This window comes from Ascaphus truei, unplaced genomic scaffold, assembly GCF_040206685.1.
Source record: "Ascaphus truei isolate aAscTru1 unplaced genomic scaffold, aAscTru1.hap1 HAP1_SCAFFOLD_415, whole genome shotgun sequence".
Classification (NCBI taxonomy): Eukaryota; Metazoa; Chordata; class Amphibia; order Anura; family Ascaphidae; genus Ascaphus; species Ascaphus truei.
In genome coordinates this window covers 1-245908 of record NW_027456746.1, presented here as the reverse complement: position 1 = coordinate 245908, position 245908 = coordinate 1, and the positions used below count along the sequence as shown (strand labels likewise).

The 245908-nt window shown below is 58.4% G+C and overlaps 3 protein-coding genes and 1 long non-coding RNA gene across 8 annotated transcripts in view; all 4 read left to right on the top strand.

Annotated features, from left to right (window-relative positions):
* LOC142484007 (V-type proton ATPase 116 kDa subunit a 3-like) overlaps positions 1-26101 on the top strand; it is a 79546-nt gene extending 53445 nt beyond the window's left edge. Inside the window, 10 exon segments of the mRNA XM_075583966.1 lie at positions 4055-4309; positions 4312-4357; positions 7020-7110; positions 7993-8111; positions 11662-11875; positions 16748-16873; positions 16954-17052; positions 18049-18166; positions 22797-22968; positions 25887-26101. Of these exon segments, the coding sequence (XP_075440081.1) occupies positions 4055-4309; positions 4312-4357; positions 7020-7110; positions 7993-8111; positions 11662-11875; positions 16748-16873; positions 16954-17052; positions 18049-18166; positions 22797-22968; positions 25887-25962 (1316 nt within the window). The 3' untranslated portion in view covers positions 25963-26101.
* A 41022-nt stretch (positions 26102-67123) lies between these two features.
* Positions 67124-174425, top strand: KDM2A (lysine demethylase 2A). 2 transcript variants are annotated; one of them, XM_075583967.1, is made up of 22 exons: positions 67127-67521; positions 77980-78087; positions 78176-78314; positions 79777-79855; positions 80008-80054; positions 80127-80305; positions 93241-93347; positions 104780-104873; positions 104998-105151; positions 108917-109032; positions 109108-109234; positions 110272-110750; positions 142753-142836; positions 142928-143203; positions 143307-143438; positions 146166-146246; positions 146367-146402; positions 147053-147657; positions 161332-161495; positions 171837-171995; positions 172132-172347; positions 172580-174425. In XM_075583967.1, exons 2-22 carry the CDS (start codon positions 78052-78054, stop codon positions 172759-172761), a joined length of 3492 nt encoding a protein of 1163 aa, XP_075440082.1. In that variant the 5' UTR covers positions 67127-67521; positions 77980-78051; the 3' UTR covers positions 172762-174425. The 2 variants fall into 2 exon arrangements, with proteins under 2 accessions (XP_075440083.1, XP_075440082.1); XM_075583968.1 differs by lacking the exon at positions 77980-78087 and having other exon boundaries at positions 67124-67521; positions 78138-78314.
* A 4262-nt stretch (positions 174426-178687) lies between these two features.
* LOC142484006 (uncharacterized) lies at positions 178688-184667 on the top strand. Its single transcript, XR_012797528.1, has 2 exons — positions 178688-180558; positions 182951-184667. It is a non-coding gene; the product is annotated as an uncharacterized LOC142484006 (long non-coding RNA).
* Positions 184668-185165: 498 nt separating this feature from the next.
* On the top strand, positions 185166-225646 carry LOC142484005 (protein phosphatase Slingshot homolog). Of its 4 annotated transcripts, XR_012797527.1 has the most exons (8): positions 199187-199273; positions 217112-217149; positions 218296-218455; positions 219070-219188; positions 223544-223958; positions 224363-224638; positions 225041-225112; positions 225202-225261. XR_012797527.1 is itself a non-coding variant. In XM_075583964.1 (6 exons), the coding sequence occupies exons 2-6, from the start codon at positions 217139-217141 to the stop codon at positions 225269-225271; spliced, it is 432 nt and encodes a 143-aa protein (XP_075440079.1). In that variant the 5' UTR covers positions 185166-185582; positions 217112-217138; the 3' UTR covers positions 225272-225646. The 4 variants fall into 4 exon arrangements, 3 of the variants coding, with proteins under 3 accessions (XP_075440079.1, XP_075440078.1, XP_075440080.1); XM_075583964.1 differs by lacking the exons at positions 199187-199273; positions 223544-223958; positions 224363-224638 and adding an exon at positions 185166-185582 and having other exon boundaries at positions 225202-225646; XM_075583963.1 differs by lacking the exons at positions 223544-223958; positions 224363-224638 and having other exon boundaries at positions 225202-225645.
* The last annotated feature ends 20262 nt before the right edge of the window (positions 225647-245908 follow it).

Genomic DNA, 245908 nt, shown 5'->3' with positions numbered 1-245908 from the left:
CTCCCTCCCCCCACCTCTCTCCACTCCCTCCCCATCTCCCTCCCCCATGTCTCTCCCCTCCCTCCCCCATCTAACTCTCTCTCCCTGTCCCCTCTCCCGTCTCTCTCTCTCTCTCTCTCTCCCTGTCTCTCCTCTCTCTCTCTCCCTGTCTCTTCTCTCTCTCTCCTCTCTCCCCCTCTCTCTCCTCTCACTCTCTCTCCCCCTCTCCCCTCTCTCTCCGTCTCTCCCCGTCTCTCCTCTCTCTCTCCTCTCTCTCTCCCTGTCTCTCCCGGTCTCTCCCCCTCTCACCCCCTCTCTCTCCCTCTCTCCCTCTCTCCCCTCTCTCTCCGTCTCTCCTCTCTCTCTCCTCTCTCTCTCCTCTCTCTCTCCCTGTCTCTCCCGGTCTCTCCCGGTCTCTCCCCCTCTCACCCCCTCTCTCTCCCTCTCACCCCCTCTCTCCCCCTCTCTCCCCCTCTCTCCCCCTCTCTCCCCCTCTCTCCCCCTCTCTCCCCCTCTCTCCCCCTCTCTCCCTCTCTCTCCCCCTCTCTCCCCCTCCCTCCCCATCTCCCTCCCCCATGTCTCTCCCCTCCCTCCCCCATCTAACTCTCTCTCCCTGTCCCCTCTCCCGTCTCTCTCTCTCTCTCTCTCCCTGTCTCTCCTCTCTCTCTCCCTGTCTCTTCTCTCTCTCTCCTCTCTCTCCTCTCTCCCCCTCTCTCTCCTCTCACTCTCTCTCCCCCTCTCTCCCCTCTCTCTCCGTCTCTCCTCTCTCCTCTCTCTCTCCTCTCTCTCTCCCTGTCTCTCCCGGTCTCTCCCCCTCTCACCCCCTCTCTCTCCCTCTCACCCCCTCTCTCTCCCTCTCACCCCCTCTCTCCCCCTCTTTCTCTCTCTCTCTCTCTCTCTCTCTCTCTCTCTCTTTCTCTCTTTCTCTCTCTCCCTCTCTCTCTCTTTCCCTCTCTCTCCTCTCTTTCTCTCTCTCCTCTCTCTTTCTCTCCCTCTCTCTCTCTTTCTCTCTCCCTGTCTCTCTCCTCTCGCTCTCTCCCACCTGTCTCTCTCCCTGTCCCTCCTCTCTCCCCCCTGTCTCTCTCCCTGTCTCTCCTCTCCCCCCCTGTCTCTCCTCTCTCCCCCCTGTCTCTCCTCTCTCCCCCGTCTCTCCTCTCTCCCACCTGTCTCTCCTCTCTCCCCCCTCTCTCTCCCCCCTGTCTCCCCTCTCTCTCCCCCATGTCTCCCCTCTCTCCCCCCTGTCTCTCCTTTCTCCCCCGTCTCTCCTCTCCCCCTCTCACCCCCTCTCTCTCCTCTCTCCTCTCCTCTCTCCCTCTCTCTCCGTCTCTCCTCTCTCTCTCCTCTCTCTCTCCTCTCTCTCTCCCTGTCTCTCCCGGTCTCTCCCGGTCTCTCCCCCTCTCACCCCCTCTCTCTCCCTCTCACCCCCTCTCTCTCCCTCTCACCCCCTCTCTCCCCCTCTCTCCCCCTCTCTCCCCCTCTCTCCCCCTCTCTCCCCCTCTCTCCCCCTCTCTCCCCCTCTCTCCCCCTCTCTCCCTCTCTCTCCCCCTCCCTCCCCATCTCCCTCCCCCATGTCTCTCCCCTCCCTCCCCCATCTAACTCTCTCTCCCTGTCCCCTCTCCCGTCTCTCTCTCTCTCTCTCTCCCTGTCTCTCCTCTCTCTCTCCCTGTCTCTTCTCTCTCTCTCCTCTCTCTCCTCTCTCCCCCTCTCTCTCCTCTCACTCTCTCTCCCCCTCTCTCCCCTCTCTCTCCGTCTCTCCTCTCTCTCCTCTCTCTCTCCTCTCTCTCTCCCTGTCTCTCCCGGTCTCTCCCCCTCTCACCCCCTCTCTCTCCCTCTCACCCCCCTCTCTCTCCCTCTCACCCCCTCTCTCCCCCTCTTTCTCTCTCTCTCTCTCTCTCTCTCTTTCTCTCTTTCTCTCTCTCCCTCTCTCTCTCTTTCCCTCTCTCTCCTCTCTTTCTCTCTCTCCTCTCTCTTTCTCTCCCTCTCTCTCTCTTTCTCTCTCCCTGTCTCTCTCCTCTCGCTCTCTCCCACCTGTCTCTCTCCCTGTCCCTCCTCTCTCCCCCCTGTCTCTCTCCCTGTCTCTCCTCTCCCCCCCTGTCTCTCCTCTCTCCCCCCTGTCTCTCCTCTCTCCCCCGTCTCCTCTCTCCCACCTGTCTCTCCTCTCTCCCCCCTCTCTCTCCCCCCTGTCTCCCCTCTCTCTCCCCCATGTCTCCCCTCTCTCCCCCCTGTCTCTCCTTTCTCCCCCGTCTCTCCTCTCTCCCTCTCTCTCCCCCGTCTCTCCTCTCTCCCCCCTCTCTCTCCTCTCTCCCCCTCTCTCTCCCCCCTCTCTCCCCTCTCTCCCCCCTGTCTCTCCTTTCTCCCCCGTCTCTCCTCTCTCCCTCTCTCTCCCCCGTCTCTCCTCTCTCTCCTCTCTCTTCCCCCTCTCTCTCCCCCCTCTCTCTTCCCCCTCTCTCTCCCCCCTCTCTCTACCCCTCTCTCTCCTCTCTCCCCCCTCTCTCTCCTCTCTCCCCCCTCTCTCTCCCCCTCTCTCTCCCCTCTCTCTCCTCTCTCCCCCCTCTCTCTCCCCCTCTCTCTCCCCTCTCTCTCCTCTCTCCCCCCTCTCTCTCCCCCTCTCTCTCCTCTCTCCCCCTGTCTCTCTCCCCCCTCTCTCTCCTCTCTCTTCCCCTCTCTCTCCCCCCTCTCTCTCCTCTCTCCCCTTCTCTCTCCCCCCTCTCTCTCCTCTCTCCCCCCTCTCTCTCCCCCTCTCTCTCCTCTCTCCCCCCTGTCTCTCCTCTCTCCCCCCTGTCTCTCCTCTCTCCCCCCTCTCTCTCCCCCCTGTCTCTCCTCTCTCCCCCCTGTCTCTCCTCTCTCCCCCCTGTCTCTCCTCTCTCCCCCCTGTCTCTCCTCTCTCCCCCCTGTCTCTCCCCCCTCTCTCTCCTCTCTCCCCCCTGTCTTTCCTCTCTCTCCCCCCTCTCTCTCCTCTCTCCCCCTGTCTCTCCTCTCTCCCCCCTGTCTCCCCTCTCTCTCCCCCCTGTCTCTCCTTTCTCCCCCGTCTCTCCCCCTCTCTCTCCTCTCTCCCCCTGTCTCTCCTCTCTCCCCCTCTCTCTCCCCCTGTCTCTCCTCTCTCCCCCTGTCTCTCCTCTCTCCCCTTGTCTCTCCTCTCTCCCCCCTGTCTCTCCTCTCTCTCCCCGTCTCTCCTCTCTCTCCCCTGTCTCTCCTCTCTCCCCCCTGTCTCTCCTCTCTCCCCCCTGTCTCTCCTCTCTCCCCCCTGTCTCTCCTCTCTCCGACCTCTCTCTCCCCCTCTCTCTCCTCTCTCCCCCCTGTCTCTCCTCTCTCTCCCCCCTGTCTCTCCTCTCTCTCCCCCCTCTCTCTCCTCTCTCCCCCCTCTCTCTCCTCTCTCCCCCCCTGTCTCTCCTCTCTCCCCCCTCTCTCTCCCCCTGTCTCTCCTCTCTCCCCCTGTCTCTCCTCTCTCCCCCCTGTCTCTCCTCTCTCCCCCCTGTCTCTCCTCTCTCCCCCCCTGTCTCTCCTCTCTCCCCCCTGTCTCTCCCCCCTCTCTCTCCTCTCTCCCCCCTGTCTCTCCTCTCTCTCCCCCCTCTCTCTCCTCTCTCCCCCTCTCTCTCCTCTCTCCCCCCTGTCTCTCCTCTCTCCCCCCTGTCTCTCCTCTCTCCCCCCTCTCTCTCCTCTCTCTCTCCCCTCTCTCTCCCCCCTGTCTCTCCTCTCTCTCCCCCCTCTCTCTCCTCTCTCCCCCCTGTCTCCCCCCCTCTCCCCCCTCTCTCTCCCCCCTGTCTCTCCTCTCTCTCCCCTCTCTCTCCCCCCTGTCTCTCCTCTCTCTCCCCCCTCTCTCTCCTCTCTCCCCCCTGTCTCCCCCCTCTCCCCCCTCTCTCTCCCCCTGTCTCTCCTCTCTCTCCCCTCTCTCTCCCCCCTGTCTCTCCTCTCTCTCCCCCCCTCTCTCTCCTCTCTCCCCCTGTCTCCCCCCCTCTCCCCCCTCTCTCTCCCCCTGTCTCTCCTCTCTCCCCCCTCTCTCTCCCCTCTCTCTCCTCTCTCCCCCCTCTCTCTCCCCCCTCTCTCTCCCCCCTCTCTCTCCTCTCTCTCCCCCCTCTCTCTCCTCTCTCTCCCCCCTCTCTCCCCTCTCTCTCCCTCTCTCTCCCCTCTCTCTCCTCTCTCCCCCCCGTCTCTCCTCTCTCCCCCTGTCTCCCCCCTGTCTCCCCCCCTCTCCCCCCTGTCTCTCTCCCCCCTGTCTCCCAGATCTGGACGGCGTGCTTCGGGGGGCGTTATCTGATCCTGCTGATGGGCGCTCTTTCTATTTACACCGGGTTTGTGTATAACGAGTGTTTCAGCCGCGCGACGGTTATCTTCCCTCGGGGTGGAGCGTGTCTGCCATGGCCAGAGACAAGAACTGGACGTGAGTGACACATCAGTGGGCATGAACCCCCCCCCCCCCCGGCACGTGGGCATGCTGCTGACTCCCCCCCCCCCCCCGGCACGTGGGCATGCCGCCGACCCCCCCCCCCCCGACACGTGGGCATGCTGCTGACTCCCCCCCCCCCCCCCGACACGTGGGCATGCTGCTCCCTCCCCCCCCCCCCCCCGACACGTGGGCATGCTGCTGACTCCCCCCCGACACGTGGGCATGCTGCTGACTCCCCCCCCCCCCGACACGTGGGCATGCTGCTGACTCCCCCCCCCCCCGACACGTGGGCAGGCTGCTGACTCCCCCCCCCCCCGACACGTGGGCATGCCGCTGACTCCCCCCCCCCGACACGTGGGCATGCCGCCGACCCCCCCGCCCCCCGGCACGTGGGCATGCTGCTGACTCCCCCCCCCCCCCCGACACGTGGGCATGCTGCTGACTCCCCCCCCCCCCCCGACACGTGGGCATGCTGCTGACTCCCCTCCCCCCCGACACGTGGGCATGCTGCTGACTCCCCCCCCCCGACACGTGGGCATGCTGCTGACTCCCCCCCCCGACACGTGGGCATGCTGCTGACTCCCCCCCCCCCGACACGTGGGCATGCTGCTGACTCCCCCCCCCGACACGTGGGCATGCCGCTGACTCCCCCCCCCCCGACACGTGGGCATGCTGCTGACTCCCCCCCCCCCCCGACACGTGGGCATGCTGCTGACTCCCCCCCCCGACACGTGGGCATGCCGCCGACTACCCCCCCCCCCCCCAGCGTGTGGGTCTGCTGGCGGCTCCCCCTCCCCCAGCCCGTGGGCCTGCCTCCGGCTCCCCCCCCCCCCAGCCCGTGGGCCTGCCTCCGGCTCCCTCGCCCCCCCCCCCCCAGCCCGTGGGCCTGCCTCCGGCTCCCCCCCCCCCAGCCCGTGGGCCTGCCTCCGGCTCCCTCCCCCCCCCCAGCCCGTGGGCCTGCCTCCGGCTCCCTCGCCCCCCCCCCCCAGCCCGTGGGCCTGCCTCCGGCTCCCCCCCCCCCCAGCCCGTGGGCCTGCCTCCGGCTCCCCCCCCCCCCCCCAGCCCGTGGGCCTGCCTCCGGCTCCCTCCCCCCCCCCCCCCCAGCCCGTGGGCATGCCGCCGACTCCCCCCCCCCGACACGTGGGCATGCCGCCGACCCCCCCGCCCCCCGGCACGTGGGCATGCCGCTGACTCCCCCCCCCGACACGTGGGCATGCTGCTGACTCCCCCCCCCCCCCCGACACGTGGGCATGCTGCTGACTCCCCTCCCCCCCCAGCCCGTGGGCCTGCCTCCGGCTCCCCCCCCCCCCCCCAGCCCGTGGGCCTGCCTCCGGCTCCCCCCCCCCCAGCCCGTGGGCCTGCCTCCGGCTCCCTCCCCCCCCCCCCAGCCCGTGGGCCTGCCTCCGGCTCCCTCGCCACCCCCCCTAGCCCGTGGGCCTGCCTCCGGCTCCCCCCCCCCAGCCCGTGGGCCTGCCTCTGGCTCCCCCCCCCCCAGCCTGTGGGCCTACCTCTCCACGCTCTCTCCCCCCCCCCCGACACGTGGGCATGCCGCCGACTCCCCCCCCCCGACAACGTGGGCATGCTGCTGACTCTCCCCCCCCCCGGCACGTGGGCATGCCGCTGACTCCCCCCCCCGACACGTGGGCATGCTGCTGACTCCCCCCCCCCGACACGTGGGCATGCTGCTGACTCCCCCCCCCCCCCGGCACGTGGGCATGCCGCCGACTCCCCCCCCCCCCCCGGCACGTGGGCATGCCGCCGACTCCCCACCCCCCCCCGACACGTGGGCATGCCGCCGACTCCCCCCCCCCCCCGGCACGTGGGCATGCCGCCGACTTCCCCCCCCCCCCCGACACGTGGGCATGCCGCCGACTCCCCCCCCCCCGACACGTGGGCATGCCGCTGACTCCCCCCCGACACGTGGGCATGCCGCCGACTCCCCCCCCCGACACGTGGGCATGCCGCTGACTCCCCCCCCCCCCCCCGGCACGTGGGCATGCCGCTGACTCCCCCCCCCCCGACACGTGGGCATGCCGCCGACTCCCCCCCCCGACACGTGGGCATGCCGCTGACTCCCCCCCCCCCCCCGGCACGTGGGCATGCCGCCGACTCCCCCCCCCCCCGGCACGTGGGCATGCTGCTGACTCCCCCCCCCCCGACACGTGGGCATGCAGCTGACTCCCCCCCCCCCGACACGTGGGCATGCTGCTAACTCCCCCCCCCCCCGACACGTGGGCATGCTGCTGACTCCCCCCCCCCGACACGTGGGCATGCCGCCGACTCCCCCCCCCGGCACGTGGGCATGCCGCCGACTCCCCCCCCCGACACGTGGGCATGCTGCTGACTCCCCCCCCCCCGACACGTGGGCATGCTGCTGACTCCCCCCCCCCCGACACGTGGGCATGCCGCTGACTCCCCCCCCTCCCGACACGTGGGCATGCTGCTGACTCCCCCCCCCCCGACACGTGGGCATGCTGCTGACTCCCCCCCACCGACACGTGAGCCTGCCTCCGGCTCCCCCCCCCCCCCAGCCCGTCGGCCTGCCTCCGGCTCCTCCCCCCCCCCCCCCCAGCGTGTGTGTCTGCTGGCGGCTCCCCCCCAGCCCGTGGACATGCCGCCTGCCCTGTGTGTGACTGTCTCTTATGACCTCTCTTAGGCTGCAATCTCTGGCTACGACTCCTCCGCCTTCTCTGGACCCCAACATTACGGGTGTCTTCACCGCCCCATATCCATTCGGCATTGATCCGGTGAGAGACGCTCTCGTGTGCTGACTCTCTCACTCCTGTCTGATGGCGTCTCCTGCTCTCTGCCAGTCTGCTCCGTTGACGCTCTGGCACTGCCCCTCTCTCACTGACACTATCACCCGTCTCCTTTTTACTATGACGCGCTCTCTGTCACGCTCTCTCTTACACTCTCTCTCTGTCACGCTCTCTCTTACACTCTCTCTCTGTCACGCTCTCTCTTACACTCTCTCTTACACTCTCTCTCTGTCACGCTCTCTCTTACACTCTCTCTCTCTGTCACGCTCTCTCTTACACTCTCTCTCTGTCACGCTCTCTCTTACACTCTCTCTCTGTCACGCTCTCTCTTACACTCTCTCTCTGTCACGCTCTCTCTTACACTCTCTCTTACACTCTCTCTCTGTCACGCTCTCTCTTACACTCTCTCTCTCTGTCACGCTCTCTCTTACACTCTCTCTCTGTCACGCTCTCTCTTACACTCTCTCTCTGTCACGCTCTCTCTTACACTCTCTCTCTGTCACGCTCTCTCTTACACTCTCTCTCTGTCACGCTCTCTCTTACACTCTCTCTCTGTCACGCTCTCTCTTACACTCTCTCTCTGTCACGCTCTCTCTTACACTCTCTCTCTGTCACGCTCTCTCTTACACTCTCTCTCTGTCACGCTCTCTCTTACACTCTCTCTCTGTCACGCTCTCTCTTACACTCTCTCTCTGTCACGCTCTCTCTTACACTCTCTCTCTGTCACGCTCTCTCTTACACTCTCTCTCTGTCACGCTCTCTCTTACACTCTCTCTCTGTCACGCTCTCTCTTACACTCTCTCTCTGTCACGCTCTCTCTTACACTCTCTCTCTGTCACGCTCTCTCTTACACGCTCTCTCTCTTCCCAGATCTGGAGTCTCGCCTCGAACCGTCTCACCTTTCTGAACTCCTTTAAGATGAAAATGTCTGTTATTCTTGGCGTCTGTCACATGGCGTTTGGCGTCTGTCTCGGTGTCTTTAACCACATGTGAGTGTCCTTGCGCTCTCGCTGTAACATTGGGTCACATTCACGGGGTAACCCTTAAAGCAGTAACATGCGTGTGCGTGTGCGTGTGCGTGTGCGTGTGCGTGGCACAGCACTCCAAGCTACAGGAATGCTGACATTCCCTGACCAGAATTTTGTCAGTGAGCAGCCACGTGGCCACTGGGATCAGTCCACACGTGTGACCAACAGAGATCTGGGACCCCATTCTGAGACGCTCCCCATGTGGTGACCTCCGCACCCCCCCCCCTAAAGTACTGGCAAAAGTATAACGTTATGTACCGGCAATCGGTGCCCCCCCCCCGTGCTAGGTGGCGTGGCACAGCTCCGGGAGACACACCCCCCCCCGTGCTAGGTGGCGTGGCACAGCTCCGGGAGACACCCCCCCCGTGCTAGGTGGCGTGGCACAGCTCCGGGAGACACACCCCCGTGCTAGGTGGCGTGGCACAGCTCCGGGAGACACCCCCCCCGTGCTAGGTGGCGTGGCACAGCTCCGGGAGACACCCCCCCCCGTGCTAGGTGGCGTGGCACAGCTCCGGGAGACACCCCCCCCCCCCGTGCTAGGTGGCGTGGCACAGCTCCGGGAGACACCCCCCCCCCGTGCTAGGTGGCGTGGCACAGCTCCGGGAGACACACCCCCCCGTGCTAGGTGGCGTGGCACAGCTCCGGGAGACACCCCCCCCCCGTGCTAGGTGGCGTGGCACAGCTCCGGGAGACACCCCCTCCCCCGTGCTAGGTGGCGTGGCACAGCTCCGGGAGACACCCCCCCCCCGTGCTAGGTGGCGTGGCACAGCTCCGGGAGACACCCCCCCGTGCTAGGTGGCGTGGCACAGCTGCGGGAGACACCCCCTCCCCCGTGCTAGGTGGCGTGGCACAGCTCCGGGAGACACCCCCCCCGTGCTAGGTGGCGTGGCACAGCTCCGGGAGACACCCCCTCCCCCGTGCTAGGTGGCGTGGCACAGCTCCGGGAGACACCTCCCCCCCCCCCCGTGCTAGGTGGCGTGGCACAGCTCCGGGAGACACCCCCCCCCCCGTGCTAGGTGGCGTGGCACAGCTCCGGGAGACACCCCCCCCCCGTGCTAGGTGGCGTGGCACAGCTCCGGGAGACACCCCCCCCCCCCCGTGCTAGGTGGCGTGGCACAGCTCCGGGAGACACCCCCTCCCCTGTGCTAGGTGGCGTGGCACAGCTCCGGGAGACACCCCCCCCCCGTGCTAGGTGGCGTGGCACAGCTCCGGGAGACACACCCCCCCCCGTGCTAGGTGGCGTGGCACAGCTCCGGGAGACACCCCCCCCCGTGCTAGGTGGCGTGGCACAGCTCCGGGAGACACCCCCTCCCCCGTGCTAGGTGGCGTGGCACAGCTCCGGGAGACACCTCCCCCCCCCCCGTGCTAGGTGGCGTGGCACAGCTCCGGGAGACACCCCCCCGTGCTAGGTGGCGTGGCATAGCTCCGGGAGACACCCCCCCCGTGCTAGGTGGCGTGGCACAGCTCCGGGAGACACCCCCCCTCCCCCGTGCTAGGTGGCGTGGCACAGCTCCGGGAGACACCCCCCCCCCGTGCTAGGTGGCGTGGCACAGCTCCGGGAGACACCCCCCCCCCCCGTGCTAGGTGGCGTGGCACAGCTCCGGGAGACACCCCCTCCCACCCCCGATTCGTATACAGTAAAATTAGCCGTATATATAACCCCCCTTACCGACCTTCCCATGAATATTCAAACCTGGATCTCGCCCGCGGAGGGTGCGGTGGCGAGGGGTGCGAGCGCTGGGCCGGCGTAACCCCACGGTCTGTAACCCGTCACTTTAGACTGCTGCACTGCATACTTCCAGCCTGTCTCTTTCACCTGGTCTCCGACATCTGTCTCGTGCAGCAGTCACTTCAGACAGTGGCATTGTACCATGCGCTCCCGCCAGGTCTGATTGTGCGTGTCTCTGATGTCTCTCATTCTCCTGGTCTGTCTCTGATGTCTCTCATTCTCCTGGTCTGTCTCTGATGTCTCTCATTCTCCTGGTCTGTCTCTGATGTCTCTTATTCTCCTGGTCTGTCTCTGATGTCTCTCATTCTCCTGGTCTGTCTCTGATGTCTCTCATTCTCCTGGTCTGTCTCTGATGTCTCTTATTCTCCTGGTCTGTCTCTGATGTCTCTCATTCTCCTGGTCTATCTCTGATGTCTCTTATTCTCCTGGTCTGTCTCTGATGTCTCTCATTCTCCTGGTCTGTCTCTGATGTCTCTCATTCTCCTGGTCTGTCTCTGATGTCTCTCATTCTCCTTGTCTGTCTCTGATGTCTCTTATTCTCCTGGTCTGTCTCTGATGTCTCTCATTCTCCTGGTCTGTCTCTGATGTCTCTCATTCTCCTGGTCTGTCTCTGATGTCTCTTATTCTCCTGGTCTGTCTCTGATGTCTCTCATTCTCCTGGTCTGTCTCTGATGTCTCTCATTCTCCTGGTCTGTCTCTGATGTCTCTCATTCTCCTGGTCTGTCTCTGATGTCTCTCATTCTCCTGGTCTGTCTCTGATGTCTCTCATTCTCCTGGTCTGTCTCTGATGTCTCTCATTCTCCTGGTCTGTCTCTGATGTCTCTCATTCTCCTGGTCTGTCTCTGATGTCTCTCATTCTCCTGGTCTGTCTCTGATGTCTCTCATTCTCCTGGTCTGTCTCTGATGTCTCTCATTCTCCTGGTCTGTCTCTGATGTCTCTTATTCTCCTGGTCTGTCTCTGATGTCTCTTATTCTCCTGGTCTGTCTCTGATGTCTCTCATTCTCCTGGTCTGTCTCTGATGTCTCTTATTCTCCTGGTCTGTCTCTGATGTCTCTTATTCTCCTGGTCTGTCTCTGATGTCTCTCATTCTCCTGGTCTGTCTCTGATGTCTCTTATTCTCCTGGTCTGTCTCTGATGTCTCTCATTCTCCTGGTCTGTCTCTGATGTCTCTTATTCTCCTGGTCTGTCTCTGATGTCTCTCATTCTCCTGGTCTGTCTCTGATGTCTCTCATTCTCCTGGTCTGTCTCTGATGTCTCTCATTCTCCTGGTCTGTCTCTGATGTCTCTCATTCTCCTGGTCTGTCTCTGATGTCTCTCATTCTCCTGGTCTGTCTCTGATGTCTCTCATTCTCCTGGTCTGTCTCTGATGTCTCTTATTCTCCTGGTCTGTCTCTGATGTCTCTCATTCTCCTGGTCTGTCTCTGATGTCTCTCATTCTCCTGGTCTGTCTCTGATGTCTCTTATTCTCCTGGTCTGTCTCTGATGTCTCTCATTCTCCTGGTCTGTCTCTGATGTCTCTTATTCTCCTGGTCTGTCTCTGATGTCTCTCATTCTCCTGGTCTGTCTCTGATGTCTCTCATTCTCCTGGTCTGTCTCTGATGTCTCTCATTCTCCTGGTCTGTCTCTGATGTCTCTCATTCTCCTGGTCTGTCTCTGATGTCTCTCATTCTCCTGGTCTGTCTCTGATGTCTCTCATTCTCCTGGTCTGTCTCTGATGTCTCTCATTCTCCTGGTCTGTCTCTGATGTCTCTCTGTCTTTGATGTCTCTTTTTCTTGTGCAGTCACTTCAGACAAGGATATCGCATCCTCTTGGTGTCTCTCCCAGAGCTGCTGTTCCTCCTCTGTCTCTTTGGGTATCTGGTCTTTATGGTGGTCTATAAGTGGCTGGTGTGGTCCGTGGTGGACGCCAATACGGCTCCGAGTCTTCTCGTTCATTTCATCGACATGTTCCTGTTCACCGAGAACAAACGGAACATTGACCTCTACTATGGGCAGGTGAGTGTGCCACGTTCCACGGGGGACGCCCGCCACGCGGTGACACAAAGGGAGGATTACCGGGGGAGGCCGGCCACACCATGACACAAAGGGAGGATTACCGGGGGAGGCCGGCCACACCGTGACACAAAGGGAGGATTACCGGGGGAGGCCGGCCACACCATGACACAAAGGGAGGATTACCGGGGGAGGCCGGCCACACCGTGACACAAAGGGAGGATTACCGGGGGAGGCCGGCCACACCGTGACACAAAGGGAGGATTACCGGGGGAGGCCGGCCACACGGTGACACAAAGGGAGGATTACCGGGGGAGGCCGGCCACACGGTGACAAAAAGGGAGGATTACCGGGGGAGGCCGGCCACACCGTGACACAAAGGGAGGATTACCGGGGGAGGCCGGCCACACCGTGACACAAAGGGAGGATTACCGGGGGAGGCCGGCCACACCGTGACACAAAGGGAGGATTACCGGGGGAGGCCGGCCACACCGTGACACAAAGGGAGGATTACCGGGGGAGGCCGGCCACACCGTGACACAAAGGGAGGATTACCGGGGGAGGCCGGCCACACCGTGACACAAAGGGAGGATTACCGGGGAGGCCGGCCACATCATGACACAAAGGGAGGATTACCGGGGGAGGCCGGCCACACGGTGACACAAAGGGAGGATTACCGGGGGAGGCCGGCCACACCGTGACACAAAGGGAGGATTACCGGGGGAGGCCGGCCACACCGTGACACAAAGGGAGGATTACCGGGGGAGGCCGGCCACACGTGACACAAAGGGAGGATTACCGGGGGAGGCCGGCCACACCGTGACACAAAGGGAGGATTACCGGGGGGAGCCGGCCACACGGTGACACAAAGGGAGGATTACCGGGGGAGGCCGGCCACACGGTGACAAAAAGGGAGGATTACCGGGGGAGGCCGGCTACACCGTGACACAAAGGGAGGATTACCGGGGGAGGCCGGCCACACGTGACACAAAGGGAGGATTACCGGGGGAGGCCGGCCACACCGTGACACAAAGGGAGGATTACCGGGGGAGGCCGGCCACACCATGACACAAAGGGAGGATTACCGGAGGAGGCCGGCCACACCGTGACACAAAGGGAGGATTACCGGGGGAGGCCGGCCACACCGTGACACAAAGGGAGGATTACCGGGGGAGGCCGGCCACACGGTGACACAAAGGGAGGATTACCGGGGGAGGCCGGCCACACGGTGACAAAAAGGGAGGATTACCGGGGGAGGCCGGCCACACCGTGACACAAAGGGAGGATTACCGGGGGAGGCCGGCCACACCGTGACACAAAGGGAGGATTACCGGGGGAGGCCGGCCACACGGTGACACAAAGGGAGGATTACCGGGGGAGGCCGGCCACACCGTGACACAAAGGGAGGATTACCGGGGGAGGCCGGCCACACCGTGACACAAAGGGAGGATTACCGGGGGAGGCCGGCCACACCGTGACACAAAGGGAGGATTACCGGGGGAGGCCGGCCACACGGTGACACAAAGGGAGGATTACCGGGGGAGGCCGGCCACACCGTGACACAAAGGGAGGATTACCGGGGGAGGCCGGCCACACCGTGACACAAAGGGAGGATTACCGGGGGAGGCCGGCCACACCGTGACACAAAGGGAGGATTACCGGGGGAGGCCGGCCACACGTGACACAAAGGGAGGATTACCGGGGGAGGCCGGCCACACCATGACACAAAGGGAGGATTACCGGGGGGAGCCGGCCACACGGTGACACAAAGGGAGGATTACCGGGGGAGGCCGGCCACACGGTGACACAAAGGGAGGATTACCAGGGGAGGCCGGCCACACCGTGACACAAAGGGAGGATTACCGGGGGGAGCTGGCCACACGGTGACACAAAGGGAGGGTTACCGGGGGGAGGCCGGCCACACCGTGACACAAAGGGAGGATTACCGGGGGAGGCCGGCCACACGTGACACAAAGGGAGGATTACCGGGGGGAGCCGGCCACACCGTGACACAAAGGGAGGATTACCGGGGGGAGCCAGCCACACCGTGACACAAAGGGAGGATTACCGGGGGAGGCCGGCCACACGGTGACACAAAGGGAGGATTACCGGGGGAGGCCGGCCACACCGTGACACAAAGGGAGGATTACCAGGGGAGGCCGGCCACACGGTGACACAAAGGGAGGATTACCGGGGGAGGCCGGCCACACCGTGACACAAAGGGAGGATTACCGGGGGAGGCCGGCCACACGGTGACACAAAGGGAGGATTACCGGGGGAGGCCGGCCACACGGTGACACAAAGGGAGGATTACCGGGGGAGGCCGGCCACACGGTGACACAAAGGGAGGATTACCGGGGGAGGCCGGCCACACGGTGACACAAAGGGAGGATTACCGGGGGAGGCCGGCCACACCGTGACACAAAGGGAGGATTACCGGGGCAGGCCGGCCACACCGTGACACAAAGAGAGGATTACCGGGGGAGGCCGGCCACACCGTGACACAAAGGGAGGATTACCGGGGGAGGCCGGCCACACGGTGACACAAAGGGAGGATTACCGGGGGAGGCCGGCCACACCGTGACACAAAGGGAGGATTACCGGGGGGAGGCCGGCCACACCGTGACACAAAGGGAGGATTACCGGGGGAGGCCGGCCACACGTGACACAAAGGGAGGATTACCGGGGGAGGCCGGCCACACCGTGACACAAAGGGAGGATTACCGGGGGGAGCCAGCCACACCGTGACACAAAGGGAGGATTACCGGGGGAGGCCAGCCACACCGTGACACAAAGAGAGGGTTACCGGGGGAGGCCGGCCACACCGTGACACAAAGGGAGGATTACCGGGGGAGGCCGGCCACACGGTGACACAAAGGGAGGATTACCGGGGCAGGCCGGCCACACGGTGACACAAAGGGAGGATTACCGGGGCAGGCCGGCCACACGTGACACAAAGGGAGGATTACCGGGGGAGGCCGGCCACACCGTGACACAAAGGGAGGATTACCGGGGGGAGGCCGGCCACACGGTGACACAAAGGGAGGATTACCGGGGGAGGCCGGCCACACGGTGACACAAAGGGAGGATTACCGGGGGAGGCCGGCCACACGGTGATACAAAGGGAGGATTACCGGGGGAGGCCGGCCACACCGTGACACAAAGGGAGGATTACCAGGGGAGGCCGGCCACACGGTGACACAAAGGGAGGATTACCGGGGGAGGCCGGCCACACGGTGACACAAAGGGAGGATTACCGGGGGAGGCCGGCCACACGGTGACACAAAGGGAGGATTACCGGGGGAGGCCGGCCACACGGTGACACAAAGGGAGGATTACCGGGGGAGGCCGGCCACAAAAGCAGTACCTGTTTGGGCAAGGCCACGCCCATAAGAGTGAGACATGGAGCCACAGGAAGGGGTAGGCTGGCCACGGAGGGGAAAATGGGGACCACGAGCAGAACCATGCCGTGCCACAGGACCACGAGAGATGGGTGTACCTCGTGGTAGAAGGGGTGGGAATTGAGGTTGACCACAAAAATAATCACAGAACTGGTGCTACGGGGTAACAAGCCCCCGCCACTATTTTGCAACACATTCCTGAAATGTCACCCAACTCCTTGCTCAGAGTAGGGCCCCCATGTCGCTAACCGCCCCCCCGTGTCGCTGACCGGCCCCCCGTGTCGCTGACCGGCCCCCCGTGATCGCTGACCGGCCCCCATCTCGTTGCTGACCGGCCCCCCATGTCGCTGCTGACCGGGCCCCAATGTCACTGCTGACCGGCCCCCTCCATCTCGTTGACCGGCCCCCCCATCTCGCTGCTGACCGGCCCCCCCATCTCGCTGCTGACCGGCCCCCCCATCTCGCTGCTGACCGGCCCCCCCATCTCGCTGCTGACCGGCCCCCCCATCTCGCTGCTGACCGGCCCCCCCATCTCGCTGCTGACCGGCCCCCCCATCTCGTTGCTGACCGGCCCCCCCATCTCGTTGCTGACCGCCCCCCCATCTCGTTGCTGACCGGCCCCCCATCCCATTGCTGACCGACCCCCCCCATGTCGCTGACCGCCCCCCCCATGTCGCTGACCGACCCCCCCATGTCGCTGACCGCCCCCCCCCATGTCGCTGACCGACCCCTCCCCCCCCCCCCCCCATGTTGCTGACCGGCCCCACATCCAGGACCATATGAGATAAGGGAAACAGGAAATGCTCGCGCGCGAATAACACGGCTATTACACGCCTATTACACGCCTGGCGAGGAGGGGACGGTGGACGCTCGGCTCCCTTCCAGTTAACATCAAATCATTGGAGGAAAAAATCCCAATTTTAGGGCCAATCCCAGGAGGAGAGACACTAATTAATCTCCGGTTAATCATCGTTAACTTGTAGCAGAAATCTGCCTTCTCCAAAACACCTGATATACCCGCGATGTTTAGGCGCGCTTCAGCGCTCGTTATTCTCACCGCGCATCATGTAGATCGGGTCCCACAGCCGCAAAGCGAGCGGGACTTTTCCGTGTTTTATTGTTCGTATTCTATCTGTATTTCGGTTCTCGTTCTGAACGATCCAATCTCCGTTACAGACGTTGTGTTTTTGAAATCATTGTATATTTTGTGACTTTCCATGTTGCCGTCTCGCTGAGACCCGTTTCAGCTCCTACGGAGGGGATTAATAATCAGTGTTCGACAAACCTATACATTTACTCGCCCCGGGCGAGTGTATTTAACCTCCGGGCGAGTAAATATTGGCCCAAGCAGCACACGTGTGGTACTAGGTGGCGAGTAGATTTTTTGGTGATTTGTCAACCACTGTTAATAATAATAATAATAATCACCGTGATATCCCCGCGCCGCCGGTTCTGATCCATCGGTCTCTTGCAGAGCGTGGTGCAGATGGCTCTGGTGGTTGTCGCTGTGATCTGTGTCCCGGTTCTGCTTCTTGGAGACCCAATCTACCTGTACGTTCAGCACCGCTGGAAGAGAAGTTGCCGTGGGCAGCGGGACCAGGTACCGGATCGGCTCCTGGTGTTTGCCGGGCGGCGGCGGTGGCGGCCTGTGCGTCTCTCTCACTGTGACTGTCTTTTCAGGGTTCACTAAATGATGGGGAGAGGAGCCCCCTGCTGGAGGGGGAGATCACGGAACCGGGAACAAATATAGAGCATTCTAAAGACACGGAACATGGCGAGGTGCGTCCCCCCCACAATTACCCTCCCCCACAATTACCCTCCCCCACAATTACCTCCCCCACAATTACCCTCCCCCACAATTACCCTCCCCCACAATTACCCTCCCCCACAATTACCCTCCCCCACAATTACCCTCCCCCACAATTACCCTCCCCCACAATTACCCTCCCCCACAATTACCTCCCCCACAATTACCCTCCCCCACAATTACCCTCCCCCACAATTACCCTCCCCCACAATTACCCTCCCCCACAATTACCCTCCCCCACAATTACCCTCCCCCACAATTACCCTCCCCCACAATTACCCTCCCCCACAATTACCCTCCCCCACAATTACCTCCCCCACAATTACCTCCCCCACAATTACCCTCCCCCACAATTACCCTCCCCCACAATTACCCTCCCCCACAATTACCCTCCCCCACAATTACCCTCCCCCACAATTACCCTCCCCCACAATTACCCTCCCCCACAATTACCCTCCCCCACAATTACCCTCCCCCACAATTACCCTCCCCCACAATTACCTCCCCCACAATTACCCTCCCCCACAATTACCCTCCCCCACAATTACCCTCCCCCACAATTACCCTCCCCCACAATTACCTCCCCCACAATTACCTCCCCCACAATTACCCTCCCCCACAATTACCCTCCCCCACAATTACCCTCCCCCACAATTACCCTCCCCCACAATTACCCTCCCCCACAATTACCCTCCCCCACAATTACCTCCCCCACAATACCCTCCCGCACAATTACCTTCCCCCACAATTACCTTCCCCCACAATTACCCTCCCCCACAATTACCCTCCCCCACAATTACCCTCCCCCACAATTACCTCCCCCACAATACCCTCCCGCACAATTACCTTCCCCCACAATTACCTTCCCCCACAATTACCCTCCCCCACAATTACCCTCCCCCACAATTCCCTCCCCCTGCTGAGCTCGGCGCTCTCTTCTCACCCCCCCCCCCCCTGTCTCTCTGCAGTTTGACCCGGCCGACGTGTTCATGCACCAGATGATTCACACCATTGAGTACTGTCTGGGCTGCATCTCCAACACCGCGTCCTACCTCCGGCTCTGGGCCCTGAGCCTGGCGCATGCACGTAAATATCTCGTCTCTACTACCCGGCTCCTTGTTTCTCCACCAATGTGTCTCCCCGGCCTCTCATTCCCTCCCTCCCCGGCCTCTCATTCCCTCCCTCCCCGGCCTCTCATTCCCTCCCTCCCCGGCCTCTCATTCCCTCCCTCCCCGGCCTCTCGTGCCCTCTCTCCCCGGCCTCTCCTGCCCTCTCTCCCCGGCCTCTCTTGCCCTCTCTCCCCCGCCTCTGCTGCCCTCTCTCCCCGGCCTCTCCTGCCCTCTCTCCCCGGCCTCTCCTGCCCTCTCTCCCCGGCCTCTCCTGCCCTCTCTCCCCGGCCTCTCCTGCCCTCTCTCCCCGGCCTCTCCTGCCCTCTCTCCCCGGCCTCTCCTGCCCTCTCTCCCTGGCCTCTCCTGCCCTCTCTCCCCGGCCTCTCCTGCCCTCTCTCCCCGGCCTCTCGTGCCCTCTCTTCCTGGCCTCTGCTGCCCTCTCTCCCCGGCCTCTCCTGCTCTCTCTCCCCGGCCTCTCCTGCTCTCTCTCCCCGGCCTCTCCTGCCCACTCTCCCCGGCCTCTCGTGCCCTCTCTTCCTGGCCTCTGCTGTCCTCTCTCCCCGGCCTCTCCTGCCCTCTCTCCCCGGCCTCTCCTGCCCTCTCTCCCCGGCCTCTCCTGCCCTCCCTCCCCGGCCTCTCATTCCCTCCCTCCCCGGCCTCTCATTCCCTCCCTCCCCGGCCTCTCATTCCCTCCCTCCCCGGCCTCTCATTCCCTCCCTCCCCGGCCTCTCATTCCCTCCCTCCCTGGCCTCTCATTCCCTCTCTCCCCGGCCTCTCCTGCCCTCTCTCCCCGGCCTCTCCTGCCCTCTCTCCCCGGCCTCTCCTGCCCTCTCTCCCCGGCCTCTCCTGCCCTCTCTCCCCGGCCTCTCCTGCCCTCTCTCCCCGGCCTCTCCTGCCCTCTCTCCCCGGCCTCTCCTGCCCTCTCTCCCCGGCCTCTCCTGCCCTCTCTCCCCGGCCTCTCCTGCCCTCTCTCCCCGGCCTCTCCTTCCCTCTCTCCCCGGCCTCTCCTGCCCTCCCTCCCCGGCCTCTCCTGCCCTCCCTCCCCGGCCTCTCCTGCCCTCTCTCCCCGGCCTCTCCTGCCCCCTCTCCCCGGCCTCTCCTGCCCCCTCTCCCCGGCCTCTCCTGCCCCCTCTCCCCGGCCTCTCCTGCCCCCTCTCCCCGGCCTCTCCTGCCCCCTCTCCCCGGCCTCTCCTGCCCTCTCTCCCCGGCCTCTCCTGCCCTCTCTCCCCGGCCTCTCCTGCCCTCTCTCCCCGGCCTCTCCTGCCCTCTCTCCCCGGCCTCTCCTGCCCTCTCTCCCCGGCCTCTCCTGCCCTCTCTCCCCGGCCTCTCCTGCCCTCTCTCCCCGGCCTCTCCTGCCCTCTCTCCCCGGCCTCTCCTGCTCTCTCTCCCCGGCCTCTCCTGCCCTCTCTCCCCGGCCTCTCCTGCCCTCTCTCCCCGGCCTCTCCTGCCCTCTCTCCCCGGCCTCTCCTGCCCTCTCTCCCCGGCCTCTCCTTCCCTCTCTCCCCGGCCTCTCCTGCCCTCTCTCCCCGGCCTCTCCTGCCCTCTCTCCCCGGCCTCTCACGCCCTCTCTCCGAGGCCTCTCCTGCCCTCTCTCCCCGGCCTCTCCTGCTCTCTCTCCCCGGCCTCTTACGCCCTCTCTCCCCGGCCTCTTACGCCCTCTCTCCCCGGCCTCTCCTGCCCTCCCTGCCCGGCCTCTCCTGCCCTCCCTGCCCGGCCTCTCCTGCCCTCCCTGCCCGGCCTCTCCTGCCCTCCCTGCCCGGCCTCTCCTGCCCTCTCTCCCCGGCCTCTCCTGCCCTCCCTGCCCGGCCTCTCCTGCCCTCTCTCCCCGGCCTCTCCTGCCCTCTCTCCCCGGCCTCTCCTGCCCTCTCTCCCCGGCCTCTCCTGCCCTCTCTCCCCGGCCTCTCCTGCCCTCTCTCCCCGGCCTCTCCTGCCCTCTCTCCCCGGCCTCTCCTGCCCTCTCTCCCCGGCCTCTCCTGCCCTCTCTCCCCGGCCTCTCCTGCCCTCTCTCCCCGGCCTCTCCTGCCCTCTCTCCCCGGCCTCTCCTGCCCTCTCTCCCCGGCCTCTCCTGCCCTCTCTCCCCGGCCTCTCACGCCCTCTCTCCCCGGCCTCTCCTGCCCTCTCTCCCCGGCCTCTCCTGCCCTCTCTCCCCGGCCTCTCCTGCCCTCTCTCCCCGGCCTCTCCTGCCCTCCCTCTCTCCCCGGCCTCTCCTGCCCTCTCTCCCCGGCCTCTCCTGCCCTCTCTCCCCGGCCTCTCCTGCCCTCTCTCCCCGGCATCTCCTGCCCTCTCTCCCCGGCCTCTCCTGCCCTCTCTCCCCAGCCTCTCCTGCCCTCTCTCCCCAGCCTCTCCTGCCCTCCCTCCCCGGCCTCTCATTCCCTCCCTCCCCGGCCTCTCATTCCCTCCCTCCCTGGCCTCTCATTCCCTCTCTCCCCGGCCTCTCCTGCCTTCTCTCCCCGGCCTCTCCTGCCCTCTCTCCCCGGCCTCTCCTGCCCTCTCTCCCCGGCCTCTCCTGCCCTCTCTCCCCGGCCTCTCCTGCCCTCTCTCCCCGGCCTCTCCTGCCCTCTCTCCCCGGCCTCTCCTGCCCTCTCTCCCCGGCCTCTCCTGCCCTCTCTCCCCGGCCTCTCCTGCCCTCTCTCCCCGGCCTCTCCTGCCCTCTCTCCCCGGCCTCTCCTTCCCTCTCTCCCCGGCCTCTCCTGCCCTCCCTCCCCGGCCTCTCCTGCCCTCTCTCCCCGGCCTCTCCTGCCCTCTCTCCCCGGCCTCTCCTGCCCCCTCTCCCCGGCCTCTCCTGCCCCCTCTCCCCGGCCTCTCCTGCCCCCTCTCCCCGGCCTCTCCTGCCCCCTCTCCCCGGCCTCTCCTGCCCTCTCTCCCCGGCCTCTCCTGCCCTCTCTCCCCGGCCTCTCCTGCCCTCTCTCCCCGGCCTCTCCTGCCCTCTCTCCCCGGCCTCTCACGCCCTCTCTCCGAGGCCTCTCCTGCCCTCTCTCCCCGGCCTCTCCTGCTCTCTCTCCCCGGCCTCTTACGCCCTCTCTCCCCGGCCTCTTACGCCCTCTCTCCCCGGCCTCTCCTGCCCTCCCTGCCGGCCTCTCCTGCCCTCCCTGCCCGGCCTCTCCTGCCCTCTCTCCCCGGCCTCTCCTGCCCTCTCTCCCCGGCCTCTCACGCCCTCTCTCCCCGGCCTCTCCTGCCCTCTCTCCCCGGCATCTCCTGCCCTCTCTCCCCGGCCTCTCCTGCCCTCTCTCCCCAGCCTCTCCTGCCCTCTCTCCCCAGCCTCTCCTGCCCTCCCTCCCCGGCCTCTCATTCCCTCCCTCCCCGGCCTCTCATTCCCTCCCTCCCTGGCCTCTCATTCCCTCTCTCCCCGGCCTCTCCTGCCTTCTCTCCCCGGCCTCTCCTGCCCTCTCTCCCCGGCCTCTCCTGCCCTCTCTCCCCGGCCTCTCCTGCCCTCTCTCCCCGGCCTCTCCTGCCCTCTCTCCCCGGCCTCTCCTGCCCTCTCTCCCCGGCCTCTCCTGCCCTCTCTCCCCGGCCTCTCCTGCCCTCTCTCCCCGGCCTCTCCTGCCCTCTCTCCCCGGCCTCTCCTGTCCTCTCTCCCCGGCCTCTCCTGCCCTCTCTCCCCGGCCTCTCACGCCCTCTCTCCCCGGCCTCTCCTGCCCTCTCTCCCCGGCCTCTCCTGCCCTCTCTCCCCGGCCTCTCCTGCCCTCTCTCCCCGGCCTCTCCTGCCCTCTCTCCCCGGCCTCTCCTGCCCTCCCTGCCCGGCCTCTCCTGCCCTCCCTGCCCGGCCTCTCCTGCCCTCCCTGCCCGGCCTCTCCTGCCCTCTCTCCCCGGCCTCTCCTACCCTCTCTCCCCGGCCTCTCACGCCCTCTCTCCCCGGCCTCTCCTGCTCTCTCTCCCCGGCCTCTCCTGCCCTCTCTCCCCGGCCTCTCCTGCCCTCTCTCCCCGGCCTCTCCTGCCCTCTCTCCCCGGCCTCTCCTGCCCTCTCTCCCCGGCCTCTCCTGCCCTCTCTCCCCGGCCTCTCCTGCCCTCTCTCCCCGGCCTCTCCTGCCCTCTCTCCCCGGCCTCTCCTGCCCTCTCTCCCCGGCCTCTCCTGCCCTCTCTCCCGGCCTCTCACGCCCTCTCTCCCTGGCCTCTCCTGCCCTCTCTCCCCGGCCTCTCCTGCCCTCTCTCCCCGGCCTCTCCTGCCCTCTCTCCCCGGCCTCTCCTGCCCTCTCTCCCCGGCCTCTCCTGCCCTCTCTCCCCGGCCTCTCCTGCCCTCCCTGCCCGGCCTCTCCTGCCCTCCCTGCCCGGCCTCTCCTGCCCTCCCTGCCCGGCCTCTCCTGCCCTCTCTCCCCGGCCTCTCCTACCCTCTCTCCCCGGCCTCTCACGCCCTCTCTCCCCGGCCTCTCCTGCTCTCTCTCCCCGGCCTCTCCTGCCCTCTCTCCCCGGCCTCTCCTGCCCTCTCTCCCCGGCCTCTCCTGCCCTCTCTCCCCGGCCTCTCCTGCCCTCTCTCCCCGGCCTCTCCTGCCCTCTCTCCCCGGCCTCTCCTGCCCTCTCTCCCCGGCCTCTCCTGCCCTCTCTCCCCGGCCTCTCCTGCCCTCTCTCCCCGGCCTCTCACGCCCTCTCTCCCCGGCCTCTCTCCCCCTCAGAGCTGTCCGAGGTCCTGTGGCAGATGGTGATGGCCATTGGATTCAGAAATGTGACCTTCACCTGGAGCATCGTTCTCGTTCCCGTCTTTGCCTTTTTCGCCGTGCTGACGGTCGCCATCTTGCTGATCATGGAGGGTCTCTCCGCGTTCTTACACGCACTCCGTCTGCACTGGTGAGTGGCTGAGACCCCAGCGAGTCCTTTCTCTGACACTCCATGAGGGGCGCAGCTCTCGCCCCTCGTGGGACCCCATCCTCAAACCTGTCCCCCGTCACTCCCCCGTGGGACCCTGCCTTCCCTCTCCTGTCCCCCGTGGGACCCTGCCTTCCCTCTCCTGTCCCCCGTGGGACCCTGCCTTCCCTCTCCTGTCCCCCGTGGGACCCTGCCTTCCCTCTCCTGTCCCCCGTGTCTCCCCCGTGTGACCCTGCCTTCCCTCTCCTGTCCCCCCGTGTCTCCCCCGTGGGACCCTGCCTTCCCTCTCCTGTCCCCCGTGGGACCCTGCCTTCCCTCTCCTGTCCCCCGTGTCTCTCCCGTGGGACCCTGCCTTCCCTCTCCTGTCCCCCGTGGGACCCTGCCTTCCCTCTCCTGTCCCCCGTGGGACCCTGCCTTCCCTCTCCTGTCCCCCGTGTCTCCCCCGTGGGACCCTGCCTTCCCTCTCCTGTCCCCCGTGTCTCCCCCGTGGGACCCTGCCTTCCCTCTCCTGTCCCCCGTGGGACCCTGCCTTCCCTCTCCTGTCCCCCCGTGGGACCCTGTCTTCCCTCTCCTGTCTCCGTGGGACCCTGTCTTCTCTCTCCTGTCCCCCGTGTCCCCCCGTGGGACCCTGCCTTCCCTCTCCTGTCCCCCCGTGGGACCCTGCCTTCCCTCTCCTGTCCCCCCGTGGGACCCTGTCTTCCCTCTCCTGTCCCCCGTGTCTCCCCCCGTGGGACCCTGCGTTCCCTCTCCTGTCCCCCGTGTCTCCCCCGTGGGACGCTGCATTCCCTCTCCTGTCCCCCGTGTCTCCCCCGTGGGACCCTGCCTTCCCTCTCCTGTCCCCAGTGTCTCCCCCGTGGGACCCTGCCTTCCCTCTCCTGTCCCCCGTGTCTCCCCCGTGGGACGCTGCATTCCCTCTCCTGTCCCCCGTGTCTCCCCCGTGGGACCCTGCCTTCTCTCTCCTGTCCCCCGTGTGACCCTGCCTTCCCTCTCCTGTCCCCCGTGGGACCCTGCCTTCCCTCTCCTGTCCCCCGTGGGACCCTGCCTTCCCTCTCCTGTCCCCCGTGGGACCCTGCCTTCCCTCTCCTGTCCCCCGTGGGACCCTGCCTTCCTTCTCCTGTCCCCCGTGGGACCCTGCCTTCCCTCTCCTGTCCCCCGTGGGACCCTGCCTTCCCTCTCCTGTCCCCCGTGGGACCCTGCCTTCCCTCTCCTGTCCCCCGTGGGACCCTGCCTTCCCTCTCCTGTCCCCCGTGGGACCCTGCCTTCCCTCTCCTGTCCCCCTGTGGGACCCTGCCTTCCCTCTCCTGTCCCCTGTGGGACCCTGCATTCCCTCTCCTGTCCCCCGTGTCTCCCCCGTGGGACCCTGCGTTCCCTCTCCTGTCCCCCGTGTCTCCCCCGTGGGACCCTGCGTTCCCTCTCCTGTCCCCTGTGTCTCCCCCGTGGGACCCTGCCTTCCCTCTCCTGCCCCCCGTGTCTCCCCCGTGGGACCCTGCCTTCCCTCTCCTGTCCCCCGTGTCTCCCCCGTGGGACCCTGCGTTCCCTCTCCTGTCCCCCGTGTCTCCCCCGTGGGACCCTGCGTTCCCTCTCCTGTCCCCCGTGCCTCCCCCGTGGGACCCTGCGTTCCCTCTCCTGTCCCCCGTGCCTCCCCCGTGGGACCCTGCGTTCCCTCTCCTGTCCCCCGTGTCTCCCCCGTGGGACCCTGCGTTCCCTCTCCTGTCCCCCGTGTCTCCCCCGTGGGACCCTGCGTTCCCTCTCCTGCCTCCCGTGTCTCCCCCGTGGGACCCTGCGTTCCCTCTCCTGCCTCCCGTGCCTCCCCCGTGGGACCCTGCGTTCCCTCTCCTGTCCCCCGTGCCTCCCCCGTGGGACCCTGCGTTCCCTCTCCTGCCCCCCGTGGGACCCTGCCTTCCCTCTCCTGCCCCCCGTGTCTCCCCCGTGGGACCCTGCCTTCCCTCTCCTGTCCCCCGTGTCTCCCCCGTGGGACCCTGCCTTCCCTCTCCTGCCCCCCGTGTCTCCCCTGTGGGACCCTGCGTTCCCTCTCCTGTCCCCCGTGTCTCCCCCGTGGGACCCTGCGTTCCCTCTCCTGTCCCCCGTGTCTCCCCCGTAGGACCCTGCGTTCCCTCTCCTGTCCCCCGTGTCTCCCCCGTGGGACCCTGCGTTCCCTCTCCTGTCCCCCGTGTCTCCCCCGTGGGACCCTGCCTTCCCTCTCCTGTCCCCCGTGTCTCCCCCGTGGGACCCTGCCTTCCCTCTCCTGCCCCCCGTGTCTCCCCCGTGGGACCCTGCCTTCCCTCTCCTGTCCCCCGTGTCTCCCCCGTGGGACCCTGCCTTCCCTCTCCTGCCCCCTGTCTCCCCCGTGGGACCCTGCGTTCCCTCTCCTGTCCCCCGTGGGACCCTGCGTTCCCTCTCCTGTCCCCCGTGTCTCCCCCGTGGGACCCTGCGTTCCCTCTCCTGTCCCCCGTGTCTCCCCCGTGGGACCCTGCGTTCCCTCTCCTGCCCCCCGTGTCTCCCCCGTGGGACCCTGCCTTCCCTCTCCTGTCCCCCGTGTCTCCCCCGTGGGACCCTGCGTTCCCTCTCCTGTCCCCCGTGTCTCCCCCGTGGGACCCTGCCTTCCCTCTCCTGTCCCCCCGTGTCTCCCCCGTGGGACCCTGCCTTCCCTCTCCTGCCCCCCGTGTCTCCCCCGTGGGACCCTGCCTTCCCTCTCCTGTCCCCCCGTGTCTCCCCCGTGGGACCCTGCGTTCCCTCTCCTGTCCCCCGTGTCTCCCCCGTGGGACCCTGCCTTCCCTCTCCTGTCCCCCGTGTCTCCCCCGTGGGACCCTGCGTTCCCTCTCCTGTCCCCCGTGTCTCCCCCGTGGGACCCTGCCTTCCCTCTCCTGCCCCTTAACTCCCCCCTCTCTCTCTTGGCGCAGGGTGGAATTCCAGAACAAGTTCTACTCCGGGGGGGGATACCTGTTCTCCCCCTTCTGCTTCGAGTCGCTCATTTAATCACCGCGGGTCGGGAGCAGCTGTGGTCTGTTGTACATTCTTATTTTGGGGGCGACAGTAAGAGGGGGCATTATCCTACTAGGGGGGGCTTAGGGCAAAGGTATATGTACTTATGTAACAAATAAATGGCTTTTATGCATCATTTGTTCATGCCACATTCTTAACGCGCTGTACAGATGCGTGGCAGTGATTGTACGCAATCTGAGCCTCTGAAAACCTGACTGGACAGAGACTGGACAGAGACTGGACAGAGACTGGACAGAGATTGGACAGAGACTGGACAGAGACTACTCGGGCGCAATCTACGGCGGGTATTGAATTCAAAATAATGGACACTACCTTCGCCAATGCCCCACTGTTCAGAACATGCCGGCGTGAAGGCGCCTGCTGCTCAGCCCCACCGACGATCAATCCCGATCCTCAGAAATTGGTATAAAAAATATCTGGATTCAAAATCGATCCAAGCTAAATGTGAGGCTCTCAACATCAGCCCCCCAAAGAGGTGGGAAACCACTCAAGCTAAATGTGAGGCTCTCAACATCAGCCCCCCAAAGAGGTGGGAAACCACTCAAGCTAAATGTGAGGCTCTCAACATCAGCCCCCCAAAGAGGTGGGAAACCACTCAAGCTAAATGTGAGGCTCTCAACATCAGCCCCCCAAAGAGGTGGGAAACCACTCAAGCTAAATGTGAGGCTCTCAACATCAGCCCCCCAAAGAGGTGGGAAACCACTCAAGCTAAATGTGAGGCTCTCAACATCAGCCCCCCAAAGAGGTGGGAAACCACTCAAGCTAAATGTGAGGCTCTCAACATGAGCCCCCCAAAGAGGTGGGAAACCACTCAAGCTAAATGTGAGGCTCTCAACATGAGCCCCCCAAAGAGGTGGGAAACCACTCAAGCTAAATGTGAGGCTCTCAACATGAGCCCCCCAAAGAGGTGGGAAACCACTCAAGCTAAATGTGAGGCTCTCAACATCAGCCCCCCAAAGAGGTGGGAAACCACTCAAGCTAAATGTGAGGCTCTCAACATGAGCCCCCCAAAGAGGTGGGAAACCACTCAAGCTAAATGTGAGGCTCTCAACATCGCCCCCCAAAGAGGTGGGAAACCACTCAAGCTAAATGTGAGGCTCTCAACATCAGCCCCCCAAAGAGGTGGGAAACCACTCAAGCTAAATGTGAGGCTCTCAACATCAGCCCCCCAAAGAGGTGGGAAACCACTCAAGCTAAATGTGAGGCTCTCAACATCAGCCCCCCAAAGAGGTGGGAAACCACTCAAGCTAAATGTGAGGCTCTCAACATCGCCCCCCAAAGAGGTGGGAAACCACTCAAGCTAAATGTGAGGCTCTCAACATGAGCCCCCCAAAGAGGTGGGAAACCACTCAAGCTAAATGTGAGGCTCTCAACATCAGCCCCCCAAAGAGGTGGGAAACCACTCAAGCTAAATGTGAGGCTCTCAACATCAGCCCCCCAAAGAGGTGGGAAACCACTCAAGCTAAATGTGAGGCTCTCAACATCAGCCCCCCAAAGAGGTGGGAAACCACTCAAGCTAAATGTGAGGCTCTCAACATCAGCCCCCCAAAGAGGTGGGAAACTACTCAAGCTAAATGTGAGGCTCTCAACATCGCCCCCCAAAGAGGTGGGAAACCACTCAAGCTACATTTTTATTTTAATTGGAAACTCTCCTGTCCCCCGTGTCTCCCCCGTGGGACCCTGCCTTCCCTCTCCTGTCCCCCCGTGTCCCCCCGTGTCTCCCCCGTGGGACGCTGCGTTCCCTCTCCTGTCCCCCCGTGTCTCCCCCATGGGACCCTGCGTTCCCTCTCCTGCCCCCCGTGTCTCCCCCGTGGGACCCTGCCTTCCCTCTCCTGTCCCCCGTGGGACCCTGCCTTCCCTCTCCTGCCCCCCGTGTCCCCCCCGTGGGACCCTGCCTTCCCTCTCCTGTCCCCCCGTGTCTCCCCCGTGAGACCCTGTCTTCCCTCTCCTGTCCCCCGTGTCTCCCCCGTGGGACCCTGCCTTCCCTCTCCTGCCCCCCGTGTCTCCCCCATGGGACCCTGCGTTCCCTCTCCTGCCCCCCGTGTCTCCCCCATGGGACCCTGCCTTCCCTCTCCTGTCCCCCGTGTCTCCCCCGTGGGACCCTGCGTTCCCTCTCCTGTCCCCCGTGTCTCCCCCGTGAGACCCTGCGTTCCCTCTCCTGCCCCCCGTGTCTCCCCCGTGGGACCCTGCGTTCCCTCTCCTGTCCCCCGTGTCTCCCCCGTGGGACCCTGCCTTCCCTCTCCTGTCCCCCGTGTCTCCCCCGTGGGACCCTGCGTTCCCTCTCCTGTCCCCCGTGTCTCCCCCATGGGACCCTGCCTTCCCTCTCCTGTCCCCCGTGTCTCCCCCGTGGGACCCTGCCTTCCCTCTCCTGTCCCCCCGTGTCTCCCCCGTGGGACGCTGCCTTCCCTCTCCTGTCCCCCCGTGTCTCCCCCGTGGGACGCTGCGTTCCCTCTCCTGTCCCCCGTGTCTCCCCCGTGGGACCCTGCCTTCCCTCTCCTGCCCCCCGTGTCTCCCCCGTGGGACCCTGCGTTCCCTCTCCTGTCCCCCGTGTCTCCCCCGTGGGACCCTGCCTTCCCTCTCCTGCCCCCCGTGTCTCCCCCGTGGGACCCTGCCTTCCCTCTCCTGTCCCCCGTGTCTCCCCCGTGGGACCCTGCGTTCCCTCTCCTGTCCCTCTCCTGCCCCCCGTGTCTCCCCCGTGGGACCCTGCCTTCCCTCTCCTGTCCCCCTGTGTCTCCCCTGTGGGACCCTGCCTTCCCTCTCCTGTCCCCCCGTCACTCCCCCGTGGGACCCTGCCTTCCCTCTCCTGTCCCCCGTGTCTCCCCCATGGGACCCTGCCTTCCCTCTCCTGTCCCCCCGTGTCTCCCCCGTGGGACGCTGCGTTCCCTCTCCTGTCCCCCTGTGTCTCCCCCGTGGGACCCTGCCTTCCCTCTCCTGTCCCCCCGTCACTCCCCCGTGGGACCCTGCCTTCCCTCTCCTGTCCCCCGTGTCTCCCCCGTGGGACCCTGCCTTCCCTCTCCTGTCCCCCGTGTCTCCCCCGTGGGACCCTGCGTTCCCTCTCCTGTCCCCCGTGTCTCCCCCGTGGGACCCTGCGTTCCCTCTCCTGTCCCCCCGTGTCTCCCCCGTGGGACCCTGCCTTCCCTCTCCTGTCCCCCCTGTGTCTCCCCCGTGGGACGCTGCGTTCCCTCTCCTGTCCCCCTGTGTCTCCCCCGTGGGACCCTGCCTTCCCTCTCCTGTCCCCCGTGTCTCCCCCATGGGACCCTGCCTTCCCTCTCCTGTCCCCCCGTGTCTCCCCCGTGGGACGCTGCGTTCCCTCTCCTGTCCCCCTGTGTCTCCCCCGTGGGACCCTGCCTTCCCTCTCCTGTCCCCCGTCACTCCCCCGTGGGACCCTGCCTTCCCTCTCCTGTCCCCCGTGTCTCCCCCGTGGGACCCTGCCTTCCCTCTCCTGTCCCCCGTGTCTCCCCCGTGGGACCCTGCCTTCCCTCTCCTGTCCCCCGTGTCTCCCCCGTGGGACCCTGCGTTCCCTCTCCTGTCCCCCTGTGTCTCCCCCGTGGGACCCTGCGTTCCCTCTCCTGTCCCCCTGTGTCTCCCCCGTGGGACGCTGCCTTCCCTCTCCTGTCCCCCGTGAGACCCTGCGTTCCCTCTCCTGTCCCCCGTCACTCCCCCGTGGGACCCTGTCTTCCCTCTCCTGTCCCCCCGTCACTCCCCCGTGGGACCCTGCGTTCCCTCTCCTGTCCCCCTGTGTCTCCCCCGTGGGACCCTGCGTTCCCTCTCCTGTCCCCCGTGTCTCCCCCGTGGGACCCTGCGTTCCCTCTCCTGTCCCCCCGTGTCTCCCCCGTGGGACCCTGCCTTCCCTCTCCTGTCCCCCCGTGTCTCCCCCGTGGGACCCTGCCTTCCCTCTCCTGCCCCCCGTGTCTCCCCCGTGGGACCCTGCCTTCCCTCTCCTGCCCCCCGTGTCTCCCCCGTGGGACCCTGCCTTCCCTCTCCTGTCCCCCGTGTCTCCCCCGTGGGACCCTGCCTTCCCTCTCCTGCCCCCCGTGTCTCCCCCGTGGGACGCTGCGTTCCCTCTCCTGCCCCTTAACTCCCCCCTCTCTCTCTTGGCGCAGGGTGGAATTCCAGAACAAGTTCTACTCCGGGGGGGGGATACCTGTTCTCCCTCTTCTGCTTCGAGTCGCTCATTTAATCACCGCGGGTTGGGAGCAGCTGTGGTCTGTTGTACATTCTTATTTTGGGGGCGACAGTAAGAGGGGGCATTATCCTACTAGGGGAGGCTTAGGGCAAAGGTATATGTACTTATGTAACAAATAAATGGCTTTTATGCATCATTTGTTCATGCCACATTCTTAACGCGCTGTACAGATGCGTGGCAGTGATTGTACGCAATCTGAGCCTCTGAAAACCAGACTGGACAGAGACTGGACAGAGACTGGACAGAGACTGGACAGAGACTGGACAGAGACTGGACAGAGACTGGACAGAGACTGGACAGAGACTGGACAGAGACTACTCGGGCGCAATCTACGGCGGGTATTGAATTCAAAATAATGGACACTACCTTCGCCAATGCCCCACTGTTCAGAACATGCCGGCGTGAAGGCGCCTGCTGCTCAGCCCCACCGACGATCAATCCCGATCCTCAGAAATTGGTATAAAAAATATCTGGATTCAAAATCGATCCAAGCTAAATGTGAGGCTCTCAACATCAGCCCCCCAAAGAGGTGGGAAACCACTCAAGCTAAATGTGAGGCTCTCAACATCAGCCCCCCAAAGAGGTGGGAAACCACTCAAGCTAAATGTGAGGCTCTCAACATCAGCCCCCCAAAGAGGTGGGAAACCACTCAAGCTAAATGTGAGGCTCTCAACATCAGCCCCCCAAAGAGGTGGGAAACCACTCAAGCTAAATGTGAGGCTCTCAACATCAGCCCCCCAAAGAGGTGGGAAACCACTCAAGCTAAATGTGAGGCTCTCAACATCAGCCCCCCAAAGAGGTGGGAAACCACTCAAGCTAAATGTGAGGCTCTCAACATCAGCCCCCCAAAGAGGTGGGAAACCACTCAAGCTAAATGTGAGGCTCTCAACATCAGCCCCCCAAAGAGGTGGGAAACCACTCAAGCTAAATGTGAGGCTCTCAACATCAGCCCCCCAAAGAGGTGGGAAACTACTCAAGCTAAATGTGAGGCTCTCAACATCGCCCCCCAAAGAGGTGGGAAACCACTCAAGCTAAATGTGAGGCTCTCAACATGAGCCCCCCAAAGAGGTGGGAAACCACTCAAGCTAAATGTGAGGCTCTCAACATCAGCCCCCCAAAGAGGTGGGAAACCACTCAAGCTAAATGTGAGGCTCTCAACATCAGCCCCCCAAAGAGGTGGGAAACCACTCAAGCTAAATGTGAGGCTCTCAACATCAGCCCCCCAAAGAGGTGGGAAACCACTCAAGCTAAATGTGAGGCTCTCAACATCAGCCCCCCAAAGAGGTGGGAAACTACTCAAGCTAAATGTGAGGCTCTCAACATCGCCCCCCAAAGAGGTGGGAAACCACTCAAGCTAAATGTGAGGCTCTCAACATGAGCCCCCCAAAGAGGTGGGAAACCACTCAAGCTAAATGTGAGGCTCTCAACATCAGCCCCCCAAAGAGGTGGGAAACCACTCAAGCTAAATGTGAGGCTCTCAACATCAGCCCCCCAAAGAGGTGGGAAACCACTCAAGCTAAATGTGAGGCTCTCAACATGAGCCCCCCAAAGAGGTGGGAAACCACTCAAGCTAAATGTGAGGCTCTCAACATCAGCCCCCCAAAGAGGTGGGAAACCACTCAAGCTAAATGTGAGGCTCTCAACATCAGCCCCCCAAAGAGGTGGGAAACCACTCAAGCTAAATGTGAGGCTCTCAACATCAGCCCCCCAAAGAGGTGGGAAACCACTCAAGCTAAATGTGAGGCTCTCAACATCAGCCCCCCAAAGAGGTGGGAAACTACTCAAGCTAAATGTGAGGCTCTCAACATCGCCCCCCAAAGAGGTGGGAAACCACTCAAGCTAAATGTGAGGCTCTCAACATGAGCCCCCCAAAGAGGTGGGAAACCACTCAAGCTAAATGTGAAGCTCTCAACATCAGCCCCCCAAAGAGGTGGGAAACCACTCAAGCTAAATGTGAGGCTCTCAACATCAGCCCCCCAAAGAGGTGGGAAACCACTCAAGCTAAATGTGAGGCTCTCAACATCAGCCCCCCAAAGAGGTGGGAAACCACTCAAGCTAAATGTGAGGCTCTCAACATCAGCCCCCCAAAGAGGTGGGAAACCACTCAAGCTAAATGTGAGGCTCTCAACATCAGCCCCCCAAAGAGGTGGGAAACTACTCAAGCTAAATGTGAGGCTCTCAACATCGCCCCCCAAAGAGGTGGGAAACCACTCAAGCTACATTTTTATTTTAATTGGAAACAGAACCAGAATAAATATCTGGGAGTCCACATTACCAGAGATGTCATAGGTTATAGATGTATAAGGCAAATTATCCCCCCCTGATCCGGTCTCTGAAGTCTGACATCCTGAGGTAGTCTTCCCAGAGAATCTCTTGGATAGGCAGGATACAAAGTATCAAAAATGAACCTCCCCCCCCCCCCCCCCCGTACCCTGTACCTATTCCAAACGCTGCCGGTGCCGCTGAGACTGAAAGACCGACTCTCGCTTCAGTCTGATATCTCCAAATTTATCTGGGGAGGCAAGAAACCAGAGTAAACAAGCTAATTAGGAAGGGACCCTCCCCAGAGGGGGGCTTAGCGGTACCCTGCCTGTTATCCTACTGCAAAGCGGCACAATTAAGCCAAACTGTTCAGTGGCACTCCAGCCCTGCATTGAAAAGACGGCTGGAACTGAGGGGGGCGGTTTGCTCCCCGCTAGAGCTGAAATCTTTGATTTGGCACCCCCAAAACAGCACGCGCAGGTGCTGACCGACCGCTTCCCTCTGTGACCAACTCGCTGTCGATATGGAACGCATCAAAGCACAGGCACTCCCTTACCACTACGAACTCCCTGATGTCCCACTTTGCTCCGGCCTGCTCTACGGCAGCACTTCTATTTGGAAAAAAGTTGGATACTTACGTCTGAAGGACCTGGAGGAAATAGCAAAAAGGTCAAATCGTTGGAACATATTCGATCCGAAAAGAACATCCCCCACTCCGAATTCTTTAAATACCTCCAGGTCCGAGCATTTTACAATAAATTAGCCCCCTAACCAGCGCTGGCAGAATCAGACACATCGGGACTCACATCGCAGTTATACGGGGAGGTGGTCGGTTCTGAGGACACCCGGCAGGGACACCAGAGGTACAGATCCCAATGGAGTCGGACCTGGGTGAGTCTCTCGAGGATGAGGACTAGAATTAAATCTACCTGGCTGCGGCTAAAAGCTCAATCTGCGCCACACTGAAGGAGAATGCGTATAAAGTCCTGAGGTGGTACCACACCCCACTAAAATTATCACGGTATGTTCCGGGACTGTCCCCGCTGTGCCCCCGCCAGTGCGGAGAGTCGGCAGACCTGGTACATAGGCTGTGGTCCTGCCCCGGATCGCCCCTCTCTGGGAAGAAATTGGAGATTGGACTCAGAGGATCTTGGACCTCCCGATTCCCCCCGGACCCGTGGCTGTTCTTGCTGAATAGACCGCTGCCGGGGCTGCCAAAAGCAAACAATAAATGAATCGGGCACCTCTCCCTGGTGATCCGGCGCGAGATCGCAGCATTATGGAAACGTAATGAGATACATCCCCGGGGTGGAGCGTGCCACAATGTGGCAATGGTAGTTCTAAATGCGTTCCCCCATTCGGTTCAGAGAGTACTCCATACCTACGCTGAGACCCCCGATAATACAAGCAACAGGACTAGAGGGAACCCGGGTATCGGGGCCGGGAGGGTACGCTCGGGTATCAGGGACGGGGGGTACGCTCGGGTATCGGGGACGGGAGGGTACGCTCGGGTATCAGGGACGGGAGGGTACGCTCGGGTATCGGGGACGGGGGGTACGCTCGGGTATCGGGGCCGGGAGGGTACGCTCGGGTATCAGGGACGGAGGGGTACGCTCGGGTATCGGGACGGGAGGGTACGCTCGGGTATCGGGGACGGGGGGTATGCTCGGGTATCGGGGATGGGAGGTACGCTCGGGTATCAGGGACGGGGGGTACGATCGGGTATCGGGGACGGGGGGTACGCTCGGGTATCGGGGACGGGGGGTACGCTCGGGTATCGGGGACGGGAGGTACGCTCGGTTTCAGGGACGGAGGGTACGTTCGGGTATCGGGGACGGGGGGTACGCCCGGGTATCAGGGACGGGGGTACGCTCGGGTATCGGGGACGGACGGGTACGCTCGGGTATCGGGACGGGAGGGTACGCTCGGGTATCGGGGACGGGAGGGTACGCTCGGGTATCGGGGACGGGAATGGTACGCTCGGGTATCGGGGACGGGGGGTACGCTCGGGTATCGGGGACGGGAGGGTACGCTCGGGTATCGGGGACGGGAGGGTACGCTCGGGTATCGGGGCCGGGAGGGTACGCTCGGGTATCGGGGACGGGGGGTACGCTCGGGTATCAGGGACGGGGAGGGTACGCTCGGGTATCAGGGACGGGAGGGTACGCTCGGGTATCAGGGACGGGAGGGTATGCTCGGGTATCAGGGACGGGAGGGTACGCTCGGGTATCAGGGACGGGGGGTACGCCCGGGTATCGGGACGGGGGGTACGCTCGGGTATCGGGGACGGGGGGTACGCTCGGGTATCGGGGACGGGAGGGTACGCTCGGGTATCGGGGACGGGAGGGTACGCTCGGGTATCGGGACGGGAATGGTACGCTCGGGTATCGGGGACGGGGGTACGCTCGGGTATCGGGACGGGAGGGTACGCTCGGGTATCGGGGACGGGAGGGTACGCTCTGGTATCGGGGCCGGGAGGGTACGCTCGGGTATCGGGGACGGGGGGTACGCTCGGGTATCAGGACGGGAGGGTACGCTCGGGTATCAGGGACGGGAGGGTACGCTCGGGTATCAGGGACGGGAGGGTATGCTCGGGTATCAGGGACGGGAGGGTACGCTCGGGTATCAGGGACGGGGGGTACGCCCGGGTATCGGGGACGGGGGGTACGCTCGGGTATCGGGGACGGGGGGTACGCTCGGGTATCAGGGACGGGGGGTACGCTCGGTTATCGGGGACGGGTGGTACGCTCGGTTATCGGGGACGGGGGGTACCGTCGGGTATCAGGGATGGGGGGTACGCTCGGGTATCGGGGACGGGAGGGTACGCTCAGGTATCGGGGACGGGGGGTACGCTCGGGTATCAGGGACGGGAGGGTACGTCGGGTATCAGGGACGGGGGGTACGCTCGGGTATCGGGGACGGGGGGTACGCTCGGTATCGGGGACGGGAGGGTACGCTCGGGTATCAGGGACGGGGGGTACGCTCGGGTATCGGGACGGGAGGGGTACGCTCGGGTATCGGGGACGGGGGGTACGCTCGGGTAGCGGGGACGGGAGGGTACGCTCGGGTATCAGGGACGGGGGTACACTTGGGTATCGGGGACGGGGGGTACGCTTGGGTATCAGGGACGGGAGGGGTACGCTCGGGTATCAGGACGGGGGTACAACTCGGGTATCGGGGACGGGGGGTACGCTCGGGTATCAGGGACGGGAGGGTACGCTCGGGTATCAGGGACGGGAGGGTACGCTCGGGTATCAGGGACGGGAGGGTACGCTCGGGTATCAGGGACAGAGGGTTCGCTCGGGTATCAGGACGGGGGGGTACGCCCGGGTATCGGGGACGGGGGGTACGCTCGGGTATCGGGGACGGGGGGGTACACCCGGGTATCGGGACGGGGGGTACGCTCGGGTATCGGGGACGGGGGGTACGCTCGGGTATCAGGGACGGGGGGTACGCTCGGTTATCGGGACGGGAGGTACGCTCGGGTATCGGGGACGGGGGGTACGCTCGGGTATCAGGACGGGGGGGTACACCCGGGTATCGGGGACGGGGGGTACGCTCGGGTATCGGGGACGGGGGGTACGCTCGGGTATCAGGGACGGGGGGTACGCTCGGTTATCGGGGACGGGAGGGTACGCTCGGGTATCGGGGACGGGGGGTACGCCCGGGTATCGGGGACGGGGGGGTACGCTCGGGTATCAGGGACGGGAGGGTAACGCCCGGGTATCAGGGACGGGGGGTACGGTCGGGTATCGGGGGACGGGGGGTTTGCTCGGGTATCGGGGACGGGAGGGGACGCTCGGGTATCGGGGACGGGGGGTACGCTCGGGTATCAGGGACGGGGGGGGTACGCCCGGGTATCGGGGACGGGGGGGTACGCCCGGGTATCGGGGACGGGAGGGTACGCTCGGGGTATCGGGAACGGGAGGGTACGCTCGGGTATCGGGGACGGGGGGTACGCTCGGGTATCGGGACGGGGGGTACGCCCGGGTATCGGGGACGGGGGGTACGCTCGGGTATCGGGAACGGGAGGGTACGCTCGGGTATCGGGGACGGGGGTACGCTCGGGTATCGGGGACGGGGGGTCACGCTCGGGTATCGGGACAGGGGTACGCCCGGGTATCGGGGACGGGGGGTACGCCCGGGTATCGGGGACGGGGGGGTACGCCCGGGTATCGGGGACGGGGGGTACGCTCGGGTATCGGGGACGGGGGGTACGCTCGGGTATCGGGGGACGGGGGGGTACGCTCGGGTATCGGGGACGGGAGGGTACGCTCGGGTTTCCAGGGACGGGGGGTACGCTCGGGTATCGGGACGGGGGTACGCTCGGGTTTCAGGGACGGGAGGGTACGCTCGGGTATCGGGGACGGGGGGTACGCTCGGGTATCAGGGACGGGAGGGTACGCCCTGGTATCGGGGACGGGGGGTACGCTCGGGTATCGGGGATGGGGGGTACGCTCGGGTATCGGGGACGGGGGTACGCCCGGGTATCGGGGGACGGGGGGGTACGCTCGGTATCGGGACGGGGGGGCGCTCGGGTATCGGGGACGGGGGGGTACGCCGGGTATCGGGACGGGGGGGTACGCTCGGGTATCGGGGGACGGGGGGGGTACGCTCGGGTATCGGGACGGGAGGGTACGCTCGGGTATCGGGAACGGGAGGGTACGCTCGGGTAATCGGGGACGGGGGGTACGCTCGGGTATCAGGGACGGGGGGTATGCCTCGGGTATCAGGGACGGGGGGTATGCTCGGGTTTTCGGGACGGGGGGTACGCTCGGGTATTGGGGACGGGGGGGTACGCTCAGGTATCGGGGACGGGGGGTACGCTCGGGTATCGGGGCCGGGAGGGTACGCTCGGGTATCAGGGACGGGGGGTACGCTCGGGTATCGGGCCGGGAGGGTACGCTCGGGTATCGGGGCCGGGAGGGTACGCTCGGGTATCAGGGACGGGGGGTACGCTCGGGTATCGGGGACGGTGGGTACGCTCGGGTATCGGGGACGGGGGGTACGCCCGGGTATCGGGACGGGGGTACGCTCGGGTATCGGGGACGGGGGGTACGCCTCGGGTATCGGGGACGGGGGGGTACGCTCGGGTATCGGGGACGGGAGGGTACGCTCGGGTATCAGGGACGGGGGTATGCCCGGGTATCGGGGACGGGAGGGTACACTTGGGTATCGGGCCGGAGGGTACGCTCGGGTATCGGGGCCGGGAGGGTACGCCCTAACAGGCGGGTTCTGGAGGCTCCAACCAAAGAGGATTCCAGCCCCCCCCTTTCCTATGTGCTCACCCACCCTTGCCAACCCCCTCTCCCCCACCCAAAGTCACCCCCTCTCTCCCCCACCCAAAGTCACCCCCTCTCCCCCACCCTTTGGTATGTTACGTATGGTCTATATGTGCAACAGTTGCTAAGATCCCGGGGGTCGGGTGTTGTCATTGTCACAGTTCATCCCGTCTCGCGTCGCCCTGTCTCGCGTCGCCCCGCCTCGCGCCGCCCCGTCTCGCGCCGCCCCGTCTCGCGCCGCCCCGTCTCGCGCCGCTCCGTCTCGCGCCGGCCCTTCTCGCGCCGCCCCGTCTCGCGCCGCCCCGTCTCGCGCCGGCCCTTCTCGCGCCGCCCCGTCTCGCGCCGCCCCGTCTCGCGCCGCCCCGTCTCGCGCCGCCCCGTCTCGCGCCGCCCCGTCTCGCGCCGCCCCGCCTCGCGCCGCCTCGCGCCGCCTCGCGCCGCCCCGTCTCGCGCCGCCCCGCCTCGCGCCGCCTCGCGCCGCCCCGTCTCGCGCCGCCCCGTCTCGCGCCGCCTCGCGCCGCCTCGCGCCGCCCCGTCTCGCGCCGCCCCGTCTCGCGCCGCCCCGTCTCGCGCCGCCCCGTCTCGCGCCGCCCCGCCTCGCGCCGCCCCGCCTCGCGTCGCCCCGTCTCCCGCCTCCCCGTCTCGCGTCGCCCCGCCTCGCGCCGCCCCGTCTCGCGCCGCCCCGTCTCGCGCCGCCCCGTCTCGCGCCGGCCCTTCTCGCGCCGCCCCGTCTCGCGCCGCCCCGTCTCGCGCCGGCCCTTCTCGCGCCGCCCCGTCTCGCGCCGCCCCGTCTCGCGCCGCCCCGTCTCGCGCCGCCCCGCCTCGCGCCGCCTCGCGCCGCCCCGTCTCGCGCCGCCCCGTCTCGCGCCGCCCCGCCTCGCGCCGCCCCGTCTCGCGCGCCCCGTCTCGCGCCGCCCCGTCTCGCGCCGCCCCATCTCGCGCCGCCCCGTCTCGCGCCGCCCCGTCTCGCGCCGCCTCGCGTCGCCCCGCCTCGCGTCGCCCCGTCTCCCGCCGCCCCGTCTCGCGCCGCCCCGTCTCGCGCCGCCCCGTCTCGCGTCGCCCCGCCTCGCGTCGCCCCGTCTCGCGTCGTCCCGTCTCGCGTCGCCCCGTCTCGCGCCGCCCCGTCTCGCGCCGCCCCCGTCTCGCGCCGCCCCGTCTCGCGTCGCCCCGCCTCGCGTCGCCCCGTCTCGCGTCGTCCCGTCTCGCGTCGCCCCGTCTCGCGCCGCCCCGTCTCGCGCCGCCCCGTCTCGCGTCGCCCCGCCTCGCGTCGCCCCGTCTCGCGTCGTCCCGTCTCGCGTCGCCCCGTCTCGCGCCGCCCCGTCTCGCGCCGCCCCGTCTCGCGTCGCCCCGCCTCGCGTCGTCCTCCGTCTCGCGTCGTCCCGTCTCGCGTCGCCCCGTCTCGCGCCGTCCCGTATCGCGCCGCCCCGTCTCGCGCCGCCCCGTCTCGCGTCGCCCCGTCTCGCGCCGTCCCGTATCGCGCCGTCCCGTATCGCGCCGCCCCGCCTCGCGCCGCCCCGTCTCGCGCCGCCCCGTCTCGCGCCGCCCCGTCTCGCGCCGCCCCGCCTCGCGTCGCCCCGTCTCGCGTCGCCCCGTCTCGCGTCGCCCCATCTCGCGCCGTCCCGTATCGCGCCGCCCCGTCTCGCGCCGCCCCGTCTCGCGTCGCCCCGTCTCGCGCCGTCCCGTATCGCGCCGCCCCGTCTCGCGCCGGCTACGTTATAATTGTATCTGAACCTTATTTGAGTAAAAACTACAAGTTAAAAAAAAAAAGAAATTGGTATAGAAAACAGAAGAACTCAGGGAACTCGGGGGGAGCTCGGGGGGCTCGGGGAACTCGGGGGGAACTCGGGGGGAACTCGGGGGGGGCTCGGGGGGAACTCGGGGGGCTCGGGGGGAACTCGGGGAACTCGGGGGGAGCTCGGGGGGCTCGGGGGGAACTCGGGGGGCTCGGGGTTAGAGAGTTTCACAATCAGTGTATATACAGTATAGATGGATATAGGTGAATAACCAGGGACAGGCTGCTGGATTGTAGCCAGGCCCCTCGCGTCACACAGCAGCGCACAGGGGTTTGTGGGCCACGGTTAGTGTCCTTACTGTGTGGCCCAGAGACAGGGGTTTGTGGGCCACGGTTAGTGCCCTTACTGTGTGGCCCAGAGACAGGGGTTTGTGGGCCACGGTTAGTGCCCTTACTGTGTGGCCCAGAGACAGGGGTTTGTGGGCCACGGTTAGTGCCCTTACTGTGTGGCCCAGAGACAGGGGTTTGTGGGCCACGGTTAGTGCCCTTTCTGTGTGGCCCAGAGACAGGGGTTTGTGGGCCACGGTTAATGCCCTTACTGTGTGGCCCAGAGACAGGGGTTTGTGGGCCACGGTTAGTGCCCTTACTGTGTGGCCCAGAGACAGGGGGCGTGGAATCAGCAGTACCAGAAACACGGACGTGTGTACGTGGCGCACACGCAATGGTTTCTCTCCTCCTCCTCACTCCTGATCCCAGTCTGGATACTCTTACTTCAGATCCTATTAAATACTAATCCTTGTACCCCTACGTCTTGGGGTACACCCCCACTGACGGTATTGAGGCCAGAAATGAGTGTTAAATCAGAATAAAAACTTTTAATAACATTAAAAAATCCACACTCACATGCACAAAAGGTCCAAGCGGCGACCGCATCAAGTCCGTACCGACCGCGACACTACAGCGTCCCTGCTCCCGCGTCCGGTACACAGCTGTGGAACGCAGCTGAGACGCAAGAAGCACAGACTCCTATGGTGGCCTCCTTAGGACAGTAGACGGAGCTACGCGTTTCGCCGTCACCACGACTTCCTCAGGCTCCAATGTCACTGATAGACTGTGTTCCCTTTGCTTTAAATAGGTCCTCCTCCTCATTAGCCCATTTGCGCTCACACTAAAGTACTCTATCACCTTCCGCCCTCATCTCCACGCCGGCGGCCGCTCCCATTAGAATTGATGGACACACCGTGATGTCATCCATCGGTCTGGAGAATATGTTCTCATGCAGAAGGGAAGATAGTCCTTCGCCCCCGTGCTGTTTAGGGGAATAGTCCAAGATGCATTTATGGGCATCAATATTGTCCTCCTCAAAGCTGGGTAACATTTACATTGCTACCCTTAAAATACTTACTGGAATACTGTTCCACAGTTTCCCACTCAGGAGTTAAGCCCATTACCTCCCCAATGACTTAAGTCAACAAGTTTGCTGCCAGTTGGAATAATCATCAATGATGCCAAACCCAAGTTGAAATAGTCATAATAGTAATAACGGTAAACACCCTTCTCCTATTAGCATAATTTTCTAATTGGGACTGATTTGTCCAGTATTGTAATTCAAGACCCCAGTATGTACCACACTTGAACAAACATTTCCTAAAAACAATGTAGGTCTAATGTCATTGTAACAGAGCCTTATCCCTGTTAACAAACTTGCCTCTAATCCAGCAGTGTGCTGGTTAATTGCACACCTGCAATTAACCAAGTCCACCTGGCTGATTAGAGCTCTCTCAGAAATAGCCTGTTCTGAGACAGGAAGAGAGGATTCCTTAGTCTCACAATTGGGGGCTGAACCAAGGAAGGACAGACAGATTTTTCCTTAGTCCACACTGGACTGACCAGAGGAACAGATGTCGTGAGCTGCAGAAGGACTGGACAGTATGCTGATAGCAAGACAAGGGGACCAGACCTCTAAAACCTGGACAGACATTGCCTTGGCACACAAAGGTGCTGACCCAGGAGAGCAGAGAGGCTTCCCCTACAGCTACAAGAGACAGATAAGACTTTATTTTGGGACTGTTATATATCTGCATAAATGTATATATATTTGGGGCTGGTAATTAGCTTAGCTAACCACTCAGAGAGGGCTGGACTATATATGTAGATATTCTACAAAGCGGAGTAGGTTTTCTTTTGCTTATTTTGAATGCTTTTGCTGTGTTAAAGAGACAGGCGCAATAAAGCCTAATTTTAGTTTCACTTTAAACGGTCTCCATTGCGTACCTCTGCACACGTGTCTTACAGTCATATCTTAATGTGGTCACAGAAAAGTATCAGTCATTTCCTCATAGGGCCATTACCCAATACCGAATACAAAATACATTATAAAATACATTATAGAATCCACTGTAAAATAAAATACATTTGGTGTCATATTTATAATCTTGTACAAGATAGTAAAGCGCAAACCCTATAGTATAACTCAATCAAAATAGATTAAATACAAATTAATATCACCAATGGAGATGCTGCTGGTGTAAGGATTAGGCAACCCCTTAGAGAACGATACAGAAGCACTCAAAGCGCAAAACTCCACTGGTTGTATAAAGGTGATCACATAAACCCATGTTGTCTCATGCTGCCTACTTCCGGGTTCGGCTGGCGGGTGACGTCATCAATCTTGACAGCCAATGGGGATTCAGTCCTCGTTTCAGACCGATTATGGGAGAAGGCAGCAAGTACTAAGGTGTTAGGACCAGTATGTCAGGCCAGAGTCTGCACTCATGTTAAGCTTCCATTTTGTATGGTCATAACTAGTTAAGATTCTGTAGTCAGCCTTTTTGCTGAAATATAATTCATAAATGCACTCAGTTTCTCTGCTAAATTGCATTTCATTCTCCCTGGCCAGGATATTACTAGATACTTTTGTGAGGTCAATTTCCTGGTGTTTTAGTAGAATATAATAGAATGGTTCTCTGCAAGAAGCAAGGTAGTGAAATAAAGTTGCTAAGACTCAAGGTCTCTTTTGATAACAGACAATGAATAAGCTATGTATTCAGAACATTGCTTGTATTGAAAAGGGACACGTCTCAAAAGTCACGCCACTAATATGTCCTGCCCCTAAATCACGCCTCTAATTAAAGCTACGCCCAAGACACACCTAGTATACGCCTATGTCACGCCTATGATACGCCTATGTTACGCCTCTAACCAATATCTTTTTTTATTCTGTATAAAAACCATTACCCTATGAGTAATAAATTGAGACAAAGGATTTGAAACCTGGCGTGCGTTACGTTTCATTTTGTTCGTCTCCCAGGCCTGATAAGGTTCATCAAAGATCGAAGATAACAGTTGCAGGGCGTGAAAGCTTCCTGGGAAGTCTGCTGCAAACAGGTGCAGATAGTGTATCCGGTCACAAGGCTTCAGTGTACCTGGCAGGGGAAAGGTTCCTCTCGGTGCTGAAGCCAGGGGAGGAAATAACGGATTTTCCTTTCAGTTTTGGTGTCAGAAGTAAAACCACCGCTCCAAGTTAGCACACTGCAGGTGAAGGAAGTCCACATGTGGCTCAAGAAAAATGTACACAGACTCCAGTCGCTCCAGCTGGACAGCTGCCCATCACTGCAGGACCCTGAGTGGTCAAATTGCCTTATTTACATCGACAGCATGTGAGGCCTGAGCTTCTTTGCTCTATATTTATATTCTTTAAATTGTGTTGCACTATATTCTCTTTTTTTTCTCTCTCTTTGTATATTGACTTGAGAGTTCCTGCTCCCAGATCCCCGAGTGATCACCTTTATACAACCAGTGGAGTTTTGCGCTTTGAGTGTTTCTGTATCATATTTATAATCTTGTCTACTAAATCCATGTTCTCCACCTTGGCACATCAGAATACACCATCATGTACTATTGCTAGTGTATTGTAATAATTTAATATTTTAAAATAATGTTAGGAGGACGTGACTCCAAAAATCATTACTCATACCAATCCCCCTTTTTATCTATAGCTTCTACTCTGTTCGGATAGCAATGATCTATCATCATACTACATATTCCTCATCTCTAGGGGGGGTGGGAGGGGGGAGGAGTTTAAAACGCTAAAACCCATATTGGAACAAATAGGGATATCGGAAGTCCAGGGGGCCGAAGGACAGGGGGCCCCTTTAGTTGAATAAGGTCAATATCCACGTTCAGGCCATTCGGAACCAGCGTTTTCAACTTGTAGATCCAGTAGGTCTCCTGCTGGCACAGTTTTTTTTTAAGTCTGTCACCTCCCCTCCAGCTGAGTGGCACTACCTCTATACACTAGACCTAGGGGACTCCCATCATGGGCTATATTAAAATGTTTGGATACACTGTGGGTTAGTACCCTCTTCCTAATATTGCCCATGTGCTCCAGTATGCGGACCCTCAAAGGCCTTGAGGTGCATCCCACATACTGGAGTCCACATGGGCATTCCAGCGTATACACCACAAATGTACTCCTACAGTTAATAAAATGTTCAGTTTTAAAGTCCTCACCTGTTGTCTTGGACCTAAAACGTATTCTTTCTCTTGACGCTTGTTTACACGATTTACACGTAAAACAATTAAAAAACCCAATTGGTTTCGGTAACCAATCCTGTACAGTCGGCACTTCTTCTTTCTTAAAAACGCTTGGGACCAATTTAGTCTTGATGTCCCCCGCCTTCTTAAAAATAACTCTTGGGCTATTTGGAATACGGTCTTTCGGAATAGGATCTTTTTGGACTATATGCCAATGTTTTTTTATTATTTTACTAATTTTACTTGCTTCTCTATTATATTTTGTCACAAATGAGACATTAAATTCTTTATTCTCATTTGGTAACTTAGAGGTTAGGAGATCGTCCCTCTTCAAACCACAGGTCCTCTTTACAGCCCTTCCTATAGTGTCTGCATTATAATCCCCCTCCTCGAACCTATTTTTTAAAACCCCCAACTGGTTCTTAAAAACTTTCAGTACAATTTCTTTTGATACGACGGAACTGACCATATGGGATTGTAAAGATTGAGATAATGTGTGTGGCTATCATCACCTCCATTTTGGCCTAACCGCCATTTTGAGTGTTTGCTTGTATGTATGCTTATTTGTTTCATTCGTGTATGATCTGTGAATGTTTGATTCTGCAGAGTATCACTTCTGGATGTAACCCACCCTTGTGTAATTCCTACAAGGCATGCAAGAATTGAAATTACATTTGTAAGAGGTTTTTCCTGCCTTAGATAATTCTGCTGACTTTAGGTTCTGTTATCTGACAGATACAGTAACACACAGGGCTGGACACAGTAACTCACTTATGTCACAAGGTTAAGAGGCCCACATTATGGTGATAAGAGGATAAGAATATAGCAATGTAAAGCATATTTATATATCAATATGTATTTTTGTATGTCATCATATAGTTTTTATCTCTAAGCCAGCCCCCTTAAAGGGCGTATTACTCATTTTGAAATGTATAAAAATGTGATACCAAGCAAAATGTTGGCAGAGGCCTGAGTTCCTTGTTGGAATTCTTTTCTCTCAAATGGTGCCATGGTGCTGATAAACTCACCTGTTACTTTGAACCCTTCACTCATTGATTTTATTTCTACGCTTTCACAGATGGCGCTCCTTGAATAGGGACCCAATACCTCGGGACCAGGAAACCCAGACGGAGCAGCTGCCTACATTACTTAAACGTGCACACTTGGAATAAGGTCTGGCTTTATCCTTTTTAACAGAGAAAGCCGTTAGATTAAATGTTTGAGTAATCTGTAGACAGTTTGTTCTTTATGGGCAACCTACCTGAGTGACGGGACACCCTGTACCACGTGAGTTTATCAATATTATACTGATCAGGTATTTTTTTGTTGTTTTATATTATTGCCATAAACTCAGGTTATACCGTGTGCCGCTAAACGGCAGGGCCAAGTGAGGGCCCGGAAGGTATAATAATTAATAAGGTGTTAAGTCTCCTAGAACTTGGGGAGAGAACTATTGTTAAGGAACAGCAGGTAACTGTTTTTAAGGCCACTGTTCCTTAACTCTATATTCTACTTATATTATACCAAGTGGTGGGGCACCTTATTGGAACCCGATCGACTGGCGTTGATCGGGGATGGGTCAGATTATACCGTGTGCCGCTAAACGGCAGGGCCAAGTGAGGGCCCGGAAGGTATAATACTGAAGTTAATAAGGTGGTAAGTCTCAAAAAACTTGGAAGAGAAGATTTTGTTAAGGAACAACAGGTGCCTATTTTATTTTTTAATACCACTAGTCCTTAGCTCTATATTCTACCAAGTAGTGGGCACCTTATTGGTACACGATCGACTGGCGTTGATCGGTGTAAATACAGGAGAATTATGGGGAACCTACATTCTCAGTCGCCGGCGAAGGGTACGTCCCTTGAAATTATGTGTGGACTTCATGGCAATAAAACGTTTTAAAAATGGATATTTAGTGGCGCAGAATATATAAAATAAGAAGGAAAATAGCTGCAGCATTAGTGGACCCCCTTTTCCTCATCCCTTTTTCACTGAAAGGTCACAGGACTTGCATGTCTGTGAGGCACAGGACTTGCATGTCTGTGAGGCACAGGAGTTGCATGTCTGTGAGGTCACAGGAGTTGCATGTCTGTGAGGCACAGGAGTTGCATGTCTGTGAGACACAGGAGTTGCATGTCTGTGAGACACAGGAGTTGCATGTCTGTGAGGCACAGGAGTTGCATGTCTGTGAGGCACAGGAGTTGCATGTCTGTGAGGTCACAGGAGTTTCATGTCTGTGAGGCACAGGAGTTGCATGTCTGTGAGACACAGGAGTTGCATGTCTGTGAGGCACAGGAGTTGCATGTCTGTGAGACACAGGAGTTGCATGTCTGTGAGACACAGGAGTTGCATGTCTGTGAGGCACAGGAGTTGCATGTCTGTGAGGCACAGGAGTTGCATGTCTGTGAGGCACAGGAGTTGCATGTCTGTGAGGCACAGGAGTTGCATGTCTGTGAGACATGGAAGTTAATTATTAACCTAGGAAGAAATGGCTTGAATTTAAGAATGTTAAAGTAGTTTTTTAGGAATGAATGCATTAATTCTGCATGGAAAAAGAAAAAGGGGACATCCTCTTTAAATGTTTTTTGTTTGTTTTTGTCTTAGAAAGCTCATGGAAACTAGTTTGATGGCATAATAATATACATGTCATGGAGTGAAGTGTTTGTGTGTCACTCTGATAGTTTATGTATGTATATATGTATGTATGCATGTCGTTATTCATATAGCGCCATTAGTGTACATAGCGCTTCACATTGTCACTTGTAGTACTAATCATAAAAATAACAAATAATACAAATAACAGATCATAATGATTTTGAATGAAATAATAATAAGGATTACAATAAACCTATACAAAAAAACAAAAAACTAAAATGCAAAAAGCTACTTCCAATATGACAAAAATACACAGTGCAATACTTATATATCTCTTGTAAAAGGGTCATTTAAGTTTAAACCCTTTTGTCAAAGTGTATTAAGCCTGCTGACATTTACAAGGCATGACAGTAGCATTTAAAATAAACCTAGGAAGCATTGTATGTTGAAGTTTTGTTAATTGCCCGTAGAAAGTAGAATGAATGTTGATGGAAGATAAACTCAGAGAGTGTGTGGGTATGTGTAAGAAAGATAAGGAATTATAAATATATAGTATGTAGCCCCCTGTAAACAGCACAGGCTATACCTATCTTCCTCCTACTGTGGTAAGTCCTGTTAAGGGCAGGCACCAGTAGTCATCATGGGTTTTCCCCCTTCCAAGCCCTGCCCTGCGTGGTAGATGCAGGCCCCTGACTCTGCTGCAGGCATGAGACAGAGGGGAGGTTCTGCTGACATCATTAGGGGTGGGGCTGAGTCTATATTTAGCAGCCCGCTCCTGTAAGTGACAGTTCTGTCTGGCGGTCCGAGGAGTTGGAGGAGACCGCGGTCTCCCCTGCGCAGCCGTGCAGGAGCAGAGAGGGGAGCGGAGAGACTCAGCCACTTTGAGTAGAGCTGATAGCACAATAGACCCGGTGGACCAATGCCCCTGACCCCCTGCCTGGGGTGATGGGGAGAATCCATTCCCCACCCCGAGGATAACCTCGGAGGTCGGCCGCGGGGTATTGACGCCCCAGCCCAGACCATCCTGTCGGAGGAGAGACTTGAAGGGAGGAGAGCGGAGTAATTAGCAGGACATTGCTGTTGTTGTTGTGGCTGCTGGACGCCACTACATTTGGAGTCGCTGATCTGACCAATAAAGAGACAATCCTTTGATACCAAAGACTGTTGTGTGAGTTTGGAGCATTCACCCTGGGACCAGGGAGGTTCTTCTATACCGGTCCTGTCCCATATTCCTGGGAGTATAGAAGATGGAGGCGCTGCACCACTAAGAAAGCATGGAGGCTACCACCCCAGAAGCCTGGTCCTGTCTCCCCAATAACAACGCGGGAAGCTCAGGCCCTCCTGTTCCACGCAGGTATGCACCACCCCTACGCATGTAATCTGCCCTCACGCACCCTAGACACCACCGATGAGTCTGGGGGGGGAATAAGGGTTACAAGTAAATATAACAATAAGATTTTTGTTTTATAAGAAGGGTTGCAGAGATGGTTTTGTTTTTGTTTTTTTAGTTATCAAGGTTTCTCTGTTCAAACTTATAATAGGAAACTAACGGTTTGTTTTCTTAAATACACTGCTCGTCTTTTTTACACTGCTCGATTTTTGAGCAACAGTCATTTAAAAGAGGGAAGTTTAAAAGCAGCCAAGCGGGCTGGCCCCCCTCTTTCAGCTTAAGGAATGTACAAAAACCATGTTCCAGACATAAAAAGTTAACAAGAAGCTGAGAGAGAAAAAAAAAATGTTTAAAAGCAGCTTAGTTATAATATGGGGAAAGAGAATGATTCTGAAATGTATTTATTTTTGGACTGAGTTTGCAGGATCAAATTTATTTATTTATTTATTTATTTATAAAATATTTTACCAGGAAGTAATACATTGAGAGTTACCTCTCGTTTTCAAGTATGTCCTGGGCACAGAGTAAAACAAATAATACATGGTTACAAATACAGTTACATAAATGAACAAGGTATACATTTATATACAAGACATTGCATGCACAGTTAAAGAAAATATATATTATGAGCGTATGAAACAGTTACAGACCAGATTAAAGTGTGAGACAGCCTTAGATTTGAAAGAACTTAAGCTGGTGGTGGATATGAGAGTCTCTGGTAGGTTGTTCCAGTTTTGGGGTGCACGGAAGGAGAAGGAGGAACGTCCGGATACTTTGTTGAGTCTTGGGACCATGAATAGTCTTTTGGAGTCTGATCTCAGGTGATAGGTACTGCATGTGGTAGGGGTGAGGAGCTTGTTCAGGTAGCTGGGTAGCTTGCCCAGAAAGTATTTGAGGGTGAGACAGGAAAGGTGAACTTTGCGCCTAGACTCTAGTGATGACCAATCTAGTTCTTTGAGCATTTCGCAGTGATGTGTGTTGTAGTTGCATTGGAGAACAAAACGACAAATTGAATTGTAGAGGGTGTCAAGTTTGCTAAGGTGGGTTTGAGGAGCCGAGCCATATACTATGTCTCCATAGTCAATAATTGGCATTAGCATCTGCTGTGCAATACGCTTTCTGACCAGGAGACTTAGGGAGGATTTGTTCCTGTAAAGTACCCCTAGTTTGGCATAGGTCTTGGTTGTCAGGGTATCAATGTGCATCCCGAATGTTAAGTGGGAGTCAAACCATAAGCCCAGGTATTTAAAACTAGTGACAGGTGTTAGGGTGGTTTTAGCGTTGGTTCTAATCAGGAGCTCAGTCACTGGAAGCTTTACAAATTTAGTCTTGGTCCCAAATACCATTGTTACAGTTTTGTCAGTGTTTAAAAACAGTTTGTTTTGGGAAATCCAGTTTTCGAGTCTCAAAAAGTCAGACTGAAGTATGTGTTGAAGGTCAGAGAGGCTATGGCTGTGTGCATACAGGATTGTGTCATCTGCATACATGTGTATTGAGGCTTCCTTACAAGCTGTGGGAAGATCATTAATGAACACTGAGAAGAGTAGGGGCCCCAGAACAGAGCCTTGCGGGACACCACAGGTGATATCCAGGGGGTTGGAGTTAGAGCCTGAGATGGACACATGTTGGGATCTTCCTGATAGGTAGGACTGAAACCAGTTTAAAGCATGTTTCCCTATTCCAGAGCTCTGGAGTTTGTTAAGCAGGATAGCATGATCAACTGTGTCAAAAGCCTTTGCAAAATCTAGGAATACTGCACCAGTGAGTTGTCCCCGTTCCATTCCACACTGGATTTCATTGCAAACTTTTAGCAGGGTAGTTACGGTGGAGTGTTTGGGACGAAACCCAGACTGGAATTGGCTAGGGAAATTTGTCTTGGTGTAGAACTCGCTTAATTGGGAGTGGACACATTTTTCCATAACTTTGGATAGAATTGGGAGAAGTGAGATTGGCCTGTAGTTTGAGACAGTGTTTTTGTCCCCACTTTTGAAGATTGGGACAACTCTGGCAGTTTTCCAGGTCTTAGGGATATGGCCTGCAGACAGGATAGAGTTGACTATGGACGCAATTGGTTTGGCAATGGCTGGGGCACCAAGTCGTAGGAACCTAGATTGTAGTAAGTCGGGTCCACATTGGCTGCTTAGTTTTAGTTTGAGGAGCGCTTGTGTAATCTCCTCTTCAGATACTGGGCTAAATTGAAAATTGTGGGCAGTGTTGGGAGGGGGTGGGACTATAGGGGTACTCCCAGGATGAGATTCAGGTTTGGGGTTTGTGCTGCGTTTCGCTAATAAGTTAGTGGCACACCCCACAAAGTAATCATTGAATGCATTTGCAATGTCAGTGGGGTTTGTCAGAGTAATATCCCCCTTAGTGATATTACTTGGTTGTTGATGGTTAGGAGGCTGGAATATATTGTTGATAACCTTCCAGAAGTTAGCTGGGTTTGATGTATTCTGGAGGAGATTGTCAGAGTAATATTGTGCTTTTGCATGCCTTGTTTGCCTTGTGCACACGTTCCGCAGGCATCTGTAGTGATTGAGATCCTTGGTAGTGCCAGTTACTTTGTAGCTTTTCCACAAGGCATCCCTGAACTGGTAGAGTGCTATAAGGTCAGGTGTAACCCATGGAAGGTGGGCCCCCCGTACCCTTATTTTGCGTAGTGGAGCATGGGTATCGCAGAGTTTTAAGAACTCGGATTGGAAATAGTCGAGCGCAGAATCAGGGTCGGGAATTAAATCGATTCTGTGCCATGGGCAGTTGGTAAGGTCATCCAGAAACTGTTGTGGGTTAAAGTTTTTAAATGTTCTAGTGAGGAGAACTTTGGGGCTTGAATGGGGCGGTTTAATTTTCCTTACACAGTACACTATTGCATGGTCACTGAAAATGTCAGGAAGGATGCCAGAGGATTGGATTCTGCTGGGGTTTGAGGAGAGAATCCAGTCTAGCAAGGAATGGTTATGCGACTTCAGGTTTATTCGTGTGGGTTGGGAAATGAGTTGCGATAGGTTAAGTGACTTGAGTTGTATCTGGATTTTGTGGTTTTTAGGGTCAAGCCAATTGAAGTTGAAATCCCCAAGAACTAGCAGCTCACTCTTCTCATTCAGAGAGGAAATGGAGGCAAGAAATTGGGTGATATCAGTCAAGGATTGTAGAGGGGCTTTAGGGGGGCGGTAGATGCCAGCAAGCAAGATGGGCTTAGAAAAGGGGAGGCAGATTTTGCCAACTAGAGTTTCAAAAGAGGGTGGACTTGGTGGGCAATGTAGCAGTGTAAATTGTAAGGTGTCTGCAATATAAAATAACACCCCTCCTCCTCTCTTTGACCTATCTCTCCTAAAAATGGAGTATCCCTGAATGGCGATATTTGCATCAGGGGTTTTAGAGGATAGCCATGTTTCTGTAAGAACGATGGCTTTGGGTTTATGCATAAGGCACCATGCCCTTAGTTCGTCTAGTTTGGGCAGCAGGCTCCGGATGTTTATATGGGCAACAGATAGCCCTTTTTGGAATTTAAAGGTGGAATTCTCAGGGGCATGGGACAGAGCTGAAATGGGAGGACCTGGGTTAGGTTCAATATCACCTGCTAAAGAGAGTAATAGTATGAGAAGAAATTTGGGTAGTTGTTTGCAAGTTGTAAATTTGTGGTGTTTTCCATTAGAGTGAGCAGTGGTCTGTTTTGGTCTGTTTTGGTTTTTTTTATCTTATTTTTTGTAAAGTTCATTTTGCTCTGTACCAGAGAAGTGTGAAATGATGCTTATTTATTGTGCTTTGTGTTTTTTTTGTATCTATTTTAGGATAAATACCTCATAATTTATGGGCGTCTCCCAACAACAGTACTGGGTACGTCTGGTCTGTTGCACCAGTACGGGTTAAATTATTTCCCAAAGCTGTCCTCCCCAGAATTGGCCAATACCCACTCAGCAGAAATGCTTTAGATGGCATAGCCCCTATTATGTAGGAATTATTACAAGAAGGGGTTATAATCCCCACATGCAGTATCCAAATTACCTCTACGCAGAAACCAGTAAACACATTTCAATTCTATTTGTTCTAATTAGTAGATGTGTGGCGAAAATGGGGGTAATCAGCGCATTAATAAAGGCAGTGGGCTCGGCTGGTTACCCCTATTTCGTATTGGGGATGAAGGGGTTAATTTTATATGCTGTTCCCCTTTGAAGACTGCTAATTTAGGAACGGAGTGAGCCAGCACCCTGATTTTTGGGGTGCCGCCTCAGTGTAATCCCCCAAGTACACACATATTAAAAATATAACTTTGTCATAAGGGAAACATATATTTTTGATGAAGTGCCTTTCTGGTGCAGTTTTATATGTACCGGCAGGATGCTATTGTTTCTGCCTGCCTGTGTAATGCATTAAGGACCAAATGTTATGCATATATGAGCCCCCTGTTGGGATGAAAGACCCCAGATTCTTAAAGTGTCACTTAATCAGGATGTTTCTGAGTAGCAGGTCCTGTTACTCATCCTGGCTATTTCACACCTTGGGACCAAACTCCAGACATTGCGTCCCCAGAAATGAGTGGCCCCTTTTTACTTAGCAGTGCTACCAAGCTGCTTACTGAGCATGCTCAGAGTTACTTGAGCTGGCTGTAGGATTTGCCCATGTGACCTGGCAGGTTCTGATAGGAGGAAGATAATTCCTTGCCAATGGGATGAGGCTAATGTAATACTTCACAGGTCCTTGTCCTTAAAAAGGCCTGTACCCCTCATTCCTGTGTTATTCCTGTGTTGTTGTTGTTCCTGCTGTTGTTACCTGATTTCTTCAAGCGGATAAGACCTAAGTACAGCGGCTACGATTCCAGAACGCAAGGGGTTAAAAAACATCGCAACAAGGAAACTAGCCCTGCTTCAGGATTTCGTTAGCCCTGGGAATCCAGAACGAACCCCAAAGAACCAGAAAAGACTTTGCACTTTCACAGAAGGATTGGGGCTGGCAATTTGTGCCCTTGCAAAAGGACTACATTTTAAGACAATCTCCTGGTGTTTTGCACCTTTCTGGACATTATCCTCTGTTTCTCTACCCGTGAGTGTAATTATTAAGGTTATTCTGCAGTTGTCGTGTGTTTGCCTATCAAGGGAATAAATCTCAGTTTATTTTGCTCAACCTGTTCTGCTCAATCAGGACCCACGAAATATAAATGTGTTATTAAGCGCGTCTCCCGTCACAGGCGTTTAAAACTGGTGGCAGCTGGTGAGATACTGATTGAGCCTATATTGCAGTGTTCTGTAATATAGTGAGGACCTTGCAGATTGCAAGCTCCTCAGACAAGTGGCAACTTACACACACTTCCAAAGAAGCACGAGATAATTCACTGGTCTCTGGACTCATACCCCAGTGGCACCATGAGTCCACGCTCAGGAAGGTTTTGTACCTGGAACCGGACGAAGATAGTGGAGAGATGTTTGGGGTACGGGTTCACGACAGACGGTCGTTCCAAGAGTCAGCTGCAGGAGGACTTAGAAGAATATGAGGGCAGGATGGCCCCACCAGCAGACAATACTCAGCCCGGAGTGCAAGAGATCTCTCCAGCTCCGGGGCTGCAAGGACAGGGGAAGAATGTCAGTGACCGCCTTGAAGAGGGTGGCGTGGTGCCAGGGGGTGCAGATGGATCAGTCGCTGCGGCGACCGGACTTGCTACCTCTGGACTCATTGCACTCCTCACCGCCTGGGGAGAAGGGCTTAGCTATGAACAGCGACTCGAGCTCCTGTCGACAGTGCTTGGAAGGCCCCCTCACTCTCACCTTGTCAGCGGGGAACAGGAAGTTCCCAGAGTAACTGCTGTGGACGCAGCAGAGCCAGCAAAGGAATATGTAACCAGCAGAACCTTGGTGAGCAACGCAGCAGTCCCCAGAGAGGCAGCCATTCCGGCTAGAGGGGACCAGTCTGCACCTCAGTGGACTCCAAAACATACAGTGGGCAGCGACACGCCCTATACTGGGGAGTTCAAGCTTGAGAGACGGTGCTATCATTGCCACAAGGTGGGCCACATCCGGCCACATTGCCCGGACCGTGAGCGGTCTGGGGGACCCCATCAGGGGCAACGTTCACAAGCTGCAGGGCCAGTAACCCAGCTTGGGCTGGCCCACACAGAGGAACAGAGCACAGCAAGGGAGCCACAACCAAGAGGGATGTCCCAGGCAGATGCTGCTTTTGTCACCTTGGAGCCAGCAGCAGTGAGCAGAGGATGTCCAAGTGCATCAGTCGAGATGCAGCCTGCTGATATCCTGAGCAGGCACCCACGGAGGGTTACCTTTGGTGACCGGCAAGCAGGGAGCTTGCCAGATTTGGGTGCTGCTGTTATTCTGGTGCAGCCAGAAGATTTGCTCCCGGGCACCGGGGTGCAAAGAACCATGCCTGATGGAGGGCTGCGGTCCTTACAGGGTGCCCAGATCATTTTGGATGGGGGTGCCAATCATGGCATGAGGGAGGTGGGGGTTTTGTCCAGGGAAACTGCTGAGGTGCGCCTTAACAATAACCTGGAGCCTGTGATCTGTGTGGTTGCTGCGGAATTGGCTGCTGTTGCGGCGATTCCTAAGAGCCTGTCATCAAGAATCACAGCGGAATCAACCTCTGTCCCCCTGCATTTGGGACCAACGGTTCCAGTGGCCTCTGCGGAGACCAGACAGGTAAGCCAGACTACTGAGTCGCGACCAGTGACTGACTTACTGTTCCCTTTACCCCTGACTTAGAGACTAAGGGTGGGTGGTTAGAATTAGGGACAGCAGATAGGGATGCGGTGAAAGCTGACCCCAGCTTAGAAGGTATGGGACTGCGAGTGTCCGAGTCCTGGGAAAGCGGGGGGTCAGACCACAGGCTGTGGCACCGCGGGCTCTGGGGTAGGGAGCCAGGTTCTACCGGGTTAGCCAGGGGCTGGACAGGTAGAAGACGGTTAGTGGGACCCAGGGAGGGTAGGCAGCAAGTGTTGCAGGTAGCCTTCCCCAGTCCACTAGTGGGCCATCAGGGGGTCACTCACATGAGAACCCAGCTGTTGCAGCCTTACTTCTGGCCGGAGGCAGCAGGGGCAGTGGCAGACTTTGGCCACCCCTGGGACGCCTGCCAGCCAGAGGGAAAAGCGGGTGATTATGTGCAGATGCTCCTGAACCTGTTACCAGGAATGGGGAACATGTTTCAGGAAGTAGCTCAGGCAGTGCCAGGCCTCTTAGGTAGGATAGGGTTTCCTAGGGGGGTCCTAGTTGAGCTAGGGGTCCTGGGAGGTAGGCAGGCAGGGGCAGAAGCCGGGGCTAGGGTAGAGCAGCCTAGGGTCCTGTTCTCAGACAAGCTGGGCAGGGCACATTGTACAGATCAGCCTGTGCTCCCAGGTGATCTGCATCCTCTGCATAAGAATACCTTTGAAGTATCAGCAGAGGTGGCAGACAGTGTAGAGAGGAAGGCAAAGGGGGGGGGGTCAGTCTTCAGCCTTCAGAATGGCCTCTGTGAGTTTGTCAGGGTGCCATTCAGGATGAGGAATGCTCTGGCTACCTCCCACCGCCTGGTCAGGAGGGCACTAGAGAGAGTGCAGAGGTATGTAGGGACATACAGGGAGACAGGGAGGACCAAAGTCTATCACATCCATGTGCTCAAGGAGGACATAGCTCTGCCAGATCTCCTATGGGAGGCTAGGCAGGGAGGTACCATAGAGCAGGTTGAGATAGGGTCTCAGCTGAGTATCAGGCAGAGGGCAGATGCCAGGGCTATGCTAGAGCAGTATAGGGCTCTGTTCACAGACAAGCCAGGGAGGACACACATCACTGAGCACCCAGTGCTTACAGGGGATCTGAGACCTCTGCATAAGCACGCTTATAGAGTGTCAGCAGAGGTGAAGGGCAGTATAGAGAGGGAGGTGGAGGAGATGCTGGCCCTAGGGGTAATTGTACCATCCCAGAGCCCTTGGGCTTGTCCGGTAGTCCTAGTGCCTAAGAAGGATGGGACCACCTGGTTCTATGTGGACTACCGGCAGCTCAATGCAGGGACGGTTTCAGATGCCTACCCCATGCCCCGCATGGATGAGTTGCTGGATGAACTCGCAGGGGCAAGGTATCTGACCACCAGGGATCTCAGTAAAGGGTACTGGCTGATCCATTTGACCCAGGAGGCTAGGGAGAAGTCGGCTTTCATCACCCCAAGTGGCCTCTATGAGTTCTTAGTGATGCCATTTGGGATGAAGAATGCACCGGCTACCTTCCAACGCCCGGTCAATCATTTGCTAGAGGGCATGCAAGGGTTTGCAAGGGCTTATCTGGATGATTTTGCTGTGTTCAGTAACTCCTGGGAATCACACTTAATTCATGTAGCTGCGGTGCTAGCCAGGATTAGGGAGGCAGGTCTCACCTTAAAACCCACCAAGTGCTTAGTAGGGATGGCTGAAGTCTTATACCTAGGGCATAGGGTGGGTGGAGGGCACCTCAAGCCAGAACCAGCTAAGGTAGAGGCAGTAGTGCAGTGGCCCACTCCCCAAACCAAGAAGCAGTGCATGGCGTTTCTAGGCACTGCAGGCTACTATAGGAAGTTTGTTCCCCAGTATAGTGTCATTGCCAAACCCCTGACTGACTTGACCCAGAAGCGACAGTCTGTGCTGGTAGTCTGGTCTCCTGCCTGTGAAGATGCATTTCAGGCTTTGAAGACTGCCCTAGCCGGCGCTCCTATACTGGCCGCTCCAGATTATTCCAACAAGTTTCTGGTGCAGACTGATGCCTCAGACTTTGGCATTGGGGCGGTGCTCAGCCAGGTGGGGGACGGGGGTAGTGAGCATCCCGTGGTTTACCTGAGCCGCAAGCTGCTGCCCAGAGAAGGGGCATATGCCACTATTGAGAAGGAGTGTCTGGCCGTAGTATGGGCGCTACAGAAGCTACAGCCCTCTCTGTATGGCAGACACTTCACTGTTATCACTGACCATAACCCCCTAAGTTGGTTGCAGAGGGTGTCGGGAGAGAATGCCAAGCTCTTGCGCTGGAGCCTGGCCTTGCAAGAATGTGACTTCACCATTCAGCACCAGAAAGGCAGTGAGCATGAGAACGCTGATGGCCTCTCCCGGCAGGACAATCCCCAAGACCTAATGACTTCAAAAACCCTCCTGTCAGCCCAACCACCAGAGGAGGTGGCCAGGGCAAACCTTGGGCTTTGAGTGGGGGAGATGTGGCGAAAATGGGGGTAATCAGCGCATTAATAAAGGCAGTGGGCTCGGCTGGTTACCCCTATTTCGTATTGGGGATGAGGGGGTTAATTTTATATGCTGTTCCCCTTTGAAGACTGCTAATTTAGGAACGAAGTGAGCCAGCACCCTGATTTTTGGGGTGCCGCCTCAGTGTAATCCCCCAAGTACACACACATTAAAAATATAACTTTGTCATAAGAGAAACATATATTTTTGATGAAGTGCCTTTCTGGTGCAGTTTTATATGTACCGGCAGGATGCTATTGTTTCTGCCTGCCTGTGTAATGCATTAAGGACCAAATGTTATGCATATATGAGCCCCCTGTTGGGATGAAAGACCCCAGATTCTTAAAGTGTCACTTAATCAGGATGTTTCTGAGTAGCAGGTCCTGTTACTCATCCTGGCTATTTCACACCTTGGGACCAAACTCCAGACATTGCGTCCCCAGAAATGAGTGGCCCCTTTTTACTTAGCAGTGCTACCAAGCTGCTTACTGAGCATGCTCAGAGTTACTTGAGCTGGCTGTAGGATTTGCCCATGTGACCTGGCAGGTTCTGATAGGAGGAAGATAATTCCTTGCCAATTGGGATGAGGTTAATGTAACACTTCACAGGTCCTTATCCTTAAAAAGGCCTGTACCCCTCATTCCTGTGTTATTCCTGTGTTGTTGTTGTTCCTGCTGTTGTTACCTGATTTCTTCAAGCGGATAAGACCTAAGTACAGCGGCTACGATTCCAGAACGCAAGGGGTTAAAAAACATCGCAACAAGGAAACTAGCCCTGCTTCAGGATTTCGTTAGCCCTGGGGATCCAGAACGAACCCCAAAGAACCAGAAAGGACTTTGCACATTCACAGAAGGATTGGGGCTGGCAATTTGTGCCCTTGCAAAAGGACTACATTTTAAGACAATCTCCTGGTGTTTTGCACCTTTCTGGACATTATCCTCTGTTTCTCTACCCGTGAGTGTAATTATTACGTTTATTCTGCAGTTGTCGTGTGTTTGCCCATCAAGGGAATAAATCTCAGTTTATTTTGCTCAACCTGTTCTGCTCAATCAGGACCCACGAAATATAAATGTGTTATTAAGCGCGTCTCCCGTCACAAGATGTTTTTTTAATTCTATTTGTTATAATTGTTTTATTAACAATACAGTAATATTTAATATGTATTTCCGTATTTGAATAGTGTCAAAAGTATACTCAGTACTTCACAAAGAGTACGATATAAACGAGTAAGCATAAAGTCAGATATGAAATCATTTTTCCTATAAAGTTAACTGCATATGTGATGTATTTTTATAACTTTTAACCATTACCTCTCCTTTCCCTCCAAAAGGTGTCTTAATTTAAACCCTGATCTATAGCCTCTCATTTTAAAGAATGCAACTGTAGGCTATCTAGATTTTATTTTTTAAGCAGTAGCTATTGTCAAATTCATATATATATATTTAAATCTCAAGCTGCTGATGTTTTAAATACCATCATTCTTTATGTCGTATATTGTTCACATGTCATAGGATTTGCATATGAACAAAAGAGAGGATAATTTATATGATTTTCCATAACACACCTGTCTATATGCGGACTCTGCCTATTTTGTTCATTGCAACATTACCTTGTGTGTGTTGTTTTGTTAGCCTATTTTGTTCATTGCAACATTACCTTGTGTGTTGTTTTGTTATTTATCCTTGAATATTCCTTGCCGATATGACTCCATTCATACTGTGTTGTGTTTTGGTGCTGTCTACTCATTGCTACACATAGCAACATGTTACTTAATGAATATTCATGTAGAGAGGGATACACCCCATCTCTTTACATTTTCCAGCATAACTATTGGATAGCTTTATTTTGAGTCTGTTTGGGAACTAAGTATTAATGTGATAAGCTGCTACTCTGCAGTGTTTTGTGGTGAAGCTAATTAGCATTGTTAGTATATTATGGACACTGGCCCCTCATGTTCTGATAAGGCTTTACACTCGTGTTCATATTAGCATTTTTGTTTACCGTATACTGTCCGTTTCGTTCACATGGGGACTCTTTTATTTATGGTTTATTAGTTGTCATTTTATGCATTTCGTCAGTTTTTAGCTTGTAAAAAAGTTGTATACGTTTTAGTTGTGTTATAGTTAAGTTTATGTGGATATTTTCCATTTGGTCTGTAATAATTTGATATTAGTGGTATTAGTTATTTAACTGGTACTTTATGTATATTTTACAGTTTACAATGAGTGCAAGCTTTAGGGACTTTTAGTGACAACCTCTTGTCACTTATCAGTGTTCTCTTACGATACTTCCCTATGCACCGTTGATTTCTTTCTTTTGTAGTAGGTGAGCAAGGTATTTTTGTGTTTATTTTATATGCGGATGCCAAGACAGTGGTGGAAAACAAAAAAAAATTTGTGCTGATACTAAATTATAGTGGCTAAAAGCGCTCTCCTTGTGCTTTTATTAATGAAATGTTTAAGTCTCTCCAAACTTAGGTGCAGCTTATACAGTCTACCAAGGAGAATACAAAGCAGCATAATCACAAGAAAAAAAGTGCCGGCACCACCGTAAACAGCTAACAAAGACAAAGAATCATCAAGCCAGTGTTTTGACGGGTTTTTCCCTGACCACTGACCAACAGTTCGTGTATCTATGCATAATAATCCTAGAACATTTAACCACCGAGGAATTAAGACTTCAGGCAAGGCCCGGTCTTAAACGAACAATTTGTTTTTTCTGGACTCAATATTATCAAGGCCCGGACTTAAACAAACAATTTGTTTTTTTCAGGACTCCATATTATTTTTATGCTTCAGAGTGTGTTTTTAAGATGTATGCCTTGCTAGGCAAGATCAGCCTACACCATCCAGATGACAAGGGATGATCAATTTTGAAATATTTGTAATGTTTATTGTTTTGTGGTCACATCATTTTGCAGACAATCATACAATCTCGCACAATGCTACACAGGTTAATGGGTCACAAGGGAATAAATACAATGAATCCCTGCCATACTCTAGTGGCCCCCAATGACGTAAGAGAGAATTACATTTAACCCTTTGAGTAGGGATACCTTGCACTAATGCCGAATTAAAAAAATTAAATGTTAATTTGAATTTGTTTACAGGGAACTTTTTCTAGACTTTTAAACCGAATTCCACTGGTAAATGAGGTTCCTGTAGGTGGATTTTACACTGGGAACAACAAATCAATTTATGGGTCAGGTGTCTCCACCAACCAATGAAACTTGTATGAAAATGTATTTACAGCCCTGAACTAAAAATTTACAGGGAGGATGTGGCCTTAATTTTTCAGTTTGAATTAAGATAGTAAAAGGTGCTTGCACGAATTCTAGTTTACCAAGGGGAGTGTATTGGCTTTGTGGAAAATGGGCCTACAGAGTATTACCATGTGGTTGGACGGGGTCTTGCTATCTAGGTACAATTATGCCTGCCTTTACAATGACTAAAGAATTACCCACTGGCAGGATCAGGAATAGCAGAGCCACTTCCAACACACAGGGGTTGAAAAGTAGTCTATGGAAAGAACAATTTTGGGCTAGCTTATTTCCTAATGTAGGAGTTGGGTTGCTATATGACAGGCTCATTGTACTTACAGATGTATTGGATGATGTCCTCAATCATACAACTACATCTATTAATTTACTCAAACAGGAACAGGTACAGATTAGATTAATGGCCCTACAGAATAGAATGGCTCTGGACTATATTTTAGCGTATGTGCCCTACTTAAAGAGCAATGTTGTGTTTTTATTAGAGATCAAAGTGGTAAGATTGAGCATGAGCTAGAGAAGATCACAGAGATACAGGAGAGATTAAGGAAAGGTGGAGATAAGAGGTGGGTTCCGTTAGGAATTACCAAGTTGGTTGGTTTCCTAGAAGCGAAACTGATGAATGGATTTGTCTGTGTGTTTGCAGTTCTGATTGTTTTGTATGTCTGCGTCATGTGCAGTAAATCCATACTGCAAAGGTGTGTAACACCCTCTAACCAGGCCATGCCACTGATCACAGACGACACTACGGAAGATGCAATCTCAGAAGGAAAAGTCAGTCCTCCTCAATGGAAAACAGATGAGGATGATGGCAGAAAGACCAACGTGGCTGATATGATAGCCAGCAGCTCTGTGAGTTTCCAGAACTATCAAAGCCATGCAAATTTGGGCCCTCCAGGCCAGTGCAACGCTTCTGAGTTTTATCTGAATTATCCTTAAAAGACTATGTTTTAAGAATAAAAAGAGAGGACTGTGAAGATTGAGATAATGTGTGTGGCTATCATCACCTCCATTTTGGCCTAACCGCCATTTTGAGTGTTTGCTTGTATGTATGCTTATTTGTTTCATTCGTGTATGAACTGTGAATGTTTGATTCTGCAGAGTATCGCTTCTAGATGTAACTCGCCCTTGTGTAATTCGTATGAGGCATGCAAGAATTGAAAATGCAATTGTAAGAGGTTTTTCCTGTCTTAGATATTCCTGCTGACCTTAGGTTCTATTATCTGACAGCTACAGTACACACAGAACACCTACAAGCTCATATTGAACCCCCAAAATACCCACAACATATATATAAGCATATAAGTTTCACATAGGAGTGCTACTGAGCATGGCAATATATATATATTTAAAACCAGAGACATAACATAAAACAGACAAGCTCAGTGCACATCCAGAAAAACTTATATACGGTACAGTGCCTAAATAAATTAGGCACTGTACCGTATATAAGCTTTTTTGGATGTGCACTGAGCTTTGTCTGTGTTTTATGTTATGTCTCTGGTTTAAAATATATATATTGCCATGCTCAGTAGCACTCCTCTGTGAAACTTATATGCTTATATATGTTGTGGGTATTTTGGGGGTTCAATATGAGCTTGTAGGTGTTCTGTATGTTTTATAATTCTTGTTCAGCTAGTCTTAGCTGATTGGAGGGTGGCAACCTCCTATCTAATTGAAGCTCACTCCCTCCCACATTTAAATGGTTAAAAGCTCACTCCATGGCATCTCCCACTCTCAGGGGAACTTGCCTGCTTACAGTGTGATTGTGACAAATCTATTACAGAGTGCTTTTCCTGGTAATGTACAGGTTAATAAAAGCTTCAATCAGACTTAGAACTTTTGCAACTAATATTGACAGATTTATTATAAATCATTCTTCCTGGCAATGCACAGGTTATTAAGAATCTATATTAGTGTTAGGGACCCTTGAAACGTGGTCTGCCGTGCAGTTGGCTCAAGGGCTTACAACAATTTGGCCAAAATGTTAAACTAAAAGACCATTTTATTTATTAGTTATTTATACATGTATATTTAGGCACTGTACCGTATATAAGTTTTTCTGGATGTGCACTGAGCTACAGTACACACAGGGCTGGACACAGTAACTCCCTTATGTCACAAGGTCAAGAGGCCCACATTATGGTAAAATTATAGGATAAGAATATAGCGTATGCAGCATATTTAGATATCAATATGTATTTTTGTATAGGTCATCATATAGTTTTTATCTCTAAGCCAGCCCCCTTAAAGGGCGTATTACTCATTTTGAAATGTATAAAAATGTGATCCAAGCAATATGTTTTCAGAGGCCTGAGTTCCTTGTTGGAATTCTTTTCTCTCAAATTGTGCCATGGTGCTGATAAACTCACCTGTTACTTTGAACCCTTCACTCATTGATTTTATTTCTACGCTTTGAAAGGATGTTTCGTAGCCAATTGGGGTGGTGACTACTCGTATTGAGAAGATAGTTGTTCGTGTTTACTTCTTTAAAAAAGGTTTTGGTCTTAATATTATTCCCTTCTATATACACCATCAAATCTAAAAAATTAATTGTTTCCTTGCTCTTTTCTGATGTGAACACCAAATAATTATTTGTGTTGAAGTGTTGAAAAAAGGCTTCCAGGGAAGGTTCATCTCCCTCCCAAATCAAGAGAACATCATCGATGTATCTCTTCCAGAGGACCAGGCTCGCACCAAAGCCATGCCCCGACCACACATGGTCGGTTTCCCAACTGGCCATAAAGATGTTCGCATAGCTCGGTGTGAACCTGGTCCCCATTGCGGTCCCGCACTTTTGTAGGAAGTAGACATCATTGAACCAAAGCACATTATGTTGGAGAACAAAGTTGATCCCATCTAATATAAAATCTCGCTGGTCTTTGTTACCGATAGGTAACTTTAGTTAGGAGCAACATAGAAAGATGATATTTGGTGTGGGCATTACTGAGGTACGAACACCTAAAGGGGTTATGTTTTTGAGCATTAACGTTCAACCCCAGTATTAAATGAATGTCCCCTGTAATTTTTTTTATTTTAAAGTTATAAGAGTAAGGAAATTAACATTATAGACAGGTGGGATTCGCCTTCCTTCAGTCCAGAACAGGAGATGACACTTAGGGTGTGTAATCCTAGGCTTTGAAATGCAGGATAAAAAAACCTGTGAGCTCCAAAGAAATAGAAGTGTGAGAGCCATTTGGTCAAGAGGGGGGCTTATGGCTACTAGATCAAAGGGTCCATTTGGCCTAGCTAGACTGAGCGGCATTCATTAAGAAAACAGGGTGGCATATGCTAAGTGGCCAGTGGGGGGAAGATGACATTTTTGTTGCACATGCTCAGTTGCGATACTGAGGCTTTGTTCCAGTTTTTGGACTGCCTGGCTAACCCTTGCTATAGGTGGGATAATTGGTACCCACGCAGTGATTCGCTGCAGACTGAAAAAAAGGGACATGTGAAAGTTTTAAAAGTTGGTGCAGCAATCAGAGGTCAGAGCCATCTGAGATTAAGTTCCATCTAAGTTACATCATGTAAAGAAGATTCCATTGTAACCAACGATTGGTATCCAGCTTCCAGTATTCGTAAGGAATAAGGATTTGCTCATTAATCCTGCATTGGCAGAACGAAATGCTTTTATTTGACTGAAATATAGGGGTGGCTAGTTGAGTCCCTAGCCAAAAGACTCTCTTGTTTCCTGCTTGCCGTCAACCCCGCGCTGGGAATTGATACCTGGAGACCGTATTGAATGAACTTTCGTTCCAGAAACCTTTTATTTCGTTATAGTAAGTGTGTTAGGCCTGGGACATAGAAGATTAAGCTGTGCTGAGCCGCACTGAGCAGATGCACTTACTCCCTGCATCTATCATCAGTGCGGCTATAGCAGCTGCTTCCGCACGCTTCCGCATGCGTGCGGAGGCTCAGAAAATTTCAGCAAATTTAAAATTTGCCGCTCAGGGAAGCGGAGCGGTCACGTGACCGCTCACATCCAATGGGAGCGAGGGATTAGCCCCGCCTCCCGCTCCCGACACACCTCCGCCCCGCCCCCAAAGCGCGCTCACTGCCTCGCCTGCAAGGACACAAAAAAGCTCCAGTTTGAGCAGGCGAGACAGAGCAGGAGCGCGGATCAGCGCGGCCCGAGGCACCATGCCCGAGGCCTTATTTGTGACATGTTGGTAATTCAAGCTGTGTGTGTTCTTTATGTGAATAAATACAATTTATTTTATTTCATGCTTTATTCAAAGGATCCAGATGGTAAAGTGCTAATAAGCTGGGTCTAGCATGACACAGTCCGTGTGTCACCCTGTCACGTGATAAGTGACAGTCCCCTCTGTGTCCCCCTGTCACGTGATGAGTGACAGTCCCTCGTGTCCCCGTCACGTGATGAGTGACAGTCCCCTCTGTGTCCCCTGTCACGTGATGAGTGACAGTCCCCTCTGTGTCCCCTGTCACGTGATGAGTGACAGTCCCCTCTGTGTCCCCGTCACGTGATGAGTGACAGTCCCTCTGTGTCCCCTGTCACGTGATGAGTGACAGTCCCCTCTGTCCCCGTCACGTGATGAGTGACAGTCCCCTCTGTCCCCTGTCACGTGATGAGTGACAGTCCCTCTGTGTCCCCTGTCACGTGATGAGTGACAGTCCCCTCTGTGTCACGTGATGAGTGACAGTCCCCTCTGTGTCCCCTGACACGTGATGAGTGACAGTCCCCTCTGTGTCCCCTGACACGTGATGAGTGCCAGTCCCCTCTGTGTCCCGTCACGTGATGAGTGACAGTCCCTCTGTGACCCGTCACGTGATGAGTGACAGTCCTCTCTGTGTCCCCCTGTCACGTGATGAGTGCCAGTCCCCTCTGTGTCCCCTGTCACGTGATGAGTGACAGTCCCTCTGTGTCCCCGTCATGTGATGAGTGATAGTCCCCTCTGTGTCCCCTTGTCACGCGATGAGTGACAGTCCCCTCTGTGTCCCCGTCACGTGATGAGTGACAGTCCCTCTGTGTCCCCTGTCACGTGATGAGTGACAGTCCCCTCTGTCCCCGTCACGTGATGAGTGACAGTCCCCTCTGTCCCCTGTCACGTGATGAGTGACAGTCCCTCTGTGTCCCCTGTCACGTGATGAGTGACAGTCCCCTCTGTGTCACGTGATGAGTGACAGTCCCCTCTGTGTCCCCTGACACGTGATGAGTGACAGTCCCCTCTGTGTCCCCTGACACGTGATGAGTGCCAGTCCCCTCTGTGTCCCGTCACGTGATGAGTGACAGTCCCTCTGTGACCCGTCACGTGATGAGTGACAGTCCTCTCTGTGTCCCCCTGTCACGTGATGAGTGCCAGTCCCCTCTGTGTCCCCTGTCACGTGATGAGTGACAGTCCCTCTGTGTCCCCGTCATGTGATGAGTGATAGTCCCCTCTGTGTCCCCTTGTCACGCGATGAGTGACAGTCCCCTCTGTTTCCCCGTCATGTGATGAGCGACAGTCCCTGTGTCCCCGTCATGTGATGAGTGACAGTCCCGTGTCCCCGTCATGTGATGAGTGACAGTCCCCTCTGTGTCCCCCTGTCACGTGATGAGTGACAGTCCCCTCTCACGTGATGAGTGACAGTCCCTCTGTGTCCCCCTGTCACGTGATGAGTGACAGTCCCCTCTGTGTCCCTGTCATGTGATGAGTGACAGTCCCCTGTGTCCCCCTGTCACGTGATGAGTGACAGTCCCTCTGTGTCCCCGTCATGTGATGAGTGACAGTCCCCTCTGTGTCCCCGTCATGTGATGAGCGACAGTCCCTGTGTCCCCGTCATGTGATGAGTGACAGTCCCGTGTCCCCGTCATGTGATGAGTGACAGTCCCCTCTGTGTCCCCCTGTCACGTGATGAGTGACAGTCCCCTCTCACGTGATGAGTGACAGTCCCCTGTGTCCCCCTGTCACGTGATGAGTGACAGTCCCTCTGTGTCCCCGTCATGTGATGAGTGACAGTCCCCTCTGTGTCCCCGTCATGTGAGGAGTGACAGTCCCCTCTGTGTCCCCGTCATGTGATGAGTGACAGTCCCCTCTGTGTCCCCGTCATGTGATGAGTGACAGTCCCCTCTGTGTCCCCGTCATGTGATGAATGACAGTCCCGTGTCCCCCTGTCACATGATGAGTGACAGTCCCCTGTCAAGTGATGAGTGACAGTCCCTCTGTGTCCCCTGTCACGTGATGAGTGACAGTCCCCTCTGTCACGTGATGAGTGACAGTCCCCTCTGTGTCCCCCTGTCACGTGATGAGTGACAGTCCCCTGTGTCCCCCTGTCACGTGATGAGACTTCTGCTGTCTCGGAACCTGAGATGACCTGTATTTCCCAGCAACCTCTGGGACAGGGTTTAGTGACTGACAGAACGCGCGTCCAATCAGCGCCCTCTGTCTGCCGAGGCGCACATGACAGTACGAGCCCCCGCACCTGACCGGAAGAGGTGCTTGTGGCGGCCATCTTGGAAACGGGCACCGGCCCCACGGTGTGTGAGGTAAAAGTGGCAGACCGGGCGGAAGTGTCAGGGAAAAGGGAGGGACTCAGCGCCCGGACCTCCTTTCAACCAATCAGAGAGCTTATCCGCCTTGACATCACTGCTAGTAACCGCGGCACGCGCTCCCGAAGCTGGCCAATCGCTGCACGTGCTCCTTTTGATTGACAGCGCGTGTCGCTGTGTCGTCATCACGTGGGATAACATCGCACGCCTTCCCTTCCCGAGCCCTGATTGGCTATTTCCTCAGTTACCTGGGCGTGGTTTGGGGAGGCTACCCTGGGACGTAGCCATCACGTCCCCTCCGCAGCCAATCAGCACACAGTTTTATTTCCCCGCCCCCTCTCCCCTCAGAGTGACAGACTCCGCCCCTTCTGCCGGACGTAATTTCCGGCCTAACATGGCGCCCGCGGTGGCTCCCTCACAGCACCACTGAAGTGAGCACTACGTCAGAGGCGCGGCACCGTGACGTCAGAGGCGCGGCACCGTGACGTCAGGTCGGTGAGGCGGTGACGGAAGAAGTCGAGTGCGCAGACCGGTGACATATCGCGATACAACAGTTGGAGCGCGCCAGACAGACTGCGCCGGATCCACGCAGTGATGGGGCTGCCAACCTGAGGTAACTTTTGGGGGTGCTGCTCTGTAGTGGTTTGGGGGCTGGCTAGAGATTTGGGAGGAGGGGGATTTCTGTGTAGAGATGGGGGTGTTTCTAGGGGTTGTGCTGTGTGAATGTGACACTGGTTGGGGTACTGGGGGTGTGCTGTGTGAATGTGAGACTGGTTGGGGTACTGGGGGTGTGCTGTGTGTATGTGACACTGGTTGGGGTACTGGGGGTGTGCTGTGGGTATGTGAGACTGGTTGGGGTACTGGGGGTATGCTGTGTGTATGTGAGACTGGTTGGGGTACTGGGGGTGCGCTGTGTGAATGTGAGACTGGTTGGGGTACTGGGGGTGTGCTGTGTGTATGTGAGACTGGTTGGGGTACTGGGGGTATGCTGTGTGAATGTGACACTGGTTGGGGTACTGGGGGTGCGCTGTGTGAATGTGAGACTGGTTGGGGTGCTGGGGGTGTGCTGTGTGAATGTGACACTGGTTGGGGTACTGGGGGTGCGCTGTGTGAATGTGAGACTGGTTGGGGTGCTGGGGGTGTGCTGTGTGAATGTGAGACTGGTTGGGGTACTGGGGGTGTGCTGTGTGAATGTGAGACTGGTTGGGGTACTGGGGGTGTGCTGTGTGAATGTGAGACTGGTTGGGGTACTGGGGGTGTGCTGTGTGAATGTGAGACTGGTTGGGGTACTGGGGGTGTGCTGTGTGACTGTGAGACTGGTTGGGGTACTGGGGGTGTGCTGTGTGAATGTGAGACTGGTTGGGGTGCTGGGGGTGTGCTGTGTGAATGTGACACTGGTTGGGGTACTGGGGTTGTGCTGTGTGAATGTGACATTGGTTGGGGTACTGGGGGTGCGCTGTGTGAATGTGAGACTGGTTGGGGTACTGGGGGTGTGCTGTGTGAATGTGAGACTGGTTGGGGTACTGGGGGTGCGCTGTGTGAATGTGAGACTGGTTGGGGTACTGGGGGTGTGCTGTGTGAATGTGAGACTGGTTGGGGTGCTGGGGGTGTGCTGTGTGAATGTGAGACTGGTTTGTGTACTGGGGTTGTGCTGTGTGTATGTGAGACTGGTTGGGGTACTGGGGGTGCGCTGTGTGAATGTGAGACTGGTTGGGGTACTGGGGGTGTGCTGTGTGAATGTGAGACTGGTTGGGGTACTGGGGGTGCGCTGTGTGTATGTGACACTGGTTGGGGTACTGGGGGTGTGCTGTGTGAATGTGAGACTGGTTGGGGTACTGGGGGTGTGAATGTGAGACTGGTTGGGGTACTGGGGGTGTGCTGTGTGAATGTGAGACTGGTTTGTGTACTGGGGTTGTGCTGTGTGTATGTGAGACTGGTTGGGGTACTAGGGGTGTGCTGTGTGAATGTGAGACTGGTTGGGGTACTGGGGGTGTGCTGTGTGAATGTGACACTGGTTGGGGTACTGGGGGTGGGCTGTGTGAATGTGACACTGGTTGGGGTACTGGGGGTGTGCTGTGTGAATGTGAGACTGGTTGGGGTACTGGGGGTGTGCTGTGTGAATGTGACACTGGTTGGGGTACTGGGGTTGTGCTGTGTGAATGTGAGACTGGTTGGGGTACTGGGGGTGTGCTGTGTGAATGTGACACTGGTTGGGGTACTGGGGTTGTGCTGTGTGAATGTGAGACTGGTTGGGGTACTGGGGGTGTGCTGTGTGAATGTGAGACTGGTTGGGGTACTGGGGGTGTGCTGTGTGAATGTGAGACTGGTTGGGGGGCTGGGGTTGTGCTGTGTGAATGTGAGACTGGTTGGGGTACTGGGGGTGTGCTGTGTGAATGTGAGACTGGTTGGGGTACTGGGGGTGTGCTGTGTGAATGTGAGACTGGTTGGGGTACTGGGGGTGTGCTGTGTGAATGTGAGACTGGTTGGGGTACTGGGGGTGTGCTGTGTGAATGTGAGACTGGTTGGGGTACTGGGGTTGTGCTGTGTGAATGTGAGACTGGTTGGGGTACTGGGGTTGTGCTGTGTGTATGTGAGACTGGTTGGGGTACTGGGGATGCGCTGTGTGAATGTGAGACTGGTTGGGGTACTGGGGGTGCGCTGTGTGAATGTGAGACTGGTTGGGGTACTGGGGGTTTGCTGTGTGAATGTGAGACTGGTTGGGGTACTGGGGGTGTGCTGTGTGAATGTGAGACTGGTTGGGGTACTGGGGTTGTGCTGTGTGAATGTGAGACTGGTTGGGGTACTGGGGTTGTGCTGTGTGTATGTGAGACTGGTTGGGGTACTGGGGATGCGCTGTGTGAATGTGAGACTGGTTGGGGTACTGGGGGTGCGCTGTGTGAATGTGAGACTGGTTGGGGTACTGGGGGTGCGCTGTGTGAATGTGAGACTGGTTGGGGTACTGGGGGTGCGCTGTGTGAATGTGAGACTGGTTGGGGTGCTGGGGTGTGCTGTGTGAATGTGACACTGGTTGGGGTACTGGGGGTGTGCTGTGTAAATGTGACACTGGTTGGGGTACTGGGGGTGTGCTGTGTGAATGTGACACTGGTTGGGGTACTGGGGGTGTGCTGTGTGAATGTGACACTGGTTGGGGTTGTGCTGTGTGTATGTGAGACTGGTTGGGGTACTGGGGGTGTGCTGTGTGTATGTGAGACTGGTTGGGGTACTGGGGATGCGCTGTGTGAATGTGAGACTGGTTGGGGTACTGGGGGTGCGCTGTGTGAATGTGAGACTGGTTGGGGTACTGGGGGTGCGCTGTGTGAATGTGAGACTGGTTGGGGTACTGGGGGTGCGCTGTGTGAATGTGAGACTGGTTGGGGTACTGGGGGTGCGCTGTGTGAATGTGACACTGGTTGGGGTACTGGGGGTGTGCTGTTTGAATGTGACACTGGTTGGGGTACTGGGGGTGTGCTGTGTAAATGTGACACTGGTTGGGGTACTGGGGGTGTGCTGTGTGAATGTGACACTGGTTGGGGTACTGGGGGTGTGCTGTGTGTATGTGAGACTGGTTGGGGTACTGGGGATGCGCTGTGTGAATGTGAGACTGGTTGGGGTACTGGGGGTGCGCTGTGTGAATGTGAGACTGGTTGGGGTACTGGGGGTGTGCTGTGTGAATGTGACACTGGTTGGGGTACTGGGGGTGTGCTGTGTGAATGTGACACTGGTTGGGGTTGTGCTGTGTGTATGTGAGACTGGTTGGGGTACTGGGGGTGTGCTGTGTGTATGTGAGACTGGTTGGGGTACTGGGGATGCGCTGTGTGAATGTGAGACTGGTTGGGGTACTGGGGGTGCGCTGTGTGAATGTGAGACTGGTTGGGGTACTGGGGGTGCGCTGTGTGAATGTGAGACTGGTTGGGGTACTGGGGGTGCGCTGTGTGAATGTGAGACTGGTTGGGGTACTGGGGGTGCGCTGTGTGAATGTGACACTGGTTGGGGTACTGGGGGTGTGCTGTGTGAATGTGACACTGGTTGGGGTACTGGGGGTGTGCTGTGTAAATGTGACACTGGTTGGGGTACTGGGGGTGTGCTGTGTGAATGTGACACTGGTTGGGGTACTGGGGGTGTGCTGTGTGAATGTGACACTGGTTGGGGTTGTGCTGTGTGTATGTGAGACTGGTTGGGGTACTGGGGGTGTGCTGTGTGAATGTGACACTGGTTGGGGTACTGGGGGTGTGCTGTGTGAATGTGAGACTGGTTGGGGTACTGGGGGTGTGCTGTGTGAATGTGACACTGGTTGGGGTACTGGGGGTGTGCTGTGTGAATGTGACACTGGTTGGGGTACTGGGGGTGTGCTGTGTGAATGTGACACTGGTTGGGGTACTGGGGGTGTGCTGTGTGAATGTGACACTGGTTGGGGTACTGGGGGTGTGCTGTGTGAATGTGACTGGTTGGGGTTCTGGGGGTGTGCTGTGTGAATGTGAGACTGGTTGGGGTACTGGGGGTGTGCTGTGTGAATGTGACACTGGTTGGGGTACTGGGGGTGTGCTGTGTGAATGTGACACTGGTTGGGGTACTGGGGGTGTGCTGTGTGAATGTGAGACTGGTTGGGGTACTGGGGGTGCGCTGTGTGAATGGGAGACTGGTTGGGGTACTGGGGTTGTGCTGTGTGAATGTGAGACTGGTTTGTGTACTGGGGGTGTGCTGTGTGAATGTGACACTGGTTGGGGTACTGGGGGTGTGCTGTGTGAATGTGACACTGGTTGGGGTACTGGGGGTGTGAATGTGACACTGGTTGGGGTACTGGGGGTGTGAATGTGACACTGGTTGGGGTACTGGGGTTGTGCTGTATGAATTTGAGACTGGTTGGGGTACTGGGGTTGTGCTGTGGGTATGTGAGACTGGTTGGGGTACTGGGGGTGTGCTGTGTGAATGTGAGACTGGTTGGGGTGCTGGGGGTGTGCTGTGTGAATGTGAGACTGGTTGGGGTACTGGGGTTGTGCTGTGTGAATGTGAGACTGGTTGGGGTGCTGGGGTTGTGCTGTGTGAATGTGAGACTGGTTGGGGTACTGGGGGTGTGCTGTGTGAATGTGAGACTGGTTGGGGTACTGGGGTTGTGCTGTGTGAATGTGAGACTGGTTGGGGTACTGGGGTTGTGCTGTGTGAATGTGAGACTGGTTGGGGTACTGGGGGTGTGCTGTGTGAATGTGAGACTGGTTGGGGTGCTGGGGGTGTGCTGTGTGAATGTGAGACTGGTTGGGGTGCTGGGGGTGTGCTGTGTGAATGTGAGACTGGTTGGGGTGCTGGGGGTGTGCTGGGTGAATGTGACACTGGTTGGGGTACTGGGGGTGTGCTGAGTGAATGTGAGACTGGTTGGGGTACTGGGGGTGTGCTGTGTGAATGTGAGACTGGTTGGGGTGCTGGGGGTGTGCTGTGTGAATGTGAGACTGGTTGGGGTGCTGGGGGTGTGCTGTGTGAATGTGACACTGGTTGGGGTACTGGGGGTGTGCTGTATGAATGTGAGACTGGTTGGGGTACTGGGGGTGTGCTGTGTGAATGTGACACTGGTTGGGGTACTGGGGGTGTGCTGAGTGAATGTGAGACTGGTTGGGGTACTGGGGTTGTTGTGGGAGGTCAGTGTTATTGTGCAGTGTGGTCGGGGTGTTTTTTTGGGGGGCTGTGGTGATGTATATGGTGGCAATTAATGGAGTTTGGGGGGAGGGGGTAGGTGCGGACTGGGGGTGCGCTGTGTGAATGGGAGACTGGTTGGGGTACTGGGGTTGTGCTGTGTGAATGTGAGACTGGTTTGTGTACTGGGGGTGCGCTGTGTGAATGTGAGACTGGTTGGGGTACTGGGGGTGCGCTGTGTGAATGTGAGACTGGTTGGGGTACTGGGGTTGTGCTGTGTGAATGTGAGACTGGTTGGGGTACTGGGGGTGTGCTGTGTGAATGTGAGACTGGTTGGGGTACTGGGGGTGTGCTGTGTGAATGTGACTGGTTGGGGTACTGGGGGTGAGCTGTGTGAATGTGAGACTGGTTGGGGTACTGGGGGTGTGCTGTGTGAATGTGAGACTGGTTGGGGTACTGGGGGTGTGCTGTGTGAATGTGACACTGGTTTGGGTACTGGGGTTGTGCTGTGTGAATGTGAGACTGGTTGGGGTGCTGGGGTTGTGCTGTGTGAATGTGAGACTGGTTGGGGTACTGGGGGTGTGCTGTGTGAATGTGAGACTGGTTGGGGTACTGGGGTTGTGCTGTGTGAATGTGAGACTGGTTGGGGTGCTGGGGTTGTGCTGTGTGAATGTGAGACTGGTTGGGGTACTGGGGGTGTGCTGTGTGAATGTGAGACTGGTTGGGGTACTGGGGTTGTGCTGTGTGAATGTGAGACTGGTTGGGGTACTGGGGTTGTGCTGTGTGAATGTGAGACTGGTTGGGGTACTGGGGGTGTGCTGTGTGAATGTGAGACTGGTTGGGGTGCTGGGGGTGTGCTGTGTGAATGTGAGACTGGTTGGGGTGCTGGGGGTGTGCTGTGTGAATGTGAGACTGGTTGGGGTGCTGGGGGTGTGCTGGGTGAATGTGACACTGGTTGGGGTACTGGGGGTGTGCTGAGTGAATGTGAGACTGGTTGGGGTACTGGGGGTGTGCTGTGTGAATGTGAGACTGGTTGGGGTGCTGGGGGTGTGCTGTGTGAATGTGAGACTGGTTGGGGTGCTGGGGGTGTGCTGTGTGAATGTGACACTGGTTGGGGTACTGGGGGTGTGCTGTATGAATGTGAGACTGGTTGGGGTACTGGGGGTGTGCTGTGTGAATGTGACACTGGTTGGGGTACTGGGGGTGTGCTGAGTGAATGTGAGACTGGTTGGGGTACTGGGGTTGTTGTGGGAGGTCAGTGTTATTGTGCAGTGTGGTCGGGGTGTTTTTTTGGGGGGCTGTGGTGATGTATATGGTGGCAATTAATGGAGTTTGGGGGGAGGGGGTAGGTGCGGATATCCGGTGCGGTTGGGTTACGTACATTGGTGGCTGGGTGTATGTAGTTGGTGCTGGGGTCTAGCTTTATGGGGGATGGGGTCTGGTTTGTGATGATGGGTGGGGGGCTGTGGTTGGGATGGTGGTTGAGTTAAGTCGGTGGTGGTGAGGTCGGGGTATATGTAACGGGGTATATGTAACAGAGGAATAGTTATGGGGCTGGGATCTTGGATTTCTTGGAACCAAAATAAAATGTTGAGGACATTGAATGCAGTTGTGGGCCCGTCAGTGCCGAGGGGCCGACTTATTGCTGGAGTCCTGGTTGTGATTCTTGTGTTTGGGTGTTGTGCCGGAGTCTGCCCTGAGCCTCCTGCGTTGCTGGGTCTTGTGCCGGAGCCTGCCCTGAGCCTCCTGCGTTGCTGGGTGTTGTGCCGGAGTCTGCCCTGAGCCTCCTGCGTTGCTGGGTCTTGTGCCGGAGTCTGTCCTGAGCCTCCTGCATTGCTGGGTCTTGTGCCGGAGCCTGTCCTGAGCCTCCTGCGTTGCTGGGTGTTGTGCCGGAGTCTGCCCTGAGCCTCCTACGTTGCTGGGTCTTGTGCCGGAGCCTGTCCTGAGCCTCCTGCGTTGCTGGGTGTTGTGCCGGAGTCTGTCCTGAGCCTCCTGCGTTGCTGGGTCTTGTGCCGGAGCCTGTCCTGAGCCTCCTGCGTTGCTGGGTGTTGTGCCGGAGTCTGCCCTGAGCCTCCTGCGTTGCTGGGTCTTGTGCCGGAGCCTGTCCTGAGCCTCCTGCGTTGCTGGGTGTTGTGCCGGAGCCTGTCCTGAGCCTCCTTCGTTGCTGGGTCTTGTGCCGGAGTCTGCCCTGAGCCTCCTGCGTTGCTGGGTCTTGTACCGGAGCCTGTCCTGAGCCTCCTGCGTTGCTGGGTGTTGTGCCGGAGCCTGTCCTGAGCCTCCTGCGTTGCTGGGTCTTGTGCCGGAGCCTGCCCTGAGCCTCCTGCGTTGCTGGGTCTTGTGCCGGAGCCTGCCCTGAGCCTCCTGCGTTGCTGGGTGTTGTGCCGGAGTCTGTCCTGAGCCTCCTGCGTTGCTGGGTCTTGTGCCGGAGTCTGCCCTGAGCCTCCTGCGTTGCTGGGTCTTGTGCCGGAGTCTGCCCTGAGCCTCCTGCGTTGCTGGGTCTTGTGCCGGAGCCTGTCCTGAGCCTCCTGCGTTGCTGGGTCTTGTGCCGGAGTCTGTCCTGAGCCTCCTGCGTTGGTGGGTGTTGTGCCGGAGTCTGCCCTGAGCCTCCTGCGTTGCTGGGTCTTGTGCCGGAGTCTGTCCTGAGCCTCCTGCGTTGCTGGGTGTTGTGCCGGAGTCTGTCCTGAGCCTCCTGCGTTGCTGGGTGTTGTGCCGGAGTCTGTCCTGAGCCTCCTGCGTTGCTGGGTGTTGTGCCGGAGTCTGCCCTGAGCCTGGGGTCATTGTGCGTGTAGTTGGTTGGAGTGGTGTTTTAAAGGGTTTGCTGTTGTGTAGTTTTGGTAGTTGTCCATGTGTATTTCACTTGTTGTGTTGAGATTTTGTGTCGGTGATTGCATGTCCCGAGCCTTGTATGTTTGCGATGTGATCTTTTGCTTGTACTAGTATGTGAAGGTAACATTTGTGTCTATAGTTTAATTTTGCTTCTTTGTGTGGAGTTGATAATTGCGGGTGTCGGAGCGGGTTTGTTGATGTTACTGGTTATCGGTAGTTTTCTCTCTCGTTGGATTTGTGGCCGTTGTTGGCAGCCGGTTTGCATACGTCCCCAGCACACCGCCGTGTTGGTAATGCCATGCTGAGCGTGGCTATGTACGCATTAGGGCAGCGTGCGTTGTATGTTACTGAAGGACGCCGGAGACCTGTGAGACTTGGGGGATCTTGTTTGCAGGAATACACGGTAATGATAATGAAGCATGGTCCCTCACTTCCCATGAGCTCTCAGTTAGGGGGAGGTCTGCGTTGCTGCAGGAATACACGGTAATGATAATGAAGCATGGTCCCTCACTTCCCATGAGCTCTCAGTTGGGCGGAGGTCTGCGTTGCTGCTGGAATACATGGTAATGATTGAGCATGGTCCCTCACTTCCCATGAGCTCTCAGTTGGGGGGAGGTCTGCGTTGCTGCAGGAATACACGGTAATGATTGAGCATGGTCCCTCACTTCCCATGAGCTCTCAGTTGGGGGGAGGTCTGCGTTGCTGCAGGAATACATGGTAATGATTGAGCATGGTCCCTTACTTCCCATGAGCTCTCAGTTGGGCGGAGGTCTGCGTTGCTGCTGGAATACACGGTAATGATTGAGCATGGTCCCTTACTTCCCATGAGCTCTCAGTTGGGCGGAGGTCTGCGTTGCTGCTGGAATACATGGTAATGATTGAGCATGGTCCCTCACTTCCCATGAGCTCTCAGTTGGGGGGAGGTCTGCGTTGCTGCTGGAATACATGGTAATGATTGAGCATGGTCCCTCACTTCCCATGAGCTCTCAGTTGGGCGGAGGTCTGCGTTGCTGCAGGAATACATGGTAATGATTGAGCATGGTCCCTCACTTCCCATGAGCTCTCAGTTGGGGGGAGGTCTGCGTTGCTGCAGGAATACACGGTAATGATTGAGCATGGTCCCTCACTTCCCATGAGCTCTCAGTTGGGGGGAGGTCTGCGTTGCTGCAGGAATACATGGTAATGATTGAGCATGGTCCCTCACTTCCCATGAGCTCTCAGTTTGGCGGAGGTCTGCGTTGCTGCTGGAATACATGGTAATGATGGAGCATGGTCCCTCACTTCCCATGAGCTCTCAGTTGGGGGGAGGTCTGCGTTGCTGCTGGAATACACGGTAATGATTGAGCATGGTCCCTCACTTCCCATGAGCTCTCAGTTGGGCGGAGGTCTGCGTTGCTGCAGGAATACACGGTAAAGATAATGAAGCATGGTCCCTCACTTCCCATGAGCTCTCAGTTGGGGGGAGGTCTGCGTTGCTGCAGGAATACATGGTAATGATAATGAAGCATGGTCCCTCACTTCCCATGAACTCTCAGTTGGGGGGAGGTCTGCGTTGCTGCTGGAATACATGGTAATGATTGAGCATGGTCCCTCACTTCCCATGAGCTCTCAGTTGGGGGGAGGTCTGCGTTGCTGCAGGAATACACGGTAATGATAATGAAGCATGGTCCCTCACTTCCCATGAGCTCTCAGTTGGGGGGAGGTCCGCGTTACTGCTGGAATACATGGTAATGATTGAGCATGGTCCCTCACTTCCCATGAGCTCTCAGTTGGGGGGAGGTCTGCGTTGCTGCTGGAATACACGGTAATGATAATGAAGCATGGTCCCTCACTTCCCATGAGCTCTCAGTTGGGGGGAGGTCTGCGTTGCTGCTGGAATACACGGTAATGATTGAGCATGGTCCCTCACTTCCCATGAGCTCTCAGTTGGGGGGAGGTCTGCGTTGCTGCAGGAATACACGGTAATGATAATGAAGCATGGTCCCTCACTTCCCATGAGCTCTCAGTTGGGGGGAGGTCTGCGTTGCTGCAGGAATACATGGTAATGATGGAGCATGGTCCCTCACTTCCCATGAGCTCTCAGTTGGGGGGAGGTCTGCGTTGCTGCTGGAATACATGGTAATGATGGAGCATGGTCCCTCACTTCCCATGAGCTCTCAGTTGGGGGAGGTCTGCGTTGCTGCAGGAATACATGGTAATGATGGAGCATGGTCCCTCACTTCCCATGAGCTCTCAGTTGGGGGGAGGTCTGCGTTGCTGCTGGAATACATGGTAATGATGGAGCATGGTCCCTCACTTCCCATGAGCTCTCAGTTGGGGGGAGGTCTGCGTTGCTGCTGGAATACATGGTAATGATTGAGCATGGTCCCTCACTTCCCATGAGCTCTCAGTTGGGGGGAGGTCTGCGTTGCTGCTGGAATACACGGTAATGATAATGAAGCATGGTCCCTCACTTCCCATGAGCTCTCAGTTGGGGGGAGGTCTGCGTTGCTGCAGGAATACACGGTAATGATTGAGCATGGTCCCTCACTTCCCATGAGCTCTCAGTTGGGCGGAGGTCTGCGTTGCTGCAGGAATTTCTGCTCTATGTGCCCTGTGACAGCTTTGTGTCTTCTCCTGATAGGTAACTAGCTCAGGGGATCACTGTGTGTGTACCTGTGCTCTCACCTGTGGCGTGAGATAGTGAGGGTGAGCGATGGACGGGGAGCGAGGGCGCTACAGCCGCAGACTGGTGAGGTGCTTTTATTATTTGCCTTTATTCCCTCTTGGTGAATGTCCTAGTGATGTTGTGCGAGGTCTCACTCTGTGCCCTCTATCAGAGACGCACGCTCCGGCGGCGTTACGAGGATGACGGGATCTCGGATGATGACATTGAAGGGAAGAGAACGTTCGACCTGGAGGAGAAACTGCGGAGCGCCAAGTACAACACCAACTTCGTCATCTTCATGGAGGGCGAAGGTCAGGGTCGTATAGAGAGGGCAGGGGGCATCACAGGAGGAAATACTGCCCCCCCCCTCTGGTACCCCTGCTCCCCCCTCTGGTACCCCTGCCCCCCCCCTCTGGTACCCCTGCCCCCCCCCCCTCTGGTACCCCTGCCCCCCCCCCCCCCTCTGGTACCCCTGCTCCCCCCTCTGGTACCCCTGCTCCCCCCTCTGGTACCCCTGCTCCCCCCCCTCTGGTACCCCTGCACCCCCCCTCTGGTACCCCTGCCCCCCCCCCTCTGGTACCCCTGCCCCCCCCCCCTCTGGTACCCCTGCCCGCCCCCCCCCTCTGGTACCCCTGCCCCCCCCCCCCTCTGGTACCCCTGCCCCCCCCCCCTCTGGTACCCCTGCCCCCCCCCCCCTCTGGTACCCCTGCCCCCCCCCCCTCTGGTACCCCTGCCCCCCCCCCTCTGGTACCCCTGCCCCCCCCCCTGGTACCCCTGCCCCCCCCCCCCCCTGGTACCCCTGCCCCCCCCCTCTGGTACCCCTGCCCCCCCCCCTCTGGTACCCCTGCCCCCCCCTCTGGTACCCCTGCCCCCCCCTCTGGTACCCCTGCCCCCCCCTCTGGTACCCCTGCCCCCCCCTCTGGTACCCCTGCTCCCCCCTCTGGTACCCCTGCTCCCCCCTCTGGTACCCCTGCCCCCCACTCTGGTACCCCTGCCCCCCCCCCCCTCTGGTACCCCTGCCCCCCCCCTCTGGTACCCCTGCTCCCCCCTCTGGTACCCCTGCTCCCCCCTCTGGTACCCCTGCCCCCACTCTGGTACCCCTGCCCCCCCCCCCTCTGGTACCCCTGCCCCCCCCCTCTGGTACCCCTGCCCCCCCCCTCTGGTACCCCTGCCCCCCCCTCTGGTACCCCTGCCCCCCCCCCTCTGGTACCCCTGCCCCCCCCCCTCTGGTACCCCTGCCCCCCCCCCTCTGGTACCCCTGCCCCCCCCCCTCTGGTACCCCTGCCCCCCCCCCTCTGGTACCCCTGCTCCCCCTCTGGTACCCCTGCCCCCCCCCCCTCTGGTACCCCTGCCCCCCCCCCCCTCTGGTACCCCTGCTCCCCCCTCTGGTACCCCTGCTCCCCCCTCTGGTACCCCTGCCCCCCCCCCCCTCTGGTACACCTGCCCCCCCCCCTCTGGTACACCTGCCCCCCCCTCTCATACCCCTGCCCCCCCTCTGGTACCCCTGCCCCCCCCCTCTCTTGTACACCCTGCCCCCCCCCTCTGGTACCCCTGCCCCTCCCCCTCTGGTACCCCTGCCCCCCCCCCTCTGGTACCCCTGCCCCCCCCCCCTCTGGTACCCCTGCTCCCCCCTCTGGTACCCCTGCCCCCCCCCCTCTGGTACCCCTGCCCCCCCCTCTGGTACCCCTGCCCCCCCCTCTCTTGTACACCCGGCCCCCCCCCTCTCTTGTACACCCGGCCCCCGTGCCTTACACCCTGCTCTGTCTTCCTCAGACTTCAATATGCGATACATCCAGCAGGGAGGGCTGCGGGACCCGCTTATATTCACTAGTCCGGAAGGACTTGGCATCAAGTGAGTACATGTTTGTGGCTAGAAGCGGGCGTGCCGGGGCTGCCAGATACGCCGGTGTGGGAGACTCCTCACAGAACCGGGGAGGAGGGCAGACATGTTTATAGGGATGTTGTCTACGGGTCTCACTCTGGATCGTCTTTACTCCCCAACAGGATGCCGGACCCCAGCTTCAGCGTGAGCGATGTGAAGATGTTTGTGGGTAAGTTCCTGCCTGTTTCCGGACCTTGTCTGGGTGCAGAGGCTGGGAAGGTAACGTGTCTCCGTTTCCCAGGGAGTCGGCGCATCGTAGATGTTATGGATGTGGGCACACAGCGGGGCATCGAGATGACCATGGCACAGTGGGCAAAGTACTATGAGACCCCCGAAGAGGAGCGGGACAAGCTGTACAACGTGATCAGCCTGGAGTTCAGCCACACCAAGCTAGAGAGCCTGGTGCAAAGGCCGGCTACGGTCAGCAGCTCTGCCAGGGGTCTCACGCCTCCACCCGTCCCTCCGCAGCTCTGCCAGGCTTCTGTCCCTCCGCAGCTCTGCCAGGCTTCTCGCGCCTCACCCGTCCCTCCGCAGCTCTGCCAGGCTTCTCGCGCCTCCACCCGTCCCTCCGCAGCTCTGCCAGGCTTCTCGCGCCTCCACCCGTCCCTCCGCAGCTCTGCCAGGCTTCTCTCACTCCTCCACCCGTCCCTCCGCAGCTCTGCCAGGCTTCTCTCACTCCTCCACCCGTCCCTCCGCAGCTCTGCCAGGCTTCTCGCGCCTCCACCCGTCCCTCCGCAGCTCTGCCAGGCTTCTCTCACGCCTCCACCCATCCCTCCGCAGCTCTGCCAGGCTTCTCTCACGCCTCCACCCGTCCCTCCGCAGCTCTGCCAGGCTTCTCTCACTCCTCCACCCGTCCCTCCGCAGCTCTGCCAGGCTTCTCGCGCCTCCACCCGTCCCTCCGCAGCTCTGCCAGGCTTCTCTCACGCCTCCACCCATCCCTCCGCAGCTCTGCCAGGCGTCTCTCACTCCTCTACCCGTCCCTCCGCAGCTCTGCCAGGCTTCTCTCACTCCTCCACCTGTCCCTCCGCAGCTCTGCCAGGCGTCTCGCGCCTCCACCCGTCCCTCCGCAGCTCTGCCAGGCTTCTCGCGCCTCCTCCCGTCCCTCCGCAGCTCTGCAGGCTTCTCTCACGCCTCCACCCATCCCTCCGCAGCTCTGCCAGGCGTCTCTCACTCCTCCACCCGTCCCTCCGCAGCTCTGCCAGGCTTCTCTCACTCCTCCACCTGTCCCTCCGCAGCTCTGCCATGCTTCTCGCGCCTCCACCCGTCCCTCCGCAGCTCTGCCAGGCTTCTCGCGCCTCCACCCGTCCCTCCGCAGCTCTGCCAGGCTTCTCTCACTCCTCCACCTGTCCCTCCGCAGCTCTGCCAGGCTTCTCTCGCTCCTCCACCTGTCCCTCCGCAGCTCTGCCAGGCTTCTCGCGCCTCCACCCATCCCTCCGCAGATCTGCCAGGCTTCTCGCTCCTCCACCCGTCCCTCCGCATCTCTGCCAGGCTTCTCATGCCTCCACCCGTCCCTCCGCAGCTCTGCCAGGCTTCTGTCACTTCTCCACCCGTCCCTCCGCAGCTCTGCCAGGCGTCTCTCGCGCCTCCACCCGTCCCTCCGCAGCTCTGCCAGGCGTCTCTCGCGCCTCCACCCGTCCCTCCGCAGCTCTGCCAGGCTTCTCTCACTCCTCCACCTGTCCCTCCGCAGCTCTGCCAGGCTTCTCTCACGCCTCCACCCGTCCCTCCGCAGCTCTGCCAGGCTTCTCTCACGCCTCCACCTGTCCCTCCGCAGCTCTGCCAGGCTTCTCTCACGCCTCCACCCGTCCCTCTGCAGCTCTGCCAGGCTTCTCGCGCCTCCACCTGTCCCTCCACAGCTCTGCCAGGCGTCTCTCACTCCTCCACCTGTCCCACCACAGCTCTGCCAGGCTTCTCGCGCCTCCACCTGTCCCTCCGCAGCTCTGCCAGGCTTCTCTCACTCCTCCACCCGTCCCTCCGCAGCTCTGCCAGGCTTCTCTCACTCCTCCACCCGTCCCTCCGCAGCTCTGCCAGGCTTCTCGCGCCTCCACCCGTCCCTCCGCAGCTCTGCCAGGCTTCTCGCGCCTCCACCTGTCCCTCCGCAGCTCTGCCAGGCTTCTCTCACTCCTCCACCCGTCCCTCCGCAGCTCTGCCAGGCTTCTCTCACGCCTCCACCCGTCCCTCCGCAGCTCTGCCAGGCTTCTCTCACTCCTCCACCCGTCCCTCCGCAGCTCTGCCAGGCTTCTCGCGCCTCCACCCGTCCCTCCGCAGCTCTGCCAGGCTTCTCACGCCTCCACCCGTCCCTCCGCAGCTCTACCAGGCTTCTCTCACTCCTCCACCCGTCCCTCCGCAGCTCTGCCAGGCTTCTCTCACTCTTCCACCCTTCCCTCCGCAGCTCTGCCAGGCTTCTCTCACGCCTCCACCCGTCCCTCCGCAGCTCTGCCAGGCTTCTCTCACGCCTCCACCTGTCCCTCCGCAGCTCTGCCAGGCTTCTCTCACTCCTCCACCTGTCCCTCCGCAGCTCTGCCAGGCGTCTCTCACGCCTCCACCCGTCCCTCCGCAGCTCTGCCAGGCTTCTCTCACTCCTCCACCCGTCCCTCCGCAGCTCTGCCAGGCTTCTCACTCCTCCACCCGTCCCTCCGCAGCTCTGCCAGGCTTCTCTCACGCCTCCACCTGTCCCTCCGCAGCTCTGCCAGGCGTCTCTCACGCCTCCACCCGTCCCTCCGCAGCTCTGCCAGGCGTCTCTCACGCCTCCACCCGTCCCTCCTCAGCTCTTCCAGGCTTCCCGTGCCTCCACCCGTCCCTCCGCAGCTCTGCCAGGCTTCTCTCGTGCCACCACCCGTCCCTCCGCAGCTCTGCCAGGCTTCTCTCGCTCCTCCACCTGTCCCTCCGCAGCTCTGCCAGGTTTCTCATGCCTCCACCTGTCCCTCCGCAGCTCTGCCAGGCTTCTCATGCCTCCACCTGTCCCTAAGCAGCTCTGCCAGGCTTCTCACTCTTCCACCCGTCCCTCCGCAGCTCTGCCAGGCGTCTCTCACGCCTCCACCCTTCCCTCCGCAGCTCTGCCAGGCTTCTCTCACGCCTCCACCCGTCCCTCAGCAGCTCTGCCAGGCTTCTCTCACGCCTCCACCCGTCCCTCCGCAGCTCTGCCAGGCGTCTCTCACGCCTCCACCCTTCCCTCCGCAGCTCTGCCAGGCTTCTCTCACGCCTCCACCTGTCCCTCCGTAGCTCTGCCAGGCTTCTCTCACGCCTCCACCCGTCCCTCCTCAGCTCTGCCAGGCTTCTCATGCCTCCACCTGTCCCTCCGCAGCTCTGCCAGGCTTCTCACTCTTCCACCCGTCCCTCCGCAGCTCTGCCAGGCGTCTCACGCCTCCACCTGTCCCTCCGTAGCTCTGCCAGGCTTCTCTCACGCCTCCACCCGTCCCTCCTCAGCTCTGCCAGGCTTCTCTCACTCCTCCACCTGTCCCTCCGCAGCTCTGCCAGGCTTCTCTCAAGCCTCCACCCGTCCCTCCGCAGCTCTGCCAGGCTTCTCTCACGCCTCCACCCTTCCCTCCGCAGCTCTGCCAGGCTTCTCTCACGCCTCCACCCGTCCCTCAGCAGCTCTGCCAGGCTTCTCTCATGCCTCCACCCGTCCCTCCGCAGCTCTGCCAGGCTTCTCTCACGCCTCCACCCTTCCCTCCGCAGCTCTGCCAGGCTTCTCTCACTACTCCACCCGTCCCTCCGCAGCTCTGCCAGGCTTCTCGCGCCTCCACCCGTCCCTCCGCAGCTCTGCCAAGCTTCTCACGCCTCCACCCGTCCCTCCGCAGCTCTGCCAGGCTTCTCTCTCTCCTCCACCCGTCCCTCCGCAGCTCTGCCAGGCTTCTCTCACTCCTCCACCCGTCCCTCCGCAGCTCTGCCAGGCTTCTCTCACGCCTCCACCTGTCCCGCAGCTCTGCCAGGCGTCTCTCACGCCTCCACCCGTCCCTCCACAGCTCTGCCAGGCGTCTCTCACGCCTCCACCCGTCCCTCCGCAGCTCTGCCAGGCGTCTCTCACGCCTCCACCCGTCCCTCCGCAGCTCTGCCAGGCTTCTCTCACGCCTCCACCCGTCCCTTCGCAGCTCTGCCAGGCTTCTCTCACGCCTCCACCCGTCCCTCCTCAGCTCTGCCAGACTTCTCTCGCTCCTCCACCTGTCCCTCCGCAGCTCTGCCAGGCTTCCCGTGCCTCCACCCGTCCCTCCGCAGCTCTGCCAGGCGTCTCTCACTCCTCCACCTGTCCCTCCGCAGCTCTGCCAGGCTTCCCGTGCCTCCACCCGTCCCTCCGCAGCTCTGCCAGGCTTCTCTCACTCCTCCACCCGTCCCTCCGCAGCTCTGCCAGGCGTCTCTCACACCTCCCCCCGTCCCTCCACAGCTCTGCCAGGCGTCTCTCACTCCTCCACCTGTCCCTCCGCAGCTCTGCCAGGCTTCCCGTGCCTCCACCCGTCCCTCCGCAGCTCTGCCAGGCTTCTCTCGTGCCACCACCCGTCCCTCCGCAGCTCTGCCAGGCGTCTCTCGCTCCTCCACCTGTCCCTCCGCAGCTCTGCCAGGCTTCCCGTGCCTCCACCTGTCCCTCCGCAGCTCTGCCAGGCTTCTCATGCCTCCACCCGTCCCTCCGCAGCTCTGCCAGGCGTCTCTCCTCCACCCGTCCCTCCGCAGCTCTGCCAGGCTTCCCGTGCCTCCACCCTTCCCTCCGCAGCTCTGCCAGGCTTCTCTCGCTCCTCCACCTGTCCCTCCGCAGCTCTGCCAGGCTTCTCATGCCTCCACCCGTCCCTCCGCAGCTCTGCCAGGCTTCTCATGCCTCCACCCGTCCCTCCGCAGCTCTGCCAGGCTTCTCATGCCTCCACCCGTCCCTCCGCAGCTCTGCCAGGCTTCTCTCACTCTTCCACCCGTCCCTCCGCAGCTCTGCCAGGCGTCTCTCACGCCTCCACCTGTCCCTCCGCAGCTCTGCCAGGCATCTCTCACGCCTCCACCCGTCCCTCCTCAGCTCTGCCAGGCTTCTCTCACTCCTCCACCTGTCCCTCCGCAGCTCTGCCAGGCTTCTCTCAAGCCTCCACCCGTCCCTCCGCAGCTCTGCCAGGCTTCTCACGCCTCCACCCTTCCCTCCGCAGCTCTGCCAGGCTTCTCTCACGCCTCCACCCGTCCCTCCGCAGCTCTGCCAGGCTTCTCTCACGCCTCCACCCTTCTCTCCGCAGCTCTGCCAGGCTTCTCTCACTCCTCCACCCGTCCCTCCGCAGCTCTGCCAGGCTTCTCGCGCCTCCACCCGTCCCTCTGCAGCTCTGCCAGGCTTCTCACGCCTCCAACCGTCCCTCCGCAGCTCTGCCAGGCTTCTCTCACGCCTCCACCCGTCCCTCCACAGCTCTGCCAGGCGTCTCTCACGCCTCCACCTGTCCCTCCGCAGCTCTGCCGGCCGTCTCTCACGCCTCCACCCGTCCCTCCGCAGCTCTGCCAGGCTTCTCTCACGCCTCCACCCGTCCCTCCGCAGCTCTGCCAGGCTTCTCTCACGCCTCCACCCGTCCCTCCGCAGCTCTGCCAGGCTTCTCTCACGCCTCCACCCGTCCCTCCGCAGCTCTGCCAGGCGTCTCTCACGCCTCCCCCCGTCCCTCCACAGCTCTGCCAGGCGTCTCTCACTCCTCCACCTGTCCCTCCGCAGCTCTGCCAGGCTTCCCGTGCCTCCACCCGTCCCTCCGCAGCTCTGCCAGGCTTCTCTCGTGCCACCACCCGTCCCTCCGCAGCTCTGCCAGGCGTCTCTCGCTCCTCCACCTGTCCCTCCGCAGCTCTGCCAGGCTTCCCGTGCCTCCACCTGTCCCTCCGCAGCTCTGCCAGGCTTCTCATGCCTCCACCCGTCCCTCCGCAGCTCTGCCAGGCGTCTCTCCTCCACCCGTCCCTCCGCAGCTCTGCCAGGCTTCCCGTGCCACCACCCGTCCCTCCGCAGCTCTGCCAGGCTTCTCATGCCTCCACCCGTCCCTCCGCAGCTCTGCCAGGCTTCTCTCACTCTTCCACCCGTCCCTCCGCAGCTCTGCCAGGCGTCTCTCACGCCTCCACCTGTCCCTCCGCAGCTCTGCCAGGCATCTCTCACGCCTCCACCCGTCCCTCCTCAGCTCTGCCAGGCTTCTCTCACTCCTCCACCTGTCCCTCCGCAGCTCTGCCAGGCTTCTCTCAAGCCTCCACCCGTCCCTCCGCAGCTCTGCCAGGCTTCTCACGCCTCCACCCTTCCCTCCGCAGCTCTGCCAGGCTTCTCTCACGCCTCCACCCGTCCCTCCGCAGCTCTGCCAGGCTTCTCTCACGCCTCCACCCTTCTCTCCGCAGCTCTGCCAGGCTTCTCTCACTCCTCCACCCGTCCCTCCGCAGCTCTGCCAGGCTTCTCGCGCCTCCACCCGTCCCTCTGCAGCTCTGCCAGGCTTCTCACGCCTCCACCCGTCCCTCCGCAGCTCTGCCAGGCTTCTCTCACGCCTCCACCCGTCCCTCCACAGCTCTGCAAGGCGTCTCTCACGCCTCCACCTGTCCCTCCGCAGCTCTGCCGGCCGTCTCTCACGCCTCCACCCGTCCCTCCGCAGCTCTGCCAGGCTTCTCTCACGCCTCCACCCGTCCCTCCGCAGCTCTGCCAGGCTTCTCTCACGCCTCCACCCGTCCCTCCGCAGCTCTGCCAGGCTTCTCTCACTCCTCCACCCGTCCCTCCGCAGCTCTGCCAGGCTTCTCTCACGCCTCCACCTGTCCCTCCACCTGTCCCTCCGCAGCTCTGCCAGGCTTCCCGTGCCTCCACCCGCCCCTCCGCAGCTCTGCCAGGCTTCTCTCACTCCTCCACCCGTCCCTCCGCAGCTCTGCCAGGCTTCTCGCGCCTCCACCCGTCCCTCCGCAGCTCTGCCAGTCTTCTCTCACTCCTCCACCCGTCCCTCCGCAGCTCTGCCAGGCTTCTCTCACGCCCCCACCCGTCCCTCCTCAGCTCTGCCAGACTTCTCTCGCTCCTCCACCTGTCCCTCCGCAGCTCTGCCAGGCTTCCCGTGCCTCCACCCGTCCCTCCGCAGCTCTGCCAGGCTTCTCTCACGCCTCCACCCATCCCTCCGCAGCTCTGCCAGGCGTCTCTCACTCCTCCACCTGTCCCTCCGCAGCTCTGCCAGGCTTCTCTCGCTCCTCCACCTGTCCCTCCGCAGCTCTGCCAGGCTTCTCTCGTGCCACCACCCGTCCCTCCGCAGCTCTGCCAGGCGTCTCTCGCTCCTCCACCTGTCCCTCCGCAGCTCTGCCAGGCTTCCCGTGCCTCCACCTGTCCCTCCGCAGCTCTGCCAGGCTTCTCTCCTCCACCCGTCCCTCCGCAGCTCTGCCAGGCTTCCCGTGCCACCACCCGTCCCTCCGCAGCTCTGCCAGGCGTCTCTCGCTCCTCCACCTGTCCCTCCGCAGCTCTGCCAGGCTTCTCATGCCTCCACCCGTCCCTCCGCAGCTCTGCCAGGCTTCTCATGCCTCCACCCGTCCCTCCGCAGCTCTGCCAGGCTTCTCATGCCTCCACCCGTCCCTCCGCAGCTCTGCCAGGCGTCTCTCACGCCTCCACCTGTCCCTCCGCAGCTCTGCCAGGCATCTCTCACGCCTCCACCCGTCCCTCCTCAGCTTTGCCAGGCGTCTCTCGCTCCTCCACCTGTCCCTCCGCAGCTCTGCCAGGCTTCTCTCAAGCCTCCACCCGTCCCTCCGCAGCTCTGCCAGGCTTCTCACGCCTCCACCCTTCCCTCCGCAGCTCTGCCAGGCTTCTCGCGCCTCCACCCGTCCCTCCGCAGCTCTGCCAGGCGTCTCTCATGCCTCCACCTGTCCCTCCGCAGCTCTGCCAGGCGTCTCTCACGCCTCCACCCATCCCTCCGCAGCTCTGCCAGGCTTCTCTCACGCCTCCACCCGTCCCTCCGCAGCTCTGCCAGGCTTTTCTCACTCCTCCACCCGTCCCTCCGCTGCTCTGCCAGGCTTCTCTCACGCCTCCACCTGTCCCTCCACCTGTCCCTCCGCAGCTCTGCCAGGCTTCCCGTGCCTCCACCCGCCCCTCCGCAGCTCTGCCAGGCTTCTCTCACTCCTCCACCCGTCCCTCCGCAGCTCTGCCAGGCTTCTCGCGCCTCCACCTGTCCCTCCGCAGCTCTGCCAGGCTTCTCTCACTCCTCCACCCGTCCCTCCGCAGCTCTGCCAGGCTTCTCTCACGCCCCCACCCGTCTCTCCTCAGCTCTGCCAGACTTCTCTCGCTCCTCCACCTGTCCCTCCGCAGCTCTGCCAGGCTTCCCGTGCCTCCACCCGTCCCTCCGCAGCTCTGCCAGGCTTCTCTCACGCCTCCACCCATCCCTCCGCAGCTCTGCCAGGCGTCTCTCACTCCTCCACCTGTCCCTCCGCAGCTCTGCCAGGCTTCTCTCGCTCCTCCACCTGTCCCTCCGCAGCTCTGCCAGGCTTCTCTCGCTCCTCCACCCGTCCCTCCGCAGCTCTGCCAGGCGTCTCTCACTCCTCCACCTGTCCCTCCGCAGCTCTGCCAGGCTTCTCTCGCTCCTCCACCTGTCCCTCCGCAGCTCTGCCAGGCTTCTCGTGCCTCCACCTGTCCCTCCGCAGCTCTGCCAGGCTTCTCATGCCTCCACCTGTCCCTCCGCAGCTCTGCCAGGCTTCTCATGCCTCCACCTGTCCCTCCGCAGCTCTGCCAGGCTTCTCACTCTTCCACCCGTCCCTCCGCAGCTCTGCCAGGCGTCTCTCACGCCTCCACCTGTCCCTCCGTAGCTCTGCCAGGCTTCTCTCACGCCTCCACCCGTCCCTCCTCAGCTCTGCCAGGCTTCTCTCACTCCTCCACCTGTCCCTCCGCAGCTCTGCCAGGCTTCTCTCACTCCTCCACCTGTCCCTCCGCAGCTCTGCCAGGCTTCTCTCAAGCCTCCACCCGTCCCTCCGCAGCTCTGCCAGGCTTCTCTCACGCCTCCACCCTTCCCTCCGCAGCTCTGCCAGGCTTCTCTCACGCCTCCACCCTTCCCTCCGCAGCTCTGCCAGGCTTCTCTCACTCCTCCACCCGTCCCTCCGCAGCTCTGCCAGGCTACTCGCGCCTCCACCCGTCCCTCCGCAGCTCTGCCAGGCTTCTCACGCCTCCACCCGTCCCTCCGCAGCTCTGCCAGGCTTCTCTCACTCCTCCACCCGTCCCTCCGCAGCTCTGCCAGGCTTCTCTCACTCCTCCACCCGTCCCTCCGCAGCTCTGCCAGGCTTCTCTCACGCCTCCACCCGTCCCTCCGCAGCTCTGCCAGGCGTCTCTCACGCCTCCACCCGTCCCTCCGCAGCTCTGCCAGGCGTCTCTCACGCCTCCACCCGTCCCTCCGCAGCTCTGCCAGGCGTCTCTCACGCCTCCACCCGTCCCTCCGCAGCTCTGCCAGGCGTCTCTCACGCCTCCACCCGTCCCGCAGCTCTGCCAGGCTTCTCTCACGCCTCCACCCGTCCCTTCGCAGCTCTGCCAGGCTTCTCTCACGCCTCCACCCGTCCCTCCGCAGCTCTGCCAGGCTTCTCTCAAGCCTCCACCCGTCCCTCCTCAGCTCTGCCAGACTTCTCTCGCTCCTCCACCTGTCCCTCCACAGCTCTGCCAGGCTTCCCGTGCCTCCACCCGTCCCTCCGCAGCTCTGCCAGGCTTCTCTCGTGCCACCACCCGTCCCTCCGCAGCTCTGCCAGGCGTCTCTCACTCCTCCACCTGTCCCTCCGCAGCTCTGCCAGGCTTCCCGTGCCTCCACCCGTCCCTCCGCAGCTCTGCCAGGCTTCTCTCGTGCCACCACCCGTCCCTCCGCAGCTCTGCCAGGCTTCTCTCGCTCCTCCACCCTTCCCTCCGCAGCTCTGCCAGGCTTCCCGTGCCTCCACCTGTCCCTCCGCAGCTCTGCCAGGCGTCTCTCACTCCTCCACCTGTCCCTCCGCAGCTCTGCCAGGCTTCCCGTGCCTCCACCCGTCCCTCCGCAGCTCTGCCAGGCTTCTCTCGTGCCACCACCCGTCCCTCCGCAGCTCTGCCAGGCTTCTCTCACGCCTCCACCCTTCCCTCCGCAGCTCTGCCAGGCTTCCCGTGCCTCCACCTGTCCCTCCGCAGCTCTGCCAGGCTTCTCATGCCTCCACCTGTCCCTCTGCAGCTCTGCCAGGCTTCTCTCACTCTTCCACCCGTCCCTCCGCAGCTCTGCCAGGCGTCTCTCACGCCTCCACCTGTCCCTCCGCAGCTCTGCCAGGCTTCTCTCACGCCTCCACCCGTCCCTCCGCAGCTCTGCCAGGCTTCTCTCGCGCCTCCACCCGCCCCTCCGCAGCTCTGCCAGGCTTCTCTCACGCCTCCACCCTTCCCTCCGCAGCTCTGCCAGGCTTCTCTCAAGCCTCCACCCGTCCCTCCGCAGCTCTGCCAGGCTTCTCTCACGCCTCCACCCGTCCCTCAGCAGCTCTGCCAGGCTTCTCTCACGCCTCCACCCGTCCCTCCGCAGCTCTGCCAGGCTTCTCTCACGCCTCCACCCGTCCCTCAGCAGCTCTGCCAGGCTTTTCTCAGGCCTCCACCCGTCCCTCAGCAGCTCTGCCAGGCTTCTCTCACGCCTTCACCCGTCCCTCCGCAGCTCTGCCAGGCTTCTCTCGCTCCTCCACCCGTCCCTCCGCAGCTCTGCCAGACGTCTCTCCCTGCCCCCCTCCCCCTCATGCTGCGTTGTGCGCGTCTCTCCCTGCCCCATGCTTCATGCGTCTCTCTCCCTGCCCCCCCTTATGCTGCGTCTCTCTCCCTGCCCCCCCTCACGATGCGTCTCTCCCTGCCCCCCCTCACGATGCGTCTCTCTCCCTGCCCCCACTCACGCTGCATCTCTCTCCCTGCCCCCCCTCACGCTGCGTCTCTCTCCCTGCCCCCCCTCACGCTGCGTCTCTGTCCCTGCCCCCCCTCACGCTGCGTTTCTCTCCCTGCCCCCACTCACGCTGCGTCTCTCTCCCTGCCCCCTCTCACGCTGCGTCTCTCTCCCTGCCCCCCCTCACGCTGCGTCTCTCTCCCTGCCCCCCTCACGCTGCGTCTCTCTCCCTGCCCCCCTCACGCTGCGTCTCTCTCCCTGTCCCCCCTCACGCTGCGTCTCTCTCCCTGTCCCCCCTCACGCTGCGTCTCTCTCCCTGTCCCCCCTCACGCTGCGTCTCTCTCCCTGTCCCCCCTCACGCTGCGTCTCTCTCCCTGTCCCCCCTCACGCTGCGTCTCTCTCCCTGCCCCCCCTCACGCTGCGTCTCTCTCCCTGCCCCCCCTCACGCTGCGTCTCTCTCCCTGTCCCCCCTCACGCTGTGCGTCTCTCCCTGCCCCCCCTCACGATGCGTCTCCCTCCCTGCCCCCCCCTCACGTTGCGTCTCTCTCCCTGCCCCCTCACGCTGTCTCTCCCTCGCTGCCCCCCCCTCGCGCGCTCTCTCCCTCGCTGCGCCCTCCCTTGCGCGCTCTCTCCCTCGCTGCCCCCCCCCTCGCGCGCTCTCTCCCTCGCTGCCTCCCCTCGCGCGCTCTCTCCCTCGCTGCCCCCCCCTCGCGCGCTGTCTCCCTCGCTGCCCCCCCTCGCGCGCTCTCTCCCTCCCGTCGCGCGCTCTCTCCCTCGCTGCCCCCCCCTCGCGCGCTCTCTCCCTCGCTGCCCCCCCCTCGCGCCCTCTCTCCCTCGCTGCCCCCCCTCGCGCGCTCTCTCCCTCGCTGCCCCCCCCTCGCGCGCTCTCTCCCTCGCTGCCCCCCCTCGCGCGCTCTCCCTCGCTGCCCCCCCCTCGCGCGCTCTCTCCCTCGCTGCCCCCCCTCGCGCGCTCTCTCCCTCGCTGCCCCCCCTCGCGCGCTCTCTCCCTCGCTGCCCCCCCCTCGCGCGCTCTCTCCCTCGCTGCCCCCCCTTCGCGCGCTCTCTCCCTCGCTGCCCCCCCCTCGCGCGCTCTCTCCCTCGCTGCCCCCCCTCGAGTGGTCTCTCTCGCTGCCCCCCCCCCTCGCGCGCTCTCTCCCTCGCTGCCCCCCCCCTCGCGCGCTCTCTCCCTCGCTGCCCCCCCCTCGAGCGCTGTCTCTCTCGCTGCCCCCGCCTCGCGCGCTCTCTCCCTCACTGCCCCCCCCCTCGCGCGCTTTCTCCCTCGCTGCCCCCCCTCATACGCTCTCTCCCTCTCTGCCCCCCCCCTCGCGCGCTCTCTCCCTCTCTACCCCCCCCCTCGCGCGCTCTCTCCCTCTGCCCCCCCCAGCGCTCTCCCTCTCTGCCCTCCCCAGCGCTCTCCCTCTCTGCCCTCCCCAGCGCTCTCCCTCTCTGCCCTCCCCAGCGCTCTCCCTCTCTGCACTCTCTCCCTCGCTGCCCCCCCCTCGCGCGCTCTCTCCCTCGCTGCCCCCCTCGCGCGCTCTCTCCCTCGCTGCCCCCCCTCGCGCGCTCTCTCCCTCGCTGCCCCCCCCTTCGCGCGCTCTCTCCCTCGCTGCCCCCCCCTCGCGCGCTCTCTCCCTCGCTGCCCCCCCCCTCGCGCGCTCTCTCCCTCGCTGCCCCCCCTCGCGCGCTCTCTCCCTCGCTGCCCCCCCCGTCGCGCGCTCTCTCCCTCGCTGCCCCCCCGTCGCGCGCTCTCTCCGTCGCTGCCCCCCCGTCGCGCTCTCTCCCTCGCTGCCCCCCCGTCGCGCGCTCTCTCCCTCGCTGCCCCCCCGTCGCGCGCTCTCTCCCTCGCTGCCCCCCCGTCGCGCGCTCTCTCCCTCGCTGCCCCCCCGTCGCGCGTTCTCTCCCTCGCTGCCCCCGCTTCGCGCGCGCTCTCCCTCGCTGCCCCCTTGCGCGCGCTCTCACTCGCTGCCCCCCCCTCGCGCGCTCTCTCTCTCCCTCGCTGCCCCCCCCTCGCGCGCTCTCTCTCTCTCCCTCGCTGCCCCCCCCCCCCCCTCGCGCGGTCTCTCTCTCTCCCTCGCTGCCCCCCCACTCACGCGCTCTTTCTCCCTCGCTGCCCCCCCCCTCGTGCGCTCTCTCCATCGTTGCCCCCCCCCTCGCGCGCTCTCTCTCCCTCTCTCTCCCTCGCTGCCCCCCCTCGCGCGCTCTCTCTCCCTCGCTGCCCCCCCCTTGCGCGCTCTCTCTCCCTCGCTGCCCCCCCCTTGCGCGCTCTCTCTCTCCCTCGCTGCCCCCCCCCCTGCACGCTCTCTCTCTCCCTCGCTGCCCCCCCCCTCGCACGCTCTCTCCCTCGCTGCCCCCCCCCCCTCGCGCGCTCTCTCCCTCGCTGCCCCCCCCCCCTGCACGCTCTCTCTCTCCCTCGCTGCCCCCCCCCTCGCGCGCTCTCTCCCTCGCTGCCCCCCCCCCCCTCGCGCGCTCTCTCCCTCGCTGCCCCCCCCCCCCTCGCGCGCTCTCTCCCTCGCTCCCTCGCTGCCCCCCTCCTCGCACGCATCCCCCCCTTCCTCACGCTGTGTCTTTGCCCCTGTGCAGGTGGATCAGATAGACTGGGTGGATAACATTTGGCCGAGGCACCTGAAGGAACGGCAGACGGAGTCCACCAATGTGATCCAGGAGATGCAGTACCCCAAGGTGCAGAAGTGAGTGTCCCGCCATGTTCCCTCCCAGCATGCACTGCTCACACCCTGGGGGAGGGGGAGGTGGGGGCTTATCTTCCTGGTATACAGGGGTAGTGTCACTGTGTGCGTGCTGCTCGCACGGGGGGGCTTATCTCCTGGTATACAGGGGTAGTGTCCCCGTGTGCGTGCTGCTCGCACGGGGGGCTTATCTCCTGGTATACAGGGGTTGTGTCCCCGTGTGCGTGCTGCTCGCACGGGGGGCTTATCTCCTGGTATACAGGGGTAGTGTCACTGTGTGCGTGCTGCTCGCACGGTGGGCTTATCTCCTTGTATACAGGGGTAGTGTCACTGTGTGCGTGCTGCTCGCACGGGGGGCTTATCTCCTGGTATACAGGGGTAGTGTCACCGTGTGCGTGCTGCTCGCACGGGGGGCTTATCTAAATGTATACAGGCGTAGTGTCACTGTGTGCGTCTGCTCGCACGGGGGGCTTATCTCCTGGTATACAGGGGTAGTGTCCCCGTGTGCGTGCTGCTCGCACGGGGGGCTTATCTCCTGGTATACAGGGGTTGTGTCCCCGTGTGCGTGCTGCTTGCACGGGGGGCTTATCTCCTGGTATACAGGGGTAGTGTCGCCGTGTGCGTGCTGCTCGCACGGGGGGCTTATCTCCTGGTATACAGGGGTAGTGTCACTGTGTGCGTGCTGCTCGCACGGGGGGCTTATCTCCTTGTATACAGGGGTAGTGTCACCGTGTGCGTGCTGCTCGCACGGGGGGCTTATCTCCTGGTATACAGGGGTAGTGTCCCCGTGTGCGTGCTGCTCGCACGGGGGGCTTATCTCCTGGTATACAGGGGTAGTGTCACTGTGCGTGCTGCTCGCACGGGGGGCTTATCTCCTGGTATACAGGGGTAGTGTCCCCGTGTGCGTGCTGCTCGCACGGGGGGCTTATCTCCTGGTATACAGGGGTAGTGTCACTGTGTGCGTGCTGCTCGCACGGTGGGCTTATCTCCTTGTATACAGGGGTAGTGTCACTGTGTGCGTGCTGCTCGCACGGGGGGCTTATCTCCTGGTATAAAGGGGTAGTGTCCCCGTGTGCGTGCTGCTCGCACGGGGGGCTTATCTCCTGGTATACAGGGGTAGTGTCACCGTGTGCGTGCTGCTCGCACGGGGGGCTTATCTCCTGGTATACAGGGGTAGTGTCACCGTGTGCGTGGTGCTCGCACGGGGGGCTTATCTAAATGTATACAGGGGTAGTGTCACCGTGTGCGTGCTGCTCGCACGGGGGGCTTATCTCCTGGTATACAGGGGTAGTGTCACGGTATGCGTGCTGCTCGCACGGGGGGCTTATCTCCTGGTATACAGGGGTAGTGTCACCGTGTGCATGCTGCTCGCACGGGGGGCTTATCTCCTGGTATACAGGGGTAGTGTCACCGTGTGCGTGCTGCTCGCACGGGGGGCTTATCTAAATGTATACAGGGGTAGTGTCACCGTGTGCGTGCTGCTCGCACGGGGGGCTTATCTCCTGGTATACAGGGGTAGTGTCACGGTATGCGTGCTGCTCGCACGGGGGGCTTATCTTCCTGGTATACAGGGGTAGTGTCGCCGTGTGCGTGCTGCTCGCACGGGGGGCTTATCTCCTGGTATACAGGGGTAGTGTCACTGTGTGCGTGCTGCTCGCACGAGGGGCTTATCTCCTTGTATACAGGGGTAGTGTCACTGTGTGCGTGCTACTCGCACGGGGGGCTTATCTCCTGGTATACAGGGGTAGTGTCACTGTGCGTGCTGCTCGCACGGGGGGCTTATCTCCTGGTATACAGGGGTAGTGTCCCCGTGTGCGTGCTGCTCGCACGGGGGGCTTATCTCCTGGTATACAGGGGTAGTGTCCCCGTGTGCGTGCTGCTCGCACGGGGGGCTTATCTCCTTGTATACAGGGGTAGTGTCGCTGTGTGCGTGCTGCTCGCACGGGGGGCTTATCTCCTTGTATACAGGGGTAGTGTCACTGTGTGCGTGCTGCTCGCACGGGGGGCTTAGCTTCCTGGTATACAGGGGTAGTGTCCCCGTGTGCGTGCTGCTCGCACGGGGGGCTTATCTCCTGGTATACAGGGGTAGTGTCACTGTGTGCGTGCTGCTCGCACGGGGGGCTTAGCTTCCTGGTATACAGGGGTAGTGTCCCCGTGTGCGTGCTGCTCGCACGGGGGGCTTATCTCCTGGTATACAGGGGTAGTGTCCCCGTGTGCGTGCTGCTCGCACGGGGGGTTTATCTCCTTGTATACAGGGGTAGTGTCACCGTGTGCGTGCTGCTCGCACGGGGGGCTTATCTTCCTTGTATACAGGGGTAGTGTCACCGTGTGCGTGCTGCTCGCACGGGGGGCTTATCTTCCTTTGTATACAGGGGTAGTGTCACCGTGTGCGTGCTGCTCGCACGGGGGGCTTATCTCCTTGTATACAGGGGTAGTGTCACTGTGTGCGTGCTACTCGCACGGGGGGCTTATCTCCTGGTATACAGGGGTAGTGTCACTGTGCGTGCTGCTCGCACGGGGGGCTTATCTTCCTGGTATACAGGGGTAGTGTCCCCGTGTGCGTGCTGCTCGCACGGGGGGCTTATCTCCTGGTATACAGGGGTAGTGTCCCCGTGTGCATGCTGCTCGCACGGGGGGCTTATCTCCTGGTATACAGGGGTAGTGTCCCCGTGTGCGTGCTGCTCGCACGGGGGGCTTATCTTCCTGGTATACAAGGGTAGTGTCGCCGTGTGCATGCTGCTCGCACGGGGGGGGGCTTATCTACCTGGTATACAGGGGTAGTGTCACCGTGTGCGTGCTGCTCGCACGGGGGGCTTATCTCCTTGTATACAGGGGTAGTGTCACTGTGTGCGTACTGCTCGCACGGGGGGCTTAGCTTCCTGGTATACAGGGGTCGTGTCACCGTGTGCGTGCTGCTCGCACGGGGGGCTTATCTCCTGGTATACAGGGGTAGTGTCCCCGTGTGCGTGCTGCTCGCACGGGGGGCTTATCTCCTGGTATACAGGGGTAGTGTCACTGTGTGCGTGCTGCTCGCACGGGGGGCTTATCTCCTGGTATACAGGGGTAGTGTCACCGTGTGCGTGCTACTCGCACGGGGGGCTTATCTCCTTGTATATAGGGGTAGTGTCACCGTGTGCGTGCTGCTCGCACGGGGGGCTTATCTCCTTGTATACAGGGGTAGTGTCACTGTGTGCGTGCTGCTCGCACGGGGGGCTTATCTCCTTGTATACAGGGGTAGTGTCACTGTGTGCGTGCTGCTCGCACGGGGGGGCTTATCTTCCTGGTATACAGGGGTAGTGTCACTGTGTGCGTGCTGCTCGCACGGGGGGCTTATCTCCTGGTATACAGGGGTAGTGTCCCCGTGTGCGTGCTGCTCGCACGGGGGGCTTATCTCCTTGTATACAGGGGTAGTGTCCCCGTGTGCGTGCTGCTCGCACGGGGGGCTTATCTCCTGGTATACAGGGGTAGTGTCCCCGTGTGCGTGCTGCTCGCACGGAGGGCTTATCTCCTGGTATACAGGGGTAGTGTCCCCGTGTGCGTGCTGCTCGCACGGGGGGCTTATCTCCTGGTATACAGGGGTAGTGTCACTGTGTGCGTGCTGCTCGCACGGGGGGCTTATCTCCTGGTATACAGGGGTAGTGTCCCCGTGTGCGTGCTGCTCGCACGGAGGCTTATCTCCTGGTATACAGGGGTAGTGTCACTGTGTGCGTGCTGCTCGCACGGGGGGCTTATCTCCTGGTATACAGGGGGTAGTGTCCCCGTGTGCGTGCTGCTCGCACGGGGGGCTTATCTCCTTGTATATAGGGGTAGTGTCCCCGTGTGCGTGCTGCTCGCACGGGGGGCTTATCTCCTTGTATATAGGGGTAGTGTCCCCGTGTGCGTGCTGCTCGCACGGGGGGCTTATCTCCTTGTATACAGGGGTAGTGTCCCCGTGTGCGTGCTGCTCGCACGGGGGGGCGTATCTCCTGGTATACAGGGGTAGTGTCACTGTGTGCGTGCTGCTCGCACGGGGGGCTTATCTTCCTGGTATACAGGGGTAGTGTCCCCGTGTGCGTGCTGCTCGCACGGGGGGCTTATCTCCTTGTATACAGGGGTAGTGTCCCCGTGTGCGTGCTGCTCGCACGGGGGGCTTATCTCCTTGTATATAGGGGTAGTATCACTGTGTGCGTGCTGCTCGCACGGGGGGCTTATCTTCCTGGTATACAGGGGTAGTGTCACTGTGTGCGTGCTGCTCGCACGGGGGGCTTATCTCCTGGTATACAGGGGTAGTGTCACCGTGTGCGTGCTGCTCGCACGGGGGGCTTATCTCCTTGTATACAGGGGTAGTGTCCCCGTGTGCGTGCTGCTCGCACGGGGGGCTTATCTCCTTGTATATAGGGGTAGTGTCCCCGTGTGCGTGCTGCTCGCACGGGGGGCTTATCTCCTTGTATATAGGGGTAGTGTCACTGTGTGCGTGCTGCTCGCACGGGGGGCTTATCTTCCTGGTATACAGGGGTAGTGTCACTGTGTGCGTGCTGCTCGCACGGGGGGCTTATCTCCTTGTATATAGGGGTAGTGTCCCCGTGTGCGTGCTGCTCGCACGGGGGGCTTATCTCCTTGTATATAGGGGTAGTGTCCCCGTGTGCGTGCTGCTCGCACGGGGGGCTTATCTCCTTGTATACAGGGGTAGTGTCCCCGTGTGCGTGCTGCTCGCACGGGGGGCGTATCTCCTGGTATACAGGGGTAGTGTCACTGTGTGCGTGCTGCTCGCACGGGGGGCTTATCTTCCTGGTATACAGGGGTAGTGTCCCCGTGTGCGTGCTGCTCGCACGGGGGGCTTATCTCCTTGTATACAGGGGTAGTGTCCCCGTGTGCGTGCTGCTCGCACGGGGGGCTTATCTCCTTGTATATAGGGGTAGTGTCACTGTGTGCGTGCTGCTCGCACGGGGGGCTTATCTTCCTGGTATACAGGGGTAGTGTCACTGTGTGCGTGCTGCTCGCACGGGGGGCTTATCTCCTGGTATACAGGGGTAGTGTCACCGTGTGCGTGCTGCTCGCACGGGGGGCTTATCTCCTTGTATACAGGGGTAGTGTCCCCGTGTGCGTGCTGCTCGCACGGGGGGCTTATCTCCTTGTATATAGGGGTAGTGTCCCCGTGTGCGTGCTGCTCGCACGGGGGGCTTATCTCCTTGTATACAGGGGTAGTGTCACTGTGTGCGTGCTGCTCGCACGGGGGGGGGCTTATCTCCTGGTATACAGGGGTAGTGTCACTGTGTGCGTGCTGCTCGCACGGGGGGCTTATCTCCTGGTATACAGGGGTAGTGTCCCCGTGTGCGTGCTGCTCGCACGGGGGGCTTATCTCCTTGTATACAGGGGTAGTGTCCCCGTGTGCGTGCTGCTCGCACGGGGGGCTTATCTCCTTGTATACAGGGGTAGTGTCCCCGTGTGCGTGCTGCTCGCACGGGGGGCTTATCTCCTTGTATACAGGGGTAGTGTCCCCGTGTGCGTGCTGCTCGCACGGGGGGCTTATCTCCTTGTATACAGGGGTAGTGTCACCGTGTGCGTGCTGCTCGCACGGGGGGCTTATCTCCTGGTATACAGGGGTAGTGTCCCCGTGTGCGTGCTGCTCGCACGGGGGGCTTATCTCCTTGTATACAGGGGTAGTGTCCCCGTGTGCGTGCTGCTCGCACGGGGGGCTTATCTCCTTGTATACAGGGGTAGTGTCACTGTGTGCATGCTGCTCGCACGGGGGGCTTATCTCCTGGTATACAGGGGTAGTGTCACTGTGTGCATGCTGCTCGCACGGGGGGCTTATCTCCTTGTATACAGGGGTAGTGTCACCGTGTGCGTGCTGCTCGCACGGGGGGCTTATCTCCTTGTATACAGGGGTGGGTTCTCCATGTGCGTGCTGTTCGCACGGGGGGCTTATCTCCTGGTATACAGGGGTAGTGTCACCGTGTGCGTGCTGCTCGCACGGGGGGCTTATCTCCTTGTATACAGGGGTAGTGTCCCCGTGTGCGTGCTGCTCGCACGGGGGGCTTATCTCCTTGTATACAGGGGTAGTGTCCCCGTGTGCGTGCTGCTCGCACGGGGGGCTTATCTCCTTGTATACAGGGGTAGTGTCCCCGTGTGCGTGCTGCTCGCACGGGGGGCTTATCTCCTGGTATACAGGGGTAGTGTCACCGTGTGCGTGCTGCTTGCACGGAGGCTTATCTCCTTGTATACAGGGGTAGTGTCCCTGTGTGCGTGCTGCTCGCACGGGGGGCTTATCTCCTTGTATACAGGGGTAGTGTCACTGTGTGCGTGCTGCTCGCACAGGGGCTTATCTCCTTGTATACAGGGGTAGTGTCACCGTGTGCGTGCTGCTCGCACGGGGGGCTTATCTTCCTGGTATACAGGGGTAGTGTCACCGTGTGCGTGCTGCTCGCACGGGGGGCTTATCTCCTGGTATACAGGGGTAGTGTCCCCGTGTGCGTGCTGCTCGCACGGGGGGCTTATCTCCTGGTATACAGGGGTAGTGTCACTGTGTGCGTGCTGCTCGCACGGGGGGCTTATCTTTCTGGTATACAGGGGTAGTGTCCCCGTGTGCGTGCTGCTCGCACGGGGGGCTTATCTCCTTGTATACAAGGGTAGTGTCACTGTGTGCGTGCTGCTCGCACGGGGGGCTTATCTCCTTGTATATAGGGGTAGTGTCACCGTGTGCGTGCTGCTCGCACGGGGGGCTTATCTCCTTGTATATAGGGGTAGTGTCACCGTGTGCGTGCTGCTCGCACGGGGGGCTTATCTCCTGGTATACAGGGGTAGTGTCCCCGTGTGCGTGCTGCTCGCACTGGGGCTTATCTCCTGGTATACAGGGGTAGTGTCACTGTGTGCGTGCTGCTCGCACGGGGGGCTTATCTCCTTGTATACAGGGGTACTGTCCCCGTGTGCGTGCTGCTCGCACGGGGGGCTTATCTCCTTGTATATAGGGGTAGTGTCCCCGTGTGCGTGCTGCTCGCACGGGGGGCTTATCTCCTTGTATACAGGGGTAGTGTCACTGTGTGCGTGCTGCTCGCACGGGGGGGGGGCTTATCTTCCTGGTATACAGGGGTAGTGTCCCCGTGTGCGTGCTGCTCGCACGGGGGGCTTATCTCCTGGTATACAGGGGTAGTGTCACTGTGTGCGTGCTGCTCGCACGGGGGGCTTATCTTCCTGGTATACAGGGGTAGTGTCACTGTGTGCGTGCTGCTCGCACGGGGGGCTTATCTCCTGGTATACAGGGGTAGTGTCCCCGTGTGCGTGCTGCTCGCACGGGGGGCTTATCTCCTGGTATACAGGGGTAGTGTCCCCGTGTGCGTGCTGCTCGCACGGGGGGCTTATCTCCTTGTATACAGGGGTAGTGTCACTGTGTGCGTGCTGCTCGCACGGGGGGCTTATCTTCCTGGTATACAGGGGTAGTGTCACTGTGTGCGTGCTGCTCGCACGGGGGGCTTATCTCCTGGTATACAGGGGTAGTGTCACTGTGTGCGTGCTGCTCGCACGGGGGGCTTATCTTCCTGGTATACAGGGGTAGTGTCCCCGTGTGCGTGCTGCTCGCACGGGGGGCTTATCTCCTGGTATACAGGGGTAGTGTCACTGTGTGCGTGCTGCTCGCACGGGGGGCTTATCTCCTTGTATACAGGGGTAGTGTCACCGTGTGCGTGCTGCTCGCACGGGGGGCTTATCTCCTGGTATACAGGGGTAGTGTCACCGTGTGCGTGCTGTTCGCACGGGGGGCTTATCTCCTGGTATACAGGGGTAGTGTCTCCGTGTGCGTGCTGCTCGCACGGGGGGCTTATCTCCTTGTATACAGGGGTAGTGTCCCCGTGTGCGTGCTGCTCGCACGGGGGGCTTATCTCCTTGTATACAGGGGTAGTGTCACCGTGTGCGTGCTGCTCGCACGGGGGGCTTATCTCCTGGTATACAGGGGTAGTGTCACTGTGTGCGTGCTGCTCGCACGGGGGGCTTATCTCCTTGTATACAGGGGTAGTGTCCCCGTGTGCGTGCTGCTCGCACGGGGGGCTTATCTCCTTGTATACAGGGGTTGTGTCCCCGTGTGCGTGCTGCTCGCACGGGGGGCTTATCTCCTTGTATACAGGGGTAGTGTCCCCGTGTGCGTGCTGCTCGCACGGGGGGCTTATCTCCTTGTATACAGGGGTAGTGTCCCCGTGTGCGTGCTGCTCGCACGGGGGGCTTATCTCCTGGTATACAGGGGTAGTGTCACCGTGTGCGTGCTGCTTGCACGGAGGCTTATCTCCTTGTATACAGGGGTAGTGTCACTGTGTGCGTGCTGCTCGCACGGGGGGCTTATCTCCTGGTATACAGGGGTAGTGTCCCCGTGTGCGTGCTGCTCGCACGGGGGGCTTATCTCCTTGTATACAGGGGTAGTGTCACTGTGTGCGTGTTGCTCGCACGGAGGCTTATCTCCTGGTATACAGGGGTAGTGTCCCCGTGTGCATGCTGCTCGCACGGGGGGCTTATCTCCTTGTATACAGGGGTAGTGTCCCCGTGTGCGTGCTGCTCGCACGGGGGGCTTATCTCCTGGTATACAGGGGTAGTGTCCCCGTGTGCGTGCTGCTCGCACGGGGGTCTTATCTCCTGGTATACAGGGGTAGTGTCCCCGTGTGCGTGCTGGTCGCACGGGGGGCTTATCTCCTGGTATACAGGGGTAGTGTCCCCGTGTGCGTGCTGCTCGCACGGGGGGCTTATCTCCTTGTATACAGGGGGTAGTGTCACTGTGTGCGTGCTGCTCGCACGGGGGGCTTATCTCCTTGTATACAGGGGTAGTGTCACTGTGTGCGTGCTGCTCGCACGGGGGGCTTATCTCCTTGTATACAGGGGTAGTGTCCCCGTGTGCGTGCTGCTCGCACGGGGGGCTTATCTTCCTGGTATACAGGGGTAGTGTCACTGTGTGCGTGCTGCTCGCACGGGGGGCTTATCTCCTGGTATACAGGGGTAGTGTCCCCGTGTGCGTGCTGCTCGCACGGGGGGCGTATCTCCTTGTATACAGGGGTAGTGTCCCCGTGTGCGTGCTGCTCGCACGGGGGGCTTATCTCCTGGTATACAGGGGTAGTGTCACCGTATGCGTGCTGCTCGCACGGGGGGGCTTATCTCCTTGTATACAGGGGTAGTGTCACTGTGTGCGTGCTGCTCGCACGGGGGGCTTATCTCCTGGTATACAGGGGTAGTGTCCCCGTGTGCGTGCTGCTCGCACGGGGGGCTTATCTCCTGGTATACAGGGGTAGTGTCCCCGTGTGCGTGCTGCTCGCACGGGGGGCTTATCTTCCTGGTATACAGGGGTAGTGTCCCCGTGTGCGTGCTGCTCGCACGGGGGGCTTATCTCCTTGTATACAGGGGGTAGTGTCACTGTGTGCGTGCTGCTCGCACGGGGGGCTTATCTTCCTGGTATACAGGGGTAGTGTCCCCGTGTGCGTGCTGCTCGCACGGGGGGCTTATCTTCCTGGTATACAGGGGTAGTGTCCCCGTGTGCGTGCTGCTCGCACGGGGGGCTTATCTCCTTGTATACAGGGGTAGTGTCCCCGTGTGCGTGCTGCTCGCACGGGGGGCTTATCTTCCTGGTATACAGGGGTAGTGTCCCCGTGTGCGTGCTGCTCGCACGGGGGGCTTATCTTCCTGGTATACAGGGGTAGTGTCCCCGTGTGCGTGCTGCTCGCACGGGGGGCTTATCTCCTTGTACACAGGGGTAGTGTCACCGTGTGCGTGCTGCTCGCACGGGGGGCTTATCTTCCTGGTATACAGGGGTAGTGTCCCCGTGTGCGTGCTGCTCGCACGGGGGGCTTATCTTCCTGGTATACAGGGGTAGTGTCCCCGTGTGCGTGCTGCTCGCACGGGGGGCTTATCTCCTTGTACACAGGGGTAGTGTCACCGTGTGCGTGCTGCTCGCACGGGGGGCTTATCTTCCTGGTATACAGGGGTAGTGTCCCCGTGTGCGTGCTGCTCGCACGGGGGGCTTATCTTCCTGGTATACAGGGGTAGTGTCCCCGTGTGCGTGCTGCTCGCACGGGGGGCTTATCTCCTTGTACACAGGGGTAGTGTCACCGTGTGCGTGCTGCTCGCACGGGGGGCTTATCTTCCTTGTATACAGGGGTAGTGTCCCCGTGTGCGTGCTGCTCGCACGGGGGGCTTATCTTCCTGGTATACAGGGGTAGTGTCCCCGTGTGCATGCTGCTCGCACGGGGGGCTTATCTCCTTGTATACAGGGGTAGTGTCCCCGTGTGCGTGCTGCTCGCACGGGGGGCTTATCTTCCTGGTATACAGGGGTAGTGTCACCGTGTGCGTGCTGCTCGCACGGGGGGCTTATCTCCTTGTATACAGGGGTAGTGTCACCGTGTGCATGCTGCTCGCACGGGGGGCTTATCTTCCTGGTATACAGGGGTAGTGTCCCCGTGTGCGTGCTGCTCGCACGGGGGGCTTATCTTCCTGGTATACAGGGGTAGTGTCCCCGTGTGCGTGCTGCTCGCACGGGGGGCTTATCTTCCTGGTATACAGGGGTAGTGTCCCCGTGTGCGTGCTGCTCGCACGGAGGCTTATCTCCTGGTATACAGGGGTAGTGTCACCGTGTGCGTGCTACTCGCACGGGGGGCTTATCTCCTTGTATATAGGGGTAGTGTCACCGTGTGCGTGCTGCTCGCACGGGGGGCTTATCTCCTTGTACACAGGGGTAGTGTCACCGTGTGCGTGCTGCTCGCACGGGGGGCTTATCTCCTTGTACACAGGGGTAGTGTCCCCGTGTGCGTGCTGCTCGCACGGGGGGCTTATCTCCTTGTACACAGGGGTAGTGTCACCGTGTGCGTGCTGCTCGCACGGGGGGCTTATCTTCCTTGTATACAGGGGTAGTGTCCCCGTGTGCGTGCTGCTCGCACGGGGGGCTTATCTCCTTGTATACAGGGGTAGTGTCCCCGTGTGCGTGCTGCTCGCACGGGGGGCTTATCTCCTTGTATACAGGGGTAGTGTCCCCGTGTGCGTGCTGCTCGCACGGGGGGCTTATCTCCTGGTATACAGGGGTAGTGTCCCCGTGTGCGTGCTGCTCGCACGGGGGGCTTATCTTCCTTGTATACAGGGGTAGTGTCCCCGTGTGCGTGCTGCTCGCACGGGGGGCTTATCTCCTTGTATACAGGGGTAGTGTCCCCGTGTGCGTGCTGCTCGCACGGGGGGCTTATCTCCTTGTATACAGGGGTAGTGTCCCCGTGTGCGTGCTGCTCGCACGGGGGGCTTATCTCCTTGTATACAGGGGTAGTGTCCCCGTGTGCGTGCTGCTCGCACGGGGGGCTTATCTCCTGGTATACAGGGGTAGTGTCACCGTGTGCGTGCTGCTCGCACGGGGGGCTTATCTCCTTGTATACAGGGGTAGTGTCTCAGTGTGCGTGCCGTTCTTCTTGCAACGTTCCATCTCTCGCACGTTCTGCTTGTCTCTGCAGGTACTGTCTCATGAGTGTGCAAGGATGTTACACTGATTTTCACGTGGACTTCGGTGGCACGTCTGTGTGGTACCACATTCTCAGAGGAGGCAAGGTATTCCTTTTTCCTGTCCCTCCCTGTGCAGCGTGAGCGTGGCCCACGTGGCACTGAGGGTGTCGCACCGCAAGGCGACCCTGGTGCAGTGTTTCCCTGTGTCTGATCCTCCTGCTCCCTCCAGGTGTTCTGGCTCATTCCTCCCACGGATCAGAACCTGGAGCTGTATGAGAACTGGCTCCTGTCCGGGAAACAAGGGGACATCTTCCTGGGGGACCGAGTCTCCGCGTGCCAGCGTGTGGAACTGAAGCAGGGATACACGTTCGTCATCCCCTCAGGCATGTTCCTCCCCGTGTGTGTGTGTCTCATCCCCTCAGGCATGTTCCTTCCTGTGTGTCTGTGTGTCTCATCCCCTCAGGCATGTTCCTTCCCGTGTGTGTGTGTTTCATCCCCTCAGGCATGTTCCTTCCTGTGTGTCTGTGTCTCATCCCCTCAGGCATGTTCCTTCCTGTGTGTCTGTGTGTCTCATCCCCTCAGGCATGTTCCTCCCCGTGTGTATGTGTCTCATCCCCTCAGGCATGTTCCTTCCCGTGTGTGTGTCTCATCCCCTCAGGCATGTTCCTCCCCGTGTGTGTGTGTTTCATCCCCTCAGGCATGTTCCTTCCTGTGTGTCTGTGTCTCATACCCTCAGGCATGTTCCTTCCTGTGTGTCTGTGTGTCTCATCCCCTCAGGCATGTTCCTCCCCGTGTGTATGTGTCTCATCCCCTCAGGCATGTTCCTTCCCGTGTGTGTGTCTCATCCCCTCAGGCATGTTCCTCCCCGTGTGTGTGTGTTTCATCCCCTCAGGCATGTTCCTTCCTGTGTGTCTGTGTCTCATACCCTCAGGCATGGTCCTTCCCGTGTGTCTCATACCCTCAGGCATTGTCCTTCCCGTGTGTCTCATACCCTCAGGCATGGTCCTTCCCGTGTGTCTCATACCCTCAGGCATTGTATTGTATTGTATTGTATGTCTTTATTTATATAGCGCCATTAATGTACATAGCGCTTCACAGCAGTAATACATGTGGTAATCCAATAAATAACAGATAATATAAATAACAGATCATGGGAATAAGTGCTTTAGACATTAAGGAAGAGGAGTCCCTGCTCCGAGGAGCTTACAGTCTAATTGGTACAGTCTAAGGCATGGCCCTTCCCGTGTGTCTCATACCCTCAGGCATGGTCCTTCACGTGTGTCTCATACCCTCAGGCATGGTCCTTCCCGTGTGTCTCACCCCCTCAGGCATTGTCCTTCCCGTGTGTCTCATACCCTCAGGCATGGTGGTTCCCGTGTGTCTCATACCCTCAGGCATGTTCCTTCCTGTGTGTGTGTGTCTCATCCCCTCAGGCATGGTCCTTCCCATGTGTCTCATCCCCTCAGGCATGTTCCTCCCCGTGTGTGTGTGTCTCATCCCCTCAGGCATGTTCCTTCCTGTGTGTGTGTCTCATCCCCTCAGGCATGGTCCTTCCCGTGTGTCTCATCCCCTCAGGCATGTTCCTTCCTGTGTGTGTGTGTCTCATCCCCTCAGGCATGTTCCTTCCTGTGTGTCTGTGTGTCTCATCCCCTCAGGCATGTTCCTTCCCGTGTGTGTGTGTTTCATCCCCTCAGGCATGTTCCTTCCTGTGTGTCTGTGTCTCATCCCCTCAGGCATGGTCCTTCCCGTGTGTCTCATACCCTCAGGCATGGTCCTTTCCGTGTGTCTCATCCCCCTCAGGCATTGTCCTTCCCGTGTGTCTCATACCCTCAGGCATGGTCCTTCCCGTGTGTCTCATACCCTCAGGCATGGCCCTTCCCGTGTGTCTCATACCCTCAGGCATGGTCCTTCCCGTGTGTCTCATCCCCCTCAGGCATTGTCCTTCCCGTGTGTCTCATACCCTCAGGCATGGTCCTTCCCGTGTGTCTCATACCCTCAGGCATGGTCCTTCCCGTGTGTCTCATACCCTCAGGCATGGTCCTTCCCGTGTGTCTCATACCCTCAGGCATGGTCCTTCCCGTGTGTCTCATACCCTCAGGCATGGTCCTTCCCGTGTGTCTCATACCCTCAGGCATGGTCCTTCCCGTGTGTCTCATCCCCCTCACTCCCTCAGGCATGGTCCTTCCCGTGTGTCTCATACCCCTCACTCCCTCAGGCATGGTCTTTCCCGTGTGTCTCATACCCTCAGGCATGGTCCTTCCCGTGTGTCTCATCCCCTCAGGCATGGTCCTTCCCGTCTGTCTCATCCCCCTCACTCCCTCAGGCATGGTCGTTGCCGTGTGTCTCATACCCCTCACTCCCTCAGGCATGGTCCTTCCCGTGTGTCTCATACCCTCAGGCATGGTCCTTCCCGTGTGTCTCATCCCCTCAGGCATGGTCCTTCCCATCTGTCTCATCCCCCTCACTCCCTCAGGCATGGTCCTTCCCGTGTGTCTCATACCCTCAGGCATGGTCCTTCCCCGTGTGTCTCATACCCTCAGGCATGGTCCTTCCCGTGTGTCTCATCCCCCTCACTCCCTCAGGCGTGGTCCCTGTGGCTGTCTCTCATCCCCTCAGGCATGGTCCTTCCCGTGTGTCTCATCCCCCTCACTCCCTCAGGCGTGGTCCGTGTGGCTGTCTCTCATCCCCTCAGGCATGGTCCTTCCCCTGTGTTTCTCATACCCTCAGGCATGGTCCTTCCCGTGTGTCTCATACCCTCAGGCATGGTCCTTCCCGTGTGTCTCATCCCCCTCAGGCATGGTCCTTCCCGTGTGTCTCATCCCCCTCAGGCATGGTCCTTCCCGTGTGTCTCATCCCCCTCAGGCATGGTCCTTCCTGTGTGTCTCATCCCCTCAGGCATGGTCCTTCCCGTGTGTCTCATCCCCTCAGGCATGGTCCTTCCCGTGTGTCTCATACCCTCAGGCATGGTCCTTCTCGTGTGTCTCATCCCCTCAGGCATAGTCCTTCCTGTGTGTCTCATCCCCCTCACTCCCTCAGGCGTGGTCCCTGTGGCTGTCTCTCATCCCCTCAGGCATGGTCCTTCCCGTGTGTCTCATACCCTCAGGCATGGTCCTTCCCGTGTGTCTCATCCCCTCAGGCATGGTCCTTCCCGTGTGTCTCATCCCCTCAGGCATGGTCCTTCCCGTGTTCTCATCCCCTCAGGCATGGTCCTTCCCGTGTGTCTCATCCCCCTCAGGCATGGTCCTTCCCGTGTGTCTCATCCCCCTCACTCCCTCAGGCGTGGTCCGTGTGGCTGTCTCTCATCCCCTCAGGCGTGGTCCTCCCCGTGTGGCTGTGTCTCACCCCCTCAGGCATGTTCCTCCCCGTGTGGCTGTGTCTCATACCCTCAGGCGTGTTCCTCCCCGTGTGGCTGTGTCTCATACCCTCAGGCATGGTCCTTCCCGTGTGTCTCATACCCTCAGGCATGGTCCTTCCCGTGTGTCTCATCCCCTCAGGCGTGGTCCTTCCCATATGTCTCACCCCCTCAGGCATGGTCCTTCCCGTGTGTCTCATCCCCCTCAGGCATGGTCCTTCTCGTGTGTCTCATCCCCTCAGGCATGGTCCTACTCGTGTGTCTAATCCCCTCAGGCATAGTCCTTCCCGTGTGTCTCATCCCCCTCACTCCCTCAGGCGTGGTCCGTGTGGCTGTCTCTCATCCCCTCAGGCGTGGTCCTCCCCGTGTGGCTGTGCCTCGCCCCCTCAGGCGTGGTCCTCCCCGAGTGGAACTGTTTGCTTGTGTAGCTATTGTCGCTCAATGTATCTATCTAGATGTTTTGACAGTTATAGTTTTATACCGATTCATTTATCAATCTTTGTATAAAATATGTCGTTCTGCTCCAAATATATCCAAACCCTCAATTACCGTTACGGGAACGCAAGCCCCGAATACTTCCGCTTCCAGCAGGACCAACAACTCAGTGCAGGGGGGCGGGACTCCGCGGGCGAGCAGGGGGCGGGCCTCCCCGGGCGTGCAGGGGGGCGGGCGTGCAGGGGGCCGGCCCGACCCCCTTTCTCCCCCCCCCCCCCCCTCAGGCATGCAGGGGGGGCCCCCGTAGTGGGGGGAGAAGGTTGAGTGGTAGATGCTCCCTGACTTCCATACTCTGTCACAGGCTGGATCCACGCCGTTTACACCCCGCAGGACACCCTCGTTTTTGGGGGTAACTTCCTGCACAGCTTTAATATCCCAATGCAGCTCCGTATTTACAGCATTGAGGACAGGACGCGGGTGAGTCTGAGCTCTCTTCATAGCACCGACCTGCCACGCCGGGGTGCAGACGCTAACCATGTTTCCGCCTCCTAGGTCCCCACCAAGTTCCGGTACCCGTTTTATTATGAAATGTGCTGGTACGTGCTGGAGAGGTACGTGTATTGTATGACGCGGCGATCGCATCTGACCAAGGAGTTCCAGCGTCAGTCTCTGAGCATTGGTGAGTGTCCCTGCGCGCTCCGCAGCTGGGGGGCTGCCAGGGAGGGATTCATTGTTAGGAATAACCCAGCAGCGATGTCCCTGCGCGCTCCGCAGCTGGGGGGCTGCCAGGGAGGGATTCATTGTTAGGAATAACCCAGCAGCGGTGTCCCCGCGCGCTCTGCAACTGGAGGGGAGCGCAACTCCGGGGGGCGCTGCCAGGGAAGGGTTCATTATAAGTAATAACCTCCCAGCAGCGGTATCCCCGCGCGCTCCGCAGCTGGGGGGCTGCCAGGGAGGGATTCATTGTTAGGAATAACCCAGCAGCGGTGTCCCCGCGCGCTCTGCAACTGGAGGGGAGCGCAACTCCGGGGGGCGCTGCCAGGGAAGGGTTCATTATAAGTAATAACCTCCCAGCAGCGGTATCCCCGCGCGCTCCGCAGCAGGGGGGCTGCCAGGGAGGGATTCATTGTTAGGAATAACCCAGCAGCGGTGTCCCCGCGCGCTCTGCAACTGGAGGGGAGCGCAACTCCGGGGGGCGCTGCCAGGGAAGGGTTCATTATAAGTAATAACCTCCCAGCAGCGGTATCCCCGCGCGCTCCGCAGCTGGGGGGCTGCCAGGGAGGGATTCATTGTTAGGAATAACCCAGCAGCGGTGTCCCCGCGCGCTCTGCAACTGGAGGGGAGCGCAACTCCGGGGGGCGCTGCCAGGGAAGGGTTCATTATAAGTAATAACCTCCCAGCAGCGGTATCCCCGCGCGCTCCGCAGCAGGGGGGCTGCCAGGGAGGGATTCATTGTTAGGAATAACCCAGCACTCTCACACACACTTTCACACACACACACTTTCACACACACACGCTCACACTCTCTCTCACTCACACACACACACTTTCACACACACACGCTCACACTCTCACACACACACACACGCTCACACTCACACACACACACGCTCACTCACACACACACACACGCTCACTCACTCGCACACTCACTGTTCTGCTCCCTCCTGTCCGGGGGCCTCTTTCAGTGACCGCTCTCTCCTCTCCCTCTTACAGACTTGGAACTTAACAGTCGCAGGAGACCCGACACCCCTTCTTCCTCCTCCTCTTCATCCTCATCGTCGTCCTCTGTTTCTTCGTCCTCTGCCTCCTCCTCCTCCACTGATGACGATGACTCCTCAGACCAAGATTGGGAGGAAGAGGAGGGTTTGCGGAAGAGGGAGCGAGACCGCCGGAAAGTGGAGCGAGAGCTGCAGAGGAGACAGAATAGAGAGCGGCGGCGGCAGAGAGAGCGAGACCGCCACCAAAGAGCAGAGAGGATAATCATTCCTCCTCCCCCGGCCTCGCACCGACCCCTCACCCCGCCGCCCTCTCTCCCGCTGCCTACGCCCCCGCCCTGCGCCCCTGCATGCCTGACCGGCTTTGAGATGGAAGGGCTGCGCTGCCTGGTGGTGAAGCTGGAATCCCTGCCCCCAAACAAGAAGTGCCTGCCTGACGGCATCCAGGACCCCGACGCGCTCCTCGCCGACATTCAGGTGGGTAAAGCCGAGAGCCAGGGGGCGTGCCGGTGGGCTGCAGGGGGCGTGCCGGTGGGCTGCAGGGGGCGTGCCGGTGGGCTGCAGGGGGCGTGCCGTTGGGTCTCCTAATAGCGGGCTGCTCTGTTATCTGTAGCAGCGTGTGACTCCCGGAGGCCGCGCCTGTGGCTGCGTTTCCGCACTGCGTCTCCTAATAGCGGCTGCTCTGTTATCTGTAGCAGCGTGTGACTCCCGGAGGCCGCGCCTGTGGCTGCGTTTCCGCACTGCGTCTCCTAATAGCGGCTGCTCTGTTACCTGTAGCAGCGTGTGACTCCCGGAGGCCGCGCCTGTGCCTGCGTTTCCGCACTGGGTCTCCTAATAGCGGCTGCGCTGTTATCTGTAGCAGCGTGTGACTCCCGGAGGCCGCGCCTGTGCTTGCGTTTCCGCACTGGGTCTCCTAATAGCGGCTGCGCTGTTATCTGTAGCAGCGTGTGACTCCCGGAGGCCGCGCCTGTGCTTGCGTTTCCGCACTGGGTCTCCTAATAGCGGCTGCTCTGTTACCTGTAGCAGCGTGTGACTCCCGGAGGCCGCGCCTGTGGCTGCGTTTCCGCACTGGGTCTCCTAATAGCGGCTGCTCTGTTACCTGTAGCAGCGTGTGACTCCCGGAGGCCGCGCCTGTGCCTGCGTTTCCGCACTGGGTCTCCTAATAGCGGCTGCTCTGTTACCTGTAGCAGCGTGTGACTCCCGGAGGCCGCGCCTGTGGCTGCGTTTCCGCACTGCGTCTCCTAATAGCGGCTGCTCTGTTATCTGTAGCAGCGTGTGACTCCCGGAGGCCGCGCCTGTGCCTGCGTTTCCGCACTGCGTCTCCTAATAGCGGCTGCTCTGTTATCTGTAGCAGCGTGTGACTCCCGGAGGCCGCGCCTGTGGCTGCGTTTCCGCACTGGGTCTCCTAATAGCGGCTGCTCTGTTATCTGTAGCAGCGTGTGACTCCCGGAGGCCGCGCCTGTGGCTGCGTTTCCGCACTGGGTCTCCTAATAGCGGCTGCTCTGTTATCTGTAGCAGCGTGTGACTCCCGGAGGCCGCGCCTGTGGCTGCGTTTCCGCACTGCGTCTCCTAATAGCGGGCTGCTCTGTTACCTGTAGCAGCGTGTGACTCCCGGAGGCCGCGCCTGTGGCTGCGTTTCCGCACTGGGTCTCCTAATAGCGGGCTGCGCTGTTATCTGTAGCAGCGTGTGACTCCCGGAGGCCGCGCCTGTGGCTGCGTTTCCGCACTGGGTCTCCTAATAGCGGCTGCTCTGTTACCTGTAGCAGCGTGTGACTCCCGGAGGCCGCGCCTGTGGCTGCGTTTCCGCACTGCGTCTCCTAATAGCGGGCTGCTCTGTTATCTGTAGCAGCGTGTGACTCCCGGAGGCCGCGCCTGTGGCTGCGTTTCCGCACTGGGTCTCCTAATAGCGGGCTGCTCTGTTACCTGTAGCAGCGTGTGACTCCCGGAGGCCGCGCCTGTGGCTGCGTTTCCGCACTGTGTCTCCTAATAGCGGCTGCTCTGTTATCTGTAGCAGCGTGTGACTCCCGGAGGCCGCGCCTGTGGCTGCGTTTCCGCACTGGGTCTCCTAATAGCGGGCTGCTCTGTTATCTGTAGCAGCGTGTGACTCCCGGAGGCCGCGCCTGTGGCTGCGTTTCCGCACTGCGTCTCCTAATAGCGGCTGCGCTGTTATCTGTAGCAGCGTGTGACTCCCGGAGGCCGCGCCTGTGGCTGCGTTTCCGCACTGGGTCTCCTAATAGCGGCTGCTCTGTTACCTGTAGCAGCGTGTGACTCCCGGAGGCCGCGCCTGTGCCTGCGTTTCCGCACTGGGTCTCCTAATAGCGGCTGCTCTGTTATCTGTAGCAGCGTATGACTCCCGGAGGCCGCGCCTGTGGCTGCGTTTCCGCACTGGGTCTCCTAATAGCGGCTGCTCTGTTATCTGTAGCAGCGTGTGACTCCCGGAGGCCGCGCCTGTGGCTGCGTTTCCGCACTGGGTCTCCTAATAGCGACTGCTCTGTTATCTGTAGCAGCGTGTGACTCCCGGAGGCCGCGCCTGTGGCTGCGTTTCCGCACTGCGTCTCCTAATAGCGGCTGCTCTGTTATCTGTAGCAGCGTGTGACTCCCGGAGGCCGCGCCTGTGGCTGCGTTTCCGCACTGCGTCTCCTAATAGCGGGCTGCTCTGTTATCTGTAGCAGCGTGTGACTCCCGGAGGCCGCGCCTGTGGCTGCGTTTCCGCACTGCGTCTCCTAATAGCGGCTGCGCTGTTATCTGTAGCAGCGTGTGACTCCCGGAGGCCGCGCCTGTGGCTGCGTTTCCGCACTGGGTCTCCTAATAGCGACTGCTCTGTTATCTGTAGCAGCGTGTGACTCCCGGAGGCCGCGCCTGTGGCTGCGTTTCCGCACTGCGTCTCCTAATAGCGGCTGCTCTGTTATCTGTAGCAGCGTGTGACTCCCGGAGGCCGCGCCTGTGGCTGCGTTTCCGCACTGCGTCTCCTAATAGCGGGCTGCTCTGTTATCTGTAGCAGCGTGTGACTCCCGGAGGCCGCGCCTGTGGCTGCGTTTCCGCACTGCGTCTCCTAATAGCGGGCTGCTCTGTTATCTGTAGCAGCGTGTGACTCCCGGAGGCCGCGCCTGTGCCTGCGTTTCCGCACTGCGTCTCCTAATAGCGGCTGCTCTGTTATCTGTAGCAGCGTGTGACTCCCGGAGGCCGCGCCTGTGCCTGCGTTTCCGCACTGCGTCTCCTAATAGCGGCTGCTCTGTTATCTGTAGCAGCGTGTGACTCCCGGAGGCCGCGCCTGTGGCTGCGTTTCCGCACTGGGTCTCCTAATAGCGGGCTGCGCTGTTATCTGTAGCAGCGTGTGACTCCCGGAGGCCGCGCCTGTGGCTGCGTTTCCGCACTCGGTCTCCTAATAGCGGCTGCTCTGTTATCTGTAGCAGCGTGTGACTCCCGGAGGCCGCGCCTGTGGCTGCGTTTCCGCACTGCGTCTCCTAATAGCGGGCTGCTCTGTTATCTGTAGCAGCGTGTGACTCCCGGAGGCCGCGCCTGTGGCTGCGTTTCCGCACTGCGTCTCCTAATAGCGGGCTGCTCTGTTATCTGTAGCAGCGTGTGACTCCCGGAGGCCGCGCCTGTGGCTGCGTTTCCGCACTGGGTCTCCTAATAGCGGCTGCTCTGTTATCTGTAGCAGCGTGTGACTCCCGGAGGCCGCGCCTGTGGCTGCGTTTCCGCACTGGGTCTCCTAATAGCGGCTGCTCTGTTATCTGTAGCAGCGTGTGACTCCCGGAGGCCGCGCCTGTGCCTGCGTTTCCGCACTGGGTCTCCTAATAGCGGGCTGCTCTGTTATCTGTAGCAGCGTGTGACTCCCGGAGGCCGCGCCTGTGGCTGCGTTTCCGCACTGGGTCTCCTAATAGCGGCTGCTCTGTTATCTGTAGCAGCGTGTGACTCCCGGAGGCCGCGCCTGTGGCTGCGTTTCCGCACTGGGTCTCCTAATAGCGGCTGCTCTGTTATCTGTAGCAGCGTGTGACTCCCGGAGGCCGCGCCTGTGCCTGCGTTTCCGCACTGGGTCTCCTAATAGCGGCTGCTCTGTTATCTGTAGCAGCGTGTGACTCCCGGAGGCCGCGCCTGTGGCTGCGTTTCCGCACTGGGTCTCCTAATAGCGGCTGCTCTGTTATCTGTAGCAGCGTGTGACTCCCGGAGGCCGCGCCTGTGGCTGCGTTTCCGCACTGGGTCTCCTAATAGCGGCTGCTCTGTTATCTGTAGCAGCGTGTGACTCCCGGAGGCCGCGCCTGTGCCTGCGTTTCCGCACTGGGTCTCCTAATAGCGGGCTACGCTGTTATCTGTAGCAGCGTGTGACTCCCGGAGGCCGCGCCTGTGCCTGCGTTTCCGCACTGGGTCTCCTAATAGCGGCTGCTCTGTTATCTGTAGCAGCGTGTGACTCCCGGAGGCCGCGCCTGTGGCTGCGTTTCCGCACTGGGTCTCCTAATAGCGGGCTGCTCTGTTATCTGTAGCAGCGTGTGACTCCCGGAGGCCGCGCCTGTGCCTGCGTTTCCGCACTGGGTCTCCTAATAGCGGCTGCTCTGTTATCTGTAGCAGCGTGTGACTCCCGGAGGCCGCGCCTGTGGCTGCGTTTCCGCACTGGGTCTCCTAATAGCGGCTGCTCTGTTATCTGTAGCAGCGTGTGACTCCCGGAGGCCGCGCCTGTGGCTGCGTTTCCGCACTGCGTCTCCTAATAGCGGCTGCTCTGTTATCTGTAGCAGCGTGTGACTCCCGGAGGCCGCGCCTGTGCCTGCGTTTCCGCACTGCGTCTCCTAATAGCGGCTGCTCTGTTATCTGTAGCAGCGTGTGACTCCCGGAGGCCGCGCCTGTGCCTGCGTTTCCGCACTGGGTCTCCTAATAGCGGCTGCTCTGTTATCTGTAGTAGCGTGTGACTCCCGGAGGCCGCGCCTGTGGCTGCGTTTCCGCACTGGGTCTCCTAATAGCGGGCTGCGCTGTTATCTGTAGCAGCGTGTGACTCCCGGAGGCCGCGCCTGTGGCTGCGTTTCCGCACTGGGTCTCCTAATAGCGGGCTGCGCTGTTATCTGTAGCAGCGTGTGACTCCCAGAGGCCGCGCCTGTGCCTGCGTTTCCGCACTGGGTCTCCTAATAGCGGGCTGCTCTGTTATCTGTAGCAGCGTGTGACTCCCGGAGGCCGCGCCTGTGGCTGCGTTTCCGCACTGGGTCTCCTAATAGCGGCTGCTCTGTTATCTGTAGCAGCGTGTGACTCCCGGAGGCCGCGCCTGTGGCTGCGTTTCCGCACTGGGTCTCCTAATAGCGGCTGCTCTGTTACCTGTAGCAGCGTGTGACTCCCGGAGGCCGCGCCTGTGGCTGCGTTTCCGCACTGGGTCTCCTAATAGCGGGCTGCTCTGTTACCTGTAGCAGCGTGTGACTCCCGGAGGCCGCGCCTGTGGCTGCGTTTCCGCACTGGGTCTCCTAATAGCGGGCTGCTCTGTTACCTGTAGCAGCGTGTGACTCCCGGAGGCCGCGCCTGTGCCTGCGTTTCCGCACTGGGTCTCCTAATAGCGTGCTGCTCTGTTATCTGTAGCAGCGTGTGACTCCCGGAGGCCGCGCCTGTGGCTGCGTTTCCGCACTGGGTCTCCTAATAGCGGCTGCGCTGTTACCTGTAGCAGCGTGTGACTCCCGGAGGCCGCGCCTGTGGCTGCGTTTCCGCACTGGGTCTCCTAATAGCGGGCTGCTCTGTTATCTGTAGCAGCGTGTGACTCCCGGAGGCCGCGCCTGTGGCTGCGTTTCCGCACTGGGTCTCCTAATAGCGGCTGCTCTGTTACCTGTAGCAGCGTGTGACTCCCGGAGGCCGCGCCTGTGGCTGCGTTTCCGCACTGGGTCTCCTAATAGCGGCTGCTCTGTTATCTGTAGCAGCGTGTGACTCCCGGAGGCCGCGCCTGTGCCTGCGTTTCCGCACTGGGTCTCCTAATAGCGGCTGCTCTGTTACCTGTAGCAGCGTGTGACTCCCGGAGGCCGCGCCTGTGGCTGCGTTTCCGCACTGGGTCTCCTAATAGCGGCTGCTCTGTTACCTGTAGCAGCGTGTGACTCCCGGAGGCCGCGCCTGTGGCTGCGTTTCCGCACTGCGTCTCCTAATAGCGGCTGCTCTGTTATCTGTAGCAGCGTGTGACTCCCGGAGGCCGCGCCTGTGGCTGCGTTTCCGCACTGCGTCTCCTAATAGCGGGCTGCTCTGTTATCTGTAGCAGCGTGTGACTCCCGGAGGCCGCGCCTGTGGCTGCGTTTCCGCACTGGGTCTCCTAATAGCGGGCTGCGCTGTTATCTGTAGCAGCGTGTGACTCCCGGAGGCCGCGCCTGTGGCTGCGTTTCCGCACTGGGTCTCCTAATAGCGGGCTGCGCTGTTATCTGTAGCAGCGTGTGACTCCCAGAGGCCGCGCCTGTGCCTGCGTTTCCGCACTGGGTCTCCTAATAGCGGGCTGCTCTGTTATCTGTAGCAGCGTGTGACTCCCGGAGGCCGCGCCTGTGGCTGCGTTTCCGCACTGGGTCTCCTAATAGCGGCTGCTCTGTTATCTGTAGCAGCGTGTGACTCCCGGAGGCCGCGCCTGTGGCTGCGTTTCCGCACTGGGTCTCCTAATAGCGGCTGCTCTGTTACCTGTAGCAGCGTGTGACTCCCGGAGGCCGCGCCTGTGGCTGCGTTTCCGCACTGGGTCTCCTAATAGCGGGCTGCTCTGTTACCTGTAGCAGCGTGTGACTCCCGGAGGCCGCGCCTGTGGCTGCGTTTCCGCACTGGGTCTCCTAATAGCGGGCTGCTCTGTTACCTGTAGCAGCGTGTGACTCCCGGAGGCCGCGCCTGTGCCTGCGTTTCCGCACTGGGTCTCCTAATAGCGTGCTGCTCTGTTATCTGTAGCAGCGTGTGACTCCCGGAGGCCGCGCCTGTGGCTGCGTTTCCGCACTGGGTCTCCTAATAGCGGCTGCGCTGTTACCTGTAGCAGCGTGTGACTCCCGGAGGCCGCGCCTGTGGCTGCGTTTCCGCACTGGGTCTCCTAATAGCGGGCTGCTCTGTTATCTGTAGCAGCGTGTGACTCCCGGAGGCCGCGCCTGTGGCTGCGTTTCCGCACTGGGTCTCCTAATAGCGGCTGCTCTGTTACCTGTAGCAGCGTGTGACTCCCGGAGGCCGCGCCTGTGGCTGCGTTTCCGCACTGGGTCTCCTAATAGCGGCTGCTCTGTTATCTGTAGCAGCGTGTGACTCCCGGAGGCCGCGCCTGTGGCTGCGTTTCCGCACTGCGTCTCCTAATAGCGGGCTGCTCTGTTATCTGTAGCAGCGTGTGACTCCCGGAGGCCGCGCCTGTGGCTGCGTTTCCGCACTGGGTCTCCTAATAGCGGCTGCTCTGTTATCTGTAGCAGCGTGTGACTCCCGGAGGCCGCGCCTGTGGCTGCGTTTCCGCACTGCGTCTCCTAATAGCGGGCTGCTCTGTTATCTGTAGCAGCGTGTGACTCCCGGAGGCCGCGCCTGTGGCTGCGTTTCCGCACTGGGTCTCCTAATAGCGGGCTGCTCTGTTATCTGTAGCAGCGTGTGACTCCCGGAGGCCGCGCCTGTGGCTGCGTTTCCGCACTGCGTCTCCTAATAGCGGCTGCTCTGTTACCTGTAGCAGCGTGTGACTCCCGGAGGCCGCGCCTGTGGCTGCGTTTCCGCACTGGGTCTCCTAATAGCGGGCTGCTCTGTTATCTGTAGCAGCGTGTGACTCCCGGAGGCCGCGCCTGTGGCTGCGTTTCCGCACTGCGTCTCCTAATAGCGGCTGCTCTGTTATCTGTAGCAGCGTGTGACACCCGGAGGCCGCGCCTGTGGCTGCGTTTCCGCACTGGGTCTCCTAATAGCGGGCTGCTCTGTTACCTGTAGCAGCGTGTGACTCCCGGAGGCCGCGCCTGTGGCTGCGTTTCCGCACTGGGTCTCCTAATAGCGGCTGCTCTGTTACCTGTAGCAGCGTGTGACTCCCGGAGGCCGCGCCTGTGGCTGCGTTTCCGCACTGGGTCTCCTAATAGCGGCTGCTCTGTTACCTGTAGCAGCGTGTGACTCCCGGAGGCCGCGCCTGTGGCTGCGTTTCCGCACTGGGTCTCCTAATAGCGGCTGCGCTGTTATCTGTAGCAGCGTGTGACTCCCGGAGGCCGCGCCTGTGGCTGCGTTTCCGCACTCGGTCTCCTAATAGCGGCTGCTCTGTTATCTGTAGCAGCGTGTGACTCCCGGAGGCCGCGCCTGTGGCTGCGTTTCCGCACTGGGTCTCCTAATAGCGGCTGCTCTGTTACCTGTAGCAGCGTGTGACTCCCGGAGGCCGCGCCTGTGCCTGCGTTTCCGCACTGGGTCTCCTAATAGCGGCTGCTCTTTTATCTGTAGCAGCGTGTGACTCCCGGAGGCCGCGCCTGTGGCTGCGTTTCCGCACTGGGTCCCCTAATAGCGGCTGCTCTGTTATCTGTAGCAGCGTGTGACTCCCGGAGGCCGCGCCTGTGCCTGCGTTTCCGCACTGGGTCTCCTAATAGCGGCTGCTCTGTTATCTGTAGCAGCGTGTGACTCCCGGAGGCCGCGCCTGTGGCTGCGTTTCCGCACTGGGTCTCCTAATAGCGGCTGCTCTGTTATCTGTAGCAGCGTGTGACTCCCGGAGGCCGCGCCTGTGGCTGCGTTTCCGCACTGGGTCTCCTAATAGCGGCTGCTCTGTTATCTGTAGCAGCGTGTGACTCCCGGAGGCCGCGCCTGTGCCTGCGTTTCCGCACTGGGTCTCCTAATAGCGGGCTGCGCTGTTATCTGTAGCAGCGTGTGACTCCCGGAGGCCGCGCCTGTGCCTGCGTTTCCGCACTGGGTCTCCTAATAGCGGCTGCTCTGTTATCTGTAGCAGCGTGTGACTCCCGGAGGCCGCGCCTGTGGCTGCGTTTCCGCACTGCGTCTCCTAATAGCGGCTGCTCTGTTATCTGTAGCAGCGTGTGACTCCCGGAGGCCGCGCCTGTGGCTGCGTTTCCGCACTGGGTCTCCTAATAGCGGCTGCTCTGTTATCTGTAGCAGCGTGTGACTCCCGGAGGCCGCGCCTGTGGCTGCGTTTCCGCACTGGGTCTCCTAATAGCGGGCTGCTCTGTTATCTGTAGCAGCGCGTGACTCCCGGAGGCCGCGCCTGTGGCTGCGTTTCCGCACTGGGTCTCCTAATAGCGGCTGCGCTGTTATCTGTAGCAGCGTGTGACTCCCGGAGGCCGCGCCTGTGCCTGCGTTTCCGCACTGCGTCTCCTAATAGCGGCTGCTCTGTTATCTGTAGCAGCGTGTGACTCCCGGAGGCCGCGCCTGTGCCTGCGTTTCCGCACTGGGTCTCCTAATAGCGGCTGCTCTGTTATCTGTAGTAGCGTGTGACTCCCGGAGGCCGCGCCTGTGGCTGCGTTTCCGCACTGGGTCTCCTAATAGCGGGCTGCGCTGTTATCTGTAGCAGCGTGTGACTCCCGGAGGCCGCGCCTGTGGCTGCGTTTCCGCACTGGGTCTCCTAATAGCGGGCTGCGCTGTTATCTGTAGCAGCGTGTGACTCCCGGAGGCCGCGCCTGTGCCTGCGTTTCCGCACTGGGTCTCCTAATAGCGGGCTGCTCTGTTATCTGTAGCAGCGTGTGACTCCCGGAGGCCGCGCCTGTGCCTGCGTTTCCGCACTGGGTCTCCTAATAGCGGCTGCTCTGTTATCTGTAGCAGCGTGTGACTCCCGGAGGCCGCGCCTGTGGCTGCGTTTCCGCACTGGGTCTCCTAATAGCGGCTGCTCTGTTACCTGTAGCAGCGTGTGACTCCCGGAGGCCGCGCCTGTGGCTGCGTTTCCGCACTGCGTCTCCTAATAGCGGCTGCTCTGTTATCTGTAGCAGCGTGTGACTCCCGGAGGCCGCGCCTGTGGCTGCGTTTCCGCACTGGGTCTCCTAATAGCGGCTGCTCTGTATCTGTAGCAGCGTGTGACTCCCGGAGGCCGCGCCTGTGGCTGCGTTTCCGCACTGCGTCTCCTAATAGCGGCTGCTCTGTTATCTGTAGCAGCGTGTGACTCCCGGAGGCCGCGCCTGTGGCTGCGTTTCCGCACTGGGTCTCCTAATAGCGGGCTGCTCTGTTACCTGTAGCAGCGTGTGACTCCCGGAGGCCGCGCCTGTGGCTGCGTTTCCGCACTGTGTCTCCTAATAGCGGCTGCTCTGTTATCTGTAGCAGCGTGTGACTCCCGGAGGCCGCGCCTGTGGCTGCGTTTCCGCACTGCGTCTCCTAATAGCGGCTGCTCTGTTATCTGTAGCAGCGTGTGACTCCCGGAGGCCGCGCCTGTGGCTGCGTTTCCGCACTGCGTCTCCTAATAGCGGGCTGCTCTGTTATCTGTAGCAGCGTGTGACTCCCGGAGGCCGCGCCTGTGGCTGCGTTTCCGCACTGGGTCTCCTAATAGCGGGCTGCTCTGTTATCTGTAGCAGCGTGTGACTCCCGGAGGCCGCGCCTGTGGCTGCGTTTCCGCACTGCGTCTCCTAATAGCGGCTGCTCTGTTATCTGTAGCAGCGTGTGACTCCCGGAGGCCGCGCCTGTGGCTGCGTTTCCGCACTGCGTCTCCTAATAGCGGCTGCTCTGTTATCTGTAGCAGCGTGTGACTCCCGGAGGCCGCGCCTGTGGCTGCGTTTCCGCACTGGGTCTCCTAATAGCGGGCTGCTCTGTTATCTGTAGCAGCGTGTGACTCCCGGAGGCCGCGCCTGTGGCTGCGTTTCCGCACTGCGTCTCCTAATAGCGGCTGCTCTGTTACCTGTAGCAGCGTGTGACTCCCGGAGGCCGCGCCTGTGGCTGCGTTTCCGCACTGGGTCTCCTAATAGCGGCTGCTCTGTTACCTGTAGCAGCGTGTGACTCCCGGAGGCCGCGCCTGTGGCTGCGTTTCCGCACTGCGTCTCCTAATAGCGGCTGCGCTGTTACCTGTAGCAGCGTGTGACTCCCGGAGGCCGCGCCTGTGGCTGCGTTTCCGCACTGGGTCTCCTAATAGCGGCTGCTCTGTTATCTGTAGCAGCGTGTGACTCCCGGAGGCCGCGCCTGTGGCTGCGTTTCCGCACTGGGTCTCCTAATAGCGGGCTGCGCTGTTATCTGTAGCAGCGTGTGACTCCCGGAGGCCGCGCCTGTGGCTGCGTTTCCGCACTCGGTCTCCTAATAGCGGCTGCTCTGTTATCTGTAGCAGCGTGTGACTCCCGGAGGCCGCGCCTGTGGCTGCGTTTCCGCACTGGGTCTCCTAATAGCGGCTGCTCTGTTACCTGTAGCAGCGTGTGACTCCCGGAGGCCGCGCCTGTGGCTGCGTTTCCGCACTGGGTCTCCTAATAGCGGCTGCTCTTTTATCTGTAGCAGCGTGTGACTCCCGGAGGCCGCGCCTGTGGCTGCGTTTCCGCACTGGGTCCCCTAATAGCGGCTGCTCTGTTATCTGTAGCAGCGTGTGACTCCCGGAGGCCGCGCCTGTGGCTGCGTTTCCGCACTGGGTCTCCTAATAGCGGCTGCTCTGTTATCTGTAGCAGCGTGTGACTCCCGGAGGCCGCGCCTGTGGCTGCGTTTCCGCACTGGGTCTCCTAATAGCGGGCTGCTCTGTTATCTGTAGCAGCGTGTGACTCCCGGAGGCCGCGCCTGTGCCTGCGTTTCCGCACTGGGTCTCCTAATAGCGGCTGCTCTGTTATCTGTAGCAGCGTGTGACTCCCGGAGGCCGCGCCTGTGGCTGCGTTTCCGCACTGCGTCTCCTAATAGCGGCTGCTCTGTTATCTGTAGCAGCGTGTGACTCCCGGAGGCCGCGCCTGTGGCTGCGTTTCCGCACTGGGTCTCCTAATAGCGGCTGCTCTGTTATCTGTAGCAGCGTGTGACTCCCGGAGGCCGCGCCTGTGGCTGCGTTTCCGCACTGGGTCTCCTAATAGCGGCTGCGCTGTTATCTGTAGCAGCGTGTGACTCCCGGAGGCCGCGCCTGTGGCTGCGTTTCCGCACTGGGTCTCCTAATAGCGGCTGCTCTGTTATCTGTAGCAGCGCGTGACTCCCGGAGGCCGCGCCTGTGGCTGCGTTTCCGCACTGGGTCTCCTAATAGCGGCTGCGCTGTTATCTGTAGCAGCGTGTGACTCCCGGAGGCCGCGCCTGTGCCTGCGTTTCCGCACTGCGTCTCCTAATAGCGGCTGCTCTGTTATCTGTAGCAGCGTGTGACTCCCGGAGGCCGCGCCTGTGCCTGCGTTTCCGCACTGGGTCTCCTAATAGCGGCTGCTCTGTTATCTGTAGTAGCGTGTGACTCCCGGAGGCCGCGCCTGTGGCTGCGTTTCCGCACTGGGTCTCCTAATAGCGGCTGCTCTGTTACCTGTAGCAGCGTGTGACTCCCGGAGGCCGCGCCTGTGGCTGCGTTTCCGCACTGGGTCTCCTAATAGCGGCTGCTCTGTTATCTGTAGCAGCGTGTGACTCCCGGAGGCCGCGCCTGTGGCTGCGTTTCCGCACTGGGTCTCCTAATAGCGGGCTGCGCTGTTATCTGTAGCAGCGTGTGACTCCCGGAGGCCGCGCCTGTGGCTGCGTTTCCGCACTGGGTCTCCTAATAGCGGCTGCTCTGTTACCTGTAGCAGCGTGTGACTCCCGGAGGCCGCGCCTGTGCCTGCGTTTCCGCACTGGGTCTCCTAATAGCGGCTGCTCTGTTATCTGTAGCAGCGTGTGACTCCCGGAGGCCGCGCCTGTGGCTGCGTTTCCGCACTGGGTCCCCTAATAGCGGCTGCTCTGTTATCTGTAGCAGCGTGTGACTCCCGGAGGCCGCGCCTGTGGCTGCGTTTCCGCACTGGGTCTCCTAATAGCGGCTGCTCTGTTATCTGTAGCAGCGTGTGACTCCCGGAGGCCGCGCCTGTGCCTGCGTTTCCGCACTGGGTCTCCTAATAGCGGGCTGCGCTGTTATCTGTAGCAGCGTGTGACTCCCGGAGGCCGCGCCTGTGCCTGCGTTTCCGCACTGGGTCTCCTAATAGCGGCTGCTCTGTTATCTGTAGCAGCGTGTGACTCCCGGAGGCCGCGCCTGTGGCTGCGTTTCCGCACTGCGTCTCCTAATAGCGGCTGCTCTGTTATCTGTAGCAGCGTGTGACTCCCGGAGGCCGCGCCTGTGGCTGCGTTTCCGCACTGGGTCTCCTAATAGCGGCTGCTCTGTTATCTGTAGCAGCGTGTGACTCCCGGAGGCCGCGCCTGTGGCTGCGTTTCCGCACTGGGTCTCCTAATAGCGGGCTGCTCTGTTATCTGTAGCAGCGCGTGACTCCCGGAGGCCGCGCCTGTGGCTGCGTTTCCGCACTGGGTCTCCTAATAGCGGCTGCGCTGTTATCTGTAGCAGCGTGTGACTCCCGGAGGCCGCGCCTGTGCCTGCGTTTCCGCACTGGGTCTCCTAATAGCGGCTGCTCTGTTATCTGTAGTAGCGTGTGACTCCCGGAGGCCGCGCCTGTGGCTGCGTTTCCGCACTGGGTCTCCTAATAGCGGGCTGCGCTGTTATCTGTAGCAGCGTGTGACTCCCGGAGGCCGCGCCTGTGGCTGCGTTTCCGCACTGGGTCTCCTAATAGCGGGCTGCGCTGTTATCTGTAGCAGCGTGTGACTCCCGGAGGCCGCGCCTGTGCCTGCGTTTCCGCACTGGGTCTCCTAATAGCGGGCTGCTCTGTTATCTGTAGCAGCGTGTGACTCCCGGAGGCCGCGCCTGTGGCTGCGTTTCCGCACTGGGTCTCCTAATAGCGGCTGCTCTGTTATCTGTAGCAGCGTGTGACTCCCGGAGGCCGCGCCTGTGGCTGCGTTTCCGCACTGGGTCTCCTAATAGCGGCTGCTCTGTTACCTGTAGCAGCGTGTGACTCCCGGAGGCCGCGCCTGTGGCTGCGTTTCCGCACTGCGTCTCCTAATAGCGGCTGCTCTGTTATCTGTAGCAGCGTGTGACTCCCGGAGGCCGCGCCTGTGGCTGCGTTTCCGCACTGGGTCTCCTAATAGCGGCTGCTCTGTATCTGTAGCAGCGTGTGACTCCCGGAGGCCGCGCCTGTGGCTGCGTTTCCGCACTGCGTCTCCTAATAGCGGCTGCTCTGTTATCTGTAGCAGCGTGTGACTCCCGGAGGCCGCGCCTGTGGCTGCGTTTCCGCACTGGGTCTCCTAATAGCGGGCTGCTCTGTTACCTGTAGCAGCGTGTGACTCCCGGAGGCCGCGCCTGTGGCTGCGTTTCCGCACTGTGTCTCCTAATAGCGGCTGCTCTGTTATCTGTAGCAGCGTGTGACTCCCGGAGGCCGCGCCTGTGGCTGCGTTTCCGCACTGGGTCTCCTAATAGCGGGCTGCTCTGTTATCTGTAGCAGCGTGTGACTCCCGGAGGCCGCGCCTGTGGCTGCGTTTCCGCACTGGGTCTCCTAATAGCGGCTGCTCTGTTACCTGTAGCAGCGTGTGACTCCCGGAGGCCGCGCCTGTGGCTGCGTTTCCGCACTGGGTCTCCTAATAGCGGGCTGCTCTGTTATCTGTAGCAGCGTGTGACTCCCGGAGGCCGCGCCTGTGGCTGCGTTTCCGCACTGGGTCTCCTAATAGCGGCTGCTCTGTTATCTGTAGCAGCGTGTGACTCCCGGAGGCCGCGCCTGTGGCTGCGTTTCCGCACTGCGTCTCCTAATAGCGGCTGCTCTGTTATCTGTAGCAGCGTGTGACTCCCGGAGGCCGCGCCTGTGGCTGCGTTTCCGCACTGCGTCTCCTAATAGCGGGCTGCTCTGTTATCTGTAGCAGCGTGTGACTCCCGGAGGCCGCGCCTGTGGCTGCGTTTCCGCACTGCGTCTCCTAATAGCGGGCTGCTCTGTTATCTGTAGCAGCGTGTGACTCCCGGAGGCCGCGCCTGTGGCTGCGTTTCCGCACTGGGTCTCCTAATAGCGGGCTGCTCTGTTATCTGTAGCAGCGTGTGACTCCCGGAGGCCGCGCCTGTGGCTGCGTTTCCGCACTGCGTCTCCTAATAGCGGCTGCTCTGTTATCTGTAGCAGCGTGTGACACCCGGAGGCCGCGCCTGTGGCTGCGTTTCCGCACTGCGTCTCCTAATAGCGGGCTGCTCTGTTATCTGTAGCAGCGTGTGACTCCCGGAGGCCGCGCCTGTGGCTGCGTTTCCGCACTGGGTCTCCTAATAGCGGGCTGCTCTGTTATCTGTAGCAGCGTGTGACTCCCGGAGGCCGCGCCTGTGGCTGCGTTTCCGCACTCGGTCTCCTAATAGCGGCTGCTCTGTTATCTGTAGCAGCGTGTGACTCCCGGAGGCCGCGCCTGTGGCTGCGTTTCCGCACTGGGTCTCCTAATAGCGGCTGCTCTGTTACCTGTAGCAGCGTGTGACTCCCGGAGGCCGCGCCTGTGCCTGCGTTTCCGCACTGCGTCTCCTAATAGCGGCTGCTCTGTTATCTGTAGCAGCGTGTGACTCCCGGAGGCCGCGCCTGTGGCTGCGTTTCCGCACTGGGTCCCCTAATAGCGGCTGCTCTGTTATCTGTAGCAGCGTGTGACTCCCGGAGGCCGCGCCTGTGCCTGCGTTTCCGCACTGGGTCTCCTAATAGCGGCTGCTCTGTTATCTGTAGCAGCGTGTGACTCCCGGAGGCCGCGCCTGTGCCTGCGTTTCCGCACTGGGTCTCCTAATAGCGGCTGCTCTGTTACCTGTAGCAGCGTGTGACTCCCGGAGGCCGCGCCTGTGGCTGCGTTTCCGCACTGGGTCTCCTAATAGCGGCTGCTCTGTTATCTGTAGCAGCGTGTGAGTCCCGGAGGCCGCGCCTGTGGCTGCGTTTCCGCACTGCGTCTCCTAATAGCGGCTGCGCTGTTATCTGTAGCAGCGTGTGACTCCCGGAGGCCGCGCCTGTGCCTGCGTTTCCGCACTGGGTCTCCTAATAGCGGCTGCTCTGTTATCTGTAGCAGCGTGTGACTCCCGGAGGCCGCGCCTGTGCCTGCGTTTCCGCACTGGGTCTCCTAATAGCGGCTGCTCTGTTATCTGTAGCAGCGTGTGACTCCCGGAGGCCGCGCCTGTGCCTGCGTTTCCGCACTGCGTCTCCTAATAGCGGCTGCTCTGTTATCTGTAGCAGCGTGTGACTCCCGGAGGCCGCGCCTGTGGCTGCGTTTCCGCACTGCGTCTCCTAATAGCGGCTGCTCTGTTATCTGTAGCAGCGTGTGACTCCCGGAGGCCGCGCCTGTGGCTGCGTTTCCGCACTGGGTCTCCTAATAGCGGCTGCTCTGTTATCTGTAGCAGCGTGTGACTCCCGGAGGCCGCGCCTGTGGCTGCGTTTCCGCACTGGGTCTCCTAATAGCGGGCTGCTCTGTTATCTGTAGCAGCGCGTGACTCCCGGAGGCCGCGCCTGTGGCTGCGTTTCCGCACTGGGTCTCCTAATAGCGGCTGCGCTGTTATCTGTAGCAGCGTGTGACTCCCGGAGGCCGCGCCTGTGGCTGCGTTTCCGCACTGCGTCTCCTAATAGCGGCTGCTCTGTTATCTGTAGCAGCGTGTGACTCCCGGAGGCCGCGCCTGTGCCTGCGTTTCCGCACTGCGTCTCCTAATAGCGGGCTGCTCTGTTATCTGTAGCAGCGTGTGACTCCCGGAGGCCGCGCCTGTGGCTGCGTTTCCGCACTGGGTCTCCTAATAGCGGGCTACGCTGTTATCTGTAGCAGCGTGTGACTCCCGGAGGCCGCGCCTGTGCCTGCGTTTCCGCACTGGGTCTCCTAATAGCGGGCTACGCTGTTATCTGTAGCAGCGTGTGACTCCCGGAGGCCGCGCCTGTGCCTGCGTTTCCGCACTGGGTCTCCTAATAGCGGGCTGCGCTGTTATCTGTAGCAGCGTGTGACTCCCGGAGGCCGCGCCTGTGCCTGCGTTTCCGCACTGGGTCTCCTAATAGCGGCTGCTCTGTTATCTGTAGCAGCGTGTGACTCCCGGAGGCCGCGCCTGTGCCTGCGTTTCCGCACTGCGTCTCCTAATAGCGGGCTGCTCTGTTATCTGTAGCAGCGTGTGACTCCCGGAGGCCGCGCCTGTGGCTGCGTTTCCGCACTGCGTCTCCTAATAGCGGCTGCTCTGTTATCTGTAGCAGCGTGTGACTCCCGGAGGCCGCGCCTGTGGCTGCGTTTCCGCACTGGGTCTCCTAATAGCGGGCTGCTCTGTTATCTGTAGCAGCGTGTGACTCCCGGAGGCCGCGCCTGTGGCTGCGTTTCCGCACTTTGTCTCCTAATAGCGGCTGCTCTGTTATCTGTAGCAGCGTGTGACTCCCGGAGGCCGCGCCTGTGGCTGCGTTTCCGCACTGGGTCTCCTAATAGCGGCTGCTCTGTTACCTGTAGCAGCGTGTGACTCCCGGAGGCCGCGCCTGTGGCTGCGTTTCCGCACCGGGTCTCCTAATAGCGGGCTGCTCTGTTGTCTGTAGCAGCGTGTGACTCCCGGAGGCCGCGCCTGTGGCTGCGTTTCCGCACCGGGTCTCCTAATAGCGGCTGCTCTGTTACCTGTAGCAGCGTGTGACTCCCGGAGGCCGCGCCTGTGCCTGCGTTTCCGCACTGCGTCTCCTAATAGCGGCTGCTCTGTTACCTGTAGCAGCGTGTGACTCCCGGAGGCCGCGCCTGTGGCTGCGTTTCCGCACTGGGTCTCCTAATAGCGGGCTGCTCTGTTATCTGTAGCAGCGTGTGACTCCCGGAGGCCGCGCCTGTGGCTGCGTTTCCGCACTGGGTCTCCTAATAGCGGCTGCTCTGTTATCTGTAGCAGCGTGTGACTCCCGGAGGCCGCGCCTGTGGCTGCGTTTCCGCACTGGGTCTCCTAATAGCGGCTGCTCTGTTATCTGTAGCAGCGTGTGACTCCCGGAGGCCGCGCCTGTGCCTGCGTTTCCGCACTGGGTCTCCTAATAGCGGCTGCTCTGTTACCTGTAGCAGCGTGTGACTCCCGGAGGCCGCGCCTGTGCCTGCGTTTCCGCACTGCGTCTCCGCACTGCGTCTCCTAATAGCGGCTGCTCTGTTATCTGTAGCAGCGTGTGACTCCCGGAGGCCGCGCCTGTGGCTGCGTTTCCGCACTGGGTCTCCTAATAGCGGCTGCTCTGTTATCTGTAGCAGCGTGTGACTCCCGGAGGCCGCGCCTGTGGCTGCGTTTCCGCACTGGGTCTCCTAATAGCGGGCTGCTCTGTTACCTGTAGCAGCGTGTGACTCCCGGAGGCCGCGCCTGTGCCTGCGTTTCCGCACTGGGTCTCCTAATAGCGGCTGCTCTGTTACCTGTAGCAGCGTGTGACTCCCGGAGGCCGCGCCTGTGCCTGCGTTTCCGCACTGCGTCTCCGCACTGCGTCTCCTAATAGCGGCTGCTCTGTTATCTGTAGCAGCGTGTGACTCCCGGAGGCCGCGCCTGTGGCTGCGTTTCCGCACTGCGTCTCCTAATAGCGGCTGCTCTGTTATCTGTAGCAGCGTGTGACTCCCGGAGGCCGCGCCTGTGGCTGCGTTTCCGCACTGGGTCTCCTAATAGCGGCTGCTCTGTTACCTGTAGCAGCGTGTGACTCCCGGAGGCCGCGCCTGTGGCTGCGTTTCCGCACTGGGTCTCCTAATAGCGGCTGCTCTGTTACCTGTAGCAGCGTGTGACTCCCGGAGGCCGCGCCTGTGCCTGCGTTTCCGCACTGGGTCTCCTAATAGCGGCTGCTCTGTTACCTGTAGCAGCGTGTGACTCCCGGAGGCCGCGCCTGTGCCTGCGTTTCCGCACTGCGTCTCCGCACTGCGTCTCCTAATAGCGGCTGCTCTGTTATCTGTAGCAGCGTGTGACTCCCGGAGGCCGCGCCTGTGGCTGCGTTTCCGTCTCACTTTGTCCCACTTGGGCACATTATCACACAACCTCTGCTATTAACACCGCGTTTACATTCCTTGGCGGATTTGCCCCTCATTTCACATGTTATACCTTGGTCCTATCGTACATGATTGCGCTATTGTTAGATATTTCATTAGTCGCACTTCTGTATTATGTATTTTAAGAGCACGTGCGTTATTTGTCTAGTCATCTAGCACTCAATTTGTTCATTTATAGTGTATACCGCGCTAGTCACATGTTTGGGTTGGCGGCTGTGTGTTTGGGGGGGCGGCTGTGTGTTTGGGGGGGGCGGCTGTGTGTTTGGGGGGGCGGCTGTGTGTTTGGGGGGGCGGCTGTGTATTTGGGGGGGCTGCTGTGTGTTTGGGGGGGCGGCTGTGTGTTTGGGGGGGCGACTGTGTGTTTGGGGGGGCGGCTGTGTGTTTGGGGGGGCGGCTGTGTGTTTGGGGGGGCGGCTGTGGTTTTGGGGGGGCCGCCGGGTGTTAGGGGGGGGCAGCTGTGTGTTTGGGGGGGGCGGCTGTGTGTTTGGGGGGGGCGGCTTTGTGTTTGGGGGGGGTTGCTGTGTGTTTGGGGGGGTTGCTGTGTGTTTGGGGGGGGCGGCTGTGTGTTTGGGGGGGGCGGCTGTGTGTTTGGGGGGGCGGCTGTGTGTTTGGGGGGGGCGGCTGTGTGTTTGGGGGGGGCGGCTGTGTGTTTGGGGGGGGCGGCTGTGTGTTTGGGGGGGGGCGGCTGTGTTTTTGGGGGGGGCGGCTGTGTGTTTGGGGGGGGCGGCTGTGTGTTTGGGGGGGGCGGCTGTGTGTTTGGGGGGGGCGGCTGTGTGTTTGGGGGGGCGGCTGTGTGTTTGGGGGGGGCGGCTGTGTGTTTGGGGGGGGCGGCTGTGTGTTTGGGGGGGGCGGCTGTGTTCTGGTTGTCCAAGTTTTGTGATCAGGTTAAAGCGTTCCTGTGATGCAACGGGGGTTCCCTCAAAGGTAGGGGGCGAGGCCCGGTTGGCTTGGCGCGAGGCCCGGTGGCGAGGCCCGGTTGGCTTGGCGCTCCCCCCGGTGGCGAGGCCCGGTTGGCTTGGCGCTCCCCCCGGTGGCGAGGCCCGGTTGGCTTGGCGCTCCCCCCGGTGGCGAGGCCCGGTTGGCTTGGCGCTCCCCCCGGTGGCGAGGCCCGGTTGGCTTGGCGCTCCCCCCGGTGGCGAGGCCCGGTTGGCTTGGCGCTCCCCCCGGTGGCGAGGCCCGGTTGGCTTGGCGCTCCCCCCGGTTGGCTTGGCGCTCCCCCCGGTGGCGAGGCCCGGTTGGAGTAGAGACTTGCTGTTATTTATTGCTGGTTATGGTGAATGTGGGGGTTGGTTCCTATCGGTACGTTGGATCCTCTGAGCTCGGGGGAGATTTCTCTATAATGCCCTTTCAGATGGAGATTGTGAGTGCGCACACTCCAACCTCCAACTGGTTACCCCAATTACTGCTTTACTTTAAACAAACGCTGAACTTTGAGCCACTCTGAACCTGCACTGACATCACTGGTTTGTATACACTGTACGTTACATAGTTACATCCTTCCCATGTATACTTATTTGGTATATCCCTGTATACCTTTCCCATCTAAAAAGATGTCCAACCTTTTTTTTGAACAAATCTATTGTATCTGCCATCACAGTCTCCATGGGTAATGAATCCCACACTGTAACTGCCCTTACTGTAAAGAACCCTTTCCTTTGTTGCTGGTGAAATCTCCTTTCCTCCAACCTTAAGGGATGCCCCCGAGTCCTTAGTACTGCCCGTGGGATGAATAGTTCTTTTGAAAGCTCCTTGTATTGTCCCTGAATATATTTGTATATAGTTATCATATCCCCTCTTAGACGCCTCTTTTCTAATGTAAATAAATCTAATTTAGCTAGTCTCTCCTCATAAGTTAGCTTGTCCATCCCCTTTATTCATTTGGTGGCTCTTCTCTGCACTCTCTCTAGTTCCATAATGTCTTTTCTATGAGTGGTGCCCAAAATTGTACTCCATATTCAAGGTGAGGTCTTTCTAATGCTTAATTAATAATTATGTTTACTTCCCTTCCATCCATTGCCTGCTTAAATCAAGATAAGATCTTGTTTGCCTTTGCAGCTACTGCATGACATTGGGCACTATTGCCAAGCCTGCTGTCTACAAGCACTCCTAAATCCTTCTCCATCAAGGATTCCCCCAATATATCCCCATTTAATTTGTAAGTTGCATGTTTATTCTTGCATCCCAAATGCATAACCTTACATTTATCTGTATTAAACCTCATCTGCCATTTACCTGCCCACGTTTCCAGTCTCTCCAAGTCCTTCTGAAGAGAAATTACATCCTGCTCTGATTCTATTACCTCACACAATTTTGTATCCTCAGAGACTTTGCTCTCGATCCCAACCTCAAGGTCATTAATAAACAAGTTAAAAAGCAGGGGTCCCAGTACCGATCCTTGAGATACTCCACTCACGACTTTAGCCCAACCTGAAAAAGTTCCATTTATGACAACCCTCTGTTATCTGTCCTTCAACCAGTTTTCAATCCAGGTGCATATATATTTTTACCGAGTCCAATTTGATTTATTTTGTGCACTAAACTCGTGTGAAACCGTATCAAAAGCCTTTGCAAATCTAAGTATACCACATCAACTACATTACCCTGGTCTAAATTCCTACTTACCTCCTCAAAGAAACAAATAAAGTTAGTTTGGCAAGATCTATCCTTCATAAATCCATGCTGACTATTACTAATAATTTTGTTTTCCATTAGGTATTCCTGAATATTATCCCGTATTAAACCTTCAAGTAGCTTCCCCACTATTGAAGTCAGGCTTACAGGTCTGTAATTTCCCGGTTGTGATCTAGCTCCCTTTTTAAATATAGGCACCACATCTGCTTTACGCCAATCTTGTGGTACTGAGCCTGTGGAAATGGAGTCCTTGAATATTAAATATAATGGTTTGGCTATTACTGAGCTTAACTCCTTGAGAACTCTTGGATGTATGCCATCAGGGCCAGGTGCCTTATTAACTTTAATTTTATCAAGCCGCTTATGAACTTCTTCCTCAGTTAACCAATTGTTCATTAATATGGAGGTTGTGGCTTCCTCCTGCGGCGCTACTATTGAACCTGATTCCTCCCTGGTAAACACAGAGGCAAAGAATGTGTTTAATACCTCAGCTTTTTCCTTATCTCCAATAATCTGCCTACCCATCTCACACTGAAAGGGTCCTATATTTTCTTTCATCATTTTTTTTGTTATTAAGGTACTTAAAGAACTTTTTAGGGTTGATCTTACTTTCTATTTCAGTCCTTTTTTCATTATCCATTTTTGCTAATTTAATTGCCCTATTGCAATTTTTGTTACATTCCTTATAATTCTGATACGATGTCTCTGTCCCTTCTGACTTAAAGAATCTAAACGCCTTCCTCTTCTTGTCCATTTCCTCCCCTACCTGTTTATTTAGCCACATTGGTTTTGACTTATTTCTTTTATACTTATTACCCAAGGGTATACACTGATAAGTGTGCTTTTCTAACAATGTTTTAAAGACTGCCCATTTATCTTCTACATTTTTCCCTGCAAAAACATCATCCCATTGTATTACTACTAGATTAGACCTCAGTTTATTAAAATCTGCCTTTCCAAAGTTGAAGCTCTTTGTTGAACCCAAGTCATTTGTTTTTTGATCTTTTATTTAAAAAGAAACCATGTTATGATCACTATTGTATTTCTTTATTTGTATAGCGCCATTAATGTACATGGCGCTTCACAGTAGTAATACACGTGGTAAACATATAAATAACTAATAATAAATAAATATAAATAACAGGTCATGGGAATAAGTGCTTCAGACAAACTTAACATGTAGGAAGAGGAGTCCCTGCCCCGAGGAGCTTACAGTCTAATTGGTAGGTAGGGAGAACGTACAGAGACAGTAGGAGGGCATTTTGGTAAGTGCGTCTGCAGGGGGCCAAGCTTTATGTATCATGTGTCTAGTAATATCCACAGTACTATTCGTATGCTTCTTTAAGCAAGTGTGTCTTAAGGTGGGTCTTAAAGGTGGATAGAGAGGGTGCTAGTCGGGTATTGAGGGGAAGGGCATTCCAGAGGTGTGGGGCAGTCAGTGAGAAAGGTTTAAGGTGGGAGAGGGCTTTAGATACAAAGGGGGTAGAGAGAAGACATCCTTGAGAAGAACGCAAGAGTCGGGATGGTGCATAGCGAGAAATTAGGGATGAGATGTAAGGAGGGGCAGAAGAGTGTAAAGCTTTAAAAGTGACCCAAATGTTACCCAAATGTTCCATGACTTGAATATTTGCTATTACTTCTACATTGTTTGATATTACCAAATCCAGAACTGCCCCTCTCCTGGTTGGTTCCTCAATAATTTGGGTCATATTGTCTTTAAGCACCCCCAAAAAACGGTTTCCTTTTGTTGTAACGCTTATCTCATTGCCCCAATCTATGTCTGGATAATTAAAATCCCCCATTATGCAAACATGACCCAGTTTTGATGCCTTCTCCATTTGCAAAAGTATTTTAGCTTCCTCAATCTCACAGATATTTGGGGGTTTATAGCATATTCCCACAAACATTTTCTTTATACTTTTACCTCCACTGCTAATTTCTATCCACAAGGTCTCTACATTTTCATCATTCCCTTCATAGACATCATCCCTTATAATAGGTTTTAGATCCGGTTTAACATATCAACATACTCCTCCTCCCCTTCTATTTGTTCGATCCATCCGAAAAAGAGAATACCCCTTTAAATTAACTGTCCAGTCATGAGTTTCATCCCACCATGTTTCAGTAATGCCTATGATATCATACTGCTCCCCTGCAGCTATTAATTCAAGCTCCCCCATTTTATCTGTCAGGCTTCTTGCATTAGCAAGCATGCATTTCAGGTTTTTTTCAGCCTGTACTATTATCTTATCTGCTCCTTCCTTTCTGCTCCCACTTGGTTTAATCTTTAGAAGTTGTTAGTATTATCTGTATTTACTATGGGTGTCTCGCTGCTTGTCACACACTCACTCGCCCCCATACGTGGAAACAAGAGGTAACTCGATGTATTATTTCCTGGTAAACATTTTATTTAAAGTTCTCCCTCCGCGAGCCCTGCGATGTCCCATCTATTGTATTTGGTTAGTTCTCGGTTTCTTCCCCCCCGGACACTGGGTAGAGGAGATGCCCCTCGGGCTGCCCCTCGCGCTGCCCCTCGCGCTGCCCCTCGCGCTGCCCCTCGCGCTGCCCCTCGGCCGCCTCCTCGCCGCGTTATAAGGAGAATAAATTCCTTCCTGGCGCAGGAATCACATTTAGTTCTTCCCGTATTTGCTGTATCCCTTTGTGTTATAGATGATATTCCTTCTTGTATAGCGCTGTACTTAACATGTCTGCTCCCCAGAGCTTCCGGTCCCTTGGGGCGCGGGGTTACGGGGAGCTGGCGCGGTCTTTGTTCTGCGTCGGTGCCGTGACGCATTCTCCTTCAGCCCTGTATCCGGCATCAGTCCCCAGAGATAAGCCGTGCTGTAAAGATCCCTTTCCCCCCCGGGAGGCGCCGGGCGCCTGTACTGCCCGTACTGCCCTTGGGAGGCAAAGTTCCTTTGTATTGACCTTGGATATATTTAGGAAGTAGTTCTCGCATTGCCTGAGAGCTGGGAATCCGGAAGAACCGGTTTCACCGCATGTAGAGCTGGTAAAGTTGTGGCTTACCTCCCCTCTCGCTGCTGTCTCTTTGCTGCTGTCTCTTTGCTGCTGTCTCTTTGCTGCTGTCTCTTTGCTGCTGTCTCTTTGCTGCTGTCTCTTTGCTGCTGTCTCATTGTCCTTTCTTTTGTGGGATCCTGTGAAATCGGGAGATGATAAAAGAAACTTTTCAGTGCCTGCTTCATGCTGATTAACTTGGTGGTAACCAAACTCCTTGGGTGCTTGCTGCTGTCCCAGCCCTTAAAGCACATTGTGACTTTGCTCTTTGGCAGCTTCTTGCACCCAGCTGCTGGGTCTGGCAGTACTGCAGAGAGGTGCCCCCACCCAGGGGGGCACCCGCAGGGTGACACGCAGGAAGAGAGCCTGTGCAGAGGGAGGCGTGACCGCTCTCAGCCAATAGCAATGTGTCTCTTATCCCCCTCCCCACCCCGGCCCCCCCCTCCTTCCCACCCCGGCCCCCTCCTCCTTCCTCCTTCCCACAGAGGGTTTGGCCCCCTTCCCCCTTCTCTCTTTGTCTCTCCTCCCCGCCCACTGCAAAGCACTGCTGGGAAGTGTGTGTAAGCAGGCAGGGACAGCCAGAGGGGCAGGCGAGAGGGAGAGAGACAGCCAGAGGGGCAGGCAGGGACGGGCAGAGGGAGAGAGACGGGCAGAGGGGCAGCCGAGAGGGAGAGGGACAGGGGAGAGGGAGAGAGACGGGCAGAGGGGCAGGCAGGGACGGGCAGAGGGGCAGCCGAGAGAGACAGGGGAGAGGGACAGGGAGAGGGACAGGGGAGAGGGAGAGAGACAGGCAGAGGGGCAGCCGAGAGGGAGAGGGATAGCGGAGAGGGAGAGAGACAGGCAGAGGGGCAGCCGAGAGGGAGAGGGACAGCCAGAGGGAGAGAGACAGGCAGAGGGACAGCTGAGAGGGAGGACAGGCAGAGGGACAGCCAGAGGGAGAAGGACAGGCAGAGGGACAGCCGAGAAAGAGAGAGGGACAACCAAGGGGGAGAGAGACAGGCAGAGGGACAACCAAGGGGGAGAGAGACAGGCAGAGGATAAATGTGCCACTCATGCTGCAGCTGAGCCAGGAAAAGCATGAGACAGCAAGAGACAGCCTGATAGGAGAGGCGGTCTCTAAGCAGCATGTTTTATAGGAAGAGCGTATCCGAGACGCTCCTGTTAGGTCCCCAGTAAATGAGACCGCATTAGACGGGCAGTTGGAAGTGTAGTGAGACGCAGACAGAGCTGCAGTGAGTCCCCCAGCGAGAGCGCAGTGTTTGTGCAGACTGCAGACTGCAGAGCTGGGACAGTGTATGCGGTCCCTCCCTCTGAGTGAGCTGGCAGAGCGCACGAGACAGGCAGGAAACGTGTGTGAGTGCAGCGCGCTCCTTTATTCCTCTTGGATCGAGACAGGACTGCGACAAGAGGGAGGTGAGAGGTGGAGGAGGGGGGGGGGATTCTGCATCTGTGCCCGCTCACCAGCGCCTCTCCCTGCCCTGTCTGTGTGTGCCCTCTCACCAGCGCCTCTCCCTGCCCTGTCTGTGCCCGCTCACCAGCGCCTCTCTCTGCCCTGTCTGTGCCCTCTCACCAGCGCCTCTCCCTGCCCTGTCTGTGCCCTCTCACCAGCGCCTCTCCCTGCCCTGTCTGTGTGTGCCCTCTCACCAGCGCCTCTCCCTGCCCTGTCTGTGCCCGCTCACCAGCGCCCCTCTCTGCCCTGTCTGTGCCCTCTCACCAGTGCCTCTCCCTGCCCTGTCTGTGCCCTCTCACCAGCGCCTCTCCCTGCCCTGTCTGTCTGTGCCCTCTCACCAGCGCCTCTCTCTGCCCTGTCTGTGTGTGCCCTCTCACCAGCGCCTCCCTGCCCTGTCTGTGCGTGCCCTCTCACCAGCGCCTCTCTGCCCTGTCTGTGCCCTCTCACCAGCGCCTCTCCCTGCCCTGTCTGTGCCCTCTCACCAGCGCCTCTCCCTGCCCTGTCTGTGCGTGCCCTCTCACCAGCGCCTCTCCCTGCCCTGTCTGTGCCCTCTCACCAGCGCCTCTCCCTGCCCTGTCCGTGTGTGCCCTCTCACCAGCGCCTCTCCCTGCCCTGTCTGTGTGTGCCCTCTCACCAGCACCTCTCCCTGCCCTGTCCGTGTGTGCCCTCTCACCAGCGCCTCTCCCTGCCCTGTCTGTGTGTGCCCTCTCACCAGCACCTCTCCCTGCCCTGTCTGTGTGTGCCCTCTCACCAGCGCCTCTCCCTGCCCTGTCCGTGTGTGCCCTCTCACCAGCGCCTCTCCCTGCCCTGTCTGTGTGTGCCCTCTCACCAGCACCTCTCCCTGCCCTGTCTGTGTGTGCCCTCTCACCAGCGCCTCTCCCTGCCCTGTCTGTGTGTGCCCTCTCACCAGCGCCTCTCCCTGCCCTGTCTGTGCGTGCCCTCTCACCAGCGCCTCTCCCTGCCCTGTCTGTGTGTGCCCTCTCACCAGCGCCTCTTCCTGCCCTGTCTGTGTGTGCCCTCTCACCAGCACCTCTCCCTGCCCTGTCTGTGCCCTCTCACCAGCGCCTCTCCCTGCCCTGTCTGTGTGTGCCCTCTCACCAGCGCCTCTCCCTGCCCTGTCTGTGCCCTCTCACCAGCGCCTCTCCCTGCCCTGTCTGTGCCCTCTCACCAGCGCCTCTCCCTGCCCTGTCTGTGCCCTCTCACCAGCGCCTCTCCCTGCCCTGTCTGTGCCCTCTCACCAGCGCCTCTCCCTGCCCTGTCTGTGCCCTCTCACCAGCGCCTCTCCCTGCCCTGTCTGTGCCCTCTCACCAGCGCCTCTCTCTGCCCTGTCTGTGTGTGCCCTCTCACCAGCGCCTCTCTCTGCCCTGTCTGTGTGTGCCCTCTCACCAGCGCCTCTCCCTGCCCTGTCTGTGCCCTCTCACCAGCACCTCTCCTTGCCCTGTCTGTGCCCGCTCACCAGCACCTCTCCCTGCCCTGTCTGTGCCCGCTCACCAGCACCTCTCCCTGCCCTGTCTGTGCCCTCTCACCAGCGCCTCTCCCTGCCCTGTCTGTGTGTGCCCTCTCACCAGCGCCTCTCCCTGCCCTGTCTGTGCCCTCTCACCAGCGCCTCTCCCTGCCCTGTCTGTGCCCTCTCACCAGCGCCTCTCCCTGCCCTGTCTGTGCCCTCTCACCAGCGCCTCTCCCTGCCCTGTCTGTCTGTGCCCTCTCACCAGCGCCTCTCCCTGCCCTGTCTGTCTGTGCCCTCTCACCAGCGCCTCTCCCTGCCCTGTCTGTCTGTGCCCTCTCACCAGCGCCTCTCCCTGCCCTGTCTGTGTGCCCTCTCACCAGCGCCTCTCCCTGCCCTGTCTGTGTGTGCCCTCTCACCAGCGCCTCTCCCTGCCCTGTCTGTGCCCTCTCACCAGCGCCTCTCCCTGCCCTGTCTGTGCCCTCTCACCAGCGCCTCTCCCTGCCCTGTCTGTGTGTGCCCTCTCACCGGCGCCTCTCCCTGCCCTGTCTGTGCCCTCTCACCAGCGCCTCTCCCTGCCCTGTCTGTGTGTGCCCTCTCACCGGCACCTCTCCCTGCCCTGTCTGTCTGTGCCCTCTCACCAGCGCCTCTCCCTGCCCTGTCTGTGTGTGCCCTCTCACCAGCGCCTCTCCCTGCCCTGTCTGTGCCCTCTCACCAGCGCCTCTCCCTGCCCTGTCTGTGCCCTCTCACCAGCGCCTCTCCCTGCCCTGTCTGTGCCCTCTCACCAGCGCCTCTCCCTGCCCTGTCTGTGCCCTCTCACCAGTGCCTCTCCCTGCCCTGTCTGTCTGTGCCCTCTCACCAGCGCCTCTCCCTGCCCTGTCTGTGCCCTCTCACCAGCGCCTCTCCCTGCCCTGTCTGTGCCCTCTCACCAGCGCCTCTCCCTGCCCTGTCTGTGTGTGCCCTCTCACCAGCGCCTCTCCCTGCCCTGTCTGTGCCCTCTCACCAGCGCCTCTCCCTGCCCTGTCTGTGTGTGCCCTCTCACCAGCGCCTCTCCCTGCCCTGTCTGTGTGTGCCCTCTCACCAGCGCCTCTCCCTGCCCTGTCTGTGTGTGCCCTCTCACCAGCGCCTCTCTCTGCCCTGTCTGTGCCCTCTCACCAGCGCCTCTCCCTGCCCTGTCTGTGCCCTCTCACCAGCGCCTCTCCCTGCCCTGTCTGTGTGTGCCCTCTCACCAGCGCCTCCCCTGCCCTGTCTGTGTGTGCCCTCTCACCAGCACCTCTTCCTGCCCTGTCTGTGTGTGCCCTCTCACCAGCGCCTCCCCTGCCCTGTCTGTGTGTGCCCTCTCACCAGCACCTCTTCCTGCCCTGTCTGTCTGTGCCCTCTCACCAGCGCCTCTCCCTGCCCTGTCTGTGCCCTCTCACCAGCGCCTCTCCCTGCCCTGTCTGTGCCCTCTCACCAGCGCCTCTCCCTGCCCTGTCTGTGTGTGCCCTCTCACCAGCGCCTCTCCCTGCCCTGTCTGTGTGTGCCCTCTCACCAGCGCCTCTCCCTGCCCTGTCTGTGTGTGCCCTCTCACCAGCGCCTCTCTCTGCCCTGTCTGTGCCCTCTCACCAGCGCCTCTCCCTGCCCTGTCTGTGCCCTCTCACCAGCGCCTCTCCCTGCCCTGTCTGTGTGTGCCCTCTCACCAGCGCCTCTCCCTGCCCTGTCTGTGTGTGCCCTCTCACCAGCGCCTCCCCTGCCCTGTCTGTGTGTGCCCTCTCACCAGCACCTCTTCCTGCCCTGTCTGTGTGTGCCCTCTCACCAGCGCCTCCCCTGCCCTGTCTGTGTGTGCCCTCTCACCAGCGCCTCTCCCTGCCCTGTCTGTGTGTGCCCTCTCACCAGCGCCTCTCCCTGCCCTGTCTGTGCCCTCTCACCAGCACCTCTTCCTGCCCTGTCTGTCTGTGCCCTCTCACCAGCGCCTCTCCCTGCCCTGTCTGTGCCCTCTCACCAGCGCCTCTCCCTGCCCTGTCTGTGCCCGCTCACCAGCGCCTCTCCCTGCCCTGTCTGTGCCCTCTCACCAGCACCTCTCCCTGCCCTCTGTGCCCTCTCACCAGCGCCTCTCACTGCCCTGTCTGTGTGTGCCCTCTCACCAGCACCTCTTCCTGCCCTGTCTGTGTGTGCCCTCTCACCAGCGCCTCCCCTGCCCTGTCTGTGTGTGCCCTCTCACCAGCACCTCTTCCTGCCCTGTCTGTCTGTGCCCTCTCACCAGCGCCTCTCCCTGCCCTGTCTGTGCCCTCTCACCAGCGCCTCTCCCTGCCCTGTCTGTGCCCTCTCACCAGCGCCTCTCCCTGCCCTGTCTGTGTGTGCCCTCTCACCAGCGCCTCTCCCTGCCCTGTCTGTGTGTGCCCTCTCACCAGCGCCTCTCCCTGCCCTGTCTGTGTGTGCCCTCTCACCAGCGCCTCTCTCTGCCCTGTCTGTGCCCTCTCACCAGCGCCTCTCCCTGCCCTGTCTGTGCCCTCTCACCAGCGCCTCTCCCTGCCCTGTCTGTGTGTGCCCTCTCACCAGCGCCTCTCCCTGCCCTGTCTGTGTGTGCCCTCTCACCAGCGCCTCCCCTGCCCTGTCTGTGTGTGCCCTCTCACCAGCACCTCTTCCTGCCCTGTCTGTGTGTGCCCTCTCACCAGCGCCTCCCCTGCCCTGTCTGTGTGTGCCCTCTCACCAGCGCCTCTCCCTGCCCTGTCTGTGTGTGCCCTCTCACCAGCGCCTCTCCCTGCCCTGTCTGTGCCCTCTCACCAGCACCTCTTCCTGCCCTGTCTGTCTGTGCCCTCTCACCAGCGCCTCTCCCTGCCCTGTCTGTGCCCTCTCACCAGCGCCTCTCCCTGCCCTGTCTGTGCCCGCTCACCAGCGCCTCTCCCTGCCCTGTCTGTGCCCTCTCACCAGCACCTCTCCCTGCCCTCTGTGCCCTCTCACCAGCGCCTCTCCCTGCCCTGTCTGTGTGTGCCCTCTCACCAGCGCCTCTCCCTGCCCTGTCTGTCTGTGCCCTCTCACCAGCGCCTCTCCCTGCCCTGTCTGTGTGTGACCTCTCACCAGCGCCTCTCCCTGCCCTGTCTGTGCCCTGTCACCAGCGCCTCTCCCTGCCCTGTCTGTGTGTGCCCTCTCACCAGCGCCTCTCCCTGCCCTGTCTGTGCCCTCTCACCGGCACCTCTCCCTGCCCTGTCTGTGTGTGCCCTCTCACCGGCGCCTCTCCCTGCCCTGTCTGTGCCCTCTCACCAGCGCCTCTCCCTGCCCTGTCTGTGTGTGCCCTCTCACCAGCACCTCTCCCTGCCCTGTCTGTGCGTGCCCTCTCACCAGCACCTCTCCCTGCCCTGTCTGTGCCCTCTCACCAGCGCCTCTCCCTGCCCTGTCTGTGCCCTCTCACCAGCGCCTCTCCCTGCCCTGTCTGTGTGTGCCCTCTCACCAGCGCCTCTCCCTGCCCTGTCTGTGCCCTCTCACCAGCGCCTCTCCCTGCCCTGTCTGTGCCCTCTCACCAGCGCCTCTCTGCCCTGTCTGTGCCCTCTCACCAGCGCCTCTCCCTGCCCTGTCTGTGCCCTCTCACCAGCGCCTCTCCCTGCCCTGTCTGTGTGTGCCCTCTCACCAGCGCCTCTCCCTGCCCTGTCTGTCTGTGCCCTCTCACCAGCGCCTCTCCCTGCCCTGTCTGTGTGTGACCTCTCACCAGCGCCTCTCCCTGCCCTGTCTGTGTGTGCCCTCTCACCAGCGCCTCTCCCTGCCCTGTCTGTCTGTGCCCTCTCACCAGCGCCTCTCCCTGCCCTGTCTGTGTGTGCCCTCTCACCAGCGCCTCTCCCTGCCCTGTCTGTGTGTGCCCTCTCACCAGCGCCTCTCCCTGCCCTGTCTGTGTGTGCCCTCTCACCAGCGCCTCTCCCTGCCCTGTCTGTGTGTGCCCTCTCACCAGCGCCTCTCCCTGCCCTGTCTGTGTGTGCCCTCTCACCAGCGCCTCTCCCTGCCCTGTCTGTGCCCTCTCACCAGCGCCTCTCCCTGCCCTGTCTGTGCCCTCTCACCAGCGCCTCTCCCTGCCCTGTCTGTCTGTGCCCTCTCACCAGCGCCTCTCCCTGCCCTGTCTGTGCCCTCTCACCAGCGCCTCTCCCTGCCCTGTCTGTCTGTGCCCTCTCACCAGCGCCTCTCCCTGCCCTGTCTGTGCCCTCTCACCAGCGCCTCTCCCTGCCCTGTCTGTGCCCTCTCACCAGCGCCTCTCCCTGCCCTGTCTGTGTGTGCCCTCTCACCAGCGCCTCTCCCTGCCCTGTCTGTGCCCTCTCACCGGCGCCTCTCCCTGCCCTGTCTGTGTGTGCCCTCTCACCAGCGCCTCTCCCTGCCCTGTCTGTGCCCTCTCACCAGCGCCTCTCCCTGCCCTGTCTGTGTGTGCCCTCTCACCAGCGCCTCTCCCTGCCCTGTCTGTGCCCTCTCACCAGCGCCTCTCCCTGCCCTGTCTGTGCCCTCTCACCGGCGCCTCTCCCTGCCCTGTCTGTCCTCACCAGCGCCTCTCCCTGCCCTGTCTGTGCCCTCTCACCAGCGCCTCTCCCTGCCCTGTCTGTGTGTGCCCTCTCACCCTGTCTGGGTGTGCCCTCTCGCCCTGTCTGGGTGTGCCCTCTCGCCCTGTCTGGGTGTGCCCTCTCGCCCTGTCTGGGTGTGCCCTCTCGCCCTGTCTGGGTGTGCCCTCTCGCCCTGTCTGGGTGTGCCCTCTCGCCCTGTCTGGGTGTGCCCTCTCGCCCTGTCTGGGTGTGCCCTCTCGCCCTGTCTGGGTGTGCCCTCTCGCCCTGTCTGGGTGTGCCCTCTCGCCCTGTCTGGGTGGCGTGATGGGTGATTGCGCACTCGCCCCCGGGCGCTCCTGTTGCGCGAGCGGTTTCTGGGTGGCGCGATGGGCGTGCCCGTGACGTCACGTGAGATGGGTCGCTCTCATTGGGGTAACGGTGCACGTCACCCGGCATCGCACGACAACACGCATCGCGCCTTCCCGTGTGCACTGTATGGACGCTGCAATTGATTTGCGTTGTTTTGCTCGCGAGCGCGCTCTCGCCCTGGCCGCGGCCGATGTTCCTGTCCGCAGGCTCCGCGGTCTCTGGGAAAGTTGGGGTGTTTCAGTAAAGGTTTCTGCTTCTCTTACCCTCCCCCTCCTGTCTCTTCTTTTTTGCCCCCCTGGAGGGTAACAGAAGCTGCTGGAGGATCACGCACTCGATCCACCGGATCTCGCACTCACTGGGGATCCCATTGTTCATTGGCCCAAGAGAGATCAGGTGAGTGTGGCCCCCCCTTATCCATCAGCGCCACATTGTCTGTCTCCACCTGCCGGGGTCTTACTCCGTGGCGTTTCCCCCTCTCTTTCAGTACAAGGTTCACCTTCGGCCCAAGATCCAGTTTATCAAACCTCACGCCATGCGGCCGGCCTCTCGCCACTCCTCCGTCGCGCCTCCGCGGCCTTCAGCGCCCCTCCCTGCTCCCATCTCTTCCTCCTCCGGTGCCCGGAGAAGGCGTGTGAGGTGCCGCAAGTGCCAGGCCTGTCTCCAGCGCGAGTGCGGCGCCTGCCACTACTGCAAGGACATGAAGAAGTTCGGGGGGCCCGGCCGCATGAAGCAGTCCTGTGTGCTGAGGCAGTGCCTTGTGGTGAGTGCTGCCTGTGCCACCTCTCTGCCCGTCACTGTCCCCCCCCCCTCTCCCCACCTCCCCCTGACGGCGCCCCCTCTCTCCCCCTCTCTCCCCCCTCCAGCCCAGGCTGCCGCACTCTGTGACCTGCGTTCTGTGTGGGGAGGTCGATCAGACCAACGACTCGCAGGACTTTGGGCGGAAGCTGATGGAGTGTTCCCTGTGCAATGAGATAGTGCACCCCGGGTGCCTGGAGGTAACGTAACTCCCGGGGAGTGTTCCCTGTGCAATGAGATAGTGCACCCCGGGTGCCTGGAGGTAACGTAACTCCCGGGGAGTGTTCCCTGTGCAATGAGATAGTGCACCCCGGGTGCCTGGAGGTAACGTAACTCCCGGGGAGTGTTCCCTGTGCAATGAGATAGTGCACCCCGGGTGCCTGGAGGTAACGTAACTCCCGGGGAGTGTTCCCTGTGCAATGAGATAGTGCACCCCGGGTGCCTGGAGGTAACGTAACTCCCGGGGAGTGTTCCCTGTGCAATGAGATAGTGCACCCCGGGTGCCTGGAGGTAACGTAACTCCCGGGGAGTGTTCCCTGTGCAATGAGATAGTGCACCCCGGGTGTCTGGAGGTAACGTAACTCCCGGGGAGGGGGAGTGTTCCCTGTGCAATGAGATTGTGCACCCCGGGTGCCTGGAGGTAACGTAACTCCCGGGGAGTGTTCCCTGTGCAATGAGATAGTGCACCCCGGGTGCCTGGAGGTAACGTAACTCCCGGGGAGTGTTCCCTGTGCAATGAGATAGTGCACCCCGGGTGCCTGGAGGTAACGTAACTCCCGGGGAGTGTTCCCTGTGCAATGAGATAGTGCACCCCGGGTGCCTGGAGGTAACGTAACTCCCGGGGAGTGTTCCCTGTGCAATGAGATAGTGCACCCCGGGTGCCTGGAGGTAACGTAACTCCCGGGGAGTGTTCCCTGTGCAATGAGATTGTGCACCCCGGGTGCCTGGAGGTAACGTAACTCCCGGGGAGTGTTCCCTGTGCAATGAGATAGTGCACCCCGGGTGCCTGGAGGTAACGTAACTCCCGCGGAGGGTTCCCTGTGCAATGAGATAGTGCACCCCGGGTGCCTGGAGGTAACGTAACTCCCGGGGAGTGTTCCCTGTGCAATGAGATAGTGCACCCCGGGTGCCTGGAGGTAACGTAACTCCCGGGGAGTGTTCCCTGTGCAATGAGATAGTGCACCCCGGGTGCCTGGAGGTAACGTAACTCCCGGGGAGTGTTCCCTGTGCAATGAGATAGTGCACCCCGGGTGCCTGGAGGTAACGTAACTCCCGGGGAGTGTTCCCTGTGCAATGAGATAGTGCACCCCGGGTGCCTGGAGGTAACGTAACTCCCGGGGAGTGTTCCCTGTGCAATGAGATAGTGCACCCCGGGTGCCTGGAGGTAACGTAACTCCCGGGGAGTGTTCCCTGTGCAATGAGATAGTGCACCCCGGGTGCCTGGAGGTAACGTAACTCCCGGGGAGTGTTCCCTGTGCAATGAGATAGTGCACCCCGGGTGCCTGGAGGTAACGTAACTCCCGGGGAGTGTTCCCTGTGCAATGAGATAGTGCACCCCGGGTGTCTGGAGGTAACGTAACTCCCGGGGAGGGGGAGTGTTCCCTGTGCAATGAGATTGTGCACCCCGGGTGCCTGGAGGTAACGTAACTCCCGGGGAGTGTTCCCTGTGCAATGAGATAGTGCACCCCGGGTGCCTGGAGGTAACGTAACTCCCGGGGAGTGTTCCCTGTGCAATGAGATAGTGCACCCCGGGTGCCTGGAGGTAACGTAACTCCCGGGGAGTGTTCCCTGTGCAATGAGATAGTGCACCCCGGGTGTCTGGAGGTAACGTAACTCCCGGGGAGGGGGAGTGTTCCCTGTGCAATGAGATTGTGCACCCCGGGTGCCTGGAGGTAACGTAACTCCCGGGGAGTGTTCCCTGTGCAATGAGATAGTGCACCCCGGGTGCCTGGAGGTAACGTAACTCCCGGGGAGTGTTCCCTGTGCAATGAGATAGTGCACCCCGGGTGCCTGGAGGTAACGTAACTCCCGGGGAGTGTTCCCTGTGCAATGAGATAGTGCACCCCGGGTGCCTGGAGGTAACGTAACTCCCGGGGAGTGTTCCCTGTGCAATGAGATAGTGCACCCCGGGTGCCTGGAGGTAACGTAACTCCCGGGGAGTGTTCCCTGTGCAATGAGATAGTGCACCCCGGGTGCCTGGAGGTAACGTAACTCCCGGGGAGTGTTCCCTGTGCAATGAGATTGTGCACCCCGGGTGCCTGGAGGTAACGTAACTCCCGGGGAGTGTTCCCTGTGCAATGAGATAGTGCACCCCGGGTGCCTGGAGGTAACGTAACTCCCGCGGAGGGTTCCCTGTGCAATGAGATAGTGCACCCCGGGTGCCTGGAGGTAACGTAACTCCCGGGGAGTGTTCCCTGTGCAATGAGATAGTGCACCCCGGGTGCCTGGAGGTAACGTAACTCCCGGAGTGTTCCCTGTGCAATGAGATAGTGCACCCCGGGTGCCTGGAGGTAACGTAACTCCCGGGGAGGGGGGGTCCCTGTGCAATGAGATAGTGCACCCCGGGTGCCTGGAGGTAACGTAACTCCCGGGGAGTGTTCCCTGTGCAATGAGATTGTGCACCCCGGGTGTCTGGAGGTAACGTAACTCCCGGGGAGTGTTCCCTGTGCAATGCGTGTGCACCCGGGGGGGGGGGCACGCTGTGCAATGCGTGTGCACCCGGGGGGGGCTCGCTGTGCAATGCGTGTGCACCCGGGGGGGGCTCGCTGTGCAATGCGTGTGCACCCGGGGGGGGGGGCTCGCTGTGCAATGCGTGTGCACCCCGAGGGGGGGGCTCGCTGTGCAATGCGTGTGCACCCGGGGGGCGCGCTAGCCCCCACACATGCCACTAACGCTACTTCCCTGTCCCCGTCACTCTTGTTTGGCAGATGGACGGTGAAGGTCTGCTCAGCGACGAGCTCCCCAACTATTGGGAGTGCCCCAAATGTTATGAGGAGCAGAAGCACATGGTGAGGGGGGAGGAGAGAGGTGTGCGGGCCACAGGGTCTGACGGGGAGGGAGGTTGGGGGGGGGTGCCATGTGGGGGAGGCAGGATCCCTCAGGCTGACACTGCCCTTTTTGTTTTCCAGGTTGGAACAGAACAGGACCGCGCCTTACTGCACAATGTGAGTTATAAATGCGATCTGAACCCCCCCCCCCCCCCCCCAGGTGTGTGTTACAGAAAGGGTTAACATTTTATTCCGTACGTTCGAAGAAAAAGCAAAAAACTCCTTCCCGGCAACTACCAAAAACAGCGTCATTTACATCCAAATATGTTCTGCGCTAGTGTGGCTCTGTCCCGACGGGCCGGCTCTGTCCCGACGGGCCGGCTCTGTCCCGACGGGCCGGCTCTGTCCCGACGGGCCGGCTCTGTCCCGACGGGCCGGCTCTGTCCCGACGGGCCGTTACCCCGTCTGCTAAGCTGCATGGGTCAGCCCCTCATAGGAGCAAAGTGGGTTAAATCAGGGCACTTGAGGCCTTTTCTTGTGCAAGTGCTTGGAAGTCCTGTTTAACCGCGCTGGAGACCTAGGAGGGGGCTGATTTCCTGCTCCCTTCTGAGTGATCAACAAGAGTTTGCACAGGCAACACCCCCTCTTTCCCCCTTACCTTTTTATAGGTTCTCTAATAAGGGGAAACACTTCCCCATTCAGAGACCCCTGAATGCAATGCGTTGTTCCTGTTTCAGCAGTTACATTTGTTTAGGAAAGCCAATAGGATTAATAAATTGTTCCCAAAATGTTTTCTGAGCCCCCTCCGTTCCTCTGCTCCTTCCCAGAAACGCAAGGCAGTGGACAACTATGACAACGACCCCTACTTCCCTGCCAAAGTCCTGCGGCCGCCCCTGGGTCAGAGTCCCCCATCCCCACCCCTCCTCCTCCTCCCACCCTCACCCTCCTCGGGTCCCCCCACGCCACCATCCACCTCACCGCAGGTCCCGTCTGTCAGCCGCGAGGAACGAGCCAAGAGGCGTCAACTGACCCGGGAGAAAGAGAACCACCCAAGCTGGCGAGAGCCATCGGAGGCAGAGCGAAGCCGCCACCGGGGGTCCTACCTCACTGTCACCCTCCAGCGGCCCCCCAAAGAGCTTGGCTGCCATTCCATTGTCCCCAAGCTGCAAGCCATCACTCCAAATCCTCGACGGCCCATCCGCTCGACTCACCTTCAGTATCCAGAGGAGTATGATTATGGAGACGACGACGATGATGAGGAGGATGATGATGATGACGATGATGATGAGGAGGAGGCAGAGAACGGCCCCTCGCCTGGGCAGAGAACAGAGCAGCTGTCAATGCAGAAGGACGTCTGGCTGTCTGTCTTCCACTACCTGACACGCAAAGAGCTGTGCATGTGTATGAGGGTCTGCAAGGCCTGGTATAAATGGTGAGTATACATACAGATAATACATACATACAGATCATACATACATACAGATCATACATGTGTGAGGGTCTGCAGGGCCTGGTATAAATGGGTATACATACATACATACATACATACATACATACATGTGTATGAGGGTCTGCAGGGCCTGGTATAAATGGTGGGTATACATACAGATCATACATACATACAGATAATACATACAGATAATACATACATACATACATGTGTGTGAGGGTATGCAGGGCCTGGTATAAATGGTGGGTATACATACATACATACATGTGTATGAGGGTCTGCAGGGCCTGGTATAAATGGTGGCTATACATACAGATAATACATACATGTGTATGAGGGTCTGCAGGGCCTGGTATAAATGGTGGCTATACATACAGATAATATACATACATACATACATACATGTGTATGAGGGTCTGCAGGGCCTGGTATAAATGGTGGCTATACATACAGATAATACATACATACATACATACATACATGTGTATGAGGGTCTGCAGGGCCTGGTATAAATGGTGGCTATACATACAGATAATACATACATACATACATGTGTGTGAGGGTCTGCAGGGCCTGGTATAAATGGTGGGTATACATACAGATAATACATACATGTGTAGCAGATAAAATTGCTCCTGCTGATTAACAAACATTTGCAAAGTTTACATAGAATTCAATAGCAAAGGTGCATAGAATATCCCAGCATTATCGCATGTCCCGCCTGTCCCTTTACATGCTGCTTGAAGAACTGAAAAATTCCACAGAAATGAAGTAATGCCAAAGTTATCCTGATCCACAAGAAAGGAGACGAGCACCTCGAGAACTAGAGACAATCGCTCTGCTTCCCGTCACGTGCAGGACTAGAGACAATCGCTCTGCTTCCAGTCACGTGCAGGCCTAGAGACAATCGCTCTGCTTCCAGTCACGTGCAGGCCTAGAGACAATCGCTCTGATTCCCGTCACGTGCAGGCCTAGAGACAATCGCTCTGCTTCCAGCCACGTGCAGGCCTAGAGACAATCGCTCTGCTTCCAGTCACGTGCAGGCCTAGAGACAATCGCTCTGCTTCCAGTCACGTGCTGGCCTAGAGACAATCGCTCTGCTTCCCGTCACGTGCAGGCCTAGAGACAATCGCTCTGCTTCCCGTCACGTGCAGGCCTAGAGACAATCGCTCTGCTTCCAGTCACGTGCAGGCCTAGAGACAATCGCTCTGCTGCCCGTCACGTGCAGGCCTAGAGACAATCGCTCTGCTTCCCGTCACGTGCAGGCCTAGAGACAATCGTTCTGCTTCCCGTCACGTGCAGGCCTAGAGACAATCGCTCTGCTTCGAGTCACGTGCAGGCCTAGAGACAATCGCTCTGCTTCCAGTCACGAGCAGGCCTAGAGACAATCGCTCTGCTTCCCGTCACGTGCAGGCCTAGAGACAATCGCTCTGCTTCCCGTCACGTGCAGGCCTAGAGACAATCGTTCTGCTTCCCGTCACGTGCAGGCCTAGAGACAATCGCTCTGCTTCCCGTCACGTGCAGGCCTAGAGACAATCGCTCTGCTTCCAGTCACGTGCAGGCCTAGAGACAATCGCTCTGCTTCCCGTCACGTGCAGGCCTAGAGACAATCGCTCTGCTTCCAGTCACGTGCAGGCCTAGAGACAATCGCTTTGCTTCCAGTCACGTGCAGGCCTAGAGACAATCGGTCTGCTTCCCGTCACGTGCAGGCCTAGAGACAATCGCTCTGCTTCCAGTCACGTGCAGGCCTAGAGACAATCGGTCTGCTTCCCGTCACGTGCAGGCCTAGAGACAATCGGTCTGCTTCCCGTCACGTGCAGGCCTAGAGACAATCGCTCTGCTTCCAGTCACGTGCAGGCCTAGAGACAATCGCTCTGCTTCCCGTCACGTGCAGGCCTAGAGACAATCGTTCTGCTTCCCGTCACGTGCAGGCCTAGAGACAATCGCTCTGCTTCCCGTCACGTGCAGGCCTAGAGACAATCGCTCTGCTTCCCGTCACGTGCAGGCCTAGAGACAATCGCTCTGCTTCCAGTCACGTGCAGGCCTAGAGACAATCGCTCTGCTTCCCGTCACGTGCAGGCCTAGAGACAATCGCTCTGCTTCCCGTCACGTGCAGGCCTAGTGACAATCGGTCTGCTTCCCGTCACGTGCAGGCCTAGAGACAATCGCTCTGCTTCCAGTCACGTGCAGGCCTAGAGACAATCGCTCTGCTTCCAGTCACGTGCAGGCCTAGAGACAATCGCTCTGCTTCCCGTCACGTGCAGGCCTAGAAACAATCGCTCTGCTTCCCGTCACGTGCAGGCCTAGAGACAATCGCTCTGCTTCCAGTCACGTGCTGGCCTAGAGATAATCGCTCTGCTTCCAGTCACGTGCAGGCCTAGAGACAATCGGTCTGCTTCCCGTCACGTGCAGGCCTAGATTCAATCGCTCTGCTTCCAGTCACGTGCAGGCCTAGAGACAATCGCTCTGCTTCCAGTCACGTGCAGGCCTAGAGACAATCGCTCTGCTTCCCGTCACGTGCAGGCCTAGAGACAATCGCTCTGCTTCCCGTCACGTGCAGGCCTAGATTCAATCGCTCTGCTTCCAGTCACGTGCAGGCCTAGAGACAATCGCTCTGCTTCCAGTCACGTGCAGGCCTAGAGACAATCGCTCTGCTTCCAGTCACGTGCAGGCCTAGAGACAATCGCTCTGCTGCCCGTCACGTGCAGGCCTAGAGACAATCGCTCTGCTTCCCGTCACGTGCAGGCCTAGAGACAATCGCTCTGCTTCCCGTCACGTGCAGGCCTAGAGACAATCGCTCTGCTTCCCGTCACGTGCAGGCCTAGAGACAATCGCTCTGCTTCCAGTCACGTGCAGGCCTAGAGACAATCGCTCTGCTTCCCGTCACGTGCAGGCCTAGAGACAATCGCTCTGCTTCCCGTCACGTGCAGGCCTAGAGACAATCGCTCTGCTTCCCGTCACGTGCAGGCCTAGAGACAATCGCTCTGCTTCCCGTCACGTGCAGGCCTAGAGACAATCGCTCTGCTTCCCGTCACGTGCAGGCCTAGAGACAATCGCTCTGCTTCCAGTCACGTGCAGGCCTAGAGACAATCGCTCTGCTTCCAGTCACGTGCAGGCCTAGAGACAATCGCTCTGCTTCCCGTCACGTGCAGGCCTAGAGACAATCGCTCTGCTTCCCGTCACGTGCAGGCCTAGAGACAATCGCTCTGCTTCCAGTCACGTGCAGGCCTAGAGACAATCGCTCTGCTTCCCGTCACGTGCAGGCCTAGAGACAATCGCTCTGCTTCCAGTCACGTGCAGGCCTAGAGACAATCGCTCTGCTTCCAGTCACGTGCAGGCCTAGAGACAATCGCTCTGCTTCCCGTCACGTGCAGGCCTAGAGACAATCGCTCTGCTTCCAGTCACGTGCAGGCCTAGAGAAAATCGCTCTGCTTCCAGTCACGTGCAGGCCTAGAGACAATCGCTCTGCTTCCCGTCACGTGCAGGCCTAGAGACAATCGCTCTGCTTCCAGTCACGTGCAGGCCTAGAGACAATCGCTCTGCTTCCCGTCACGTGCAGGCCTAGAGACAATTGCTCTGCTTCCTGTCACGTGCAGGCCTAGAGACAATCGCTCTGCTTCCCGTCACGTGCAGGCCTAGAGACAATCGCTCTGCTTCCCGTCACGTGCAGGCCTAGAGACAATCGCTCTGCTTCGAGTCACGTGCAGGCCTAGAGACAATCGCTCTGCTTCCAGTCACGTGCAGGCCTAGAGACAATCGCTCTGCTTTCCGTCACGTGCAGGCCTAGAGACAATCGCTCTGCTTCCAGTCACGTGCAGGCCTAGAGACAATCGCTCTGCTTCCCGTCACGTGCAGGCCTAGAGACAATCGCTCTGCTTCCCGTCACGTGCAGGCCTAGAGACAATCGCTCTGCTTCCCGTCACGTGCAGGCCTAGAGACAATCGTTCTGCTTCCCGTCACGTGCAGGCCTAGAGACCATCGCTCTGCTTCCCGTCACGTGCAGGCCTAGAGAACACGTGGGATTTCTCACGGGATACACCACAATGGATCCCATCCAAGCCGTACAATTGATTCCCACTCAGTTTAGGATTCGTAGATTGTGAAAAAGCCTTTTATTCTGTCTACTCCTCCACGGCTTTCAATATATCAAGACAAAATGTTGACACGTGCGTTATAATATGGAACACTTACAAGAATGCCACATCAACCATTAGATGAAGATACAAGAAAGATAAGGATGAGCAAGGGAGTGCGGCAGGAAGTCAGTGTCTCCCTGCTGCACTCCCTGGCTAATCCTGGTGACATGGCGTCTCCCTGCCGCACTCCCTGGCTAATCCTGGTGACATGATGTCTCCCTGCCGCATTCCCTGGCTAATCCTGGTGACATGGCGTCTCCCTGCCGCACTCCCTGGCTAATCCTGGTGACATGGCGTCTCCCTGCCGCACTCCCTGGCTAATCCTGGTGACATGGTGTCTCCCTGCCGCACTCCCTGGCTAATCCTGGTGACACAATGTCACCAGGATCAGCAAGGGAGTGGCAGGGAGACACCAGGATCAGCCAGGGTGAGCGGCAGGAAGACACCGTGTCACCAAAGCTTTTCATAGCAACACTAAACATTGTTCAAGACATCGATTCGAGAAGAGAAAGGAATCAAAATAAACGGTGAATATTTGAGTCACCTATGACTTTCAGATTACATGGTGGGGGGGGGGGGGGTGCCACAAGTCCAGAAGATCAACAACAAACTGGAGAACTTGCCAAAAACAAGTAAGCATGTGGCCGCTGTATCAATCTTGGTGAGACCAATGGGATGTTAAAGAAATGTGTCACCTCTGTAAAGATTAGAATAAATGGAATAGAACCAGAAGGAATCGTAGACTGTACCTTGGCCGGCAAATGACAATGGGTGGAAACCTTTTGGATTAAATCAATAATAGAATGAAGATGGGATGGAGCATATTTGGAGGAAACCAGACAATCTTTCAAGGGACCCTTCCACTGCGCCTCAAGAGGAAAGTTTCCGCCCCGTGTATCCTTTCCATGCTCACGTGTGGGTGTGAAACTTGGACCCTAAATGTGAAGATAATTAAGAAGCTTCAGAGAATTATGGAAAGATGCATGCTGGGTATTACCCAAAGAGACGAAAAAAGGATGAATGGGTTTCAAACCAAACAAACGTATGTGACAATCCCAGGGCTGAAAAATGTTAACTGGTGGTGAGCTGGACATACTGCAAGAAGCAAAGACCATCGTTCGACAAAGATGGTACTTCACTGGATTCCAAGAGATGTAAAGACAACCAAAAGTAAGGTGGGAGGATGAAATCGGATTTTGTTGGAGCAATGTGGCGAAGAGGCTGTAGCCGCAGTGAGTGGTTAGATCCGTGGGAGCTTCCTCTAGCCGTGGGGAGACGAGGGCTGAAGATGAGCTACGTATATACAAATTTTCAGTCCCTCCATGACATACACTGGTTTTATGCAGCGCCTACTCGGAGTAGGGCCACTTCTGCCACCAATTAAAAGGGCTCCTTTTTTGGAACACAGTTATTGTTTGTACTACCTGCTTGGGGTTGAAGATAACACTCTACTGCTCCCCTCTCCCATGGAGCCGCTCTACTAGCTGGGGAGCAGCGGACACGTCGCTATCTGAAGGCCCTGCCAGCCTATCAAAACAAGTTTTGGCAATGTTTTTGTTGTTGGACTTGTGATGTTCCACATCCAGAAGTACTCTGCTGGTTCTTTCTCTCCATGTTACCTGCACATGCACTGAGGGTGTCTGGGGCTTTCCCCACACTATGCTGGGTCACAGCCTGTCACAAGCTTTAGGACAGACCAAACGCCCTGAGAAGGGCTTACTGATCTAACTGTCTTGTTGGCACCCCTGAGCAGAAGGTCGAGTCTGGGGCTTCTAAGCCAGTGGTACTAAACCTGTTATTCTACCTCAAGGCGTTTTTTAAACTTGTATCATTTTTGAACGCAATACACTAAGGGACAATATGTCCGAGGTAGACCCGGCAGTGGCCAGAACCGTATTCCAGGGGAAGTACAGATCTTTGAGATCCCATGGATGGGAGAATGGAGGATCCTGGGGAAGTACAGGTCTTTGAGATCCCATGGATGGGAGAATGGAGGATCCAGGGGAAGTACAGGTCTTTGAGATCCCATGGATGGGAGAATGGAGGATCCTGGGGAAGTACAGGTCTGAGATCCCATGGATGGGAGAATGGAGGATCCTGGGGAAGTACAGATCTTTGAGATCCCATGGATGGGAGAATGGAGGATCCAGGGGAAGTACAGGTCTTTGAGATCCCATGGATGGGAGAATGGAGGATCCTGGGGAAGTACAGATCTTTGAGATCCCATGGATGGGAGAATGGAGGATGCATTAAAAACTGGTGCGTCCTACAAGCTGATTTTTAATGGCCTTCATATCTCGATCCTCTGTCAGCGGACAGAAGATTCTGAAACACTGACCCCTGGTTTTGCTTCCTTTCGCTGACAAGTCTATTTGGTAAGTCCTTGATAATCATTTTGGTACACAAAAATGGAACAGATAACCTAGTGAAAGAGCATTCTGTCACTATGTGATTAATGGATTAGCTAAAATTCTTTAATGTCCTCAAAAACGAATATAAAATATTGGGTTTTAAAATGAAACGGCACTGACGGTGACTGTGATCATGATTACAGTGCTGTAAAAGCTCTGACCGTGTGAATGTTGTGCATTGGGGACTTGTATTAGTCATCAATGTGGTACTGTAAATGAACCTGCCAATATGAGGATTTAGAGAAAGGGGCAGAGTAGTCTACGTCCTTATAATAGCACTGCTAGTGCACGTGAATACTGCTCATTGGCAGATAATGAGGCAAAACGTAGTCTCCTAGCAATAATGTTATGGTGATAAGCTGGCACTGACTCTCTTAGCAGAAATCTGCTACCAATATATAATGATGTCTGCGGTGGTTGTGCACTCCTCACCAGCCGTGAAGCAGATTACAGAATTTAAATGCAGACCTCAATGGTATCTGAACACGACAATACAGTAGTGGAGTATACGGTCCCAGCCTTAGTTGAAACACTGGACAGAACACTTATGCCTTCCCACTCATATGGTGTAACACATGGATGTAGAAGGTTCTAGCAGAGGTATGATTACTCGGATGAACCACCTATCGTTATAGGCAGCGCACTCCATCAGTGCAGTGAGGAGTATATTTTTCAACCTCTTATGAGTACGATGAAGCTCTGATGTATAGACACAGCTGCTGTGTTCCCTGGCCGTAACTAGGACTAGAACACCAACTGTTGGAGGTGCGCTGTATTGCATTGGTCCGGTGACCGTGTGAATACTTTCACCTCATGTTTACAGTGTAGCTAATCATTTTGGTCGCCTCTGGAGGAAAGAGCAATCTTTCATCAAGAAGAAGACTTGCAGAACGGTCATTACTACGGGTCCTCAGAGTTGTTTTGAGATGCATGGGCCTATAGACCGGGTAAGGGTTATCACAGTTGTTTCCACCAGCCTGACCATTTCAGGGAGGAGGAGAAAGCCAGTCCAGAGCGAGCAGCACTTTTCCTAAGAGCTCCTTTTGAAATACAGCGAACCCCTGTCCCTGATGCCTCCAGCAGGCGAATAACTTGTTTTAGGGAAGCGTGGAATGAAACATGGGATGTGTAGGTATTAGAGAGTGAGTGAAAATGGCTATACGTTGGATTTGGGTTGAACACCAAAGGTGGACGGGTTCTGGATGTCCTGTTCCCGGGCGTCAGGGTAAGAAGCAAGCTTTGTTTGGAAGCTATTCAGGAGATGTGAGGGTATTTCAGAAAGTTCCTCTGGATCATGGAAAGACTGGAATGGATTCCAGTCCCTTAATGTTCCTCAAGGCAGGCGTCCGGAGATTTTCCTGTGCTAGATGTATTATAACCAATTAAGGCAAGTTCTATAGTGCGGGCGCGCGTGCTACGCCGTGCGCGCTGGCGACATTTATAGTTGGTGCCCTTCTATAATGGTGCCGCGCGTGCGCACGGCAAGGAGTGGAACCGGACAACAGGGGGAAAGAAGAAAAGGTGTGTGTGGGGTGTGACGTTATTAAAAAAAAAAATATTACACGTTTTATTTATTTGAAAACCTACACACCTACACACACATACAGTCGCGCACACAGTATACTCACAAAACGTGTGCGGCACATACACAGGCACACTATATAACGGCCCTTATAAGAATTAGGTCATTCAAGGTGGAATCTCTCATTCATAGTCGACATCTTTGCATATTTCTATATTCCGATCAGACTTTATCTGTCCCATATCGCACATCGCACAGAAGGAAGGGGCCGCGTGCTTGCTCTGCTCTTCCTTTATCTGTCCCACATCGCACAGAAGGAAGGGGCCGCGTGCTTGCTCTGCTCTTTATCTGTCCCACATCGCACAGAAGGAAGGGGCCGCCTGCTTGCTCTGCTCTTTATCTGTCCCACATCGCACAGAAGGAAGGGGCCGCGTGCTTGCTCTGCTCTTTATCTGTCCCACATCGCACAGAAGGAAGGGGCCGCGTGCTTGCTCTGCTCTTTATCTGTCCCACATCGCACAGAAGGAAGGGGCCGCGTGCTTGCTCTGCTCTTTATCTGTCCCACATCGCACAGAAGGAAGGGGCCGCGTGCTTGCTCTGCTCTTTCTTTATCTGTCCCACATCGCACAGAAGGAAGGGGCCGCGTGCTTGCTCTGCTCTTTATCTGTCCCACATCGCACAGAAGGAAGGGGCCGCGTGCTTGCTCTGCTCTTTATCTGTCCCACATCGCACAGAAGGAAGGGGCCGCGTGCTTGCTCTGCTCTTTATCTGTCCCACATCGCACAGAAGGAAGGGGCCGCGTGCTTGCTCTGCTCTTTATCTGTCCCACATCGCACAGAAGGAAGGGGCCGCGTGCTTGCTCTGCTCTTTCTTTATCTGTCCCACATCGCACAGAAGGAAGGGGCCGCGTGCTTGCTCTGCTCTTTATCTGTCCCACATCGCACAGAAGGAAGGGGCCGCGTGCTTGCTCTGCTCTTTATCTGTCCCACATCGCACAGAAGGAAGGGGCCGCGTGCTTGCTCTGCTCTTCCTTTATCTGTCCCACATCGCACAGAAGGAAGGGGCCGCGTGCTTGCTCTGCTCTTTATCTGTCCCACATCGCACAGAAGGAAGGGGCCGCGTGCTTGCTCTGCTCTTTATCTGTCCCACATCGCACAGAAGGAAGGGGCCGCGTGCTTGCTCTGCTCTTCCTGTATCTGTCCCACATCGCACAGAAGGAAGGGGCCGTGTGCTTGCTCTGCTCTTTATCTGTCCCACATCGCACAGAAGGAAGGGGCCGCGTGCTTGCTCTGCTCTTTATCTGTCCCACATCGCACAGAAGGAAGGGGCCGCGTGCTTGCTCTGCTCTTTATCTGTCCCACATCGCACAGAAGGAAGGGGCCGCGTGCTTGCTCTGCTCTTTATCTGTCCCACATCGCACAGAAGGAAGGGGCCGCGTGCTTGCTCTGCTCTTTATCTGTCCCACATCGCACAGAAGGAAGGGGCCGTGTGCTTGCTCTGCTCTTTATCTGTCCCACATCGCACAGAAGGAAGGGGCCGCGTGCTTGCTCTGCTCTTTATCTGTCCCACATCGCACAGAAGGAAGGGGCGCGTGCTTGCTCTGCTCTTTATCTGTCCCACATCGCACAGAAGGAAGGGGCGCGTGCTTGCTCTGCTCTTTATCTGTCCCACATCGCACAGAAGGAAGGGGCCGTGTGCTTGCTCTGCTCTTTATCTGTCCCACATCGCACAGAAGGAAGGGGCCGCCTGCTTGCTCTGCTCTTCCTTTATCTGTCCCACATCGCACAGAAGGAAGGGGCCGCGTGCTTGCTCTGCTCTTTATCTGTCCCACATCGCACAGAAGGAAGGGGCCGCGTGCTTGCTCTGCTCTTTATCTGTCCCACATCGCACAGAAGGAAGGGGCGCGTGCTTGCTCTGCTCTTTATCTGTCCCACATCGCACAGAAGGAAGGGGCCGCGTGCTTGCTCTGCTCTTTATCTGTCCCACATCGCACAGAAGGAAGGGGCCGCCTGCTTGCTCTGCTCTTCCTTTATCTGTCCCACATCGCACAGAAGGAAGGGGCCGCGTGCTTGCTCTGCTCTTTATCTGTCCCACATCGCACAGAAGGAAGGGGCCGCGTGCTTGCTCTGCTCTTTATCTGTCCCACATCGCACAGAAGGAAGGGGCCGCCTGCTTGCTCTTCCTTTATCTGTCCCACATCGCACAGAAGGAAGGGGCCGCGTGCTTGCTCTGCTCTTTATCTGTCCCACATCGCACAGAAGGAAGGGGCCGCGTGCTTGCTCTGCTCTTTATCTGTCCCACATCGCACAGAAGGAAGGGGCCGCCTGCTTGCTCTGCTCTTTATCTGTCCCACATCGCACAGAAGGAAGGGGCCGCGTGCTTGCTCTGCTCTTTATCTGTCCCACATCGCACAGAAGGAAGGGGCCGCGTGCTTGCTCTGCTCTTTATCTGTCCCACATCGCACAGAAGGAAGGGGCCGCGTGCTTGCTCTGCTCTTTATCTGTCCCACATCGCACAGAAGGAAGGGGCCGCCTGCTTGCTCTGCTCTTTATCTGTCCCACATCGCACAGAAGGAAGGGGCCGCGTGCTTGCTCTGCTCTTTATCTGTCCCACATCGCACAGAAGGAAGGGGCCGCCTGCTTGCTCTGCTCTTCCTTTCAGACTGGATACAGCTCCCCAGACCTTTTTACCAACATCCTGACTGCTGTGATTGCCCATCTCAGAAGACCCAGTATTCCCGTCCTTTCATACTTATCACTACAGAGAAGTGCAGGAGCACATCCAGCTCATTCTGTTACATTTCCAAGCGCGTGATTGGATACAGAATGCAGTACAGAGCTCACCTGATCCCTCGCAGACTTTGCCTGTGGATGGTGTTGGGCATAGAATTGGGCAAAGCGACTCTGTTTTGGAGGAGCATTGTGCGTGGGTGCTGGCCCCTTTTTACCATGGAGGCGCAGTGCCTTAAAGGTGCAGTTCCACCTTGGCTCCCCCCCCCCCCCCTCTGTAGGTGGGAAGCCTAGAAAAGAGGATGTTTTAAATCTGATAGTCAAATAAGAGTTGCCAGTAGTGGGACTCGTGGCAAGACGTCAATGCAAAACTACCAGTGTTTCTATACTGGAGTCTCCCTCTTCAGGATTTATTACACTGGGCCCAGTTAAACATCCCAATCCTGCCTTTCTGGCCATGAAGGACCGGAGGTTAGACCGCAATAGAAGAGGACTTTCCGAATGAGTTATCCATACCGATATGTGCCAGAAAACAGTCTTGGATCTGCCTGGTCAGCCTTTCTCGGCTGTTATAAGGCGCAGGCGCTGGAACTGGGGTTGGTTCAAATTCTGGAGTTGCTGCAACAGGGATATGAGAACGGTCTCGGTTGAATATAATCTGCTTTCTGAAGGTCGTAGAAAAGATGGGGGGGGGGGGGAGGGGGAGAGCTTCTAATTTAGTCTGATTAATTTTAAATCCTGATACTCTATTGAATTTTTCCAAAAGGTTCGATAGGTTGGGTAGAGACGTGAGAGGCCTTGACGGTGTCAATGACAGCGTACATCGCCGCTTTATAGGATTGTGACTGAATTTGGATTCCTGTAATATCCTGATTGCGTCTGATTTGTGCTGCCAGTGGCTCCATGCATAAGGCAAACAACAAGGGGGATAGCGGGCAGCCTTGTCTTGTGCCAGTTTTAATTTGGAACAGCTCTGAGGGAAAGCCCTGATGTACAACTCTCGCCTTTGGCTTTGTATATAGTGCTTTGATTGCCCTTTAAGATTCTGCCCCCGAACCCAAACGCTCCCAGCGTAGCATCCAGATATGGCCAGTCTATTCTATCGAAGGCTTTCTCTGCGTCTAAACTTGATATAATCCCTGGGATCTTGTTGGTGTTAATATAATCAATTTACATCTATAATTCTCCTAGTGTCGGCTGCTTGTCTATTTTTGATAAATCCAACTTGATCCGGGTGAATAGAACTGAATCTATTGGCCAACAATTTGGAGTAGATTTTAATATCTGAATTAATCCGTGATATTGGCCTATAATTTTGACAAATTGTGGGGTCTTTGCCTTTTTTTATAAATTAACGAGATGGACGCTTGGAGCATCTGGTCCGGGAATGGAGTCCCCTCAAGTACTTAATTGAACATCCTTAGTAAGTGAGGGGCCAGAATCCCTGTACATTTTGTGTGATATAAATTAGAGAATCCGTCTGGGGCTGTAGAAGGTTTGAGATTTTCCACCACCTCTACTAACTCTTCCTTTGTGAAGTATTTCTGCAAAGACTCTCGTTCCAACCTATTCAGCATTGGCAAGGTCGGGTCTACTAGAAACTTTTCTAGCGCTTTCCTCGTTTTTGTGTTGTGTATCACCGAGAAGAGAACATTTTGTTGCCTGGTTTCCTTTCTCCGATTCCCTCCCCCCATGCACAGTCCTGTCCGGAGGCGGATTTAGTCAGGAGGATTGATGGAGGATGTTTTCTGTGCTCTGTCATTTTGGATAGCCTATGTATAGTGGCTACACTAATAACTGGGTTCCTACCATAGAAGAGGAGCCTTTTTAATCGGTGGCAAGAGTAGTCCGACCCATGAGTGGAAGAGGCATAATTCCTGTTTACATGGAGAGACTTGGGGTGGGAATAAGAGCGAAGGCGATTTTTCTTATGCATTTGCTTATGTATATAAATATATTTTAAACTGTAGTTTAATACGGATGAGTCGCTTTGTATACATGTGTAGTAGGTAACGCGGTGTTCGTATTATATCAGCTTGGCAATGGGGAGGTGGCTGTATACTACCCATCTAACACACCACCATCTCTTGTGATTGGGGAGGAATGGATTTGCACTGGTACACCACGGAGTACATGAGGTGCCGGGTACCACATTGGGTGCAAATCCATCCAGTTTATCGCAGTGTTGACGTTTTGGAAGTTGTGAAGAAACAGACTTTGGGGGGGGGGGGGGGTAGGTTCACCATCTTGTAGCTACAAAAATGGCTAAACCTATTCTGAATATTATTGTTTGAGAAATTTAATGGTTAGAATTTAAAAAAAAGATAACTGCCGTGGAACGCAAATGGGTGTAAAATTTACGTTCAACAGCATGGCTGGCGTTCCGTGCAACACATCACTTCTATACTGCACCAATGCATGTTTTGTAGGGATAAGGGAGGGGCGTTGTCTCATCCCTCTGGCTGCGATGCCTAATTATGTAGGAATTCAAGCATTTTAACGAGCGAAAATTCACTGCAAACACATGAAGAAATGACGATTGTTGGAAAAAGAGATGGAACTCGACTGGATTCCAAGAGATATCAAAAGACCAAGAACTTGTAACCGCAGTGCCTGGAAGATCATTGGGGAAGCTTCATCCAGCAGTTTGTAACAACAAGGGCTGAAGATGACACACAGACTTGCGTATTACACTATATCTATGTATGTGTACAGTGTAATAAGGAAGCCACTGTATGACCAAGTTGTCTGTGTTTTCATGGTTTTTATTGGGGCAGCATCTCCATCTGTGTCTCTCAGAAGCTGGGATTGAGCTGTCCGGGAGGGGAGTCTGTCTAACCTGTCGTTCTGTCTCCAAGGGGCTGTGACAAGCGTCTCTGGTCCCGGATAGACGTCAGCCGCTGCAAGTCTCTGGCACCGCAGGCTCTCAGTGGTATAATTAAGCGGCAGCCGGTGCAGCTCGACCTCAGCTGGACAAACGTGTCCAGAAAGCAGCTCACGTGGCTCGTCAACAGGTTACCAGGTGAGGGGGCAATGTGTAGGGAGAGCTGCACAACACACGTGTGTGTGTGTGTGTGTGTGTGTGTGTGTCCTGCACACGCAGTGAGTGTTGACAGTGTTTAGAAGAGGACTTCATCCCATATGTATATCAGAGCAAAGCTGCAAGCTCCTGTATCTGGCGTTTCCGTAGGAGGAAGGGGCATTGCGCTGTATATAATGTATTTAGTGAGGATGGGGGCATTGCGCTGTATATAATGTATTTAGTGAGGAAGGGGCATTGCGCTGTATATAATGTATTTAGTGAGGATGGGGGCTTTGCGCTGTATATAATGTATTTAGTGAGGAAGGGGCATTGCGCTGTATATAATGTATTTAGTGAGGAAGGGGCATTGCGCTGTATATAATGTATTTAGTGAGGAAGGGGCATTGCGCTGTATATAATGTATTTAGTGAGGATGGGGGCATTGCGCTGTATATAATGTATTTAGTGAGGAAGGGGCATTGCGCTGTATATAATGTATTTAGTGAGGAAGGGGCATTGCGCTGTATATAATGTATTTAGTGAGGAAGGGGCTTTGCGCTGTATATAATGTATTTAGTGAGGAAGGGGCATTGCGCTGTATATAATGTATTTAGTGAGGATGGGGGCATTGCGCTGTATATAATGTATTTAGTGAGGATGGGGGCATTGCGCTGTATATATTGTATTTAGTGAGGAAGGGTCATTGCGCTGTATATAATGTATTTAGTGAGGAAGGGGCATTGCGCTGTATATAATGTATTTAGTGAGGATGGGGGCATTGCGCTGTATATAATGTATTTAGTGAGGATGGGGGCATTGCGCTGTATATAATGTATTTAGTGAGGATGGGGGCATTGCGCTGTATATAATGTATTTAGTGAGGAGGGGGCATTGCGCTGTATATAATGTATTTAGTGAGGATGTGGGCATTGCGCTGTATATAATGTATTTAGTGAGGAAGGGGCATTGCGCTGTATATAATGTATTTAGTGAGGAAGGTGCATTGCGCTGTATATAATGTATTTAGTGAGGAAGGGGGCATTGCGCTGTATATAATGTATTTAGTGAGGATGGGGGCATTGCGCTGTATATAATGTATTTAGTGAGGAAGGGGGCATTGCGCTGTATATAATGTATTTAGTGAGGAAGGGGCTTTGCGCTGTATATAATGTATTTAGTGAGGATGGGGGCATTGCGCTGTATATAATGTATTTAGTGAGGAAGGGGCTTTGCGCTGTATATAATGTATTTAGTGAGGAAGGGGGCATTGCGCTGTATATAATGTATTTAGTGAGGATGGGGGCATTGCGCTGTATATAATGTATTTAGTGAGGAAGGGGCATTGCGCTGTATATAATGTATTTAGTGAGGATGGGGGCATTGCGCTGTATATAATGTATTTTGTGAGGATGGGGGCATTGCGCTGTATATAATGTATTTAGTGAGGATGGGGGCATTGCGCTGTATATAATGTATTTAGTGAGGAAGGGGCATTGCGCTGTATATAATGTATTTAGTGAGGAAGGGGCATTGCGCTGTATATAATGTATTTAGTGAGGATGGGGGCATTGCGCTGTATATAATGTATTTAGTGAGGATGGGGGCATTGCGCTGTATATAATGTATTTAGTGAGGATGGGGGCATTGCGCTGTATATAATGTATTTAGTGAGGAAGGGGCATTGCGCTGTATATAATGTATTTAGTGAGGAAGGGGCATTGCGCTGTATATAATGTATTAGTGAGGATGGGGGCATTGCGCTGTATATAATGCATTTAGTGAGGATGGGGGCTTTGTGCTGTATATAATTTATTTTGTGAGGAAGGGGGCTTTGCGCTGTATATAATGTATTTAGTGAGGATGGGGGCATTGCGCTGTATATAATGTATTTAGTGAGGATGGGGGCATTGCGCTGTATATAATGTATTTAGTGAGGATGGGGGCATTGCGCTGTATATAATGTATTTAGTGAGGAAGGGGCATTGCGCTGTATATAATGTATTTAGTGAGGAAGGGGCATTGCGCTGTATATAATGTATTTAGTGAGGATGGTGCATTGCGCTGTATATAATGTATTTAGTGAGGATGGGGCATTGCGCTGTATATAATGTATTTAGTGAGGAAGTTGCATTGCGCTGTATATAATGTATTTAGTGAGGAAGGGGCATTGTGCTGTATATAATGTATTTAGTGAGGATGGGGGCATTGCGCTGTATATAATGTATTTAGTGAGGAAGGGGCATTGCGCTGTATATAATGTATTTAGTGAGGAAGGGGCATTGCGCTGTATATAATGTATTTAGTGAGGATGGGGGCATTGCGCTGTATATAATGTATTTAGTGAGGATGGGGCATTGTGCTGTATATAATGTATTTAGTGAGGATGGGGGCTTTGTGCTGTATATAATGTATTTAGTGAGGAAGGGGGCATTGCGCTGTATATAATGTATTTAGTGAGGAAGGGGCTTTGAGCTGTATATAATGTATTTAGTGAGGATGGGGGCATTGCGCTGTATATAATATATTTAGTGAGGATGGGGGCATTGCGCTGTATATAATGTATTTAGTGAGGAAGGGGCATTGCGCTGTATATAATGTATTTAGTGAGGATGGGGGCATTGCGCTGTATATAATGTATTTAGTGAGGAAGGGGCATTGCGCTGTATATAATGTATTTAGTGAGGAAGGGGCATTGCGCTGTATATAATGTATTTAGTGAGGATGGGGGCATTGCGCTGTATATAATGTATTTAGTGAGGATGGGGGCATTGCGCTGTATATAATGTATTTAGTGAGGATGGGGGCATTGCGCTGTATATAATGTATTTAGTGAGGAAGGGGCATTGCGCTGTATATAATGTATTTAGTGAGGAAGGGTTTTGCGCTGTATATAATGTATTTAGTGAGGAAGGGGCTTTGCGCTGTATATAATGTATTTAGTGAGGATGGGGGCTTTGCGCTGTATATAATGTATTTAGTGAGGAAGGGGGCATTGCGCTGTATATAATGTATTTAGTGAGGAAGGGGCATTGCGCTGTATATAATGTATTTAGTGAGGATGGGGGCATTGCGCTGTATATAATGTATTTAGTGAGGATGGGGGCTTTGTGCTCTTTATAATGTATTTAGTGAGGATGGGGGCATTGCGCTGTATATAATGTATTTAGTGAGGATGGGGGCTTTGCACTGTATATAATGTATTTAGTGAGGAAGGGGCATTGCGCTGTATATAATGTATTTAGTGAGGATGGGGGCATTGCGCTGTATATAATGTATTTAGTGAGGATGGGGGCATTGCGCTGTATATAATGTATTTAGTGAGGAAGGGGCATTGCGCTGTATATAATGTATTTAGTGAGGATGGGGGCATTGCGCTGTATATAATGTATTTAGTGAGGAAGGGGCATTGCACTGTATATAATGTATTTAGTGAGGAAGGGGCATTGCGCTGTATATGATGTATTTAGTGAGGATGGGGGCATTGCGCTGTATATAATGTATTTAGTGAGGATGGGGGCATTGCGCTGTATATAATGTATTTAGTGAGGAAGGGGCATTGCGCTGTATATAATGTATTTAGTGAGGATGGGGGCTTTGTGCTGTATATAATGTATTTAGTGAGGAAGGGGCATTGCACTGTATATAATGTATTTAGTGAGGAAGGTGCATTGTGCTGTATATAATGTATTTAGTGAGGATGGGGGCATTGCGCTGTATATAATGTATTTAGTGAGGATGGGGGCATTGCGCTGTATATAATGTATTTAGTGAGGATGGGGGCATTGCGCTGTATATAATGTATTTAGTGAGGATGGGGGCATTGCGCTGTATATAATGTATTTAGTGAGGAAGGGGGCATTGCGCTGTATATAATGTATTTAGTGAGGATGGGGGCATTGCGCTGTATATAATGTATTTAGTGAGGATGGGGGCATTGCGCTGTATATAATGTATTTAGTGAGGAAGGGGCATTGCGCTGTATATAATGTATTTAGTGAGGAAGGGGCATTGCGCTGTATATAATGTATTTAGTGAGGAAGGTGCATTGCGCTGTATATAATGTATTTAGTGAGGAAGGGGCATTGCGCTGTATATAATGTATTTAGTGAGGATGGGGGCATTGCGCTGTATATAATGTATTTAGTGAGGAAGGGGCATTGCGCTGTATATAATGTATTTAGTGAGGATGGGGGCATTGCGCTGTATATAATGTATTTAGTGAGGAAGGGGCTTTGAGCTGTATATAATGTATTTAGTGAGGATGGGGGCATTGCGCTGTATATAATATATTTAGTGAGGATGGGGGCATTGCGCTGTATATAATGTATTTAGTGAGGAAGGGGCATTGCGCTGTATATAATGTATTTAGTGAGGATGGGGGCATTGCGCTGTATATAATGTATTTAGTGAGGAAGGGGCATTGTGCTGTATATAATGTATTTAGTGAGGATGGGGGCATTGCGCTGTATATAATGTATTTAGTGAGGAAGGGGCTTTGAGCTGTATATAATGTATTTAGTGAGGATGGGGGCATTGCGCTGTATATAATATATTTAGTGAGGATGGGGGCATTGCGCTGTATATAATGTATTTAGTGAGGAAGGGGCATTGCGCTGTATATAATGTATTTAGTGAGGATGGGGGCATTGCGCTGTATATAATGTATTTAGTGAGGATGGGGGCATTGCGCTGTATATAATGTATTTAGTGAGGAAGGGGCATTGCGCTGTATATAATGTATTTAGTGAGGAAGGGGCATTGCGCTGTATATAATGTATTTAGTGAGGAAGGTGCATTGCGCTGTATATAATGTATTTAGTGAGGAAGGGGCATTGCGCTGTATATAATGTATTTAGTGAGGATGGGGGCATTGCGCTGTATATAATGTATTTAGTGAGGATGGCTGCTTTGTGCTAAGTGTGTTCAGGCAAGATGGAGTAGAGTTACACGAGACGGGGGAGTCATGATATAACATACATTACTGGGACTAGTGGTGCAGATGTTGGCACTGAGTGAGGAGCAGGTAGGTAGCTGGGTAACAGAAGGTGAAGAGGAAGAGGCAGGCCAGTTCTGAGCTGCCCCATCCCAATAGATTTGCCATATTGATTGAAGATATTTGGGCTGGCAAGGCAGAAATGGCAAGGCTAGGGGAGACTAATTCCTCTATCAGCCAGGGGAATAGTTCCTGCCGCACGGAGGGGACTCGGGATGCTCAGATACAAAGAAGGATTGTGGTGGTAGGGGACTCCATTATTAGGAAGGTCGATAGGGCAATCTGTTGCTGTGACCGCATGAACCGAACAGTTTGTTGTCTCCCGGGTGCTCGGGTTCGGCACATTGTGGAACGGGTAGACAAATTGTTGGGAGGGGCTGGGATTGACCCAGCGGTCTTGGTACATGTTGTCACCAATGACAAAGTTTTAGTAAAAGATGGAGGGTCCTAAAGTGATTTCAGGGATCAAGGCCGCAAGCTTAAGGCAAGGACCTCCAAGGTAGTATTTTCTGAGATACTACCAGTGCCATGCGCTACCGCAGGGAGACAGTCAGAGATCAGGGAGGTTAATGCATGGCTAAGAAAGTGGTGCAGGAAGGAGGGGTTTGGGTTTTTAGAGCACTGGGACTCCTTTTCTGAGAGGTGCCATCTATATTCTAGGGACGGATTGCACCTCAATGAAGAGGGATCTTCTGTGCTAGGGGGGAGAATGCTAAAAAGGTTGGAGGAGATTTTAAACTAGGATGGAGGGGGGAGAGGAATGAAACAGATAATGAACTAAATGGAATAGAGGAGGATACAAGGTGGTATGGAGGTAGAATGGGGGCAAGTGCGAGTTTGGCAAGCAGCGAGACACCTATAGTACATACAGATAATACTAGAAAACTTCTAAAGACTAAACAAAGTGGGCGCAGAAAGGAAGGAGCAGATAAGATAATAGTACAGGCTGAAAAAACCTGAAATGCATGCTTGCTAATGCAAGAAGCCTGACAGATAAAATGGGGGAGCTTGAATTAATAGCTGCAGGGGAGCAGTATGATATCATAGGCATTACTGAAACATGGTGGGATGAAACTCATGACTGGACAATTAATTTAGAGGGTTATTCTCTTTTTCGGAAGGATCGAACAAATAGAAGGGGAGGAGGAGTATGTTTATATGTTAAACCAGATCTAAAACCTATTATAAGGGATGATGTCTATGAAGGGAATGATGAAAATGTAGAGACTTTGTGGATAGAAATTAGCAGTGGAGGTAAAAGTACAGTATAAAGAAAATGTTTGTGGGAATATGCTATAAATCACCAAATATCTGTGAGATTGAGGCAGACAAAATACTTTTTTGCAAATGGAGAAGGCATCAAAACTGGGTCATGTTTGTCTAGATAATTAAAATCCCCCATTATGCAGACTGGGGCAATGAGATTAGCATTACAACAAAAGGAAACCGTTTTTTGGGGGTGCTTAAAGACAATTGTGACCCAAATTATTGAGGAACCAACCAGGAGAGGGGCAGTACTGGATTTGGTAATATCAAATAATGTAAAAGTAATAACAAATATTCAAGTCCTGGAACATTTGGGTAACAGTGATCATAACATGGTCTCTTTTGAAATAAATGATCAAAAAACATGTTACTTGGTTCAACAAAGACCTTAAACTTTAGAAAAGTAGATTTTAATAAACTGAGGACTAATCTAGTAGTAATACAATGGGATGATGTTTTTGCAGGGACAAATGTAGAAGATAAATGGGCAGTCTTTAAAACATTGTTAGAAAAGCACACTTATCAGTGTATACCCTTGGGTAATAAGTATAAAAGAAATAAGTCAAAACCAATGTGGCTAAATAAACAGGTAGGGGAGGAAATGGACAAGAAGAGGAAGGCGTTTAGATTCTTTAAGTCAGAAGGGACGGAGACATCGTATCAGAATTATAAGGAATGTAACAAAAATTGCAAAAGGGCAATCAAATTAGCAAAAATGGATAATGAAAAAAGGATTGCAATAGAAAGTAAGGTCAACCCTAAAAAGTTCTTTAAGTACCTTAATAACAAAAAAATGAGAAAAGAAAATATAGGACACTTTCAGTGTGAGATGAGTAGGCAGATTATTGGAGATAAGGAAAAAGCTGAGGTATTAAACACATTCTTTGCCTCTGTGTTTACCATGGAAGAATCAAGTTCAATAGTAGTGCCGCAGGAGGAAGCCACAACCTCCATATTAATGAATAATTGGTTAACTGAGGAAGAAGTTCATAAGCGACTTGAAAAAATGAAAGTAAATAAGGCACCTGGCCCCGATGGCATACATCCAAGAGTTCTCAAGGAGTTAAGCTCAGTAATAGCCAAACCATTATATTTAATATTCAAGGACTCCATGTCCACAGGCTCAGTACCACAAGATTGGCGTAAAGCAGATGTGGTGCCTATATTTAAAAAGGGAGCTAGATCACAACCGGGGAATTACAGACCTGTAAGCCTGACTTCAACAGTGGGGAAACTACTTGAAGGTTTAATACGGGATAATATTCAGGAATACCTAATGGAAAACAAAATTATTAGTAATAGTCAGCATGGATTTATGAAGGACTACCTGATATACCCGGCGTTGCCCGGGATATCATTTTCCCGCTCCCCCTCTGTCTCCGCTCCCCTCCCCCCCTTCACAGCTCCATTTCTCCGTTCCCCCCCCCTTTCACACCTCCGTTCCCCTTAACAGCTCCGTTCTCCCCTCCCCGCCACTCAAAGCACTCTCCCCTCCCCGCCACTCACATGACTGTCCCTGGCGCTGGTCCCCCCCCCCCTGTCCCCGGCACTTGTTCCCACACCCCCCGGTCCCCCTGCACCTCACATCACTGTCCCCCCCTCTGCATCACCCCCCCCCCCCCCGGTCCCCGGCCCTCGTTACCCTCCCCCCGCCTCCCTGTCCCCGGCCCTCCTTGACTGCGGGTTCGGGCGTATGGCGGCGCGGGATAGGGCGTGAGGCTGTGAGGTGAGTGCGGGCTGGTGTTGACGGCGGTCCCACGAGGGTGGTCTAGCGGTGCGTCGGGTGGGAGGTGATAGGGCGTGAGGCGGCGCACAAACCCACAGACAAACAACGTTTGAGTTATATAGATATATATATATATATATATATATATATATATATATATATATATCTCCTCTCTATCTCTCTCTATATCTATATCTATCTATATCTATATCCTCTGTATATCTGCACCTGGATTGAAAACTGGTTCAAGGACAGACAACAGAGGGTTGTCATAAATGGAACTTTTTCAGGTTGGGCTAAAGTCGTGAGTGGAGTACCTCAAGGATCGGTACTGGGACCCCTGCTTTTTAACTTGTTTATTAATGACCTTGAGGTTGGGATCGAGAGCAAAGTCTCCATCTTTGCTGATGATACTAAATTGTATAAGGTAATAGAATCAGAGCAGGATGTAATTTCTCTCCTGAAGGACTTGGAGAGACTGGAAACGTGGGCAGGTAAATGGCAGATGAGGTTTAATACAGATAAATGTAAGGCTATGCATTTGGGATGCAAGATAAAAAGGCGACTTACAAATTAAATGGAGATATATTGGGGGAATCCTTGATGGAGAAGGATTTAGGAGTGCTTGTAGACTGCAGGCTTAGCAATAGTGCCCAATGTCATGCAGTAGCTGCAAAGGCAAACAAGATCTTATCTTGCATCAAACGGGCAATGGATGGAAGGGAAGTAAACATAAGTATGCCCCTTTACAAAGCATTAGTAAGACCACACCTTGAATATGGAGTACAATTTTGGGCACCACACCTTAGAAAAGACATTGTGGAACTAGAGAGAGTGCAGAGAAGAGCCACCAAATAAATAAAGGGGATGGACAATCTAATTTACGAGGAGAGGCTAGCTAAATTAGATTTATTTACATTACAAACGAGGCGTCTAAGAGGGGATATGATAAATATATTCGGGGACAATACAAGGAGCTTTCAAAAGAACTATTCATCCCACGGGCAGTACTAAGGACTCGGGGCCATCCCGTTAGGTTGGAGGAAAGGAGATTTCACCAGCAACAAAGGAAAGGGTTCTTTACAGTAAGGGCAGTTAGTGTGGGATTCATTACCCATGGAGACTGTGATGGCAGATACAATAGATTTGTTCAAAAAAAGGTTGGACATCTTTTTAGAAAGGAAAGGTATACAGGGATATACCAAATAAGTATACTTGGGAAGGATGCTGATCCAGGGAGTAATCCGATTGCCAATATTTGGAGTCAGGATGCAGGGTCGGCAGATGAGGTTTAATACAGATAAATGTAAGGTTATGCATTTGGGATGCAAGAATAAACAGGCGACTTACAAATTAAATGGAGATATATTGGGGGAATCCTTGATGGAGAAGGATTTAGGAGTGCTTGTAGACTGCAGGTTTAGCAATAGTGCCCAATGTCATGCAGTAGCTGCAAAGGCAAACAAGATCTTATCTTGCATCAAATGGGCAATGGATGGAAGGGAAGTAAACATAATTATGCCCCTTTACAAAGCACTAGTAAGACTGGAGTACAATTTTGGGCACCACTCCTTAGAAAAGACATTATGGAACTAGAGAGAGTGCAGAGAAGAGCCACCAAATGAATAAAGGGGATGGACAATCTGATTTGAGAGGAGAGGCTAGCTAAATTAGATTTATTTACATTAGAAAAGAGGCGTCTAAGAGGGGATATGATAACTATATACAAATATATTCGGGGACAATACAAGGAGCTTTCAAAAGAACTATTCATCCCACGGGCAGTACTAAGGACTCGGGGCCACCCCTTAAGGTTGGAGGAAAGGAGATTTCACCAGCAACAAAGGAAAGGGTTCTTTACAGTAAGGGCAGTTACAGTGTGGGATTCATTACCCATGGAGACTGGGATGGCAGATACAATGGATTTGTTAATAAAAAAAAAGGTTGGACATCTCTTAGATGGGAAAGGTATACAGGGATATACCAAATAAGTATACATGGGAAGGGTGTTGATCCAGGGATTAATCCGATTGCCAATTCTTGGAGTCAGGAAGGAATTTATTTCCCCTTATGTTATATCATTGGATGATGTGATTCTGGCGTTTGTGTTTGTTCCTCTGGATCAGTAAGTATAGATACAGGATAAAGTATCTGGTTTTTGTTTGTTTGCTTTTTCTCTCTGACTCCCCATTTGTTGTCTCCACATAACCTCTTCATCCTCCTCTCCCCCCTCCTCCTCTTCCCCCCACCTCCTCTTCCCCCCTCCTCCTCTTCCCCCCTCCTCCTCTTCCCCCCTCCTCCTCTTCCCCCCTCCTCCTCTTCCCCCCTCCTCCTCTTCCCCCCTCCTCCTCTTCAGGCCTGAAGGATCTAATCCTCGCCGGCTGCTCGTGGTCAGCGGTGTCGGCCCTCAGTAGCTGCAGCTGTCCCCTCCTGCGTACACTGGACCTGCGCTGGACCGTTGGTATCAAGGACACTCAGATCCGAGATCTCCTCATGCCGGCCTCCGACAAGCCAGGTACATGCGAGGTGCATGGGGTCTCCTGCGCTGGGGGATCCCCTGTCTCCCCCGATCACTGTCACTACCTCCCCCCCCCCCCCCCTCTTTCTATAGCTCACCCTGCGCTCACGACCTCTCCCCTCATGTATCGCAGGACAGGACTCTCGCAGCAAGCTCCGCCTCCTGACAGACCTGCGTCTCTCCGGCCTTGACATTTCGGACGTCACGCTGCGGCTAATCATTCGGCACTGTCCCCTCCTGTCCAAGCTGGACCTGAGCCACTGCCCACTGCTGTCTGACCAGTCTGTCAACCTGCTGACCGCTGTGGGCTCCTGCACCCGGGGGTCGCTCGGCCACATTCACCTGGCAGGTAAGATGCTTGCCAGCTCCTTCCGTGGCCCTACGTATGGGGGTTCAGCCCCCTGCGTATGGGGGTTCAGCCCCCTGCGTATGGGGGTTCAGCCCCCTGCGTATGGGGGTTCAGCCCCCTGCGTCCGGTCTCCAGGCCCCTAGTTAGAATTGGTGGTGCATGTGGTAGCCTGGTCCTGTGCCCGGCTGTGGTGGAATTTCTGACCTAGTGACCTCTCCTTCCTCTCTCACAGGCTGCAAAGGAGTGACTGACCAGTCCCTACTGTTCCTGCGACGCGCCTCCAACCTGTCACTCATCGACCTGCGCGGCTGCAAACAGGTGTCGCGGGGCGCGTGCGAGGGCTTCATCTCCGACCTGTCTGTGAGCACGTTGTACTGTCTGTCTGAGGACAAGCTCATACAGAGGATCAGCTAGAGTGGGGGGCTGCCCCGTGGTGAGGCGGGGGTGGGGGGGGAGGACGCACACGATCAATCACTCCCCTTCTCTCTCCTGCACATCGGATACAAACCAGGAGCAATAATTGGCATGGCAGAGCCGGCCCGCGTGCTGCCTGCGGGGAGGGCGGGGCGGTGACCCGGTGCCAGGCTGAATCTGAAACGGGTATTTAACCAGCCACGCCTGGCACTCCCACAGCACCCAGCACCCAGCACCCAGCACCCAGCACCCAGCACCCAGCACCTCAACTTCTGGGGGGAGAAGGAACTTCTGCCCTTTCTGGAAGGGGGAAGGGAGGGTTAAGCACTTTTCCGGTAGCCCTGGGGAGGAGGGCGACTCCAGAACTGAAACATCTCCCCCTCTAGGACCGGATCCCCCCTTCTAGGACCGGATCTCCCCCTCTAGGACCGAATCTCCCCCTCTAGGACCGAATCTCCCCCTCTAGGACCGAATCTCCCCCTCTAGGACCGGATCTCCCCCTCTAGGACCGGATCTCCCCCTCTAGGACTGGATCTCCCCCTCTAGGACTGGATCTCCCCCTCTAGGACTGGATCTCCACTCTTACAGAGCAACGAACACTTTGTGTTCTTCTTTTGGGTTTTGTCTCCTCGGGAGGAGGAGGAGGGGACAGGCGGCTGTGTTTCTCGGAGGAGGGGGGGGACAGGCGGCGCTGTGTGTCTCCTCGGAGGGAGGAGGAGGGGACAGGCGGCTGTGTTTCTCGGAGGAGGGGGGGACAGGCGGCGCAGTGTGTCTCCTCGGAGGGGGGGAGGAGGAAGTGACAGGCGGCGCTGTGTGTCTCCTCGGAGGGGGGGAGGAGGAAGTGACAGGCGGCGCAGTGTGTCTCCTCGGAGGGGGGAAGGTGGAAGTGACAGGCGGCGCTGTGTGTCTCCTCGGAGGGGGGAAGGTGGAAGTGACAGGCGGCGCAGTGTGTCTCCTCGGAGGGGGGAGGAGGAAGTGACAGGCGGCGCTGTGTGTCTCCTCGGAGGGGGGGAGGAGGAAGTGACAGGCGGCGCTGTGTGTCTCCTCGGAGGGGGGGAGGAGGAAGTGACAGGCGGCGCTGTGTGTCTCCTCGGAGGAGGGAAGGTGGAAGTGACAGGCGGCGCAGTGTGTCTCCTCGGAGGGGGGAAGGTGGAAGTGACAGGCGGCGCAGTGTGTCTCCTCGGAGGGGGGAGGAGGAAGTGACAGGCGGCGCAGTGTGTCTCCTCGGAGGGGGGAAGGTGGAAGTGACAGGCGGCTGTGTGGTTTTTTTGTTTTTGTAAAATCCCCTGTATATTTTTTCTCTGCGTAGCATTAAAATCGGCGTGTGTGCTCAGATAACGTTATTTTTCAGGGTGGGTGATTGAGGGGGGCGAGTGTGAGGGGGGGGGGGGGGGGGCTGCTTCATGATGAATGGTGAGATATATATATATTATTTTTTTGTTTAACTTAATTGGGTTGTTGGTTGTGCGCCCCCCTCTGTCCCTCTGGAGCGCACACGCATTAATTCCGCACGTGTAAACACGCAAGGCCTGCGCGCACGGAAGGCGGAGCGCGTGTTGCGCGGGAATAGATTGTATATTGGATAATATTTTTCTCTGTGGGGGGCGGGGGCCTCGCTTTCCCTGTATTTCTTTTGCAATAAAAAAAAAAAAGTTTACGATAAACTGTGTCTGTGTGTCTGTGTGTCTGTGTGTCTGTGTGTCTGTGTGTCTGTGTGTGTCTGTGTGTCTGTGTGTCTGTGTGTCTGTGTGTCTGTGTGTCTGTGTGTCTGTGTGTCGCACGCTATGCGGGCAGGACTGGGCGCAGGTGTGTCGCACGCTATGCGGGCAGAGGTATGGTACGCAGGACTGGGCAATGGGCCTAATACCCCCTATAACCCCTCCCTGTAACCCCTATAACCCCTCCCTGTAACCCCTATAATCCTCCCATTGCTGCAAATTATAGACAGACTGACACAAGGAATTGCTCTTATCAACAAATCTCATCTCGATTCGCCATTTCTAGGCCGACGGCTCTTCCCTTACAGGCGCTAACTGAATTCCTCTGCGCAAAAGGGATTATCAGCACTCTTCAGCCATCACTGTGGTGGAACGCCGCGCTCCGGGGGAGAGCCAGGCCGGGATTCAGGGATTCCTGGATTTGGTAACGTTGACGTCTTTGGACAATAACATCCTTATTGCCGGAGATTTCAGTCTCTGGTTAGAGAAAATAGACTCCTGGTAAAGCCTTTCTCCGAGCCGTAAGTATAGACCGTTAGTTCTGGGTCCTCCCACCGCGCCGGTCACGCTCTGGACCAAGTATTTACCTCCGGTATAGCCTCGCCGCTGAAGGAAGTCCGTAGCCGGGATTGGTCGGACCATGCCCTGTCTGAATGTATCCTGCTCGTGTCCAATGATGAGAAGACGATTGTGGGGCTAAGGGATATTTTCTGCAATCTTGTGGTGGTTCGACGTATCGCTATCCAATATGTAAATGTTGGAGATTTCCGCTGCCTGGGAGACGGTAAGGGGACAAACTCCCCAAAACATGTACACTTAATGGAAAAACACCCCAGCGCAGAACATCAAGAAATACTACACCCCTAAATGTTTTACATGGTACTGAGGGTCCCAAAATAAAGAGGCAGTTGTTTAAAGTATAAAAAATTTTTTTTTAATTCATTTAACACGATAAAACAAATAATGACCAATACCAAACTATACGTTTAGTATACATAAAACCCTGCTCAAGCTTGAACCATAAACCCTAGTTATATTCAACACATAATAACACATACATAACAGGGTTTTAGGTATACTAAACGTATAGTTTGCTATTTGTCATTATTTGTTTTATCGTGTTAAATTAATTAAAAATAAAATTATACTTTAAACAGCTGCCTCTTTATTTTGGGAACCTCCGTACCACTTAACAACTTAAAACATTTAGGGGTGTAGTATTTCTTGGATGTTCTGCGCTTGGGTGTTTTTCCATCATGTCTGATAATACCTCCAAACCAAAACCAACTCAACGCACCAACGTGCTAGAGGGAAAAAGGATATGCACCCTAGTATTTTTTCTAAACATTTTAAAAAGCCTTACATGTTCCCCCTCTCCACAATACTTACACTCTCGCGTTGGCGTTCAATATCGCAGCTAATGCTGCTCTTTATTGCACCAAGAAAGCTGCCATCCCACAAACATACCGGTAACCCCTCGTTCTCACGTGTTAGGAACCCAGAGAAGCGATGGGCTTTAAAGCTAAATGCCGCTCTAACCTTACGGATCTTTGACATATAAGGAAAAACTATTTCAAAGGCATTATAGAGGCCAAAAAAACATTATTTGATCACAGATTGAATAGTTCCCGCAAATTGTTTAAAGTTGTTGACTCTTTGCTTGAGCCGCCGGTTTAAACCAGACCGCGCCCTGCAGATGTCCCACACGCCCTGCAGATGTCCCACCCCCGTACTTTCCCACCGGCTTTCTCCAAGTCTTACATTGGAGTCAAATCTCCAGCTGCAGGACTGTCATCTCATGAACCTGATCTTCTCACCGCGGCACGAAGACGGGCAGAGCGCCGTCCAATCTACCACTACGGACAAGCGCCTTACCACCATCCGAGGGGTCAAACCACCCAGCTGGGCAGGGGACCCCCGGCCTGCCTATTAAAGGAAGCCGTGTTAGATCTGGGCCATTTAATAATGTTATAAATTGCAAACCTCTCCATGGCTTCAGACTTTTTCCCAACCTCACTAAGGGAAGCATTTATTTCACCTCTCTTACAGAACCCTCCCTCCACCCTCTGCACACTGAGCTCTACCGACCAGTTTCTAGTAGTTTTATTTTTTTAAAGCCAAAATCATTGGAAAAACTAGCTCTAAAAAGTCAGTGAAACACCTAAACAGATTGAATCTGTTGCATTTGCACCAATCTGGATTCTGAAAACATGACCGCACCGAGACACCCCCGATTAGGTGTCACTTCCTGCTCAGCCCTGAGACGCACCCGATAGGCGTCACTGACTTTCTGCTCAACACCGGAGAGAAAGGGGGCGCCGCTGCGCTGATCCTTCTCGACCTGAGCGCGGCTCACCTGTCTCCCCTACAATCTGTCCTAAACGCTGCTGCCAGAATCACTCTACTCTTTCCTAGATCTGTCTCAGCATCTCCCCTCCTGAAATCCCTCTCCTGGCTTCCGATCAAATCCCACATCTCACACTCCATTCTCCTCCTCACTTTTAAAGCTTTACACTCTTCTGCCCCTCCTTACATCTCATCCCTAATTTCTCGCTATGCACCATCCAGACTCGTGCGTTCTGCTCAAGGATGTCTTCTTTCTACCCCCTTTGTATCTAAAGCCCTCTCCCGCCTTGAACCTTTCTCACTGACTGCCACGCACCTTCCCCTTGATACCTGACTATCACCCTCTCTATCCACCTTTATGACCCACCTTAACGAAGCATATGAGTAGCACTGTGGCTAATACTATACACCAGGGTTTCCCAAACTTCTTTTTCGTGACCCACTAAAAAATTTATCGCCTATAGGGCCTGCACAGACACCCACAGCCACTGATACACACGCATCCACTGACACACACTGATACACACACACACAGCCACTGATACACACACACGCAGCCACTGACACACACACGCAGCCACTGACACACGCAGCTACTGCTACACACAGACACAGACACACACAGACACACACAGACACACACACAGACACACACACACAGACACTGATACACAGACACTGATACACAGACACTGATACACAGACACTGATACACAGACACAGACACAGACACAGACACAGACACAGACACAGACACAGACACAGACACAGACACAGACACAGACACAGACACAGACACAGACACAGACACAGACACAGACACAGACACAGACACAGACACAGACACAGACACAGACACACAGACACAGACACACAGACACAGACACAGACACAGACACAGACACACAGACACAGACACACAGACACAGACACAGACACAGACACAGACACAGACACAGACACAGACACAGACACAGACACAGACACAGACACAGACACACACACAGACACACACACAGACACACACACAGACACACACACAGACACACACAGACACAGACACAGACAGACACACACAGACACACACAGACACAGACACAGACACACACAGACACAGACACACACAGACACAGACACAGACACAGACACAGACACAGACACACACACACTCGCTCTCCCCTATACGCACACAGACACAAACAGTGAATTACAGGCAACGATGGATGTGAGTGACTGGAGGGGGGGGGGCAGGGACACGGGTGGGAGAGGGGGGCCAGGGACACTTGGGTGGGAGGGGGGGGGCAGGGACACTTGGGTGGGAGCGGGGGGGCAGGGACACTTGGGTGGGAGTGGGGGGGGGCAGGGACACTTGGGTGGGAGTGGGGGGGGCAGGGACACTTGGGTGGGAGTGGGGGGGGGCAGGGACACTTGGGTGGGAGGGGGGGGGCAGGAACACTTGGGTGTGAGGGGGGCGGGCCAGGGACACTTGGGTGGGAGGGGGGCGGGCCAGGGACACTTGGGTGGGAGGGGGGCGGGCCAGGGACACTTGGGTGGGAGGCATTGACTGGGTGGAGTGACTTACCTTGCCGCCGGACGCTTTCCCCTGCTGCCCCCGATATCCCCTGCTGCCTGTGACGGGAGGTGGGCTTGGGGGCACGGGAGGTGAGCTCGGGAGGGGGTGCCACGGGAGGTGAGCTCGGTAAGCTGGCCGCGGGGGGAAGCGGGCCGCAGAGGAGTTGGTACTTCCTCCTCCGTCCCACGTTGGGAGCGGGGGGGAGGAAAGGAGCGGGCCCGGCGCAAGCGAGCGAGACCGCGGGGGGTATCGCCGCCATTTTTTTAAACTTGAGCGGGGGGGACGAGAGACACTGCGCGGCCAGCCTCACTGCGACCCGGCAATTTTGGTGCCGTGGCCCGGTGCCGGGTCGCGACCCACCATTTGGGAAACGCTGCTATACACGATACATAAAGCTTGGCCCCCTGCAGACGCACTTACCAGAACTCCCTCCTACGGTCTCTGTACGTTCCCCTACCTACCAATTAGATTAATAATCTGTAACAAGACCAGTAGCGGACACTCAGTCCCCCTAATGGATGGATGTGACATTAAAAACATGTTTATTTACATAATCTTATTCAAATAAATACTAAATGTAAAACCACAATGCAGAATTAATCCCTCAACAGAGGAGCAATGATTGGACTAAAACACAATCTCATTAGAGAGATAACAAATGACACAGATTAAACACAGACAATAATTCCCTGGCGCAATATCAGATAATAAACCTGACGAATCGGAGTAGTCCCATGAATCAAAAGATGGTATAAAGAAGATCCACAGTCCACAATGTCCCGTTCTTTTACACAGAATGCTGGTCTGAAAATACAAATTTGGGTGGAGCTTGTTGAACGTGCTGCAACGTGCAGACCCTGTGGAAGGAAAGGAGGTTGATTGACGGGGAACGTCATCGGAGGAGGGACTAGGCGCTCCGAGTCGCGGCCACGAAGAGGGGACCCACGCCGGCTCCAGCCTCCCCCTGCAATCCCTCGACATCCTCCCATGTGAAGCGGACGGCACGTTGTAGGACACGCATAGGGCATTCTCGCATGTGAAGCGGACGGCACGTTGTAGGACACGCATAGGGCATTCTCGCATGTGAAGCGGACGGCACGTTGTAGGACACGCATAGGGCATTCTCGCATGTGAAGCGGACGGCACGTTGTAGGACACGCATAGGGCATTCTCGCATGTGAAGCGGACGGCACGTTGTAGGACACGCATAGGGCATTCTCGCATGTGAAGCGGACGGCACGTTGTAGGACACGCATAGGGCATCCTCCCATGTGAAGCGGACGGCACGTTGTAGGACACGCATAGGGCATTCTCGCATGTGAAGCGGACGGCACGTTGTAGGACACGCATAGGGCATTCTCGCATGTGAAGCGGACGGCACGTTGTAGGACACGCATAGGGCATTCTCGCATGTGAAGCGGACGGCACGTTGTAGGACACGCATAGGGCATTCTCGCATGTGAAGCGGACGGCACGTTGTAGGACACGCATAGGGCATTCTCGCATGTGAAGCGGACGGCACGTTGTAGGACACGCATAGGGCATTCTCGCATGTGAAGCGGACGGCACGTTGTAGGACACGCATAGGGCATTCTCCCATGTGAAGCGGACGGCACGTTGTAGGACACGCATAGGGCATTCTCGCATGTGAAGCGGACGGCACGTTGTAGGACACGCATAGGGCATTCTCGCATGTGAAGCGGACGGCACGTTGTAGGACACGCATAGGGCATTCTCCCATGTGAAGCGGACGGCACGTTGTAGGACACGCATAGGGCATTCTCGCATGTGAGTGCATGTTTTTATGCTTGTCATTTTTTAACAATAAATGTTATAGTGCTACACTATTGGTGCCCCTTTCTGTTCCCAATCGGTATGGTGATGCTGATGCTGGAAGTGTAAAGCGTGATACCAGCAGCAGGAATCAGTCGGAGCCAATCGTGGGGGGACTTAGAGAAACCTTTTGAGGCCCATTCTTATCTATTTTTAAGTAAGTAGATAGCAACGGTGGGGTCTTGGATTACTGACCATAGGGTACTGCGCAATGGTTGTTTCATTTGTATTTTCAGACCAGCATTCTGTGTAAAAGAACGGGACATTGTGGACTGTGGATCTTCTTTATACCATCTTTTGATTCATGGGACTACTCCGATTCGTCAGGTTTATTATCTGATATTGCGCCAGGGAATTATTGTCTGTGTTTTATCTGTGTCATTTGTTATCTCTCTGTGTATGGTATACAGCCCTTGTGGATAGGGTTGTTATATTCCCAAGGCAGCCATTCCCCAAACCTGCCACAACAGGCTGTGAGGAATTCACATTAGGTTTTTCCTTATAAGGGACACTTTAAATATTCATTTTATTCTTGTAAAGCACCTGGTTATTTTAGTTAATATTTAGGTATAGTTTTATAGGTTTGAGCGCTGATCACATGCTTTTAGTTTAAATTTTCCTCACAATCTCATTAGGTTTGATACACAACAAAAAAAGTCTAATGCCCTAGAAAAGATCCCGATGCACTATTGGGACACATTGAGACGCTCTGTATTATCAGTACTCCATATAGGTTAGGTATCATAACTTTTTGGAGCTAACTATATATTTATATCCGCTTTATCGTGTACACTGTATGGAACGTGATTCTGGCACTGAATTACACCCAAGTTGTTTCTATCCCTAAGAGGTTATACCAGTTTACCTAAGGCGGAGTCCAGGGTCAGCGCTTAGGCGCTGACGCTTGTCAGTGAGCCCCTGCAGCCGCAATGAGAGCGGCTTTAGCAGGGGCTGGCGCACGCTTCCGCAGGCGTGCAGAGGCGTAGCTGTTAAAAAAAATTTCGTTTGAGCTCTCACGGGAGCGCAGGGCCGGTCACGTAAGCGGTTCACCCAATGAGGGGGAACCAGCTCCGTGACGTCACTGGCCCGCCCCCCGAACGGCGCGGGAACTAAGGCCAGGGAAAGCACCCTCTATCCCTCAGCGCGCCTCCGCTATCCCTCAGCGCGCCTCCGCTATCCCTCAGCGCGCCTCCGCTATCCCTCAGCGCGCCTCCGTTATCCCTCAGCGCGCCTCCGTTATCCCTCAGCGCGCCTCCGCTATCCCTCAGCGCGCCTCCGCTATCCCTCAGCGCGCCTCCGCTATCCCTCAGCGCGCCTCCGCTATCCCTCAGCGCGCCTCCGCTATCCCTCAGCGCGCCTCCGCTATCCCTCAGCGCGCCTCCGCTATCCCTCAGCGCGCCTCCGCACGGCTGGAGTCACCATGGACTCGGCCTAAAGGCACGGACCCCGAGTAACCTTTCACAGTTACCTGCTATGGGTCAGTATCCTGAACTATCCCCTATAGCGAGTTCACCTTTATTAAAGACCGTTCCTCTTTATATGGTCCCTCTTTGTTATATACATCACTTGCTCCGATTTGCAGTATATGTGTACTGATATTAATATAGGATAATACACACAGAAATACCGCTCAACACAATAAATCACTAGTGTCCACAAAACTGTCAATGTATAGTATAGATAATACTAGACAGGGGTACTAAAGGTTGAAGTAATATTGTACCAACAGAGAAAGCAACCTTGTAAAAAGCACACGGACACACCAAACAAGTGTAAACAAGGATTTTATTAAAGTGAATAAAAACAAGGGATAAGATTAAAAGAGGAGGGGGACTCACATCTACCAAGTATATGTACCTTGAGGCAAGGGTCTAACCATGGAGCCAAATCTGACACCCAAAAAACACAAGGCGCTCTATAGAAGCAAACATGTGAAACCTGTAACCACACTGCAAATTAGTACATCCACAGATAGGTAATCACCACACAATCTAGGTGAGTAGTTGCAGTAAGTGGAGGCATGAATAGCACAGATAGCAGTATTGTATATACGTCACCACTAGAAATATGGGTGTCACAGGCAAGAGGTTGGCCAAAGCCTCATGTCAGGAAAAGAGGTAGGGCCCCCCCCTCAACAGACTCCCACTCCAACGCGTTTCGACTTGAAACTGTCTTCTTCGGGGAGTGGTGAGGGGAGAAATGAGCTAGCATTTATAGGTATGGTTAGTGAGGAGAATTGGCGCCAAATTAAAATGTAATACACAGCAGCTGTGGTAAATGGGAGTATTCTCCTTAAGACACAGCGTCCTGATATTAATATATCTCTGATACAGCGGCAGCCTCACTGATGGGACACCACACTCTGTGTAACGTCATGTACACCGACGGCAGGACTTAGGGGTTATTCCCTGTATACAGCGGCAGCCTCACTGATGGGACACCACACTCTGTGTAACGTCATGTACACCGACGGCAGGACTTAGGGGTTATTCCCTGTATACAGCGGGGCTGGGTTCAGTGTTTATACGTATCCGTGTTTCTAACCATTATGAGTGGATACTTGTGTGGGGGTAACCAGGCTCAATAATAAAGGTTACCCCATATCTGTGTTTTGGGGACCTAGAGTGTCAGCTCTTGGGCCCGGGCATTGTGTATGCATTACTGTGACTGTGTGCAAAATATGTGACAATTGCCATGTTTTGTGTTTGACCTTTTCCAGAGGTGCTGGGACCGGGAGATGTTCAGGAGAAAGTCTTTACAGATTGGGGCTAGGTATCGGGGTTCCCAAGTTATGAGTTACCCCAGAAATGTATCTGGGAATCAAGAGAGATTCTCGGATACAAAGAAGCCCAGCGCTCTGGTCAGACCCGTCCTGAAAACGTTCTTGCAACTCACCACTAGGACGTCCTGCTTCAGCATAACCAGGGCGTCTCACCACCAGGACGTCCTGCTTCAGCACAGAGCAGGAAAAGGTCAAATGAGGCACTTGGAATTTTTTCACTCTCTCTGCCCAACAGACTTGGTACATTGTAATAAAAGGAGTGCAGAAAAGTTTAGGTTATTGAAACCAGCATGTTTTATATGTATGAGTTATGGTAACAATGTTTTCTAAATTAGGGGAAAAGATTAAAACCGCAGACATTTCACCAACCCCATCAAAGCAGAAAGCTAACTTTAGTTAGGAGCATCCTAGAAAGATGAAATTTGGTGTGGGCATTACTGAGGTACGAAACACATAAAGGGGTTATTTCTGAGCATTAACGTTCACCCCAAGTATTAAATGAATGCCCCCTGTAATTTTGGTATCTTAAAGTTATAAGAGTAAGGAAATTAACATTATAGACATGCGCGATTCTCCTTCCTTCAGTCCAGAACAGGAGGTGACACGTGGGGTGTGTAATCCGGGGCTTTGAAATGCAGGGCAGAATATCTCGGGGAGTAAGCATGCATCATTTAGACTTCTGAGCCCCCCTGCTGATTCGGTCCCCCTGTGTCTGGGACTGACCGGATAAGGTGTTAAGTGGGAAGGGGAGAGTTGAACAGTTTGTCCTGACAGATGTCCAGGGAAGTAGGCTTGGCTAGGTATGCTAAGCGGCTGAAGCGTGAAGTTGGCACATGCACGCAGCATACATTGAAGCTTCTGTCAGGCTAGCTGAAGTAATGGCAGAGCGTGCCCATAGGTGAGATTACTAATTCCCACGGTTGCGCAGCATAAGGATAGGCTTTGTGTGTCTATAAAGATGTGTGCAGCCAATCAGAGATCAGTTCCATCTAAGGCTGCTTCCTTACAGGGGCAGACCGCGTGGACGCGTCCGCACGCTGAGCGATCAGACTGCCTAAAGGCAGTGATCGCATCTATACAGCGTGCGTGCGGAAGCCAAAACTGATTTCTCGCGCAATAGGGCGGTCACGTGAGCGGTTCGCCCAATGAGGACAAACCAGCTCTGTGATGTCACTGGCCCGCCCATAGGCGCCCCCCCCCCCCCGCACGGCTGCAGTGTCTATGGACGCAGCCTAAGAGTTCCATCATGTAACAGATTCAATTCCATCTTGTAAGAAGTTCCATCAGATTCGTCGGAGATACAGCGTGCGGGGCAAAGGTCATAACATGGTAACTAAGGAGTGCACCCCGCCTCAAAAGTGCGTTACAACTAAGGATCGGAGAACGAATCCTGCAAGGACAAAACGAAAAGTTTCCTTTTGGCAGAGAAACGGGGGTTGCCGCCAGCGCCCGTAGCTAAGGACTATTTACACGGCTCTTTTTGCGCATCCACCCCACGCTGGGAATTGATGCCTAGAGACTTGATTTCTGAGGATTTTGTTCCGTGGACATTTTATTTCGTTTTGCCCCATCCCAGTAAGTGTTTATTTGTGTTATTTTGTCATTCAATCTGTGTGTGTTCTTTATGTGAAAAAATACAATTTATTTTATTTCATGCTTTATTCAATCAAAGGATCCAGATGGTAAAGTGTTTATAAGCTGGGTCTCCCGGGACAGTACTAATACACTGAATCTCCCATCCAGATCCCGTATTCTCACAGGGTTTGTACCCTCTAATCCCTGTATAATTAGATAGGGTATTAGAATCTTATTTTGTTGGGTATCAAATCTAAGGCGATTGGACTGAAAACATAACCATTACTCCTTTATATATATATATATATATATATATATATATATATATATATATATATATATATTATTATTATTATTATTATAGGCTAACGCTGTAACATTCCGGTCATTACTGAAATCCCTGCTCTCTGATTGGTTACAATTCCGGGCACTACTGAAATCCCTGCTCTCTGATTGGTTACAATTGCAGGTATTATTCATTCAGTAATGCCCGGAATTTTTGGGAGCTTGCAAAGTGTTTATTTCTAGCCAATCAGGTTTTTCTTTGTCAGAACAGCTCTGAGACAGGGCAGGGATTGGTCAGGAGGCAGGAACAGCTCTGAGACAGGGCAGGGGATTGGTCAGGAGGCAGGAACAGCTCTGAGACAGGGCAGGGGATTGGTCAGGAGGCAGGAACAGCTCTGAGACAGGGCAGGGGATTGGTCAGGAGGTTGGAACAGCTCTGAGACAGGGCAGGGGATTGGTCAGGAGGCAGGAACAGCTCTGAGACAGGGCAGGGGATTGGTCAGGAGGTTGGAACAGCTCTGAGACAGGGCAGGGGATTGGTCAGGAGGCAGGAACAGCTCAGACAGGGCAGGGGATTGGTCAGGAGGCAGGAACAGCTCTGAGAGAGGGCAGGGGATTGGTCAGGAGGCAGGAACCAGGCAGTGACTCCACCCCCTCCCTCCATGCACAGAGCCGTTGAGGAGGGGGAGAGTGTGTTTGTAGCTGCAAAGTAATAAGCAGCAGAGTTTGGATGTAGCTACAGACTGTGTAGCAGCAGTTTGTGTTGGTGTGTGTGTGTGTGTGTGTGTGTGTGTATGTATGCACACAGAGGGGGCGGCAGTGTGTGGATATAGATAGCTGCAGTGCGTGTGTGTGTGTGTGTACACAGAGGGGGCGGCAGTGTGGATATAGATAGCTGCAGTGTGTGTGTGTGTGTGTGTGTGTGTGTGTGTGTGTGTATGCACACAGAGGGGGCGGCAGTGTGTGGATATAGATAGCTGCAGTGTGTGTGTGTGTGTGTGTGTGTGTGTGTGTGTGTGTGTGTGTGTGTGTGTACACAGAGGGGGCGGCAGTGTGGATATAGATAGCTGCAGTGTGTGTGTGTTTGTGTGTGTGTGTGTGTACACAGAGGGGCGGCAGTGTGTGGATATAGATAGCTGCAGTGTGTGTGTGTGTGTGCGCGATCACAGAGGGGGCGGCAGTGTGTGGATATAGATAGCTGCAGTGTGTGTGTGTGTGTGTGTGTGTGTGTGTGTGTGTGTACACAGAGGGGCGGCAGTGTGTGGATATAGATAGCTGCAGTGTGTGTGTGTGTGTGTGTGTGCACAGAGGGGCGGCAGTGTGTGGATATAGATAGCTGCAGTGTGTGTGTGTGTGTACACAGAGGGGCGGCAGTGTGTGGATATAGATAGCTGCAGTGTGTGTGTGTGTGTACACAGAGGGTGGATCATATAGAGTGCGCAGGGCGCCGGCGCTCGTGGTGCAGGAGGGTGCGCAGCGCGATCACATGGATGTGCCTCTGAGGCTGTCTATAGAGCGCGCAGGGCGCCGGCGCTCGCGGTGCAGGAGGGTGTGCGTGGCGCGGTCACATGGATGTGCCTCTATGAGGCTGTCTATAGAGCCCGCAGGGCGCCCGCGGTGCAGGAGGGCGCGCGGCGCGGTCACATGGATGTGCCTCTGTGAGGCTGTCTATAGCGCACACAGGGCGCCGGCGCTCACGGTGCAGGAGGGAACAGAAATATCTGTTTTCACGCGTGACGGCCAAGCGGCGCCAGGTCACGTGAACGGGTCGCCCAATGAGGGCGAACCAGCTCCATGATGTCACAGCCACGCCCCCCGACCCGGCTCCCCGTCTCCTCTGCACGCAGGACACAGATCTCTCCTGCGCACGCAGGGCACAGATCTCTCCTGCGCACGCAGGGCACAGATCTCTCCTGCGCACGCAGGGCACAGATCTCTCCTGCGCACGCAGGGCACAGATCTCTCCTGCGCACGCAGGACACAGATCTCTCCTGCGCACGCAGGACACAGATCTCTCCTGCGCACGCAGGGCACAGATCTCTCCTGCGCACGCAGGGCACAGATCTCTCCTGCGCACGCAGGGCACAGATCTCTCCTGCGCACGCAGGGCACAGATCTCTCCTGCGCACGCAGGGCACAGATCTCTCCTGCGCACGCAGGGCACAGATCTCTCCTGCGCACGCAGGGCACAGATCTCTCCTGCGCACGCAGGGCACAGATCTCTCCTGCGCACGCAGGGCACAGATCTCTCCTGCGCACGCAGGGCACAGATCTCTCCTGCGCACGCAGGGCACAGATCTCTCCTGCGCACGCAGGGCACAGATCTCTCCTGCGCACGCAGGGCACAGATCTCTCCTGCGCACGCAGGACACAGATCTCTCCTGCGCACGCAGGACACAGATCTCTCCTGCGCACGCAGGACACAGATCTCTCCTGCGCACGCAGGACACAGATCTCTCCTGCGCACGCAGGACACAGATCTCTCCTGCTGCAGGCGGCGGGGAGAAGCTGAGTAAGCGCCTGCACCCTCTCCAGCGTTCACCATGGCCGCAGCCTGAGCAGGGGCTGCCCTCTTTCCTTGTATTCTACCAGTTAGAGTGTAAGCTCCTCGGAGCAGGGACTCCTTTTCCTAAATGTTACTTTTATGTCTGAAGCGCTTCTTCCCATTATGTGTTATTTGTATTATTTGTTATATATATATATATATATATCTACTATATATTTCTGAAAGCACTGTATGTCTGCGTCCCTAGCGGCAATCTCATTGGTCCCTTGGCCTGCCCGCCCCCGCACACCTCTCATTGGCCTGAGGCAGAGTGACGTGCAAAAAAAAACCACACACACACACACACACACACACACACCACCCCCCCTCACACACACACACACACCCTCACACACACACACCCCCTCACACACACACACTCACTCTCCCCCGTCAGTTGGACCGCAGCTCACCTTCCACACACACCCCCCCCTCCTCTCCCGGTGCCCCTCACTCTCTCCCCCCACCTCACCCAAATCCCCACGCTCCGCAACATCCCCAGCCGCACCATCACCCTCACCGTGCGCCGCGGCCCTCCTGCTCAGCAGCAAACTCCAGGCTCCTCCCCCCTCGCGGCGCGGCCCGGGCCTCCTGCTCTCCCCCTCACGTGCGCCGCTACCGGAGAGGGGAAGCGCGGCGCGGGACTCCCCCTCACGTGCGCCGCTACCGGACGGAGGGGAAGCGCGGCGCGGGTCTCCTGCTACTCTTGCCCCCCCCCCCAGCTTCCCGAACTCACCTCCTGCCCCAGCCAGATGCCACGGGGTCAAGGTAAGTCACCCACCATCTCCCACCCATGCACTGTCACCCAGTCACCCACCCAGTCACCCACACACCCACCCAGTCACTTTCACCCAGTCACCCACCCACTCACTCAGTCACCCACTCACTCAGTCACCCACCCACTCAGTCACCTACCCACCCACTCAGTCACCCACCCACCCACTCAGTCACCCACCCAGTCACTGTCACCCACCCACTCACTCAGTCACCCACCCACCCACTCAGTCACCCACCCACTCACTCAGTCACCCACCCACTCAGTAAACCACCCACCCACCCACTCACTTAGTCACCCAAAAACTCACTTAGTCACCCACCCACCCAGTCACCCACCCACCCACTCAGTAACCCACCCACCCACTCACTTAGTCACCCACCCACTCACTCAGTCACCCACCCACTCACTCAGTCACCCACCCACTCAGTAAACCACCCACCCACTCACTTAGTCACCCAAAAACTCACTTAGTCAAAGTCACCCACCCAGTCACCCACCCAGTCACCCACCCACCCAGTCAGGTTCACCCACCCACCCAGTCACCCACCCAGTCACCCACCCACCCAGTCACTCACCCACCCAGTCACCCACCCACCCACCCAAGTCAGTCACCTACCCAGTCACCCACCCACCCAGTCACCCACCCACCCAGTCAGTCACCCACCCACCCACCCACCCAGTCACCCACCCAGTCAGTCACCCACCCACCCACCCACCCACCCACCCACCCAGTCACTTTCACCCAGTCACCCACCCACTAAGTCAACTCAGTCACCCACCCACTCACCCACCCTCTCAGTCACCCACCCACTCAGTCACCCACCCAATCACTCAGTCAACCAACCAGTCACTCAGTCACCCACCCAGTCACTCAGTCTCCCACTCACCCACCCAGTCAGTCACCCACTCACCCTCCCAGTCAGTCACCCACTCACCCACCCAGTCAGTCACCCACTCACCCACCCAGTCAGTCACCCACCCACCCAGTCAGTCACCCACTCACCCACCCAGTCAGTCACCCACTCAGTCAGTCACCCACTCACCCACCCAGTCAGTCTCCCACTCACCCACCCAGTCAGTCTCCCACTCACCCACCCAGTCAGTCTCCCACTCACCCACCCAGTCAGTCTCCCACTCACCCACCCAGTCAGTCTCCCACTCACCCACCCAGTCAGTCTCCCACTCACCCACCCAGTCAGTCTCCCACCCAGTCAGTCTTCCACCCAGTCAGTCTCCCACTCACCCACCCTCTCAGTCACCCACTCACTCAGTCACCCACCCAATCACTCAGTCAACCAACCAGTCACTCAGTCACCCACCCAGTCACTCAGTCACCCACCCATTCAGTCACCCATTCAGTCACTCACCCAGTCACCCACCCATTCAGTCAGTCAGTCAGTCACCCACTCACCCACCCAGTCACCCACCCAGTCACCCACTCACCCACCCAGTCAGTCACCCACTCACCCACCCAGTCAGTCACCCACTCACCCACCCAGTCAGTCACCCACTCAGTCAGTCACCCACTCACCCAGTCAGTCCCCCACTCACCCACCCAGTCAGTCTCCCACTCACCCACCCATTCTGTTTCCCACTCACCCACCCATTCAGTTTCCCACTCACCCACCCATTCAGTTTCCCACTCACCCACCCAGTCAGTCACCCACCCACCCACCCAACCCAGTCACCCACCCAACCCAGTCACCCACCCACCCAGTCACCCACCCAGTCAGTCACCCACCCAGTCAGTCACCCACCCACCCACCCACCCAGTCACTTTCACCCAGTCACCCACCCACTAAGTCACCCACCCACCCAACTCAGTCAACTCAGTCACCCACCCACTCACCCACCCTCTCAGTCACCCACCCACTCAGTCACCCACCCAATCACTCAGTCAACCAACCAGTCACTCAGTCACCCACCCAGTCACTCAGTCACCCACCCATTCAGTCACCCATTCAGTCACCCACCCATTCAGTCAGTCAGTCAGTCACCCACTCACCCACCCAGTCAGTCACCCACTCACCCACCCAGTCAGTCACCCACTCACCCTCCCAGTCAGTCACCCACTCACCCACCCAGTCAGTCACCCACTCACCCACCCAGTCAGTCACCCACTCAGTCAGTCTCCCACTCACCCACCCAGTCAGTCTCCCACTCACCCACCCAGTCAGTCTCCCACTCACCCACCCAGTCAGTCTCCCACTCACCCACCCAGTCAGTCTCCCACTCACCCACCCAGTCAGTCTCCCACTCACCCACCCAGTCAGTCTCCCACTCACCCACCCAGTCAGTCTCCCACTCACCCACCCAGTCAGTCTCCCACCCAGTCAGTCTTCCACCCAGTCAGTCTCCCACTCACCCACCCTCTCAGTCACCCACTCACTCAGTCACCCACCCAATCACTCAGTCAACCAACCAGTCACTCAGTCACCCACTCAGTCACTCACCCATTCAGTCAGTCAGTCAGTCACCCACTCACCCACCCACCCAGTCAGTCACCCACTCACCCACCCAGTCAGTCACCCACTCACCCACCCAGTCAGTCTCCCACTCACCCACCCAGTCAGTCTCCCACTCACCCACCCAGTCAGTCTCCCACTCACCCACCCAGTCAGTCTCCCACTCACCCACCCAGTCAGTCTCCCACTCACCCACCCAGTCAGTCTCCCACTCACCCACCCAGTCAGTCTCCAATTCACCCACCCAGTCAGTCTCCCACTCACCCACCCAGTCAGTCTCCCACTCACCCACCCAGTCAGTCTCCCACCCAGTCAGTCTTCCACCCAGTCAGTCTTCCACCCAGTCAGTCACCCACCCACTCAGTCACCCACCCAATCACTCAGTCAACCAACCAGTCACTCAGTCACCCACCCATTCAGTCACCCATTCAGTCACTCACCCAGTCACCCACCCATTCAGTCAGTCAGTCAGTAACCCACTCAGTCACCCACTCACCCACCCAGTCAGTCACCCACTCACCCACCCAGTCAGTCACCCACTCACCCACCCAGTCACCCACTCAGTCAGTCACCCACTCACCCACCCAGTCAGTCACCCACTCACCCACCCAGTCAGTCACCCACTCACCCACCCAGTCAGTCACCCACTCAGTCAGTCACCCACTCACCCACCCAGTCAGTCTCCCACTCACCCACCCAGTCAGTCTCCCACTCACCCACCCATTCAGTTTCCCACTCACCCACCCATTCAGTTTCCCACTCACCCACCCATTCAGTTTCCCACTCACCCACCCATTCAGTTTCCCACTCACCCACCCATTCAGTTTCCCACTCACCCACCCATTCAGTTTCCCACTCACCCACCCATTCAGTTTCCCACTCACCCACCCATTCAGTTTCCCACTCATCCACCCATTCAGTCTCCCACTCACCCACCCATTCAGTCTCCCACTCACCCACCCATTCAGTCTCCCACTCACCCACCCATTCAGTCTCCCACTCACCCACCCATTCAGTCTCCCACTCACCCACCCATTCAGTCTCCCACTCCCCCACCCATTCAGTCTCACACTCACCCACCCACCCATTCAGTCTCACACTCACCCACCAATTCAGTCTCACACTCACCCACCCATTCAGTTTCACACTCACCCACCCATTCAGTTTCACACTCACCCACCCAGTCTCACCCAAAACCACCCACCCAGTCACTGACCCCACCCACCCACTCACCGACCCCACCCACCCACTCACCGACCCCACCCACCCACTCACCGACCCCACCTACCCACTCACTGACCCACCCAGTCACCGACCCCAGTCACCGACCCTGAAAAAGTCACCCAGTCACCGACCCACCCACCGACCCAAAGTCACCCACCCACCCACCAACCCAGAGTCACCCAACCACCGACCCAAAGTCACCCACCCACCGACCCAAAGTCACCCACCCACCGACCCAAAGTCATCCACCCCCCGACCCAACTCACCCACCCACCGACCCAACTCACCCACCCAACCACCGACCCAAAGTCACCCACCAACCCAAAGTCACCCACCCACCGACCCAAAGTCAAACCGACCCAAAGTCACCCACCCACCCACCGACCCAAAGTCACCCACCCACCAACCCAAAGTCACCCACCCACCGACCCAAAGTCACACACCCACCGACCCAAAGTCACCCACCCACCGACCCAAAGTCACCCACCCACCGACCCAAAGTCACACACCCACCGACCCAAAGTCACCCACCCACCGACCCAAAGTCACCCACCCACCGACCCAAAGTCAAACCGACCCAAAGTCACCCACCCAGTCACCGACCCAAAGTCACCCACTCAGTCACCAACCCACCCACCCACTCAGTCAAGTGTCACCCACCCACCCACACAGTCACCCACACACTCAGTCAACTCAGTCACCCACCTAGCTGTCAAGGGGGGGGGAAGCCTAACCCTGTCGTACGCCCCCCCCAAAATTACATCCCGGGCAACGCCGGGTCTCTCAGCTAGTATATATATATATATATATAATTGTCACGTGTATTACTGCTGTGACGCGCTGTGTACATTAATGGCGCTATATAAATACAGACATACATAGGCACCACATCCCGGTGTAGCAAAGGGTTAATTTTAAGATCTTGGCCCTTATGTCTAAGGCTACCCATGGACTTACCCCTCCCCCCACCTTCAGAACTGCCTGTAACACCCCCAATCAGGGTTTCAGATCTGCCCTCGCCCCTCAGCTGACTGAGCCTCGGCTTAAGGTCTGTAGCGCTGGTGGGAGAGCGTCCCCAGGAACTGCCCCAGACGGGGGAAGAAGCCCCCTGCAGCGCTGAGGAATCGGGGAGCGTAACTTCCAGTCACAAAGGAGTTAAAAACCTTCCTTTTTAAACAAAACATGGCAAAAAGACCCCTATGTGCTGGCAGCCATCTTTCCTGCTCCCGTTTGTGTTCCCCGCCGTTTGTTGGTCTTCCTCACCGTTCCCCTAAATGTTTTCAGTAGGTCTGGGAGGGTCGTCCTCCCTAAATTCACACACGCGCATTAGTACTGAGTATCTTACACGCACACTAGTACTGAGTATCTTACACACACACTAGTACTGAGTATTTTAGTGAGTAGCACGCTAGAAAAAAAATTGAAATAAAAAATATATAATTCTTATTTCCCCATATAACCCCTCCCTATAACTCCTCCTATTGCTCCATATAACCCCTCCCTATAACTCCTCCTATTGCTCCATATAACCCCTCCCTATAACTCCTCCTATTACCCCATATACCCGCTCCCTATAACTCCTCCTATTACCCCATATACCCTCTCCCTATAACTCCTATTTCCCCATATAACCCCTCCCTATAACTCCTCCTATTACCCCATATACCCCCTCCCTATAACTCCTCCTATTACCCCATATACCCGCTCCCTATAACTCCTCCTATTACCCCATATAACCGCTCCCTATAACTCCTCCTATTACCCCATATATCCGCTCCCTATAACTCCTCCTATTACCCCATATATCTGCTCCCTATAACTCCTCCTATTACCCCATATTACCCCTCCCTATAACTCCTCCTATTACCCCATATACCCGCTCCCTATAACTCCCCCTATTACCCCATATAACCCCTCCCTATAACTCCTCCTATTACCCCATATACCCGCTCCCTATAACTCCTCCTATTACCCCATATACCCTCTCCCTATAACTCCTATTTCCCCATATAACCCCTCCCTATAACTCCTCCTATTACCCCATATACCCCCTCCCTATAACTCCTCCTATTACCCCATATAACCGCTCCCTATAACTCCTATTTCCCCATATACCCCCTCCCTATAACTCCTCCTATTACCCCATATACCCCCTCCCTATAACTCCTATTTCCCCATATAACCCCTCCCTATAACTCCTCCTATTACCCCATATACCCCCTCCCTATAACTCCTCCTATTACCCCATATAACCGCTCCCTATATCTCCTCCTATTACCCCATATAACCGCTCCCTATAACCCCTCCTATTCCCCCATATACCCCCTCCCTATAACTCCTCCTATTACCCCATATAACCGCTCCCTATAACTCCTCCTATTACCCCATATACCCCCTCCCTATAACTCCTCCTATTACCCCATATAACCCCTCCCTATAACTCCTCCTATTACCCCATATAACCGCTCCCTATAACTCCTCCTATTACCCCATATACCCGCTCCCTATAACTCCTCCTATTACCCCATATAACCCCTCCCTATAACTCCTCCTATTACCCCATATAACCGCTCCCTATAACTCCTCCTATTACCCCATATAACCCCTCCCTATAACTCCTCCTATTACCCCATATAACCGCTCCCTATAACTCCTCCTATTACCCCATATAACCTCTCCCTATAACTCCTCCAGGATGGGCTGCAGGTGAGCTCCTGCAGGGGAGCCAGGATGGCCTTAGACCCAGGGGTTGGTGGCTGTGAGTTGGAGATGGAAGTAGGAGAGGCCGCAGGCTGCAGCAGTGGTGTAGGCCTTGGTGAGGCTGAATGTGAGGTACAGGAGAGTTTGGAGAGAAAGGAAGGGGCAGAACAGAATCTGCTTAAGAAAGAGGAGAAACGAGCTTTATTGAAGAAGTATAACAGGAAGGTAGAAGAATTGGAAATGGAAAATATTAAATTAAAGAGATGTCGTGGTCGTGAGGTAGACACGCGCAAGAAGCAAATAAATCATCTGCATGTTGAATTAACCCGGTTGGAGGTTGAGATTGCTAAAATAACAGGGGTTCCAGTCAGACAGAAACGTTCCCTTTTAAAAACTATTGAAATGCTAACCCACAGTGCTGAACAGGGTGCTGAGCAAAGTGCCAAGCAGGGTGCAGAGCGGGGCGCAGAGCAAAATGCCGAACAGGGTGCAGAGCGGGGCGCAGAGCAAAATGCTGAGCAGGGTGCAGAGCAAAGTGCAGAACAAGGCGCAGATTCATATTGTGGAAACGGAAGCCAAAACCCCATTAAATGCTCACGAGAAAGGATAAGTTTGGTGACGCCTAAAAGAAGTGGGAGAGAAACTAGATACCAGAACAAGTCTGCAAAGTCTAAAGATAAAACAGAGAACTTATCCCAGGAAAATTCTGATTTAGATCCTGACAGTTTAATTCCACCAACTGCCAAGAAAACCCCAAAGGGTAAAGTTGCAAAAAAAAAGAAAGCAAAGGACCGGAAGCTAAAGGTTTCCACAGGAGAAGGTAACAGCCCTGTAATAGGGTCCAAAGACTTCAGGGAAGGGGACTCACCTCAGGGTGTATCAGACTGTGAGCAAGGATCTGTTCCAGAGCTTCCAGCATCCTAGGGGTTAATAGCAGAAGATCTGGTTAAAAGACCATTGCATGCAAAGAAAGCAGCAGACACCTGTGATGTTGGGTTATCTCAGACTCCCACGCTGGGAGAAGTTAAAGAAATTACAAAGAAATCTGGAGAGCAGCAAAGCAAGAACCTAGAAACTCTGAGAGATCAGCTGGAAATTGAGTTTGTGCCTGAGAGCAGTGAGCCAGAGAACCCATGCTCACCTGGACTTACAGAACCAAACCACTGCTTATTAGCTGGTCCTGGGATTCAGAACTCTGAGAGAGGAGAACAGCAGGTGGTAATTAGCAGCAATGGAGACTCCATTAACCCTGTAATGCCTGGGAGTGAAGTTAAGGTTGTAGAGACTGAAAGTGCTGCTCCTATCCAAACAGTTCCTGATAGAGTGGCCCAATCAGAAGATGGGGTAAAGCAAAGTAATAGCATCAAGGTAACCCCAGTTCATACAGCACCCCCTTCAGCCTGGAGTGGGAGATCCTTTGTGAGCGCTGTGACCAGAAATGCACAACCTTTAAAAAGGAGGAACGTGGTAAAGTTGAGATATAAGGGTGCAGAGGAGATGAAGCCTGACAGGATTTTTGTAGGAAAACATCTATTGAAAGAATCTCTGGGCTTCAGTGCAGATGACATTTACGCCCTTATCCATGTTCCAGGTTCATGCGAATACGATGTCAGCTTTAAGAGACCTCAGGCTCTGGACTATTTCTGGACAAAATATGAGAGTCTTAAAAATTCAGAATTATGGAAGTCCTTTGCTGCTATTCCTGTGTCCAAACCGGAAACAAAGTCAGTAACAATTCTCTTCAGACACGAATCAGTCCCAATATATATATTACCCCATATAACCTCTCCCTATAACTCCTCTTATTACCCCATATACCCGCTCCCTATAACTCCTCCTATTACCCCATATACCCGCTCCCTATAACTCCTCCTATTACCCCATATAACCCCTTTCTATAACTCCTCTTATTACCCCATATACCCGCTCCCTATAACTCCTCCTATTACCCCATATAACCGCTCCCTATAACTCCTCCTATTACCCCATATAACTGCTCCCTATAACTCCTCCTATTACCCCATATAACCCCTCCCTATAACTCCTCTTATTACCCCATATACCCGCTCCCTATAACTCCTCCTATTACCCCATATACCCTCTCCCTATAATTCCTCTTATTACCCCATATACCCCTCCCCTATAACTCCTCTTATTACCCCATATACCCCCCTCCCTATAACTCCTCCTATTACCCCATATACCCCTCCCTGTATATAACCGCTCCTATAACTCCTCCTATTACCCCATATAACTCCTCCGTATAACTCCTCCTACTACCACATATAACCCCTCCTATTGCCCCGTATAACCTGTCCCTATAACTCCTCCTATTACCCCATATAACTCCTCCCTATAACTCCTCCTATTACCCCATATAACCTCTCCCTATAACTCCTCCTATTACCCCATATACCCCCTCCCTATAACTCCTCCTATTACCCCATATAACCGCTCCCTATAACTCCTCCTATTACCCCATACACCCCCTCCCTATAACTCCTCCTATTGCCCCATATACCCGCTCCCTATAACTCCTCCTATTGCCCCGTATACCCCCTCCCTATAACTCCTATTACCCCATATAACCGCTCCCTATAACTCCTCCTATTACCCAAATACCCGCTCCCTATAACTCCTCCTATTACCCCATACACCCCCTCCCTGTAACTCCTCCTATTACCCCATATACCCGCTCCCTATAACTCCTCCTATTACCCCATACACCCCCCTCCTATAACTCCTCCTATTACCCCATATAACCGCTCCCTATAACTCCTCCTATTACCCCAAATACCCGCTCCCTATAACTCCTCCTATTACCCCATACACCCCCTCCCTGTAACTCCTCCTATTACCCCATATACCCGCTCCCTATAACTCCTCCTATTACCCCATACACCCCCTCCCTATAACTCCTCCTATTACCCCATATAACCGCTCCCTATAACTCCTCCTATTGCCCCATATACCCGCTCCCTATAACTCCTCCTATTACCCCATATACCCGCTCCCTATAACTCCTCCTATTCCCCCGTATACCCCCTCCCTATAACTCCTATTACCCCATATAACCGCTCCCTGTAACTCCTCCTATTACCCCATATACCCGCTCCCTATAACTCCTCCTATTACCCCATATACCCCCTCCCTATAACTCCTCCTATTCCCCATATACCCCCTCCCTATAACTCCTCCTATTACCCCATATACCCGCTCCCTATAACTCCTCCTATTACACCATATACCCCCTCCCTATAACTCCTCCTATTACCCCATATACCCCCTCCCTATAACTCCTCCTATTACCCCATATACCCGCTCCCTATAACTCCTCCTATTACCCCATATACCCCCTCCCTATAACTCCTCCTATTACCCCATATACCCGCTCCCTATAACTCCTCCTATTGCCCCGTACACCCCCTCCCTATAACTCCTATTACTCCATATACCGCTCCCTATAACTCCTCCTATTGCCCCATATAACCCCTCCCTATAACTCCTATTACCCCATATAACCGCTCCCTGTAACTCCTCCTATTACCCCATATAACCGCTCCCTATAACTCCTCCTATTGCCCCATATAACCGCTCCCTATAACTCCTCCTATTGCCCCATACACCCCCTCCCTATAACTCCTCCTATTGCCCCATATAACCCCTTTCTATAACTCCTCTTATTACCCCATATACCCCCTCCATATAACACCTCCTATTGCCCCATACACCCCCTACCTATAACTCCTCCTATTGCCCCATACACCCCCTCCCTATAACTCCTCCTATTGCCCCGTATAACCTGTCCCTATAACTCCTCTTATTACCCCATATACCCCCTCCCTATAACTCCTCCTATTACCCCATACACCCCCTCCCTATAACTCCTCCTATTGCCCCATATAACGCTCTAGTACTGAGCAGACACGCACGACTCTCGGTCTCACTTTGTGACAGTCTCTTTCTCTCTGTCTCTCTCTGCCCAGCAGTCCCACCCAAACTCTTCCCTCCTTCTAGGGGCATGTCTCTCTGTCCTGGGGCAGTCTCTTCCCCCTGCATACCTCTCTTCCTCCTGCCCCTCCTTTAAGGGGCAGTCTCTTCCTCTCTCTTCCTGCTTCTGGAGCCAAAGTAGAAAGCAAAAAAGAGACTGCTCTGAAATACAGCCTGAGAGCGAGGAGAGAGTGTCTCTCCCCCCTCTCTCTCTCACCCCCTCTATCTGTCCCCCCTTACTCACTCTGTCCCCCCTCCCTTCATCTCTCTATCCCCCCTGCACTGCCTCTCTCTGCCCCCCCCCTCACTCCCTCTCTCTGCCCCCCCCTCACCCCCTCTCTCCACCTTCCCCCCTCCTCCCTTTCCCCCCTGTCCCCTCTCTCTCCCTTTCCCCCTCTCTCTCCCCTTTCCCCCTTCTCCCCCCTCTTTCCCCCCCTCTCTCCCCCCCCTTCCTCTCTCTCCCCCCCCCTCTCCCCCCCCTCCCTCTCTCCCCCCCCTCCCTCTCTCCCCCCCCTCCCTCCCCCCCTCCCTCTCTCCCCCCCTCCCTCTCTCCCCCCCCTCCCTCCCTCTCTCCCCCCCCTCCCTCCCTCTCTCCCCCCCTCCCTCTCTCCCCCCCCCCTCCTCTCTCTCCCCCCATGGCTCTAGTAACTCTGCAGTTATCCTCCCTGGAGAGAGATCCGGATTCCATACCTGGACAGGTGAGCAAGGGAGGAGGGGGGGGGGGGGGTGTCAGTTACGTCACTCCGCACCCTCGCCCCCCCCCCGGTGCTATATAATGATGCCGAGTATCTGTACACTGAACACACTGCGGGTATAACGATGCTGAGTATCTCTATACACTGATAATGAACAGGGCGCGCTGTATAATGATGCTGAGTATCTCTATACACTGATAATGAACAGGGCGCTCTGTATGATAATGCTGAGTATCTCTATACACTGATAATGAACACGGCGCGCTGTATGATAATGCCGAGTATATTAATTCCAGGGTTTCTCTGATCCGACAACAGAAAGATAATTGTTACTGAATGTGACACTTTGTGACGTATAGGATGGTGACACGGTCACTGAGGGTATCACAGACAGAAGATCTCACTGTCCCCAACAGACTGTGTGTGGCAGTGCGTGTCTGTGTGTGGCAGTGCGTGTCTGTGTGTGGCACTGCGTGTCTGTGTGGCACTGCGTGTCTGTGTGGCACTGTGTGTCTGCGTGTGGCACTGCGTGTCTGCGTGTGGCACTGTGTGGCACTGTGTGTCTGCGTGTGGCACTGCGTGTGGCACTGCGTGTCTGTGTGGCACTGTGTGTCTGCGTGTGGCACTGCGTGTCTGCGTGTGGCACTGTGTGTCTGTGTGTGGCACTGTGTGTGGCACTGCGTGTCTGTGTGTGGCACTGCGTGTCTGTGTGTGGCACTGCGTGTCTGTGTGTGGCACTGTGTGTCTGTGTGTGGCACTGTGTGTGGCACTACGTGTCTGTGTGTGGCACTGCGTGTCTGTGTGTGGCACTGCGTGTCTGTGTGTGGCAGTGCGTGTCTGTGTGTGGCACTGCGTGTCTGTGTGGCACTGCGTGTCTGTGTGGCACTGCGTGTCTGTGTGGCACTGCGTGTCTGTGTGGCACTGTGTGTCTGCGTGTGGCACTGCGTGTCTGCGTGTGGCACTGTGTGTCTATGTGTGGCACTGTGTGTCTGCGTGTGGCACTGCGTGTGGCACTGCGTGTCTGTGTGGCACTGTGTGTCTGCGTGTGGCACTGCGTGTGGCACTGCGTGTCTGCGTGTGGCACTGTGTGTCTGTGTGTGGCACTGTTTGTGGCACTACGTGTCTGTGTGTGGCACTGCGTGTCTGTGTGTGGCACTGCGTGTCTGTGTGTGGCACTGCGTGTCTGTGTGTGGCACTGTGTGTCTGTGTGTGGCACTGTGTGTCTGTGTGTGGCACTACGTGTCTGTGTGTGGCACTGCGTGTCTGCGTGTGGCACTGCGTGTCTGCGTGTGGCACTACGTGTCTGCGTGTGGCACTGCGTGTCTGTGTGTGGCAGTGCGTGTCTGTGTGTGGCACTGCGTGTCTGTGTGTGGCACTACGTGTCTGCGTGTGGCACTGCGTGTCTGCGTGTGGCACTGCGTGTCTGCGTGTGGCACTGCGTGTCTGCGTGTGGCACTGCGTGTCTGCGTGTGGCACTACGTGTCTGCGTGTGGCACTGCGTGTCTGCGTGTGGCACTGCGTGTCTGCGTGCGGCACTGTGTGACTGTGTGTGGCACTACGTGTCTGTGTGTGGCACTGCGTGTCTGTGTGTGGCACTGCGTGTCTGCGTGTGACACTGCGTGTCTGCGTGTGGCACTGCGTGTCTGCGTGTGGCACTGCGTGTCTGCGTGTGGCACTGCGTGTCTGTGTCTGGCACTGCCTGACTATGTGTGGCACTGCCTGACTATGTGTGGCACTGGATGCTGCACGGTGTGTGGCACTGGATGCTGCACGGTGTGTGGCACTGGATGCTGCACGGTGTGTGGCACTGGATGCTGCACGGTGTGTGGCACTGGATGCTGCACTGTGTGTGACACTGGATGCTGCACTGTGTGTGACACTGGATGCTGCACGGTGTGTGGCACTGGATGCTACACGGTGTGTGGCACTGGATGCTGCACGGTGTGTGACACTGGATGCTGCACTGTGTGTGGCACTGGATGCTGCACTGTGTGTGACACTGGATGCTGCACTGTGTGTGACACTGGATGCTGCACTGTGTGTGACACTGGATGCTGCACGGTGTGTGACACTGGATGCTGCACGGTGTGCGGCACTGGATGCTGCACGGTGTGTGGCACTGGATGCTGCACGGTGTGTGGCACTGGATGCTGCACGGTGTGTGGCACTGGATGCTGCACGTGTGTGGCGCTGGATGCTGCACGGTGTGTGGCGCTGGATGCTGCACGGTGTGTGGCGCTGAATGTTGCACGGTGTGTGGCACTGGATGCTGCACGGTGTGTGGCGCTGGATGCTGCACCGTGTGTGGCGCTGGATGCTGCACGGTGTGTGGCGCTGGATGCTGCACGGTGTGTGGCGCTGGATGCTGCACTGTGTGTGGAGCTGGATGCTGCAAGGTGTGTGGAGCTGGATGCTGCACGGTGTGTGACACTGGATGCTGCACGGTGTGTGACACTGGATGCTGCACGGTGTGGCACTGGATGCTGCACGGTGTGTGGCACTGGATGCTGCACTGTGTGTGACACTGGATGCTGCACTGGATGCTGCACGGTGTGCGGCACTGGATGCTGCACGGTGTGCGGCACTGGATGCTGCACGGTGTGCGGCACTGGATGCTGCACGGTGTGCGGCACTGGATGCTGCACGGTGTGTGGCACTGGATTCTGCACGGTGTGTGACGCTGGATGCTGCACGGTGTGTGGCGCTGGATGCTGCACGGTGTGTGGCGCTGGATGCTGCACGGTGTGTGGCGCTGGATGCTGCACGGTGTGTGGCGCTGGATGCTGCACGGTGTGTGGCGCTGGATGCTGCACGGTGTGTGGCGCTGGATGCTGCACGGTGTGTGGCGCTGGATGCTGCACGGTGTGTGGCGCTGGATGCTGCACGGTGTGTGGCGCTGGATGCTGCACGGTGTGTGGCGCTGGATGCTGCACGGTGTGTGGCGCTGGATGCTGCACTGTGTGTGACACTGGATGCTGCACTGTGTGTGGCACTGGATGCTGCACTGTGTGTGGCACTGGATGCTGCACTGTGTGTGGCACTGGATGCTGCACGGTGTGTGGCGCTGGATGCTGCACGGTGTGTGGCGCTGGATGCTGCACGGTGTGTGGCGCTGGATGCTGCACGGTGTGTGGCGCTGGATGCTGCACGGTGTGTGGCGCTGGATGCTGCACTGGATGCTGCACGGTGTGTGGCACTGGATGCTGCACGGTGTGTGGCACTGGATGCTGCATAGTGTGTGGCACTGGATGCTGCACGGTGTGTGACACTGGATGCTGCACGGTGTGTGGCACTGGATGCGGCACGGTGTGTGGCGCTGGGGCACTGGATGCTGCACTGTGTGTGGCGCTGGATGCTGCACGGTGTGTGGCGCTGGATGCTGCACGGTGTGTGGCGCTGGATGCTGCACGGTGTGTGGCGCTGGATGCTGCACGGTGTGTGGCGCTGGATGCTGCACGGTGTGTGGCGCTGGATGCTGCACGGTGTGTGGCGCTGGATGCTGCACGGTGTGTGGCGCTGGATGCTGCACGGTGTGTGGCGCTGGATGCTGCACGGTGTGTGGCACTGGATGCTGCACTGTGTGTGACACTGGATGCTGCACTGTGTGTGGCACTGGATGCTGCACTGTGTGTGGCACTGGATGCTGCACGGTGTGTGGCGCTGGATGCTGCACGGTGTGTGGCGCTGGATGCTGCACGGTGTGTGGCGCTGGATGCTGCACGGTGTGTGGCGCTGGATGCTGCACGGTGTGTGGCGCTGGATGCTGCACTGGATGCTGCACGGTGTGTGGCACTGGATGCTGCACGGTGTGTGGCACTGGATGCTGCATAGTGTGTGGCACTGGATGCTGCACGGTGTGTGACACTGGATGCTGCACGGTGTGTGGCACTGGATGCGGCACGGTGTGTGGCGCTGGGGCACTGGATGCTGCACTGTGTGTGGCGCTGGATGCTGCACGGTGTGTGGCGCTGGATGCTGCACGGTGTGTGGCGCTGGATGCTGCACGGTGTGTGGCGCTGGATGCTGCACGGTGTGTGGCGCTGGATGCTGCACGGTGTGTGGCGCTGGATGCTGCACGGTGTGTGGCACTGGATGCTGCACGGTGTGTGGCGCTGGATGCTGCACGGTGTGTGGCGCTGGATGCTGCACGGTGTGTGGCGCTGGATGCTGCACTGTGTGTGGCGCTGGATGCTGCACTGTGTGTGGCGCTGGATGCTGCACGGTGTGTGGCGCTGGATGCTGCACGGTGTGTGGCACAGGATGCTGCACGGTGTGTGGCACTGGATGCTGCACTGTGTGTGGCACTGGATGCTGCACGGTGTGTGGCACAGGATGCTGCACTGTGTGTGGCACTGTGTGTGGCACTGGATGCTGCACGGTGTGTGGCGCTGGATGCTGCACGGTGTGTGGCGCTGGATGCTGCACGGTGTGTGGCGCTGGATGCTGCACGGTGTGTGGCGCTGGATGCTGCACGGTGTGTGGCACTGGATGCTGCACGGTGTGTGGCGCTGGATGCTGCACGGTGTGTGGCGCTGGATGCTGCACGGTGTGTGGCACTGTGTGTGACACTGGATGCTGCACGGTGTGTGGCACTGGATGCTGCACGGTGTGTGACACTGGATGCTGCACGGTGTGTGGCACTGTGTGTGACACTGGATGCTGCACGGTGTGTGGCACTGTGTGTGACACTGGATGCTGCACGGTGTGTGGCACTGTGTGTGACACTGGATGCTGCACTGTGTGTGGCGCTGGATGCTGCACGGTGTGTGGCGCTGGATGCTGCACTGTGTGTGACACTGGATGCTGCACGGTGTGTGACACTGGATGCTGCACGGTGTGTGACACTGGATGCTGCACGGTGTGTGACACTGGATGCTGCACGGTGTGTGGCACTGGATGCTGCACGGTGTGTGGCACTGGATGCTGCACGGTGTGTGGCACTGGATGCTGCACGGTGTGTGGCACTGGATGCTGCACGGTGTGTGGCACTGGATGCTGCACGGTGTGTGGCACTGGATGCTGCACTGTGTGTGGCACTGGATGCTGCACTGTGTGTGACACTGGATGCTGCACGGTGTGTGGCACTGGATGCTGCACGGTGTGTGGCACTGGATGCTGCACTGGATGCTGCACTGTGTGTGGCACTGGATGCTGCACTGTGTGTGGCACTGGATGCTGCACTGTGTGTGGCACTGGATGCTGCACTGTGTGTGGCACTGGATGCTGCACTGTGTGTGGCACTGGATGCTGCACTGTGTGTGGCACTGGATGCTGCACTGTGTGTGGCACTGGATGCTGCACGGTGTGTGGCACTGGATGCTGCACGGTGTGTGGCGCTGGATGCTGCACGGTGTGTGGCGCTGGATGCTGCACGGTGTGTGGCGCTGGATGCTGCACGGTGTGTGGCGCTGGATTCTGCACGGTGTGTGGCGCTGGATTCTGCACGGTGTGTGGCGCTGGATGCTGCACGGTGTGTGGCGCTGGATGCTGCACGGTGTGTGGCGCTGGATGCTGCACGGTGTGTGGCGCTGGATGCTGCACGGTGTGTGGCGCTGGATGCTGCACGGTGTGTGGCGCTGGATGCTGCACGGTGTGTGGCGCTGGATGCTGCACGGTGTGTGGCGCTGGATGCTGCACGGTGTGTGGCGCTGGATGCTGCACTGTGTGTGGTGCTGGATGCTGCACTGTGTGTGGCGCTGTATGCTGCACGGTGTGTGGCGCTGGATGCTGCACGGTGTGTGGCGCTGGATGCTGCACGGTGTGTGGCGCTGGATGCTGCACGGTGTGTGGCGCTGGATGCTGCACGGTGTGTGGCGCTGGATGCTGCACGGTGTGTGGCGCTGGATGCTGCACGGTGTGTGGCGCTGGATGCTGCACGGTGTGTGGCGCTGGATGCTGCACGGTGTGTGGCGCTGGATGCTGCACGGTGTGTGGCGCTGGATGCTGCACGGTGTGTGGCGCTGGATGCTGCACGGTGTGTGGCGCTGGATGCTGCACTGTGTGTGACGCTGGATGCTGCACTGTGTGTGACACTGGATGCTGCACGGTGTATGGCGCTGGATGCTGCACGGTGTGGGGCACGGTGTGTGGCACTGGATGCTGCACGGTGTGGGGCACGGTGTGTGGCACTGGATGCTGCACGGTGTATGGCGCTGGATGCTGCACGGTGTGTGGCGCTGGATGCTGCACTGTGTGTGGCGCTGGATGCTGCACGGTGTGTGGCGCTGGATGCTGCACGGTGTGTGGCGCTGGATGCTGCACTGTGTGTGGCGCTGGATGCTGCACGGTGTGTGGCGCTGGATGCTGCACGGTGTGTGGCGCTGGATGCTGCACGGTGTGTGGCGCTGGATGCTGCACGGTGTGTGGCGCTGGATGCTGCACGGTGTGTGGCGCTGGATGCTGCACGGTGTGTGGCGCTGGATGCTGCACGGTGTGTGGCGCTGGATGCTGCACGGTGTGTGGCGCTGGATGCTGCACGGTGTGTGGCGCTGGATGCTGCACGGTGTGTGGCGCTGGATGCTGCACGGTGTGTGACGCTGGATGCTGCACGGTGTGTGGCGCTGGATGCTGCACGGTGTGTGGCGCTGGATGCTGCACTGTGTGTGGCGCTGGATGCTGCACGGTGTGTGGCGCTGGATGCTGCACGTGTGTGGCGCTGGATGCTGCACGGTGTGTGGCGCTGGATGCTGCACGGTGTGTGGCGCTGGATGCTGCACGGTGTGTGGCGCTGGATGCTGCACGGTGTGTGGCGCTGGATGCTGCACGGTGTGTGGCGCTGGATGCTGCACGGTGTGTGGCGCTGGATGCTGCACGGTGTGTGGCGCTGGATGCTGCACGGTGTGTGGCGCTGGATGCTGCACGGTGTGTGGCGCTAGATGCTGCACGGTGTGTGGCGCTGGATGCTGCACTGTGTGTGACGCTGGATGCTGCACTGTGTGTGGCGCTGGATGCTGCACTGTGTGTGGCGCTGGATGCTGCACGGTGTGTGGCGCTGGATGCTGCACGGTGTGTGGCGCTGGATGCTGCACGGTGTGTGGCGCTGGATGCTGCACGGTGTGTGGCGCTGGATGCTGCACGGTGTGTGGCGCTGGATGCTGCACGGTGTGTGGCGCTGGATGCTGCACTGTGTGTGGCGCTGGATGCTGCACTGTGTGTGGTGCTGGATGCTGCACGGTGTGTGGCACTGGATGCTGCACTGTGTGTGACACTGGATGCTGCACTGTGTGTGACACTGGATGCTGCACGGTGTATGGCGCTGGATGCTGCACGGTGTGTGGCACGGTGTGTGGCACTGGATGCTGCACGGTGTATGGCGCTGGATGCTGCACGGTGTATGGCGCTGGATGCTGCACTGTGTGTGGCACTGGATGCTGCACGGTGTGTGACACTGGATGCTGCACGGTGTGTGGCGCTGGATGCTGCACGGTGTGTGGCGCTGGATGCTGCACGGTGTGTGGCGCTGGATGCTGCACTGTGTGTGGCGCTGGATGCTGCACTGTGTGTGGCGCTGGATGCTGCACGGTGTGTGGCGCTGGATGCTGCACGGTGTGTGGCACTGGATGCTGCACGGTGTGCGGCACTGGATGCTGCACGGTGTGCGGCACTGGATGCTGCACTGTGTGCGGCACTGGATGCTGCACTGTGTGCGGCGCTGGATGCTCCACGGTGTGGCACTGGATGCTGCACTGTGTGGCACTGGATGCCGCACGGTGTGTGGCACTGTGTGTGGCACTGTATGCTGCACGGTGTGTGGCGCTGGATGCTGCACGGTGTGTGGCGCTGGATGCTGCACGGTGTGTGGCGCTGGATGCTGCACGGTGTGTGGCGCTGGATGCTGCACGGTGTGTGGCGCTGGATGCTGCACTGTGTGTGGCGCTGGATGCTGCACTGTGTGTGGCGCTGGATGCTGCACGGTGTGTGGCACTGGATGCTGCACTGTGTGTGACACTGGATGCTGCACTGTGTGTGACACTGGATGCTGCACGGTGTGCGGCACTGGATGCTGCACTGTGTGCGGCACTGGATGCTGCACTGTGTGCGGCGCTGGATGCTCCACGGTGTGGCACTGGATGCTGCACTGTGTGGCACTGGATGCCGCACGGTGTGTGGCACTGTGTGTGGCACTGTATGCTGCACGGTGTGTGGCACTGGATGCTGCACGGTGTGTGGCACTGGATGCTGCACTGTGTGTGGCACTGGATGCTGCACTGTGTGTGACACTGGATGCTGCACTGGATGCTGCACTGTGTGTGGCACTGGATGCTGCACGGAGTGTGACACTGGATGCTGCACGGTGTGTGGCACTGGATGCTGCACTGTGTGTGGCACTGTGTGTGGCACTGGATGCTGCACTGTGTGTGGCGCTGGATGCTGCACGGTGTGTGACGCTGGATGCTGCACGGTGTGTGGCGCTGGATGCTGCACGGTGTGTGGCACTGGATGCTGCACGGTGTGTGGCACTGGATGCTGCACGGTGTGTGGCACTGGATGCTGCACGGTGTGTGGCACTGGATGCTGCATGGTGTGTGGCACTGGATGCTGCATGGTGTGTGGCACTGGATGCTGCACTGTGTGGCACTGGATGCTGCACTGTGTGGCACTGGATGCTGCACGGTGTGTGGCGCTGGATGCTGCACGGTGTGTGGCGCTGGATGCTGCACGGTGTGTGGCGCTGGATGCTGCACTGTGTGTGGCGCTGGATGCTGCACGGTGTGTGGCGCTGGATGCTGCACGGTGTGTGGCGCTGGATGCTGCACGGTGTGTGGCGCTGGATGCTGCACGGTGTGTGGCGCTGGATGCTGCACGGTGTGTGGCGCTGGATGCTGCACGGTGTGTGGCGCTGGATGCTGCACGGTGTGTGGCGCTGGATGCTGCACTGTGTGTGGCGCTGGATGCTGCACTGTGTGTGGCGCTGGATGCTGCACTGTGTGTGACGCTGGATGCTGCACGGTGTGTGACGCTGGATGCTGCACGGTGTGTGGCGCTGGATGCTGCACGGTGTGTGGCGCTGGATGCTGCACGGTGTGTGGCGCTGGATGCTGCACGGTGTGTGGCGCTGGATGCTGCACGGTGTGTGGCGCTGGATGCTGCACGGTGTGTGGCGCTGGATGCTGCACGGTGTGTGGCGCTGGATGCTGCACGGTGTGTGGCGCTGGATGCTGCACGGTGTGTGGCGCTGGATGCTGCACGGTGTGTGGCGCTGGATGCTGCACGGTGTGTGGCGCTGGATGCTGCACGGTGTGTGGCGCTGGATGCTGCACGGTGTGTGGCGCTGGATGCTGCACGGTGTGTGGCGCTGGATGCTGCACGGTGTGTGGCGCTGGATGCTGCACGGTGTGTGGCGCTGGATGCTGCACGGTGTGTGGCGCTGGATGCTGCACGGTGTGTGGCGCTGGATGCTGCACGGTGTGTGGCGCTGTATGCTGCACGGTGTGTGGCGCTGGATGCTGCACGGTGTGTGGCGCTGGATGCTGCACGGTGTGTGGCGCTGGATGCTGCACGGTGTGTGGCGCTGGATGCTGCACGGTGTGTGGCGCTGGATGCTGCACGGTGTGTGGCGCTGGATGCTGCACGGTGTGTGGCGCTGGATGCTGCACGGTGTGTGGCGCTGGATGCTGCACGGTGTGTGGCGCTGGATGCTGCACGGTGTGTGGCGCTGGATGCTGCACGGTGTGTGGCGCTGGATGCTGCACGGTGTGTGGCGCTGGATGCTGCACGGTGTGTGGCGCTGGATGCTGCACGGTGTGTGGCGCTGGATGCTGCACGGTGTGTGGCGCTGGATGCTGCACGGTGTGTGGCGCTGGATGCTGCACGGTGTGTGACGCTGGATGCTGCACGGTGTGTGGCGCTGGATGCTTCACTGTGTGTGGCGCTGGATGCTGCACTGTGTGTGGCGCTGGATGCTGCACGGTGTGTGGCGCTGGATGCTGCACGGTGTGTGGCGCTGGATGCTGCACTGTGTGTGGCCCTGGATGCTGCACGGTGTGTGGCACTGGATGCTGCACTGTGTGTGGCACTGGATGCTGCACTGTGTGTGGCACTGGATGCTGCACTGTGTGTGGCACTGGATGCTGCACGGTGTGTGGCACTGGATGCTGCACGGTGTGTGGCACTGGATGCTGCACGGTGTGTGGCACTGGATGCTGCACGGTGTGTGGCACTGGATGCTGCACGGTGTGTGGCACTGGATGCTGCACGGTGTGTGGCACTGGATGCTGCACGGTGTGTGGCACTGGATGCTGCACGGTGTGTGGCACTGGATGCTGCACGGTGTGTGGCACTGGATGCTGCACGGTGTGTGGCACTGGATGCTGCACGGTGTGTGGCACTGGATGCTGCACGGTGTGTGGCACTGGATGCTGCACGGTGTGTGGCACTGGATGCTGCACGGTGTGTGGCACTGGATGCTGCACGGTGTGTGGCACTGGATGCTGCACGGTGTGTGGCACTGGATGCTGCACGGTGTGTGGCTCTGGATGCTGCACTGTGTGTGGCACTGGATGCTGCACGGTGTGTGGCACTGGATGCTGCACGGTGTGTGGCACTGGATGCTGCACTGTGTGTGGCGCTGGATGCTGCACGGTGTGTGGCGCTGGATGCTGCACGGTGTGTGGCGCTGGATGCTGCACTGTGTGTGGCGCTGGATGCTGCACGGTGTGTGGCGCTGGATGCTGCACGGTGTGTGGCGCTGGATGCTGCACTGTGTGTGGCGCTGGATGCTGCACGGTGTGTGACTCTGGATGCTGCACGGTGTGTGGCGCTGGATGCTGCACGGTGTGTGGCGCTGGATGCTGCACGGTGTGTGGCGCTGGATGCTGCACTGTGTGTGACGCTGGATGCTGCACGGTGTGTGGCGCTGGATGCTGCACGGTGTGTGGCGCTGGATGCTGCACTGTGTGTGACGCTGGATGCTGCACGGTGTGTGACGCTGGATGCTGCACGGTGTGTGGCGCTGGATGCTGCACGGTGTGTGGCGCTGGATGCTGCACGGTGTGTGGCGCTGGATGCTGCACGGTGTGTGGCACTGGATGCTGCACTGTGTGTGACACTGGATGCTGCACGGTGTGTGGCGCTGGATGCTGCACGGTGTGTGGCGCTGCGTTGCTGCATAACTGTGTGCGGCGCTGTGTGACTGTGTGCGGCACTGTGTGACTGTGTGCGGCACTGTGTGACTGTGTGCGGCACTGTGTGACTGTGTGCGGCACTGTGTGACTGTGTGCGGCACTGTGTGACTGTGTGCGGCACTGTGTGTGACTGTGTGCGGCACTGTGTGACTGTGTGCGGCACTGTGTGACTGTGTGCGGCACTGTGTGACTGTGTGACTGTGTGCGGCACTGTGTGCGGCACTGTGTGACTGTGTGCGGCACTGTGTGACTGTGTGCGGCACTGTGTGACTGTGTGTGGCACTGTGTGACTGTGTGCGGCACTGTGTGACTGTGTGACTGTGTGCGGCACTGTGTGACTGTGTGCGGCACTGTGTGACTGTGTGCGGCACTGTGTGACTGTGTGCGGCACTGTGTGACTGTGTGCGGCACTGTGTGACTGTGTGCGGCACTGTGTGACTGTGTGCGGCACTGTGTGACTGTGTGTGGCACTGTGTGTCTGTGTGCGACACTGTGTGACTGTGTGCGGCACTGTGTGTGGCACTGTGTGTGGCACTGTGTGACTGTGTGTGGCACTGTGTGTGTAACTGTGTGCGGCACTGTGTGACTGTGTGTGGCACTGTGTGTGTAACTGTGTGCGGCACTGTGTGACTGTGAGCGGCACTGTGTGACTGTGTGTGGCACTGTGTGACTGTGTGCGGCACTGTGTGCGGCACTGTGTGACTGTGTGCGGCACTGTGTGACTGTGTGCGGCACTGTGTGACTGTGTGCGGCACTGTGTGCGGCACTGTGTGTGACTGTGTGCGGCACTGTGTGACTGTGTGCGGCACTGTGTGACTGTGTGCGGCACTGTGTGACTGTGTGACTGTGTGCGGCACTGTGTGCGGCACTGTGTGACTGTGTGCGGCACTGTGTGACTGTGTGCGGCACTGTGTGACTGTGTGTGGCACTGTGTGACTGTGTGTGGCACTGTGTGACTGTGTGCGGCACTGTGTGACTGTGTGCGGCACTGTGTGACTGTGTGACTGTGTGCGGCACTGTGTGCGGCACTGTGTGACTGTGTGCGGCACTGTGTGACTGTGTGCGGCACTGTGTGACTGTGTGCGGCACTGTGTGACTGTGTGCGGCACTGTGTGACTGTGTGCGGCACTGTGTGACTGTGTGCGGCCCTGTGTGACTGTGTGCGGCCCTGTGTGACTGTGTGTGGCCCTGTGTGACTGTGTGCGGCACTGTGTGACTGTGTGCGGCACTGTGTGACTGTGTGCGGCACTGTGTGACTATGTGCGGCACTGTGTGACTGTGTGCGGCACTGTGTGTGGCACTGTGTGACTGTGTGTGGCACTGTGTGTGTAACTGTGTGCGGCACTGTGTGACTGTGTGTGGCACTGTGTGTGTAACTGTGTGCGGCACTGTGTGACTGTGAGCGGCACTGTGTGACTGTGTGTGGCACTGTGTGACTGTGTGCGACACTGTGTGACTGTGTGTGGCACTGTGTGACTGTGTGCGGCACTGTGTGACTGTGTGTGGCACTGTGTGACTGTGTGCGGCACTGTGTGACTGTGTGCGGCACTGTGTGACTGTGTGTGGCACTGTGTGACTGTGTGCGGCACTGTGTGACTGTGTGCGGCACTGTGTGTGGCACTGTGTCACTGTGTGTGGCACTGTGTCACTGTGTGTGGCACTGTGTGACTGTGTGTGGCACTGTGTGACTGTGTGTGGCACTGTGTGTGGCACTGTGTGTGGCACTGTGTGACTGTGTGTGTGACTGTGTGTGGCACTGTGTGACTGTGTGCGGCACTGTGTGACTGTGTGCGGCACTGTGTGCGGCACTGTGTGACTGTGTGTGGCACTGTGTGACTGTGTGCGACACTGTGTGACTGTGTGCGGCACTGTGTGACTGTGTGCGGCACTGTGTGTGGCACTGTGTGTGACTGTGTGCGGCACTGTGTGACTGTGTGCGGCACTGTGTGACTGTGTGCGGCACTGTGTGACTGTGTGACTGTGTGCGGCACTGTGTGACTGTGTGCGGCACTGTGTGACTGTGTGCGGCACTGTGTGACTGTGTGCGGCACTGTGTGACTGTGTGCGGCACTGTGTGACTGTGTGACTGTGTGCGGCACTGTGTGACTGTGTGCGGCACTGTGTGACTGTGTGCGGCACTGTGTGACTGTGTGCGGCACTGCGTGACTGTGTGTGGCACTGCGTGACTGTGTGCGGCACTGTGTGACTGTGTGCGGCACTGTGTGACTGTGTGCGGCACTGTGTGACTGTGTGTGGCACTGTGTGACTGTGTGTGGCACTGTGTGTGGCACTGTGTGACTGTGTGTGGCACTGTGTGACTGTGTGCGGCACTGTGTGACTGTGTGTGGCACTGTGTGACTGTGTGTGGCACTGTGTGACTGTGTGCGGTACTGTGTGACTGTGTGCGGCACTGTGTGACTGTGTGCGGCACTGTGTGACTGTGTGCGGCACTGTGTGACTGTGTGCGGCACTGTGTGACTGTGTGCGGCGCTGTGTGACTGTGTGCGGCACTGTGTGACTGTGTGTGGCACTGTGTGACTGTGTGTGGCACTGTGTGACTGTGTGCGGCACTGTGTGACTGTGTGCGACACTGTGTGACTGTGTGTGGCACTGTGTGACTGTGTGCGGCACTGTGTGACTGTCTGTGTGCGGCACTGTGTGACTGTGTGCGGCACTGTGTGACTGTGCGACACTGTGTGACTGTGTGCGGCACTGTGTGACTGTGTGCGGCACTGTGTGACTGTGTGCGGCACTGTGTGACTGTGTGCGGCACTGTGTGACTGTGTGCGACACTGTGTGACTGTGTGCGGCACTGTGTGTGGCACTGTGTGACTGTGTGCGGCACTGTGTGACTGTGTGCGGCACTGTGTGACTGTGTGCGACACTGTGTGACTGTGTGTGGCACTGTGTGACTGTGTGCGGCACTGTGTGACTGTGTGTGGCACTGTGTGACTGTGTGCGGCACTGTGTGACTGTGTGTGGCACTGTGTGACTGTGTGCGGTACTGTGTGACTGTGTGCGGCACTGTGTGTGGCACTGTGTGTCTGTGTGCGACACTGTGTGACTGTGTGCGGCACTGTGTGTGGCACTGTGTGACTGTGTGTGGCACTGTGTGTGGCACTGTGTGTCTGTGTGCGGCACTGTGTGACTGTGTGTGGCACTGTGTGTGTAACTGTGTGCGGCACTGTGTGACTGTGTGTGGCACTGTGTGACTGTGTGCGGCACTGTGTGCGGCACTGTGTGACTGTGTGCGGCACTGTGTGACTGTGTGTGGCACTGTGTGACTGTGTGCGACACTGTGTGACTGTGTGTGGCACTGTGTGACTGTGTGCGGCACTGTGTGACTGTGTGTGGCACTGTGTGACTGTGTGCGGCACTGTGTGACTGTGTGCGGCACTGTGTGACTGTGTGCGGCACTGTGTGACTGTGTGCGGCACTGTGTGACTGTGTGCGGCACTGTGTGACTGTGTGCGGCACTGTGTGACTGTGTGCGGCACTGTGTGTGGCACTGTGTGACTGTGTGCGGCACTGTGTGACTGTGTGCGGCACTGTGTGACTGTGTGCGGCACTGTGTGACTGTGTGCGGCACTGTGTGTGGCACTGTGTGACTGTGTGCGGCACTGTGTGACTGTGTGCGGCACTGTGTGACTGTGTGCGACACTGTGTGACTGTGTGTGGCACTGTGTGACTGTGTGCGGCACTGTGTGACTGTGTGTGGCACTGTGTGACTGTGTGCGGCACTGTGTGACTGTGTGCGGCACTGTGTGACTGTGTGCGGCACTGTGTGACTGTGTGCGGCACTGTGTGACTGTGTGCGGCACTGTGTGACTGTGTGTGGCACTGTGTGACTGTGTGCGGCACTGTGTGACTGTGTGCGGCACTGTGTGTGGCACTGTGTCACTGTGTGTGGCACTGTGTGACTGTGTGCGGCACTGTGTGTGGCACTGTGTCACTGTGTGTGGCACTGTGTGACTGTGTGCGGCACTGTGTGACTGTGTGTGGCACTGTGTGACTGTGTGTGGCACTGTGTGTGGCACTGTGTGTGACTGTGTGTGGCACTGTGTGACTGTGTGTGTGACTGTGTGCGGCACTGTGTGACTGTGTGCGGCACTGTGTGACTGTGTGCGGCACTGTGTGACTGTGTGCGGCACTGTGTGACTGTGTGCGGCACTGTGTGACTGTGTGCGGCACTGTGTGACTGTGTGCGGCACTGTGTGACTGTGTGCGGCACTGTGTGACTGTGTGCGGCACTGTGTGTGACTGTGTGCGGCACTGTGTGACTGTGTGCGGCACTGTGTGACTGTGTGCGGCACTGTGTGACTGTGTGCGGCACTGTGTGACTGTGTGCGGCACTGTGTGACTGTGTGCGGCACTGTGTGACTGTGTGCGGCACTGTGTGACTGTGTGCGGCACTGTGTGACTGTGTGCGGCACTGTGTGACTGTGTGTGGCACTGTGTGACTGTGTGTGGCACTGTGTGACTGTGTGTGGCACTGTGTGACTGTGTGTGGCACTGTGTGACTGTGTGTGGCACTGTGTGACTGTGTGTAGCACTGTGTGACTGTGTGCGGCACTGTGTGGCACTGTGTGACTGTGTGTGGCACTGTGGCACTGTGTGTGGCACTGCGTGACTGTGTGTGGCACTGTGTGTGGCACTGTGTGACTGTGTGTGGCACTGTGTGACTGTGTGTGGCACTGTGGCACTGTGTGTGGCACTGTGTGACTGTGTGTGGCACTGTGTGTGGCACTGTGTGACTGTGTGTGGCACTGTGTGACTGTGTGCGGCACTGTGTGTGGCACTGTGTGACTGTGTGTGGCACTGTGTGTGGCACTGTGTGACTGTGTGTGGCACTGTGTGTGTGACTGTGTGTGGCACTGTCTGTGGCACTGTGTGACTGTGTGTGGCACTGTGTGACTGTGTGTGGCACTGTGTGACTGTGTGTGGCACTGTGTGTGTGACTGTGTGTGGCACTGTCTGTGGCACTGTGTGACTGTGTGTGGCACTGTGTGACTGTGTGTGGCACTGTGTGTCTGTGTGCGACACTGTGTGACTGTGTGCGGCACTGTGTGTGGCACTGTGTGACTGTGTGTGGCACTGTGTGTGGCACTGTGTGTCTGTGTGCGACACTGTGTGACTGTGTGCGGCACTGTGTGTGTAACTGTGTGCGGCACTGTGTGACTGTGTGTGGCACTGTGTGTGTAACTGTGTGCGGCACTGTGTGACTGTGTGCGGCACTGTGTGACTGTGTGTGGCACTGTGTGTGTAACTGTGTGCGGCACTGTGTGACTTTGTGCGGCACTGTGTGACTGTGTGCGGCACTGTGTGACTGTGTGCGGCACTGTGTGACTGTGTGCGGCACTGTGTGACTGTGTGCGGCACTGTGTGACTGTGTGCGGCACTGTGTGACTGTGTGCGGCACTGTGTGACTGTGTGCGGCACTGTGTGACTGTGTGCGGCACTGTGTGACTGTGTGCGGCACTGTGTGACTGTGTGCGGCACTGTGTGTGACTGTGTGCGGCACTGTGTGACTGTGTGCGGCACTGTGTGACTGTGTGCGGCACTGTGTGACTGTGTGCGGCACTGTGTGACTGTGTGCGGCACTGTGTGACTGTGTGCGGCACTGTGTGACTGTGTGCGGCACTGTGTGACTGTGTGCGGCACTGTGTGACTGTGTGCGGCACTGTGTGACTGTGTGTGGCACTGTGTGACTGTGTGTGGCACTGTGTGACTGTGTGTGGCACTGTGTGACTGTGTGTGGCACTGTGTGACTGTGTGTGGCACTGTGTGACTGTGTGTAGCACTGTGTGACTGTGTGCGGCACTGTGTGGCACTGTGTGTCTGTGTGCGGCACTGTGTGACTGTGTGTGGCACTGTGGCACTGTGTGTGGCACTGCGTGACTGTGTGTGGCACTGTGTGTGGCACTGTGTGACTGTGTGTGGCACTGTGTGACTGTGTGTGGCACTGTGGCACTGTGTGTGGCACTGTGTGACTGTGTGTGGCACTGTGTGTGGCACTGTGTGACTGTGTGTGGCACTGTGTGACTGTGTGCGGCACTGTGTGTGGCACTGTGTGACTGTGTGTGGCACTGTGTGTGGCACTGTGTGACTGTGTGTGGCACTGTGTGTGTGACTGTGTGTGGCACTGTCTGTGGCACTGTGTGACTGTGTGTGGCACTGTGTGACTGTGTGTGGCACTGTGTGACTGTGTGTGGCACTGTGTGTGTGACTGTGTGTGGCACTGTCTGTGGCACTGTGTGACTGTGTGTGGCACTGTGTGACTGTGTGTGGCACTGTGTGTCTGTGTGCGACACTGTGTGACTGTGTGCGGCACTGTGTGTGGCACTGTGTGACTGTGTGTGGCACTGTGTGTGGCACTGTGTGTCTGTGTGCGACACTGTGTGACTGTGTGCGGCACTGTGTGTGTAACTGTGTGCGGCACTGTGTGACTGTGTGTGGCACTGTGTGTGTAACTGTGTGCGGCACTGTGTGACTGTGTGCGGCACTGTGTGACTGTGTGTGGCACTGTGTGTGTAACTGTGTGCGGCACTGTGTGACTTTGTGCGGCACTGTGTGACTGTGTGCGGCACTGTGTGACTGTGTGCGGCACTGTGTGACTGTGTGCGGCACTGTGTGACTGTGTGCGGCACTGTGTGACTGTGTGTGGCACTGTGTGACTGTGTGTGGCACTGTGTGTGTAACTGTGTGACTTTTTTTGTAGGATGAAGAAAAAAGCAGAAGGAGCAGAATGCAAAGACGGTGAATGACACCCCCCCCCCCCACACACACACATTTCTCTCTCCCCCCCCCACATACTCACATTTCTCTCCCCCCCCACACACACACTCACATTTCTCTCTCCTCCCCCCCACACACACATTTCTCTCCCCCCCCCCACACACACATTTCTCTCCCCCCCCCACACACACACACTCACATTTCTCTCTCCCCCCCACCACACACACACACCCACATTTCTCTCTCCCCCCACACACACACTCACATTTCTCTCTCCCCACACACACACTCACATTTCTCTCCCCCCCACACACACACTCACATTTCTCTCTCCTCCCCCCCACACACACATTTCTCTCCCCCCCCCACACACACACACTCACATTTCTCTCTCCCCCCCACCACACACACACCCACATTTCTCTCTCCCCCCACACACACACTCACATTTCTCTCTCCCCACACACACACTCACATTTCTCTCCCCCCCACACACACACTCACATTTCTCTCTGCCCCCCCCACACACACACACATTTCTCTCCCCCCCCCACACACTCACATTTCTCCCCCCCCCCACACAAACACATCCCCCCCCCCCACACACACATTTCTCTCCCCCCCCCACACACACATTTCTCCCCCCCCCACACACACATTTCTCTCCCCCCCACACACACACATTTCTCTCCCCCCCCCCCACACACATTTCTCTCCCCCCCACACACACACACACATTTCTCTCCCCCCCACACACACACACACATTTCTCTCCCCCACACACAAACTCACGTTTCTCTCCCCCCCACACACACACACTCACATTTCTCTCTCCCCCCCCCACACACACACACTCACATTTCTCTCCCCCCCACACACACACATTTCTCTCCCCCCCACACACACACATTTCTCTCTCCCCCCCCACACACACACATTTTTCTCTCCCCCCCCCCCACACACACACATTTCTCTCTCCCCCCCACACACACACATTTCTCTCACCCCCACACACACACACATTTCTCTCCCCCCCCCACACACACACATTTCTCTCCCCCCCCCCACACACACACATTTCTCTCCCCCCCTCACTTTGTTTTTCTCTTCCCACCCCACATCCCCCCCCCCCCTCATTCTGTTTTTCTCTCCCCCCACCCCATGCAGGCAGAGTTTTGTCATGGTGAAGGGGGCTGCACTTCTCCTGCAGGATGAGGGGGAGCCTGAGGAGACTACAGAGCCCCCCCCCACCTCCGGCCCCAGCGAGCAGCAGCTCCACCTGCAGGCCATGCTGAGACTGCTCCGGGAGGAGGACACCCTGAGGCTGGTGAGGCGGTGGGAGAGGGGAAGAGACTGAGGGGGAGACATTGAGTGGGGGGAGAGGGGAAGAGACTGAGGGGGTGAAGAGACGGGAGAGGGGGGAAGAGACTGAGATGGTGGGAGAGAGGGGAAGAGACTGACGACGGGGTAAGGGGGGGAAGAGACTGAGATGGGGGGGAGAGACTGAAGAGAGTGGGAGAGGGGAAGAGTCTGAGGGGGGGAAAGAGACGGGGGAGGAGAGGGGAAGAGACTGAGGGGGGGAAAGAGACGGGGGAGGAGAGGGGAAGAGACTGAGGGGGGGAAGAGACTGAGGGGGGGAAGAGACTGAAATGGGGGGGAGAGACTGAAATGGGGGGGAGAGACTGAGGGGGGGAAGAGATGGGGGGGGGGGGGAGAGGGGAAGAGACTGAGGGGGGGGGGAGAGGGGAAGAGACTGAGGGGGGGAAAGAGACGGGGGAGGGGGGAAGAGACTGAGGGGGGGAAAGAGACGGGGGAAAGACACTGAAATGGGGGGGGGGAGAGACTGAAATGGAGGGGAGAGACTAGGGGAGGAGGAGGAGAGAGAACTTCTGTACGTTGTCCCTGGCACTTGTAGGACTGGGTTTTATCTCTTCCCATCAGGCCGTGCGGTTGGAGCCGGTCCGCTCCTGTCTCACCCGTTATCTGCTCGTGGTTTCCTCCATGGGAAGATCCAATGAGGAAGAAACCATTTTGCTGGGGGTGGACTTCCCCCATAATGGGTGAGAGCTACCCCTCCCCCTGCAGACACAGCTTGGTGCAGTCCTATCTCATGCAGGGAGACTGTAGCTGGGTGAATCCATTAGGTGAGGGGAGGTACCTTCTATGTAGGGGAGTCTCAACACGCTGCAGCCTTTTAGTTAGAAATTACATCACAAATACAAGATGGCCGCTCCTGTGGATGAAATCCCTGTGTGTGTGTGTGTGTGTGTGTGTGTGTGTGTGTGTGTGTGTGTGTGTCACTGTGTGTGTGTGTGTGTGTGTGTGTGTGTGTGTGTGTGTGTGTCACTGTGTGTGTGTGTGTGTGTGTGTGTCACTGTGTGTGTGGTGTCACTGTGTGTGGTGTCATTGTGTGTGTGTGTGGTGTCACTGTGTGTGGTGTTACTGTGTGCGTCACTGTGTGTGTGTGTGTATGTGTGTGTGTCACTGTGTGTGTGTGTGTGTGTGTGTGTGTGTGTGTGTGTGTGTGTGTGTGTGTGTGTTTGCACACTAGAGTGGGCCGGTGTGTGCGTGTGTTTTGCACACTAGACCTGCATGGGGGGCGCATATCCGTCATGCCTGTCCTGTTACAGCCGACCAGTTGGAAAGGATTGCACTCACGCTCAATGTGAGCGCAGAAGGATGGTGCAAGCAAGGCGTGATATGAATCACACAGACACAAACAGGACTGGCAAATGGTGTCTGGTTTTATTGAAAAGGAAAAACATTTCGGTCAACACCGTTATCCTGTTACAGCGAATACGGATGAGGGGGTCTCACATTGTGTGTCACTGTGTGTGTGTGTCACTGTGTGTGTGTGTCACTGTGTGTGTGTGTCACTGCATGTGTGTGTGTCACTGCGTGTGTGTGTGTGTCACTGTGTGTGTGTGTCACTGTGTGTGTGTGTCACTGTGTGTGTGTGTCACTGTGTGTGTGTCACTGTGTGTGTCACTGTGTGTGTCACTGTGTGTGTGTCACTGTGTGTGTGTCACTGTGTGTGTGTCACTGTGTGTTATTTATCAAATGTGTTACCAGGAAGTAATACATTGAGAGTTACCTCTCGTTTTCAAGTATGTCCTGGGCACAGAGTAAAACAAATAATACATGGTTACAAATACAGTTACATAAATGAACAGGTTATACATTATATACAGGACATTGCATGCACAGTTAAAGAAAATATATATTACGGGCGTATGAAACAGTTACAGACCAGATTAAAGTGTGAGACAGCCTTAGATTTGAAAGAACTTAGACTGGTGGTGGATGTGAGAGTCTCTGGTAGGTTGTTCCAGTTTTGGGTTGCACGGAAGGAGAAGGAGGAACGTCCGGATACTTTGTTGAGCCTTGGGACCATGAATAGTCTTTTGGAGTCTGATCTCAGATGATAGGTGCTGCATGTGGTAGGGGTGAGGAGCTTGTTCAGGTAGCTGGGTAGCTTGCCCATGAAGAATTTAAAGGCAAGACAGGAAAGGTGAACTTTGCGCCTAGACTCGAGTGATGACCAATCTAGTTCTTTGAGCATTTCGCAGTGATGTGTGTTGTAGTTGCATTGGAGAACAAAACGACAAATTGAATTGTAGAGGGTGTCAAGTTTGCTAAGGTGGGTTTGAGGTGCCGAGCCATATTACTATGTCTCCATAGTCAATAATTGGCATTAGCATCTGCTGTGCGATACGCTTTCTGACCAGGAGACTTAGGGAGGATTTGTTCCTGTAAAGTACCCCTAGTTTGGCATAGGTCTTGGTTGTCAGGGTATCAATGTGCATCCCGAATGTTAAGTGGGAGTCAAACCATAAGCCCAGGTATTTAAAACAAACTAGTGACAGGGGTTAGGGTGGTGTTAGCGTTGGTTCTTATCAGGAGCTCAGTCACTGGAAGCTTTACAAATTTAGTTGTCCCCGTTCCATCCCACACTGGATTTCATTGCAAACTTTTAGCAGGGTAGTTACGGTGGAGTGTTTGGGACGAAAGCCAGATTGGAATTGGCTAGGGAAATTTGTCTTGGTATAGTAATCGCTTAATTGGGAGTGGACACATTTTTCCATTACTTTGGATAGAATCGGGAGAAGTGAGATTGGTCTGTAGTTTGAGACAGTGTTTTTGTCCCCACTTTTGAAGATTGGGACAACTCTGGCAGCTTTCCAGGTCTTAGGGATATGGCCTGCAGACAGGATAGAGTTGACCATGGAAACAATTGGTTTGGCAATGGCTGGGGCACCAAGTCGTAGGAACCTAGATTGTAGTAAGTCGGGTCCACATTGGCTGCTTAGTTTTAGTTTGAGGAGCGCTTGTGTAATCTCCTCTTCAGATACTGGGCCAAACTGAAAATGGTGGGCAGTGTTGGGAGGGGGTGGGATTATAGGGGTACTCCCAGGATGAGATTCATGTTTGGGGTTTGTGCTGCGTTTCGCTAATAAGTTAGTGGCGCACCCCACAAAGTAATCATTGAATGCATTTGCAATGTCGGTGGGGTTTGTCACAGTAATATCCCCCTTAGTGATATTACTTGGCTGTTGATGGTTAGAAGGCTGGAATATATTGTTGATAACCTCCCAGAAGTTAGCTGGGTTTGATGTGTTCTGGAGGAGACTGTCAGAGTAATATTGTGCTTTTGCGTGCCTTGTTTGCCTTGTGTCTCTCACACACAACCAACCAGCCGGAGGAAGTCAAACCCCTCTCAAGTCTCCGCTTCACATGTTTACAAAGTGTGTGCGTGCGTGTGTGCGTGCGTGCGTGCGTGTGCGTGCGTGCGTGTGCGTGCGTGCGCGTGCGTGTGTGCGTGCGTGCGTGCGTGTGTGCGTGTATCTCACACACACACAAAAAAAAGTTTGTGAACCCCAAACAGAAATTCCATAGTTTTTCAATAATAACTGTCTTGGATCAAAACCGCTCTTTCCCTAAATATGAATAGGGTTAGGGCATTAGGGTTAATATAACCAATTCCATGTCTTTTGAAACAAAATGATGTATGAATTAGACCAGGGGTGCGCAAACTTTTTCCCATGCGCCCACCTGCCGGCTCTCCCCTCTCGCCTCGCACCCCCCTCTACTTACCTTTTCTGCGGCGTTCTGACGTGACACCAGAGGCCTCCGGAGCCCAGGTAAGGGAAAGTTACAGAGGCCTCCGGAGCCCAGGTAAGGGAAAGTTACAGAGGCCTCCGGAGCCCAGGTAAGGGAAAGTTACAGAGGCCTCCAGAGCCCAGGTAAGGGAAAGTTACAGAGGCCTCCGGAGCCCAGGTAAGGGAAAGTTACAGAGGCCTCCGGAGCCCAAGTAAGGGAATGTTACAGAGGCCTCCGGAGCCCAGGTAAGGGAAAGTTACAGAGGCCTCCGGAGCCCAGGTAAGGGAAAGTTACAGAGGCCTCCGGAGCCCAGGTAAGGGAAAGTTACGGAGGCCTCCGGAGCCCAGGTAAGGGAAAGTTACAGAGGCCTCCGGAGCCCAGGTAAGGGAAAGTTACAGAGGCCTCCGGAGCCCAAGTAAGGGAATGTTACAGAGGCCTCCGGAGCCCAGGTAAGGGAAAGTTACAGAGGCCTCCGGAGCCCAGGTAAGGGAAAGTTACAGAGGCCTCCGGAGCCCAGGTAAGGGAAAGTTACGGAGGCCTCCAGAGCCCAGGTAAGGGAAAGTTACAGAGGCCTCCGGAGCCCAGGTAAGGGAAAGTTACAGAGGCCTCCGGAGCCCAAGTAAGGGAAAGTTACAGAGGCCTCCGGAGCCCAAGTAAGGGAAAGTTACAGAGGCCTCCGGAGCCCAGGTAAGGGAAAGTTACAGAGGCCTCCGGAGCCCAGGTAAGGGAAAGTTACAGAGGCCTCCAGAGCCCAGGTAAGGGAAAGTTACAGAGGCCTCCGGAGCCCAGGTAAGGGAAAGTTACAGAGGCTTCCGGAGCCCAGGTAAGGGAAAGTTACAGAGGCCTCCGGAGCCCAGGTAAGGGAAAGTTACAAAGGCCTCCGGAGCCCAGGTAAGGGAAAGTTACAGAGGCCTCCGGAGCCCAGGTAAGGGGAAGTTACAGAGGCCTCCGGAGCCCAGGTAAGGGGAAGTTACAGAGGCCTCCGGAGCCCAGGTAAGGGAAAGTTACAGAGGCCTCCGGAGCCCAGGTAAGGGAAAGTTACAGAGGCCTCCGGAGCCCAGGTAAGGGAAAGTTACAGAGGCCTTCGCAGCTCCCCCCCCCAAAAAAATATCTTGTGCCCCCCAGTTTGCGCACCCCTGAATTAGACAAACAATGGGGTATGTGGAAAAGTGAAACCCTGGTTTTATCAGCTAAATTAAAGGGGATAATTACAATCGGGTGTTTAAATAATTGGGTAGATCTTCAGGTGTGAGTTTGGGAGTCCCTTCCCTATATAAAGATCAGAGACTTTGTGTGTTTGGTCTTCACCATACAGGTGTGTGGGAACACGCCATGCCACGATCAAAAGACATCTCTGAGGACCTCAGAAAAGCAGCTATTGATGCTCATCAGGCTAGAAAGGGTTACACACCCATTTCTAAGGATTTGGGGCTCCACCAATCCACTGTCGGGCTACAAATGGAGAAGGTACAAGACCAGTCACTCAACTCAGGAAAGGTCGTCCTACCAAAGCCTCCCCAAGAACAAACCAGCAAATCATCCAGGAAGCCACAAAGAACCCCAGAGTAACATCCACGGAACTATCAGAAAAAGACTGACCAAGAACTGTGTTCATGGAAGGACGGCCAGGAGGAAACCACTGCTCTCTAAAAAGGAACATTGCTGCCAAAGAGAACATAGATGATCCACAAGACTTCTGGAACATTGTTCTCTGGACTGACGAGTCAAAGGTAGAACTTTTTGGCCTCATTAAATGTTTTGTTTGGCGAAATCTGAAACTGCGTTTGAACAGAAGAACCTCATCCCAACTGTCAAGCATGGTGGGGGGAGTGTGACGGTTTGGGGCGGCATGGTGGGGGAGTGTGACGGTGTGGGGCGGCATGGTGGGGGGAGTGTGACGGTTTGGGGCGGCATGGTGGGGGGAGTGTGACGGTTTGGGGCGGCATGGTGGGGGGAGTGTGACGGTTTGGGGCGGCATGGTGGGGGGAGTGTGACGGTTTGGGGCGGCATGGTGGGGGGAGTGTGACGGTTTGGGGCGGCATGGTGGGGGGAGTTGACGGTTTGGGGCGGCATTGCTGCCTCAGGACCTGGACGGCTGGCCATCATTGACACAAGCATGAATTCTGCATTGTAGCAGAAGATTCCAGAGGAGAATGTCAGGCTATACGTCCGTGAGCTGAAGCGGGTCATGCAGCAAGACAATGATCCTAAACATACAAGCAGCTCTACAAAAGAATGGCTGCAGAAGACATTCTGCGTATTTAGAATGGCCTAGTCACAGTCGGACCTAAATCCCATCGAAATGTTGTGTCAGGACCTGAAGCGAGCGGTCCATGCATGGAAGCCCTCAAATGTCACTGAGCTGAAGCAGTTCTGTAAGGAGGAATGGGCCAAACGCCTGAGACCCGAGGTGAGAGACTGACCGGCAGTTACAGGACACGCGCAGCTGAAGTTATTGCTGCTCACGGGGGGCGCCACCAGGTACTGAATCTAACGGGTCACACACTTTCTCACACAGGGATAGTGAATGTTGAATAATTTGTGGATAAATAAATGTTGAAAAAGTGTCATGTTTTTGTGTCATTTGTTTGACCGGTTATCTGTATCTATTAGTAGGACTTGGATTAAGATCTAATAACATTTTAGGCTTGAAATATGTGAAAATCTTAAGTGGTTCACAAACTTTTTCTTGCCACAGAGTGTGTGTGTGTGTGTGTATGTATGTTTGTGTGTGTGTGTGTGTGTCATTAAAAGGGCAGTAAGGGGTTCCTGATGGGAGGACGAAACTAAATGATATCATCACCGCCTGCAGGTCCCCGGGCTGCACCATCGGCACCGTCCTACCCGTGTGGAGCAACACGCAAGTCTTCCTGGATGGAGATGGGTGAGAGAGCTCAATGTGTGGGATGTGTGTTGGGGAGGCCGGCCGGTTAGGTGCCTGGGGCATAAACCTTTTAGTTTTTTTCTCCTCAGTGGGTTCAGCGTCACATCTGGGAAGGAGATGAGGATGTTCCGGCCCATATCTGTGCAGACCATGTGGTGAGTTATATGAAGGTCACCATGAGACTGGTGGGAGGTATTTGGGGGTTTCCTTGGAACCCGTGAGAGGAAGTACAGAACGTTTCGATTGTATGTTGGGTTCCAAGGACTGGATGGTGGAATAGAGAGGCTGGAGTTTGTGTGAGGAATGTGAGAGAGGGAACATGAGATGAGTTATGGTCAGAGAGGGGGGAAGGAGAGATTGGGAAATGAGACAAACCATTTCCTAGTAAAGATGAGGTGAAGAAAGTGGCCGTCCTAGTGGGTGCTGGAATCAGTCTATTGGTGGAGACCAAAGGAGGAAGTGAGATAGAGATGGCGAGATGTCTAGGAAACTGAGGTGTCATCAATGTGTCATGTAGTCCCCTAAGAGGAGAGTGGCTGAGTCGGAAGAGAGGAAGAACGATGATTCTAAGGCCAAAGCCCATGATTGTGCCACAATCGTCTTAATACAGTAACTCCTGCTCCTCACTCCATTTGGCATTGCCTCGCCGCCTCACTCGCCCGCCTCCCTCGCCTGCATGCATGCATTTCCAAGCAGTTCTAGCCTTCAGACTTCTTTCTCCATCTCTTGAAGTTATATAACTTTCCTGTTCCCTCCATCCTCCCCCCTTCGGCACGCCAGCAGGATCAGCCATGTTCCCTGCATCCTCCCCCCTTCGGCACGCCAGCAGGGATCAGCCATGTTCCCTCCATCCTCCCCCCTTCGGCACGCCAGCAGGGATCAGCCATGTTCCCTGCATCCTCCCCCCTTCGGCACGCCAGCAGGGATCAGCCATGTTCCCTCCATCCTCCCCCCTTCGGCACGCCAGCAGGGATCAGCCATGTTCCCTGCATCCTCCCCCCTTCGGCACGCCAGCAGGGATCAGCCATGTTCCCTGCATCCTCCCCCCTTCGGCACGCCAGCAGGATCAGCCATGTTCCCTGCATCCTCCCCCCTTCGGCACGCCAGCAGGGATCAGCCATGTTCCCTGCATCCTCCCCCCTTCGGCACGCCAGCAGGGATCAGCCATGTTCCCTGCATCCTCCCCCCTTCGGCACGCCAGCAGGGATCAGCCATGTTCCCTGCATCCTCCCCCCTTCGGCACGCCAGCAGGGATCAGCCATGTTCCTGCATCCTCCCCCCTTCGGCACGCCAGCAGGGATCAGCCATGTTCCCTGCATCCTCCCCCCTTCGGCACGCCAGCAGGATCAGCCATGTTCCCTCCATCCTCCCCCCTTCGGCACGCCAGCAGGGATCAGCCATGTTTCCCTGCATCCTCCCCCCTTCGGCACGCCAGCAGGGATCAGCCATGTTCCCTGCATCCTCCCCCCTTCGGCACGCCAGCAGGGATCAGCCATGTTCCCTCCATCCTCCCCCTTCGGCACGCCAGCAGGGATCAGCCATGTTCCCTGCATCCTCCCCCCTTCGGCACGCCAGCAGGGATCAGCATGTTCCCTGCATCCTCCCCCCTTCGGCACGCCAGCAGGGATCAGCCATGTTCCCTTCCTCGTTGCTCATCACTCACTTATCTTCCCGCACGGCGGGTGTCAGCCTCTCTCTGCCTCCTCCCCACTGGAGGCTGCTTCCCCCCCAAAGCACTGGCTCACGGAGTCGCTTGCGCTTGATGTCCTCTCTCTTCCGCCTCATGTTACGGTGCCCCCAGATGTGCCAGCATTGCCACCCTCCTTCCCCACCTCTCTGTCCTTATCAGGATATACTGTAGGTACTGGCACTTTATTGCATTTATCCAGTTATTTCATGGTTGGGGTTCAGTGAGTACGTCTAGGCGTTTCTTACTTATTGTCCTTCATACTCTAGCTCACACTTATAAAAGAGTCCTCCGCTCATTCCCTTCCTGTTATTGCACCCTCTCCCCACACCCCTATAATATAAAATTACAAACCCTCTCCTATCCGTCCCCCTTTCCCCAAACCGACCGCCCGGCCAATGTGCTCAGATCCAGAATCTCCGTGTAAGCCTCGCTTCTTCCATATCAGATATCCAAGGTCGTATCTCTGCAATTTCACGTCCCCCAGCAAAAGCAATCATTGCACCAACAAGCTCCATGCCTGATCACTGCCTGCTCCCGTCACCCCCTCCTGCTCTCGTCACCCCCCACCTGCTACCGTCACCCCCCCCCGCCTGCTACCGTCACCCCCCCGCCTGCTACCGTCACCCCCCCGCTGCTCCCTCCCGTCACCCCCCGCCTGCTCCTGTCATCCCCCGCCTGCTCCCGTCACCCCCTCCTGCTCTCGTCATCCCCCGCCTGCTCCCGTCACCCCACTGCTCCCGTCACCCCCCGCCTGCCTCCGTCACCCCCCGCCTGCTCCCGTCACCCCCCGCCTGCTCCCGTCACCCCGCCTGCTCCCTCACCCCGCCTGCTCCCGTCACCCCCCGCCTGCTCCCCGTCACCCCCAACTGCTCCCGTCACCCCCACCTGCTCCCGTCACCACCCACCTGCTCCCGTCACCCCCACCTGCTCCCGTCACCCCCACCTGCTCCCGTCATCCCCCACCTGCTCTCGTCATCCCCCACCTGCTCCCGTCACCCCCACCTGCTCCCGTCACCCCCACCTGCTCCCATCACCCCCACCTGCTCCCGTCATCCCCCACCTGCTCTCGTCATCCCCCACCTGCTCTCGTCACCCCCACCTGCTCCCATCACCCCGCCTGCTCCCGTCACCCCCCGCCTGCTCCCGTCACCCCCCGCCTGCTCTCGTCACCCCCCCCGCCTGCTCCCGTCACCCCCGCCTGCTCCCGTCACCCCCGCCTGCTCCCGTCACCCCCGCCTGCTCCCGTCACCCCCGCCTGCTCCCGTCACCCCCCGCCTGCTCCCGTCACCCCCCGCCTGCTCCCGTCACCCCCCGCCTGCTCCCGTCACCCCCAACTGCTCCCGTCACCCCCACCTGCTCCCGTCACCACCCACCTGCTCCCGTCATCCCCCACCTGCTCTCGTCATCCCCCACCTGCTCCCGTCACCCCCACCTGCTCCCGTCACCCCCACCTGCTCCCGTCATCCCCCACCTGCTCCCGTCATCCCCCACCTGCTCTCGTCATCCCCCACCTGCTCTCGTCATCCCCCACCTGCTCTCGTCATCCCCCGCCTGCTCCCGTCATCCCCCGCCTGCTCCCGTCATCCCCCGCCTGCTCCCGTCACCCCCTGCCTGCTCCCGTCACCCCCCGCCTGCTCCCGTCACCCCCCGCCTCCGTGGGATAGAGCTGCGTCCCCCCCCCCAGGGTGTCTGTGAAGGGTCGGCCTCCGTGGGATAGAGCTGCGTCCCCCCCCCCAGGGTGTCTGTGAAGGGTCGGCCTCCGTGGGATAGAGCTGCGTCCCCCCCAGGGTGTGTCTGTGAAGGGTCGGCCTCCGTGGGATAGAGCTGCGTCCCCCCCAGGGTGTGTCTGTGAAGGGTCGGCCTCCGTGGGATAGAGCTGTGTCCCCCCCCAGGGTGTGTCTGTGAAGGGTCGGCCTCCGTGGGATAGAGCTGTGTCCCCCCCCCCCAGGGTGTGTCTGTGAAGGGTCGGCCTCCGTGGGTTAGAGCTGCGTCCCCCCCCAGGGTGTGTCTGTGAAGGGTCGGCCTCCGTGGGATAGAGCTGCGTCCCCCCCCAGGGTGTGTCTGTGAAGGGTCGGCCTCTGTGGGATAGAGCTGTGTCCCCCCCCAGGGTGTGTCTGTGAAGGGTCGGCCTCCGTGGGATAGAGCTGCGTCCCCCCCCAGGGTGTGTCTGTGAAGGGTCGGCCTCCGTGGGTTAGAGCTGCGTCCCCCCCAGGGTGTGTCTGTGAAGGGTCGGCCTCCGTGGGATAGAGCTGTGTCCCCCCAGGGTGTGTCTGTGAAGGGTCGGCCTCCGTGGGATAGAGCTGCGTCCCCCCCCCAGGGTGTGTCTGTGAAGGGTCGGCCTCCGTGGGATAGAGCTGTGTCCCCCCCCAGGGTGTGTCTGTGAAGGGTCGGCCTCCGTGGGATAGAGCTGCGTCCCCCCCCAGGGTGTGTCTGTGAAGGGTCGGCCTCCGTGGGATAGAGCTGTGTCCCCCCCCAGGGTGTGTCTGTGAAGGGTCGGCCTCCGTGGGATAGAGCTGCGTCCCCCCCCAGGGTGTGTCTGTGAAGGGTCGGCCTCCGTGGGTTAGAGCTGCGTCCCCCCCCAGGGTGTGTCTGTGAAGGGTCGGCCTCCGTGGGATAGAGCTGCGTCCCCCCCAGGGTTTGTCTGTGAAGGGTCGGCCTCCGTGGGTTAGAGCTGCGTCCCCCCCCAGGGTGTGTCTGTGAAGGGTCGGCCTCCGTGGGATAGAGCTGCGTCCCCCCCCCAGGGTGTGTCTGTGAAGGGTCGGCCTCCGTGGGATAGAGCTGCGTCCCCCCCCAGGGTGTGTCTGTGAAGGGTCGGCCTCCGTGGGTTAGAGCTGCGTCCCCCCCCAGGGTGTCTGTGAAGGGTCGGCCTCCGTGGGATAGAGCTGCGTCCCCCCCCCAGGGTGTGTCTGTGACGGGTCGGCCTCCGTGGGTTAGAGCTGCGGCCGGAGTCAGTGAGGCAGACAAGTTTCAGTCGTTGCAAAGAGGTGACGAGAGTGCGCCGGTTGTGCGCCGGTTGTGCGCAGTTGTGCGCCGGTTGTGCGCCGGTTGTGCGCCGGTTGTGCGCCCGTTGTGCGCCCGTTGTGCGCCGGTTGTGCGCCCGTTGTGCGCAGCTAGTATTTTGTTAGAAAGTAAGCGCATGAAAAAGGAGCGCGAGGGATGGGGGAGATTACAGAGGAGAGAAATTATCGTGAGCGGTGAGAGCAAGTGGAGAGAAACGTCTCCTGCGGCCAAGAGAAGGAAGTATAGGAACCGGAGGGGAGAGGAGGGCATGAGTGAGGAGAGGAGAGGAGTGTATGAGTAAGGAGAGGAGGGGATGAGTGAGGAGAGGAGAGGAGTGTATGAGTAAGGAGAGGAGGGGATGAGTGAGGAGAGGAGAGGAGAGGAGTGTATGAGTAAGGAGAGGAGTGTATGAGTAAGGAGAGGAGAGGAGAGGAGTGTATGAGTAAGGAGGGGAGAGGAGGGGAGGGGAGAGGAGAGGGGAGGGGAGGGGAGAGGAGAGGGGAGGGGAGGGGAGAGGAGAGGGGAGGGGAGGGGAGAGGAGAGGGGAGGGGATGAGTAAGGAGAGGAGGGGATGAGTAAGGAGAGGAGGGGATGAGTAAGGAGAGGAGAGGAGTGTATGAGTAAGGAGAGGAGGGGATGAGTAAGGAGGGGAGGGGAGAGGAGGGGATGAGTAAGGAGAGGAGGGGATGAGTAAGGAGAGGAGGGGATGAGTAAGGAGAGGAGAGGAGGGGATGAGTAAGGAGAGGAGAGGAGAGGAGGGGATGAGTAAGGAGAGGATGAGGAGGGGATGAGTAAGGAGAGGAGAGGAGGGGAGAGGAGGGGATGAGTAAGGAGAGGAGAGGAGAGGAGGGGATGAGTAAGGAGAGGAGAGGAGGGGAGAGGAGTGGATGAGTAAGGAGAAGAGTGAGGTCGGTTAAAGCAAGAGAAAGTGTTAGCGAGGAAAGAAGTCGGTGATCGCACGGAAAGGCGGGATAGACGGGGAAGAGCAGGTGAGATGAGTGAGCAGAAGCATTGGGAGGGAATGTGGGAGAAGGGGAGCGGGAGGTTGTAGGAAGATGTCAAATGATGTCCTCATGTGGATAAAGCTGGAGTAGCGTCCAGACAGAAGCCCGCCTCCTCTCCCACCTCCTGCCCCGCCTCCTGCCCCGCCTCCTCTCCCACCTCCTGCCCCGCCTCCTCTCCCACCTCCTGCCCCGCCTCCCATCCCACCTCCTGCCTCACCTCCTCTCCCACCTCCTGCCCCGCCTCCTCTCCCACCTCCTGCCCCGCCTCCCGTCTCCTCTCCCACCTCCTGCCCCGCCTCCTCTCCCACCTCCTGCCCCGCCTCCTGCCCCGCCTCCTCTCCCACCTCCTGCCCCGCCTCCTGCCCCGCCTCCTGCCCCGCCTCCTCTCCCACCTCCTGCCCCGCCTCCTCTCCCACCTCCTGCCCCGCCTCCCATCCCACCTCCTGCCTCACCTCCTCTCCCACCTCCTGCCCCGCCTCCTCTCCCACCTCCTGCCCCGCCTCCCGTCTCCTCTCCCACCTCCTGCCCCGCCTCCTCTCCCACCTCCTGCCCCGCCTCCTGCCCCGCCTCCTCTCCCACCTCCTGCCCCGCCTCCTGCCCCGCCTCCTCTCCCACCTCCTGCCCCGCCTCCCATCCCACCTCCTGCCCCGCCTCCTGCCCCGCCTCCTCTCCCACCTCCTGCCCCGCCTCCTCTCCCACCTCCTGCCCCGCCTCCTGCCCCGCCTCCTCTCCCACCTCCTGCCCCGCCTCCTGCCCCGCCTCCTCTCCCACCTCCTGCCCCGCCTCCTCTCCCACCTCCTGCCCCGCCTCCTCTCCCACCTCCTGCCCCGCCTCCTCTCTCACCTCCTGCCCCGGCTCCTCTCCCACCTCCTGCCCCGCCTCCTCTCTCACCTCCTGCCCCGCCTCCTCTCCCACCTCCTGCCCCGCCTCCTGCCTCGCCTCCCATCCCACCTCCTGCTCCGCCTCCCATCCCACCTCCTGCCCCGCCTCCTCTCCCACCTCCTGCCCCGCCTCCTGCCCCGCCTCCTCTCCCACCTCCTGCCCCGCCTCCTCTCCCACCTCCTGCCCCGCCTCCCATCCCACCTCCTGCCTCACCTCCTCTCCCACCTCCTGCCCCGCCTCCTCTCCCACCTCCTGCCCCGCCTCCCGTCTCCTCTCCCACCTCCTGCCCCGCCTCCTCTCCCACCTCCTGCCCCGCCTCCTCTCCCACCTCCTGCCCCCCGCCTCCTCTCCCACCTCCTGCCCCGCCTCCTCTCCCACCTCCTGCCCCGCCTCCCGTCTCCTCTCCCACCTCCTGCCCCGCCTCCTCTCCCACCTCCTGCCCCGCCTCCTGCCCCGCCTCCTCTCCCACCTCCTGCCCCGCCTCCTGCCCCGCCTCCTCTCCCACCTCCTGCCCCGCCTCCCATCCCACCTCCTGCCCCGCCTCCTGCCCCGCCTCCTCTCCCACCTCCTGCCACGCCTCCTCTCCCACCTCCTGCCCCGCCTCCTGCCCCGCCTCCTCTCCCACCTCCTGCCCCGCCTCCTGCCCCGCCTCCTCTCCCACCTCCTGCCCCGCCTCCTCTCCCACCTCCTGCCCCGCCTCCTCTCTCACCTCCTGCCCCGGCTCCTCTCCCACCTCCTGCCCCGCCTCCTCTCTCACCTCCTGCCCCGCCTCCTCTCCCACCTCCTGCCCCGCCTCCTCTCCCACCTCCTGCCCCGCCTCCTCTCTCACCTCCTGCCCCGCCTCCTCTCTCACCTCCTGCCCCGGCTCCCATCCCACCTCCTGCCTCACCTCCTGCCCCGCCTCCTGCCTCGCCTCCCATCCCACCTCCTGCTCCGCCTCCCATCCCACCTCCTGCTCCGCCTCCTGCCTCACCTCCTGCTCCGCCTCCTGCCCCGCCTCCTGCCTCACCTCCTGCCCCACCTCCTGCCCCGGCTCCTCTCCCGCCTCCTGCCCCGCCTCCTCTCTCACCTCCTGCCCTGCCTCCTCTCTCACCTCCTGCCCCGGCTCCCATCCCACCTCCTGCCCCGGCTCCTGCCCCGGCTCCTCTCTCACCTCCTGCCCCGCCTTCTCTCCCACCTCCTGCCCCGCCTCCTGCCTCCTCTCCCACCTCCTGCCCCGCCTCCTCTCCCACCTCCTGCCCCGCCTCCTGCCTCCCATCCCGCCTCCTGCCCTGCCTCCTCTCCCACCTCCTGCCCCGCCTCCTCTCCCACCTCCTGCCCCGCCTCCTCTCCCACCTCCTGCCCCGCCTCCTCTCCCACCTCCTGCCCCGCCTCCTCTCCCACCTCCTGCCCCGCCTCCTCTCCCACCTCCTGCCCCGGCTCCTGCCCCGGCTCCTGCCCCGCCTCCTCTCCCACCTCCTGCCCCGCCTCCTCTCCCACCTCCTGCCCCGCCTCCTGCCTCCTCTCCCGCCTCCTGCCCCGCCTCCTCTCCCACCTCCTGCCCGCCTCCTCTCCCACCTCCTGCCCCGCCTCCTCCCCCACCTCCTGCCTCGCCTCCTGCCCCGCCTCCTCTCCCACCTCCTGCCCCGCCTCCTCTCCCACCTCCTGCCCCGCCTCCCATCCCACCTCCTGCCTCACCTCCTCTCCCACCTCCTGCCCCGCCTCCTCTCCCACCTCCTGCCCCGCCTCCTGCCCCGCCTCCTGCCCCGCCTCCTGCCCCGCCTCCTCTCCCACCTCCTGCCCCGCCTCCTGCCCCGCCTCCTCTCCACCTCCTGCCCCGCCTCCCATCCCACCTCCTGCCCCGCCTCCTGCCCCGCCTCCTCTCCCACCTCCTGCCCCGCCTCCTCTCCCACCTCCTGCCCCGCCTCCTCTCCCACCTCCTGCCCGCCTCCTGCCCCGCCTCCTCTCCCACCTCCTGCCCCGCCTCCTGCCCCGCCTCCTCTCCCACCTCCTGCCCCGCCTCCTCTCCCACCTCCTGCCCCGCCTCCTCTCCCGCCTCCTGCCCCGCCTCCTCTCCCACCTCCTGCCCCGCCTCCTCTCTCACCTCCTGCCCCGGCTCCTCTCCCACCTCCTGCCCCGCCTCCTCTCTCACCTCCTGCCCCGCCTCCTGCCCCGCCTCCTCTCCCACCTCCTGCCTCACCTCCTGCCCCGCCTCCTCTCCCACCTCCTGCCCCGGCTCCTCTCCCACCTCCTGCCCCGCCTCCTCTCTCACCTCCTGCCCCGCCTCCTGCCCCGCCTCCTCTCCCACCTCCTGCCTCACCTCCTGCCCCGCCTCCTCTCTCACCTCCTGCCCCGCCTCCTCTCCCACCTCCTGCCCCGCCTCCTGCCCCACCTCCTGCTCCGCCTCCCATCCCACCTCCTGCCCCGCCTCCCATCCCACCTCCTGCCCCGCCTCCTCTCCCACCTCCTGCCCCGCCTCCCATCCCACCTCCTGCCCCGCCTCCTGCCCCGCCTCCTCTCCCACCTCCTGCCCCGCCTCCTCTCCCACCTCCTGCCCCGCCTCCTCTCCCACCTCCTGCCCCGCCTCCTGCCCCGCCTCCTCTCCCACCTCCTGCCCCGCCTCCTGCCCCGCCTCCTGCCCGCCTCCTCTCCCACCTCCTGCCCCGCCTCCTCTCCCACCTCCTGCCCCGCCTCCTCTCCCGCCTCCTGCCCCGCCTCCTCTCCCACCTCCTGCCCCGCCTCCTCTCTCACCTCCTGCCCCGGCTCCTCTCCCACCTCCTGCCCCGCCTCCTCTCTCACCTCCTGCCCCGCCTCCTGCCCTGCCTCCTCTCCCGCCTCCTGCCTCACCTCCTGCCCCGCCTCCTGCCTCGCCTCCCATCCCACCTCCTGCTCCGCCTCCTGCCTCACCTCCTGCTCCGCCTCCTGCCCCGCCTCCTGCCTCACCTCCTGCCCCACCTCCTGCCCCGGCTCCTCTCCCGCCTCCTGCCCCGCCTCCTCTCTCACCTCCTGCCCTGCCTCCTCTCTCACCTCCTGCCCCGGCTCCCATCCCACCTCCTGCCCCGGCTCCTGCCCCGGCTCCTCTCTCACCTCCTGCCCCGCCTTCTCTCCCACCTCCTGCCCCGCCTCCTGCCTCCTCTCCCACCTCCTGCCCCGCCTCCTCTCCCACCTCCTGCCCCGCCTCCTGCCTCCCATCCCGCCTCCTGCCCTGCCTCCTCTCCCACCTCCTGCCCCGCCTCCTCTCCCACCTCCTGCCCCGCCTCCTCTCCCACCTCCTGCCCCGCCTCCTCTCCCACCTCCTGCTCCGCCTCCCATCCCACCTCCTGCCCCGCCTCCCATCCCACCTCCTGCCCCGCCTCCTCTCCCACCTCCTGCCCCGCCTCCCATCCCACCTCCTGCCCCGCCTCCTGCCCCGCCTCCTCTCCCACCTCCTGCCCCGCCTCCTCTCCCACCTCCTGCCCCGCCTCCTCTCCCACCTCCTGCCCCGCCTCCTGCCCCGCCTCCTCTCCCACCTCCTGCCCCGCCTCCTGCCCCGCCTCCTCTCCCACCTCCTGCCCCGCCTCCTCTCCCACCTCCTGCCCCGCCTCCTCTCCCGCCTCCTGCCCCGCCTCCTCTCCCACCTCCTGCCCCGCCTCCTCTCTCACCTCCTGCCCCGGCTCCTCTCCCACCTCCTGCCCCGCCTCCTCTCTCACCTCCTGCCCCGCCTCCTGCCCCGCCTCCTCTCCCGCCTCCTGCCTCACCTCCTGCCCCGCCTCCTGCCTCGCCTCCCATCCCACCTCCTGCTCCGCCTCCTGCCTCACCTCCTGCTCCGCCTCCTGCCCCGCCTCCTGCCTCACCTCCTGCCCCACCTCCTGCCCCGGCTCCTCTCCCGCCTCCTGCCCCGCCTCCTCTCTCACCTCCTGCCCTGCCTCCTCTCTCACCTCCTGCCCCGGCTCCCATCCCACCTCCTGCCCCGGCTCCTGCCCCGGCTCCTCTCTCACCTCCTGCCCCGCCTTCTCTCCCACCTCCTGCCCCGCCTCCTGCCTCCTCTCCCACCTCCTGCCCCGCCTCCTCTCCCACCTCCTGCCCCGCCTCCTGCCTCCCATCCCGCCTCCTGCCCTGCCTCCTCTCCCACCTCCTGCCCCGCCTCCTCTCCCACCTCCTGCCCCGCCTCCTCTCCCACCTCCTGCCCCGCCTCCTCTCCCACCTCCTGCCCCGCCTCCTCTCCCACCTCCTGCCCCGCCTCCTCTCCCACCTCCTGCCCCGGCTCCTGCCCCGGCTCCTGCCCCGCCTCCTCTCCCACCTCCTGCCCCGCCTCCTCTCCCACCTCCTGCCCCGCCTCCTGCCTCCTCTCCCGCCTCCTGCCCCGCCTCCTCTCCCACCTCCTGCCCCGCCTCCTCTCCCACCTCCTGCCCCGCCTCCTCCCCCACCTCCTGCCTCGCCTCCTGCCCCGCCTCCTCTCCCACCTCCTGCCCCGCCTCCTCTCCCACCTCCTGCCCCGCCTCCCATCCCACCTCCTGCCTCACCTCCTCTCCCACCTCCTGCCCCGCCTCCTCTCCCACCTCCTGCCCCGCCTCCTGCCCCGCCTCCTGCCCCGCCTCCTGCCCCGCCTCCTGCCCCGCCTCCTGCCCCGCCTCCTCTCCCACCTCCTGCCCCGCCTCCCATCCCACCTCCTGCCCCGCCTCCTGCCCCGCCTCCTCTCCCACCTCCTGCCCCGCCTCCTGCCCCGCCTCCTCTCCCACCTCCTGCCCCGCCTCCTGCCCCGCCTCCTCTCCCACCTCCTGCCCCGCCTCCTCTCCCACCTCCTGCCCCGCCTCCTCTCCCGCCTCCTGCCCCGCCTCCTCTCCCACCTCCTGCCCCGCCTCCTCTCTCACCTCCTGCCCCGGCTCCTCTCCCACCTCCTGCCCCGCCTCCTCTCTCACCTCCTGCCCCGCCTCCTGCCCCGCCTCCTCTCCCACCTCCTGCCTCACCTCCTGCCCCGCCTCCTCTCCCACCTCCTGCCCCGGCTCCTCTCCCACCTCCTGCCCCGCCTCCTCTCTCACCTCCTGCCCCGCCTCCTGCCCCGCCTCCTCTCCCACCTTCCTCTCCCACCTCCTGCCCCGCCTCCTGCCCCGCCTCCTCTCCCACCTCCTGCCCCGCCTCCTCTCCCACCTCCTGCCCCGCCTCCTCTCCCGCCTCCTGCCCCGCCTCCTCTCCCACCTCCTGCCCGCCTCCTCTCTCACCTCCTGCCCCGGCTCCTCTCCACCTCCTGCCCGCCTCCTCTCTCACCTCCTGCCCCCTCCCTGCCCCGCCTCCTCTCCCACCTCCTGCCTCACCTCCTGCCCCGCCTCCTCTCCCACCTCCTGCCCCGGCTCCTCTCCCACCTCTGCCCCGCCTCCTCTCTCACCTCCTGCCCCGCCTCCTGCCCCGCCTCCTCTCCCACCTCCTGCCCTCACCTCCTGCCCCGCCTCCTCTCTCACCTCCTGCCCCGCCTCCTCCTCCCACCTCCTGCCCCGCCTCCCATCCCACCTCCTGCTCCGCCTCCCATCCCACCTCCTGCTCCGCCTCCCATCCCACCTCCTGCCCCGGCTCCTGCCCCGGCTCCTCTCTCACCTCCTGCCCCGCCTTCTCTCCCACCTCCTGCCCCGCCTCCTCTCCCACCTCCTGCCCGCCTCCTGCCTCGCCTCCTGCCCCGCCTCCTCTCCCACCTCCTGCCCCGCCTCCTGCCCCGCCTCCTGCCTCCCATCCGCCTCCTGCCCCGCCTCCTCTCCCACCTCCTGCCCTGCCTCCTCTCCCACCTCCTGCCCCGGCTCCTGCCCCGCCTCCTCTCCCACCTCCTGCCCCGCCTCCTTCCCCCACCTCCTGCCTCGCCTCCTGCCCCGCCTCCTCTCCCACCTCCTGCCCCGCCTCCTCTCCCGCCTCCTGCCCCGCCTCCTCTCCCACCTCCTGCCCCGCCTCCTCTCCCACCTCCTGCCCCGCCTCCTCTCCCACCTCCTGCCCCGCCTCCTCTCCCACCTCCTGCCCCGGCTCCTCTCCCACCTCCTGCCCCGCCTCCTCTCCCACCTCCTGCCCCGGCTCCTCTCCCACCTCCTGCCCCGCCTCCTCTCCCACCTCCTGCCCCGCCTCCTCTCCCACCTCCTGCCCCGCCTCCCGCCTCCTCTCCCACCTCCTGCCCCGGCTCCTCTCCCACCTCCTGCCCCCGCCTCCTGCCTCCTCTCCCACCTCCTGCCCGCCTCCTCTCCCACCTCCTGCCCCGCCTCCTGCCTCCTCTCCCACCTCCTGCCCCGCCTCCTGCCCCGCCTCCTCTCCCACCTCCTGCCCCGCCTCCTCTCTCACCTCCTGCCCCGCCTCCTGCCTCCTCTCCCACCTCCTGCCCCGCCTCCTGCCCCGCCTCCTCTCCCACCTCCTGCCCCGCCTCCTCCACCTCCTCCCTGCCCCGCCTCCTCTCCCATCTCCTCCTGCCCCGCCTCCTCTCCCATCTCCTGCCCCGCCTCCTGCCCCCGCCTCCTCTCCCACCTCCCTGCCCCCCGCCTCCTCTCCCACCCTCCTGCCCCGCCTCCTGCCCCCGCCTCCTCTCCCACCTCCTGCCCCGCCTCCTGCCCCGCCTCCTCTCCCACCTCCTGCCCCGCCTCCCATCCCACCTCCTGCCCCGCCTCCTCTCCCACCTCCTGCCCCGGCCTCCTCTCCCACCTCCTGCCCCGCCTCCTCTCCCACCTCCTGCCCCGCCTCCTGCCCCGCCTCCTCTCCCACCTCCTGCCCCGCCTCCTGCCCGCCTCCTCTCCCACCTCCTGCCCCGCCTCCTCTCCCACTCCTGCCCCCGCCTCCTCTCTCACCTCCTGCCCCCGGCCTCTCTCCCACCTCCTGCCCCGCCTCCTCTCCCACCTCCCTGCCCCGCCTCCTCTCCCCACCTCCTGCCCCGCCTCCTCTCCCACCTCCTGCCCCGCCTCCTGCCCCGCCTCCTCTCCACCTCCTGCCCCGCCTCCTCTCCCACCTCCTCTCCCACCTCCTGCCCCGCCTCCTCTCCCACCTCCTGCCCCGCCTCCTCTCCACCTCCTGCCCCGCCTCCTGCCCCGCCTCCTCTCCCCACCTCCTGCCCCGCCTCCTCTCCCACCTCCTGCCCCGCCTCCTGCCCGCCCTCCTCTCCCACCTCCTGCCCGCCTCCTGCCCCGCCTCCTCTCCCACCTCCTGCCCCGCCTCCTCTCCCACCTCCTGCCCCGCCTCCCATCCCACCTCCTGCCCCGCCTCCTCTCCCACCTCCTGCCCCGCCTCCTCTCCCGCCTCCTGCCCCGCCTCCTGCCCCGCCTCCTCTCCCACCTCCTGCCCCGCCTCCTGCCCCGCCTCCTCTCCCCACCTCCTGCCCCGCCTCCCATCCCACCTCCTGCCCCGCCTCCTCTCCCACCTCCTGCCCCGCCTCCTCTCTCACCTCCTGCCCCGGCTCCTCTCCCACCTCCTGCCCCGCCTCCTCTCCCACCTCCTGCCCCGCCTCCTGCCCCGCCTCCTCTCCACCTCCTGCCCCGCCTCCTCTCCCACCTCCTGCCCCGCCTCCTGCCCCGCCTCCCTCTCCCACCTCCTGCCCCACCTCCTGCCCCGCCTCCTCTCCCACCTCCTGCCCCGCCTCCTCTCCCCACCTCCTGCCCCGCCTCCTCTCTCACCTCCTTGCCCCGGCTCCTCTCCCACCTCCTGCCCCGCCTCCTCTCCCACCTCCTGCCCCGCCTCCTGCCCCGCCTCCTCTCCCACCTCCTGCCCCGCCTCCTCTCTCACCTCCTGCCCCACCTCCTCTCCCACCTCCTGCCTCCTCTCCCACCTCTGCCTCACCTCCTGCTCCGCCTCCTGCCTCACCTCCTGCCCCCACCTCCTGCCCCGGCTCCTCTCCCGCCCTCCTGCCTCGCCTCCCATCCCACCTCCTGTCCCGCCTCCCATCCCACCTCCTGCTCCGCCTCCTGCCCCGCCTCCTGCCTCACCTCCTGCCCCACCTCCTGCCCGGCTCCTCTCCCGCCTCCTGCCCCGCCTCCTCTCCCCACCTCCTGCCCTGCCTCCTCTCTCACTCCTGCCCCGCCTCCTCTCTCACCTCCTGCCCCGGCTCCCATCCCACCTCCTGCCCCGGCTCCTGCCCCGCCTCCTCTCCCACCTCCTGCCCGCCTTCTCTCTCCACCTCCTGCCCCACCTCCTCCCCCCCACCTCCTGCCCCGCCTCCTCTCCCACCTCCTGCCCCGCCTCCTCTCCCACCTCCTGCCCCGCCTCCCTCTCCCACCTCCTGCCCCGCCTCCTCTCCCACCTCCTGCCCCGCCTCCTCTCCCACCTCCTGCCCCGCCTCCTCTCCACCTCCTGCCCCCCGCCTCCTGCCCCCCGCCTCCTGCCCCGCCTCCTCTCCCACCTCCTGCCCCGCCTCCTCTCTCACCTCCTGCCCCGCCTCCTCTCCCACCTCCTGCCCCGCCTCCTCTCCCACCCTCCTGCCCCGCCTCCTGCCTCCTCTCCCACCTCCTGCCCCACCTCCTCTCCCACCTCCTGCCTCCTCTCCCACCTCCTGCCTCACCTCCCTGCTCCGCCTCCTGCCTCACCTCCTGCCCCACCTCCTGCCCCGGCTCCTCTCCCGCCTCCTGCCTCGCCTCCCATCCCACCTCCTGCCCCGCCTCCCATCCCACCTCCTGCTCCGCCTCCTGCCCCGCCTCCTGCCTCACCTCCTGCCCCACCTCCTGCCCGGCTCCTCTCCCGCCTCCTGCCCCGCCTCCTCTCCACCTCCTGCCCTGCCTCCTCTCTCACCTCCTGCCCCGCCTCCTCTCTCACCTCCTGCCCCGGCTCCCATCCCACCTCCTGCCCCGGCTCCTGCCCCGCCTCCTCTCCCACCTCCTGCCCCGCCTTCTCTCCCACCTCCTGCCCACCTCCTCCCCCACCTCCTGCCCCGCCTCCTCTCCCACCTCCTGCCCCGCCTCCTCTCCCACCTCCTGCCCCGCCTCCTCTCCCACCTCCTGCCCCGCCTCCTCTCCCACCTCCTGCCCCGCCTCCTCTCCCATCTCCTGCCCCGCCTCCTCTCCCACCTCCTGCCCCCCGCCTCCTGCCCCCGCCTCCTGCCCCGCCTCCTCTCCCACCTCCTGCCCCCGCCTCCTCTCTCACCTCCTGCCCCGCCTCCTCTCCCACCTCCTGCCCGCCTCCTCTCCCACCTCCTGCCCCGCCTCCTGCCTCCTCTCCCGCCTCCTGCCCCGCCTCCCATCCCACCTCCTGCCCCGCCTCCTCTCCCACCTCCTGCCCCCCGCCTCCTGCCCCCCGCCTCCTGCCCCGCCTCCTCTCCCACCTCCTGCCCCGCCTCCTCTCTCACCTCCTGCCCCGCCTCCTCTCCCACCTCCTGCCCCGCCTCCTGCCTCCTCTCCCACCTCCTGCCCCGCCTCCTCTCCGCCTCCTGCCCCGCCTCCCATCCCGCCTCCTGCCCCCCGCCTCCTCTCCCACCTCCTGCCCCGCCTCCTCTCCCGCCTCCTGCCCCGCCTCCTCTCCCACCTCCTGCCCCGCCTCCCCCTCCTCCCACCTCCTGCCCCGCCTCCTCTCCCACCTCCTGCCCCGCCTCCTCTCCCACCCTCCTGCCCCGCCTCCTCTCCACCTCCTGCCCCGCCTCCTGCCTCCTCTCCCGCCTCCTGCCCCGCCTCCTCTCCCACCTCCTGCCCCGGCTCCTCTCTCACCTCCTGCCCCGCCTCCTCTCCCACCTCCTGCCCCGCCTCCTCTCCCACCTCCTGCCCCGCCTCCTCTCCCACCTCCTGCCCCGCCTCCTCTCCTCACCTCCTGCCCCGCCTCCTCTCTCACCTCCTGCCCCGCCTCCTCTCCCACCTCCTGCCCCGGCTCCTCTCCCACCTCCTGCCTCACCTCCCGCCTCCTGCCCCGCCTCCTCTCCCACCTCCTGCCTCCTCTCCCACCTCCTGCCCCGCCTCCTCTCCCACCTCCTGCCCCGCCTCCCATCCCACCTCCTGCCCCGCCTCCTCTCTCACCTCCTGCCCCGCCTCCTCTCCCACCTCCTGCCCCGCCTCCTCTCCCACCTCCTGCCCCGGCTCCTCTCCCACCTCCTGCCCCGCCTCCTCTCCCACCTCCTGCCCCGGCTCCTCTCCCACCTCCTGCCCCGCCTCCCTCTCCCACCTCCTGCCCCGCCTCCTGCCTCCTCTCCCACCTCCTGCCCCGCCTCCTCTCCCACCTCCTGCCTCCTCTCCCACCTCCTGCCCCGCCTCCCATCCCACCTCCTGCCCCGCCTCCTGCCCCGCCTCCTCTCCCACCTCCTGCCTCCTCTCCCACCTCCTGCCCCGCCTCCTCTCCACCTCCTGCCCCGCCTCCCATCCACCTCCTGCCCCGCCTCCTCTCCCACCTCCTGCCCCGCCTCCTCCCCACCTCCTGCCCCGCCTCCTCTCCCATCTCCTGCCCCGCCTCCTGCCCTGCCTCCTCTCTCCACCTCCTGCCCTGCCTCCTCTCTCACCTTTTGCCCCGCCTCCTCTCCCACCTCCTGCCCCGCCTCCTCCCCCCACCTCCTGTCCCCGCCTCCTCTCCCATCTCCTGCCCCGCCTCCTGCCCTGCCTCCTCTCTCACCTCCTGCCCCGCCTCCTCTCCACCTCCTGCCCCGCCTCCTCCCCCACCTCCTGCCCGCCTCCTCTCCCATCTCCTGCCCCCGCCTCCTGCCCCGCCTCCTCTCCCACCTCCTGCCCCGCCTCCTGCCCCGCCTCCTCTCCCACCTCCTGCCCCGCCTCCTCTCCCACCTCCTGCCCCGCCTCCTCTCCCACCTCCTGCCCCGCCTCCTGCCCCGCCTCCTGCCCCGCCTCCTGCCTCTCTCCCACCTCCTGCCCCGCCTCCTCTCCCACCTCCTGCCCCGCCTCCTCTCCCACCTCCTGCCCCGCCTCCTCTCCCACCTCCTGCCCCGCCTCCTCTCCCACCTCCTGCCCCGCCTCCTCTCCCACCTCCTGCCCCGGCTCCTCTCCCACCTCCTGCCCCGCCTCCTCTCCCACCTCCTGCCCCGCCTCCTGCCCCGCCTCCTGCCCGCCTCCTCTCCCGCCTCCTCTCCCACCTCCTGCCCCGCCTCCTCTCCCACCTCCTGCCCCCGCCTCCTCTCCCATCTCCTGCCCCGCCTCCTGCCCCCGCCTCCTCTCCCACCTCCTGCCCCGCCTCCTGCCCCGCCTCCTCTCCCACCCCTCCTGCCCCGCCTCCTCTCCCATCTCCTGCCCCGCCTCCTGCCCCGCCTCCTCTCCCACCTCCTGCCCCGCCTCCTGCCCGCCTCCTCTCCCACCTCCTGCCCCGCCTCCTCTCCCACCTCCTGCCCCGGCTCCTCTCCCACCTCCTGCCCCGCCTCCTCTCCCACCTCCTGCCCCGCCTCCTCCCCCACCTCCTGCCCGCCTCCCTCCTCCCGCCTCCTGCCCCGCCTCCCATCCCACCTCCTGCCCCGCCTCCTCTCTCACCTCCTGCCCCGCCTCCTCTCCCACCTCCTGCCCCGCCTCCTCTCCCACCTCCTGCCCCGGCTCCTCTCCCACCTCCTGCCCCGCCTCCTCTCCACCCTCCTGCCCCGGCTCCTCTCCCACCTCCTGCCCCGCCTCCTCTCCCACCTCCTGCCCCGCCTCCTGCCTCCTCTCCCACCTCCTGCCCCGCCTCCTCTCCCACCTCCCTGCCTCCTCTCCCACCTCCTGCCCCGCCTCCCATCCCACCTCCTGCCCCGCCTCCTGCCCCGCCTCCTCTCCCACCTCCTGCCTCCTCTCCACCTCCTGCCCCGCCTCCTCTCCCACCTCCTGCCCCGCCTCCTCTCCCACCTCCTGCCCGGCTCCTCTCCCACCTCCTGCCTCACCTCCCGCCTCCTGCCCCGCTCCTCTCCCACCTCCTGCCTCCTCTCCCACCTCCTGCCCCGCCTCCTCTCCCACCTCCTGCCCCGCCTCCCATCCCACCTCCTGCCCCGCCTCCTCTCCACCTCCTGCCCCGCCTCCTCCCCACCTCCTGCCCCGCCATCCTCTCTCCTGCCCTGCCTCCTCTCTCACCTCCTGCCCTGCCTCCTCTCTCACCTCCTGCCCCGCCTCCTCTCCCACCTCCCGCCTCCTCTCCCACCTCCTGCCCCGCCTCCTCTCCCACCTCCTGCCCCGCCTCCTCTCCCACCTCCTGCCCCGCCTCCTCCCCCACCTCCTGCCCCGCCTCCTCCCCCACCTCCTGCCCCGCCTCCTCTCCCACCTCCTGCCCCGCCTCCTCTCCCGCCTCCTGCCCCGCCTCCTCTCCCACCTCCTGCCCCGCCTCCTCTCCCACCTCCTGCCCCGCCTCCTCTCCCATCTCCTGCCCCGCCTCCTGCCCCGCCTCCTCTCCCACCTCCTGCCCCGCCTCCTCTCCCACCTCCTGCCCCGCCTCCTGCCCCGCCTCCTCTCCCACCTCCTGCCCCGCCTCCTCTCCCACCTCCTGCCCCGGCTCCTCTCCCACCTCCTGCCCCGCCTCCTCTCCCACCTCCTGCCCCGCCTCCTGCCCCGCCTCCTGCCCCGCCTCCTGCCCCGCCTCCTCTCCCGCCTCCTCTCCCGCCTCCTGCCCCGCCTCCTCTCCCACCTCCTGCCCCGCCTCCTCTCCCATCTCCTGCCCCGCCTCCTGCCCCGCCTCCTCTCCCACCTCCTGCCCCGCCTCCTGCCCCGCCTCCTCTCCCACCTCCTGCCCCGCCTCCTCTCCCACCTCCTGCCCCGCCTCCTCTCCCACCTCCTGCCCCGGCTCCTCTCCCACCTCCTGCCCCGCCTCCTCTCCCACCTCCTGCCCCGCCTCCTGCCCCGCCTCCTGCCCCGCCTCCTGCCCCGCCTCCTCTCCCGCCTCCTCTCCCACCTCCTGCCCCGCCTCCTCTCCCACCTCCTGCCCCGCCTCCTGCCTCCTCTCCCACCTCCTGCCCCGCCTCCTCTCCCACCTCCTGCCCCGCCTCCTCCCCCACCTCCTGCCCCGCCTCCTCTCCCACCTCCTGCCCCGCCTCCTCCCCCGCCTCCTGCCCCGCCTCCTCTCCCGCCTCCTGCCCCGCCTCCTCTCCCACCTCCTGCCCCGCCTCCTCCCCCACCTCCTGCCCCGCCTCCTCTCCCACCTCCTGCCCCGCCTCCTCTCCCACCTCCTGCCCCGCCTCCTCTCCCACCTCCTGCCCCGGCTCCTCTCCCACCTCCTGCCCCGCCTCCTCTCCCACCTCCTGCCCCGCCTCCTCTCCCACCTCCTGCCCTGCCTCCTCTCCCACCTCCTGCCCCGCCTCCTCCCCCACCTCCTGCCCCGCCTCCTCTCCCACCTCCTGCCCCGCCTCCTCTCCCACCTCCTGCCCCGCCTCCTCTCCCACCTCCTGCCCCGCCTCCTCTCCCATCTCCTGCCCCGCCTCCTCTCCCACCTCCTGCCCCGCCTCCTCTCCCACCTCCTGCCCCGCCTCCTGCCCCGCCTCCTCTCCCACCTCCTGCCCCGCCTCCTGCCCCGCCTCCTCTCCCACCTCCTGCCCCGCCTCCTCTCCCACCTCCTGCCCCGGCTCCTCTCCCGCCTCCTGCCCCGCCTCCTCTCCCACCTCCTGCCCCGCCTCCTCTCCCACCTCCTGCCCCGCCTCCTCTCCCACCTCCTGCCCCGCCTCCTCTCTCACCTCCTGCCCCGCCTCCTCTCCCACCTCCTGCCCCGCCTCCTCTCCCACCTCCTGCCCCGCCTCCCGTCTCGCCTCCTGCCCCGTCTCCTCTCCCACCTCCTGCCCCGCCTCCTCTCCCACCTCCTGCCCCGCCTCCTGCCTCCTCTCCCACCTCCTGCCCCGCCTCCTGCCCCGCCTCCTCTCCCACCTCCTGCCCCGCCTCCTCTCTCACCTCCTGCCTCCTCTCCCACCTCCTGCCCCGCCTCCTGCCCCGCCTCCTCTCCCACCTCCTGCCCCGCCTCCTGCCTCCTCTCCCACCTCCTGCCCCGCCTCCTGCCTCCTCTCCCACCTCCTGCCCCGGCTCCTCTCCCACCTCCTGCCCCGCCTCCTCTCCCACCTCCTGCCCCGCCTCCTCTCCCACCTCCTGCCCCGCCTCCTCTCCCATCTCCTGCCCCGCCTCCTGCCCCGCCTCCTCTCCCACCTCCTGCCCCGCCTCCTGCCCCGCCTCCTCTCCCACCTCCTGCCCCGCCTCCTGCCCCGCCTCCTCTCCCACCTCCTGCCCCGCCTCCTCTCCCACCTCCTGCCCGGCTCCTCTCCCACCTCCTGCCCCGCCTCCTCTCCCACCTCCTGCCCCGCCTCCTCCCCCACCTCCTGCCCCGCCTCCTCTCCCGCCTCCTGCCCGCCTCCTCTCCCGCCTCCTGCCCCGCCTCCTCTCCCACCTCCTGCCCCGCCTCCTC

What these genes read in the sequence shown, in the direction of transcription:
- KDM2A (XM_075583968.1), top strand. Translation starts at nt 78,140, where the DNA reads ATGTTGTGCGAGGTCTCACTCTGTGCCCTCTATCAGAGACGCACGCTC. An exon ending in CATCTTCATGGAGGGCGAAG is followed by an intron (nt 78,315 to 79,776) that starts GTCAGGGTCGTA and finishes TGTCTTCCTCAG; the next exon opens with ACTTCAATATGCGATACATC. An exon ending in TGGTGCAAAGGCCGGCTACG is followed by an intron (nt 80,306 to 93,240) that starts GTCAGCAGCTCT and finishes GCCCCTGTGCAG; the next exon opens with GTGGATCAGATAGACTGGGT.
- LOC142484005 (XM_075583963.1), top strand. Translation starts at nt 199,211, where the DNA reads ATGGCTCTAGTAACTCTGCAGTTATCCTCCCTGGAGAGAGATCCGGAT. An exon ending in AGGAGGACACCCTGAGGCTG is followed by an intron (nt 218,456 to 219,069) that starts GTGAGGCGGTGG and finishes TCTTCCCATCAG; the next exon opens with GCCGTGCGGTTGGAGCCGGT. An exon ending in GTCTTCCTGGATGGAGATGG is followed by an intron (nt 225,113 to 225,201) that starts GTGAGAGAGCTC and finishes TTTTCTCCTCAG; the next exon opens with TGGGTTCAGCGTCACATCTG.